The 238,556-nt window shown below is 39.1% G+C and overlaps 7 protein-coding genes and 2 long non-coding RNA genes across 28 annotated transcripts; 5 read left to right on the forward strand and 4 right to left on the reverse strand.

Moving 5' to 3' along the window:
• Nucleotides 1-1,678: 1,678 nt before the first annotated feature.
• Nucleotides 1,679-149,544, forward strand: LOC124868191 (IQ motif and SEC7 domain-containing protein 1-like). 11 transcript variants are annotated; one of them, XM_047365176.1, is made up of 17 exons: nt 1,679-2,320; nt 38,749-38,778; nt 48,355-48,462; nt 125,912-126,191; nt 127,480-128,756; nt 129,263-129,424; nt 130,926-131,048; nt 131,393-131,559; nt 135,389-135,528; nt 137,535-137,564; nt 137,697-137,822; nt 137,912-138,011; nt 138,146-138,307; nt 138,556-138,732; nt 143,462-143,511; nt 143,908-143,969; nt 146,050-146,184. In XM_047365176.1, exons 1-16 carry the CDS (start codon nt 2,061-2,063, stop codon nt 143,929-143,931), a joined length of 3,216 nt encoding a protein of 1,071 aa, XP_047221132.1. In that variant the 5' UTR covers nt 1,679-2,060; the 3' UTR covers nt 143,932-143,969; nt 146,050-146,184. The 11 variants fall into 11 exon arrangements, 10 of the variants coding, with proteins under 10 accessions (XP_047221132.1, XP_047221140.1, XP_047221059.1 ...); XR_007038275.1 differs by lacking the exon at nt 143,462-143,511 and having other exon boundaries at nt 146,050-146,134; XM_047365103.1 differs by lacking the exon at nt 143,908-143,969 and having other exon boundaries at nt 1,689-2,320; nt 146,050-149,544.
• A 3,604-nt stretch (nt 149,545-153,148) lies between these two features.
• gp9 (glycoprotein IX (platelet)) lies at nt 153,149-157,454 on the forward strand. Of its 3 annotated transcripts, none has more exons than XM_047375840.1 (3): nt 153,149-153,286; nt 154,996-155,080; nt 156,456-157,454. In XM_047375840.1, exons 2-3 carry the CDS (start codon nt 155,049-155,051, stop codon nt 157,228-157,230), a joined length of 807 nt encoding a protein of 268 aa, XP_047231796.1. In that variant the 5' UTR covers nt 153,149-153,286; nt 154,996-155,048; the 3' UTR covers nt 157,231-157,454. The 3 variants fall into 3 exon arrangements, with proteins under 3 accessions (XP_047231796.1, XP_047231812.1, XP_047231804.1); XM_047375848.1 differs by lacking the exon at nt 153,149-153,286 and adding an exon at nt 154,860-154,898; XM_047375856.1 differs by lacking the exon at nt 154,996-155,080 and having other exon boundaries at nt 153,150-153,286.
• Nucleotides 157,455-159,749: 2,295 nt separating this feature from the next.
• On the reverse strand, nt 159,750-166,255 carry LOC124874468 (haloacid dehalogenase-like hydrolase domain-containing 5). Its single transcript, XM_047375829.1, has 8 exons — nt 165,991-166,255; nt 163,558-163,761; nt 163,363-163,475; nt 163,172-163,265; nt 163,030-163,063; nt 162,767-162,941; nt 162,492-162,680; nt 159,750-160,928 (listed from the first exon to the last, which is right to left on the reverse strand). Exons 1-8 carry the CDS (start codon nt 166,108-166,110, stop codon nt 160,529-160,531), a joined length of 1,329 nt encoding a protein of 442 aa, XP_047231785.1. The 5' UTR covers nt 166,111-166,255; the 3' UTR covers nt 159,750-160,528.
• Nucleotides 166,256-167,039: 784 nt separating this feature from the next.
• On the reverse strand, nt 167,040-175,907 carry cnbpa (CCHC-type zinc finger, nucleic acid binding protein a). The gene is made up of 5 exons (XM_047361694.1): nt 175,771-175,907; nt 168,834-168,954; nt 168,462-168,527; nt 168,172-168,370; nt 167,040-168,079 (listed from the first exon to the last, which is right to left on the reverse strand). Exons 1-5 carry the CDS (start codon nt 175,777-175,779, stop codon nt 167,962-167,964), a joined length of 513 nt encoding a protein of 170 aa, XP_047217650.1. The 5' UTR covers nt 175,780-175,907; the 3' UTR covers nt 167,040-167,961.
• LOC124866062 lies at nt 169,365-173,851 on the forward strand. Its single transcript, XR_007037714.1, has 2 exons — nt 169,365-170,022; nt 173,170-173,851. It is a non-coding gene; the product is annotated as an uncharacterized LOC124866062 (long non-coding RNA).
• raf1a (Raf-1 proto-oncogene, serine/threonine kinase a) lies at nt 174,513-190,889 on the forward strand. Of its 6 annotated transcripts, none has more exons than XM_047361648.1 (18): nt 174,513-174,792; nt 178,733-178,958; nt 179,041-179,153; nt 179,259-179,361; nt 179,459-179,616; nt 180,302-180,394; nt 182,693-182,846; nt 183,282-183,401; nt 183,575-183,599; nt 184,756-184,862; nt 184,963-185,080; nt 185,202-185,286; nt 185,450-185,626; nt 185,708-185,754; nt 185,867-185,985; nt 187,309-187,440; nt 189,559-189,693; nt 189,781-190,889. In XM_047361648.1, the coding sequence occupies exons 2-18, from the start codon at nt 178,758-178,760 to the stop codon at nt 189,919-189,921; spliced, it is 2,028 nt and encodes a 675-aa protein (XP_047217604.1). In that variant the 5' UTR covers nt 174,513-174,792; nt 178,733-178,757; the 3' UTR covers nt 189,922-190,889. The 6 variants fall into 6 exon arrangements, with proteins under 6 accessions (XP_047217604.1, XP_047217596.1, XP_047217623.1 ...); XM_047361640.1 differs by lacking the exon at nt 174,513-174,792 and adding an exon at nt 175,829-175,967; XM_047361667.1 differs by lacking the exon at nt 174,513-174,792 and adding an exon at nt 175,829-175,967 and having other exon boundaries at nt 180,305-180,394.
• Nucleotides 190,890-191,131: 242 nt separating this feature from the next.
• Nucleotides 191,132-195,735, reverse strand: LOC124865399. Its single transcript, XR_007037575.1, has 3 exons — nt 195,540-195,735; nt 194,652-194,694; nt 191,132-191,441 (listed from the first exon to the last, which is right to left on the reverse strand). It is a non-coding gene; the product is annotated as an uncharacterized LOC124865399 (long non-coding RNA).
• A 2,442-nt stretch (nt 195,736-198,177) lies between these two features.
• syn2a (synapsin IIa) lies at nt 198,178-213,272 on the reverse strand. 2 transcript variants are annotated; one of them, XM_047362106.1, is made up of 11 exons: nt 212,735-213,271; nt 204,732-204,789; nt 204,537-204,628; nt 204,230-204,386; nt 203,988-204,077; nt 203,797-203,859; nt 202,681-202,823; nt 202,526-202,600; nt 202,262-202,364; nt 201,034-201,180; nt 198,178-200,942 (listed from the first exon to the last, which is right to left on the reverse strand). In XM_047362106.1, exons 1-11 carry the CDS (start codon nt 213,073-213,075, stop codon nt 200,808-200,810), a joined length of 1,404 nt encoding a protein of 467 aa, XP_047218062.1. In that variant the 5' UTR covers nt 213,076-213,271; the 3' UTR covers nt 198,178-200,807. The 2 variants fall into 2 exon arrangements, with proteins under 2 accessions (XP_047218062.1, XP_047218070.1); XM_047362114.1 differs by lacking the exon at nt 203,797-203,859 and having other exon boundaries at nt 212,735-213,272.
• Nucleotides 213,273-213,724: 452 nt separating this feature from the next.
• Nucleotides 213,725-227,732, forward strand: vgll4a (vestigial-like family member 4a). Of its 2 annotated transcripts, none has more exons than XM_047362125.1 (7): nt 213,725-213,897; nt 214,291-214,388; nt 214,897-215,053; nt 220,058-220,220; nt 220,688-220,904; nt 222,302-222,413; nt 224,330-227,732. In XM_047362125.1, exons 3-7 carry the CDS (start codon nt 214,972-214,974, stop codon nt 224,563-224,565), a joined length of 810 nt encoding a protein of 269 aa, XP_047218081.1. In that variant the 5' UTR covers nt 213,725-213,897; nt 214,291-214,388; nt 214,897-214,971; the 3' UTR covers nt 224,566-227,732. The 2 variants fall into 2 exon arrangements, with proteins under 2 accessions (XP_047218081.1, XP_047218088.1); XM_047362132.1 differs by lacking the exon at nt 213,725-213,897 and adding an exon at nt 214,129-214,147.
• Nucleotides 227,733-238,556: the final 10,824 nt, after the last annotated feature.

A 238,556-nucleotide genomic window follows, 5' to 3' on the forward strand; every position in this document is an offset into this window, starting at 1 on the left:
AAGCAGAGCCACTAATGTAAGCTGCGATTGTTCAGTCTCTTTATTGATTTGCCTTTCAGGTCTTATACAGATGTCTGTAACATCACATTCTGCAGGGGTGGTGTGTGTAATTGGCTGACTGGTTTTTGTTCCCTGACTCTGGTTAGTTTGCGCTGAAGTCTCTGAGGGCATCCAGTGCCAGAAGGAAAAGAGATGGCCACCCAATGAAAACTTTAGCATCGATTTTTTTCTTGACAGAGCTGCGGACTGGGAACTCACACTGAGCCCAGCTTCTGCAGAATCTGCAGCTCTCCTCTCATACATGCAGATGTGCTCAGTGATGGTTTTTGATATGTGCAATATGGCTCAGTACCTAGGCCTTCCCTTATGGGTTCCAAAAAAAGAAGAAATTAGAAGGTTTGGTCATTTGTGCCCAAGCTGTGTTTCCTGTTGCTGTTTTACATCCAGAAAATTGGGATTTGGTAGCTTCTGGTGTTTTGCAAAGTGTAATTTTGCATATTGAGAAATATAGCTGTGCATGGGTGGACAACTGAGTTACTGATGCTAAAGTTAGCTCTAAACTCAAGGAACACCATGGCTCCATGATCCTGGTCTGATGCTCATGTGACCTTTGTTAGTGCTTTTGACAGTCTATGGGGATTAGAATGGGCAACCTGAACAGTCTGCAGCTATGTTTGCTCATACGCAACATAATAATCTGACCACATGTCAGCCTTCAATCCCCACAGGTATCAAGAAACCTTTTCCTGATGCTTTAGCTGTTCCTGTTCCTTTCTTGGAACACTTTTGATAGATATATTTGAGAAATACATCTTTACACAATCGTTTGTTTTTGCTCTGGGGTTGCAGCAGAACAACATTGTCTCTTGGACAAAGAACCTCCTTCTTGGTATGATGGCTGGACATTCCCATGCAGTTTATCATTGTGTATAATCTTCAGGCATATGGAAAACGTAGCCAAACATGTGTAGATCCACTGTCCCTGATATCTTATCTGATATCTTTTTATTTTTCCATGATATCACACAAGGAAGCAGTGTGGCAGTGTGCGCCTCCCTGGAAGTTACGTTTTGAGAAAGAACCTATTATAAAGCTAAAAAGGCATGACATCATTATCTGGAGAAAAACTACTTGTAATAGTGAAGCTTACATCCGAGTTTGAAAAAAAAGTTATAAAAGTCCTCTTAGACAAGGTCGCACTGAGCAACTAAAAATAACAGTGTATATATATATATATATATATATATATAACAACATTGATAGATAGAAAGAAAGAACGTGGGAGATTGTATCTACAGAGAGATTTGCATCTAGATATAGATGCAAATCTCATTTTTATCTCTTTTTGTAAGGGAACAGAGGTCTGCTTTGTAAGAGGACTGCATTACACAGGCCGCATCGTGAACAACTCTGAGGGAGAGCAGCGGCACTCTGCGTTTACCAGACTACGCTACAACATTAAAGTCAGAGAGCATTTCAATGCAGCAAAGTTACGTTGGACTACATACATCAGATGCGTCTGCGAGGTGAACGCGTGGCCCGAGACTCGATCAGCACAGTTGTATTAAAAACAGCGCCGTGACCTCTCACAGAGACCTGCAGATTCATAAAACTTGAAAACCCCGCCCACCGTATGGCAAGCGTCTGTTTACGAAAAGTCACGAGAACAGCATGGAGCGAGCGGAGAAATGTCTCCGCGCGCTGCCAACAGGGGGGACAGTCAGGCGTATGTGAGCGAGCAGTCAGCTGTGCTCCTCAACATGAAGTCTGCTTCTCTCATATGTTAACGCCGTTCCCAGCTTTTACACGCGTGTAGCTTCGTGACGGCTAGGACACGCGTGTTCTAGGAGCATTTCTGCGTTTTTTTCTTTTAAACTGAGAGACTCACAATAATAATAATAATAATAATAATAATAATAATAATAATGACGAGGCGTAAAAGACTCGACCCGCCGAATTGTTGCGCCTAAACCCAGCCAGGACCAAACAGCTGCCTCCCCCCACCGCTACTTTGGGGAGAGAGCTCGGCGAAAAGAAACAGAAAAGAGTCAAGGGACGGCATGGATTGTCCGACCGAGAACCCTACCAGGGCTGCGGAATATCTGAAGGAGCTTAACAAGATCATCGAGACCCAACAGGAGCTGCTGGAGAAGCAGAGAGGGAGGATAGAGGAGCTGGAGCAGCAAGTGTCTGACTTGTGCGCCGAGAACGCCTGCCTGAAGGAGCAGTACCAGCGGCACCTGGCAACCTGCAGGCTGCTGCAGGGCACCAGCAGCCTGGTCACACTGGGAGCAATCAAGGAGCATGTTACGCAGGACAAGTAAGATTTTCCATCTAATCATCCCTTTATCAAAGTTAAATACCCTCTACTTATCAGCCTACTCATCAAAGTTGGGAGATATCCCCAATTAGAGGCTGCCAGGCTGTGATCAGCAGTTCATTTTTGGGTTTGATGGTGTCCCCTGCTTAAAAATGGGTCGATGAAATTACACTGAAAAGCAGAAAATCGCTGTAGTTGGATTATAAAGAGCCGTGGAAATGCGTGTGAGAAACCCTGGCCATAGCAACCACAAACCACCCCTGTGTGTTAGGATGAGCATAACAGCAACACCACACACATTTTCAAAATACAGAGCCTCATTTTGACTGACCGACATATAACAGCAGATAAACAGACATTAAGATGGGAAGTTAATTACACAGACGTGGTCCGCGACTTTTTTTTATTTCTTTTATTGTTTATTCAAATATTTCCCCCTTTATCTTTGTAATATCGAATAATTTCTGGTATTGAAGTTACTAGTCATACCTTTCTGTAAACACTCACTTCTCTCCAAGCACATGATCAAATTTTTTATTTGTTTTGCGATTTTGTTGTAAGTGATCATTTATCCAAGGTAAAATCTGCCCTCCTCCCAAAGAGGCTTCCCTGGTAAACATGGCTCTGATGACCTCACATAAAGTGTCCTTTTTTCGTCTTTATTTGTGTGTTTTTAATTACATTCCTACTTTAAAAGCCTTTACCGAAATTTGGTTTGGCTGCTGCCAAAATATTTGAGCAACATTTGCGAACACGTGGATTTCAGGAAGATTTAGCAACAATGAAACACATGGAAGAGGTTTGAACATGAGCAGAGCAGTCTGGAAAAGCTAGATGTAATTGTCCAAAAAGCATTGAAATGCTTTATTTTATAGTTTTCTTGTTCAGCCAAGAATTATCCAGTTTAGATTTGATCACTGTATTTCAGATTTTGAATGAGATATGCTCAAATGGACTCCTTAAATGGCCTTTTGGTGTGGCACCAGTGAGAAGCTTTGAGGCAGACGCTAACTTCATCGTCTTGGGGGTTATCAGAGTCAAACTCAGGCTTAAATAAGTCAGGTTGAATCCCTTGCAACTCCAGGGCTTCAGAATCTATGGCTAAACTAACCAAAAGTTGCTTGTTTGCCTTTGTGTTTACTAATATCAGCAGATCAATATAATTATTGTGCCTCTTGTGATGTCATCAACCCAACTGCACACAAAGCAGAATTTTTCTTTGAGGGCTTTTTGAGTACTTGTATCTAGTGAAAAACGTCAGTGGAAATCCCTAGTTCATTACATAACTGAGTTTCTATTGTCATGGTACATTTGTTTGTTGAAGAAAATACACCACTGGATAGTGCCTTTAAATGTTCTGGATAAACATGTTAGTTTCTGTGAAATGTTGTAAAAAAAAACAAGACAGAGATCCATTATGCAGTTACTCTTCAGGCAAGGCGGTGGGTTAAGCTCCAGGAAGAGCAGAGCAGACAGGGTAACCTCACAGAGCATCTGGTTGTAGTTTCTACAAAAGACCTTTATAGTCAGGCAACGTCAGGATTACCCTCTCCAGTTAAAGTTCACCCTCGGTTAGCAGGATCCCCAAAATGCCTCGGCATGCAGACATTTGACTGCGCTTCTGACAGGCTGCAGGATCATGTGATTGTGCCTGACCTTTGTCTCCGGGGACATGTCCATGTCATGGGGATCAGTGGCAGCAAATCTATATTGTTGACTCAGGGGCTGTGTCTTTGCTGGTTGATAAAACCCGACTCATGAGATTAGGCCACTGACCTTTAGCATACTTCCATCAGTAAATCTTGCTTGGGCATCATGAAGGAGCGTTCTGTGGGGTTTCTCCACAAACTGTGTGTTGCCATTTCTGAGGCTGTACGTTCTCAGTAGCTGTTGAGTTGACTTTTGGTAGGCATGCTGCTAACATTACTTCAAGATTTGGTTACCTCAGCAACCCCTGATGGAAATGTAACAGCTGTTCAGTTTAGGGAGGATGAATCATTTAAAATGTTAGTTATAGAAAGTCATTTAAAAAGACACAATGGCCTTAAGCAGAGATGGATCCACAGATATGAAACTTTATAATTTAAAACATCTACTCACTGTGCCTTTCAAAAGTATTCATACCTCTTGAATCCTTTATATTTTATCAAAGTAGTACCACGCACCTCTTTGGAGTTGAATGTAATAAACCAACACAAAGTAGTGTATAATTGTGTAGAAGAAGGGAAATATTTTCCAAATAAAAATCTGAAAAGTGTAACATGCATTTGTATTCAGTTCTCCGTGTCTGTACTTTGTAGAAACTCCTTCAGGTGCAAATACAGATCTACCTCTACCAGCTTTGCACATCTGGTGACTGCATTTTTTTCTAGTTCTTCTTTTGAACAATAGTTCTTCATTTGAACAATAGTTCAAGCTCAGTTAGAATGTATGGAGAGCACATGCAAGCATCTCAAAAACTGGACACTCTTCTTGACATCTTTCCATAAGGGCCTGTTTTGGGAAGTGCATGACTGATATATATTTAAAACCCAGAGAGCTAAGTGTACTGGATTCAAATTACTTGCTTGTATATATGAACTTGGCAATAAAGCTGATTCTGATTCTGACAGTTACCATGTCAATTGATTCTCCCACCTGAGTTGTAGATCTCTGTAGCTCCTCCGAAGTTACCATTGCCCTTGAGTTCTTATCTTAATAATCCTCCTCTTGCTCCAACTGTCTGCTTAGGTGGATGGTCATATGTTGGTAGGTTTGCAGATGTGCATCGTGGATTGAATTGTACTCCAATAGAGGTTTAAAGTTTGGGATTTTGTTTATCTAATCCTGCTTGAAACTTCTCTACAATTTTATCCCTGTTCTGTCTACTGTGTTTGGTCTACATGATGCTGTTTGTTCACTCATGTTCTCTGACAAACCTCTGAGGCTTTCACTGAACATCTGTATTAATGCTGGAATTAAATTACACAGTTGGATTCTATTTACTAATTAAATGACTTCTTAGGTCATTTGGATGCAGTGGATTTTATTTAGGGGTATCAGACTAAAGGGGACTAAATATAAATGCACTCCACACTTTTTAGGTTTTTATTAGAGATAAAAAAAATAAAATCATCTGTCTTTTTTCTTCCACTTTACAGTTATGCCACTTTTGTCTTGGTTTATATGTACAGATTCAAGGTGTATAATACTTTTGCAAGACAGTGAAATTACTGTAGTCTCTTCTTCAAACTAAAACTGTTTAGGCACCAGTGAACAGCAATAGAAACCAAGATATTTTAGTTATTTGTTTACCTTCAGGGTTTCCCAGGAACTTGCATGCTGGAAGTCTTTTCCTTATCTGTCTTTCTCTGCTTACTTTCAAAGTGACTACAGAGCAACATCAGGATTGCCAAAATGCATACAACTGTACAAGTTCTGTGTTTTATCAGGAAACCTTGAAAATACCATTAATCGTAGCTCCATGCATCTTTCCACATCTCTTTTACTGCCCAAATCTTGTTTTTGTAAAGTGAAAACGAATCCTGACCAATAAAGGAATGGCATATGTGACATTTATTATTTATGTCCATTTTTTTATGGTTACATGTGCCCTCGAATTCTTTCTCAGGCATCGACTGCCTTCCTTTTTTTTGTTTCAAGCCAAAATGGCTTCGTGTGTAAACGTTGACACATATTTTGGCCACATTACCAACTGTATAAACACTCCAGTGCAAATGAAAGATCACAGGTCTGAATATCAACACTATCTTCAAACAGCAGATGTTTAAACAGACACACTTCAGACCTTGGCTTTGCCTTTATTTCCTCTAAATGAATGCCATGCAGGTTAGTGAAGACAAAGCATATCCGGCTTCTAGCGACATGACACAATGAGGTATTTTTTTAACTCTATGCCAAGAGTGTAGACAGAGCTTTGTTTGTAATGCAACGAGTATCCCTTTCCTTCCCTACTGTGGTAGCTGTCATCTTTGTGACTGACTGGAACCTGAATAGAGAATCAAGTTGGTTTTCTTTCAGTTACATAAATTGCCTTTACCTGAATCAGTTGTGTGTGAAGGTAACGTCTACTGGAACAACACAATGACATTATTTTTTTTTTGCTGTCTTGCATCAATATAAAGAAGAATACAGGTCCTTCTCAAAATATTAGCATATTGTGATAAAGTTCATTATTTTCCATAATGTAATGATGAAAATTTAACATTCATCTATTTTAGATTCATTGCACACTAACTGAAATATTTCAGGTCTTTTATTGTCTTAATACGGATGATTTTGGCATACAGCTCATGAAAACCCAAAATTCCTATCTCACAAAATTAGCATATTTCATCCGACCAATAAAAGAAAAGTGTTTTTAATACAAAAAACATCAACCTTCAAATAATCATGTACAGTTATGCACTCAATACTTGGTCGGGAATCCTTTTGCAGAAATGACTGCTTCAATGTGGCGTAGCATGGAGGCAATCAGCCTGTGGCACTGCTGAGGTCTTATGGAGGCCCAAGATGCTTCGATAGCGGCCTTTAGCTCATCCAGAGTGTTGGGTCTTGAGTCTCTCAACGTTCTCTTCACAATATCCCACAGATTCTCTATGGGGTTCAGGTCAGGAGAGTTGGCAGGCCAATTGAGCACAGTGATACCATGGTCAGTAAACCATTTACCAGTGGTTTTGGCACTGTGAGCAGGTGCCAGGTCGTGCTGAAAAATGAAATCTTCATCCCCATAAAGCTTTTCAGCAGATGGAAGCATGAAGTGCTCCAAAATCTCCTGATAGCTAGCTGCATTGACCCTGCCCTTAATAAAACACAGTGGACCAACACCAGCAGCTGACACGGCACCCCAGACCATCACTGACTGTGGGTACTTGACACTGGACTTCTGGCATTTTGACATTTCCTTCTCCCCAGTCTTCCTCCAGACTCTGGCACCTTGATTTCCGAATGACATGCAGAATTTGCTTTCATCCGAAAAAAGGACTTTGGACCACTGAGCAACAGTCCAGTGCTGCTTCTCTGTAGCCCAGGTCTGGGGAATGCGGCACCTGTAGCCCATTTCCTGCACACGCCTGTGCACGGTGGCTCTGGATGTTTCTACTCCAGACTCAGTCCACTGCTTCCGCAGGTCCCCCAAGGTCTGGAATCGGCCCTTCTCCACAATCTTCCTCAGGGTCCGGTCACCTCTTCTCGTTGTGCAGCGTTTTCTGCCACACTTTTTCCTTCCCACTGACTTCCCACTGAGGTGCCTTGATACAGCACTCTGGGAACAGCCTATTCGTTAAGAAATTTCTTTCTGTGTCTTACCCTCTTGCTTGAGGGTGTCAATAGTGGCCTTCTGGACAGCAGTCAGGTCGGCAGTCTTACCCATGATTGGGGTTTTGAGTGATGAACCAGGCTGGGAGTTTTAAAGGCCTCAGGAATCTTTTGCAGGTGTTTAGAGTTAACTCGTTGATTCAGATGATTAGGTTCATAGCTCGTTTAGAGACCCTTTTAATGATATGCTAATTTTGTGAGATAGGAATTTTGGGTTTTCATGAGCTGTATGCCAAAATCATCCGTATTAAGACAATAAAAGACCTGAAATATTTCAGTTAGTGTGCAATGAATCTAAAATATATGAATGTTAAATTTTCATCATGACATTATGGAAAATAATTAACTTTATCACAATATGCTAATATTTTGAGAAGGACCTGTATTGTACATTAACCAACTAAATCAGAACAGTTGCCTTGCAGCAAGAAGGTCCTGGGATTGACTCCCAGCCGGGGGTCTATTTGCATGGAGTATGCATGTTCTCCCCGTGCATGCTTGGGTTCTCACCGGGTACTCCGACTTCCTCCCACAGTGCAAACACATGACTTTTAGTTTAATTGGTCTCTCTAAATTGCCCTTAGGTGTGAATGGGTGTATGCATGGTTGTTTGTCTTGTATGTGTCTGTGTTGCCCTGTGATAGAATGGGTACCTGTCCCCGGTGTACCCTGACTCTTACCCGTAGACTGCTGGAGATAGGCACCAGCTCCCCCATGACCCACTATGGAAGAAGCTGTATAAAAGATGAATGAATGAACTAACTACATCATCCACCTTTGAAAATTTGGGTTGAGAGAAAGGCTTAATTTCTTAATAATTGCCAAAATATCTTTAGTAGTCAACCTGAATCTCAGTAAATTTGTTATTTTCTGGGTTTAATCTGTACAAACAGTGAAGTGTTGGAGCTGTTAGTCCATCATTCACCTTGTTGAATAAGCATCAGAATAGTGTAGTTCCCCAGAGCTAGATGGGGATGTATGTTCATCCAGAAAAATCTGAAAGGCCAAGAAATTTGTTTGTGTGTTTTTAGAAGACTTTTCTTTATACTTATACCCTATTACACTTCTAATACCTGCCATCTATGGTGTATGAAGAAATGTGTTATTATTTAATTGACATAAAGGCATCACCTTTATAAGCATCACATATGTAATGCGAGCTCCGTATAGTTTTGGTGCAGGTGCATTACAACTTGTATTCCTGCTCCAAACGTTTTGTTGATGCTACGCAAATTTCGTAGCAAGGGCATGAAAACAATGTTACGTAATTTCATACTACATGATACAGATGATTTATCAGCTGCCCTGTGTCAGCTGATTTATGTCAAGGGTGTGATGTAGCAATGGGACTGGCTCAGATCTGTGCGTCACGTCAAGCACATAAATTCTTGCCATAAGCAGAACAATGTGTTTGCTCGTTTAGAATGAGAGATGTCTGACAGATGTTCTGCATAACACTTTATATCGAACCTGCTGAGTTTAGTATTACACCTCGTCTGGTTCCACAATGCTTGCTTAACTAATGAAGGTGTAGATATGTGTGCTGGATATCACTGTGGAAATAAATCAAAAGGCTACGAAACAGTAAAGATAAAGTTAATATGCCCTTATGCAGTAGCAAGATTTACCGCATCCCTTCTTCCAAAGCGTCTGCAATATATGTAACTTGGCACATAATAAATGCTTTACATACTTTATATATGTGACAAGACTTTGGCATTTCATAAAAGCCATTTAATTTCTTCACATTTAGACATTTTTTTAATTTTGCCAACATATCTGATGAGATATGAAACATTATGACAGTAGTTTACTTGTCATAGTCTGTTTGCATTAGAAGCTACTTTCGTGTTGTTGGCAGATCGCATGGCACTGACTTGATATAAGAAACTCAAAGCTGTACTATATAATATTATGAGTACCATTGGCTGATAGGCTGTGTATGTAATATACACTTTAGTTATTTTGGTATAATTTACCCAAATTGTATAAAAATAAGAATCTTTGCTTTCTTGCCTTAGAACATTAAAGCAGTGCCTAATCTATGTTTTACAGCCAGTATTGTATTATCATCCATATGAGGTGTTTTGGAGTTTGCAGATGTGTTTGTAGATATCAGCACACACTACACTCTGGTTCTTTAATGCCTGAACCTGCTGAAACAGCATTTTAAAGTGAACTTGTAATGAAGTGGAAAAACTAATGGCCCTAGACAACACATGCACTTGGGGTAGCTGAGTTAAAAAACTTCATTTCACCTCCAAATTTCCAATCTACTAACTACAGACTCTATTTCTTGCTGTAAATGGGAAAGAATCCATCCAGTTTGGCAAAATCTTTTTTCACATGCACATAGAAAAAGTAGAAAAGTAATGGAGTTGTCACAGAAATGCAAAGGCTCAAAGCCTTGGTGGACAGTTCTCTACTTGTATATTTTGTATTTAATACTCTGTTCTGTTTTACCACCAGGATGAGATTTACCACCGTTTATTTACAAGATGCGGTGTTGTGAAAAGTATTTCCCTTCTTAAAGAGTTCCTTAGGTTTTGTTTTCCTAGCTTTTTTCTCAGACCATCAAAGAAAATTTAACACCAAAGATAATTTGAGTTAATACAAAAAGGGTTTTTCAAGTAAGGTTTGTATTTATTAAGGGAAAATAGTTAACCAAACCAATCTGGCTCTATGTGGAAAAAATAATCACCCTCAGAAAAACTGGTTGTTTTGAATAGATTTTTCCCTTTTCATAAACAAAATTATAATTTGAAAACTGCATCTTGTAGTCTTATAATAAAATGTGTTTGAGAATCTGAAATGTGGCAAATAAAAGCAAAGAAAGAAGAAATCTGTAAGGGAGAAAATGCTTTTTCAAAGCACTGTATAACAATATGAAGCTTTTATCTACATTTTTCTGCTTTTGCTTTTTAGATATCTACTGGAAAAACGGTGTATCCTGTTTGTTCAAAGTTTATGCAGAAAGAGGTGAAATGTGCTTTTATCTCCAAGTAATTTCTGCACTAAGATGTTTCAAAGAGCCTTTTCATGTTAGGAAAATTATAAAGGAAGGGGGAAAGAAAACACACGTTGCACCGCCAAACATGTGAGTGAATATTTCTTCAACAGAGAGCTCCATTAATGTATTTGCTATCTTGGGTGGCCTAAAATAGAAAGCTTTTCCCCTCATGTTGTGTCTGTATTTCTTTCCTTGACCCTTTTTTAGAAACAAAGGACAGAGAGCCATAAATGTGATGTGCCACAGATCGTGCAGCTAGTGTTGCCAAGTCAACAGATTTATCTGTGACTTGTGCAGAACAAGCTCCTGTGTAATATGGTCAGTCCAGTTCTAAGGGTGTGCACAGGTTTCATCTGATTATAAACTGCACAAACCGCCCTGGGGGATTGTCACCCAGTATGTTTTAAAAAGGAGTTGCAGCATGTTTGGAATAGTTAGCAATAATATATAATAACCATGTCTTCTCTATTTCCATTTCTTGATTCAGCAGGGGTTATGCTGAGCATCTAGTTTTCTTTTTATCAGTGCTGATTATTTCCAAACTTATCTATAGGTTTGTGTGTCTCCCTTTTCCCATAAAAATCCAGTATTAAGTCACTTCTGACAGGGGTTCTGATGAAAGGTTGCTGCTGGTTTAATCAGAGTGCATCACTCATGATGTGAACCTGTCTCTCTGGGGCTTGTGGGGGTATAGTGCCTGCATTCACTTTCATTTCTTATCTCCAAACTGCTGGGTGCATCTGCCTGCCCATATTTAGCATTCAAACTTTGTCCCAGGCCCAGATAGCCAACCGAGTGTAAACAATATTTGGGATGCTGACGTGATCCCTGGAGAGATAGCTTCTTCAGATGGGGATGGATTTCAGCTGACATGTCATTTTATGTTTCTAGAAAAGCAGTATTTGAATGCAGATCTTCAAACTAGAAGCTCTTTAATGCCTGGTTTGGCAGCTTATCTTGTTTTGCACAGAGAGAGGCATACTCGTTGTTTGCTGACAGAATAAAAGATAATCAGGAATCAAAAGGGTGTCATCTCTAAAGCTGTGTTTTTATTTAAGTAGTCATTTAAATTTCTTATCAGTCTGAGTGAGCAAAGAAGCAAAATTAGTCTTAAATGATCAATTATTAATGAATGACGTGAGAAGTCTTTATAAACTCCAACATCCGCTCTGTTTTAACGCACTAATGAGTGTTTTAGCGCCGACGAATGAGCATCAAAGCTCTTGACAGGTCGATTCATCTCAACCCTGTCGTGTGAAAAGACATCTCCCTCCACGCTTCCATTTCTACAAGTTTGTGAGGACCGGCAGTACTTACAGTAAAGTTGCATATTTCTAGGTGCCATTAAAATCGCAATTGCTTTGATGCCAAAGCCCTGGAGTTTTTATGTTCTTGGTGAGTTGAAGCAGCTGGGTAATTATGCAGATACTGATTTTTGATTTTAAATGTCTTTACTGTTCTCTGCAACATCATTTGAGCAAAAGTTGGACAGTTTTTCACAAATTTAATTTGTAAGAATAAAAAAAAAGCCAAGATATTTGTATTTGTGAAAGTGGAAAATTTTAGAGATCCCCGGAGTTTTAAAAGTTATTTTTGCATGATTTTGCGTTTGTATTTTTTTGCAAACTGAACGTTATTTTTTTCTTTTTTACAATAACTTTCTTTCAAATTTATAACAGGAGTGTAACAGGAACAATTACTTTTGTTAAAAATGGAAAAGCAACAATTATTCCTAATGTAGCAAAAACAATACATTGAATATTATCATGATATCTATAGGATTTATTTATTTTTAAGCAAAAGTTCAAATTAATACCGGTTTTCAAGAGTTTTTTGTCAGAAAAGAAAAACAAGCGGATAACTAGAAGACTAATTAGTCAGGCTATCTGCTCAGGTGGTCAACCTATTGTTGGACATGCAGCCCATAAATGCAGTGTTAAAACAGCATTACCCTAATGATAGTTATGTGTGTCTTAACTTAGTTTCCTCACCACGACTTGTTGTGGGTTTTGCTTCTGGAAATAGCAAAGTATGTTTTTTCTTGGAAGCGAGAAAAGTGTAGTACCATTTTTTTTTTTTTCAGCCATTGGATTGTCAGCACGCAGCAACCGGTGGGGAGAGGACAGTGTAACACTACTCTATGCTTCATACAGCTGGATAAAACAGTTTATTCTCCTTTCTCTTGTATCCCATTAAAATTGTTTTAAAGTGCAGGCTCAGTTTGAAAACTTGTGGGATTTTGAAAATGCCACTTTTTAAAACCTCGGTGTATATTTATCCAGATAACCATTCCATGTCTACTTCGTAAATAATTTGGAAATAAGATTGTAGAGAAAACTGTTGGGCTGAATTGTCTTTCTGAAGATGTTCTGTCATTTTAAAAATCTGGTATTTAACAATTAGAGCATTTATTACAGCAAGCTTCTTCTCTGCTGTATTGTTCACTCAGGTTCAGGGAAAGTTGGAAGCTTCTTAGTAAATGTTTCCTTGGATATCACAGGCAACAACAAGAATAAGCTGTTTAAATTGTACTTTTTAATTTTTTTAATTTAATTTCTCCACGAAATTATGCATGGTTCTGAAGTGGATATATAGTGTTGCTTTAATGTTCTTCAAAGTAACTTAGGTTTTTCAAATTATTTTTGTTGCCTATTGCTCTGTGTGTTTAGCTGCTCACGTTTTTGTGTTCACAAATTAACAACTGTGCTGTCCAAACCTTCCTCCACTGTTACACCAATATTTGCACCATCTTCTCATGCTTGTATGAATTTAAGCAAATGCATAAAAAGAAAAATAGTGTTTAATTAATTCACAGCTGCAGATCTCAATAATTTCAACTGCTCTCATCCACAGCTCTTATAATCCAGTGAAGTTTCTTAGCTTATCTGTTTGGATAAGAATTTTTATCGTATATTTTATATTCCTATTGAATATAGTAAAAGCAGTGATGACCTGCCTACAGTGTCCTCAGTTGAAATGAAATTGTATTTCCCTCGATATCGCAACTATGATGCAGTTGATCCTGAGTGTGCAGTAAAATTGTGTTTTCAGTTGCTTTCTTCTGCTGCTGCCATTCTTTACAGACATTGCAGTTTGAATGCCTTCATAAGTTGTTTTAGCAATATAAAAGTTTCATTGGGCCAGGTCCCCTAACTCATTGTAGTTCCCTGTCCTTCTAAATAACACATATCATGCACTGTGGAATTACAAGGGTTGGACAATGAAACTGAAACACCTGTCATTTTAGTGTGGGAGGTTTCATGGCTAAATTGGACCAGCCTGGTAGCCAGTCTTCATTGATTGCACATTGCACCAGTAAGAGCAGAGTGTGAAGGTTCAATTAGCAGGGTAAGACCACAGTTTTGCTCAAAATATTTAAATGCACACAACATTATGGGTGACATACCAGAGTTCAAAAGAAGACAAATTGTTGGTGCACGTCTTACTGGCGCATCTGTGACCAAGACAGCAAGTCTTTGTGATGTATCAAGAGCCACGGTATCCAGGGGAATGTCAGCATACCACCAAGAAGGACGAACTACATCCAACAGGATTAACTGTGGATGCAAGAGGAAGCTGTCTGAAAGGGATGTTCGGGTGCCAACCCGGATTGTATACAAAAAACATAAAACCATGGCTGCCCAAATCACGGCAGAATTAAATGTGCACCTCAACTCTCTTATTTCCACCAGAACTGTCCTTCAGGAGCTCCACAGGGTCAATATACACAGCCGGGCTGCTATAGCCAAACCTTTGGTCACTCATGCCAATGCCAAACGTCGGTTTCAATGGTGTAAGGAGCGCAAATCTTGGGCTGTAGACAATGTGAAACATGTATTGTTCTCTGATGAGTCCACCTTTACGGTTTTCCCCACATCCGGGAGAGTTACGGTGTGGAGAAGCCCCAAAGAAGCGTACCACCCAAACTGTTGCATGCCCAGAGTGAAGCATGGGGGTGGATCAGTGATGGTTTGGGCTGCCATATCATGGCATTCCCTTGGCCCAATACTTGTGCTAGATGGGCCAAGGACTACCAAACCATTCTTGAGGACCATGTGCATCCAATGGTTCAAACATTGTATCCTGAAGGCGGTGCCGTGTATCAGGATGACAATGCACCAATACACACAGCAAGACTGGTGAAAGATTGGTTTGATGAACATGCAAGTGAAGTTGAACATCTCCCATGGCCTGAAGAGTCAACAGATCTAAATATTATTGAGCCACTTTGGAGTGTTTTGGAGGAGCGAGTCAGGAAACATTTTCCTCCACCAGTATCACGTAGTGACCTGTCCACCATCCTGCAAGACAAATGGCTTAATATCCCTCTGACCACTGTGCAGGACTTGTATATGTCATTCCCAAGATGAATTGACGCTGTATTGGCCGCAAAAGGAGGCCCTACACCATACTAATAAATTATTGTGGTCTAAAACCAGGTGTTTCAGTTTCATTGTCCAACCCCTGTATCTATCAATTGTACAGGCATGTCTGAATGAAGCATGAGAACGTCAATAGGGATGTGTCCAGTTTCTGATTGACTAAATGCTCCTGTTGTACCAGATCAATGCAGCCATCAGTTATATTTAAAAACAACCAAAGAAAGGTTGATTGGTTATGGTTGGATGTCGCTAATGAGACACAAATTATTGAAATATTTAGTTATCAATTGACTTTACAAGATTGTGCTTTTAGTGGAGCTTGAGTTCATTATTGGTGGTATTTGATGTTGTTTATTGTATATTGTCTATTTTCTAAAAATTTTTTTAATGATCCTACACATAAAGAAATAAAAAAATTAAGTCCTGCCATGTGTGATGCGTATGTGTGTTACTTATGCATTGTAATTGGATGAAGAGTGTAATATTTCTAATGTTTTACTGAGTCAGGACAGGATATGTTACTTTTGCCATGACTGTTTCATTTTGTGTTGCTCATATACTTTACAATTGCCTCACCATAAGTGTTGTTGTCAGGTTATTGTTTCAACATTTGAGTAACACTGGAAATGTGCAGTATATATGGTGCCCCAGTGTGCAAAACTTATTTCACATGTCCAAAAAATCTGGGGCAGCTTTACTTAGTTGATAAATTAGGTATGCAACAATCTCTGGTGCGTTGGAAGGGAGTGTTTCTAACCTAAGGCAGCTTTTTTCTTATGATATAGAAATGCAATGGAGTTATGCTATTATGGTACGTAGTCATAATGCAGATAACCACAGGACAGCTTTAAATAAAAATAGTGCAGTTTAAAGAATTAAGCTTACAAACATTGAAGTTATGCATAAGGGCTGTTTCAGGTTATTGATTTTGGCCTATGCATATATCTTCTTAAAACCTCTGGTTGCTTTATAATGGCCTTCTTTATTAGTTATAATCACTGTGTCTTGGCTTCTTTACTGTAATTTGCTGCCCGAGGAAACCTCAGCTGCCCTCACTAAGCCCCTGGATGGAGCCTCTGGACTGGAGATTGGCAAGTTCATAAACAGTTCACCTCGAGCCACTGTAACACTGTTAGCATGTGTCCTGAGACCCCTTAGCAAGAAAATAATAGCATAATGGGGAAGGCCACTTCTTGTGGTTGGTGCTGTCCACTCATTTTCCCAGTGATCTGCTGAACAATCAGAGTGCCAAACAAATTTATGAGCACCTACTATACCTCTCAGCAAATGCTTTCTAATGAAATACGCTTGATAGATTAATGTCTATGGAAGAATGATTTGCATTCAGACTAACCTATATTTCTTAAGCAATGGCCAACGATAATTTGCAACTCGCGCTCAAAATCAGCTGCATGCTGCTTTCATCTGTAAGAAACCATGTCTCTCCTTGCATCTTTGTGTGGCAGCAATCCTGCTGGAAGAAAGCCATTTACTGCTGAACCATTGTTCCCTCAGTCAGGTCTTTAACAGAGAGTTAAAAAACGCTTTGTGTACTTTGATGCTGCATGTCCTGTGCTTAAAGGGAAAACATAATTAAGGCTCAATCAGCATTCCTACCCAAATCTCTTTAAGTTACAAGCAAGGTGGTGGGATATTGCAGCTTTTTATGGCTGTTAGTGAAAAAAGCTATACTATTCTTGAATACGCTTTTTGTAAATTTCTCTCTTGTCACCTGGCCCGTCTCTCCTTGCAGAAAGAACACCCACATTTTTGTACACAGCCCTGAATCTTGGTAGTAAAAATGAAAAAGTGGCCTGGGCCAACTCACCAGCCAGCAGCAGTGGGGTTTTAAAGTGAGAGGCGCAATGAGGCTGAGGGAGTGACAGAGGTGATAAATCTGTGAGGGTCCAGCTGCAGACCTCTCTGCAGGCCACTTTCTGCCACATTCGCAGGCTCCTTTTGAAAATGTTGTAACTAGGCATGGGCTGGTTTCTGCCATCAAGGTATACCAATGTTCTGAACTGTTAAAGTTTTCCATAATACTTTTCTCACTGTTTAAAGCGCTTTTAAAAAGAAGCCAAAGAAAGTGCCAGAGTGATTAACATTTTCCTTGGCTGTGTTGAGCATAAATGAATGCAGCCCTGGCTCTCCCCCATATATTGCTGTGGGCTGCTGTTCAGCTGGCTGAAAGAAGGCTACTACACTCCTTCGCTTACAAAATATTCAGCTGTTTAGTTTGGCTACCCAATATCAGGAAATATTTAATTGCAGTAGTACAAAAGAGAATTGTGATGACAATATTGATTACAATTTACCCACATCTTCCTGACACTTTTTTTTCTTTACCATTACACAATGACTCTACCCCACTAGATGTACATCATGTGTGGCCATCAAGGGCAGTTAGGCAACGTTTACACAGAAGGCAAATGGGAACCAAATCAAATAAATGTATTTGCCTGTATTGGACCAATATCCTACTTTTTCATGGTAGTCTAAATGGCTAAATTCTTCTTTTTTTTACCTCCAAAAAACCTCCAAATTTTGCTACTTCCATGTATGGTACAAAATCGGATACTGTACAGGTCCTTCTCAAAATATTAGCATATTGTGATAAAGTTCATTATTTTCAATAATGTAATGATGAAAATTTAACATTCATATATTTTAGATTCATTGCACACTAACTGAAATATTTCAGGTCTTTTATTGTCTTAATACGGATGATTTTGGCATACAGCTCATGAAAACCCCAAATTCCTATCTCACAAAATTAGCATATCATTAAAAGGGTCTCTAAACGAGCTATGAACCTAATCATCTGAATCAACGAGTTAACTCTAAACACCTGCAAAAGATTCCTGAGGCCTTTAAAACTCCCAGCCTGGTTCATCACTCAAAACCCCAATCATGGGTAAGACTGCCGACCTGACTGCTGTCCAGAAGGCCACTATTGACACCCTCAAGCAAGAGGATAAGACACAGAAAGAAATTTCTGAACGAATAGGCTGTTCCCAGAGTGCTGTATCAAGGCACCTCAGTGGGAAGTCTGTGGGAAGGAAAAAGTGTGGCAGAAAACGCTGCACAACGAGAAGAGGTGACCGGACCCTGAGGAAGATTGTGGAGAAGGGCCGATTCCAGACCTTGGGGGACCTGCGGAAGCAGTGGACTGAGTCTGGAGTAGAAACATCCAGAGCCACCGTGCACAGGCGTGTGCAGGAAATGGGCTACAGGTGCCGCATTCCCCAGGTCAAGCCACTTTTGAACCAGAAACAGCGGCAGAAGCGCCTGACCTGGGCTACAGAGAAGCAGCACTAGACTGTTGCTCAGTGGTCCAAAGTACTTTTTTCGGATGAAAGCAAATTCTGCATGTCATTCAGAAATCAAGGTGCCAGAGTCTGGAGGAAGACTGGGGAGAAGGAAATGCCAAAATGCCAGAAGTTCAGTGTCAAGTACCCACAGTCAGTGATGGTCTGGTTGCCGTGTCAGCTGCTGGTGTTGGTCCACTGTGTTTTATCAAGGGCAGGGTCAATGCAGCTTGCTATCAGGAGATTTTGGAGCACTTCATGCTTCCATCTGCTGAAAAGCTTTATGGAGATGAAGATTTCATTTTTCAGCACGACCTGGCTCCTGCTCAGAGTGCCAAAACCACTGGTAAATGGTTTACTGACCATGGTATCACTGTGCTCAATTGGCCTGCCAACTCTCCTGACCTGAACCCCATAGAGAATCTGTGGGATATTGTGAAGAGAACGTTGAGAGACTCAAGATCCAACATTCTGGATGAGCTAAAGGCCGCTATCGAAGCATCCTGGGCCTCCATAAGACCTCAGTGCCACAGGCTGATTGCCTCCATGCCACGCCGCATGGAAGCAATCATTTCTGCCAAAGGATTCCCGACCAAGTATTGAGTGCATAACTGTACATGATTATTTGAAGGTTGATGTTTTTTGTATTAAAAACACTTTTCTTTTATTGGTCGGATGAAATATGCTAATATTTTGAGAAGGATCTGTATGTATACAATGGTTTTTTAAAGCGTCCACAGTCTGAACGATCATGTCGCATTTCATCCGACTTTTACATCTTTGTCCTGGCTCCAACTGTGCATCGACAGACTTTTCAATATTTTCCATCTGTGCCTGCGGCTCGTTTTGGGGTCATGAACCGTTCACACTGTGCACATTGCATCCTAGCAAATCTTTATGATTGCGATATTACAGAGACTGATATCGGGATGCAACAATTGCAATTCAATATACTGGGCATTAAAACTTAATTATGTGCAATAAGGAGTTAAAAAATGTTACAAAATTTAAAAAGGAACTACATTTATAGACTTTTGCTTAGGTATACATTTAAAAATCATATATATTAATTTTCTAATTAGAAATATAAAAATATTTGTTATTTTAGCAGAAATAGGATTTATTGTTGCTTTTCTGTTTTTCATTAAAAAAAATGCATGTTATACATATTTGTTTTAAATACTTTTGTAAATACAGTGATACCTTAAAATTGAAATACCCCATTGAGAATCTCATTTAGGTCCATGCCTGATCATGATCATCACTTTGTATAAACATTGATGTTCATATTGTGATTCCTTTTCCTTTCCTTTTTTCTATCTTCTGGACTGATTAACTACCATTTGGTTTACATTGCATTGCTTTTTAAATCCATTTTATTAGATTTTTGGACCACATGCAAGAACATTTCTGATTGCTAGTATTAAAGAATTTCTGAAGATCACACAATAAAGGTGATTCTATACCAAGAAGTCAAATAGCAGTCTTTCAGTTTCTCTTTTGATTCGATTGAAATGTGAAACAATGAAACATGTCGGCACAATTTTATGAGAACATGACATTGTGATGTTATTGTTAATCTATGATTTTTTCACCCCACATTGTCTTCTTTATGTCCCTACCACTCTCCCTGAGCTCTCTGATCTTGGTCGTTTTTTTTCCTGGCATCACTCTGAAACAACTGGCTGGCTTATAGATGACATTTAATGGTTGTTATAGAGGTTTTTGTGAACCCCAAGATCCCTGTGGTGTATAAATGTGAGGTAACACAGAGGCCCGTTTTTTATGCAGTGACGGGTCACATATCTTGCCACAACGCATAGTGAACAGGATGGTTAGGGAGATAAAGAAATAATCTCAAAAGATAGCAGTTACACAACTGCAGCAAAGGAGATAGCTTAAAAAGTAAAGTAAACAAAAAAAGCTTTAGTTATTTTGAGGAGTTTAAACAGTTTTGCATTGTTTGATTGAAAAAAAAAAACTTCTTAAGATGGGCATTTTTAATTCACTGATTTGTTTTAATTCACTGAATGTAGTCCTTAAACCTTAAAATTTTAGCTTGGGGTTGGCTAAAACGTTCAGTCTGAGATTATAGTATGGAAGTAAAACTGAAATTATTTAGAAGAGTTTTACACATCATTACCAAGAGCACCAATGCATGTGACCATCGCTGTGTATTTATTTATTTGTTCATTGGTTTGTTTGTTACCTATATTTATCTACATAATTTGCAACAGTTAATGCATACAACGACAGGTAATTGTGATGCATATAAATCAAACATTTTCATTGGGTCTTTGTCAATTATGAGAAGAATCTTTGGACTAACGTAGCCTTTCATGAAGTTGATACACTGTAGAAATTATTTTTACCAATGTTTTACTTCAGCCTAGTAAAGCCCCACCATACTCATTCCACACTCTTTCATTATTACACACTGTAATCAACACTAAACCATCAAACTTCAAGAGGCCAGGAGGCCAAGGTGTGGTTGGCTTGTTCATTCTTTATTTCTTCACAGTTGAACCAATTATCCAGCTTGCAGCTGTCAAAACCAGCTGATGCAGCAGCTGAATCAAAGGCAATTTGTAGCGTAGTACCTGTGGAGAGCCGTTTGAAAGGCTGCCACTAGTTTTCTGCCAAGCTGGTGTGTGTGTGGTTGTGTGTGTGTGTGTGTGTGTGTATAGCTGACAAGGTGGAGGCTGAGTCAACAGCTAAACACAGATGAGGATCTACTGCTCACACATCTTCTTAGTCATCAGGGAAATATGTCAACACAGACGTCCTCTTCTTACACGCCACAATGTTCGAGCTGAAATTCTACAGAGAAGTAGTTAGAGTCATGTAAACAAGTTAATTTAGAGGCTCACGGTGCAGCTTCTGTAGTTTTGGTGTCTAGTTGGTGACACATTGCTGACTAATATCAGAGTGACTTTTTGGTTTGCATTGTTTGTCATACATTCCTTCTGGGAAGTACTTGTGTTTCCACTCAGGCTACTGGTGTGTGTCCTTATTTTCTCTCTTTTATAAACCTCAGAGTTTGTAAAATACTCTTAGGGGTTTGTATAAATCCAAGCAATAATTTCAGGAATGCAGCAAGAATGAAAGTGAGCTCTCCCGGTATATCCGGCTCCGCGTGCCAAGTCACTTGCTTTACGGTTTCTTGAATTAAGGTGGGATAAAAGGTCAGCTGGTTTTTCAGTGAGAATGAACACAGGGAACCAAAATGTAAAAGTCAAATCTTATTAACCTGTTCTAACCCTTTATTCTCATGGATTGGAAGTACTTTGTTTGAGATAAATAAAAGGTAAATTATTGCACCATAAGAAGCCAAAACACTTAAAAGAAATTTAAATGCTTCTCAAGCCATCTGGACAATGTTTGAGTGTGATGTTTTCTTAGTGAGGATTTTAAGGGTTTGTAATAATGTGTAACCACGCTTTCAGGTAATATGTGCCTCAGGTTGAAATAATTAAGAAAAAAATGACCAGAATAGGGACACAATTGTTGTAATTGGCTTTATGGCTTTGGTTTCAGTTTACATTTTCTTTACTGATACTAAACAGATATACTTTGTAGTCTCCTTTGAAAAAATGTGCAATTGAATCAAGTTGATAAATGTTGTTTTTTGTGTCAAAAACAGTTCAGACCAGTAGTTTGCATACATCATGGACATGATTTTAATATTATTTGGCCTTTTAATGCATTTCCACTGTTTATTTTTTGATCATACAACAAACAACTTGAGTGATTTTTAAGAACAAGCAGTGAGGGCACAAATTTGAATTTACTTTATTTATTTATTTATTTATTGTGGATTATCTCTAATCCATACAGGGTTAGAATTATAAATTTAGGGTCAAATACACCTCAGTGAAAACCACACCAAAATATTTGGTTTCTCTAATTTTCTATTTTATTCGAATTATATTAATACAGCATCAATTCACAACAAATATCCACTCAAGACAATTCAATCCAATCCAATCCAATCATTAAGAGGGATTTAAATTCAATTACATACATTCCAGTTTGATCCTAGTTATCAAACAATGTAGTCAAGCTAAGTTTATTATTCAATCAATGATTCAGTCAATATTATTCAATAAATCACTCCTCCTTGACGAGTATGTAGCCACAATGGGCAGCCGATTTTACTGAGTCATACTAAGCGCGCATGTAGCGGCAGCGGGAAGGAAAACTCCCCTTTAATAGGAAGAAACCTCCAGCAGAACCAGAACCAGGCCATCTGGTGCGAGTGGCGATCTGCCATGGGGTTCAGCTCATACAGTGGACTGGGGGTTTGAGAAGCCAGAGCAGACACACAAAAAAGTACTTTCTATGTTATAGAAAAACAGTAAATGGCTGCAGTAGCTCCTTTAGTGTCCTCATCTAGGAGAGAAATACAGCTAAACAAAATGTTTATGTTAGATCATCTAATCCTTATTACTTTATTATGTAGAATGATTTGTGCTTGTGTTGGAATTCAACAGACATCGGAGTTTCTCTTTGTTATAATTTATCCTGAACTGCACATTTTTAGTAGCCATCAACATGCATCTAGCAGAATTCTGACTGGATTTTTGGCCGCTTCTCTTAACAGAATTTGTAACCAACTTAAATGAAGTCAGAGTTCATTTAAGTTTTAAATTTCTGGCCATTGATGCAACTTTTAAGTATACTCCAAAAACTTTGAAGGATCATTGTCATGTTGGAACACAACTGTCAAGTTTAGACTGTCTGACCCAAACTTGCACCCTCAGACAAAAGGAATTTGGTAAGTATGTTCAGAATCATCCCAGGAGCCACCGAGCCAATCATAAAGTAAAGCTGGTGAAACACCAGTGTCAAAGTTTTTTTTTTTTTTTTTTAGAAGTTGCCAACCAAGAAAGTGGTGACAGCTCCAAAATTTATCTTTGAGTACCGTTTGTATTTGGACAGATGGAGAGTTAAAATACCTTCTGGAGGAAAGGTTTATTGTCCGAAAAGGCAAATATGTTTTTCTACAACGACGAGTGTACAAGGTTAGGCTAGGAACAAAGTACCAGCTGTCAAGCATGGTGGTGGTAGCATCATGCCACCACCTTGGACCGTGCTGCCAGAGATACTGGAGTAGGGCACAATGTGTAGCAAATAATGGAAGAGGAGGACTAAACCCAAATCATTCCACTTTACCTCAAATCGACAGCTAGCTGTTGAAACATGAATACAGGTTGGTGATCCACCAGGACAGTAATCTGAAACTGGTTTTAAAATGAATGAAGCTGGTTTCTTGAATTGCCCTGAACTTAACCCTACTGAAAGTGTATGGATTATGCTTTAAATCCAACCCATTTACATTTACATTTATAATACAGATTTCTAAAAGTACTTTAATAGCCCACATGACGTCAAATCAGACAACTTCAGCATGACAGACTTATCACAAGACTTGTCTGTTCTTCTGTTCATCCTTATCCTTGCTATCTAGTGTCAACACAATATAGAAATAAGTGTTTTTTGGCACTTTTTTTAATTTGTAAATTTGTGAAGTCCTGAAGTAGAACATTCCAGTTAATTTTCTACTTGGGGTTTTATAAATGTACGGTTGCTATTGAAAGAAAATGCACCTCCAGCTAGTAGCTTTAAGGGTGATTGAAAGTAGGAATGAGAATTTTGACTTGCAGCTTGATTTGAAAGGTGCAGATTATTTAGCCTTTTAATGCTTTATTTTGCTGTTACATCTATTTTGATCAAAAGTCTAATTTGCTAGTGAGAATCCTCCAGCATTCTAAAATGCCCTTTACTCTAACAAATATTAAAAATGGTTAAACCCAAACCCAAAACATGACTTTCCTTGAAGATAATTGATAATTCAAAGATTTTACTTCAAATTCTACACTGAGATATATTCAACATGTTTGGGAAGAAATAAAAAATGAATGTATCTTAACTTCATCTTAAATGACATGTCACAGGGTCAGTACATCAATCCTTAAGGGCCCAGTTCCTCTGCTGGTGCATCTCACACTGCTTGACATTTATCTAAATAATGTATTGGCTGGTAGTGCAGTGTCAGAGTAAATAATGAGAAATCAACGCAAATGAAAAAAGTGGGCGACCTGTTTGGAACAGTTTCCAGCTTCTTGGAATAATGTGTGTGTGTGTGTGTGTGAGTGTGTGTGTGTGCGCGTGCGCGCGCGTGTGTGTGTGTGTGTGTGTTTGTTTGTGTGCCACCCTCATTTTTCTGGGCCCGACAGCTATTGAGGGTCACGCACCAGTAATACCATCCAGATGCAATACATAATATGAGAGGCAAACCTCCACAAAGGACTGCTCATCCACGCGTTTTTGCTAGTGTTGGCTGCTGATTTCCACCGGAAGCATGAATGCCAAGAATGTGTTGTAAATACCTATATGTACTTTACAGAGAAAAAGTTGCAGATATAAAAAAAACATACATGCATCTCATCTGAGAAAATAAGAGCAAACTATGTTATGAATAAAATCTTATAAACTTTATTATATCTGCAGTGTTCTTCGAAAAATTAATCTTTTGAAGTATTGATATGAAATGGGCAGCATTCTAATAGATGATGAAGCTCGGCAGCACCCTACCAACATTAATGAGCTGCTAAATTTGTTTGCAGGTTCATTGATCATTTTGTGACATTGTTGTGAATGAAGGCAAGTGCACAAATATTTAGAGTAATTTTGTTTTTATTCTGTCAGCAAGGAAATTGTGAGGGAAAGCACAGAACATTTCATGGTTGCCACTGAAAGGGAAACTAACCTTTTTCTCACAAGTTCATATATATATATATATATATATATATATATATATATATATATATATATATATATATATATATATATATATATATATATATATATATATATATATATATATATACGTATATATATATATACGTATATATATATATACATATACGAAGAGCCCACTGTCTCTCACGTATATATACATATATGTATACGGCTCAAAAATAAAGGGAACACTTAAACAACTGAATATAACTCCAAGTAAATCAAACTTCTGTGAAATCAAACTGTCCACTTAGGAAGCAACACTGATTGACAATAAATTTCACATGCTGTTGTGCAAATGAAATAGACAACAGGGAGAAATCTTTGGCGATTAGCAAGACACTCAATAAAGGAGTGGTTCTGCAGGTGGGGACCACAGACCACTTCTCAGTACCTACGCTTTCTGGCTGATGATTTGGTCACTTTTGAATATTGGTGGTGCTTTCGCACTCGTGGTACCATGAGACGGACTCTACAACCCACACAAGTGGCTCAGGTAGTGCAGCTCATCCAGGATGGCACATCAATGCGAGCTGTGGCAAGAAGGTTTGCTGTGTCCGTCAGTGTAGTGTCCAGAGCCTGGAGGCACTACCAGGAGACAGGCCAGTACACCAGGAGATGTGGAGGAGGTTGTAGGAGCGCAACAACCCAGCAGCAAGACCGCTACCTCCGCCTTTGTGCAAGGAGGAACAGGAGGAGCACTGCCAGAGCCCTGCAAAATGACCTCCAGCAGGCCACAAATGTGCATGTGTCTGCACAAACGGTTAGAAACCGAACTCTATGAGGATGGTATGAGGGCCCGACGTCCACAAATGGGGGTTGTGCTCACAGCCCAACACCGTGCAGGACGCTTGGCATTTGCCAGAGAACACCGGGATTGGCAAATTCGCCACTGGTGCCCTGTGCTCTTCACAGATGAAAGCAGGTTCACACTGAGCACATGTGACAGATGTGACAGAGTCTGGAGACACCGTGGAGAGCGATCTGCTGTCTGCAACATCCTTCAGCATGACCAGTTTGGCAGTGGGTCAGTAATGGTGTGGGTTGGCATTTCTTTGGAGGGCGGCACGGCCCTCCATGTGCTCGCCAGAGGTAGCCTGACTGCCATTAGGTACCGAGATGAGATCCTCAGACCCCTTGTGAGACCATATGCTGGTGTGGTTGGCCCTGGGTTCCTCTTAATTCAGGACAATGCTAGACCTCATGTGGCTGGAGTATGTCAGCAGTTCCTGCAAGATGAAGACACTGAAGCTATGGACTGGCCCGCCCGTTCCCCAGAGCTGAATCTAATTGAGCACATCTGAGACATCATGTCTCGCTCCATCCACCAACGTCACGTTGCACCACAGACTGTCCAGGAGTTGGCGGATGCTTTAGCGATATAAAACATTACCCTAGGTAGTTGGGGTGACAGATCTGACTAAAATATCATAAAACCATTTCTAATTAATTTTTAATTACTTTGAACAAAATATTTAAATATCGTCTTGGATATGAACAAGTTCACTTTATTTCATGATTACTCTTGGCTGCCTGGGCACAGATCCTCTCACTTTATTACAAGACTAAATAACAAATTGCATCTTGTTTTCACTGCAATATTGTAATATCTCTCTCTCTCACATTGTGAAGGCTAAAGACATTTGGTCATTGATCAGAGATTTGTGGCGGATTTGCAGAATCTGTTTTTTGTAATGCTTTCAGCTGCTGTTAACCCAAAATGATTGTAGCTAAATTCACTTTCTCTTTTAGTTAAAACTATTTTGTCCGCCTTGCTGCCATGAGCAATCACTAAATATTTGTATTGAAGGCAAAGGGGAATGCCACACAGTGCGACAGAGGGTAGTTGCTGTAAAAAGGTTTTACCATTAATTTAAATCAAAAATAAAATGATGACAGAGTTGACATTTTAAGATCTTTTTAACATCTTAATAGCAATTAGCACAATTGGTATGGAGCATTACTAACTGTTACTAGCAGTCTCTGTGTGTTCCCTAGAGAATGCAGATCCTTGGGTACTACAAGGCAGCTTTAGATTAATACCTTTAGCCACCTTGGTATCTACTGAAGTCTGCTCCAGGTCAGGTTGCTCCTGTTGCTGATTAGATGTCCCCAAGGTGGGCACTTCCTGTTGCACGCGGATCATTTTTGAATCCAAAAAAGAGTGGTAAAGACTAAAACTGCAAAAGTATGAAATGGCAAAGGAGAAATTAGCTTCTATAAATAGACAATATGCCTTTGTAGAAAATAGTCTGGCTTTAAATAGCCTAATTTGTGCTTCCATTGACTCCAGTTACTGATCCTGAAATTGACTAAATCTAAATGTTCTTCCCACAGTAAAAACGTCCACACCAAAGAGTGCTGTTGTTACTGTGACCTGGTAGTTCTAAGATATGCTTTATTTCCTGATTGGAAAAAGATCGTCCCTTTGAGTTTACTACGGGCCAATCACTGGTCAGGGCCAGTTAGGTCAGAATTATTGACCGATTTCATCTCTGTTGATTACCTTTCTCACAGCGCTGTCAATTATCATGTTTTTTACACAGAAGAAAGTTGACATCAAGCTTGGGTTCTTTTCTTTTTTTTGCAGAAAGGATTATCATTTGTTAGTTGAAATGACCCCGGACAACATTATTAAAAAAATGATTTGTGGAAAAATACGGAGCACTTCTATTGTGTTTTCATGTGGCCTGTCAGTGTCCCATAATCACACACCCTCTAGTATTAATCAGTGTTATATTTTACTCTTGATCAGCAGGTGTGCATATTTCGAAAATCATTTAAATATTCTTACCCTTTCACTTTAGTGGGTGATGATTTTTTTTGTCTTTTTATCAGATAAATCTGTAGCTTTAAAATCATGAATTTATCAGAGTAGCAGCAATTGAATGCTTTGATGATGACCATGCAAATGGTTGTTAAAGTTGACTATCTAAACTCCTGGTTTTGTTTTGCTTCATATTTAGACTATTCTAACAACCTTAAACTACCTGAAACCTTGCTGCTACACAGAATTCACCAATAAGATAATGTGCCAGTTTTCTTAAAATACTTGAATTGGAGACCTTAACCGGTCTCCACTATTAATGTTTTTATTCCAAGAGGCTTTATGTCCAAAATGCCTAAAATAAAAGCAGTAATACTCTACTGTATTTTGCCACTACTCTGGGAGGCTTTACTTACTGTATATTATTGTGGTGTAATATAACTCGTAGATTTATGGAAAAAGCAAAAAAAAAATAAAAAAATCCAGCAAAATAGTGTGATGACTAATCGCTAACAAAATGACAGCTATGGTAAAAATGAAATACACCCTTTGCTAATTCTAATATGCGTTCTTTACCAGCTTCTACATTTATTGAAATCTACGTACAAATGAACAAAAAGACACAGCACAGATAAATCCAAAGTAGGGACATGTGAAAAATCATAACAGAGCTTGTCTCACCTTGAACCGGCTGCTTTAATTGGGCTGTTGTCTGTGATTTCTGCATTGATTTTGGCCGATGTAATCAATTTGTTAAGGGATTAAAAAGAATGCTGACACAGCAGTTCAGGTTCATATAATTAACCTGCACAGCTTCTGTTAAAAGAAACAAGACATTATTTAGACTGCAGGTCCACACTGCTTTTCATAACTTCTTCAGAAAATAGGTTATGGCTCCACATGGATTGTGTTGCTCTTGGTTGATTCACAAATAATCAGATTTTATTCTGTATTAAGAATACACAAAAAATGATTATTAAGAAGATTATTAGAGCACCTACTATGGTTGGGTGGTGTAAACTTAAAACATTATGTTTTGTTGTAATTGATGCACTGATATGTGACAATAGGACTTTTTTATCCACAATTAAAGTCTTACTGTTTCTTAACAAATACAGCCTAGAGTGTTAAACTTTAATCCTCGAGGGCCTGCAACTGTTAGATATGTGTCTGGTCCAACACCTCTGAATCATATGGATTTGAAGATTTTGCATACGATGAATAAATCGACATGCTCAAGGTGATCTCATTCCACTTTAGAGGTGTCAACTTGCTTAGCTAGCTGGTTTACCTATGTTAGAGTAACCAGTTTATGATAGTTATACTCCACCGTTGGTTCAGAATAGATATCAAAAGTACTTCCTCTTTTCCAGATCTGTTTCATGGAGTAAATTTCTGTTTATTTATACAGCATAAGTTAGCAACAAATATTGTCTCAAGGAGGGATGAGGGATTACTGTAGCAATGGGGGGGTTTTCATTGACGTCACTGAAGTTGCAGCATCCCTTCCTTGCCGCCATCTTGGGTGTCTCCGTATCACTTGACGCTTTTAACAACATTGCAACATTGCATACATTTTGACCATGTATAAGTATCTAGAGTCATTACAGCCTCCTGATAAGGCCATGTAGCTCAAGAAAATTGCATCAATCAACAAGGTGGATTCATATGTATTGCCTGTTGGTTTGTTTAGTGCACATCCGGACTATCGGCCGCACAACTATTTTTTTTATAGCCACAACTTAGGGAAAAATCCATAATAAGTTCAATATTGCCTTTTTATTGGATAATTACATAATAGTTATATTACTAGATAACACATTTACAGCATAACATTAAAGGTAAATTGCAGCCTACATCTAGCTGGTCAAGGCGTGAGAGTGCAGCTTACTGAAGTAGGTCACAGTGCAGAGTGCTGCTACCCAGCTCAGAATCAACTGATCAGCTCTCAGTCTTGGCAGACTACTTTCCAGAATATTATTACAATAAATGTAGACGAACATTATTTATTTACCTGTCACAAAATGTGCACAGCACACTCGGGCATGAGTGAGTTTCAAGCCATCCAAATCCGCCCTGGATATCCGATTCAGCCACATTAGCCAACGTTGTGTACTCAGTGTTTTTGTTTTCTCACACAGATTTTCTATCACGGCTGGCTGACGGTAGAATGAACATTGGTCTTGACCACTATGCGCAGCGCAACCCACAATTAAGCAAGTTTTCCCCATATTTAAATGAATTGTCCGGAGTTTTGCTTCATTGATCACGCTAAAACAACGAAAACAGGCTGCAGCTGCCACCCAAGATGGCGATTGCGAAGTGCGGTCATGTGACCGCGACATCATCTGAAAACCCCCCATTGCATCACGTTGTTAGCTTTGCAGCAATCTCTCATACTGAGCTTGCATGATGCAAGAGTGGAAAGTTCCTGGAGAGTTCTCTCCAGGAACAGGAAAAAACCTCAAAATTTCTACCCTCGTAATCAGATTTGCCTGGGTTCCTGCAATGGAAATGCCAGTGGTGACCCAGGAATATGGGCCCAGGAAACTCCCTTCTTCCTGAAAAAAGGTTCTACAATGGAAATACACCAAAAGAGTATATATTTAAAATATTCCACTTGGAAATGTGGCCTTGCAGCAAAGAGCCAGTACAATATTAACTTGTGCAGATTTATTTTGCCTAAACACCAACAATTTAAATATTTTCTAAATGTCATGTAATATTAGCTGTCAAGCCTGCTGCGACCAACAACATACATTGTATTTTATATACTTGTTAAAAATAATCTCAAATGTAATGCATCTGAATACTCTAAACAGACATAAAAATTGTTATAAAAAAGAAAATATGTTTTTAACAGAAAAATACAATGTTTTTTTGCACTATTTTAATGTTTTTTTAGGAATGAAAAAAAAATCTATTTCAATTAAAACACAAACAAGAAAAACAATGTTGTAGGTGAAAATGTAATGATTTCAACATAATTGTTTTAGGCATTTTTTCCAATTTTTTATGGTTGTTAAATATAATCGACCATGATACCATGATGGTTATTACCAAAGATTTATTCTCAGCAAAAATACATTTTAAGTATAAAAATCATGCTTTTGTGATGTCAAGTTCAGCTCATAATCCTTTGTTTTAAGTGTGCCACTACATATTTTCAGTATTTGGATCTTTAAGCTTTGCCCTTCCCTGGGATCACAGCAGTGATTTGAAATACGTTGATGCTGTTATCCTGGAATGCATGTGCAAAATGGACATGTTAGTTTAATGAATGCTTAAAAGAGGTTGTCTCAGGTAGAGCATTGTGTTGAGGTGCGAATCAGTCCTGCTGCACGGCCTGCAGTAAGTGATGTTTCAGTTCATTTGAAGCCAAGCAGCAAGCTATGATTAAATGAGCGAGGCTGCTGCATTCCTGCAGTCGTGTCCGGTTGCACTTACTCCTGCAGAAAGATAACTTCTGAGTCAGCATTTTCCCTGCTCTCTGTGCCCTCTGTTCGTTTCCACCCTCACAACAGGAAACGGGCTGTCCTCATTGTAACAAATTCTGTATCTGAGGAACAGGAAAAGGGGGATAAATATATACCCCACCCAAGGGGCAGGGTGATGTCACTGACCCTGCAGGAAAGGCAGAAGTTTAAGATTTGGTATAAGAAAGGGGTTGGGATAAAGTATTAATTTTACCAATGCAGGTATGGCTGCCCCTTGTAGGAAGCAATCACACACATCACAGAGGCTTTACTGTGGAATAATACTTCCATTGGGATTTGGCCTTTCATGCATTATTTAAAAGGCTTTGGGAATGCACCTCTTTGAGCCTCAGCACACTGATTCTACGCAATGCAGGAGAAAAACGGTTCAACTTAAAGTTGAGCTTTATTTTAGGTGCATATCATAAGCATGATGAAAGAAGGAAAAACTGTTTTTTCTTAGCTTTTACAACATAATTTTAATCCAGCCTGAAAAGTTAATATGAACTCTAATATTTTTTCAGATTTACAAAACTTCATGATGAGTTCCCACTCGCTGTTTATGTAACTGTGGTTTGAAAGCACCTAATTGTGGACAAAAGTAGTGCTCTTGTAAACATAATGAAGAATTCAGCATGTAAGGAAATTCATTTCCCTTAGGGGGCAGAGAGCAAATATTGAGAGAGCAGGTCAAAAACTAGGGTTTTCATTAGGCTGCTTGTCAGAAGATTGATTCTAATTGAATGCTAATCATGCAGTTTAACTTCAGTTAGTAATTGGTTGTTTCAGTGTCAGTGTGAACTCAGTGTGTCCATCATGGTGTGTCCTTTTGTTGCTTTCTCCCAGTATTCAAAGGAGTTCCAGATGGTTCGACATTAGGACCGCTGTTCCTCACTCTATATGAAGCTTTACACTTTTAAAAACTTTGAAAACCTCCAGTCTGCCTTTGATGTTGTTCAGTTCAATTTAGCCCAACAAAAGTTGGTGTGAAGTGGAACAAAAACTAAATTTACAATATTTTTAAATGGCAAAGAGTTGTTGTCTAAACTTCCTAAGATTAAAACTGTTCAAGGCGCCATTGTCGATCTAAATTTGGCATTTAGAAACTCTATCTTCATTGAAAGTGTTGTCTCCACGTTTAAATTTAAATTAGTTTTCTGTCTGCCTGCCCCAGGGCAGCTGTGGCTACAATGTAGCTTATCGCTGTTAGTGTGTGAATGTGTGTATGAATGGGTATATGGCTGATTGTAGTGTAAAGCCCTTTGGGGTCTCTGCAGACTTTATAAAGCTCTATACAAGTGCAGGCCATTTACCATTTTTTACTTTTATATCGCTGGGTGTGGGAACTTGTGGGAATGTTGGGACTCTGACAGGAAAAGCTGAGGAGTTGGCTGGCATGATGCAGAGGAAGAAGGTAGACATATTTTATGTTCAAGAGACTAGGGGGTAAGGTAGCAAGGATAGAAGCTTAGGAGCAGGGTTCAAGCTGTTCTAATGTGGTGTGGATGGGAAGAGAAAATGTTCAGGAGTTCTCTTGAAGGAGACTGTTGTCAAGAATGTTCTGGAGGTGAAAAGAGTGTCAGACAGGCTGATGAGTGTAAAGCCAGAAACTGAAGATGTGATGTTCAATGTTGTTAGAGGTTACAACCCCACAGGTAAGATGTGAGTTAGAGGAGAAGGAGAAATTGTGTAGCGAGTTAGATGAAGTGATGCAGAATATCCCCAGAGGTGGGAGAGCGGTGATTGGTGCAGATCTCAATGGACATGTTGGAGCAGGGAACAGAAGAGATGATTAAGTAATGGGCAGGTTTGGTAACCAGAACAGGAATGCAGAAGGAAAGACGGTGGTATACTTTGCAAAGAGGATGGAAATGGAAGTTAGTCCTGATGATATACCTGTTGAGGTATGGAAGTGTCTATAGGAGAGGCTGCTGTATTGCATGAAAAGGCCTGGAGTTGCAGAGAAGTATGTAAGTGGTGCAGGACATGTGTGGGAGGTGTAAGACAGTGGTGAGATGTGCTCTAGGTGTAACAGAGGAGTTCAACGTGGAAGTGGGACAGCATCAAGAATTAGGGTTACTTCTACACCATGAATCCACAGGCGTCTAACCATGTTGGTCATATACCCTTCTTTGCATGATATAATCTTACTGCGCATGTTGCACTGAGCCAACTGATCATTTCTTTTATTAAAGACAAGCCACACTTTCAGTTGCCGCTGCACACTGTCTATGTTTGCATCCACACTTCCTGCAGACTGAGATAGTATGAACATGCAATAAGGAGGGATAATGAGTACACTGGTAGAAGGAGGCTGAGACTAGAACTGCCAGGCAGGAGGCCTAGAGTGTTGGGGTCATGCATTTTGGTCGGACAAAACAACTGGGCTGCAGAGTTCGACATGCGCAGCTTAACAGGCGTCGCAGCTCTGACGTTACCCAGGATTATAAAACCCGTGGAAACCAAACTTTTGTTCCCATTTCCATCGTGTCTCATGGGACGACGCAATGGAGGTGCATATCTGGAGAGACAAAAGCTCACAGGCAAACTTATCCTCCACACGGCCATTCCTGGAACAACTTGAAAGCTGGAAATCTGTCTGACACAAGAAGGTCAAAAGATTAAAAACTGCTGATTTGATCTTCATAGACACTCAATGTGCATATATTGTCTTTTATTATTATTTTTAGACAGTCATTTTACTCCATTCTGTAGAATAGTGCATATTTAGTTAGGTGAAGTTTTTTGGACCAGAATACTAATTGTATTGCTATATGGTCAATAAATGTTCACATATACAGGTCCTTCTCAAAATATTAGCATATTGTGATAAAGTTCATTATTTTCCATAATGTCATGATGAAAATTTAACATTCATATATTTTAGATTCATTGCACACTCACTGAAATATTTCAGGTCTTTTATTGTCTTAATACGGATGATTTTGGCATACAGCTCATGAAAACCCAAAATTCCTATCTCACAAAATTAGCATATCATTAAAAGGGTCTCTAAACGAGCTATGAACCTAATCATCTGAATCAACGAGTTAACTCTAAACACCTGCAAAAGATTCCTGAGGCCTTTAAAACTCCCAGCCTGGTTCATCACTCAAAACCCCAATCATGGGTAAGACTGCCGACCTGACTGCTGTCCAGAAGGCCACTATTGACACCCTCAAGCAAGAGGGTAAGACACAGAAAGAAATTTCTGAACGAATAGGCTGTTCCCAGAGTGCTGTTTCAAGGCACCTCAGTGGGAAGTCTGTGGGAAGGAAAAAGTGTGGCAGAAAACGCTGCACAACGAGAAGAGGTGACCGGACCCTGAGGAAGATTTTGGAGAAGGGCCGATTCCAGACCTTGGGGGACCTGCAGAAGCAGTGGACTGAGTCTGGAGTAGAAACATCCAGAGCCACCGTGCACAGGCGTGTGCAGGAAATGGGCTATAGGTGCCGCATTCCCCAGACCTGGGCTACAGAGAAGCAGCACTGGACTGTTGCTCAGTGGTCCAAAGTACTTTTTTCGGATGAAAACAAATTCTGCATGTCATTCGGAAATCAAGGTGCCAGAGTCTGGAGGAAGACTGGGGAGAAGGAAATGCCAAAATGCCAGAAGTCCAGTGTCAAGTACCCACAGTCAGTGATGGTCTGGGGTGCCGTGTCAGCTGCTGGTGTTGGTCCACTGTGTTTTATCAAGGGCAGGGTCAATGCAGCTAGCTATCAGGAGATTTTGGAGCACTTCATGCTTCCATCTGCTGAAAAGCTTTATGGAGATGAAGATTTAATTTTTCAACACAACCTGGCACCTGCTCACAGTGCCAAAACCACTGGTAAATGGTTTACTGACCATGGTATCACTGTGCTCAATTGGCCTGCCAACTCTCCTGACCTGAACCCCATAGAGAATCTGTGGGATATTGTGAAGAGAACGTTGAGAGACTCAAGACCCAACACTCTGGATGAGCTAAAGGCCGCTATCGAAGCATCCTGGGCCTCCATAAGACCTCAGCAGTGCCACAGGCTGATTGCCTCCATGCCACGCCGCATTGAAGCAGTCATTTCTGCAAAAGGATTCCCGACCAAGTATTGAGTGCATAACTGTACATGATTATTTGAAGGTTGACGTTTTTTGTATTAAAAACACTTTTCTTTTTTTGGTCGGATGAAATATGCTAATTTTGTGAGATAGGAATTTTGGGTTTTCATGAGCTGTATGCCACAATCATCCGTATTAAGACAATAAAAGACCTGAAATATTTCAGTTAGTGTGCAATGAATCTAAAATATATGAATGTTAAATTTTCATCATGACATTATGGAAAATAATTAACTTTATCACAATATGCTAATATTTTGAGAAGGACCTGTATAAAGAGAAGCCTTTGTGGTTATTTCGTGCAGGAGTGATTTACCTGTGAAAATAAGGTCAAAGTTCCCCCACCGTTCGGTGAAGCAGCTGATTAAACAGTGACATTTAGTGTGGTTTTGGTTAATAATTATCAATTATTAATGATAACTAATGGTACTTATTAAGTGCTTCGAGCCCATAATCACAACACCAGAGGACATCTCTGATTTCTATTCGTAAGCAATGATTTTTGGTTAAGAAAATAATTTTTCTGAATTATGATTTTTATTATAATTTTTGATAAATATTTTTTAATCAGTATTCATTATTCCTTACAAGAGGAAGACCGAAAGATGAGATTTATGGATGGAGTGAAAGAGGACATGAAGGTAGTGCGTGTGAGAGATGAAGATGCAACAGATAGGATTAGACGGAGACATGACGTACTGTGGTAACCTGTGAAAGGGAAAAGCCGAATGAAAGGGGGTTAGAATTTCTCTTCATGCTGTAGCTCAGTGGCTGTACTTATATGTCAGCTGACTTTCTTATAAGATGTTTTTGCATATTGACCTCTGCTTTGGCTGTTACTTTCTTATATCTGTTTTAAAGTGTCCAAATACCAAACCCAATGTGGTCGGCTCTCCAAAGGTATTTCACAAATGTCTAGTTCCTTGAGTCAAAACAGAATTAAGACAAAAAGCTATTTAAATATGCAGCCTCCATTTACAAGAATAATGTTGAGGAATTTAAGTCCATTTTAAGAGTACCCCTGAAGAGTGTGATTGTTTAAAGTTGATCCTGCTGCTCTGCTTTTGCACATGATTTGACTGTTCAGGACACATGAGACATGGAAATGGAACAAGTTTTGACATGATTTATCGTTTTATTTTTTATTTTAAGTCACAAAAACCTGGATCTTCAACATGTATGCCCCCTTTTGAGATCCACTGTGTTTTAATGGTATGTTTTCCAGGATGACCAGGTCTCTTTTAAAAAGGTATTTTAATCTCAATAAGACTTTTACTAGGATAAATAAAGAATATAATAAAAAGATGTCAACAAAAAAGTGATATTTTGCATGCAGAACTGAATTATCATTGAGGATATGTCGGTGTTTCTTTTGGGGTGGCCTTGAAGTGGCCAAAAAGGCTTGAACTTACCAAGCAGTAGCTCAGACAGGCACAAAGTGAAGTTCCACTTGAATAACGATGACTGATGACGCGTCATGCTGTGTACGCTGCAGTAGGCAGTCCATCTGTCTTCTGTGGAAGTTGGATGCTTATTGCAGCGTCAGCATACTAAAACAAATTGTAACGTAAACAGCTTTGGTGTTTGTGGTAATATTAATAGTGGTGATAGTAGCTCTAAGTGTTTTTTTTGTACAATACAATAACTCCTTCAAGTTCTGGTTTGCATATGAATAAGTGGATGGAGGCCAGTTTAAAAGATGGGTGTATCATTCAGCAACTGATTAGTGATTAGTTTGAGTCTTTGAATGTTTTTCCTGTAATGTGTTTTCCACACAGCAATCAATAGCTTCCGTAATTGCTGTTGTAACTGAACTGCAGAGGGTGAATCAGTGAATCTCATCCACCCACTGTGTTTCACTGACGCTTCTGGAGCCTTCACCTGAACTACTTTCTACAATCATAATGCGTGTTGCACTAAAGAAAACACGGCCAATACCATGTTTGTGCTGTACTGTGGGAGTTATGAAAATATTTCTGCACAGAGCCTACCATATTTAATGGTACTGTAAACTCTCTGTGTGGACTTTACCTCGTTGTTTTCCTCCAAAGTGAGAGGAGCCAACCAGGTGGCATATAAATTTGCCCTGACACTGCCATGCATTTGCTTTATTGCTCCTCAGCGCTATGGTTTAAAGAACAGGTTGCACATTTTATTTCTGTATGGTGAGGAGTACTTTTCCTTTCTACTGCAGTCATTTTTTCTGCAGTTGACACCTAACAGTGCCTTTGAAATTTCATAGTCATAGGGCTGAAGGTTAAAAAATGTGTTCAAAGAAAGATATGCACATATCTGAGGAGTTCAGCTTTGAAGCACATTCATCTAAACGCTATACCAAAACCTCAGAATATAACATTCCTAACCAAAAGTGAGTCATACAGTATAGGAAAAACTTTAATAAAAACATCCCACAAGACAAAATTTGCCGGCTGCACATCCCTAATGTGAATCCCCTGTTCCACCACATCTCAAAGTTGTTCAGTTGGACTGAGATCTCGCAACTGTAGGTGGCCATTGGAGTACAGTGAACTCATTATGTTTTACAAACCAGTTTGAAATGGTTTAAAGGTGTGGTCATGGTGCATTATGCTGCTGGAAGTAGCCATCAGAAGATGCGTACTCTGTGGGTATTAGGGATGGACATAGTCAGCAACAATACTCAGGATGTCTGTGGTGTTAAAATGATGCTCAGTTAGTACTAATGATGCTAGAGTGTGCCAATAAATATCTTCCATACAACTACATCACCAGCACCAGTTCAAAACATTGATACAAGGCAGGATTTCTATTTTGCTGATTATTCTTTGTAAATCCTAGTAGATCATGCTCTGAAATAAGTGGACCTAAGAGCAACCCAAAAGTAACTCAAATCTCATTTCTTCCCTATTCTGATGCTCAGTTTTGTCTTGCAGAGGTCATCTTCACCATGTCTAGATGCCTAAATGCATTGAGTTGCTGCCATGTGATTGGCTAATTCACTCTTTACAATAGCAATGTCTAGATGGGTGTACCAAAAAAAAAGGCCTTGTATGTGTAATTTATGAATATCTCTTCCACTTGTCATGGCCGGAATGTAAATGACTACCGTCTCAGTCCTAGTTCAGAAATAAAAGTTCCTCCTGGCTTAACTGGATCTCTCCAATGACATTACTGAATTAAATTATTTTTTTTGTAATAATATGTTTAGTTTTATTCCTAAAACAAATTTCCAGTTTTCATTTTTTTGTTGTTTATAAAATCATTAAATTTATGTTTTTTTCTGCCTTTTAGATCTGAGTGTGACCTCAGCAGAATCGTCAGGTAGGTGAAGCTGCTTCTTCCCACTCTTTTCTTATTTTTTATTTTCCAAAGACTTCCTCAGTCTTCTTGATTACAAAGGCACTCTGCTGTGGACATCCTTAACAAAATATTGGGATTGTTTCAAAAATCTCCTGCTGTGGTTGTGTAAAAGTAAATAACAGCAATCAGAACACTAGTTGGGCTGATATGTTTTCTTTCTCTGAAGGACAAGCGCAGAGCTGTATGACAAAGACAGAACCTGTCACTTTTGCTTGTGTTGGCTACTGGGGGATTTTTACAGACTCAAGAGAAAATTATGTTTTTTTTCCCCATTTTTTTAATCAAGACCTCCGTTTATTTTATTTTCAGCTGTTAGCACTTGGTGTAGCTGGAGACTTGCAGGAGTATTTCTGCTGCCACAGTTTTAAAAGTCTAAAGTAAGTCTATCTTTACTGGGAACACAAGTGAGGAATATAACCCATGAGCAGAGAGTTAATGGGTTTTGCTCAGTGGTAAACACACTTCTTATCAGCTGTTTTTCTCCAAGCATCCTCCACCTCAGACAACCTCAGAATGCTATGTGTTCATAGCCAAAGGCTGTCTAAGTACGTTAGAAAGAGTGTCACACAAACTGTCTGGTGTTATGGTAAAAATACCGAAACATTTCAGGTCTATCCTACAGTCTGGGCTTGGTTTTATTCTGCTTCACTAAATGTCCTGCTATAAACACTATGTGTTTATTTTCTTCCATGTAGCTGATTGGCATTATTATCTCTTACAGTGAACCAGAGAGAAAAAAACGATGCACAAAAAGACATGAAAAAACTGCTAAAAAAAACCCTATTCTTTTTCTGGACAATTCAGAGTAGATTCACAGCTATTAATGATGTCATTGCACCTGATGCTGGAATGCTTTAAGGCAATGATTTCTACTGCAGAAGAAGAAAAGATGCACATTAATGTTAAACTCAAACTTAAAGTCATGGTTAGACTGTTAAAGCAAAGAACACTGCATCAGTTGTCAAACATGGCAGTGGTAGCATCATGTTTAGGAGCTGTTCTGGTTCTGGTCATGCTTGTTCATTGCATTAAGTGGAATGTTAAAGCAGGAAGACTGCTCTTTCTTCTTCAACTTCACCTCAAATCAACATCTAGCCTTAGGCTTATGTTTTTAGCTTTAGAAATCCTTATCTTTCCTATTTATATATATTGCTATTTTTTATCACCTTTTATTTTTTATTTTATGGTATTTAACTTGTGCACACCGTTTCTTTCTTTGTATGTACTTTATCTTTATTGTTTTATCGCTGTTTTATTGTGTATTGCTTGCTTTTAGCCCATTAAGTCTATGATTCTCAAACAAAATGGGCTTTATAAATACATTTGACTTGACTTGACTGTTGACTTTTGACAGTTGGAACATGGACACAGTTGGGTGGGTGAAGTTGGTTGAAGACCCCAAACACACATCAAAACTGGTTTAGATCAAACAAAGCAGGCTCACAAGCTTTTGGAATGCCGTAAAGCTGTATCCTTTTGAAAATGTGTGGATTGTGCTTTAAAACAGTACCCATACCAGTAGACTCACCAAATTAAATAAGCCCTACTAATTCTAATGAGATGAGTGGTCAAATATCCAGTCAAAATTATGACAGGACTTGCTGAGGGACATTTAACCAAATATTCTGTATGATTTTGAAGCTTAATTCAGTTTTGCTCTGTTTTGGATCTTTCTGAATCAATAATTCATTCTGAACTAAATTCAAAAACCCTAAATTAGAGCTTAATAGAGCAAAACCAAAAAGAGGGGGCCTATTTATTTATATTAAATATATTTGATTTTAAGTGTCATCCTTAATACAAACTGATTTAACAACTAGGCACTAACATGTAGAGGGTTTTTAGCTACATAACTTTTCACATGGTGAAACGTGAACAAGAACAATTTTCTGCAATACTAAATAATGTAGTTTTATTTGACTCAGGTGTATTTAGTCCTTTAAGCTCACACACCTGTGAATCCATTTATTTTTATGGCAAATGCTGGGATTTATTGTACTCTGTAGCTCCCAGCATTAATAATAGAAAGCTGACATAAAATATTTATTGGAAAATATGATAACAGACAGGAGCCTATTTTTTACAGATTGCCAAAAAATGTAAAGAGCCATGATATTCAAACAAATATATATATATTTCCATGTATTTTGGAGCGAGCTGCTGCAGGAATTAAAACTATAAAACATAGACAGAGCTTCAGAGGAAAGCAAAACCTTGCTTTGATTTGGTTGGAAACAAAATGGCAGCAGCCATCTGCATTCTAAGTTGTTGATGTGCTTTTAGTATGTTCCCTTCAGTAGTAATAAGCTTTCAACGCAAGGCGATATTCTCATTCTGTAAAAGGTATGATGGATAAGTGTGACCTTTTGCTTTTACAGCAGACCCATCAGGTGTACATGTGGCTTAATGTAGGTTGTGAAACAAGAAGTGATGCAATCACGTGCTGAGGCAAAGACAAGTTCAGTGGTGTGTTACAGCTGAGGGAATACCTATTGTTGTTTCAGGTGGAGTCTCTGTGTTTGGATAGATGTGTCTACTTGAATATATAGGATCCAGGGTTTCCAGCAAAGCTTGACTTATTTTTGGTAAAAGAAGCCAAGATTCTTTTCCACTCTGTGTCTCCAGAGGTCCAACATTCAATTAGATTCAGATGGGTCATATTTAGGGTGTGAAATTTAGATCCAAAAATGTAAGTCAAAGTAAAAGTTTACAAATGTTGCAAATACATATTTAGCCTGAACCTGTAGAACCATGGCTTGTTATTTGCTGATGATGCCATCCACTTTATAGACTGTCCCTTCTGCAGTAAAACAGCTCCAAAACAAAACATATTGTTCTCAGGCTTGCAAGCTATTTTCTCCAGGTGTAACTATCGCTATTATGACTAAACACTTCAGTTTTAGTTTGAGTGTATTTGCAAACTTTGATCTACCTTTTTATGTTCCTTTTGAAGTACTGGCTTCTTCCTTTCTGAGTGGCCTTTTTAGCCCATGTTGGTTCAGGGATCATTTTACTATGGATAGCAAAACTCTCAGGCAAGCATCCATCAATATCCTCACACAGTCTTTTGCTTTTTCTGGAGTTGATACACAAATTTCAAAACAAAACATGTTCATTTTCGGGAAACAGAACTTGTTTCCTTCCTTAAGAGTCTGAAAGCTGGACATTCTCGGGGTGATTATACTTGCAGACAAGAAGCTGAGTAGAGGGAGCTAGTGAATCGATTTGTGGCATGGTGTAGAAACAATCATCTCATCTTGAACTTGAATAAAACAAAGGAGATGATTGTAGATTTTAAAAGAAACAAGAATAAGTCAAAAACTATTTCCATCATGAGAGAAGAAGTGGAAGTGGTGGAGGAGTATAAATACCTTGGTGTTCACCTGGACAACAAATTGTAATGGAGATGCAACTGTGAAGAAGAAGTGATAGACCAGACTGTACTTCTTGAGGAAGCTGAGGTCCTTCAGTGCTTGCAGCAAGATGCTGCATATCTTCTATAAGTCTGTTGCGGGGAGTGTGATCTCTTCTGCCATCATCTGCTTGGAAAGCAGCATCAGAGCCAGGGACTCAACAAGCTGATAAAGAAGGCTGGCTCTGTTCTGAGGACTTCTCTGAAACCTCTGGAGATCATTGTGCAAAGAAGGATTCTTTATAAAATGAAGAACATTATGGAGAACCCTGAGCATCCTTTTCATGAGACTGTTGTACAATAACAGGGTGTCTTTAGAGGCTTCTTCAGATCTGCTGTAAAACAGACAGCTACAGGAGATCCTTCCTGCCCACAGCCTCTTTGAAGAAATCTGCATAATATGAGCTACAACAACATTTAATTTACCTTTTTGGATTAATAAAGTATTTTTGAATTGAATTACAGTCGCTATAATTTTCTCTTGAAAATTACCAATGATAAAATAGACTTGTGGAGGTCCACAATTCCTATTCTGATATCTTTCCTAATTTCTTTAGATTTTTCTATGACACACAAGGAAACACTGGGTTTAAGTTGCCTTAATGCATCCAAAGATGTGCCTCCATTTAACTCAGACGTTAAAAATCAGTACCTCCCACAGCCAGGATATCATCAATCTAGGTCCAAGTTGTTTTAAGTTAAAGTAATAATCTATACTGAGTATTAAAATATACCTGACCTTGAATATAGTATTATGTAAAAGCTACAAAATAAAATGTAAAATAATTGGTGCGAAGCTCCTATATTTACTAAGTCGTGAATGTCAGAAAAAACTGTTACTACAACTTTTATTTTAAGAATTTAGATTTAATTCCTTTAGTTATTATTTTCTACACAGTTTTATTATTTTAAAACAGGCTGAAATAAAATTGATGCCATGACTGTATACAGTCTGCACATTAACTCACACAGCCACTGTGCTTCACACCAGGATGTGGATCTAAAAGTGTATTCAGAAGCTCAAAGAATCTTAGGGACTTCGTCTCATGGGTTTTGTCTCACCAGATGCTCCTGCATTGCAGTTATGCTGCTGTACAGAGCATCCAAAGGCTTCATTTATCATCACCTAAAGTTAGGTAATACGGTACTTTAAATACTTTTAGAACCCAGCCTATTTGTCACTGAAGCAGAAGCTTGATCCACGTTGATTTTGTTGTAACAACAACTTGGATGAAGCCGACCAATGACTGTAGCTGAACCCCAGTGCACACGGACACAACATCCCTTCAGACTGTTGCCCTGGGGGCATTTCCTCAAACAGCAGTGTGGAGGAAAACCGTTGCTATTTTTGTTAAGTTTCAGAAATTAAGAGAGGTTGTTGCATCAAATGTATGCGCTGACTAAAAACCTGAAACGACGGACTGTTAGATTTAATCGATTGTGTTGAGGAGCCGCCCTGGAGAAAATTCACAATGAATTCAAACTTGTGCACCCAGAAATTAGTTTGTTGTATAATTATTGCATCCTGGAAAAAGAACAGTTCCAGTAAAACATCCAAACTAATTTTGTCACATCTTTCTTTGTTTGGAGAACTAATTTTATGGTCCAGTTTCTGCTTTTATTAGGATGTTATTGCTGCTTAGAAATCTCTTTCCATAAGGAGTATATGTAAATATTTCAGTGTAAATATTCTTTAGCATCTATTTTAAGTGATTGTAACCCACATAATGTAACCTATCACTATCTGAATGGGCCTGGCTGAACCAACCTGGACCTCTTATTAACTTCTGGAGCAACCCTGCATTTCCTCCTGCTTCATGGCTACTGCTGTCTCTGCAGCTAGCCTGCTCCGGTTGGCGTTTTGCTCATTTGCTGCTCAACCGTCACATAACTGCCTGGAACAACTCCACCGATCTACTCAACATCTTGTTCTCCCTCAACCACTCGGTGGTCAGGTTTTTTTTTTTGTTTGCCTTTTGTCCTGTTGCAACAATCATACCTATTTTTCCTCTACGGGCCTATTCAGCTCTTCCCTTTTTCACCCCCATATCCTATATTAGACTTGCACACTCTCACCCACTGGATTATTGAATTGTGGACTATAGCTTTTCTCCTGCATACAAATGGGCTATGGAACATTGAAAAAAGTTTCTTGGGAGTTATCATGTTTTTTGTGTTGCTGTGTTGCTTTGTTGTTTAATTTCACCTACCTAAATTTATAATTCATCATTACTGTAATATTATTGAATATCTGCTTAATATATATGCTTTAATCATTTGACTCCTAACAATAAATTTAATACAAACATTTTGAACTTAATTTTTGTCTTTTGGTGTCTCATTCACATGCACAGGCTCCATAGCCGAACCTACTTCTGGTTGCCTTATTACACACTTGGCCGCAGTCAGGCCCCTAGCCTCGTAGTGCGTTACAGGTAGCAGCAGCATTAACTGTCATTGTGAATTTTTCCATCGTTTTACAGTTTAGTGCTGCCTTTTTATCACCTGAACCAGCAGGAGGATGACATGAACTGTCATAACAGCAATCTGCTGACAACACACAGCAGCCTCACAGTCTCACACCATGTTAATATGCTACAGCGTGACACCAGTGAGACTGGCTGTTTTTAAACATTTTCTGTGCAACATGGCTCAGTAGGTTTCATTATCATTAATAATGCAGAAGCCTCTGAACTTGGCACTGGCGCTATAAATAAAAAAGGCCCCATCCTGCTGGATTGCTTTGCACTGGTTTGGAAGAGGTTTTTGTGGGAGAGAAGTCAGTGATGCTGGTGTATACTCTCCACCACGCTGCTTGTCTAATGAGAGGGGATTACTGACATAGTTGTGTTTAATTGGTCCGCTGTTGTGAAATCAGAATGGATGGCTTTATTCAGATGTGATTAGAAATTGGCTGAGATATTCAGGCAGGGGATCAACAGCTTCACAGTGACCTGCTTTCATTGGATTGTTCTTCAGTGAATATTCTCACACTGCCTCTCATCCTAATGCCCTTTTCACTCATTCATAAACGTGTAGCTGCTGAGCTTTGGGATGGAGGGCAGTTGTAATTGACAGACCATAAAATAAATTAACGCTAATTAAAATTTCATATTGTGTTTATTTGAATCAACTCCAAAAAGATCAGGGCAGCTTGTGAGGAAGAAAATGTAGCTTAGTGATTGACTGCATACATTGTAGAAAAGCCTTGGACTGAGGCTTTTATTTTTCTTTACTCCTCCGCTGAGAAAACAGAGAGACGAGGATTATACAGCTGAACCATTATTATATAGATGACAGTGAGGAGAATAAAGCTCTGCTTGGCTGATGTGTTGGAGGTTCCAAACTCTCAAATTGTGTCTCGAAGCAACAGCAGCAATGCACAGCTTGCCTGATCAATTCCAATATTTGCTCTATTCATGTTATTGTTGTTAATAAATTGTGAGATCATTAATGAAGCACAATGTTGTGCCAAATGAATTAAAGTGTTGCATTTATAAAAGAGCAGCACAGCGGATGCACAATTGCAGCTTCTTTTGATGATAGGTTATTGCAAACAAAAGCTTTAGAACAGCAGTTTTCTGCTGCTGAAGATGGATTTCTAAAACGGCACATTGTGTGGACCAAAAGGCACTTAGTTCACAAAGACGTCTAACCTTAAAAAGTCCTCTGATGTAGCGACAAAATATCTGAGCTGATATTTATCTGCAGGGACAGGAGGTGACAGTGCTGTGGTTCAACACTGCTGTAGAGCTGTCTCACACCCAAAGCCAGGGTAGACCTTAGGGACCACAGAAACCTGTCCTCCTCTGGCGACAGAGACTCAACTGTAGTATCTAGGACTCCTACCATGTCCTCTGTCTTGGTTCTTGACAAGGTTAGAAGTCCTTTATGACAAGCAAGCAAAATTGTAGGCATTTTGTCCTAATTCAATTCAATTGAATTCAATTCAGTTCAATTCCACTTGAAAAATACTTTATTAATCTCATTAAATCAGATTTAGATTTCAGAGATCTTGATTTTGCTAATGTAGAGAACAAGATACTATAAATATTTAGTTAAAGGATCTATTGCTACCTATTTTAAAATGAATTCTGAACTTAACAGGAATCCATTGTGAAGAATATAGAACAGAAGTTAAATGATCTTGCTTATTAGAGCATATCAGTGACCTTGCTTCAGTCAGCAGAGAAGAATATCTCTCAAGCCAGGTAGACAAGGCATCACAATGGTCTGAACGTCATTAAACAAACACATTAACAAGTTAAGTGCATGGCACAACAGGTTTGAGTTTTACATCGTTCTTTAACTGATAGTACAGTATAGTAACTTGTATGCTGAGAATAATAGAGGAAGGCAAAGAAGCAAACAAACTTCAGCTGCAGCACATCCCTGTCTGGGGAGGAGAATCGTCTGTTTAAGTGTTTCTGAAGTCATTGTGTCGCTTTCAGGTTTGAAACAAGATCACAGAATTCGACTCTGCAACCCCTGGAGTAACTAAGTGGAGAAACAGAATGCATTCATACTTAGTTAAGGTCCATGGCTCTGAATTTATTCACTGTAAAGACATTTGCATATTTCAAATTAATATTTCATTATGCCGAAGCAGCGGCAAATGGCAGTAGACATGGCACAATCAACCTTTGCTGTCTCTCTGGACCTCAGAGGCAGATTTGTGTTAGCAAGCTGGCTTAAACAATTAGTGCAAAAGCAATCCCACAAGATGTCGTCAATAAAAACAAATTCTCCATCCTGACTTTATACCCCAAAATTGCTCAGTTTCTTGTACAAATGCTGTTTAAAGACCAGAACAACCAGCTCAGTAACTGTGGGTACTTTTTACAACAAAGGTTGACAACATTGTTGTAAATAAGCGCCGTTTAACTCAATAATCTGAACTGAAACTTTCTGTGTAGTTATGCTGCTATAGGCTTAGGCTGCTGGAGGATATAATGACCACTTTCATCCTCTTCGCTACATTCTCACACTACTCTCCAATTTTGCATTATTTGCTGTTATTTCAGCTTTTAACCTTGTTCTCTCTTTTCTCTTCCTAGAAACAACACCTGGCCTGGCTCTGTGTCTACCAGTGACACCTTTCTGGAGAGGGGAATCGTCCGAGCTTCTGCTGGCAACAACTTAATGCTCACCTTCTACAGATGATCCACATGGCCCTGTCTTTTAGTGTTTAACCCTTTCTCTCTCCTAGACATGGCGATTGACTGAGCTTAACTGTAACAAACTCTGTGCTCTTTTTCAGACTCTAACCTTGAAAACTGGCTCAGAGTTTATCTGTTCTTTCTTTCTAGGTGAAACGACTAAAGGAGCTACATCCAATAACATTTACTTTTCCTTCCCATAGAAAGTACTCCTGGATCAGTGCTTCTTTGTTCTTTTTGTGTCTCTGCTCTGTTCTCTCAAACCCCCAGTGGGTCGTGGCAGATGGCCGCTCATACTGAGCCTGGTTCTGATGGAGGTTTCTTCCTGTTAAAAGGATGTTTTTCCTCTCCACTGTCGCTACATGCATGCTCAGTATGAGGGATTGCTGCAAAGTCAACGCCAGTGACTGTCCACTGTCTCTACATGCTCATCCAGGAGGAGGGAATGCTGCAAGTCACTGACTGGATGCAATCTCCTGGGTTTCCTTAGATAGAAAAACCTTTTATCCAATTTGAATAAAAAGCTAACTCCAACTGCACTGTTCAATTGTTAGGATTAATTGGAATGTATGTACCTGACTGTTGTGAAGTGCCTTGAGACAACATGTGTTGTGAATTGGCGCTATATAAATAAAACTGAATTGAATTGAATTGAAAAGAAAATAGGGACAAACTCCTCCAAAATTACAGAAAAATGATTAATTGAATGTATATTCATAAACAGGATACTAGTTTATTGCTCATTGATGTAGTAGCAGCTACAATTTATAAGCTGATTGTAGTAGATTATAGTGGTACCAGAAGCCATTTCTCTATTTATTTACATTATATTTTTAGATGTCAACCTCTGAGGGGAAAATGAATGCTTGATTGCTGAGCGGTCGTTTCACAATGAGAATTTTGCCCTTCACATCTGTCGTCATATGTTCGCAGGTTTGCTTTGTGACACTGTTTGTCCTTCCATAGGAGGCATGCATCACTGCCGGTTGAAGCCACAGAAAATCCCGGGAGGTTAGGTTCCGAAGGTTACAGAAGGGTCATCCCCTGCCGCAAGTGGAAGTCTGCCTCCTTTGGGTACAGTAAGAAGTTATTGCATATTGCTATTATGGCTTTAAATGTGCAGTGTGTCCTGTAATGAGAACAACATATATATATATATATATATATATATATATATATATATATATATATATATATATATGCTGTGGCTTTTTATCTTGCTGTTATTGCCTAAAAGTTATCCAAGATAAAATCAATGGCTTGCGGTAGTTAGCCTTTCTTCATCAGATGTATCAGGTCTGACAGCTTGACAGCTACAAACTTTGCAGTGTCCCAATGTTTGAGGCTTTGCAGCTGTTCTACAGTCATCAGCGGTTTTTTTAATGCAGTTTAAGAGCCTCCTTTTTGTTCTCCTGATGTGCACCCTCATCTTTTGTGACCAAGTGCACTATAGGAGGAGATCATTAGGTTCAGCCTTAATGAAATATGATCGAGTGTTAAATGAGCCTTCAGTGCTGCTCAGCCATTAACCTGCACTGAGCTCAGACCTTCAGAAAGCTTCTCAGCAAACAAGGAGAAAAAGAGAGCAGTCTGTCAAATCTGTGGGGCTGACTAGTGGGAGCTTCAAAAGACTTTCAGAGTTTCAGAGTTGCCTCCTAGTGCTTTGTGCTTCATCATTAAAGAGAAATATGGGCTTAATCCATAGCCCACTTTTGGCTCGTGCAGCACAAAAATAAATTGTTCTGCATGGTTTAAAAATATTCTATAAAAAAACTGTTTACAAGTGTCTGATGAGTAAAATTTGTAGGTTGTTTTTAGACTTTGTTAGATTGTAAAAATGGTGCTGATTAATTCACTCATTTATCCACTCTGCTTGTCTTGGCTTGATTGTTGCTCAGTGAGTAATTTTTAAATACAGCTGAAGGCTAATAGGTTAAATGAATTATGATGGCTGTAAGCAGCTGAGAAGCTTTGCATACTGTATACCAGGCTTATCCAGACACAATTACAATTAGCTGATTGCTAAGTGATAATAGCTGAATGCTGTGTGCCTCCATGAAAACATACTTTTTGTTAGACTGACTCTAAAAAGCTGTTATATTATTTGGAGCCAAGAGTTGTGCTACATGGTGAGGCAGCTAGGTTTTCAGATCAAAAGAATTGGGGAGCCCTTCAAAGCTATGAATTTGTTACTGTAGAACATGTGTTAATCCTTTCTGTGTCCTATACAGTCAACTGTGAGGTTAGCATTAAGGGTGCACAAAAACTATTCAGTATGTACCCTGGTTTTATTTTCGTCTGCAGGCCCGTCATGATATGATGGCGTTTATACCCACCCTTTGAAGCTGACATGATTTTATAAAGCTTTACCGTTAGCAGTTGCATAGGGTGAAAGGAAGCAGTAGCAGACTCTGCGCATGCACTACAGCTGACATAAAAACCACACCGAGAGGGAGGCCAGATGTCAGTCAAAGGGCCGCCACACTTATTTTTTTATGAGCGTGACAGCGTGGCTGCGACAATTTTCGGCATACTGGCCCGCTATGATGCTTTGGCGAGAACCCTGGCATCTCCTGCCCTGCTCCGTCAATTTATGTGGCCTACCACTTTGTGGCTGAGTTGCTGGCTTTTACAATTCCTTCGACTATCTAATACAACCACTGACAGCTGACTGTGGACTATTTAGGAGCAAGTACATTTCACGAGTGAACTTGTACTGGTTGCATCCTAACACAGTACCACGCTGGAATTCACTGAGCTCCTGAGAGCGACGCATTCTTTCACAAATGTTTGTAGAAACAGTCTGCATGCTTGATTTTGTACACCTGTGATCATGGAAGTGATTGGGACGCCTGATTTCAATTATTTGAATGGGTGAGCGAACACATTTGACAATACAGTGTATTTCTGTGTGTTTTCAGGTAATTGTGTGGAGAAAAAACTTGCAAAGTCAATCTGCGGCTTCATAAGCTTAGCACTTTGCTTTGAACATTCTAAAGTTTAATGGCTAGTGTTTCAGATGCTCTCTAGCAGCTCCTTCCTACTCCAGAAGCTGTCTGAACACAGCGTTCAGAGCAGGTCACATGATACAGACAGACAGAAAGGTGCAGCAGTCAATACAGTCACTGTGACACTGTGAATGTCAAGGTCAAGGGTAAAAAACACTTTGTGACCCTAGAATAAATAAAAAGAAAAATAAGTGAGCATTTTCTGCAATGTAGTTCTTCAGACCATGCAGATAAAAACTGGATGAGATTTTAACCTTTTGGCTGTGCTAAACGCAGCTAATTTGAGCAGTGGCTGATATAATAAAACGGAAACGGCTATAGACAGTTGGGTTTAGTGAAAGACTGGTCATTAAAAATTTCTTAATTGGGACCCCAATCCATTACCCCTTTTATGCATTGGTGAGCTGCTGTAGAGCTTATTTGCAGAATTTGCATGACATCAACTGAGTCCAAAAAAAAACATTGTTGATAAGATGAGGGTCCGCCTGTTGTTCTATACATGAAACCAAAGGGGAGCAAAGGTGTATCAGAATCAGCCTAAAGTGTTCTCTTAAATGGATTTAGTACCTGCTGGTCATTTATCCACTTCACTGACATCTTTTTTAAAAGTTCCTGCCCGTTTTGTAAATGCTCTCCCTTCAGGTTTCTGTACAGCAACCCTGACATGTTTGGTTTGAGCAATTCTTGAGTTAGGAAATGTAATTTGTGCCAGTCTTTCCATTTTTACTGTTTTTTTTTTTTTTCTGTTTCAAGCATCCATAACACTGTGAGGCTGTTATTGTTTATTTGTTTTTTATATCAAACATTTCAGGCCAGTTTGAAATGTAATAATGAATGAGAGTGGGCAGCTTGCTGATTACATGCATTAGAGAACCCAAACACACCACACCGGACTGAAGGAAAGTTTAAAAAATGGATTTGTGCACGACACTGATCGAAAGCAAACGTCAAGGCCTCCATCACGGCTGTCTTTTGTCATGAGTTATTTTTGAGGGATGATTTCCTTCGGTAGTGGAAGTTCTCTCGCCATAAAGTGACAAAGGTCATTCACCAGATTTGAATACAGGATGTTGCATTGATGTGGTATGTAATGTTGACCACAGAGTCACTGGAAAACAGCATTTTTTCACATTGTATTTGTAGAGAAATGAGGAAAGATGTTTTGTAATCATACCCCGCTGAAACTGTGTGAGACTCCTGATGAGTGACTGATTTTTGCAACTGCATTTTCTGACCGTGTTTGTGTGCCGTTAATTTGAAATGAGTGGGTGAAATATTAATTACTTTGCCACTTCTGATGTACAGTGTCATGCCCAGCAGCATGTTCTTTGCCTCGCTTAGTTTAAATCTATGTGTGTTGCATAATAGAACGTGTTGGGGGAAAAAAAACTTTAATTATCCAAAGCTTTTGCAGGGCTAAATTATTCATTACAAATGTTTGTTGTTTTGACAAAGGGCAGTCTGACCTGTGTTGAGCTATTACAGCCCAGTTTTTTCATATTTTGCACAAACTTTAGGGGATTTTATTGATATTGTATCAATGGAAAGGCATGATTGTGAAGGGGAAGGAAAATGTTTCATTGTTTTCAAAATTTACAAATTGGAAAACCAAAACCACACATCATGCTGAACGCACCATCTCCATGGTAAAACATGGGGGTTGCAGCATCATGCTTGGGGTTGCTTTTCTTTACCAGGGACAGGGAAGCTGGAATTGATGGTAAGTTGGATGGAGCTAAACACAGGACAGTCCTGGGAAGAAATGTGTTAGAGGCTGCAAAAGAGTTTAAATGGAGCCAGAGATTCACCTTCCAGCAGGACTTCCGTAAACATACAACTAGAGGTACAACGGTTCGGATCAAAGCTTATACTGCAGTGGTCAAACTCTACAGTCAAAGTCCAAATCTAAATCTTAAGCTTGTCCTACTTTGCAAAGATGAATGGGCACAAAATTGAGTCTGGAGATGTTCATATCTTGTAGAGACACACCCCAATTGCAGCAAAACATAGTTTTAAGACTCTGGGAATAAATGAAAATCCAGGCCACACTATTTAGATTTCGTATTTGTAAAAAAGGTCAAAAACATCATAATTGTGAAGTGGGAGTCATTTTACTCCCACTTCACAATTATGTACTACTTCAGCTCCTGGCCATTCACATAATGCCCAACATTGTAGCTGGACAAAATGTGAATATTTTTGCAAGGCACTGTGAGCTCGTGGTGTTCTCCTATCTCTTTGTTTAATAGCTCCATTGTTTACGTTAGGCCCTGTGCGCTGAGCTTGAGAAGATGCTGGAAATTAATGTATGAATCTTGACGTTCGAGCTGTGCTACTCACAAAGACGTGCTTAAAACTAGTGTTGGAGCAATCTCTGGAGACAAGCAGTCAGATTTAAAGCAAGCAGTGCAACTCCGTTACTGTAACAGTGAAAAACATACTCCATGGATATGATTGAATCAGGACTTCTGTTGTATTCTTCTTACATCTCCTTTCTTGTTTGCGTTTCACATGGTTTTCTTTTTCTCTGTTGCTCGTGCTCTTCTCTGCTTTCAACAATTACATGCATATGAAGCATTTCATCTGCTTCTGTAAGGGACTTCACAGGCTCTCTAAATCCTTAGAAAATGACTTATTCCCTGTGCCTAAATGTATACGAATAAGTTCAATGCATGTTATGGTGAATCTGCCTATAAATTTGCCAACACTACCAAAAGAGGGAACAGAGAGTAATGACCTCAATGCAACAGTCAACAAGCAAACAGTTGGGACCAATATTGAAAGATCGAAACAAGGTTTTTATTGTTTTAGTTTAAAGAAAAACTGCTCATCGTATTAAAGTTGACCACTTATCTTGAAAAAGAAATCCTCCTAAAACTGTTTGTAACTGCAGCATGTAAGTTAGTACGACTTTGATTTATTTCCATGGTATCGTCATCATCCAAAGACAGCATGACAGCTTTGCATCTTCAAATAAAAAAAGAGGAAAGTCAGGACATAACAGATATTTTGATGTCCTAAGAACAGAAGACTAAATCTTAATAAATAAGATTTCCTCTGACTATTCTTATATTATAGTCATATATGACCAGTGTTGTTCAGAGACTTCTCTCACAGCTAGTTCTGGTAGCTTTTTCCTGTATTTATTTGAAAGTAGAAAAAATATCTGCTTGAAATATATATATATAATATCTGCTTCAAGCACTTCACATTTACTTTATTATTTATCTCCTTTCACCTGGTAACATTTTTAGATTTTTTATTGTTATTTCTTTGTTATAAAGAAAGGTTTAGGAATGTTTGAACTGTTGTTTTTTGAGGAAATTATAAGCTGTCAGTATCTATCTCATAGTAACCTGCATGGAAATGTGAAATGTTTGTGTACAGCACCTGCCGCATTCATAGAGTAACTCATTGTTGCTTTCTTTTATTAAAGTAGCATGGTTTCACAATTAAAAATATTGAAATATTCAGCCTTTAATTTGAGTACATTTATTTAGTGGGGAATATTTTAGTTTTAAACAAAATCAGACACTTTATTGGCTCCCTCTACTGTCAATACTTTTTACAATTTACCTTTTGCCAAGAGGATGGCAATAAGTTGTCTTCTTTACCTATTTGTAAGATTGAGGCATAGAGAGAGCGATATCTCTGACCATTTCTCTTTCCACAATGTTTCTATGTAGTTTACAGAGTCTAGTGTCCTCTCCTATTAACTCTACTCTTCACTTCACCCACAGTGTTCTGATAAGAGGGGCTGTGTTGGCCTTCGAAGAGGGTTGTTTCTGTCTCCAATGAACTGTTGATTTTTCTATATGTTTTAGACTATTATACTGCTGAGGAGCCCAGTGGTGACCTAGTTTCACTTTACTGGCAAAGCCCACCATATTCTTTTGAATTACCTGTTTTTAAGGATGCACTCTAAAAGCATTCCTGGGACCTTTTTGAGGAGATCCCCACAGCATCACAGATCTGCCACCATACTTAACTGTGGGCATGAGGTGCTTCCATTGCTTCTTGCCAAACCCACATAGATTTTTTTTGTTCCCTAAAAGCTCTTTATAAATTCCATCTGATCAAAGCACGCAGTTTCAGTTAAAGTCTATCTTCCCCCCTGGTAAAGATATATGCTCATCTTTACCAGGGGTGCTAGTAAATGTGTTGTTGAACATTCTGCTAATTTGCTATGACGATGAAATGACACAGATAAAGAGCAAATTTCCATTATTGAGAGGATGTTGAAAGCAAAGTTCAATTCATGAAATGCATTTATTTCATTAGAGAAAAATATAAAGTTTTGTATTGCGTTGCTTTAACTCTTTGTTAACTTTAAACTGAGGTCAAGCTTGTGATTTAGTCATTTAGTCCCCTGGATATGAAGGGTCAAAGTAACAAAAATTAACTTGAAATGAATTGAAGGTGTGAAATACTGAACATGGTAAAATTGAGTCCCGTAAAAACCAACATGTGATTAATTTCACCGCTGTGAAAATTAGAATCAGTGAATTTAGAGGTCATTAAAATGAAAACATGGTAAATATTAATGTTATCAAATTTAACGTTGCCTGTTTTCATTCACTGCCTTGATTTTAGCGACTCTATTTTTACCACTTCAGTTTTATCATTCAACGTGTTCACAGTGTAATTTTTGTTACTTCCGATAGATCGGAATACGGCAGCAGCCCCGGCGCGACAGTGGAGTTTTGTAGTTCGTGTCCCACAATTTCCCATAATTCATTGGGAGTCGAATCGGAGCTCAGGCAGCAATGGCGGACGATGGTGGCAAAAATTGTGAATAAAAATGTAAATAATATGCTTTCTGTGACCCTAAATAAAATGTTATACTGTTTTTATGCAAAAATGTAGGTTTGTTTAACTCAAATATATTCAAATACTCGGTTTATTAAGATTTCACTTAATAAAAAAATAAAGAGATTGTGACCAACGATATCACTGCCGAACTATTGAAAATGCATGCGAATGGCTATGGACTACAAGTACTCTGCTGTCGCGCCGGGTCTGCTGAGGTAGGATTTCTGATATTGGCCAAATGTATTAAATTACCTAAATACGCCCCCGTAGCCGCATCAAATTAATAGACATGTTCCTTGAGGTGTTTAATGTCCTTTAACTCTAGTTTTTGTGTGCCTTTCCCATAAGCGCATTTAGTCAGAAGCCGGCTACAAACCTGAGCCTGCAGGCTGCTGGGAAGAGGGAGAAATCCAAAAAAAACTATTGAATGTTAACACAGTAAATATGAAATGAATGGAATAAACGTGGTGATTACTTTAATGTGAATTTGAATTGTTATACTCCAACTCCCATTAGTTGCAAAAATGTATCACCAGCCAATGAGTGAATACATTTAAAATGCCACAAGTCAGAAACTCTGCACTAAAATAGTATAATGGGACACCAAGGAAACATCTGGTGCTAAACTAAGCTGACTGCAGTCCAAACCTTTTAGTTCCTTTGACTTATAATTATTTTATCATCTCCTTTTGTGTGATAAGGATCTGCAGACATTTTACACAACTGCAGCTTTTGTTATAAAAATGTTTGGCCATTTCTTTCCTCTTGGTTTCATGGTCACAGTGCTATCTTCTGGCTGCTGAGTGATCTGTGGCATTGAGAGGTGAACGCAGAAAGTGTGTTTATTTAAAATTGAGACAGTAAAACTGGAGTGATCAGGAAGAGTAAAGGTCAGACAGGAGGATTGCTTTGGGCTTACTTAAAGAAAGCAAGGCTTTTATGTATCATATTGCCAAATCGTAGAGAAATATAGAGGAACTCATCAATTAAGGAGGAAGCAACCTTCCTGTCCAAGGTACTTCCTTCTCATCATTAAATCTAGGAGAAAAAAGTCAAGTTTGAACTGATTGGTGTATTGCCTGTGAAGTAGCTGCTCCATTCATTACCCGCAGCTGCCTTCCAGTTTAGTCCTGTGCAGTTAAGACCTCCCTGCCTCTCTGCATCCATCAAGTCCAGCTTAAGGCTGAATGAAGGCTTTTAAAACCCCAAGCTGCTCGCTGTGCCTCTCCTTTTTTCCTAACTACATGCTTCTGTTTTGAATCCCTTTTTTTCTTAATTCAGATTTTTCTCCTTCTTCCTCTCAGTCAGAAATCCCTGGCAGGTCTCTGTTCTACTACTTTCTCTGACTCTCTTTTGTTCACTCATGTCAATCTTGAGAAAAATTTGTTTATTGGTTTCATAGACACTGAACAAAGGTTTTACAGAAAAAACTACAGGGTTGGCAGAAAATGTTTTTGCCCCTCTCTGTAACAGGGTTAAACTACAGTAAGTTATATTTATGTTTATAAATCAGTCAAAATTAGTCTGAAGATCTTGGTCTTTGCTTGGTCTCAAATTAATTGGCCTTGAGTACTACACTATTTATTCTGATTGCTAATATCCAGCTCTGATCTAAGAGAGAAAGTGAAAAGGTGATGGAATCAAAGTCAGGACAAAATCTTTGACCCGTCAACTCTACCAGCATCGAAATCTAACAAAGCAGAGCAGAATGGATCGCCTTGATGCAGGTCCCAATCACTGCTGTTTCAGCTGTCTGGGTCTCTTTTAGCCTATCTATCTTTAAATACGTTTATGTTGGATGTCTCTACAAATTTCCACAAATATATAGAAAATAACATCAATATATAATGTTAACTAAATAACTGTGTGTGAGATTTTGTCTACATTCATCCATCCTGTTATCCCAAAAATGTAATATTTTATTTGACTAAAACACACCATTCACATTTAAAGTTTGACCTACTTATCCATCAATATTCAACTATACTGTTATTTATTAATCTTATTAAGCTTTCTGGATTTATAAAGGAACAAAATAAGGTTATTAATGTGATTAAAAGTATTTGCTCATCAAAAATAAAACCTTTCCCAGATGCTGTTGAGCATTCACATAAACATTGAAGGAACAGTAAGCAATGTCGTAGACTTGGGCTGCATCTGGTATGCAGAAGAGGTTGTTTTGACTCTTCAAGGCCATTTAAAGTGACCAGCAAAACTCAGTTTTGTCATCTCTTGAGAGCTTCCAAAAAGGCTTTAGGCTTGCTAGACATGGGCTGCCTATTTAATTTACGCTTCCTAATTAGTTGGTAATCACTCGAACGAGCCCCATAAATAACTAATACACATAATAATTTGTATTACAGTGAATGTCCATTTCAGGACAGAAGCTGTGATTATCTCCGGGCATTTTAAATAATAGCACTGCAGAATCCGAGCCTATCGATTCAGAATCACAGAGCTGCTGCCTCTGCTGCTGTTGCTGCTGCACTGTCATTTGCTGACCGCTGGAGGCAGGAAGGCAGCTCATAAGACTGTGTCACAGAGCTGAACATTGTGGGAAACGACATGCTGTGGAAGTGAAGACGTCTTCCCATGTGTAGGTTCATGAGCCCTGCACTGTGGCTGTAATTGTGTCTATCTCACCACAGCGTTTCCCCATTGTGAGCCATGGCAATAACTGAAGTTGTTTTGAGACGGGCTTAACAACACAATAAACATTTATTGTATGTGGCAGCAAAGTAGTGTTTGGTGAATAAATGAGCAGTTATTGTGTAGATGAAATACTGCTGGACTGAAAAAAGCAGTAAAGAATGTGACTTCTGTCATACACAACATTCTTCGGGCTGTAGGAAATCCTCCTTTTATTGGCCTTTTTATTTACTGCTGTTTGTATTGTAAAATTTTGACGCCACCAGATGGGAAATCACAACTTCACAATTATTTAATAGACCTATAAAACCAAAGGCCCACTTCCGTAATGGGTCTGAACTCCTGGGAAAGCTGTCTTTGAGGTACCCAGCTCATCACATTCCCCAACAGTTAATTACAGGCTCTGTTCAGGACTCTGAGGTTGGATCCGAGGAAGTGCATGTTTCTGATCTCGGAGGGCTTGGTTTTTCCTTTTGGCTTAGGATAAATTTGTTTGATTGAACGTCAGACAAGATAATGTTTTTGCAGTGTGTATTTTACTCCACTCAGTCCTACTTTCAGCATAATGTTCCTGTTGTAGTGTGAAAACATGCACATATGTGTGCGGTTTGTATGTGGACCATTTCATGCAGCCACGCCATGCATAAACATTTTTAGAGGATTTTGATTCAGTGAAAAGTTTGCAGAAATTAGCTGTCAGTGTATTAATAGGTGCATCAGATGTAACTCATTCCCAGCTCTGGCTTCATTGGAAAAAAAAAAAAGCCCTCTATGGATTCCTATTTGAACATGCTTTTCCTTAAGATCATCTTAAATATTGTATATTTGTTTTCTTTTGTCTCTATTATGTATTTATTTAGTCTTTTTTATTGTAATATAATTTGTTTTAATGCTCTGTCTTTAAATGCTTAGTGACTTTAATCTGTGAAAGGTGCTATGTAAAAAACTTTACATAGAGAACTTGATTTTTTTTTTATCTCTAATGAAATCGGTTCTTTCTGATTGATACCAATTTCTGGTGGTATTTGATGTCTGAATCGCAAATTCCAATTTTAATCTTTGACAACTTTCAAACCACTGTGACACAAAGATGAAAAGTGTGTTGCAGGTTATTTGGTAGAGGTGGTACTTTTAAAGAAAAGAAACTTAAGGAGTAGCAAAGAAAAGCATTAAAGTACGAGCTGTTGGTTAATTCATTTATGGACTAAAAATGTTCAGAGTTCTTAATTTTGATGGATTCAATGAATAGGTAAAAAGAGATTACACGATTCAGTGTTTGACCTGCCAGTCACAGATCAGAACCTATCGGGGGTGAAAATGGCCGATTCTAACCTGTGGCTGAATGATTGGTGCCTTTCTAAAAGTAAACAAAAATGCATTCAATATTGTTCAATATTTAGTCAGTGAGGACTATCTTTTAGCTTCATTGTAGTGGAATCTACAATGTAAATAGTCATGAAGATAAAGAGATCCATTAAGTGAGAAAATGTATCTAAAACTTTTGACTGATAATGTATATATGTTTTGTTCAGTTTTGGTTAATTACTACTCTGAGTGGGTTCTTCTTTCAGCAAATGGCATCTTTTAGAGTCTGTATACTCCAGTTAATGATATTATTTGATTACTAAATTAGTTGGTGATTATTTCAATAATCAATTAATGATGATTAATCCAATTAATTGTTTCAGCCTTAGTCAAGACTGAATGGCATTTGGAACAATTTATTATTATTCTTAAACCAAAAGGCAACTAAAGTGCTGTACAGGTTTATAATTGTTTACTGTGTCATCCAGAAGCCCCATGTTCATCTAAGGAAAAGTAACCCCAAGGCATGATGCTGCTACAGCCATGTTTTACTGAAGGCATTGTGTCTTTATTTATTTTTCTTTTGGTGGAGTGCAGTGCTGTTTCTGTGCCAAAAATACATTTTGGAATTATTGCCCAAAAGTTCAACATCTTAACCAATTTGTCACTGAGGTTTCGCCGAGATTTTATCCAGGTCTTCTTGTATGGTAGTACGTCTATTTTACAGCCTTACTCCTTATTCAAACAAATGTATAATACAGGAAGGTCAGTGGAGGCGGTCTGCTGGCTGATACGTTTGCACATTGAGATCATTTCTGGGCCTTTTGTAACATGTCTGCAAACTGTGGCTTTGACAACTGGATGCAAATGTCAGTAAAATCCCTCTAGGACTGCTGAACTTTATTTCCAGTTAATTATATTCACTGTATTTGATGACAGGTGAAAGCCAGGAAAACGGATTGCTGAAGTCAAAACAACATATTAATTTAAAGGTTTCATAAAACAGGTTACTGCAGCCTTTTATTCTTCTTATTTTTTTCCACTCATGGTATTTTAGTTTTATTTTTCAGTTGAATCGTACAGGATATATTTCACACAAAGTTTTGAAATGATTTATCATAATCTTATTATGTTACATCACAAAATATGTTTTAATGGAGTTGTTTTTTATCTTCAACCTTCGTTTAAAATTATATTGAGTCACACATCTCTTTATAACAAAACACTTAAAAAATGTCTCTCTCCTAACACGATTTCTGTTCATAGGCTGTATTTAAGTTTTTTCTTTTCTGTCTGGTTTAAAGGCTAAAGCTGTCAGCATGAAAGTACATGATTACCTTTAGTCATAATAACCAATTTGTACTTTTACACACTTATGATTTCAGCGCTCACAACTGCCTTCAACCCGGGAATCAGATATCAGACAGCAAGCCGTCTATTTGAATTGCAATGTCATTATCAAGACAACTGCTCTTGTAAAATATTAATTTCAATTTCTCTTTTAGCTGATTGGGTGGAAAAAAAAAACTTTTCAATCTAAAAACTGCATGCATAATAAAGCAATTTGATTATACAAATCAGAATCAATCAGAAAGGTGGGAGTCTGTGTTTCAGTTGAGGTTGAGGAAGTGTTGTGAGTTCACAGCTAGCATATTGCTTCAGCACTAATGAAAAAGTTCCCAGATATTTATGTGTGTGACATTAATGTGATTCAGAATGCCTCAGAGTGAAACAACGTGCAACAGATGTTCCTCACACTATAGTAACAACGTGTCATGAGTTTTTCTCGCTATCAGCGTTACTGCCTCCATATTACCCAATGCCATTTCAGTTGGTTAATTAGATCAAGTGACAGATTAGCGATACTGCAACTCCCTCACAGCTTATCCTTTCATCAGCTCCATGCACCAGTGATATTAGGCAAAAGGGCCTCAGAGCGTATCAGCTCTGTCTGTCAGTCTAATAAGAGAAACTTGCTGTTCTGAAGCACTGTATTCCCGGCTCAGATTGAGCAGATGTCTGCATCACACCAATCAGCTAATAGAATAAGGTGTGGTACACTTTTCTTTAAGAAATAAGATCGAAGAGCACTACTGGCCAGTTTGAGCTGTTTTTTTTAATGATTTGTACATGTGGAACCACTTATTGACAAGCAGGTTGACCTGGATGTATATTTGTGTGTTTGTTTGGATGGACCACTGCCAAGATTTGAGTCTTGACTTTGATTTGAGGTATAAAGATTCAGATATGACTTAGACTCGTACTTTAAAGACTTGAAACTTCATTTAGACTCTCACTGCAAAGACTTGAGACTTGACTTTGACTTGCACTTCATACACTCAAGACTGGGCTTGGACTCATGCTCTAAAGACGTGAGATTTGACTTAGACATCTGGTCTGAAGCTAAAGTCTTTATCTGATGCTACTGAAGCTCCATACTACAGACATCTAATTCTCTCACTGTTAAGCTAGGTGAGCAAGTAATTTCTGGCTTATCAAAATAAAAGCACTTCATGTTTTGGTCATTCAGACATTAGACATTCTCTCCTATGTACTTATTACACTGTACCTCTCTCATTATGTTTTAATTTATAATGCATCTTGGAACAATTTTGCCCTCTAGACTTGAACACAAAAATTTTAGATTAAAATTGTGCTTTTCTAATGTTCCTAAAATCGTCTAACTTAAAGTAAGAAGAAGAAAACCATCCAAATAATGCAGTTTATAGTGAAGGAGTGGACTATAAGAGAACAGGGTTTAACAGGTACCAACTAAGTTATTACAAGGTAAAAAACAGAAAACACTAATAAAATTTGAAGTGCAACACTAATTGGTGTTCATTTATTTTTGCTATTGTTCTTCAACAATAAATGGACATTTATGTTTCTAAATGAGTAAACATTATCAAAACAAAACAAATGTAAGCAGTTTATAACAGTGTTTTGAATATTATAGCCAAATTTAAATAATAAAAAGTATGTTTTTAATGTACTCGTACTCGTCGTCCTCTGCTTATCCGGGACCGGGTCGCGGGGGGAGCAGACTCAGCAGAGACGCCCAGACGTCCCTCTCCCCAGGCACCTCTTCCAGCTCCTCCGGGGGGTGCCCAAGGCGGCCAGCTGAGAGACATAGTCCCTCCAGCGTGTCCTGGGTCGTCCCCTGGGCCTCCTCCTGGTGGGACGTGCCTGGAACACCTCCAGAGGAAGGCATCCAGGGGGCATCCGGTATAGATGCCCGAGCCACCTCAACTGGCTCCTTTTGATGTGGAGGAGCAGCGGCTCTACTCCGAGCCCCTCCCGGATGGCCGAGCTCCTCAGCCTATCTCTAAGGGAGTGCCCGGCCACCCTACGGAGGAAGCTCATTTCAGCCGCTTGTATCCGGGATCTCATTCTTTCGGTCATGACCCAAAGTTCATGGCCATAGGAGAGGGTAGGAACGTAGACCAACCAGTAAATTGAAAGCTTCGCTTTTTGGCTCAGTTCTCTCTTCACCACAACGGACCTGCACAGCGCCCCCATTACTGCGGCAGCCGCACCGATCCATCTGTCGATCTCCCACTCCATTCTTTCCTCACTCGTGAACAAGACCCCGAGATACTTAAACTCCTCCACTTGAGGCAGGAACTCCCCTCCAACCTGAAGAGGACAAGCCACCCTGTTTTTAATGTTCATTTCTTAAATCAGTGCAAGATTTGAATTTCTAATCTGCAGCTTTGCTGTGTTATAGGCAGACTATAGATGACATGCATGTAATGAGAAATATTTATTTCATTACAGACTTAAGAATTGATTTATATTTGGGACAAAAGATTAAGACTCGACTAGTAATTTCTCCTCAAAGACTTGAGACTTGACTTGGAACTAAAAAAATGACTGCCTCACACGTGTCGATTCTGTAAAAGAGTATATGTAAAGATTTGTGTATAAAATGTGTAAATGCTAAAGGTGAAAGTGGGGAATGCTGTTTCCTAATAGATATGGATGTGAAATTGGACCACTTAATTACTTAAACTGAAACATTGACTGTTGATTGACTGTTATTTATAGATTTGCTTGTGTTATTTTCTCAGTGAAATGTATAAGAGGTATTTAGTAGTTATGCACTAATAAATCTGCAAATGATAAGAATCTGTTTTACTATGATGGGCTCTGTTCAGTAGTCAATAGGTCAATCAATCTTACTTTCTGTTTTTTAAATGCAATAAAACTAAAAAGAAAAAAAAGTTTAAATTGTAAGCAAATCATCAACAAAAAGCATATTCTTTGATGCCATTTGTTTATTGCTTATTTGAATTTATACATATTTTATGTAGTATCTTTTACAGCAGTATACTGGTATTTGTTGCTGGGGTGAATATATTACAAGTGTTTTTTTCTAAAACATATGCTCATGCTTGTGAGGTGCTAAGAGGCTTTCCTTCTGCATTACAGATATCAGTTTATCTACTGAAGTCCAAATCTTTGTGATGGCAGCAAAGAGACCCAGCTGCTTCCTGGGAGGTCACGCGCATGTCTCTGTGTCCCATTCAGACAGCGAGAGACATCTCTTTGTCTGGCCTGCCAATGAAAAGCTCGTTTGTCTTCTACTTCTGATCTTCTCAGGCTTGAGGCCAAGCCGGGAACAGAAGGAGCCTTTGCACAGCGGCCGAGCCCTCTGCCAGCGAGACGCAGAGAGGTCGTGCAGAGCTGTAACATGGAAAACAGCAGGGAAACTAAACCTCTCGCCTCTCATGCCCAGAGCAGGGTGGAGAGATCTCTTATCTAAACGTGGGGGGAGGCGTTTACATGCTGTTTCTAGGGAGGTTGGAAAAATATTTCTATGGAACACAAACTTTATGGGTGTATTTTAATCAGCAGAAGTTGCTGATAAGTAAACACATCAAAGCTGAAATAACAAAAGTGGCAACGGCGTGCTACGTTTCAGTGTAACTAGCAGCAGCAGTGGCTCATGGAGTGGCTTGCTCAAGCAGAGTAGATCATGCACTGCCATCTTGTGGTTTGGAGCATGATTTACCCTGGAAATTATTAGCTCTTGCTGCCTCTCCCTGTTTCGTTTTCTCTGTTTTGAAGATGTTTGACGTGGGTTGAAGCTTCATGAGAGGTGGCCAAGTCCTTGCAGAGCTGCATATCTCAAAACAAAACATTTTCCTGTTTGTTTCTCACCGTTGTCAGGTTTTTCTTAAGAGCTGTTCCTCCCACATACGTTTGGACAAATATCAGAGCTGCTTGGGGATGAAGGCCCTTTCATACCCAAAATAAAGTGAAAAACAGGTCAAAGCTTCGTTTTGACAAAGTGGTGAATCAGTCTGTTAGAGGTCAAAGACAGTACGTGATGTTTCTGACCTTCAGTACTTGTGTTTTCTCTGTTTGTCAGCCAAAGCAACTCCCAATATCACTAAACTAAGGAGAGCAAAGGATAAGAAACTTTTAAGATCTTTTGCTTATTCTTTTAGGTGTATTCCTTGGTCTTCATGATACTGTTTCAGATTAAAGGGGATGAATACATATGCATGCTACACTTTCCAGATTTTTATTTGCAGAAAATATGGTATTATGGTATATGGTAAAAATACCATAAATGGTATTTTTCTTCCACTTCAGAAATATGCAATACTTTGTGTTAAACTGTCATGACATATCCCAATAAAATACATTTAAGTTTATTGTTGTAACATGACAGACAACCCGTGCAAAAGTTCAAGGGGTATGATTATTTTTGAAGCAAATGTAGTTTTTTTAAATGGCAGGAAGGAAACATTTATACTTCTTTGCATAAAAATATGTGTAAACGGTTTATCAGCCGTTGTCAGAGTTGGCACTTTTAAATCCTTGTAGGCTTGACTCAAAGGTTAATTGTCTCAGTTAAAATGTGAGGACATGAGTCATCGTTGTTAAAGGTCTAATAAGGCCGTCTGGTGTTTCACTCCTTTTTCTCAGTTTTTTGTTAATCTTGTCTGGCTTTCTCCGTTTTAAAACTCTACGGTATGTGTTTCTTATGACAGTTAAAACATGTCATAAATATTGGGCAATCTGAATTTTGTACAGTTTTTACTATTTTCCTACATATAAATTGCAAAACGTTTCTTTTTGCAATTTTTTTGAGAGGTTTCAGGTGACAATCGCTTAGGTTTTGAAAAGATATTTGGAATTGGACATTGCCAGGACTTGTTTGCTAAAATTATACCATGTTAGAGCACTGTGGAAAAAAAAAACACTTAACAGCAACATAAAGTACGGAAAATATACTAATATCTGATTAATGGGGAGATTTTTACATTTTCTGTCCTATTAAGAATGACTAAACTGTGTATTCCACTGTGTGGGTTTGTGATTTCGAGTGCATTCCTTCTGTGCAGTCCTAAGCAAAATCCTGCAGCTAGAGTTAAGCAGCCCACATCAGACTGTTCACCAAGGCCAGCTGGATCAAAAAGGAGCCATATGGTGAGAGAGGACAGCAGGGAGGTTGGGAGAAGAAGACCAACATGTGCAATATTTGTACATCTAAAAGCCCACATAGCAGCTTCCAAGAAGTCGGACCCAGTCTCTTAAAACTTCCCTTTACCTTTTTGTACATTTGCAGTTTTGTTCTGCAGTCGGGTATGTAAAGAATCCCATGCAATTGGACATTTTGTACCAACCGTGCATTAGTTTGTAGCTGCTTTAGGGTCGCTTTGTGTCTGCTTCAACAGAGTGGATTAATATTGCACCAAGACATAATCAGTTGAATAAAACTAACCTTTTTTGTCAATGCTGTAATCCTACTTCATATTGCCTATTAGCGCATGAGCAATCCAACACGTGGTTAATTCTGCTTCACCATGAACGAGAGAGATTTAACATAATTTTCAATAATCTGCTCAAAGCCTCTTTTTTGTTAGTTTAAATGATTGTGTATTACTTAAAATGAAACCCAAAGTTCAGTGTCTCACAAAACTAGAGGACTACATAAGAACAATAAAAAAATATTTTTATATATATAGTTAATATATTTATTCAATACTTGGTCTGGCCCCCTTTTAAATGAATTACTGCATCACTGCAACATGGCATGGAGGTGATCTACAGAGGGATTAGGGAAGACCAGGTTGCTTTAATAGCGGCCTTTTGCTCTTATGCATCATTTGCTATGGTGTCTCTAATCCTCATGCTACCAATACTCCATAGGTTCTTTGTGGGTGTGGTTGAGTGTGCTGGCTAATCAAGCACAGTGACACCACAGCCATTAAAGCAGGTATTGGAACCCTTGGCAGTTTGGGCAGGTGCCAAGTCCTGCTTGAAGATGAAATCAGCCTCTCAATAAAACATGTCAGCAGAGGGAAGCATGAAGTGCTCTAGAATTTCCTGGTAGACTGCTACAATGACTTTGGACTTGATAAAACACAGTGGACCAACAGCAGAAGATAGCTGTCCTGTCTCACCATATGGCTCCTTTTTGATCCAGCTGGCCTTGGTGAACAGTCTGATGTGGGCTGCTTAACTCTAGCTGCATGGCTTCTCAAATGATCACCGACTATGGTAACTTCACACGGGACCCCAAGCAGCTAAGATTCTTTGCCTCTCCACTCTTCCACCAGAGTTGTGCAATGTCATTTATAAATAAAATAGAAAAATGTTTTAATCTGAAAAGTGGACTTTAGACTTCTGAGCAACAGTCCAGTCCTTTTTATTCTTAGCCCAGGTAGGAAACCTTTGAAGTTGTCTCTGGTTGACTAGTGGCTCAAAAGAAGCAATGTGACAGTTACAGCCCATGTTCTGGATACATCAGTGTGTGGCAAAGAGGAAACTCTTCCATGGACTTTGATGCAGAATCCTCTGCAGATATATCTGTAGCTTTCACAATTTTTTCCACAATACTTTTTCCTACCAAGTAACTTTCTTTTAATTTGTGTAGATACAGCACCCTGTAAACAGCGTGTTTCTTAAGCTATGACATTTTGTGGCTTACCCTCATTATTGAGGGTGTCACTGACTGTCTGCTGGACAACAAGTCAAGTCAGCAGTCTTCACTATGATTGTATAGGTCACATCATGGTCATAAAATAACAAGTTTGTTGGAAAAAAAAATTATATCGGTCTTATGTAACATTGTCATTTTCTGAAATGCAAATTTTTTGGATTGCAATAGCTGAATGCTAAAATCATCTTAATTAACAGAAAAAATAAATAAGGAAATATTTATGACTGTGTGTCAGGGGATGGATCTGTGCTGTTTAGTCAAAACAGACAACCGACAAAAGTACCAGGGTCCTTCGATACTTAATTCTCTGCAGCCTGCCACAAAGACCCATTGTTGCTTTTTCTTTTGTTGAATCTATTAAACACAACCTAAGCTAACACAGTTTGACAGACATAAAATGATATTTTGATGCCAACAAGATGATTCCCAAACGATTATTAGGGGAAAGCTTGACATACAGGGATGATTCATCTCACAGGTCCTATGTTAGGCCTTTGCTGGATCTTAAAGACATGACTTTTGAGTTGCACATTGGATGTTGAGCTCTCCTCACTCCTCTTGTAGGAACCAATCCTCCACACACACCTATAAGCACGTACACACTGAACAGCTCTGAGGGCATGCAAATTGGCCTGGAAGTGAAGTAACATGCCAAGCTTTGGTGGAATTGTACTTGACATTTAAAGGAAATTCCCACAAATGAACTGTCTAGATGTGACATTACAAGAGCTGCATTACAAGAGTTAAGTGGTTCAAAGTGTGAAGGACTGAGTCAGAGGCCCTGACATTCAGAACACTGAATGACATAAAAGGTAGAACTTGTTTCAGATGTAGTGTAGTGCTCTGCATGTTCAAACATTATGCAGGGTTTCTTCTCGCATGCACAGACCGCAGCACTTCAGGATCAGTATGTCAGACAGAGAAAAGGGCTCTTGTGTTTGATGATTGCAGACTGAAGCAATTACACTGAGGATGTTATCGCGATTAGATGATGTGCATACACAATTACTACACCACACAGGTTCATTAACAAAAAGACAAAGGTCTGATGTTATTATTCTCTCTGACCTTAAAGATCAAGATATCATCAGCACTGCATCCAACATCCCGCACCGCAGACAGGGGGCCATGGGTCTGGGTTTTCTGTTCCAGGCTTGTGTGTGTCCTCGTTTATGTTGCTTATTTAGGACTTTTTCTGTTTTTTTCACTAACTTTTTTAAGACTGAAAAGTCCTACGGGGACCAAAAGCCTGGTCGTAAAGCAACAGCTTTCCTTTAGGGTTAGGAGTATTCTTGTAAAAGTCAATAAATGCAGTTACTATGAATTGAAGTCAATACAGAGTCCTAATGTGTGTGTGTGTGTGTGTGTGTTTGGGGGTGGGGGGATGGCTCTGCTTTTCTTTTCACACTCTTCCCTCCCTGACAACAATCCCGCTTTGATTGCTGTTACCTGGTGAGAGCTTGAACAACAGTACCATCAGTGTTATTTAACAGAGGCAAAGCAGAATGTGGCCTGAGGAAGGCCAAATGGATTTTACAACATCGGTTCTGACTCAATTTGCAGCCAAAATGTCAGTTTTCAGCAATAAAACAAAAATAAAATGTCCACTGTTGGGGTCTTAACAGAGTTTAATATTTTAGACATCCTCTCTGGTTTAGTATCGCTAATTCACGCTGCAATATCTGTGCAAGCCATATGTCTCTGAGCATGTTTCGCATCATAAAGCTAAGACAGGTTGAAAATGCAAAAAGCTTATATACCTGTTTTGGAGCAATTTATTTGTGAAATATTCAAATAATTAAGTTTTTACTCAATTTCTTTTAGAGATCTGCTGATCAGAAATTATGTGGTCGATCTGCAATTACTGATATTGTGACGTTGCAGCCTGCTGATTGTGATTTTGGCCAATAATAATTGAATTGTTTCACCAAATCAGTTACAGTGCTCAACTGATTCTACTGCAGGCTTGGTACCAGTTTTTTTGATTTCCACTAAACTCTGCCTCTGATACCAACAAATTGATTCTTTCTTAGCTCTTAACTCTGACCCAAGCCAGAGGATGTTTGTCCGGGGTGTTAGGACATAATGACCAAATACCAATCAGAATGTTGTTTGATGTTTAAAACTAGAGCCGATATTTTCATCTGCAACACCATTTCTGAATGAGTAACTGAGCACAGTTGGTCTCTTTATATTGACAGAGTTCAAAGATCTTTCTGTAAATGCTGAGTTTAATTTGCTCAAATTTAACGTTATTAAATTAAGATGGTGATATTTTGACCTTTTTTTTTATAAAGATACTGGGATAAACAAGGCCATTTACTTAGGTAAACTGTCTCCCTTTGTCTAAGATCCTGCACAAAAAATCTGAATAGAGCACATATAGGTTTAAATATTTACTGGAAGAGATGTATACAGTGACATAAAGAGATAGCATTGAGCAATCCCTCAGGTTGGAAAGCCAAACTGGATCTTTGTAGAACCTGTTAAGAACTCCATCACACGCCAGCTCTGGGTAACCACTGTAACTGTTTTGGTGGAAAACCTCTATATGAGCTACACTACAACCTAATTCACAGGATTTCAAATATGTATTTTCTAGTTTCTGAATTAAGTAAAATTAAGGTGCAGCATATAGTACACTTGTGTCAAACTTATTATTTGAGAGAAAACATTTCTGATTTACTGAGGATGTCCCAGGGATTTGTGGTCATGTACAGTTCGCCCCCATGCACTACTGATGCCCCTGGTTTTTAAATAAAGAAAATTGTTAAATTACTACAATGACTTGTTTCTTGAAACATCCATCACTCAGTCCCCTAAACATCATCAAACAACAGTGCGTAGCAGAATAAGGTGTTCGCTGTTGGCAGACAGGATTTGGCAAGTTAGTCATGTGTCCAGCATATATACTCAACCCTGCTGCTCAATCCACAAATGCATTTTCCTTACAAATGTGGCCTCTTTAAAGGGAAATAAATAGGCTTTTAGATAGAATGAGGTGTATTGCCAGGAAGATTTATCATCACGAAGAAATAATCAACCAAACAAACACAAACTTCCTTACCTTTTTGTGCTGAGTTTAACTTACAACAGCTTTTGTGCTTCTTCCTGACTTCTTTTTAAACACCTCAATGATACTGAAAACACTTTACTTTGTATTTCCCTATTTCTAAAATTAGATTTCCCTCATTAATAAACTCCCTTCCGAGGAGTATTGTTGTTGTGGTGGCACTTTTGAATGGTACGTTTCATAACTGGAAAAATATATTTTTGTTATTTCTGACTGGCTAATTATTTGTCACAGCCGATCACCCTGCTCCCCAGCTGACACCTCAGTCCATCAACTTTATTTGATCTGTATTTTTCCCAAATGTAACAAATAAAATAAGTATACCCAGTAGGTATTACTAGCTTTGTGTATCATAATGAGAATGTAAAAGGACTCTGCAGACAAAAAGCATTGTTTCCAGTAGAGAGACGGATGGTGTGGGGTGGTAGGGACCTGAGTGTTTGAGGAGAAAATAAATATGAAGGGAGGGAGAGAAAACAGAAAATGGGAAGGAGGGGCAATAGGAGGCATGATAATGAGCCCTACCTCTGACACAGCCTCTTGTTTCTATGGAGACCATGCAGCCAATCAAATGGCCCCATCTGAGGACCATACTACTGGGAGTAGATGAGCGGGTGGATAGACGTATCCGCAGATGCTTCCCCGTATCTTTAAGATGCACCATAATCCCAGTAAACCTCACTGCAAACACCCCTTCAGGTTGTATCCTCTTTTTATTTATTTATGTGTGGCAGTCACCACTGGCACTCCTACCTATGAAGAATTACCAATTATCCTTTATGATTTAGAACAGAGACTGCACATCAGACAGCTCCTTTAGCTCCTGCTCTCCACATCCCCACCCCTTACCTCCTCCTTTCTTACTGGTCCTCTATCCCTCCACACCCACCCACCAGCCTCTTAGATGCTCCTCATTACATCACGCACGCACTGCTCTGTGGCAGCCCATGTTTGTGACTGGGAAGGAGAGTGAGTACGAGTGAGCCCGTGTGTGCACGCCGTTTCACTGTCGCATCCCGTTCACCAGAAGACAGGATGGACAAGCCAAGCGTGTGGCGCGCTGTGGTGAGCAGCACGGACCCCCGGAGAACACGAGACCCTGGGTCCCACCCGAGCAGACCAGGCTCTGCCATGGGCTACCGGCTCTATGACATGTGAGTAAAGCCAGATTGTTGTAAACATGGTAAAAACAGGTAGATAGGAGGGGTCGCCTGCCTGGGCGGCACTGGTGCAGCTCCCATTCACAGGCAGAGCAGTCAAGTGGGTGGCAGAGGAAAACACCGTTTACCCAGTGTCCATGCTGAATCACTCACAGCTTTCAGACCTTGCCATGTCCTCTCTTGTTCCCTTCCTGTGTTCTTTGTAAACAATGTCTGTGTTCTGGGGAAGGGTGGCATAGTGCAGCGCGCTTTTGTGTGAATGGCAGTTTCCAAAAGCACCGTGAATGCCATGTGTGTTCATGTAACGTGATAACACCTCAAGGCTGTTTTGTGTTTGTGAAGGTGCCGTTGTAGCCTTGATCACAGCAGAGTCATGTGAGGGATGCTTATAGAGCCTCGGGGAGCCAGGGAAACATGACTCATTTCTGCATGATGCTGTGACAGCTCGTACTGGGCACATGAGTCCCTTTCAGACTATTTTTGTGGGAGTGATTGTGGTCTTGTGCGATTGGTACAGTGTGTGTGTTTGTGTGTGTGTATGTGTGTGTGTGTGTGTGTGTGTGTTTGTGTGGCAAAGCTCATAATTTTGCTTGAGTGTGTGCAAAATGCGGCTGGGTTTTTCATTTTATTTTGGGATCCTGCACAGTCAGTGTGTGCAAAGCTGGCAATTCTCCCCAAGTAAACCATCTGGTAACCGAGCTAGGATGAAAGGTTGACGAGATGTATTATACCTGTTTTTGTTGCCCAGTTGGTTTTTATTACTAGTGGGCAGTTGTGTAACAATTCTTCATACCTCTTGTCTTGAGCACAATACGATCAGCTAAATTATGTTTTTCAGCCTTATTTTTTCTGCAGATCTATCTTAAATATTCTGTTATAGTCAGTGTGTTCTGTGCATATATTTTTTACATGCCTGTACAAGCTGATGGGAAACGTTGAATTACCCTGTCATGCCATGATACATGAGGATCAGTCATCTTAATGAATGTGAGACCTTCACGGGTCTCCACTGATTCTTTCATAGGGAAACTGCTACTGCTGCTCTTTTAGTCTCTTAAATCACTTCCTTGCATCTTTTCCTGTGTACACCAGACATGGATGCATTAATGGTTTGCTCGTATTATCAAATTTCTATATGACATTTTTTGTTTTGTTTGGTAGTGTACGATTTTACTGCATGCTTAAATAGGATATAGTTGTTTTTTGTTTTTGCAGCAGCAGCACATTAAGCAATAGGACATTGTTCCTGCAGTGGTTGATCTCTTCCTTTGTCTCTGTTTCAATCCAAGAAAAGCTTTAACCGTACAAAGTGACATGACCAGGCCAGGGGACAATCCTCACAAAGATGAAAGTCTCGTGCAAATTGATTATTTGGTCTAACATTGGTTGGTGTAGGACAGAGTAGAATTGGGAGTAAAAGAGACAGTGTCTTGCCAGTAACTGGAGTTGGATGCACAAATGTTCTGCTGAAATTGACATTTTATCCTCGCTGGCAGCTCCATGCCCCTCTGGATTCCGACACTGGAGGGCTAGAATTAGAGATGTTTCCTGAGCTTTAAAGTCAAGACATCTCTTTTTTTGACAGACAAAGATGCTGCTCCAAAGAACAGGTTGATGCAAGTTGTGTTGTTCAGTTCTGTACAAACTACTTTTCATTTTATTTTTGTTGGGCTTTTGGCATCTTGGCAATTAGTGTGGTTGGCACTGCTAGCATTGCAAAAACAATATTTTCTGATATGTGTTCCCTAGAGAATGTGGATGTACATTCTATCTTAACTCTGACATTTGTAAAGATTATGGGAACTTTTCCAAATCCAATATGTTCCATTAAACTTCAACGATATAAAACAGAGCAACTTTTTTCCTCAGAAATAGCATCCACAGCAAAGAGTGTCGCTGTCAGCATGGCCTTATAGTATATTGCATTCACTGAACAGAAAGAAGTTGAATATTTGAGTTTCCAACCAGCCCATTCCTGGTAAGAGCTCATCAAGCTGAAAACTGGCCACATCATTGGTAGATTGGTGCATGTTTAGTTGTGATACATTTTGCAGGTGTAGAAAATACTATTTAGCTTCACCTTGGGCTGTAGTTTTATATTGCACAGTAAGTTAATTATATCCAGTGGATGAATTAAATTTTTAGATATTTAACCCAGCATGACTATCCCAAGTACATTATTCAGTTGTTGTGTAACTTCGGCTGAAAAAAGAACAATGATATCTTTAAATAGTCTTCTGATCTGATCAAAGTGCATTGGTTATTTTTTCTACCCATAACTGCATTCCATCATCACCAAATCAGCACCTTGCAGAAGCCGTACCATTTCATCCACAGATAAACATCGATGGGCTTTACCCTTCATGTGGTATAATGTCATGTATCCTCAGAGGGCTGCCGTGCCATGAAACGTTTCCAGGAGGAATGCCCTTGTCGCCCATCCCTGGCAGAATCATACTTAATGCAGTGCTCCTGTTCAAGTGACGCCAGCGATGATGAAAAATACTGTGCGTCACCAGAGCTGTAAGGCACTGACGACACATTCCTTTGCTATAAGCCTGAGCCTTTTGACAACAGAGTGTGCTTGGTCTGCAGACTAAGGGAGTACACAACTGGCAGCGCTGCTCTGAATATGCCTCTACTGCAGGCAGCAACTGTAGGATGCATGGTCTCATGGCATAAGACAACAACACTATCCAAGGTTGTGCAGTGCAAGCACACGGTCTGGCATTGAGGCTGCTGTCAGCTCACATGGAATCAGAAGATACAGACCATAATGCTACAGAGCAGATTGTGAAGCAGTTGTTAAATCGGAAATCAGTTTGATATCAGCAATTCCTTTTTATTGTGATAAACTTCTGCAAAGTGGACATAGTCATTTTTGTTAGAAATGAGTCTTTATGCCAAGGACCCTATAAAGCACAGCTCAGTCCATTCCTATTTTTCTGAGTTTAGTAGGACCTTCATATGACATTTCCTCTCTAGCTCCATCAATAGTTCTCTGAACAGAACAGATTGGATGAGAGCATAATGTAATCTGTAGGAATTTGCTTCATTCAGTCAGAAATAAATGAAAAGGGATGACACATCAGTCACACTGTGTTTTGTATAAACTTCAATCAGCTCCAGTGCAACTTGAAAAGCAGTCACTTCCAAACAAGAACTTCAACTGCAGGACATCTGTCATGTGGCTTTCAGCTTCCAGGGGCTGAGTCTGCAGCTGGAGCTGCGTCAGCCATGTGTAAGGATGGTAAAAAACCAGCGGTGGCTGCAGAGCATCTCACTGAATTAAACTTTCCTCGGGGGAGAGGTGCTTACTGATGCATCCGTAGTTTGAAATGCCCTATGATAAGCCCCTGCCTTTGCCAATGGCATCGTCAGAAGCGACAGCACGGAGAAGAGTAGGATGCAACGGAAAAGGATGCATTTCCAGAACATTTTGTTCCTTTGGATGCACACAAGGATATGTTTGTGAACAGCAATGTTATACAAAGGGGGCCAGATTAAGAAGGGAGCGAGCATTTTCTCGGTTTTCTCTACACTGGGTTGTCATTAAACAAGGTCCAGTAGTGTGTAAAAAGTATATTCTGGATGTTTCAGAATGACATATTCTGGTCACACATGGGTTCTCTTTCATGACTGCTAAATTTCTGTATACATTTTTTTCCTGTGCATCACAATGAGCCATGATCCTGTTAGAATCCTGTTAGGATTTCAATGGTAAATGATATTAATGTGTTAATACTGACTCCATTATAATCCTGTTCAGACAAACATGTATAACAATTCGTGTTTCTGGTTCAAATAATTTACCATCTGGCGTAGTAGAGTAATAGAAAATCAGCAGAACCAAACAGTCATGACATACAAGTTGCTGATTCTGTGTTAAAAATGTGGCCCTCAGTTAGGGAAGCAGGCAGCAAATTGTGTACATGCTGGTAGTAGTGCATTTCTCTCTGAAAATCTCAGAATCAGCTTTATTGCCAAGTTTGTACAGACAAACCAGGAATTTGATTCTGGCACACTGCTCTCGGTGAAGATATTTTTTTGGTATATTTAATAGTGGGATAAAGAATATATTTACAATATAGAATATATGCACAATAGTCTTTACAAAAGAATATAATTTGAGATCAGTCCGAGTATGCATGGTGTTGTTCTAGGACTGACTGTCAAGTGTTCATCAAAAAAACAGCCTGGGGGAAGAAACTGTCTGTGTGGCGGTTGGTTTTAGCAGACAGCGCTCTGTAGCACTGGCCTGAAAGGTAAAAGCCTAAACAGTTTGTGTTCAGGGTGTGTGGGCTTTGCAGAGATTTTAGCTGCTCTCTTCCTGCTCTCTTCTTTCTGCTCAGGGTTGGGGGAATGGCTCCTGTAGGCAGTCAGGTTTTTCAAAACATTCCAAACAGCAGAGACCTACACCTGAAGAGAAGTAATGCAACATTTTATGGACTGATGAAATTTTTTTTCTTGAAGGGCATAGGAGACACAGACAGTTTGTCAGATAACTTGCAAATGCTGAATTCAAACCTCAGTACACAGTGCAGCATTGTGGCTCAGGCATCACGATATGGGGATGTTTGCTCTTTTTTGACTGTAGTGTTTGACCTATTTATCGCTTCCCAGGAATCATGGATCAGTTTGAATACATCAAAATACTTCAGATTATGTTGACATTTGCCAAAGAGAAAGAGAGTCTTTTCAGTGGCTGTTTTCAACAGGACAACAACCCTAAACACACTGGTAGGTGAGCAGCATCTTGGATCCAGACCAACAAGATTAATGTAATTGAGGGCCAGCCTAATTTCTGGACCTTAATTCAATTGAAGACTTGTGTGGTGACATCAACATTAAGTTTCTGAGATGAACCTGAGAAATACAGATGAATTGTGGAATGTAGTCCAATTATACTGGACTGGAATACCTGTCAGAAACTGGCTGACTCCATGCGACACAGATGTGCTTCTCAAAAACAGTGGTTATACAGCTAAATATTAGTTCAGTGATCCACAGGAAAGCTAAACCTTCAAGCAGTTAAAGGTTTATGCAGTAAATGTATGAGTTTGTAAAGCAAAACGTAGACACTTTTTTAAACACCCTAATAAACATTTTTCTCACTTTCTGTGGAGTGTTAAATGTAATAAATTCATTTTGTTGAGGAATATAATGTGCAGTGTTCCCAGTGCATTTGCACTTATTGATATGAAAGCTATTTTTAAGCCTATCTCACAGTTTTAAACTGATTGTACATCTGCCGCCCATTCTGTTGTTCTTTGACAGATGCAGCCTTTTCTATGTGTGCCTTGCTGTAAAATGGGACCTACATATAACATTGGAACGGCTACCCTTAATCAGTTAGTTTGCAGTTATCCTCTTTTATAAGTCTTTTTTACTTTCTCCCTACTAACATTTGGTTCTGTCATCTCTTTCCCTCTCTCCGTTCTACATGGCGGCTTTAAGGCTAACGGCTAAACAGTTGTACTGTAGGATATGTGTGAGCTTGAATTCATTCACACTGTTCTGAAATGTTTTTGCAAGATTGCCCCATGTAAGAGCTGCATGGTGGCACAGCTGTTAGCACCGTTGCCTTACACCAAGAAGGTAATAAGTTTGAATCTGGGCCTGTGGTATTTCTGCACCGAGGCAGAACTCTGGACATGTCACCAGTTTATCATAGATGCAGATGCTGCATTAATCTATCAGCCAGAGATTGAAATTTGCCAGTTTTACCTTAATCGTCTCTGATAAGTGATCTGCAAGCTAAATGTTTAGAAATCTCTTTGTTACTTTCTCTGTATTTATTTAATATATCAAAACTAAAAACTCTCATGTTCAGTTTATAAATACACAAAACCAGCAGCATGTGCTTTCATGCACTTAACAACAATCAAGTAAAGATTAGATGCACATGTTTTGGTACATACATTTGGGATAATGGGGATAGCTGGATTCAAAACTACTGCTCTTTCAAAGAATCTGGAGAGCATTTTTCTCTTGTGCTATAGTTAGTGACTGAATTATGTTGGGTTTTTTTCTATCAGAATTGGTTGGTCTGTCGACAAGGAAACCTTGAAATATGAATCAGTCAGGAAAAGCCCAATCAATAGCTACAGAAAAACATACACACACAGGGCAGACAACCATGCAGGCAAATGTTGAACCTTTTCTTGTGCCATCAACAGCATCGCCATGCTGAGTGCATACAGTGGGATTTTGTCTATTACACAAGAGGAGGCATGACTGCATGGTCACTTGGTGAGGGTGACATTTCTACATTTCCATGATCATAATTTTCTTCTTATAATAACAGATTATTTTTGAACAATAAACGCAATGTGATTCTACCCATCTAGTGTTCACTGAATGATCCTGTTTGAATAAAAAAATTAATAAGGTATATGCAGCCTTGTGTGATAACGCAGTCGGGACAAATTCCCAAATCCATCAGACTCATTCCTCCGATCACACCACCAGCTCATTGGCTCCTTAGCTTTTAAAGCATGCAAGCTGCTACAGTCGACCACCAGGGGGTGAACTTTTCTAACACATTTTTCTACACTTTTTATCACAAAGGCATTAATATGAGCTCAGGCTCTTTAATGAACCTTGGTATAACTCCAGCATGCATTTTCTTCCACTTCTTTTAATGTAAAATGTTAAAATGTTAAAGAATTATTACCCAGTCAGAAATAATGCAACGTGTTTCCATCAGGTTCAAATTAGTTTCAGAGAATGAGAGGGACTTCTTTATGTCCTGTTTTTCTTTTCACTCTTTGTGTGCCTCTTCCTCCTATGCATTGGGAACCATTTTCCATTGATGTGTTTATTGACTACTCGAGTCTTGCCCAAAGTGAGCCATTGTGAAATCCACAGGGCAGACAACGGTGCCTTTGAGGGATGTGTGCTCTCTTTTCTCCCCAGCCTTAATATCAGCCTGGATCACTATACATCAGTGTAAAACGGCAATGCAGTGGGCACATTGTGAACAAGCCAGACTGATGGTTTTAGCCTTTTGATGTCTGAAACGGGGAGGATTTGTTTTGATCCCCCTGCAGTGCAGTGCATTGGGGATTTTAGACTTCCGAAAAAAATTGACAAATCATTGATATTTTCTGCATTTTTTACCCATATTGACCTACAGGGGTTGGACAATGAAACTGAAACACCTGTCATTTTAGTGTGGGAGGTTTCATGGGTAAATTGGACCAGCCTGGTAGCCAGTCTTCATTGATTGCACATTGCACCAGTAAGAGCAGAGTGTGAAGGTTCAATTAGCAGGGTAAGAGCACAGTTTTGCTCAAAATGTTGAAATGCACACAACATTATGGGTGACATACCAGAGTTCAAAAGAGGACAAATTGTTGGTGCACGTCTTGCTGGCGCATCTGTGACCAAGACAGCAAGTCTTTGTGATGTATCAAGAGCCACGGTATCCAGGGTAATGTCAGCATACCACCAAGAAGGATGAACCACATCCAACAGGATTAACTGTGGACGCAAGAGGAAGCTGTCTGAAAGGGATGTCTGGGTGATAACCCAGATTGTTTCCAAAAATCATAAAACCATGGCTGCCCAAATCACGGCAGAATTAAATGTGCACCTCAACTCTCCTGTTTCCACCAGAACTGTCCATCAGGAGCTCCACAGGGTCAATATACACGGCCAGGCTGCTATAGCCAAACCTTTGGTCACTCATGCCAATGCCAAACGTCGGTTTCAATGGTGTAAGGAGCGCAAATCTTGGGCTGTGGACAATGTGAAACATGTATTGTTCTCTGATGAGTCCACCTTTACTGTTTTCCCCACATCCAGGAGAGTTACGGTGTGGAGAAGCCCCAAAGAAGCGTACCACCCAGACTGTTGCATGCCCAGAGTGACGCATGGGGGTGGATCAGTGATGGTTTGGGCTGCCATATCATGGCATTCCCTTGGCCCAATACTTGTGCTACATGGGCGCATCACTGCCAAGGACTATCGAACCATTCTTGAGGACCATGTGCATCCAATGGTTCAAACATTGTATCCTGAAGGCGGTGCCGTGTATCAGGATGACAATGCACCAATACACACAGCAAGACTGGTGAAAGATTGGTTTGATGAACATGAAAGTGAAGTTGAACATCTCCCATGGCCTGCACAGTCACCAGATCTAAATATTATTGAGCCACTTTGGGGTGTTTTGGAGGAGCGAGTCAGGAAACGTTTTCCTCCACCAGTATCACGTAGTGACCTGGCCACTATCCTGCAAGAAGAATGGCTTAAAATCCCTCTGACCACTGTGCAGGACTTGTATATGTCATTCCCAAGATGAATTGACACTGTATTGGCCGCAAAAGGAGGCCCTACACCATACTAATAAATTATTGTGGTCTAAAACCAGATGTTTCAGTTTCATTCTCCAACCCCTGTAGAAAGGCAATCTAAAGCTCTTTGTCATACATTTAATGACAAACCTTCACTACAGTCTTTCCTGGCATTGTTTTCATTCATGTTTCATTTAAAATAATGGTTGATAAGTTTAATTCAGTTCAATTAAAAAAAAACCTTATTATTACCAAAAGGGAAATTAAATCTTGTTGTAGCTCATATTATGCAGGTTTCTTTAAAGAGTTGTTGTAGATGCTGATGGCTGTGGGCAGGAAGGATCTCCTGTAGCTGTCTGTTTTACAGCAGATCTGAAGAAGCCTCTGACTGTTGTTGTACAACAGTCTCATGAAGAGGATGCTCAGGGTTCTCCATAATGTTCTTCATTTTATGAAGGATTCTTCTTTGCACAATGATCTCCAGAGGTTCCAGAGGAGTCCCCAGAACAGAGCCAGCCTTTATCAGCTTGTTGAGCTTTTTTAAGTCCCTGGCTCTGATGCTGCTTCCCCAGCAGATGATGGTAGAAGAGATCACACTCTCTCTTCTGCCATCATCTGTCTGTTATCATAAGTCTGTTATCTTCTATAACAGACTGGGAGCTGCAGCTGCCAGTACAGTCTCTCTTTCACTATCACCGCAATTGTACAGGGTTAAAAGCATATACATTGAATTATGTTACTAATTCAAAATCCATATTTTTTAGATAAACAAAATAATGTGCATGGCCCATAATAAGAATTTTGAAAGCCGTGTTCATGAAGATAGGATGTGATTTATTAATTTTTTTATTGGACACACCACATCTAGACGCATGGCCTGCTAGAGGTGCGCCTCAGAATATCACAAACAGTAGGCGGTACCAAGGTTTGTCTGATACCAATCATTTAAAATTGCCTGGATTGGGACCCCAAATCTATATCTGTAAGATTCCTAATATCTATCTTTGAACTTTTAATCAAGTTTCTGCCATGTGTTATTTTCTTTACTTTAACCCAAAAGCACTGGTAGTTAGGTATTTTTTTTACAGCAACCCCTGGTCTTATGTCATGCGGTGTGGACTGCAGCTGGCAAAACTTGCCAGGTAGACTGGTGCAATGCTGGAAGTGGAAAAATGTCCATTTAAGAGGCAGCTTTCATCTCAAATTCATGCCTGCCATTTTGGACCACCAAAACAAAAACCAGTTGTGCTCTACACACGTTTGCTAATCTCTTTCAGCCAAAATAAAAAAAAATAGCTTTTCTTTTTATGCAATATGAATAAAAATATTCCTGCTCGGACTTTTGACTGACAGACTCTGCAGGGTTTAGAGATCCACTCACCTCACCAACATTTCATGAATTAGAAAGAAAGGAACTAAAAGGTTTCTACTTGAGTGACAGACATTTTTAGCTTTTGGACAGAGAAATTTAAAGCGCTCCCTCTTTTGTAAAGTGATTTTATTGTGTTCAATGCCTTTTGTATCCAGCACTATTGTCCTTTAAAAATATGATCCAGTAATATTCAACTAATAGTCTCGATTAGTTTCCAACAAATATAACATAGGTAAAATGGAGAATTATTTTAACATTTCCTATTTTTATCAGATCATCAGATAAGACGGCTGTAGCGGGTGAAAGCAAAGGATACTGTGTTTCCTGAGGACAAGGGAAAGTTTTAGTTGTGAGACCAAGAGTCCCATTATTGTTTCAGTTTTACAGAGTAAAAGATTCACAAATAGCTCACTGTGTTTTACAGAATCTGTTAACCCTGCTGAATAATTTACTCCAACTTTTACTGCCATTAGCATCTAATGGTGAGCACATCTTTCTATTTTCACAGTGAGTACAAAACATTCTATCTTGTCTGGCACAGTTTTTATTTTTCAACAGAGTACCTAAAATGCTTCCACACAAAACACTCAAAACTTTTATCTATATTATGTTGCTGTAGGATTGATTGTGGGTGCAACCTCTGGTAAGAAAGCACCACAAACAGCAGTGGCATTGTGTTGAAGATGCGTTTAAAAAGAAGTGATTGTTCTCATCAGTAGTATTGATCTGGTGCTAACAAGTAAAAGTGGCCAAAGTAGAGGTGAGCAAAATGGAAAACATTTCACATCGCGATTTCTGTGCAATAAAATCATGACTGATTTATCACAGCTTCCATACGTAAAAACACTGGTGTTAAAAAAAGCATTTAAGAGTATTTAATTCGAAGAAAATTTCTGAACAGATTTCTGTTAGCACGATTTTGCAAGCTTGTATCATTCTATTGGCTATCCTGTCGAGTATAAACAGACCCTGTTAGTACAGGAAATCAAAGCTAAGGTAACAAGTAAAACAGACAAACCAGACCACATTGAAGAGGGTAAAAATCAAGGTAAATGATTGCTTATATAGCAGCAGCCACTTGGTAGCTAGAGCCACCTCCTTTTGAATACAATGAGAACAAAAACATCTTCAAAAGTCTTCCTTGTGTATTTATAAAGTCCAAAATAAAGCCACATTTAATACTCTGTGATCTTCTGCTTACATATGGGACAGCATCTGTGATGCTGGGTTTTGATGAACAACAAAAAGTCAGTTATTCATGCAGTCATCACACAACATAGTTTTTAATTTAAATTTCATTAAAACTATTAATTTATTTTACTAAGTAGGGCTAGAACTGTTCTTCGAATGCTTCCAGTTCCTCAATTGCTAAAATTCATAGAGGCAAATGATTTTCTTCGAGGCTTTGTTAAATTCTGTTCAACCTTTCAGCGCACTGTGTTCCGGCTAGGTGGGTTTATGAGTTGCACAAGGGTCTCACGTCCGCTAACGATGAATGGATACCAAGTGCAGTTATGGAGAAAGACGTAAAAGGGTAAAAAAAAAGTGCAGAGAAAATGACAGGAAGTATCAAAAGTGTGGGGGTCACTTTAAACTTAACAGAAAAGAAAACATGAACATGAAACCATGATAGCACGTCCTCCATGCTGCTACACCAGAGCCGGAAACATCCGCTGCAGCTGTGGACCCCCGACTCCACGAGACTAAGTTATCCACAAAATGTAGATTTTTTTTTTTTTTTTTTTTACAGGAACTGAATTATTTGTCTACTGCATTTTCTTGTTCACGTATCTTTATTACTCATAAAATAAGCTCAAGTCGTTAAATGAAAAATCTGCCAATTTTTCATCAGATTACTCGATCAATCACCAGCACAATCGACAGAATATACGATTACTAAAATAATTGTTTGCTGCAGCAGTAATACTAATACTATACTGCTATCCTGGTAATCATTAAAACCAATAAAGGTTTCATCCGGACAACATAAGCTAGTTTATGAAGCTAAAGGAAAAGGAGTAAAAAAAAAAAAAACTGATGCACCTGTGCAAGACTCTAGAACAGCACTGCATAGAATGCGCTCTACACGAGCAACATGCTGGAGTCATTTTATGATATATTCAGAATTCATCAGTATATGACCTTCTGGTCTCTTCATTCCTGACCTCATTCTCCAACTACAACAGACAGTTGTCCTTCAAAAATATTCAAATGCACAAATAAGCGACTTTCAAAGCATAAAAAGCACCATATCAATTGAATTGAAATATAGTTTTATCTTCACAATGTTGCACCTATGTGACTGAAAGATCATCCTGGTCCCGCAAAACACATGCAGACTGCTATCTGTATATTTACTGGCAATGTCACCAGAAGATGAGATAAGATAAGATAGACTTTCTTACAGCAGCTCTTAGTAACACACAAGTAGGGTGCAGATAGATAGGAAAATGTGCAGTCAAAGAAGAACAAGGTAAATGTGCAAAAACAGGTATTAATAATAGAATAGAATAAAACAAAAATAAAATAAAATACTTAAGTACAATAAATAAATACCAAAGCCCAGTAATGTGTGGTAATAAGATGAAGGTGCAGCTAACTTTATATCATCTGATTTAAGGGGTTTTTATTAGTCAATTTAATACCACAGATTGTTTACAAGTAAAAATGCTTGTCACACAAACCTTATTCCTATAAACTGTCAGCCTGATGAGTTACTCATTTGCCAACTCTGTCAACCCAGCAGGGCAACTCAGAAATCCCTTGCTTTATATCATAATTAAAGATTAATGTCATTGAGCTTAAGGCACACACCTTCATATTGGGGCTCAAAATAATAGCTATACTTAATTCACCAGACAAAGTCATAGGCTGACAGCAATTAGATGGCACTTCCTGAGGCAGACTTCACTTTAACAAAATAAATCTTAGTTCTTTAATAACAGCAAGTGTCGTTGCATCCCTACTTTCAAGAGTGTATGTGGAGCACCCTGCCATAATCTGTAATATGCGTGACCGAGTTTTGCCAGGAGTTGTGTGGAAAGAGTCACGCAGCAGTCAATTTGTCAGACCCAACAGATCATACTAGCAATTACACTAACACATACACGTATTAATGCATGCTTGTCGTACTCTGGTATGCGTATTAGTGTGTGCTCATCTGTGTAGATCCATGCAATCCTCAGTGTTTGTGGACACTGAGAGTCGCTGAATATTGATGAGAGGCCCTCCATCCACGCCTGTTTCCCACGGCTGCTGGGTCACAGTGGCACTGCAGCATGGCACTGCATCCCAACCAAAGAGAGAAATGCACTTTGCTCGTATTCAAATAAAAAAACCGTTTAGCTAGAGAAGAGGGCAGTGAAGCAGTGCTAAATGCTGCAGCATTTTGAGTGTGTGTTTGATAAAGATGCACCCTGTTTAGGCTTGAAATGGTGGCTTCTAAGTGCCCAATGATTAAATTTGAAGTTTAATTGTGCATATAAATATTATTATTGTGCAAGACTGATCATTGAACTAGCATTTCACTGTAATTGTTGCATGACATTTTCTGTACTGGGAAATGATAAAAGAGTGAAGAATTAAAAGCCAATGTATTTAATCAAAGATTCTGCATGAACTCATGGGTTCTTACAACATTGCACCAGTCCCTCCTTGTTGGAAGACCAGCCAATTGCAGGCTGCTCGGCTTCCATTTGAAGCTCAGTAGTACGGTAGTGTTGCCCAGCAACGGGAGTCAGCACATATTTCGGAGGTCCTGTGTGGATGGCTGTAGCTGTAACAGGGAGAGGGAGACGGGAAGAGCAAGACGCGTAAAAGCAGGGGAAGGGGACAGGAATTGAGAGGAAATTTTCATGGTTTCAAGGTGCAGATGGTTTAAAGCTGAAGAAAGGGGAAAGAAACCCAGTTGGAAAGTTTGTTCTTGCAGTGGAGGAGATAGATCAGGACATTGTTTGGGATCCATAGTGAGCTGCTTCAAACTGAAATGAGGGAGTTTTGGAGAAGTCCTCGTTGTATTGGGCTTTCACACATTCCAGTACCCATGCCAGCTGGAGGGGCACCGAGCTTTGGCCTTAGCGTAATGTCTCAGAGGTTCCCGAGACGTGCGGAGAAATGTCCACAGAGGCAAACTGACTGACCTGGATAAGATTTAAAATAGAGCCAATGCAGCCGACGTACAGCTTATTTTGGGAGGAGGATCCCAGACATTAATACTGAGTCCAGATCAGTCCAGGAGGACTTCTGATCTGTTTTTTTTTTTACATTTTATTTGGCTCTTAAGACTGCAACCCTTCCAGCACTGATGTGGTTGTTCTGGGCGGGTTGAAATCTCTCCGTCTGTCATCCTGTGGCAGTGGTAAAGCTGGAGCTGGAGAGGAGGACGGAGCTGACGTCCTTGCTTGGGATTTTCTGCCTAATAAAAAAAATATGAGCAGCCTGCTGTGATTCTGCTTCGGGGATGCTTTGTAATATGGTTGGATACTCTTCTACCCTGTTGATTCTCTGACCTGAAGATGTGGAAATTCAAAGCATTTTGCCTAGATTATTGGCACGTGCTGTGCTTGCACCCACACAACAACTTTTACAAAAGGTATGTTTAAAAATGATTGCATCTGGCTATCGTATTTGCTTTGCATGCTCTCTTACATTTTTTGTAATCCTGTCAGTGTTTCCTTGTGCGCTAAAGTGCCTCCTACACTACATTACTTCAAACAAGGCGAAATAACTTTTTTTCTTCCCATGTGTTATAAAACCGAAAGCTGCATTAAGCAGACTGTCTTTATATCTGCCTCTTTAAGACCTCTATATGTTCACCTCTCAGCTCGTGGATAATCAGTTCCTCATTGTTGATTTTTTTCTTTGCAGCTTACATGAAATTTGCAGTTTATACATATTATTTGACATGCAAATCACATCATCATGCCATATTGATTTCTGTCTGTAAACATTAGCAGAAATGTTCACAATATGCACAGGTTTAGAATTATGTGTTTCTTTTTTTAGTGATACTCATCATTCATTTTTTATACCTTCTGAGTTTGTTGCCATGTGTACAATAATAAAGTATGGTGCTCCACATTCTGTACATATACTCTAGATTCTCAAACTGAGATGCATTTGATGTCATTTTGCACAATGACTTCATCTTCTAGTATGTGTAGAAGATGGAAAAAACCCAAAATTGGGTAACTGCATTGGTGAAAAATGTGGCTTTAACGTTTAACTACGGTCTCAATCTCAGATGGTTGAAACTGTTGCTTTTCTCTCAAACAAAATCATTTAAAACTCATTTTTATTTGTCCAATTTCTCTCTGCTACATTTAAGATGGCTCACTGTATATACTTGCTAAAATGTCCTGTGTGAGCTCCCCCATCATGCACATGTATGATGCACGGAGGCAAGCTGCAGTGCGAAATATGTTTCAAATTACATGCTTTCTGTCTGTATACTAATCTGCTCTCACATAGTTCAAACACAGTTTTTACTTCTAATGAATTAGCTTTCTGAAAACACAAGTATGTCCAGGATTTATTAATAATTCATCACCTTTAGCTTCCAGCCTGCAGGGAATCCCCCATCTGTAGATACAATATTGTGTTTCTCTGAATTTGAAATAATAGCGTTGCTGTTTATTTTAGCTCATGGATTTCTAGAGGTGTATTTTCTCCCATTCTGTGAATTGTTAATTGGATTTTGTTTACCACACAACCTTGTATCTTATTCTTGTCTGTTGACTGCAGGATGAGGATTAAAGGAGTTGCTCTACAAAAGCTTACGATTTATATCAAACGTAAAATTACAGGCCTTTATCATTAAACTGAGACCATTACATGGTCTACACCTTTCATCAACTGTGGGGTCCCAAAAGGGTCCATTCTCTGTCCAATTTTGTTTTCTCTCTAAATCCTCCCATTTGGTTTGAATAAAAAAAAAAACAGTTACACTGATGATTCCCAGATTTTTCATTTCTTCATAATGAACCCTGCAGCCCCCCAGAATACCTCCCTGGATTGTCAAAATGATTTGAAATCATGCACAACAATAACCATCATCAAGCATGGCACCAATATTTTTCCAACCAGAATAGTTTTACTTCAACAGTTAGTGTTGCTTTTGCGCTGATGTCATAGGCAAACATGGGAAAAAAACACAGGCTCTGTCAACTGTGCTGCTGCAATTTGTGCAGTTGTATTAAATCATATAAGATTTGGGCACAACGGTGGTGCAGGGGGGTGGAGCACGCAGCCCGTGTACAGGGGTTACAGTCTTCGACGCAGCCGTCACGGGTTCGAATCCCTGTCGTTGACCTTTGCTGCATGTCTTCCCCTCTCTAATTAATAATCAATTATTGTTAATGAGCAGAGCCATAATCATGTGTGTACATTGAAGATTCAGAGAAGTTGCACAAAATACTAGAAAAATAGGGGTTTCCTATTGTGAAATGCAGCAAAGATTAGATTTTTTTAACTTTTTGACACCGACTTTCATTAGTAATTAGCACAGTTAGCACCATTAGCATCGCTAACTGTGGTAGAATAATTAATTCCTTCCTTCATCTTTCATAGCTGACTGTCCTGTATACCTAAACTTTAGGTGATCTATTAAATCTAAAAAACAAACCTGTTGATATATTGGAAACATTTGTTTAAGTACTGTTTTGAGATTGTTATGAGTATTTGGTTTAATTGTGCAACAGCTTTTTGGCTGTCAGCTTAACGGTTACATTAGTGAAAATATGGCCTCCAGCAACACATTATCACGCTGTCTGGACTGATTGAACTTTTACTCCAGATGCGCCTAAACTCTGCAACAGCCTGCAATATTAGGTATGTAAGTACATAGTATATAAAATTTGTTGTTATGTAGCACCTTTCACAGATAAGAATCAAAAGGTGCTTCACAAAAAGCATGATCATCAAAACGAAAACGCCAGTTAAATAAAAAATCAATAAAAAGATGAAACACAAATAAAATCCTACATTAGGACATTGGCGATACTTAACATTTTCACTTATGTTATGACATGTTTTATACTATTTTTTACTATGTACTGCAGATCGGGACTTTTAACAACCTGCGAGCCGCATTCAGCCCTTTAGATGTTTTCAGCCTCTTTGAATTTTTAATCAAACCTGCATAAAGTGTTAACTCTGTGTGAATCCAAATATGTTGCTTTTATTTTGAAAAGCTGTTTTTTTTAGGAAGCGACATCATTTGTTTTTGTAGCACCCCTTCAATTGTTTATGTAAAATAATATAATTTCTCTTAAGTAAATACAGGTCCTTCTCAAAATATTAGCATATTGTGATAAAGTTAATTATTTTCCATAATGTCATGATGAAAATTTAACATTCATATATTTTAGATTCATTGCACACTAACTGAAATATTTCAGGTCTTTTATTGTCTTAATACGGATGATTGTGGCATACAGCTCATGAAAACCCAAAATTTCTATCTCACAAAATTAGCATATTTCATCCGACCAATAAAAGAAAAGTGTTTTTAATACAAAAAACGTCAACCTTCAAATAATCATGTACAGTTATGCACTCAATACTTGGTCGGGAATCCTTTTGCAGAAATGACTGCTTCAATGCGGCGTGGCATGGAGGCAATCAGCCTGTGGCACTGCTGAGGTCTTATGGAGGCCCAGGATGCTTCAATAGCGGCCTTTAGCTCATCCAGAGTGTTGGGTCTTGAGTCTCTCAACGTTCTCTTCACAATATCCCACAGATTCTCTATGGGGTTCAGGTCAGGAGAGTTGGCAGGCCAATTGAGCACAGTGATACCATGGTCAGTAAACCATTTACCAGTGGTTTTGGCACTGTGAGCAGGTGCCAGGTCGTGCTGAAAAATGAAATCTTCATCTCCATAAAGCTTTTCAGCAGATGGAAGCATGAAGTGCTCCAAAATCTCCTGATAGCTAGCTGCATTGACCCTGCCCTTGATAAAACACAGTGGACCAACACCAGCAGCTGACACGGCACCCCAGACCATCACTGACTGTGGGTACTTGACACTGGACTTCTGGCATTTTGGCATTTCCTTCTCCCCAGTCTTCCTCCAGACTCTGGCACCTTGATTTCCGAATGACATGCAGAATTTGCTTTCATCCGAAAAAAGTACTTTGGACCACTGAGCAACAGTCCAGTGCTGCTTCTCTGTAGCCCAGGTCTGGGGAATGCAGCACCTGTAGCCCATTTCCTGCACACGCCTGTGCACGGTGGCTCTGGATGTTTCTACTCCAGACTCAGTCCACTGCTTCCGCAGGTCCTCCAAGGTCTGGAATCGGCCCTTCTCCACAATCTTCCTCAGGGTCCGATCACCTCTTCTCGTTGTGCAGCGTTTTCTGCCACACTTTTTCCTTCCCACAGACTTCCCACTGAGGTGCCTTGATACAGCACTCTGGGAACAGCCTATTCGTTCAGAAATTTCTTTCTGTGTCTTACTCTCTTGCTTGAGGGTGTCAATAGTGGCCTTCTGGACAGCAGTCAGGTCGGCAGTCTTACCCATGATTGGGGCTTTGAGTGATGAACCAGGCTGGGAGTTTTAAAGGCCTCAGGAATCTTTTGCAGGTGTTTAGAGTTAACTAGTTGATTCAGATGATTAGGTTCATAGCTCGTTTAGAGACCCTTTTAATGATATGCTAATTTTGTGAGATAGGAATTTTGGGTTTTCATGAGCTGTATGCCAAAATCATCCGTATCAAGACAATAAAAGACCTGAAATATTTCAGTTAGTGTGCAATGAATCTAAAATATATGAATGTTAAATTTTCATCATGACATTATGGAAAATAATGAACTTCATCACAATATGCTAATATTTTGAGAAGGACCTGTATAAGGTTGCTGTGGCCAGTACAGGGGATCACACTTTGTTGCTCAGTTGGTAAAAATAATATTTACAGTTTGTAATTAAAGATTATTATAAATATATACTTTGAAAAATTGTGGTTTGGTCTATTTTATTGTTGTTCTATTTTACCTACATTCTCTTACTGTCTCATCTCATTTGCATATGCCTTGACTTTATATGCGTACAGCACACTAAAGTGTTGTATGTATGAAAGCTGCTGTTTTTAAACATACTTATAAAAAGTTTGACTTCAACTTGGAACACAACTGACCTCAGTCTATGACTCAGTGCTCTCTGGATTATTTGTTGTTTTTTCCACAGACTCTTAACAGATCATTTTGCGTCTAATTCTGCAGTAACCGGAATATTTTGGTCACTGGGTGTAACTCATTACATTTTGTTTGGCTTTAGTGTAGCATTTCTGTGTCCTAAGGCTGTGCTGTTTGAGCCAGGTTGTAGAAGTAACTGAAAACAGCCTTTCCCAGCTGCTGAACTGGGGTTCACCCTCCCACCCACATGGCTTACTGCTGAGAATGGAGTGATTGTTGGACCTAGGCCCAGGTATAAGCATACACATGGAGAGTAAAAGTTTATTGTGTTTTCTTTTGTTTTAACGTTTTTACCTTTAAAAAAGTGCACATGAATTCAGGGTCTCCCCATCACCGCTGGGAGATAAGCATCCTGGAAGCACCAGCTGAGTGAAAGATTGCATTGCACGGAACAATAGGGAAGGAGTGTCTGCAGAGGGGAGAAAGAGGACTGGTGTGTTGGTCAATGTGGGTGGAGAGCTTTTGTTAAGAAGAGGGATGATTTTTTTCCTCCTTCTTCTTCTTTACATACCAATCCTTTACCTTACTTGGTCATCAGACAGATTGCAAGAGCTGCAACTCTGAGCCCAACATAAACTGGGTCAGAGAGAGCTTCGGAAAGACACAGACAGAGCAACTTTTAGCAGTGAAAGAATGAATCTCACTGTGGCTTCGTCTATGGAAAGTGAAGCCTGTAGGGTGTAATTTGTGGTTGAGGAAGCAGTTAGCGCAGACTCTTTCTTCTTCTGCTGCTTTTAGCGAGCAGTTGCTGCAGTTTAAGACTTTTTTTTCTGAAACCTGCTCTCGGTGTCATCCATGTGTTTTTCTGCTGCCCGCCCTGATGTCATCATTATATGAAACAAGATGTGGAAGTACTGCATTGCCAGTCGAACTATAAGGTAGGAGAGCCTATGTTGAAGAAGAGTGTGAATGGTAGTGGCCTGCGGTCGGAGTGCTGGTTGTTTTTCGAACTCACCACAGCAGTTGGTGCAGATATTTCTGATCAAGTAACATTCCTGTCCATATGCTCACAAGCTTTGTGGTTTCCTCTCAAAAACCATTGGAAATATATTATCAGCCAGCTAAAAAAGGCAGGGAGGAAACGGTAAAGACATGTTCAAGGTCTTTCCTGGTACTTTTCTCTGTCAAGGACGTGTCTTTGACTGTAAAGATTTGAAAAATCATCTGGCTTTTCTTTCCTTGTCATCCTTAAGCCTTATTACAGTTTTCTTTGTCTTGACATAGAGGACTACATCCAAGACGCTCTCTGACATAAAATCTTTTAATTTCTTACTAAATCCAGATTATTCTGCCATTAATTGACCTGTTCCTTTTATCACTTAAAATTAGCCTTTTTATTTGAATCCATGTTCAAAATTGAACCAAGACATAAAGATGTAGCTTCAAATGATATTAATTTGTTTGGGAAAAGTTTTTTCCCAAAAGTAACTGTAAGCATTTCTCTTCAGCTTGAATGCAGTGATCTATTATAACTGATGAATAAAGGACACATGCAGGGCGGTTCCTAATTCTGATATGTGTAATAATTAACTAACTATGAGATCACTCCAAAATGTATATAATGAAGCAAATGTAAAGAATCAACCCTGTCAGACTAAAATATCAACATGTCTTTCACACTGAGCCCTTTACAGATTCTCAGTTTTAACGTCACGACAGCAACAAGCGTTTAATGAAAAGATGCAAATGCATCACGGTTAATGGTTCAATCTCCAAACTAATTACAAATAGGCTTGTAGCAATTAATTAAACATTTAATCACAATTGTTTCAGACAATAAAGCTAATGTCAACATAATCTTCCTAATCATGTTATTTTATCTGGGTTTAAAACAATTCGCAGACGCAGTTCTGGTTTCAAATCTGAACCCGTGTGGAGTTTGCGTGTTCTCCATGTTCATGCCTGTGTTTTCTCCAGGTACTCCGGTCGCTTCCACCCGTATAATGAATGTAATGACATATGAATCTTTGCATGCATGATTTTCTGTCTTGTGTGTCTCTTTTACAATGATAAATGTTTTTGCAGTTGGGATTGCTGCTTGTGAAAATTCTCAGTGACCCAAGAAAACACAAAAATCCCCTATAAACAGAGGACACAAAAAGCATACTGTTAACAGTGCATTCAGAAAGAATTACAGTTAGTCTGGTTTGGTCCTAAAATGATGCTGCTGTCTTTGAGGTAAGTGAGTGTTTTGCTTGTGCTGTAAATACTGTGTAATAGTAGTGTGTGCAATATTATAATTACAAAGGACTGTATGGATGGAGTATTTGGTAGGATTTTAGTTTTCAACTTTTACATGGTTACACTCTGAATCTATTATGGGTTAATTATTCAACCCAGTTGAATGTACTCTAACTTCCCTTTATGTTCCCACCATCTCTATTTCTTTAGTGACCGGGATGCTAGATCTTCTGCATTGTTGTGAAGATTGTGTGTAATGCTAAAGAAAGAAATGTGTCTTGTAAATAAGGGGTAATCATAATCAATATAATTGCAATATTCAGAAACCGTATTGCAGTTTATTATTTTCTTGAACTCGTGGCGGGCTAATATTTAATGAGGAGTTTGATTCTATCTGAATGTTTTCACTTTAGTGCATGCAATAAGATGACTTTGATATTATTTGTATTAATAATGAAAGGAAACAAAAAATATCTTTGAGTTCCTTCCATCCTCACGTCCATCAGCCTGTATATCTGAGAGAGATCTGGTCATGGAGGTAACAGGTCCAGAAAAAATGGAGGTTGTGTTCAACTCTGACATCCCTTGCCCTTTGAACCTTACCCAACGTGTTCTGGAGGTACTCAGACAACTCTAACCCTAACCCAGTAGCCATCTTGTTCAGATGTCATAACCACCTCAGCCCTGATGCAGAGAAAAACCGACTCTGTTCTGTGCTTTTCCCTGATGATTGGGATCATCACCCTATCTGTAACTCTGAGTCCAGCCACCTCCCACATAGACAGGTACATTTAGCTGCTTGAATCTGTGATCTCGATCCTTCAGTCATTATTCATATTATTGTACTCTATGGTTGTTGGAATGCAGACAGACTAGTAAGTAGAAAGGCTTCGATTTTTGGCTCAGCTCTTCCTTCATCATGATAGACTGGATCAATCCATCTATGCATATACTGCTCCATCCTACAACCCCTCATGAACAAGGCACATGCCAAGATAATGGAACTCCTCCACTTGAGGCAGGGATTGACCTTTGACCTGGATGGAAAAGGCCACCCTTTTCTGGTTGAGAAAAGCGTGGTCTTAGATTTAGAGGAACTGCCTCTCATTTGTCTTTTTCTTGTAAGATTTGACAAGAGCATAGAGTAAAAAGGGCTTTTATTACAGTGTCAGCTGACAGAAGTCTATTTATTCTTCTTTAAAATAGGAACTGTTGCCAAATGGGAAGTTTATTTTTTGTTTGGCTTCCTGACATCTTCAACTTTGTTGTGGCTGATGGACACCTGGCATGGGGCATGGGTCTGGAGGAGTTACTGGTTAGATGATCCAAACTTGCTGCTAGCTATGGACTATAAAACTGCATTAAAAGTAGAGAACGTTTTTAATGTCTGGTGTATAATTACATTTGTGTACTCTTGATATATCAGATACCGCTGAAACTGAGTTTGGTTTCCATAAACAGTTATGGCAAGGTTGGAAGAATAAGCACTATCTGAATGCCGACAGAGCCAGTGATGGCTGATGGGGAGTGGAAATATCTTCCTGTTAGGTGGCTGAGATATTATAATAACAGGGCAATGCACAAGGATGCATGAATACATCATGAAACCTTTAGCTGTGACACTTTAGACATGAGGGAACATTTGATCTGGGTGCTTCAGTCGGCTCAGTGACAAACACGAGCCAGTGTTATGTTTCAAGAGCGCAATGACTAGAACATTACTTATTCAACGGTGCCTGCCCGTCCCGCTGTGGATATCCAAGAAACTGAGCAGCAGAAACAAAACTCTGACAAGAACTGGGATCTTAAAACAGCTCCTGGAAGACTAACACGCTATGTGAAAGGTAAAGGAAACTTAGCTGTGTTTGACTTGATTAAAAATAGACCAGACTCTGACCTTGTGTTAGTTTCTTTGCTTTAGTTTGCTGGCTTTAAAACAATCATTTTTTGGGTGAGGTTCGAGACGAACTGGTCGTAATGGAAATGTACTAACCTGCCAAGTTGCAGTTCCACTGTGAGAGAAGAGAAGGAAAAAAAGCCTCCGAGGTGGAAAAGCTGAGACGTGTCTCGGATGGAGGCCGTGTTCAGCTCTGAAATCTTACCTTGGTGTTGATCAGATTCCAGTTAGTCATAACAGAAAAGTTGACCAGTTATAAGACTTACCTTTTGCTGGTAAACTTAAACTTGGAGCCAAACTTAGAAACATTTATGCATAAATCCATACTTCACCCTGGGTGTGGGCATTTATAGATTAATCAGCAAAGTTCCATTTACTTGTTGTAAAATATAGTTTTTTTTGCTCATGCTTCAGCTAGGAGTGGGTAATATACTTTACATTTACCACAATATTTTGTGGTATTTACTGTGATACTGTGATAAACGTGACAAAGTATTTACTGCTTCTTAGCAGACTTTTTTAGGCAACTGTCAAGAGTGCCACAAACATAAATAAAACCTTTAAAACCGGTTTCTTCAGGACACCAGTTACATAAAGAAATGTGATTTTTATCACTAAACTGCAGACAATAACTGTATTTAATCATATTTTCAAATTGATTGATATTTATTGCTGCTCTCATCGAACCAACAGTAGAGAAAATATCAGAAGGAATAATCCCAACACTAATGTCATCATTGATTGGAATGTATCGGTTTTTTTTTATAAATTAAAATTCTTATCATGATAAGAAATGTTTCATGATAATGATAAACAGTATGATAAACATCAATAAAAAAATGTGTTTTCATTTTTTTGATCTAACTTTGACTAACAATGGGAAACACAACAATTCATCAGTGAGTGATCTGATGTACCCATGTAAATGGCAATGAACTTTATTCTATTCCAATCTATTTTATTCTATTCCAGCTCAGGTTTTTGTAAAGCGTTAAGCTACCGACACCAATTTTAGCTAATTATGCTTTCCCTTTAGATCGATATTATGAGAAGATATAAGAACAGCTTTCAAATACTTTTTTTAGCTTTCATGGCAAGAGCAACCATTATTTATAGTTAGAGAAGGGACGAAGCTACCCATCACTCAAATTTCAAAGCAAAGACAACATGCCATAGATGCTATATTATCAGTTAGATCGCTTTTGCAAGGCTAGCATTACTAAAACAGCAGTCTCTGTGTGTATTATATTTAGGATTAGGACCTTTACCTGAACTCTGTAATTTCCAAAACGCTGCCAACATTTCCCTTTAGTTCTATGACAGGCGGAGGATGAAATACTGCAGCCTTGCTGTTCTCTGCTAAAGCCTCACTCTCTCTTGCCTTTCGGCAGACTGAAAGAACCCCATACATGTCCCAACATGTTGTAGAAATGATTTTCCTTGTAAATGGCTTTTTAAGATCTGTGCTTTATCGGAGTTTCTTTTCAAAACCCTACTAATACAAACAATTGCCATGGTAAGAATCTTCTTCACTCAGCAACAACATCCACACCAAGGAGTGTTGTTATCATTCCGACGTGGGAGTGGTTACATATGGTGCTTTTCCCTAACAGAAAAAAGATTAGATTTTTCATCATTTTTGGTCACAGGTCAGGGCCAGTCAAGCTGGAAATTGACCGATTTCAGTTAGCATTAAATTTCTATAACTCATGTTATTTGTCAGTTTTACCAGATACCTGTGTGCAGCCCTTTTTGTGATCTATGCTTAAGTTGCAGTCTGTGTCTACATATTACTGAATAATTTATATGGATGTCTTTCCCGGAGGGACACAGGCGTGTAAGATATATTAATCTTCCTTTTTTTATTTTATTAATTAAATATATAGTATATAGTTTGTAGCCTTTAGCACATATAATGTTTTTGTAAGTGTGATGCATGAGAATATACTACATCCCTCACTGTCTCCTCATCTTTCATGACTGTAAGGCTAAATCATGGGAGAATGTATTTGAGAATGCTACATCTGGTGCATGCTTAAGCTCTAAAGCTTTTGAAATGCTAATCATCTGAGGAGGCTTGTTTGTTTACTTTACTTTAATGCACAAGAACGCCACCCTCTCAACACCACAAATTTTCATTTCATGTTCAGGTTTTTTTTTTTCTCTTCATCGAGATTTCTGATCAGAAAAATGCACATGAATAGAAATAATTCATTTGGAAATATTGACATCTTTCTGTTTGGTCCCCCAATGTTGTTGTTTTTTGTAGACATGCTTTGTGATTAAAGAAGAGCAAAAAGATTCTTCGTCTCTTCTCTGCTCTGCTCCTTTTGATCAGTGGACTGTGACAGTTCAGAAACACAAGCACCGTCTCTTTCTGAAAGCTTTTTATTTATTTTTTTTGCTGTTATTTCACTTTTGATGACATATCCTTTTTGCATCTTTCCTGTGCCTGCTTGGAGAATAATGAGGCTGGTTGCTGCATTAACTTATGTAATGGCGAGCAAGAAGAGGGCTGAGATGGGGGGGTGAAAGAGGAGAGGGGAGAAGAGAAGAATGATGAGCTCATGCTGCTGCACTGCAGCTTTTATAGACACTCTGCTCCTTTTGGCCACATGCCATACGTTACTATGCATATTGAGGTGCATTAATGCAATCTCCATATATGTGCACTAATTATTTGGTTGATCAAATGTGGGAATGTGGTTAATCCAAAATTTTTCTTGCTGGATTTGCAGGCAGATTGTCCATTTAGTCTCTGTGTTTAATATTTCTAAAAGGCTTTAAACATATTATATTTGATGCTGTCTTTTACCTGCATCACTGATATTACAGAGAGTTGATGGTCATCTATGATCGAACTGAGCCAGCACAGCTTGGCAATAGCTTTTAGTTCACCAACTCTTTTTCTGTGACAAATCAACCCCTCATTAACTGGGACAGGTTTTGATTTACATCAGAAATGTGCAAAGAGAAGCAAGGTCATTTGATTGGTGTCTGTAATAATGGCCTAAGATCTATAACACTTTGTTTTCTGACCTTTTTTCTATTAAACAGAGTGTTCCTTCATTGGGCCTTTCAGTTGCATCTCAACCTGGAATGGAGAACAAATGAATAAAAAATTGTGCACCAATGAGCATTACAAAATCATAGTTTACAATTATCTGCACCACTGTATGCCTTGTTAAACCCCTTGAGGTTTGTCACATTTGGTCATGTTACAACCAAAAACCTTTCTGTAATAACTAAAAACCTTTCTGTAATAACCAAAAACCTTTCTGTAATAAAGCAACATAATTTAGTGCATAATTGTGGATTGGAAGGAGAAGGATACTTGATTTTCATTTTTTTTAAGAATAACAATCTGAAAAGTGTGACTTGCTGTTACATTCAGTTTAGGTGGACAGACATTTCTTGGAGGGTTTGTGATTCTACCAGCCTCTAGATTTTTAGATGATGGATTGAACAATTTGGGATTTTGTTTCAAAACCTCACTCTGCTTTAAACGTGTAAACTTTATCCAAGACCTGCCTATTGTGTGTTCCCTGGTCTTCATGATGCTGTTTCTTCACTAATGTTCTCTAACAAAAATGTGAATACACTGCCTTTTAAAAGTATTCACCTTGAACTATTAACTAATTAGGTGACTTCTGTAGGCAATTGTTTGCACTGGATTTTTTTAAGGTTATCGGAGTACAAGGTACTGAATATACAGGGGTTGGACAATGAAACTGAAACACCTGGTTTTAGACCACAATAATTTATTAGTATGGTGTAGGGCCTCCTTTTACGGCCAATACAGCGTCAATTTGTCTTGGGAATGACATATACAAGTCCTGCGCAGTAGTCAGAGGGATTTTAAGTCATTCTTCTTGCAGGATAGTGGCCAGGTCACTACGTGATACTGGTGGAGGAAAACGTTTCCTGACTCGCTCCTCCAAAACAACCCAAAGTGGCTCAATAATATTTAGATCTGGTGACTGTGCAGGCCATGGGAGATGTTCAACTTCACTTTCATGTTCATCAAACCAATCTTTCACCAGTCTTGCTGTGTGTATTGGTGCATTGTCATCCTGATACATGGCACCACCTTCAGGATACAATGTTTGAACCATTGGATGCACATGGTCCTCAAGAATGGTTCGGTAGTCCTTGGCAGTGACACGTCCATCTAGCACAAGTATTGGGCCAAGGGAATGCCATGATATGGCAGCCCAAACCATCACTGATCCACCCCCATGCTTCATTCTGGGCATGCAACAGTCTGGGTGGTACGCTTCTTTGGGGCTTCTCCACACCGTAACTCTCCTGGATGTGGGGAAAACAGAAAAGGTGGACTCATCAGAGAACATTACATGTTTCACATTGTCCACAGCCCAAGATTTGCGCTCCTTACACCATTGAAACCGACATTTGGCATTGGCATGAGTGACCAGAGGTTTGGCTATAGCAGCCCGGCAGTGTATATTGACCCTGTGGAGCTCCTGATGGACAGTTCTGGTGGAAACAGGAGAGTTGAGGTGCACATTTAATTCTGCCGTGATTTGGGCAGCCGTGGTTTTATGTTTTTTGGATACAATCCGGGTTAGCTCCCGAACTTCCCTTTCAGACAGCTTCCTCTTGCGTCCACAGTTAATCCTGTTGGATGTGGTTCGTCCTTCTTCAGAATCAGAATCAGAAAAGCTTTATTGCCAAGTACGTTTTTGGACATACAAGGAATTTGTTTTGGCGTAGTCGGTGCAATACAATACAAATTAAACAGTATAAATATATCTACAATATAATATAAATATATGTGCACAGTTTTAAGTGAGTGAGAGTAAGTATAGAGCAGTCTTGGTGGTATACTGACATTATCCTGGATACCGTGGGTCTTGATACATCACAAAGACTTACTGTCTTGGTCACAGATATGCCAGCAAGACGTGCACCAACAGTTTGTCCTCTTTTGAACTCTGGTATGTCACCCGTAATGTTTTGTGCATTTCAATATTTTGAGCAAAACTGTGCTCTTACCCTGCTAATTGAACCTTCACACTCTGCTCTTACTGGTGCAATGTGCAAGCAATGAAGACTGGCTAACAGGCTGGTCCAATTTAGCAATGAAACGTCCCACACTAAAATGACAGGTGTCTCAGTTTCATTGTCCAACCCCTGTATGTGTGCCTCACCTTTATACACCTTATAAAGTATTCATAGCTCTTAATCTATGGAACAGATCAACACAAAGAAGTAAATAAATGAAGTGGAGGGAAAAAAATGGATGGTTTACAAATAATAATCAAAAGGTCATATTTAGAATTTAAACTTGGCAATAAAGTTGATTCGGATTCTGACCTTTGTGATTATTATTTGTAAATGATTTTGAAAACCATGCATTCATCCCTCCACTTCGTTTATTTACTTTTTTGTGTTGGTCTGTCGCATAGATTAAGAGCTATGAATACGTTTGCATAGCACTGTTGATGATGCAGAAGGTATACTTTGCAGCCATATTAGTTTAGGCCAATTTGAAGCAGAATTGGATATTTTCTATACATGAATATTTGATCAGGTGCATTTTTTTCTCACTTGCATTGTGTGGGCTCATTACTTGGGGAAAATAGCACTTCACTGTGCTTCACAGTGAAATAGCGGTGCTGCCAGAGGGGGATGAGACTTTGACTGGTAAACAGTCATTAAACTTAAATGTTTATCCTTACTGGATTTACTGCTGGAGGCTGTGTAGATAGAAGCTGATGTTTGCGTGTGCATGGATGTGAACATATCTGTATCTACTGTAAAGAGTGTGTGGTAGGAGCTTTTTTGTTATATCTGTCTGCTGAAGCTGTTGCCTTGACAACTGGCCTAAGATTTGAGCACGTGCAGTTGTGATAAATTATGTTCTCAGTCAATGAGGCTTTATCCACAGAGATGTAAATACCTGCATCATTTAGTTTCCCACAGTCACGTGATTCCTCCTCCTCCTCCATTGCTCATACATTCTCAAAAAACGCTTGGATACTTTGCCTTCCTATGCATAATAATTCTAAGTATTAAGTATTATTGTTTTTATGTTTACCTCAGACAATAAACAGTCCCTCTTGCTCAGTGTAGGTCCAACAGCACTTTAAATTAAGGAATTATTTCTAACTAATTAACCAAAAATAATAAACCTGTCCTGTGATCCGGACATTAATCTCCTCTGTGGAATAAACAAGTTCCCACCTCATTTTCTGTTGTTCTATTTATTTGCTTTTTCCTCGAAGTTTTGCTCTGTTTAACACCAGCAACAAGCTGGTGTACAACAGAAACGGAAGTTTCCTGCCTCTTCTCAATAAAGATGAATGGGTCCATTCGATTGGTCATACATCCTGAAACCTTGTGTCAGTCCATGTGCAGTGCACTGTACAGCAGCACCATCTGTTGGTGGAGACACTTCAGGGCAGCTCACAGCTCCAATGCCAGTCAGAAACATCTCATGTGATTTATCGAGGCAGTATGTCATTGTGCCTCCCTTTGAATGCTTTCTTCAGTGAAAACCCATCAAAGGTATCTGATTGCCAGTGATCGAACGATTCAGGCATTCTGCTGTGAGTGACTTGAGTGCAGAGAGCCAAGAAATTAAACAACTGGAGATATTTTAAACCAAATAAATGAATTCCTGAGTAGGTCACAAGGGGAAAGAAGAAACAACAAATTAAGGCAGATGGGGACTCGTGCCTCGTCAGGTGTCCCACCGAGGCTGCTGCAGCCGAATGGACCCATCTGCTGGCTTTTTTCTCAGATAGTTGCCATTGAGCTTCACTGCCAAGGATTGCATAACTGTTTCAATACAAGAATGTTTGTGCCTGGCAGCAAATATTTTTTTTGTAAGTTAGTGGTCTGTGATGCCCTGGATCATTATCCACAGAAGAATATTGTTTTGTTGTTTTTATTTTCAGGGGATCATACTTCCAAATATGTTATATTTTTCTTATGTAGTTATATAGTCGCAGCTTCTATCCCAAAGCAGGACATACAATCTTGTTTCCCTTTGATTTAAAGGGATAGCTAGATGTGTGCATTTCAGAATGTGCTCTCGCTGTCTGCTTGAGAGCTCAGATTTCCCCTTCGGCCACACCATGTGTCCTAAAGAGGAAAGAAAAGAGGGCAAAACAATTGGTGGCCTTGCAGATCTGCAACACGCAGGCTCCAAACATGTCCCGGCTGAGCCACAGGCATCACAGCAGCTAAAGCCGCTGACCGCGGAGAGGGGCAGAGGCTTGTTTGAGAGTGAGGGTGAGGAGACAACTAATTGTAAGAATGGTAGAGATTTAAATAATGGGACATATTCAAAGGCAGAGTAAGGCTGTGGGCAACACAGCTGAGTGAGGCAGGGGGAAGAATAGCCTCCTCTTTTTCATTGACATTTAGGGGAATGTGCTGATTTGTAGAAAGTAAACCAGTCAGATTGTGGTTCCCATTCTCGTGTGCCTGATGGAGCCAGTGTAGCTTTCCAGTTACCACAGTCACCTCACCTGTCTGCAGCTTATCACCAGAGAACCAGAGCCCCTGGTTTCATGTTGCACGGACCAACCTAGAGATAGATATGTAAAGGTAGGTGGGCTCTACCCGGAGTGTGTGATGTCTGGCTGTGAAGTAAAGCTTCTAATAGGTTCTGCAGGGTAAGCAGCAACTGTTTACATTGTTCATCCATGCAGGGATGACGGGCTTGTATGTTGAGAAAGTAATTACCAACATGTTTGATAATTGTCATTAATAATGCACAAATATCAACTTTGTCATAGGCATGGCAATTTTTTTGTTTTTAAATTTCTTTTTGTGGGATTTTCTTTGTTTCTTTCTTTGTTTGTTTCTTTCTTTCTTTTTATAGTATTTACCTTTTTCAGCTAGTAATATGTTTACTGATTGAGTGACTGTTGGCCTTAGTTTTCATGGGAAGTACGTAAGATGCTGAGTAATTACCGAGGCACCAAAGCTGTCACACTTGGACTAGTGGATATTTTTCATTTATTTCCAATACATCAAAATTACAAAAGCAATGATTATAATTTTGAGGCAGATTTCTAAATCTCTGGTTAGGTGGTTGCAGATACGCAATTTTCTGTGCAGCTGGATGTTTTTTTTTTTTTTTTTGAGAAAAAACATTATCAGGAAGTCATATGTGATAAAAAAAAAAACAACTAAGACCACAAGTTAAATGCATATTAAATAAATAAGTATTAGCCTCCCTTACCTTTTTTTTTGGCAAGCCAGAAAACAAAATCAAATGTTTTCAGCCTTCCTATTATCCGCGTAAAAAATTGTCCTCCCTTTAGCAACCTGAATGAACAACAGACATGTTTCAACAGGTTGCGTAAAATGGTTTCCTAAATATCTTCACAGATCACTGCACTACCTTTTTACTTAATTAAACACATTATTAAGACTGAAAATTGCTAACTGTGAGGCTTCTTCCCTCAGTAACATCATTTACACTGAAAGGTGTTGTTAGCTCAACCAGGTGAGGTTTAGTATGGCTTTTTAACTGATCAGAAAAATCTCAGATTCCAGCGTTTCCGACTGGTCGGTTACCGGTAAGCCCCAACTAAGCTGAAAATAATCTGATTCTGGTCAGCAGCTGATTTCTCTTGCATCTCTAATCTTTAAAAGGATTTGCCCAAGTTATCATTCCCATTCGTTGTGGTAGATATATCTTCACTAGAAGCTTGCTTAGTCCATCAAAAAATGTCCTCCCATTAGTCATGGTAGTATAATAAATTGCTTCGTGAGAACATAATTACAATGTATTAGATGCACAGAGTGTGAGATGGTTTCTACCTCATTGGTCTTGCTGTACAGGGGAACAGTGGTTGGAGAATACAGAGCTGCACTGTGCTGAATACATGCATGCACATGCTGCAACTCACTCGTTCCTCTCTGTCCTCCCCCCAGTTCATTTCAGTCTGACCCATCTTCAACATGCCACGTGTGTCATTGCTGTACTGTGTTTCATGGTACATCAAATAAAAGGAATATCCTTCCGAGACCATTAGGGACTGCTATGACCACTCTGGAGCATTACACTACACAAACCTCCGTGTTGTTTCATTATGAAGTGCACTGTAGTGCCAGACACATTGACCTGGCTTTTCAGCCTATTTGTCTGTTTTGGACAGAGTTAAAGGCCCTCCCAAAGCACCTTAAATAGAATGCACTGAAGAGGGTGTTTCCTGTATGCTCAACAGTTGTTTGTGAATTTGTAAAAGAGGTCTGCTGTGCATTATTGTGACACAATAAAGACCCTCCTGTGTAACTCTGGGCTTAGTCTTGAAAACATGAACAGAATGTATGAGTAAAAAGGATCTTTAGTAAATTCCTCTCTCTGATTCTGCAAGCTTGTGGTGGTATGCTGCACAGTTTACATGACGTTTAAGTCAGGCAGTTGACCTGATTTACCTCGAAAGCTACACAGTGACTAAAATGTGCTCCCTTCAAAACACCTCACAGTGTCTGTGTTTTAAAGGATTTGGCTGGAGCATGTAGGTCTCCTTGTTGCACTCCGGAGTTCTCGGGAAAGCTGTATGTTGCCAGAAAATGGGAGGTGGAAAAACGTCCTCTGTTTTCTTTAAGCCTGGTTATTCAGGAGTCTCTGAATTTGTAAACAGAGTCCATCTGTATTTAATTTAAGCTCGGTCTAAATTCAGATGTGCTGGTAAGGCCTCAGAGGTTTTTTTAGAGGATATTAATGAACAAACAGCATCATGAAAACCAAGGAACATAGCAGAGAGATCAGAGAGAAGGTTGTAAAGCAGAGCTTTAAAGCTTGTAGGTTGTAAAGGTTTAAAGCAGAGTTCGGTTATTAAACAACATCCTAAACTTTGGCCATCTTTTGTAGCGCTATTCAATCCGTTGTCGGAAAATGGAAAGATCTCGGCACAAATGCAATCCTAAAAAGACATGGTCGTCCAGGTAAACCTACTGTACATGCCAGCCAGAGAGAACAATAGTAGGAGGAGCTGCTACGACACCTGTGATAACTCTGGAGGAGCTGGAACAATTTTAAAAGCTCATGTAGGAGACTTGGTCCATAGGACAACTATTAGTTGTGCTTTAAACAAATCTGATATTTATGAAAAAGCCATTGTTAAAAGAAAGCCAAGTTTACAGTCTGCCACAAACCTTGAAGGGGACAACAACCAAAACTGAACTTTCTGGTGTGCATGCAAAATGTTACTGCATGTGTGTTAGAAAACCAACACGGCACTACCCAGTATAGACATCCCCAACTTGAAACATGATGGTGGCAACATGATGCTGTCGGGATGCTTTTCTTCCACAGGAACAGGAAAACTGGACAAAGTTAATGGGAAGATTGATTGTGGCAGACAATCCTGGAAGAAAACGGCTTACACCCTTTTGTTCATAAAAAATATAAGTGTGCATCCTTTTCCTTCCTCTTTTTAAATATAATAATAATTGGTGTTGGCCTATCGCATAAAATTCCAGTAAAATACATTGAAGTGTATGGTTTTAACATGACAAATGTGAAATAGTTCAAGGCAAATGAATTTTTTTGCAAGAACGTGTAGAAGGCATATAAACAAACTTTCCAGTAGATACTGTTTAATGTTTTTATTTTATAATTATTCCAATCACATTATTGGAACCTGCATTTAAAGACCCCACTGTACCCACAGTAGGTTGTGGTGCAGTGTTAGAGAACAACACAGGTCTTTTAATAAGTAACTGAAGGGCAAAGGATCTATATTTCTGCATCCTGCAGACATTTGAGCTGTACTTTTAGTCAATAATATAATAAGGTTTCTGGAGCAAGCGTGCAACCTCCGGGGATTCAGACAGATATGTACTACATTTGAAATCCCTTCCTTTTTTTCCATTATTTTTTTAATCTTCCTTGATATAGTCTGCGGTAACGATTTTATATCATACGGATCACTGGCGCTTCTGTAACTTCTTCATAAAAGACTTGGTTGTTATTGACTTCCACTGTTCAATAGCAACAAAAAAAACTTCAACTAGGCTTTGATTGTGAGGCCAAACATCATTAGCTATCGCCTAGTTATTCATAGAGACGGGGAATTAATCTGTGCACGCCTGTAACCCACTTCTCTTGTAAATTGCTCAAGAGGAGGTCACAGGAGGCATTGAGAGTAATGAAACCATAGATACAGCACTGATTAACCCCTCCACAGTGAGTTGTTAGCATGAATTTTAGTGTGCTTGCTGTTCCGCATGAAGCCACGCTTCATATCCTGCACCAGTTTCGGCCTGTCTGAATGGAGCGCAGGTTGAAATATAAGATCTGCTGACTTGCAGCCAGCAGGTCCTGCGGAGACATGGTATGAATGGAACTTGCACACTCAGGATATCTTATTCCTTTGGAATATGTCGACATGAATCCATTTCTCAGCACTCCTGTGACCTGCACAAAAGGTTTTTGTAGCTGCTTTCTGCACTTAGTGTGGAAAAAAAGGATCCAGGCATGGTGACTTTATCTCTGTGCTTTTGTTCTGAGATTGATTGCTTTCTGGTTGTCTCTGAGAATTAATCTCTGACCTATTAATCTTTTTTTCATAAAAATTTCTTTTTGGCATTTCATTTATTGTTAAAACCTGAAAAACTCAAAAACGTTTTTCATAAATGCATAAACAAGAGAAGGAAGATTCATGAATTTGTCCTTGAATAGTTTTCTATCTCGAAACATTTTTAACTGTTGCCTAAATTAATATTTAAACCTGGCTGATCAAGTTCTCATCATGGGTAAACCTGTCGTTACTTGGCTTTAAATTGGCTCAGTGTATAATGCGAGCTGTTTTCTGCTTGGATGGAAGAGAATGGAAAAAATGGAAAAGAAAGCACAACAGTCAGGATTTTATTTCACATTTAGACACCCTGACACACCATTTCTGCTGAGTTAATGACTTTTATTGCTGGCCAAATGCCTTCACTCCTAGAGACAAAGGAAAATAATAGTGGTATTTATTCCCTTGTAACACCAAATCCACTTAGCTGGCTTGAAAGTACAATGAAGAACCTTTAATCTGTATGTCCTGATCACAATATTTTGAAGCTCATAAGGTAAACTGCGTCTCATCAGAGCTGTGAAGAATGGTGGTGGCAGCATAAGGCTGTGGGAATGCTTTGCTTCTGCTGGGAAAGCAACACTGGTCAGAGTTGACGGGATTCGGGCCAATTCTAAAAAAAAAAAAAAGAAACATTGTAAAAGACTGCAAAATATTTAAGACTAGGGTGGGGGTTCTCCTACCAGCAGAACAAAGATCTAACATTTACAGCTTGAGGAGTAATGGAATGTTTTGGGTCAAGACATATGCAGGTATTGGAGTAACCCAGTCAAAGTCTAGACATTAATGTAATTGAGAAAATACTTGAGCAGTTTTGCATTGAAGAATAGAGTTTCAGTCTTTATATGTGCAAAGACTAGAAGCTGTAATTGCAGCTAACATTTATGCACTGCTTTTTGTTCTACACCTAAGTATACTAAATAATGTGGTTTTCTTGCAAAAAAAAAAAGGTTCATTGGGGTATGAATACTTTCAGAAGGCATTGTAAAAATTTGAGTTTCTCAAAACTGAACCGGATCTTATGATCCTGCTGAGATCGCTGTGTTTTCTGACTCAGTTCTTCCTTGCCAGTTCAATTAGTTGTGTAAAATAAAACACATTTGTATCCAAGCAGAGCAATAAATTAATAACTGCTTCTAAAGCGTGCTGTATATCCTAGTTTATAACTCTCGTTCACATGTCCCAATAAAAAACAATAATATTGAGCTATGTGACATGTTGACACATTGATTGTCATGACAGAACAGCCCTTCCTGTTCAGCGACTGTTTATCTGAAGCAGGAACATTATGAGAAAGCCGGCTTTTATATGCAGCGCCAGCACAAACAATGTCTCGTGCCAGTGTAGATGGTTGAACTTGAAAGAGCTCATTTAAGCATCTGAGGGGCTCAATAACTGCTGTGTTTATGCTGTGAGCTTGAGATGCCATGGAGGCAGAGTTGTTAGGGTGGAGTTAAGGGCTGCAGGAAAGCAAAGTGAAACAAGCTGTGATTTTACACTTATTTGTGCTGGTGAGAATTGGTGGAGGGTAACCAGTTAGGGAACTGTGAGAGACAGGTTTTGATCTGTGTTTCATCTTTTTTTTTTATCCGTTTTGCCTCAACCATTATATATTTTTTTATTGCACCACATATAGAACTGGAGCAACCCAGCTTTTCCGGTTTTCTTTGAGGTCTGATAACTGATTTAAATTGATTTTAATAACATTCATTTGTATGAACTTAGTTTTCAATTCACCAACGTATAAAACATTGACCAATAAAATTTAAAATGTGCTGCAGGTTCCTTGATGAAGGTAGAAGAAAGATTGTTTGGTGCATCCACAGACAAGTTAGCAGTATCAAAACCATTTCAAAACAGCTAATGTTTCCCAGGATATAAACCCATTTTAATCAGATACTAGAGAGCACCGTAGTGTCAGGAATTTTTCTCCGGCCGTATTGAGCATAGAGTTATGCCGTGCCACCCCTCCCCCACGTGTTGCCACACATTACAGGCAGAAAGAAGACTAATTTAATTTTCTCTTTATTACAATAAACACAAATTTGGCTGTTTGACAATATTTCTGGTCGTTAAAAACACAAACGGTGAGTGTGGAAACTACAGGAGCACCACCCATCACTCTGTTCTAAAACTACAGACTGATCTCTCGCTACATCAGCTTTCTAAAGTTGTTTTACTCTAAATATAATTTAATAATAATGTGTAATAATAACCAAAAGGAACTTAAACTACTGAATTAATCAGGTGTATTTTTGCCTAAGCAAAATATAATACGCATCAAAATGAAAACAAACACATGGTTTAGACAACTCTAATCAGAAAATATGTATTATTTTTACACTAGTAGAAATAAATCTTGCTTTTCTGTTTAAATGTTTTGAATAAAAGCAATACATTTTTTGTATTAATTCCCTTAAAACTGTGGTAATTTGCTCAAGTATGACACCGTGTGAGTCTCATACTATCCCATGTCTTTTACATTATTTATAGAGCGTATTTTAATTCTATCTTTAATGGATGCGTCAACTTTCTGTTGTACATTTAAAAGCATATAGGTACATTCATAACCTACACCATTTGAGTACCGAGATGTATTGCAGAAAGATGATTCAGTTCTGAGTCCTCGCATGTTAAACGCTCAAAACTTTAAAGAAAATCCCTGTTGCCCTGATGTAACCCATAATAAAAATAAATTGAATTGAAACAGAATGTTTTTCTGTTGGAAGCCTTGAATCTGTTCAGTCATTTCAGTCACTTCTTGGCTCCACAATGATTGAATTGCCAGACACAGAAACATATTTGGCTAAATGCACTCGCTCATATAAACATGTGAAAAACGTAGATTCAGTTTTTGAAATTTCTGGTTTAAATCAGAAGATGGATACATTACATATTTTATGTATTTTAGAGGGACAAAAAGGATGAATGGCCTCTAGAAATCAACTTTGGAATCAGGACAGCAACCAGATGTCATTTTTAAAGGGTTAGTTGTGTGTTTATTGATTTATTGGCCACCGTGATGTTATTTGGCAGGAGGGCGGATCATTCAGGGAATTTATGAAGTGGCTGACAACAGATGGCAGAAAAGGATACTAAAAATGCTGTTTAGTACATTTGTATGTCACATTTGCATGTTTGCTTAATTTATTCCTTTTTTTAATACATTTTTATAAACCTTTATATAAAATAAAAGCATATCACATTTTATTTTAAAGAAGCATTTAGTATTTAAAATGGAGATGACTCCAAATGAAGATGACTGTATCACATTTTCCTGACCTCTCCTGCTCAGTAAACCACAGGACTGTCACTTGAGACAGGTATGAGTCTGCTGCTGCCACAAATAGACTGCACAGCCCCATGCCCCCGTGGCCTCATGTACAAACTTGCATCCCAGTGCCTTTAAAAATCCCCTATTCCACCCCTGACTTGCATTCAGAACCAAAAATATCAGACCTCAGTCATCCTGAATGACATCAGTGCCACGCTGCTCTGACCTCCTGTCATCCCTTCATCATCAGGGTTAAGGTGCATCTTTAAGGGAGCTAGCTGTGTCCTCTGTAACCAGTGGGAGGCGATGTGATGCTAGGTGCCTACTCTAGAGTGTGTGCCATCGTGCAAAGCCTCTGTTTTGTCATTCAGGCTGTCTGGCTGAAGTTATTATGACCACTTTGAGTATTTATACTCACTGTGGCCTTTCTCGCATTTAGAAATCATGGCTGCACTAAACACAAACCACCAGAGAAACTGTCTGAGTTTCACTTTGTTTTTCATCTGACCTCCAGATTTTACAGCGTGGCTCAAAAAAAAAAAACTCATCAGTGTGCCAAAAAGGAGAAAACAAGATGAAATCAGCAGGGCATTCAATGGCTTTTTCATGATGTGGATGTGTATTCTTAGTCTTGTTCTTTGCAGCTTTGTGTTTAGCAGAGCGTGTCACCTCACATGGAGCTATTTTTAGCTGAGGGAGAGCTGTGCCGTAGTGTGTGTTTTATGTCGGGGTGGGGCAATTGTGAAGCGCTTCGGAGAATTACGTTAAACGGTAACTGTTTGGCTTCGGCTGAACAGGACAAACACATCCTACTTCTGATAATCCCAGCAAGACCCAGTACATGAGCTGTAGAAAACAGAATTAGAGAAAAAAAGAGAGGATGAATGAAATCAGGGAGAATTGCAGCTCCCAAGTTCAGCCCATCCACAAAACTGCAATCACTGACGGAAATACACAAACATGTGGTTGAGTTGTAAAGTACAGCTCTGCTCTGTTTCCACTGAAAGGGTGTTATTTAATTCTTGCAATTTCTATGCCCACTGAGTCATTTTAAAAATTGCAAAGAAATGCCCAGGAGCTGGTCACTAGTGGCTCACATTCATATTTTTGTGCAATTTAGAGTCTCCCCTGGCTCAGATGTGACCTTGGAATGTGAAAGAAAACTAGAGGAGAACAGCCACACCAAAAACATGCAAAATAAATCCACTCTGAATTCCTTTTTTTCCTATTTTATCAAAACTTCTCAGGTAAGGCAAGGCAAGCTTGTTTGAATTGTGCCATTACTCAAAGTAATTCAATGTACTTTACAGCAAAATGGGAGGCTATTTAATTTCAGCTTAATTTATAACTTAACTTACTCAGCTTTTCTTTTTTGTAAATCAAACACATTTTACTATTTGGACTAATTATAATGTAAGGTTAAGATGCAAATTATTTTCCAGTATTTATTTTTTATTGATATGAAACTTGAATATTTTCACAATAAAATATTTCTGAAAATTTGTGACTTATTCCCAATCTCTGGTTTTTATGAAGCTGTCATTTTTAAACACCTCTATGAACTGAAAATGGCTCATTTTGAGTCTTCTTACCTCTGTTACATCATCCACACCGATGGGTGTCTCTGTTACTGCAGCCTGATAGGTATGTTACATTCACTAAGTGGAAAAAGAACAAATTTATGAGGGTCAGTCAAGCCGCAGATTGTCTGATTTTGGTGACCAGCTGATTTTTTTTGGTGCATCTCTAATATTTACAGCATTTTTCACTTTATTTTCTCAAAAACAACATCAGGTTATAGAGCTTCCTGTTTCCGTAAAGGTGGAAATCTACAAATAATATCCTCCATGTTATTGAATAGAGATTTGTGCAAATAAACCTGCCTGAAAAAGAACAGTATATCTCATTTATAAGACAGATAATAGTTGCTTAACAGTTTTTCCTGTTTATTGTTTTATTGCACACCTTAAAATATGAGTGTCATACCACAGGATGTCCAATTATTTTTTTCTACATTATTAAATTAAAATAAACTGCTGCAACCAATATTATATTTGGGAGGAAAACTTAGATGTGTTAGATCTTTTATATAATTTACAAATTTTATTTTAACAGTACAGTGTAATTTAACAAGGTCATTAACTATTGAGATTGCAGTGTTATACATGTGTGTTTTCATAAATAAAACATGAGTCAGTACTGTGGGCAGTAAAATAAAAATAAAACAATCTAATAACAAAAACAAAATGATTGTAGAGCTGTTGGATCTTTTAAAGTTCAATAAATATTTTCTTTTCAGCATTATTTTTTACCAACACTAATGGCAGTATTTGCTTGTATTTTCAACATGGTAAAAACATTTTAAATATATCTTACTTTGGCATTAATTTTTCTAGCATGCTGCCAGTTTGGCATGAGCCGGTTTATGGGATCAAGGAATGCAAAAGTTCTAAAAAGTTGTGGTTCCAAAACCACAAAAATTTGAATCATAGTGGTCCTGTGGTTTGAGGTTTTAATGAACTGCAAGAGAAAATGTCCAGCTAACTGGAGTTTTTTGTGCAAAGAGTGATGCAGACCTGCTCATTCCCCAGCTGTTGATGTGCACTGCCATTCAGCTGGCTGATTGGCAAGGAGACAAAATTGTCTCCTTGGGAATATTTCCTGTTGTGGACAAGTATGTGCAGTGAGGTATGGAAAATAAATACAGCCCAACTAATTAACCAGCCATTATCAATAAAGAGCAGTATAATATTCACTTCTAAACTACTGCTAAATTTATTTTGTGTTTATTTTATATTTTTACTTAAATCAGTTGAGCAAATTATAGTTGAATGTTTGAGGTACCATTGTTTTAACTGAGTAATTGTTTGTTTCCTGTTTTAAAACAAGCAATTAGATATAGGTATGCATTTTGTGTCTTACAGTCAGTCAGTCATTTTCTACCGCTTATTCCATAGTGGGTCACGGGGAAGCCGGTGCCTATCTCCAGCTGTCTGTGGGCAGTAGGCGGAGGCGGGGTACACCCTGGACACTGCTACCAACTGCGCCACCGTCCATCCCTTGTGTCTTACATTTTTGTTTAAATTCCATGATACTCTGAAATCATTCTGGAAGATGTGATACTGTTTCATATCTACCGCCAGGTTTTTCGAAACCAGCACACTCCATGATTGGTATATGGGTTGAAAGTCAACAGAATAAAATACAGCAACCTTTGTGGAAATGTCCTTCCTCCCTCCATACTTCAAGAATCCTGTTGCTCCTTAGCTGAAATGCTGGTACTTAAATAGAAGTCCTCATCTTGTATAAAATAGTTACCTTTTTATTATATATGTACACCTGGCTTCATTTTTGACAATTTACTGGTATTGAAAAATGCAAATAATGAGTCTTCTTTTCTCAGGAAAAAATTCCACTCTAAATTCAGTTCAATTCATCGAATTTTCAGTGACAATTCACAATAAATATCATCTCAAGGCACTTCACAAGACAATCAGATCACATTCAAGGTATCTAAGGAAGACCAGCTAATGTCATCAAGTCATTGACTTTGCAGCAATCTCTTCTTCTTCTTAGCAAAGATGTGGCCATAGAGGTGAGAAACGACAAACGTTAGATTTAGATTATATATATTTTCTTTTAAATATTTAATTTGAATGAATTTCTTATCTATGGTATAGAGATTTCTTAGAAAAAAAATTTTTTGAGTGTCATTTTGTTTGATCTTTGCTCAAGCTTCCCATGCTGAAAACCAGCTGGGTAAGGTCAACGCCTAAATAGTCCATTCCTGTAAATGTGTTTTTGAACAACCAATAATGAACATTATGTATATTAGTCCGTAAGCAATTTTTGAGATCAGCCCATTCATGGTTCTGAAGACAGGATTTTGAGAAACTTGTCTCTGCAATTTGAAATAATACTCGGTTTTAGCAAAGGCAGTACAGCCTTCAGTTTTCTTGCATCTGCATAGATTATTTCTGTCTGGAGTAGAAGTATTTTTACTGCTTACTGCAGAGATGTACAAACAGGAAAAAAGAGAAAAGCCTTTCAGATATCACTTGCCTCTGATAAACTTTAATGATTCCCATAGGATCCCTTTGCAACACATCTGGTCCAGCTTTGCTGCCAGGATAAGATGAGCAAAGGAAATATATCCTTTAATTACTCCTAAATCAGCTCTATTTATACATCTGCTGCCAGATCTTTGTTATGCACAGACATTCTTTGTTCCTGAGAATCTAGAGGAGAACTGTTTCTTTTTTTATCCCCCCCCCCACCCCTTACACAAAGTCTTCTGTGTTCACAAAACTCTACCGGGCCACTACATCTCATTTAGTATCCTGTTGTATAAAACTATGACATCAGCCAGTTCTAATTGTTTCCAGACCTGGTGAGGGGTTGAGTTTTCATTTTATTTTCCATCTCTCGACGCAGGCCTCGGTTGATCAGCATCCAGCAAAAAAAAAAAAAAGAAGCAGATAATGGGATATTACACATGATGTCATGTAGACGGACACACCACAGCAAATCTTGTGACCAACTTTCCAGGAAGCTATCACTTTCCCCGTTTCCTTTGTTGTATTTTCCCCTGCTCTGTCTCTTTTCATTCTTCTTGCAAAAGCAAAGTCACAACTTTTTTTTTCTTGTTCCCTGACAGTATTCAGGCAGCCTATCTGTGGGAATTCACCAGATAAAGCAGTTTTTAGCTGGTTGTGTCTGATGTGCGGATGCCTCTTTGGCTTCAGCCCAACTCTAATCTATCCAGCTTCTCTTTGCTCTGCAACGACTGTAGAGATTAAAAGGAGGGAACAGATTGAAACTAAAGGGGGTGTTGATGGAAAAGGAGCTGAAATGCAAAAAGACCATATGTATTGAGTTGAAGAAACGGTATTTTATGGGCAGTGAGTGGGCCTCTGCTTGGAATTCTCAATGACATCATGCTGGAGCAGCCAGGACTCTGGAGATGGAGTGGGCCTTCACCAGACAGGGTGGCTAGCCGGCATCGTAACTTTAGAAGAGGAAGTGAGACACGGAGGCCGGCAGGCTCAGAGAGTCACATATTCTAACTAATCCTGTGAAGACTTTAATTTCTAACTCATGAAGTGGGAATTAGTTTGGGGGAACTCTTCCTAATTCTAAAACCAATGTTGCCCCTGAGCCTCATGCTGAAACAATCAGGGGGTGAAACATCACATGCTTTAAAATTATACCAAGAAATTGCTTCATATCTTTCTCAAAATGACAAATAAACTCCAGTTAGCTGCTCCCTGTGGTGCCTTGCCAAAACAAAGCCAGACACTGGGGATAATATCTGGTGCAGACATTTCCAAACAAGGTGCTTTGTGCCTCTGAGTGTGAAATAATCAGAGTCCCAGTTTAATAAAGAAAGGTTTTAAATGACTGTTTTTTTTGCATGAGTAATTGCATTCAAGTATGAGCCAAGTGTGTACCTCCATGAGGCATTAGCAGCTGTAGTCACCAGAGTGCAGAGCCAAGGTTTCAAATTGAAATAGATCAGCTGGTCAGTTACTGTGTGTCTGGAGATAATCACTCTACTTCGGTCAGGCATTCTTGGTGAATTGTTATAATATCTTTTACTTACCCTTTTTGGCTGTGTCTCTAATTCAGCATCATTCATTTAAAGCCTCAGATAAAAACAGGCGACAGAAGGTGATCATTTCAGGGGTTGACGCCTGTAATTAGAAGAATCTTCCTCTGGGACTTGTGTATATGTGTCTGTTTGGATGATTGGTGTCCCTGTAAACTGGCTGCATGTGGAAGCCATTCTCCACTGTTTCCTGTGCCTCTGTCATTCCACAGAAAATACTTTTAACTGGGGAACTGTTTACCCCCCCCCCCCCCTCCTCTCCCCCACCCCCGATCTCAGACGAGTAATTCATCTGTGGCTTGTGAAGTCCAGCAACAAGGGGCTGTTGGAGTGAGGTCTGATGCATGTTAGGCATGGGGAGTAGATGCTCCAGTTTTGCAGATATTATGCAATTCACAAGGATATGTACATAATGACAAGCTACAACCCCAAACTTCAATTAATGTAATTGGGATGTGATGTGAATTACCAACACAAAGTAATGTATAGTTGCAAGGTGGAAGGAAAATAATCCATCATTTTCAAAACTTTTTACACAAAAAAAATCTGAAAAGTGTGGTATTTGTTTATTCAGCCCCCTTTAGTTGGATACCCCTAATTAAAAACCAGTGCAACCAATTACTGCAGCTGTTCGGTAAAGGCCTCAGGGGTTTGTTAGAGAACTTCAGTGTATAAACAGCATCACAAACATCAGGAAAAACACAAGATAGATGAAAGCTGTGGAGATTGAGGATTTTAAAGCATGGTTAGGTTGAACTTTTCACAGACCACTGTTAAACCCATTATCGTGAAATAGAAAGGCACATATCCAAACCTGCAACGACAAAGCCATGCGTCTGAACTGACAGACCGCCCAAGGAGAGCATTAGTCGGAGAAGCAACCCAACTGGTCATAATGAGATCAAAACCCAACTTTTAACTGCTGTATGTGGGTTAGAAACTATTACTGTTAATTGCCCTCTATACAAAGTCCCAATGGGGAAACATGGTGGATTTGCAGCATCATGCTTTGAGGGTGCTTGTCTTCAGCAGGGACAGTGAAGCTGAGACTGGTATGGAGGTTCACCTTCCAGCAGGACGTCAACCCTAAATAAACTTTCAGGGCTGGAATGGAATGGTTTCGGTCAAACCATAGTCGAGTGTTAGAATGGCCTAGTCAAAGTCCGAAATTGATAGTTGCTGTTTACATGTTTACAGCCACTCTCTATCCAATCAGGTTTAGCTTGAGATATTTTTGCAAAAACATGGGCAAATATTTCCTTCTCTAGCTCGTGTTTTGCCTCATGTTGGCTGAATACAGATGCAAACCACACTTCAGATTTTTCCAAAAAAAACATGCATTCTTTTTATAAAGGGTGTGAATACTTTTACGGGGCACTGTACATAAAGTTGATTAAAATAAAGCTGATTTAAAGTAGACTGAAAACAGAGAGGCCCGAGTTAGACGACTTTCAGCCAAAGAGATTGTTTGTGGCCCATCTGGCCCTTTTTCTTCAGCACATCTCACAGAGATGCTCTTTTGTTTGCTTTTATCTTCCCCTTTTCCTTTTGTGTGAATCTGTAATACTTTGTTTCCTTCAACCACTATAGAGGCTGCATTCCACCTTTTCCATGCATATGCTCACGTACAGTATATGCTTATACACACTCCCCCACCATCCTAACTTGCATTTTTAGCACCCTCCTTCATCTCACACTCAGCTCTCTGTGCTGTAATTTATTAATTTCATGTGTTCATGATGACATGCCCAAACAAATCTACTTCACCTGCTGCCCAATCCTTTGCTTTACCCGTTCTTGCATGTTGTTTGACACCACCAACATATTTAATCTAAATCCTCCACATCTAGAAAGCCTCGTCCTTTCACACACACCCTTTCCCTGCACCCCGCCCCCTTTCATATACTGCTCAGGGTCTGGCAGACACTCGCACACTCCCCATGTTTCCAAGCCTCCACCCCCCTTGAAACTCCTACCAGCCCGGCGCTTAAAGGACATAGAGGAAGAAAGACAAACAGAGCGAGCTCAGTTTGTCTGTCAGAGATTTCAGACTGCCACTTAGCTCTGACTTATAGGCCTTCTTTTCCATAAAACGGGAAATGAAATGGGAGTGCTGGTGAGATGCAGTAGGCTGCAGCCTGATGAAGATGATGGTTCTAAGATGCATTTGTCTGTTAGAGTAAAGTTTTAGGCAGTATGGGGATTTATGGGGGAACCCACTGATGTTTGGACTACATCGTCTTGTGATTGCCGGCCAGCATGTGGTGTTTGCAATGTAATTCAGAGAAGACTCAGTCACTGCTGGAACTGGAGCTAAACGGCTGGTAAGACTAATACAAAAGTAGAAGATCTGCACGTATTTTTTTTTTTTCAGCATGTGTGTATTTTTTGCCTTTGAATGAGGAAACACTTCACTATATGTGCTTTGTGAGATGAAATGAAAGAATGAGATGAAATGAAAGAAAGTCTTGTGTTGTGTTTTAACAGAATGACGAGTATAATGCAAAGCTTTAAGGTCCCTCATTTCTTACAATGGAAAACAAATCAGGTCCCTTCTCTGAGTCACTGTATGTATGTGTGTTTAGTCTTACTGTACAGGATCCATCTGGGAGCTGTATTGCATTGCATTCCTGTGGTGTGTCGTGGCCCCCGCAACCAACTTACTTTAAGCTGCTCCATAACTAGAGAGGTTCAAGGACAGGTGCCGGGCATAGTTTTAAGGATAAGCCTTATTATTCTCTTTTAAAATGAATGCTCGCTCTGTTGTTGTTTGATCTTGTCAAAAGGGCGGTTAACAGGTGATTAGTACTGATTTCTGATTACTTCAGAAGTGCATGGATAGTGTCTGATAACTTACTCCTACTAGTAGCAGTAGCATATATTTTATATGCAGCACCTGAACTACATGAATATGTAATGCAAATTAATGTACTGTCATTTTTACTGTACAAATTAATGTACTGTCAAATCATCACTGCTAATCAAATGCCAAAAGAAAAGGAATATATTTACAATCATGTTTTTGTTCTTTTCTGGAAATTGAACAAAAAGTAATATATGCACCTATTAATATTAGGAGTATGACAGTATATCTAGTCGTGCTAAATTGTCGTGGCACAGATATCACAGTCCTGTGGATCCAGTAACACAAAGTATAGTTAAAGTATAGTTAAACTCCAGCACACATGTATTTTAATTACTTTTCTTTAAGTCAGAAAATAAGTTGATAGAGGTACAATCAATCACTAAAATGTCAGTGGTTAGTCTGTGAATAACAATTAATTAGTTGTATATTCTTTGTTAGAAGTAGTTTTTAATTTCTTTATTGCTGTTTGGTCTGCATGCAGTTAAGGCCAAATTAAGTCCAAATTATCTGAAACAAACCCCAAAATGTTTTATGTTATACTATTTTCATAGCAAAGAAGAAACCTTTCAGTTTTGGATGTAAACTTTCTGTTTGACCAAGTTCATTTAAAAAATGTTATTAATTTTAAAGTGAGTTTGCCTGTAGAAAAATCCTTCCAGCCTGTACATATCGGCCTGATATTTTACAAGTTTCTCACAAGAAAGTGTTTTTATTTCTGTCTCAGCTTTTGCAAGGTTTTAATTTTTGTCCAGCATAAGGTGAAGGAACTTTTTTTTTTTCCTTTTTTGCCTATTGCACCAATCCTGAGTTTGAACCGTGACACTAAAATGAGCTCCACATCAAACTGTGATTTATTTTTACATTAAAAAAAAATATTTAAAAAAATACAGTATATAAGGCATCTTGTTGTCTTCTAGCCAACCAGTAATTGTGTTTCGGCCTTCCTTTTTTAATCCACCTATATAAATTAACTTGACTAATAATGTGACAATCCTTCCTAGAATAAAAATACATTTACTGAAAATAGATTGAAGAACACAAATAACATATTCATATTTGTCTTTCACACTTTTTAAACACAAAACATGGATAATGCAGCTATTTTAAGATACAGTATGGCTGGTTTTCAGTAAGGACTGGTTGCAAAGAGATGACAGTCTTAAAACCCAGCGTAAACAATATGACTGGGTTAACAATCTCATCAAATAAAAGTTGAGCTTGGTTTTAATTTGTGCCAAAGTTGTATTATTGCAGGTTATATTGATATGTAGAGTAAGGCAATATATTTATTTCTCACCTGTAATGCCCAGTTTCAAACAGCCTTGAGCTAAACTCCAGGCTTTTAAAACAATAGTTCACTAAACAGTGAGTGACATTTAGAGTCTGTGGTCTTTCCTATCATTCAGCAGTCAGTTGTGTCCCTCTAGAGATTCAGCTACTGCTCTCTGGTACAAGTAGCTGCCAAAAGCCATTTGTAATCCACAGAAAAACTGTAAAAACTCTTAAACTGAAGTACACGATTGACAGTAGTTATCAACCATGATTTGTAATGAGACTCTGGTCGACTATTTACAGTCTACAGCAAACTCTCAGGAGTCAAACTGTCAGTCTGCTGGCCAGTGCTGCTTTCCAGTTCGCAGCTGGGTCAAACTGTAAATTCTTAACTTGCTCCTCTGTGTGTTTTTATAAGAGCTGCAGCATAATTCATTAGTCCAGTTACTGGAGCTGAGACAATGGTTTTGCCTCTGTGTTTATTAGCAGGTTCACCTTTTTAATGCTAGACTTAATTCATGTGTTATGATGTGGAACTTCTACTCACTTCCACATCGGTGTGCTGGGTGATCTGCTGAGTGCATCTGTATTTATGAGCTCTCTGAGTCACTTTGAAAAGGAAGAAAACATCTGCCTTTGTGCAGCTTCGGGCACATCACTGCATGTGGGGAAGGCTGTGTGATGTGGAGGTGCTGTTTGATTTTTATTGGAAGAGTCACTGTGTTTATATGCACACATAAAAACTGGCACCTTTGAATAGCAAGGTTACAGCGGGCTGTAATTATGGATGTACATTAGTGGTGCACTGATAAGGTTTGTTTTTTCATGATACTGGTGCTTAGAAATGAGAACAGCCAGTGGCCTTTTTATGAGGCTGACTGCAACATACTAGAATATTTACTCTGATGTACTGTAGTCAGTCACTGGCGATCACGTCTCTCATTCAGAAGAGGACAAACAGTTTATTTATTACTTTTCGATAAGAGCTAGGATAGAAAATGAGAAGATGGAGTTACAATCTAATGCACTCCTCACCAACACAATGCAACAATAGCTGATAGTGAAGATGCACAGAGTAATAACGACCAGTCTCCCTGTTTTTAATCAGCAGGAAGAGAAAGGTTTGGGTTCCCGATGACACATGGGAGCAAAGAGTGAATGGTAAAATCACAGAAAGCCAAAAAGCTCAGTTTATGTGCTTTGCAATGCCTATTATCACAGAATCTATTATAAACTCTACAGACATGATATAAATACCACTTCCAGCTTTTATATCCTAAACTCGGAGTTACAATTTTATTTTTATCGTGAGGGTCATGGTATTACTACTTGACTGTGTTTAAATACACACATAAAAAGTATGGTTAAAGGGAGTAATTATGGATTTACTTTAGAGATTTGCTGATTTTGTTTTTTGAAGTGACATGTGCTAATGATTAGAAATCAGAACAGCCAATGACCTATTGATGTGGGCAGTTTATTTGTTTTTGCCCATAAAAAGAACTGTGCAAAATTCATACGCATTTATAAACATGAAATAATTACAAATTTCGTTTCCTATGAAGGTGGCGGTTACTCTAGGAGAGCTTGACAGGGCTGTTGGAGGTCCTTCACCCAACATCAGGACTGGCATCTGCTCTTTTGTGCAAGGAGGAACAGGATGAGTACCACCAAAGCCCTACAAAGGGATCTCCAGCAGGCCACTTGGATGAATTTATTTGACCAAACCATTAGAAACAGACTTCATGAGGATGGCCTAAGGGCCCCACATCCTCTGGTAGGACCTGTAGGCTCTGTGCTCACTGCTCAGCACGGTGGAGCTCAACTGGCATTTGCAGGTTTGGAACTAGCGCCCAGTTCTTTTCACAGATCAGAGCAGGTTTACCCTGAGCTCATGTGAAAGAGTCTAGAGAAGCTGCGGTGAACGTTATGCTGCCTGCAATATTGTTCAGCATGATCGGTTCAGCGGTGGAGTATCCATGAAGGTACGCACAGACCTATACGATGGCACCTTAAATGTCGTTAGGTATTGGGATGAAATTCTTAGACCCATTGTTAGACCCTTCGCAGTGGGTCCTGGGATCCCACTGGTGCATGGCCATGCATGTGGCAGGAGTATGCAGGGAGTTCCTGGAAGATTAAGGAATAGATACCATTGACTGGACTCCATGCTCCCCTGACCTAAATTCAATATGACATCTTTAGGATATTATGTTTAGGTCCAACCGACACTACCAGGTTGCACCTCAGATGGTCCAGGGGCTCAGTGATGCCCTGGTCAGGATCTGGGAAGAGATACCCCAGGACACTATCCGTCATCTTATTAGGAGCATGCCCCAACATTGTCAGGCATGCATATAAGCACTTGGGGGCCATACAAACCTATCATTTTGAGTTGCTCCAATGACATTTCAGTAAATTGAACTTGTCTGTCACATCACTTTTTTGATGACTTTGGATTAAGCCTGCCGTGGCTTGATAATTTTCATTTTCTCTAAATGATGTGGCAAATTTTAAATAAAAATTGTCAGATTACGACCACCAGAGGGTTAATCTCCATTTATGTCCTGTGTAAAGCCCTTTGTGTCCCATATGGCTATATTAAGAGAGCATCATGAATAAAAAACAGTATGATGTAAATGTCAATATTAAAATAGGCCTAATTAATTGGCCATTCAATCAATCAGTCAACTTCTTCGTAGAATCATTTTGGTTCTGTATCTGAGAAACGTTTTGCGTTAGTTACAGGAAGTCAGTTTTGTGATGTAAGAGTATAATGTGCTATTTTGCATCACTTCCTCTGAGCATACACTAGGTTGTTCTCAGTCCCTTTTCTCTCAGTTTTCAGAAAAGAAAGGAAACATTGTTAAATTGTTTGGTTTGGTTGGGATGTTTACCATCAGTTTTGAGGCTACACCTTAGTCTATGAAAAAGGGAGTCATATCTCATATTTATATTGTTTCTTTAAAACATGAAGTCTTCCAAAACTATGGGCCACCGTTGTGCAGACATTTCCTAAATGTTTCCTAGAGTTGACAGTTTGTAGATATTTGTGGGACTTTGTTTGGGAGCTACATTAGTTCCAAATTGTAGCTCACTCTGCCTGCACCTCATTAGCTTTCTTCTTTTCCGAGAACTTCTGTTGATGTGACTCCTCTTTTCCGGGATGTAGGTTTGTTTCTCCTTCAGGTCCCTCTGACAGAATGGGTTGAGGCCTAGGTCTCCTCATTCAGAATGTTTGGAGGGGAAGGGGGTAATTGTCCACCCCCCACCGCACTCCTCCAAATCATTGAATCTCAAAATCACTGCCAGCCGTTCTGCTGAGTTTCCCTACATTATAAGCAAAAGGTGCTCCAGCTGGGTAAAGAGGCTGAAGGAGGAACAGTTGCTGTTCTAAACATTTGCGATCATATTTCAAGGGCAATACAATAATCAGAAGATGGTGTACAGATCACATCACTACTTCCTTCTTCGTGTATTTACAGTGGTTCTATGATCTTAATGTGCTTTATATACATCACGTTTATATAAATCATAGCTACTATTTATGTCTCATTGTCTGCTCCCTCATAGATGTCCTGCTCTATTCAAAGCCTCTCCATTTTACCCTCCGACATCCATTGCAGCCTAAAATATGAACTCCAGTATTTCTGCTCTCTACCGTCTCCCTCCGTTTTCTCCATCATGAGCAGCTGACCTCACTGTGTAAAGTATTCAGTGACCTCAGAGCAAAAAGCGCAGCCGCACTTACTCTTACTTTTGTACTTTTCCACGTACCCATACTGTCTGGACACTTGAATGGTTGAATGAGAAGCAAAACATAAGCACTGAAGTGAAGAAAGGTTCAGGCCCACAAGCCTCATTGGAGGAAAGCGAAGGCAGCCTTGCAGCTAGTTTTGAGCTATCGCTGTAAATGTTTTTGGAGTTGATGGAGTGAGACAACACACCCAGTGAAGGCCAGCTGCCGTTTTTTTTTTTTTTTCGAAGCATCTATGCTCTTTGTGTTTTAGTGATATATACTAAACTCTGTGCTTTGTCGTGCTGCATAAATTCTGCCTAAACATGTGGTTTAATAGATTTATGATGGTATAATTTACCTGTCTTAGTTTAACATGTAGCCTTGTTAGCATTTGCTAAGCAATCTTAAGCATAGTAATGAGGTGAATGGAAGTTTGCAATAATAACTCTAGGTCTAAAACAAAGAGGTCATCAAAGGGATTTGGATTCATTCAGAGTTTTCATCATAGACGTTCACAAGTCAATTTGTGCAAGTCAAGACTCTAGAGACTAAATTTCATATTCTCACAGTCAGTTGGATGCCGTCTAGTCTGCCTAAAATACAGAATTGCTTTAGGCTACTAATTTAAATTATTATCCATAAGCCTAATTCACATTTAACAATTTTATCTTTTTCAGAACGTTTAATTTAACATGTTGAAAACACTTTTTATGTCCCTTTGTTGGATTTCTGTATGAATCACAGATGAAGTGCTTTTAAATGACACCTGTTTTACCCTGGTGTTGAAATTGTCTGCTTCTCTGCTATATTCTACATTAACCATGATTTAAATGCTTTTCTTCTTACTACAAATCAGAGGATTTGCAAAATTATTTGAATCCATTTGCATATAAAAGCTGGTAAAGCCTAAATAGCCCCCATGTTTCAAGTTACTTGTTAGATTACAAGGTAAATAGCAATCCTTGATGTAGTGAGTTACTGAGGAAGATGTTGCACTTTTGAATAACTATATGAAGATCTGCTTTATTTTTAAATCAGAAGTGCCTTTTAATTACCCTAATTTAACACCATGAGATTAGTTGTCAGAGGTAAACCCAAAAAGCATTTCTTGGAGGGTTCATCATGAGATGCATTCATGTGATCATTATTATCATTCTCAGGTTTTTAGAGCTTGAGTGTAAGTCTAATTGGAAGTCTATTTTAGTGACTTATGTGGGATTTGTGTCAAAGTCAAAAATTCAAAGCCCCGTCTCTGGTGTTCCTGAGTTTATGTGGAATCTGTCCAAAACATCTGATTTTATATTAAGCATCTGAGTGGCACACTGTCCACCAAATGTTGGCCAGTGTTGCTTGCAAAACAAAAAAAGAAGACCTTAAACCTTATTTTTAACCTTCATTTATTCACATTTCTAATTAAAGCTCTATTGATGGCTGTAGAAAACCAGAAATCACTCTGTATTCCTCAACTCCTCGACAGAAGACAAGGTGTCTTTTTTAACTCACAGGATAACGGCTTTGCAGTTTGCTATGACAGATGGCTGGATAGATTTGTCCCAGTGGTGATTATGCAATGAGCCTGGATTTTCAGTGACTTGTAGTGGTTCTGGTGTTGCTCCAGCAATGTAAAAGCATGACTCTTTTTATCCTGTTGGTGTATACTAAACAACAATTAAGCAATGTCTACATGCTACCCTGAAAAGAAACCGAAACAATTAAATTCAGTTTTTTTTATATAGGACCAATTCTCAACACATCATTTCAAAGGCTTAACTAGACAAACCAATTAATTTCTTACCCAACGACAAACAAATGTTCAATCAAATAAATCAAATCCAATCCAATCATAAAGACTTAAATTAAATAGCATACAGTCCAGGTGAACTCAGTTGAATTAAACGGCTGTACTAGAAAAATAGAGATTTATTATTTCTATTTTTAAATGGCAAACAATGATGAAATATTATATTTCTGTCTGTTTTATTTATCAATTTTTTTACAGATGAAAATGAAAAATCCAGTTAATGCCATGTTCACAGTTACAGTATGATAAGTGTTGGTAGTTTAGCAGCCACTTCCTGTCAGCTTGTTTTGATCTTCCATATTTAAATACTTTGTTGAAGCAAACACAAGGATTCTCCAAATGATTTGTGTTTATCTCTAAAACTAATCAGTCCATCTGATACTCTTGCAGAGATGTAGCTAAACGTTTGAAATTGGCAGCAATAACTGTTTAACTACAGATTTATTGATTTGCACTTATTAAGAGTGCAAATCAATAAATCTGTACTCACTTAAACTGAAAAGGTTCATGCATGCGTCTGGTGTCTGAAGTCATTCAGCTTCCTCTTTTTTTTACTCGACGCTGGTTTCTCCTGTTTGATAGGCTGACGCTGTTGCTGAATGTTCATTTCAGGGCCCTCTAATGCAGGAAGTGGATTGTGTACACTGTATGGGTGTGCCAAGTTACAGCTCAAACACAGTTGGGCATGCGTCAACCGTGAGCAGACCATACCGTGGAACAGAAAGAATATTGGTATGGTGGGATTGATTGAGCAGATCGGTACCTCATTCAGGTACATCGCAACTTGTTTAAGGGATCTCTAAAGGCTATATTTACTCTGTCCTTTTCTTAACTGGACTTTGTAGCGTGAACTGGAACCGTGTGTCGTCACTCCTGCAAACATGATGTAATTCCCTACTGGTCACTGATTGGGCTTTAACTTTGCATAAACTGTGGTTTCCTGGAGGAGCCTGTGTACTCTGGACTTTACTTGACTGAAAGAATGGTGGACAAGATATGGAGGAAGAGTTGGCATTTTTTTGAAAACAGACGGTCTTTTCGCAATAAGCAGTCTTCTCGTAGGTCTTCAGAGCACAAGACTGTGTAAGTAAAAAAGGAGGTCTCTGAGAAACAAATGTTTCATTTTAAGAGTGTATTTACATGGCACTTGTGTTTTCTGAATGAAACATTGCAAAGGTTTTATGTTATTTTAAGTAATAATGCATACTGACATGTACAACTGTATCAAACAGCTTCTGACTTAACAAACGTCGGGTTGTACTTCATTTCATTAGACTTTAGAAGCCAGGATGTCAGAAAAGCTGTTGTATTCATTTTCACGTTTATCTTGTGAAAATACAAGTGCTGGTTTCAGTACCTTATTTGAAGCAACTTATCACAAGTCCCTTGAGTCATCCTACCTTCGGCTGTCATTATCTGTTCTTAATAATTTTAGCCTTTCACTGTCACTCCTTTTGAAATGTCTTTCTATCCCTTTGTTCTGATTGCAGTGTGGAAGGAGATGGACGCCCCGGTGAGAGCGGTCCTTCCTTGGACGGCAGAGCCAGCTACGTCCAGGGTCCTGTAACTCACGGCTCGGCTATCAACCCCGACCGATTTGACGGCCCACTTTACAGCCACGGGGTCCAACCCGGGCCGCAGAGGCCTCGTCGGCCCAAACTCCAGCACTCTCAGTCCATCCTCCGCAAGCAGGCTGAGGAGGAGGCCATCAAGCGGTCTCGTTCGCTCTCTGAGAGCTATGAGCTCTCCGCTGACCTCCAGGATAAACAGGTATCCCTAAAAGTAATCTAAAAAGATTTGCCTTGTCAAGTTTAAGTAATTCTTTGCTGTAAAAATTGTTTTGGATTTACCAGAAAACCAACTTTGTCAAATAATGTATGATGCTGATAATGCGCTTTGACAACTGGAAGAAACATATCGGCTGTATCATCTGTAGCTTAAAATAATAAATACAGCGCGGGTGAAAAGACACAAGAATTGGGTGCATTGACAAGCTTCTGGCATAGTTCTGGCTTGGTATTTGACCACTCTTCTTGGCAAAACTGACTTTATTTAAATTTCTGGTGAGGACCTGGCTTTTACACATAGTTCAGATTTTAAATAACACTGAGGTGCGGCCCATTCCAGGAGCTTAATGTTAGCCTTCACTATTCATTCCAAAAGTGGTTTTGATGTGTCCTAGAGATCATTGTTGTGTCCAAACCTTAACCTTCAAGGTTTTGAGTCGAGGGGTTGACAAAGAACCGGGATGGAGTCCTCGTCCTTTACTACTCCATCCACCTTTTAAACTCCACTAGTACATCCGGTAGCAAACCAGCTCATCAGCTTAATGGTGCCTCCACCACTATCTGATAGTTACTTCTGTGTATTTTGGTTTGAAAGCTTCACCTTGAGCCTGTTTTGGAGCACAGGGTAATTTCTTAGTTGGTATTCCCTCTGGCCATGGTAATAGAAAACTCAATTAACTGTTTACAGATACATTAGTGTTCCATTGGTTTTCAGTTCATTGACAGGTTTGAGCTTTTCTGGTGGTTCTTGGGTTGTTCCTGAGCATCCTAACCAACTTTGTTTTTTAGAGGGTGAATGTTTGGGTTAGATAGTTGACATTTGTATAGTATTGTGTTTTCCAATATAACAGTGAATAATCAAACACTAAAACTGGTTTTGAATGGATGAAAAAAGCCTGTAATTGCCCTTAAGAAGCCCCAAATACAACCTTAATGAAAATTTACAGACTTTGATTAAACCAATTTAAAGTACCTCTGTATCATTTCTGATACAACCAGTGGTTAAATATCCAGACAGGATTATGCCAGGAGACTTGCTGATGGCTACAAAAAAATGTGTGGTTAAGTATAATTTTCTGAGGGACATGTTATTATAATTAATACTAATAATTAATACTTGTGAGTGCTTAGACATTAGTCTCTATTTTAATTTTCAAACATGTTGATTAGGGGAAAAATTTGCAATAGATTCAAGCTTATGCCTACCCAATTGTTATAGTGCTCAGGTGGTGGTACAGATTTACCGTTAATTTCCTCCCTCCTTTACCTAGGTGGAAATGCTGGAGCGTAAATATGGTGGAAGGTTCATAACTCGGCATGCAGCTCGCACCATCCAGACAGCCTTCAGACAGTATCAGATGAACAAGAACTTTGAACGTCTCAGGAGTTCTATGTCAGAGAACCGTATGTCCAGGCGCATTGTTCTCTCTAACATGAGGATGCAGCTTTCCTTTGAGGGCCCTGAGAAAGTGCACAGCTCATACTTTGAAGGGAGGCAGGTATCCATGACAGAGGATGGCACCCCTCTGTCCATGGTGCAGTCTGAACGTGGGGACGTGGAAGTCCACCAGCAGGCAAACATGACCTCTCACCCGGCGCCACAGGCTGACCTGACAGATGCCATCACGGAGCTGGAGGATGCCTTCTCCAGACAGGTTAAGTCTCTGGCAGAGTCCATAGATGACGCGCTGAATTGTCGCAGCCTTCAGGGGGATGAGGGTCCTGACCCTGAGTCTGTGGGCTGCTCCAAGGTGCAGGGGGAAGTACCCTATCAGGTGAAGTCCCACCGCAGGCCAGCTGGACGGATACACGATGAAACTGTTGCATCGTATAGTGACGTAACATTGTTCATCGATGAGGATGACATGTCCCACTCTGCTGCTCTGAGGTCAGGAGACCAGCCGTCCAGTACAGAATCAGACTTACGTCTGCAGTCAGTAAACTCCTCCCAAGAGTACTGGCCTATTGAGTCTAAAGATGAGGGTCGTGACACAGACACAAGCTGCCGCAGCACTCCTTCTCTAGAGTGCCAAGAACAGCGTCTTAGAATGGACCATCTCCCTCTTTTGACCATAGAACCTCCCAGTGACAGTTCAGCGGAGCTCAGTGACCGCTCTGACCGCAGCTCTGTCAAACGACCGCCTGCATACGAACCTCACGGCCACATCGTGACATCGTCCCAGGCAAGTCCCAAGCACATTTCCCACGGACCACCGCCACGAGCCCCCTCCCGTGACGATGATGCGCCTCTGCGCCACCGCCACCGGCAGCTAGAAAGCCATCTGGCCATCAATGGCTCAGCAAACCGACAGAGCAAGTCTGAATCAGACTTCTCAGATGGGGACAACGACAGTATCAATAGCACATCTAACTCAAATGACACTATAAACTGCAGCTCCGAGTCCTCATCGAGGGACAGCCTGCGAGAACAGACGCTAAGTAAGCAGACCTACCATAAAGAGACTCGAAACAGCTGGGACTCACCAATCTTCAGCAATGATGTTATCCGCAAGAGACACTACCGCATTGGCCTCAATCTTTTCAACAAGTAGGTACTCAGCTGTGATAGAGCAGCTGCTTGACTTTTACCTGTGAGTACCAAGAAAATAGACTACTCAAAAACCTTTTCAAAAGCTGTGCCCTCTCTCGCTCCATAAACTGTGTCCAGTTGAGGATATCAACTGGATGCAGGAGATTGTTTTTGTTTTCCTGAGTGAGGTAAATATTGGTTAGTTGTTAGAAATAAAACTAACCCTAACTGACCGTTAAATTACAGACATATTGCTGATTAGAAGTTTGAACAAATTGTATTTAGATTTTAAGCCTTGTGAATATTTTGCTATTACCCAACTGATAATGAGAACTCAATGAGCAATTAAAACTAAATGCATAATTTTGCTCATCTCAATGATGTAATGCTTGTATGGCAAAATTAACAACTAGTCCGCCTCAAGAACTCTTCAATAGGAGTGTTCAGAGAGCTCAAGCAGGAACAGATCATTCTCTCCAAATGGGATTAAAATTGTAACATCCGGTTGCATGTTGAAATTTCAGGAAACCCGAGAAGGGCATCCAGTACTTGACAGAGCGGGGATTCATCCCTGACACACCAGTCGGTGTTGCCCACTTCCTACTTCAAAGGAAGGGGCTCAGTAGGCAGATGATTGGAGAATTTCTGGGCAATCGACAGAAACAGTTCAACAGAGATGTTTTGGAGTAAGTAGGGTTTTCTTTTATTCCCGTTTCTGAACAATTCTACCACTAAATTAAACTGAAGGAACTGATTGTATTTATGTATGTATGTGTTTTTGTATGTAACTATAGTATTAGTTGTTTTATGCTAACAAGTGGACTTGATTGTACCTAAATGTTTAGTAGCTTAAAGACCATACACTATATAACCATTTTGACAACAACTTTTTCAGGTGTGTTCAGGTTTGTAGCTTATGATACTTACATTCATGTCCATGCCTGAGGACAAGGCTGCCGAGAATGGAGCCCAAAGTAGCCATGAATGAGGAAGTCACATTTACGTTGTGTCATTTATTCTGTGAGGAGGAAGTCTAGAGAAATGTTGACTGAGAGCAGTAGCTTGGAGACCTAACAAATCAGCAATCCGCCCAGGAATTTAAATGTGTTCTATAATAATCCCAGTCTGTTTGTAATTCATAACAGTGCCAAATGGTTGAGTGGGAGGAAAAAAATCTAATTCAATAGAATCTGGGATCATCCAGGTAGACTTTGCAATTTCTGCTTCAGTGTTGACCAGTACTTTTACTCTAATGTGCATGAGCATGAATGCTTCCAGTTCTTCACAAAAACAGTGTGTCACCCCAAACTTTATATTTGAGAGCATGCAGTGCTTGTGCCCGTCTTACTTTTTTCCGCAAAACAAATCTGTGTTTTATTCCTGAGGGTATACTACACTACAGTAATATAGCTGTCAAAATGTTACACCACTCAAACCCAGTAAGTCTGTTTGCAGGTAGTTTCCCCATAAAAACATGTTGTTTAAGGTCACTTTAGGGAAATGCTAAAAATATGATGGTTGGAAAATTATTATAATACAAACAGCATCTCCAGTCAAATGTTCTTTCCTTCATTTGGGTCTGATAAGAATTGATTCTGCTAGAGCTAATCTTTGTTTGTAATTAGGCATAAGAGGTTCGTGGAAAGTGGTTGATTTATTTAATAAAATGATCAGTGGACATCAGCAGATGTGTTGTAATAACAGAGGACACAAAAAACGATTTTGCCCCGAATTAATCAGGTAAGAATACCTGTTCTTATCTGATTAATTTATGCTCACCAACAAGCTGCGTTGTTGGTCTGGCTGTTAACTTCCCGCTAGACCTATCTGTAGTAGCCTGGGCACGAACTGGTGTATTATCTTCGTCCCTCTGCTTTGTGTTGGTCCTTTCTTTAAATACAAGATTCCAATCGTAATATAATCCATGGGCAAGTGCTTCGGTATAATTTTTTTAAATAATTTATCCGGTTTGAAAAACAATGGAAAGGCCTAGTGTGATTTATTTATTATTCATACTATTAAGAATTTTCCAGGTTTTCTGTCTCTAAAATAGAATTTTAGATGTTTAAATTTGATACTCTTAATACTCTTAAACACTGTTAAAAATGTATTTTCTTAAAACAACAGCTTTCTGTGTTTATGAATAACTTTCCTTTTTTATGTCCGTCCTCTCTCCTCATGTACCAGCTGTGTGGTAGATGAAATGGACTTCCAGGGCATGGAGCTAGATGAGGCCCTCAGGAAGTTTCAGAACCACATCCGTGTCCAAGGGGAAGCTCAGAAGGTGGAGCGGCTCATTGAAGCTTTCAGGTTAGACTAAAGCTACCGCTTGACTCTTAAAAATATATAACAAACCACTAGTAAAGCTCACAATGATGTTTCAATTCTGATGTTCAAACCAATAAAAGTAAAACACTAGAAACTGTCATTTTAATGTTTATATTCACAGCTGAATAAAATAATATAAATCTACCTTATTCCTCTATTGTTTATAAACATTTTGGTACATGAAGAGAACCTTTTTCAGCATTACTTCTGCTTTCCTCGAACAGTGTTGAAAATATTTCCCCATCATTAAAGGCATCTGATCTGTGTGTTTGTGTGCGTTGTTGTCTGAACACGGTTTGTGAACTGATATGCTTTTACATCTTTAGCCAGCGGTACTGCATCTGTAACCCCACGGTGGTGCGACAGTTCAGGAACCCTGACACCATCTTCATCCTGGCCTTCGCCATCATCCTTCTTAACACTGACATGTACAGCCCAAACGTCAAGCCAGAGAGGAAAATGAAACTGGAAGACTTCATCAAGAATTTAAGAGGTATGAGCAATAAATAATAATGTTTATTATTATACAATCAAGTATTTTTTGACATTTTGTCCGTGTATTTTACAAAACTTAATTCTTGTAATTGAGCTAAAAGGTTTGGCTATATTTCTTACTGTCCTCTTCTTAAATGAAACTTAAAATAATTTGGAGAAAACCACAAGGAAAAACTACCTTACAGGAAGCTAAAGTTCTGCTGCCCCTCCTCTCATTAAAAGCAGACTTTGGCCAATAATAGATCTGTTCAGAAAAGAAGCCGCTCCACCAGGCTGGTAAAGAAATATAGATGTGCTCGCATGTTTCTCCCAGGGGTGGAACATTGGAGTCATCACTGTCCTGCTGCAATAGTTAAGTGTCTATGATGACAATACTGGAAAATTCAGAGTTCAGAGAAAGTTTACTAGAACTGATGTTACATTTGGTTCCTACTATTGTTTTAGCATTGCAGTTCTCCTCTGCATCATAGCTCCCTTTGATTTTTGGGAAATGGCAGTTATATGGGAAGAAACTTGTGCCATCAGAAACCGAATTTGAATTCCTCAGACTGAATCTGTATTTGTGTAATTTGAAATAAAATGCATTGGTCGCTACATGCATGCTCAGTATGAGGGATTGCTGCAAAGTCAACGCCACTGACTCCACTGTCTCTACATGCTCATCCAGGAGGAGTGAATGCTGCAAGTCACTGACTGGATGCAATCTGCTGGGTTTCTTTAGATAGAAAAACTTTTTATCCAATTTGAATAAAAAGCTAACTCCGACTGCACTGTTCAATTGTTAGTATTTATTGGCATGTATGTACCTGTTGTGAAGTGCCTTGAGACGACATGTGTTGTGAATTGTCACTATATAAATAAACTGAATTGAATTGGTTTGAAAATGAATTTCACTAAACTGAAACTGAATATAATGGTTTAAAACTGAATTAGTTTTCTTTGAAAATTGCTTTGCTTTGTATTGAAAATTCAGTTTGATTGCTTTCACTTTATGCTCCTAAATTCAGTTTTTGTGTCACACATCCGGGTCCTTGAAGCCACAGATTAATCAAACACAGATTTACTGATTCACGGATGTCATCCACTATTGCTGTGTCCAAATTCAGGACTGCACCCTTTTGAAGGACGCATTTGTAGGCTGATAACGTCCTGGATGAGGCGACGAATGCTGTCCAATCTCCAAGGTTCCAATAAATGCGTCCATCTTATCCCCAGATTTGAAGGATGGGTCCGGTGTATCCTCCGTCTCCCACCCTATCCCATGATTCATTGCAGGTAGAAGTAGATTGTTTAAACGAAAGTAGCAAAGGCCGGAGGAGAGAGAAAAGCTGTGAATAAAATTGGATATATTGGATTCTGTGAAACAACTGAACTTTAACGAAGTTTTTAGACAAGAATGTAGTTGTGTAAACCTAAAATATCTGATCAGTTTATCAAGATATCGCTTAATTGCACCGATGTGTTCGTCCGCTGCCCCAGCAGCCGCTCGCCTTGCCAGCTCTCAACTGACCGGGTGGTTGAGGTGCGCTAAACCCCAAGAGAACAGCTGACTCCCGGCACAATGTTTTCAAACTCCCGCTGGGTTTCCCCAATGGGTGGAAGTTAGACAGATATAATTCAGTCAGATTAAATCTAATATTAATGTTTGGTTTATTTATAATAATAATAATTATTATTATAATGCTCTGCAAATAAACTGATTTAAACTTTGTTCCTAAAGTTAATATGTTAGCGTTTAAGTTGTTGAAAGCTTTACAAATAAATTAAACAAATGGTATTTGTCATGAATGTATATTAATAAGTGTTAGATTTTTATATCTATGAACACAAAAAATATTTTATTATTATATTTATTATTTTAAATGGCTGAATAATGAACAAGATCATAAAACAATAACATTTTTAAACAAAACAGCATTATAAGGCATCAGCAATATGTAAAAGGGTAAATAAAAACCATGTAGTTATTTACAGTAGAGACAGCGTTATTAACCTTCAGGCACCATTTGTTCGGCTTCACAGCTCTGCGCTTCACGCTAACACGGTTGCTAGGCAACAGAAGTTACGCTGAGGTAAGGGAAAGAGAAACGCAGACCGACGTAACTCCGGCGGCACACACTGCTAATGTGGCATGTTTAGCTAATAGCTACAGGTTGCATAAGTGTTGCTGTTTGACCATCATTTGTTTACATGACGCTTCTTATAGATGCTCATTTGACTCGGTGATTGACATCCGCCAAACTCATAAATGCTGCACTGCTCCAGCTCAACATGCCGTGAAGGAAGTTTAACCTGATGTGAAACGTAAATCGATGAATCTGTGTTTGATTAATCTGTGGCCATCCTCAAGGACCCGGATGTGTGACACAAAAAACTGAATTTTGGAACTGAAATTGAATTTCAGACTTGAAAGTGACAGTAGTCAAACTGAATTTTTAATACAACGAAATACATTTTAAAAGCAAATGAATTCAGTTTCAAACCATAAAATTCAGTTTCAGTTTAGTCAAATTCATTTTCAAACCAATGCGTTTCATTTCAAAGTACACAAATACAAATTCAGTCAGAACAATTCAAATTCAGTTTCTGATGGCACAAGTTTCTTCCCATACAGTTAAAGGTGGCCTGGTGAATTAGGCTAAGAGGTTCAAGACTGGCTATATTTCTTGGCACGTCTGCTAAAATGTGTAACATGCCCTAAATCACCGTAAATTGCAGTAGCATAATCTCACGTTTTAAATCTTAAAAATATTAAACACTTGAGAATGTTTATTAATTTTTCCAACCCCTTTTAATAGGAAAGCACTTCTCAGTCTTCTCACTTCTACAGACTTCACCTGTAGCATTTCACAAGGTTGGAGCATACCGAGAGGAGGAATCTTTGATTATTCCTCTTATTCCTGGGTCCTTTTCTTTCTTCAGGTCTGTGGAAAAGAGTGAGATACTTATCCACATATTCATCTTTTACTTCACTCCAGACCCACCTGAAGGTGTTTGTTGTCAAAACATTCAGTCTTGGTCTTATCTGACCAAAGCAGTTAAAATCCCTACATAATTTAGTAGAGTTCATGTTTACATTTATGATAGTAGAATAGAAAAGTCTTTCCCAGGCTTCACTACCCATCTACTGGTTTGCTTTGGACTGGACTAGCATCTAATAGTTATCATGGATACTTGAAAATGCCAAAATGCAACTCTTTGGTGTAGACCATAATTGTGAGCTTTGGAGATTTCTGTTACCTTCCCTACTATCCTGTTAACTGTGCTCAGTGACAGGATAAATATATGTTCTCATCCAGCCTGGTGGTCAGTGCCTAAAAGAAATTGGTCTCCTTGTCACTGCTTATTTATACCCCAGGAAGACAGGAAGTCATTAATAACTCATAAGAAGTTCCAAAACTGGGATCAACTCAAAATGTTAATTACAAATGAAAAACTAAACTTTTTTGCTGATGTTTTACCAATAACAGTTATTGCTTAAAGTTGGTTTTTCCTTGGTTGAATACCTAAAATCAAATTTTTAAATATATTTCAGTGTGGGATTTTGCTGCTGCAACAAGGTCTGAATTTATTTTAAAGTGTTTTGCACATCTTTACCATGAAGGCCAATAAATGTGCTGTGATGGTGACTGTAACTCCTTCCAATTAATTTACCTACCATTAATCTGTAATCTTTTGGTATAATATCAGTGTGGATGCTTTTTTCTTCTAATGGAAGAGAGTTAAGATCGTCTCCCACAATGTCTTCCACAATATTTGTTGAAAAAAATTTATAAATCCTTTTGCATATGTTTGGTGTGGTAACTCAGGTCTTGTGTGTTTCTCAGGTGTGGATGATGGAGAGGACATACCCAGAGAGACTCTCGTTGGTATCTATGAGAGGATTCGTAAGCGAGAGCTTAAGACCAATGAAGACCATGTGTCACAGGTGCAGAAGGTGGAGAAGCTCATAGTCGGAAAGAAACCAGTGAGTAATGCCAGTTGTTTTACCATTGAGGTCATAGGGTTGTTTATATATTCGTGTTTCTATTTTTAGCTGCATTGAAGAGATTGGTCTTTGGGACATATGTGGTCATGCAGATGCAACAGTTGTTTCCTAATTACTCTCACAATCTAAAATTATGTTTTATATATGGAATCTGGACTTTCCTGTGCAGCTCTAGTTCTCAAATTACTGAGTTTGGGAAACATGAAGAAATAGTCTAGAAAGGTCATGCATGCCTTTGGCTACAGTTGTGAAATTACTGGCATGTCCGGGTTTAGGCCTTCATGCTGGTGATTTTAACACACCCAAAGCCCTTGAGAGGTGCCGCCCAGTGCAGCAGTGCTGATAAAACAAATGGTTAGACGCCACCATATTGTCGCATTATAGAAACTACATGATTTCAGAGAAAGGTAACTGCAGTGCTAACCCACACTGAGGCCAAGGTTATTTGTATATTCAACTGAAACTGTTTCCAAATTTGGATCTGGCGAAGCTTCATCTTGTCAGCAGTGAACGCAGGACTATTATTCTGCTTTGTTCTGCGTTTAGTTCTGTCTCTGTCATGTGTTAAGGGTAAAACTGTGACTAACCACTTCAGCCCTGCAAGAGAGGCTGAGCAAAACTTTTTTCTATGTTCACTCTACTTGGGTAAAAGTGAATTTATTCATGTTCATAGTTCACCACCTAAACATTCTGATCTAAAGTCACACACCTGATATGAAATAGTTTGTTTTTTTCCATTTATTAATCTTTTTCACATAGTCTTTGAAATATGTAGATCATGATAACAGTTATAAATGAACATATTTCATTTTATAACATTTGACACTTTGCCTTAATATATTTAAATCTGTTTAGTTCTTTGTTTTTCTTTTGGCTTTCTTTGCAAGACTGTATTTTATTATGGCCAAATTCCTCCCAAAAACTGCTCTGTCACATATTTTTCTATTTTACTTGTCAGAAAACAAAATGAGTGTAAAATTATTACTAAAAAGCTACACATTACAGCTTTTTCATTGCATTTGTGCAGCTTTGTGGGCTATATGTTCTTGATGGTTAGAGAGAAAAGTTAGAAGTGATAGAATTCATCAAGGTTCAGGTTCCTTTCTCTGCTCATCTCTGTGAACACACTCCCTGCCTGCAGCAACTCAGAATAATACTTTTGTTGATTAGCACATGAGGCTTCTGTTTACATTGTTAGGTTTAAAGCGAAGAGGAAGGCTTCCATGATTCATATCAGTTCCCCACAATGCCCAAAATCATGCACATACTCGAGCTCTTACTTTTGAGGGGAAATGTAAAATGTAAGTTTGCCCCCAAATAATCACAGTTTACATCCTTCGTTCAGTCCTGAGGAGCGCATTAACACCACTTATGAACAGATCTGTGTACCACATTGTTTAGAGGACCATAACAAATTTAAGTGAAGTGTTTCAATATAATTCTTCTGCTCTAATAGAAATCATTAACTGCATCAAAACATGACCCCTGAGTATGTTTCATGCCTTTTTCACTCTACGTGCAACACTTTCCATTGAGTCTAGGTGCCTTACTAGGAACTAAATGGGTGTAATATTTATTATAGTTTTTCTGCCTGTATGTTTATACTGTGATTTTTATACATTTTCATGTTATTTTGCTTTACTTTTACTTTTGGCTGATTAGTTTAACTGGGGGTTGTGTCTTCTAATAGTGTTTGGCATTTCACTATTACTCCTTTCTGGTTCTGTCAGGGCCAGAGCTGTTTTATTTGTGCTCAAATACAACAAAGAGAATTAAATGAAAATATTGTTAAAAACAAACACGGCCCTTTCACCTAGCTGCAAATTTGAAAGATAATCTTGGAAACCCATCTAGGTATTTATCATCATAATATTAAGGTCCAAGACTGTTTTATGGAAGGGAATTAAAAAAAAAAAGGTTGTATTTTATTTTAACAATAACTGAGAAGTAACTACAGTATATGACATTTTCTGTCCTCTGCTTAGATTGGATCCCTCCACCATGGTCTGGGTTGTGTAAGTAGTCTATTTATCTTAATAACTGATTTTGACTTATCCATGCTTCTGTTCCCTGTTATTCTGTGGACTGAGGCAAAAATACCCTCTAAAGTGTTTGTGGGTATTTTTTTTTTTTTTTTTGCTATGTAGGTGCTGTCGCTGCCCCATCGCCGTTTGGTGTGTTACTGTCGCCTGTTTGAAGTGCCAGACCCCAACAAGCCTCAGAAGTTGGGTCTGCATCAGCGGGAGATCTTCCTGTTCAATGACCTCCTAGTGGTAAAAGCCCTTGGCTCTTCCCCTCTCCCTCTTTGCTCTTTCTCACTCTTCCAGCCCAGGCCCTTAAAACAATCTCTTTGTGATTTTAGGTAACAAAGATTTTCCAGAAGAAGAAAAATTCGGTTACATACAGCTTCCGACAGTCCTTCTCTCTGTACGGGATGCAAGTGATGCTGTTTGAAAATCAGTGTAAGTGTTTCCTATGTTTACATCACATAGGGTGATGAAGCCATTATATTATTCAGACCTTCCTAACTTTGGAAAAACTCACACATATTATTGAACTGAAAGCTTTGTAAATTGCTTTTCCTCTCATTTTTCAGATTACCCAAATGGAATTAGACTTACATCAGCAATACCAGGTGCAGACATAAAAGTGCTCATCAACTTTAACGCACCCAACCCCCAGGACCGCAAGAAGTTCACAGACGACCTGCGAGAGTCAATTGCAGAGGTCCAGGAAATGGAGAAATACAGAATAGAGTGTGAGCTGACTATTTTGCCCCTCCGATACCCCCATCTCTTTCTCTGGCTAATTAAACATAATCAAGGCAGGGACCTATTATTCAGCTGCTCCAGTTAATAAGAGTAAATTACAAGAGCTCACGGCATGGCTCAGAATATTCTGGACATGCAGAGGTGGTTTTACAATAAAGCGCAGGATGATAAAATGTCTTTATGTCAGTAAATTCCTGGTCACTAACCCCAGTGTCTCCATGGTTCGTTTCCACAGCCGAGCTGGAGAAGCAGAAGGGGGTGGTGAGGCCCAGCATGTCGCAAAGCTCTGGCCTGAAGAAGGAAGCCGGCAATGGGGGCATGAACCGCGCCAGTCTGGATGACAGTTACGCCATGGGTGAGGGTCTGAAGAGGAGCGCCCTCAGCAGCTCCCTGCGGGACCTCTCAGAAGCAGGTAGAGCCAAAACATGATGCTTGTGATTTGTCAGCTGGTTTTTGCAAGGAAAGAAAGAATTTTTACTTTTTTTAATTCTCCTCTCTGTCGAGACGTTTAAGAGGATAAAAATAGCAAAATGTTGTCACTGCACCATACATACATTTTGAAGTTTTTCTCGTTCCAAATCCATTACCTCACTCGGGATTTGATGGTTTGGTTTAGAAGCTTTTTCAGGGAATACAGTGTCTTCCAAAGGAATTCATATCATTTGAACTTGTTCCCTATTTGTCAGGTTACAACCAGAACTTTCAGTACATTTTATTTGAATTTTTAATGATAGACAATCACAAAGTTGTGCATATTTAACGGAAAGAAAACTGTTGTATTTTTTTCCAATTTAAATAAATAAAAATCTGAAACATCTATATTTCTATTCAGCCCCCTTGACTCTGATAACCCTATGTGAAACCAATGCTACCAATTGTCGTCCGAAGTCACCAAATTAAAATAAAAGGGGTCCAGCTCTGAGAAATTCAAATTCAAAAACACTATTAATCCCAAAGGGAAATTAAATCTGGTTGTTGCTCATATTATGAAGGTTTCTTCAAAGAGCCGTTGTAGATGCTGATGGCTGTGGGCAGGAAGGATCTCCTGTAGCGCTCCGTCTTACAGCAGATCTGAAGAAGCCTCTGACTGAAGACACTCTGTTGTTGTAGGACAGTCTCATGAAGAGGATGCTCAGGGTTCTCCATAATGTTCTTCATTTATGAAGAATCCTTCTTTGCACAATGATCTCCAGAGGTTCCAGAGGAGTCCCCAGAACAGAGCCAGCCTTTTTTATCAACTTGTTGAGCTTTTTTAAGTCCCTGGCTCTGATGCTGCTTCCCCAGCAGATGATGGTAGAAGAGATCACACTCTCCACAACAGACTTAATAGAAGATATGCAGCATCTTGCTGCAAACACCAAAGGACCTAAGCTTCCTCAAGAAGTACAGTCTGCTCTGTCCCTTCTTGTAGATGGCTTCACAGTTGCATCTCCACTCTAGTCTGTTGTCCAGGTGAACACCGAGGTATTTATACTCCTCCACCACCTCCACTTCTTCTCCCGTGATAGAAATAGTTTTTGACTTATTCCTGTTTCTCTTAAAATCTACAATCATCTCCTTTGTTTTAGTCACGTTCAAAATGAGATGATTGTTTCCACACCATGCCACAAAGCGGTCCACCACCTTCCTGTACTCAGCTTCTTGTCCATCTTTGATCCACCCCACGACTGCAGAATCATCCGAGTATTTCTGCAGATGACAGGAGTCTATCTTGTACTGGAAGTCTGAGGTGTACAGAGTGAAAAGGAATGGTGAGAGTACAGTCCCCTGTGGTGCTCCTGTGCTGCTGACTACCTGGTTAGACTCACAACCCTTCAGTCTCACAAACTGTGGTCTGTTTGTCAGGTAGTCTTTGATCCAGGAGATTGTTGAGGCCTCCACCTGAGTCTTCTGGAGTTTCTGACAAAGCAAATCAGGTTGGATTGTATTAAATGCACTGGAGAAATCAAAGAACATGATCCTCACAGTGCTGCTGGCTTTGTCCAGATGACAGTGGGTTTGTTGAAGCAGGTGTATGATGGCATCTTCAACTCCAACTCCACAGCGATAAGCAAACTGAAGGGGGTCCTGATGGTTTACTGTTTGCTTACTCAGGTGGGCCAACAGGAGTCTCTCTAGGACCTTCATGATGTGGGATGTCAGGGCAACAGGTCTATAGTCATTGAGGACTGATGGGTGAGTTTTCTTTGGTACTGGAACAAGACAGGAGGTCTTCCACAACACCGGAACCTTCTTCTGGGCCAGGCTAAGGTTGAAGAGGTGCTGCAGAATCCCACAGAGCTGCTCTGCACAGGCCTTCAGGACTCTAGGGCTGACACCATGTGGACCTGACCTGCAGCCTTATTCCGATTCAGTCTCTCCAGTTGTCTCTTCACCTAACTTCTTGAGATACACAGGTGGAAGGGGGAAGCAAAGGAAGCATCAGCATCTTCTGATATGGTTGAAGACAAACATGTAGAAGCAGAAGGGTCTAGGGCTGAGGTGAAAGATAAAAAATGTGAGGTGTTACTGGACAGCTGTGGGTCCTGTGTGTCAAAGGAAGGTGGGGTGTCTGTTTGGCTGTGAGCAGGAGAGGAGGATGCGAAGCTTGTTTCTGAACTGAACCTATTGAAGAATGTGTTCAGTTCATTGGCTCTGTTCAGACCTTCATCGGTCCGATCATCCCTCTGCCTGAAGCCCGTGATCTTCTTCATCCTTGTCCACACATCTCTGATATTGTTTTGCTGGAGCTTGGTCTCCATATAGAATTTCGCCGCATTTTTTAGAATTTTTTTAAATTGTATCTAAGTTTAAATCCAGCTGTTCTGTGAAGGCCTCAGAGATTTGTTAGAGAACAAACAGCATCACGAAGACCAAGAAACACAGCAGACTCAGAGATAAAGTTGAGAAGAAATTTAAACCCAGGTTAAGTTATAAAACAATATGCCAACCTTAAAACATCCCATGGTGCATCGTTCAGTTAATTGTCCACCTAATCTTTTAGGGAAAAGAGAGTATTCATAAGTGAGATTCATGTTGCTCTGGGGAAGCTGCAGAGATCCGCAGGTCACTGGGAGAATCTGTCGTTGGTTGCAAAAAACTGTTTGCAGTTTGCAATACGCCTTATAAGGGACACAGCAAATCGGTGAAAGAAGGTTCTCTGGTCAACTGAGGCCAAAATTCAAGTTTTTGACCTATATGCAAAACATGTGGGGAAAAACTACTTATCCTGAACAAATCATTATCCTGAACACACCATCCCTAGTGTTAAAGAACAACAGTGGCAGCAGCATCATGCTGTGGAGATGGTATTGCTTCCCAGGGACAGCTGAGTTTGCCAGAGCTAATGAGAAGATGGATGGAGCTACGTACAAGGCAGTGCTGGAAAAATATCTGTAAAAGAATCGAGACCAAGGCAGAGGTTCAGCATTCACCAGTATGGCCTTAACTAGAGCAAGCAATGGAATAATTTAGGTCACTATAGAATCATGTGTTATAATGGCCCAGTCAAGGTTAGATCTAAATCCAGTTGGAGATCTAAGGCTCTGTGTTTACTAATGGTTTCCATCAAATCTCAATGAGCCTTTTTTCCAGAGAACAATGGACAAAAGTATCCCACTCTATACGTGCGAAGCTGGTAGAGAGATGCCTGAAAAGACTTGCAGCTGTAATTGAAGTAAAAGGTTGGTCTAAGAACACGAAGTACGTACTTAGTGAGGCTGAATAAAAATGTAAAAATGTAAATAAATAAAGTCAAGTACAATTTTCCCACCACTTTACAATTATTCTCTACTTTGTGTTGGTGTATCACATAAAATCCTAATACAATACCTGACAAAATGTGGCAAAGTTCAAATGGTACAAATGTTTTTCCAGCACTGTGTTTCAGAGGGACTTCATGGCCTGTTTAAGGAAAGGTTTACCAATGCAGCTTTTTAACGCTTATTCCTCATAAATAAGGAAACAGTTGGGCAGTTCTCACTCCTTTTTATTTGAATACATTTCTTTCTAAACATCTTACCATTCTTATAATTGCTTATTTTTTGTTCCCAAGCATTTTTGCATTCCTTAGTTTGTTTTTATCCAAAGACATTTAACACAAGCACATTATGTTTTACTCAGAAGTCCCATGCTGTCTCCTTTCACCTGTCTGAGCAGTAACAAGATAAAGATAGTCTTTGCATTAAAAATCACCCCAAATTCACATATGTCAGTGTGTATAACTGCTTCAGAAGCAGGAATCCATGTCATTTATTACAAACAACAGCTATGTGAAGTTATCAAGTGATTAACTTGATAACATGATGAAATCCAGTTAGGGGTCTGCCTCACAGTTTTGAATATAAGATTTCTTGTTGTATTGATCGACCCTCAGTGGGAAACACCAGGTCAGATAGTCCATAGACTTCCCTTTGCCCTCCTGTCTCCTGTGTTTTTTCTGTGCAGGATGTGGCATGTTAGTGGGATCATTTTTGTTTGTTTTCCTTTTTTCCCCATACTCCATTTCAAATGTATTTTACTGTCCATACACATCAGGTATTTTCCTCTTTATGTGTAATTATTGGTCATATATCACTGGCTGAGTGGGCCCTAAAGTTTTAACCTCAGACCTGGGTATGCCCGCATATTGAATGTGCACCAGCCACAGTTTTGCTTCTGATCTGTTTCCTGCTTTGTGACTCTCGCTGAGACTGGCTTTAATAATTTTTTTTTAATTTTTTTGCCGTCCCTGAGCTTTAAGAATAAGTTGTCTCAATTTACTCAAGAGAAAAATCTCTTGGAAATTTTGCTCCGCTATGAACCCTGTGACAGGATTTAGAAATTACCTTAGAACTGCGAATCTCCTCATGCAAACTAAATTTAGAGCTTAAACATAATACAAAATCCAGCTGGTCCAGCTGTTTTTTTTTTTTTTTTTACTGATTCCCAGTTTGACTTCAGAGTAAAGAAAACTAAAGCTCCACCTCCCCACCACCTCCTCTCAGACCTGAACGTCCCTCTGTCCATCCTCCCTCTATCTCTCGTCTTTGGACCTTACTCACCGTCACAATCAACTGCGCCGCCCCCCACTCCCCCCTATGATTTTGGGCGGCCGAAACGTCTGTAGTCGATCCAGGAAGTGCTGTCGATCTCTAATCTCTGGTATTGCATGTCTCGGGCAGGCAAGCGGGGGCGTCGCAGCAGTGCAGGATCACTAGACAGCAATATGGAAGTAAGTTGGAAGCAGCTGGTATCCGAGCTCCTCTTTCTCTGTGATGATGTGCACTGTGAAACACTCCATTTATTTTTTTGGTCTTACACCTCCTTTGCTTCATAGACTCCAGTCCATGTGTTTGGATCATTTATTTTTCTTGATGGGATGCCTTATAACCTGCTTGCCTCAGTTAGTGTGCATGCATGGGTTGCTTGTCTCCCCTCTTCTTTTTTATGGAAGCCAGAGATCTCCTGTTTTGGTCATGCTATATGACCAATATACACTCTATCCTCAAACAAGCATGACTCCCACTAATGCCTCCTCTGATCCCTTCCCCTTCTTCCCTTGTCGCCTGTCTCTGTCTTTCATTCAGTCACATCCCAGCGGTTTTCATTTGGTTTTTCTCTTTGGCAGGGTGGTAGCTCTGAAAGACACTAGGAAACTCTTCATTTCCTGCAGCCCCTCTCCCTGTCTGGGTCTGTCTTTTATTTTTTCCTCTTATCCAAAACTTTTCTTAGATGCTGTAAGGTTCAGGGAGGGGTGTAGCCTTCATAATAAGCCATGGGCTTCACACAGATTAAAAGATGTAAAGATGTGGATTTCATTCATTCATTTTGCACCCATTTCATGTATTCATGAGTCAAAATGTAGAATCCTGGAAATCTTACAGTGCAAACGCTGTTTCCTCAGTCTTAGATGAAGCATGGCAAAGAAGAAAATTAGTTTTTTGTACCTATTGATCAGTTTTGGACCCAAAACAGGAGGCAGAGTGCCCAACCCTGTTGGGAAGTCTGCACACAAGTGCTCAGTTCCTCCCACCATCTGACTTCTAGCTGAATGCTAATGTATGAATGATAAGTTTGCCTGTCACACCCTCTGCATGTGGAAACTGTGCCTTCATTAATAATACTAAGTTGCATGTGTGACTTTTAGAGAATTTGGCACACACAAGATTTTTCTCTTTGGAATATTTATTCTTGTATTTATGATTACAGCTTTTCTTTCTCAAGATTATTTCTTTTTCTATAAGGAGAGCTTCTCTGAAAATGGGTTCCTTTATGTCATGAAAGCTGAAATATTCCTGCTGCTGCCTATCATGACATTTTTAGTTTCTCATTTGCATGCTATATAACATTTTGCTACTTCTTTATCTTAAAAAAGAAAACTTTAAATCAGTCTCACAAAAGTATTTATACCCCTTAAACTTTTTCACATGTTACAACCACATTCGCTTATGTATATTATTGGGATTTCATGTGAAAGACACAAAGTAGTGCATAATTGTGAAATGAAAGGAAAAAAAATAAGGTTTTAAACAAATTTTACAGATGAAGAAATGAAAAGTGTGGCATTCGTTAATATTTATCCCTTAAATAATATCCAATGTAACTCCCTTCAGAACACACCCATGGAGTAGTTTATTTGTAATTTGACCTCAGCATAAATTCAGCTGTGAGGAGGTTAGTTAGAGAACATTAGTGAACAAGCAGCATCATGAAGACCAAGGAACAAACCAGAAAGGGGTAAAGTAGTTGAGAAGTCTAAACCAGAGTCAGGTTACAAAACAATATCTCAAGTTTTGAGATATGGAGCACTGTTCTATCCATCATCTGAAAATGGAAAGAGTATAACACCACTGCAAACCTATCAAGACAAGGAGGGCAAGGAGAGCATTTAAACTTTAGAGACGCAGCCAAGAGGCCCGTTGTATTTCTGGAGGAGCTACATAGATGATCATCTCAGTTGGAACAATCTGTCGACAGGACAGCTATTAGTGGTGCACTTTACAAGTCTGGCCTTAATGGAACAGTGACCCCAAGAATGCCATGGTTTGTTCATGGTCGCTCGGTTCAAATGTAACCAAAATCTTACATATTGGTCTTACATGCAAAACACCATGTGTAGCAGAAAACCAACACTGCACATGCTGTCTCCACAGTTCAACTTGTTAAAGGCAGCTTCATGCTGTGGGGATGCTTTTCTTTGGCAGGGACAGGGAAGCTAGTCAGAGGAGAAGGAAAGATAGAAGAAGTTAAAGACAGGAAAGTCTTGGGAAAAGATTACTTTTGGAGCCAAAGTACTTGAGACCAGGGTGGAGGTTTATCTTCCAGCTGGACGATGACACTAAACATAGAGGCAGAGCTACAATGGAATGGTTTAGGTCAACATATATGTATATGTTAGCATATGTTCACAGATTATCTCAAATCCAATCTCATGGATCTTAAGGTGTTTTACAAATAAGAATGAAGAAAACATCTAGTTTCTAGATTTGCTAAGCTGGTAGACCCACATTTCTAAAGACTTTCAACTGTAATTGCAGTGTTCACTCAGGAAGAATATAAATCCACACCACACCTCTCAGATTGTATTTGGGAACAATTTTAAAAACTCTATATCCATTCCCTTTCACTTCCCAGTTATACACTTGGTTTGTGGTTGTCATCTGACAAAATGTAAAAATGTTCAACGGGTCTGAATACTTGCAGGGCACTATAGTTCTAGTAATGCTTCATAGCTGTAGTATATTTAATTGTTTATATTTTCCTCCTTCAGGGGTCCATCATTAGCAGTCCGCACACACGTCGGAGACCCACCACGGCACATGAGGGCTCTTCCCGCGGCCATCCCTCCATCCCCAACTCAGCATCGACCTCGATCCTCGGGTCACTCTTTGGCAGCAAGCGGGGAAAGCCATCGTCTCAGAGCCAGCCCCCTCTGCCACCACCAGGCCACCCCACCCTCATATCACACAAGCCCCACCCGACCAACCTGCACCACACGGCGCAGGCGGTGCACACGGTGCAGGCCCAGCTACACGGCCCGCACCCTCAGTACTGCCAGGTCCCTCAAAACCCCCCACCTTATCACCACCACCACCACTATCACCCGCCTCCCCACACGCAGTACCACCAGCACCCAGCCTACTCCTCACATGCGCACCACCACTCACAGCATGGCCACTACACCCAGCACCCCCACCATGCCCCGCACCCTCAACACCACAGCCAGCAGCCGGGCCAGGCACATGGCGGGCACAAACCCAAACACAGTGGTATCAGCACCGTAGTGTGATGCTCCTCACCTGGAGAGGGGAAGCAAAAAAGAGAACTTTATGAAGGAGGGACAATCGCTTACACCAAAGGGACTGACAGCATAACTCTATGGCCTCTCCACTGTGTTTCAGCTGCTGTGCTGGGAACCAGTCACACCCAGACACAGCTTTCACTTCCAGGTCCAACTGATATGATACAAATCGGACTCAAATCTTCCAATAGGGGCCTTCACTAGTTTGCCTGTTTCAGGGCTTCTGTGTGTGGAGGGTTTGGGTGGTCTGCACAGGAAGATGCTCTTTATCTTCCACAAGCTCCTACCTGCTTCTTTATCCCCTCATTTACCAGTCCTACCATTAAATACTCATAAAGAAGGATGCCCTAAGATGAGAACATGTCTGACTGTTTTTCACAATTTCACGATTTTAACTGTTGAGTCTTTGGTTTTTGCAGAACCTGCCATCATGCGAATGCTATTTGTCATTGCCTCCTCTAGAGCTCATATATAATACAAAACAAACGTAGATATAGGCATTTCACACTAAGTCAACGGACAGCTAAATAACTCAGTCATAGTAGTTCTAGTGCTGTATTTACTGTACGCGACAGCTATACGTTTTGTGTCTTAGCTCTCATTAAATAAATGTGCCAATTATTAACGCATAATCTATTTAGTCGAGACTTCATGTATAGTATATTGTGTGTAAAGTAATTTGTAAGATTATACTTACAATTATTATCAGCAGAAATGGCGTCTATCAGTATTACGCTGACTCTGGTGACGGGATGTAGAAAAAGGAAAAAGGAGCAAACTCCCATTCGGCCCAGCCTGGTCGAGTCCAGGCTTATGATCTATTTTGAAGCTTTTTGGCTGTCTGATGAATTAAAAAAACAAAAAAAACAGAAGCTTTAGACGGCAGCTGCCGCATGTTTGACCTCAAAAAATGCAGTTTGAGCAGAAATTAATTCTTAAAGGAAAGGTTTTCTCTTAAGAAAAGTGTTTAAAATGAAGAATTTGGTGCAAAATGGGATTTTTAACAGTTAAAGTCTCTGTTTCTGTTACAAATGGTCCCAGAGAAAGTCTATATGCAGCAGCTGCTTTCTTGGCTCTCGAAATCGAACTCAGATAATATCAAATCTTTTCTTTATTTTTTGCCTTGTTTAGATTATGTTTTTATTCGCCAACTCAATTTTGGTGAATATCTTTTTTTTTCTATTAAATGTGCAATATCTTTGTACTGGGTTTGTACATCAAGAGCAAGCAAGGTCTCCCCACCTGTTTGTGCATTTTTCATTTTGCGCCATTACTTATTTATTTATTTTCCCTTTCTGACCCCCTGTCTGAGTCATTTTCTCTGTAAATTAATGTCTGCCTGTCTTTGTGGTCTTATGAGGGGTACGGACTCAGAGCTCAGTGGAATGTCTTGTAAGGTTTTTGTTTGTTTTGCATGTAATGTTTTGGATGTGAGGCTATCCTCTGCACATTGTATAAGAAATCAGTGTTACCATGGCAAGTTTAAGTGCAATCATGCAGGCTTGTACTTCAGAGTGAAAGTCTGTGGTCTTGTTGTCCAGGATGAGATTCAGGTAAAAAAAACAAACTTTTTTTGTTGTTTTAAAAATATGTATAAGTACCTAGACACTTCAGAGTGGAAAGAAGAATGTGTGTATATATTTTAATAAAAAAGGAAACAGAAATATTTTGCTGGACAAGCACATATAAAAGGACAGTTTCATTTTCTTCAGGAAATGCAGTTATAACCTACACAAATGCAAGCTAAACAAAAGAACTGGGTGTATGTAAAGATTACCTTTCTATATTCTACAAATAAGAGTCTATTCTAGTGTGTAAATTAGTGACAGTAAGCTGTTTGTCCCAATATTCAGGTTATAAATCGTATTTTAATATACATGAAGGAATCCATAGAAGTTGGGCTCAAACATTATCTTGTTTTTTTTTTCCTTTAGATGACAGACATATCACACACAGAACATTCATGATCAGCTGAATGTGTCTTTTTCGGATGATTTCATATCTTTGCTATAATTCAGAAATTTTTGAAAATGGTGTGATCTGATGAAACTGTTTATTTTGGTGTGTTGTCGTGCTTAAATGTTGTTTTGGTTTTTTTTCTTCTTTTTTGAGAGTACCCCAACAATGCACTGCATGGATCCGATGCATCATGCGTCCTATTCACTGTGAGCTGATGGGGAATAAATCAGCCTATAAAATGTTGGACTTCTTTTTTTTTTTGGTTCTGAATAAGTTTGAACTTTATGATGTTGGCGTGTCCTTTTGTCCATGTTTTTGCCTGGTAGTTATTGAAGCTCAGCATGCATTTCATCTACAAAGCCATTGTGTAAATTACAAACATGGAAGAAGACGAAGAAAAAAGAAAACGTTGCACTTCGTCGCTGAGGGCTTTCATTGTGTAAATACAGGATTCTGTTGTGCAAGCTGATGAACTGCTTGGTTAGAGAGTTTAACTTTGTGAAGACTGTAAAGGGACCAAAACTGGGGTTAAAGGAGATGTACATAATGTCTATATTTCCAGTGCTCTACTCTGACATCTGCAGTTGAGATCAGGATGTACACACGTCACCTCCTGGATGGATGGGAGTGGTGCAGATTAAACAGATCGGCCGCTCTTCCTCCAGCTGTTGTGAACTGAGATTTGCTGAGGAAATCAAAACCAGACTGTTATAGAAAGTGTGCTGCCATCAATTACATGCAGTTGTCCTTTCATACATGCAAACACACATACACACACACACACACACACAGAATACACAGAGAAACATGTACACACAACTGGCTGCAAGCTGTTCGGTCTGGCGCGATACACGTTTTGAAGAAAGGAAATGACAGAAATGGCCTCATTTAAATGTGCATTCTGTTTGTACAGTGAATAGTGAGTCAGTAAGACCCCAGTTATTGTAAAACTTCAACTGTGACAATGTTGAGAACGCAAAATAAACAAATATATGACTTATGGTACATTGGTTGTTATTCTCCATTGCTAAACTTAACCATACAGGGTGAAAATTCATGGGCTTCTTAGTCATAGCTAGCTGTAATACAAAGGAAGATAGAGCTGAAAATGGATATTTACATAAATAGACACAACTTTTGTTTTTCTCACTGTCTGATGATAAATCAGACTAATCTGTACCAGTTCTAGGTCAGTTAGAAACACCAAAATTATTTCTATTTGCTAAATACCAGAATAATGACTTTTTTTTTTTTTTACTTTCCTCTAATTAAGTTTACATAAAATTTCTTAGTATTTGTTAGAATTGTTATTTCGGTTGTGTGACCTGAATCAAACATTATAGGTAATTTTCCACCAGTCTCTCACAATAGTTTGCTGGAATTTTGGCCCATTCCTCCTGACAGAGTTGGTGTGACTGAGTCAGGTTTGTAGGCTTCAATACTTTTTTAACATCAGCATCTTCTTTAGACTCCCCCTGTTGTGTTAGAGCTTCAAAAATGGAAACGGCAACATACCTGTATATACTGAGTAGAGAGAAACACATTTGAACAAATTGGATAAAATAATATTTCCTTGTTTTGTTTATTGAATAAAACGACTGTTTTAGATATACAGTGATAAAACAAGATGAAAATCTTTGCTTTTAATATCAGCAGCTCCCAGTCATGTAACAATAACTCCAATTTTAAAAAAATACCATCACCTGCTTTTGAAGTCAACTTGGACAAAGTTTATCTTTCTGTGCAAAACCAAAATAAAAAAAACAAATTCCCCTCACTCGCTAACCCCAACATTTCTGTTAGATTTGGGTCAGGACTGTCCTTTTGTCATACATTTATATTTTTCTGTTGCTGTATACTTCATTTTATGGGTTGCTGTTCTGACATTGACCATTAAAATGTATTTTAAAATCTATAATGAAAATAATGAAAGCCATTTCTCCCTTCGTGCAGCAAATCAGGTACTATGCTAAGCTAAGCTTTATCGGCACCCCTGGTAAAGATGTTTAAAAAGCCTTTAAAAAAATGTATCATTCATTGCACAGCAAAGTCTCTCAGAGAAAATATGAGAGGAAATAAGGTTAATTTTCTACATTGTGAACCACTTCTGTGTTGATTTAACCATATGGTTTGGGTAATTATCCAGCTGAAAGAATAAGATGCTGAGAAAATGTAGCATAATTTTGCATGATCTGACCAAAGCACGGGGTTAAAACTAAAGTTGAGTTTAGCCACCTTCACATGTTTACGTTTGGGATGGTAGGACAGAAAAAACTGTTGTACAGCATCACTGCCAAACAACTGACTGGTATGTAGATAGCATCCAGTGGTTGTTATGAAATCTGGTGTCCATAAGACACCACTCTTTGTTGTAGTTTTCTAATAGTAAGCTTTGCAGAATTTCGGTCTTCATCCAGTCGAGTAAAATAAAAATTACATTGGTTATATTTGTTTTAAAGGATTTATGAATAACTGTGCCACCATCGATTTTGTTAGATATACAGTACTGTCCAAAAGTGTTAGGCAGGTGTGAAAAAATGCTGTAAACAAAGAATTATTTCAGAAATATAAATGATGATTGTTTATTTTTATCAATTTATAAAATGCTAAGTGAGCAAACCCAATCATCGAGTGTGACGGGGATTACATGAAGAGAAAGACTACATCCACAGAAGATCTGTAGTTAGTTCTCCAAGATGTTTGGAACAACCCACCTGCCAGGTTCCTTCAAAAACTGTGTACAAGTGTACCTAGAAGCACTGATGAGAGAGAGAGAGAGAAAAAGACATGCAAAAAAGGTCCACGGGCTGGGCCTCGAACCCCGAACAGCTGCGTTGAGGACTGTGACCTCCGTACTGTGCCCCACACCCAAAAACAATTTTTTAACATGGTATTTTTCTCAACTGAATAAATATACTCGAAGGTTGGAGTTTTCTACATTTTTCAATGTGAGATTATATTACAGCAATAAAATGTTGATTTATTTATGGCGTTTTACACATCTTTATCAGGAGTGCCATTAAACATATCTGCAGCATATTTATAACTGCCACCAGCAAAAGTAAGATAGGAAGTAAAAGAGTTCACGGTGAACATGACTGTGCAGAGACTGTCAGCCAGGCTTTCTTGTCCAACATCAGTGTCTGACCTCATAAATGCACTACTGGAAGAATGGTAATAAATACACTTCTAAACCTGGTGAAAAGCCTTGAATGAAGAGTTGAAGCCATTATAGCTGCAAAGGGTGGGCTGACATATTAAATCATATGGATTAAGAATGGGATGTCTCTAAAGTTCATGGGTGTGATTGAAGACAGGCAAATCCTTTTGGCAATACAAAATAAACCTCAGCAGGTTACAAATGAACACCAATGACTTTCTTGAGTGTCTTTTCATTTTTTTCATCCCTTTTCCTGATGATGAACTCCTTGTTATCGACATTAACCAACTGTGCTTGCTGTGATGTTGTACAGGTTCCAACATTAACTTGCAGATCATGGTGCTACAACCCATTTCAGCCAGGAATAATAGGAGGCAACACAAACATCCAGATGGTCAGCTTAACAAGACCAGTTTTAATACGGGCTTTGATAGTTTTAAAAAGGGGAACACCACCGTCTTACAAGGCAGATTAAGGCAAATAAAACCAATACATCTGTATAAATTACAAAACAGCTGCTCAATTGTGGTATTTAAGACCAACGTAAACTTCTTTAACAAAAAATGAAAGCCTCTCACTGATAACCTACTCTAACTAATTAAGCATATATGCATGAGAAACCATACCCCTAAAATAACTGGTGCTAAAGAATTTGAAAAATTGAACATGTAAGGGGTAATAATCAACAACAACAAGCATTTGCTAAGCTGTTACAACCAGCAGAGAAATTGAGTCTACTTCATTGCAAAGACAAAGCACACAGCCAGGTAAGAAAAAGGAAAGCATGGTTGCGTTGATTAACGGAGGCTTGTAGCAATGGTGAGGTCAAGAAGAGTTATACTGACTTAAGGTATAGGCCAGGCTCAGGTGTATTAACAGTGGCTACCCTGCAGTTCTGCTCCTTTACATGTTGATGTACAACACACAGAAGCAGAACTAATTGTAATCCAGCCCATGTTTTTTATTTCACTCAAAGTCTAAATATGTGCTTTAATTTCCATTTGAACTGCCTTACTGTGAAGCGAGGGATATTTAAGAATGTTCCCACTTTCCTCTATCTCACACTCGGTTGCCACTTTAAATTTAAACCACCTGAGCTAAGGTGAGATGTTCACAGGGGTTCGCTACTCAAAAGTATGATGATTTCCATCCATGAATGTGGATCATAAGGATAGTAACATTTCATCTAATTTCTGTTTGCTGTTCCTTTTGATCTGGTACAGAAAGGATTCACAAATTTTACCAGCACTGTTCAATTGTTTTCACACCAGCTCAGTATTAAAACATTACTTTCTATATTTCTACTAGAGGGCATATATTAAAGAGCCTCAGCCAACGTATTAGTAGATAACTCTTATCACTTCAAAGCAGATTGACTTCCTCCATGTCATGTGACCCATAACTGTGCAGTGTTATTGGTGCACTCCTCACCCTGATGCGGCTCAATTTGAGTTTTTATATCTCTGGGCTCACTAACTCATCAGGTAGGGGGAAAAGCAGTGAGATCTTCCTAATGTTCAAACCGAGAGTTCATAAGGATGACCGACATCAGCAGAAGAAATCTTGAGGTCGGCTTGACACAGAAAGGTGTGTTTTCGTATTTTTAAAAGTCTAACTATGGTTAGATTTTTTTATTTGATGTACTTAATGATGTTTACTGAAACTGAAGACAGTAGGTAGATCTTGTTGCTTAATGCTACTCAACCTCTATATAAATTTAAGTTTACATATGGACCCTTTCAATAAATTTGAATATTATTGAATGGGTAATTTATTTCAGTAACTCAATTCACTAAGTGAAACACATTATATAGACATATTACACATAGCTTGATGTTTTCAAATGTTAATTTCTGCTTAAAACTTATGAAAACACTAAAATTTGAATAATACATCAGGCCAAAAAATTTATTTGCAAAAAGAACTTTTACTCTGAGCCTCATCAAAACGCATATTTTAAATTATTGAACATGACTGTACATTCATCATCTTAATGAATTTCAGAGTAATTTGGGAATTGTAATGATGCATCTGAACCGATTTTTTGAGGTGGAAATATAATTCATTTTCAAAGTCGAAGTTCTCAACTTCTCAAATTCACACGGGGTCAAAATTATACATAAAGACTCAAAAATATGCATACAACCTAATTATATTTGGTGGAGGTTTGCGGGGAAAAACTTTTTTCTGTCATCATTAAGATCCTGGCACAATTCTGGCTTAATATGTAACGTATCTTCTTATGCAAATAAGTAAAGTTAATTAAAGGTGGGTGGTCTCCACTCATAGAGGTAGATCCCACTTTAAAGCAATTTCCATACATTTTAAAGTGATTTAGACAGAGAACAGTCCAGGACCTTAATGTTGGCCCTCTTTATCCATTCTAAAATCCAGTTTGATGCAAGTTTGGGAGCTGTGTCAACTTTTCAGCCATTCAGCTCGTAATTTGAGGTGAAGTTGAAGAAGTGGTGTTAATTCTAGTTTTCAATTTTTCCATTGACTTTGTGCAAACACCAGGACATTGGCCGTGAAACAGACCTTCACCATGATGTTTCCACCACAATGCTTGAAGATGGCACAGTCTTCTTAGGCTTAAAAAGCTTTTGACTCCTCCAAGTCAAGTCAAGTTTATTTATATAGCGCTTTTCAGCAACAAAGCACTCAAAGCGCTGTACATGAGGAAAAACATTACAATGATACAGACACAGAAAAACAAATCAAATGACACTAATAATCCTTGGGAGTAATAATAATTAATAATCCTTCCGAGTTTACTGGTAGAAATTGGTTCCAAGCCACTCTTAATAATAACTTATGCTAAAAGAAGATGATAATATTGATAGTCTCATCATTCCACTGAATTCTAACTAGGGAAGCTGAGTCACTGGTACAAAACAGCTTTAATCCACATTTTTCAGGTGCTAATAATATATTGCTTTTACTGGTACTGAAGTTGAACTAAGTAATAACAGTCCATTGTAGTCTAATTAAGAAAGCTGGGTCATTGTTGTAAGACTAGCTATAGTCCAAATTTTCTATTACTAATATTGTTTGGTTTTTGCTGGTAATCCTTCTAATAAAACTACAAATCTATGAAAAAGTATTGAAATCACGCAATTAGGTGCAGGGCTAAGCAACACACAAGAAGAAAAGATTTTGCAAGAGTGCGGTGGAATCCTGGGGGTGCGAATATATAACTGTGAGTGTGTGTGCAAGAATTAGATTGTCAACACAGATAGATCCAAACATGCAAACGTGCAATCTTGTCTCACCTGACTATATATTTTTTTCTCCAGAAAACGTCAGGCTTTTTAATGTGGGCAGCTGCAGATGACAGTGTTTCTTGAAGATGTCAATTTTGGAGCAGGTGCTTCCTTCCAGGTTGGCACCCTCTCAGTCTACATAAATACAGGACAGTGATTCTGGCATTATAGAATCTTTCAGTTAATGATAGACTTGAACCTTGGTGTATCTTGTTTTTTAGTATCACTAATATAGTATGATATAAAGATACTTGGATGAGATGGGTGAACATTGACACAGTTGTTTATACCAACTGAACAAAAATTCTAAACACACCTCAGGAGTGGTTTTGGAATGACCCAGATATCCTGTCTTTAACTGTATCTGTTTCCTGGACAAAACCACGAAAGGGACAATTTCTGTCATAAACTAAAGTATTCTGTTCATTTTCCATCCCATAGATAGTACTGCCAGTCAGCACTTGTCTGTTTAACTGTGTTTCTATAGTAGCTCAACCCACTAACAAAACCATTGCTACAATTAACTCTACTTTTACATAGAAAGTACTCCTGGGTTTTTGGGTGGTTTTTATTTTTATTTTCTTTCTGCTACATCCTCTCAATTCCTAGCGAGCAGATGGCTGCTCACACAAAGCCTGGTTCTGCTGGGAGATTTTTCCTGTTAAAAGGAAATTGTTCCTTTCCCCCAGTCACATGATGCTGCAAGGTCAATAAGACGATGCAATCATCTGGGAACCCTTCGATAGATAGGGTTAGGTTCACCAACTGGCATAATATGATTAACTGCCTTTGATTGTGTGTTGTTTTAAGTAGACTTGAATTGCACTGTATGTACTTGAATCTGAAATTGACTAAATAGTGAGACTGGATTGTTAAGAAATTAACTGAACTAAATTTGGAGCTAATTTAATTCTACGTATCTACACATGAATTGGGCCTGTTTAAATGCCCTGAGTTGACATTTGGACATTTGACAATTTGGAGCAACATAAATATGATGAACTGAACTAAACTGATAAAGAAAGAGTCAACATTGGAGCTCTGGTGTTGCTCTGACCTTAACCCTTTTAAAAGTGTTTTGAGATCTGCTTAAAATTCTAATCTGTTGTGGGAAACCAGTCAATTTAAATAAGCTTTACCATTTCTGACCCTAACAGTGGTCAAATTTTCAGCCAGAACAATACCCATACCTTGTTGATGGCTACAAATAGTGTGTTCTTTATCTATAAATTGTCTATAAAATAGACTATAAAATTTTTATATCTATAAAATATTAGTTGAGATATATGTGCATATTTGAGTCTATGTGAAGAAAAAAAAGTATTTGCATGCGTTAAGGCCCAAAATTAAAATGGCATTCATGCCCATGATGTGTATGTAAACCTCTGGCCACAAATGTAGGTCATCTTATGAGCTGTACCGAGCAAACTTTTTACAGTGTTTTTTGTAATATTATTACTGATATAAAGCAAAACAATTACTTGTTCCAACAGGATGCTGCTTCCCAGTGTAACCTTAGCTGTCTGTCTTCTCCTGACCTCGTCAAGTGCTCAGAGAACTGCCCAGCCCTGCATTTTTTCAGAGCTCCAACCATCTGGGCTGAGTGTCAACTGCAGCTCTTTAAACCTCATGGATTTGCCTCATCTGCCTTCAGAAACCACAGAACTGTATGTGCAGAACAACCAGCTCACCTCAGTGCCTCCAGGTCAGTTTGACCGATTGGTTAACCTAAAAAAGGTGTCCCTCTCCCCAAATCCGTTCCGCTGTGACTGTAGCATCCAGTACCTGAGGGACTGGATGCTGAAGAACAGGGCTATTATCTCAGAGGAGCCTTTGTGTTTCAGTCCAGGCTCTGTAGGTCAGAAAGCCATAATTGGCCTGAGTGATGGCTACTTCTCCTACTGCACCGTTCTCTTCATACATCACATGTCCACCTCAGGCTGTATTTATGTTTCCCACAACACCACTGCAGCAGTGATGCTGTGCTGCATTATTTTTCTGCTTTTGTGGAGTTTGAAACTCGCCAGAAGATCTACTTTCACGCTGTACGTGGAAGAGAGACATTCAGGATTCGAGGCGGACTCTCTGCGCTCACTGAAGCCCAAACACAGGAGGAGACTGCACACAGGACTGTCAGTGGTCAGTACCGACTCCGATTCTCTCACTTTGTTAGATGACTTGGAAAGGCCACTCGACAACATGGAGTTACTCCCACAAGTGCTAGAAACGTTACAGAAGAAGCACAACATAAAGATAAAGGTCCCTTAATGTATTTTAATTTGTACTCCAGCAAAACAACAAACAAGTAAGAAGAAGGAAGTGAGGCTGAGTGGTTAGAAAAAATGCTAAATGGATTTTTATACATGTTTTTCATTATAGACTGCACCAATCATTTTACAAGAAAGTAAACATATGTGAGTTTTGTTTATTTGTTTTTATAATTTACAGTCCAACCTAATTTTGTTTAAATAAATTTGATACATTTAAAATACCATTAAAAGTTTTTTTTGTTTTTTTTCATTTTTATGACAAACACTGAAACACCATGGAAATCAGAGGTTTTGATGTGTTTAACTGTCTTTGCATCCAAACTGTAGGACAGGTATTTTAGTTACAGCCATTTATCATATGGTATTTGAGTGGAAGAACATTTAGTTGGAAAATTATATAAAAAGTAAATATTTTGTGAAACGTTTTCAGCAGGTATCATGATAGAAGCCCAGATGAATGAGCAAGAGAAGATTTTCTTCTTCTGTTTCATTCTTGGGTAATTTTACTGAAAATTCTGTCTTTAGTAAACATTTTGCAGCTTGATCAGCCTGATATTAAGTTACCAATTCTTTGTTTCTTTTGTAGCAAATAGTTGCAGGTCTTTTGGGGTATGCCTCTAACAGCTAAGCGCAGCTAGAGACTGATACGTCTAACCCACACTTTGCAAAATAACTCGAGTTATTGCACTTTGTTTAATTTTGGTCTCATCCTACCAGACCACCTTCTTTCACATACTTGCTGTGTCCCTTACATTGATCAAGGAAACTTCTTAGTTTCCTTTGAACAATGGCTTTCTTCTTGCCACTCATCCATAAAATGCCTGATTGGTTTGTGGTGTCCACAATTATTAACTGTCCCGTTTAGTCTCCCACCTGAGCTGTGGATCTATGCAGCTCCTCCATTTACCTTTGGCCTCTTCACTACCATCTCTGACTAATGCTCTTTGTCTGATCTGTCAATTCAACTGGGAAGCCATATCTTAGTAGGTTTGCCATTTCCATCTTCAGATTAACTGAACAGTGTTCCAAGCAATTCAAAGCTTGGGGTAATGTCTGGTCTGTTCCTTGTTCTTCATGACGGTGTTGGTTCACTGATGTTCTCTAACAAACCTCTGAGACATTCACAGAACAGCTGTATTTATACTGAGGTTAAATTACATACAAATGGAGACACTTTACTATTTAGGTGACTTCTATAGGCCACTGGTTGCAGTATATTTTATTTAGGGGTATCGGAGTAAAGAGGGGTGAATATAAATGTTTGTTACAGGTCTCAGATTTTTCTTTGCAAAAAAAATTGAAAACCCTGCATGCTTTTTTTCCTTCCACATTACAATAATGCACTACTTTGTGTTGGTCTGTCATATGAAACCCCCAAAAATTGTGCTGAAGTTGGTGGCTTTAATGTGTCAAAAACATGAAAGTGTTTAAGTGTAATAATAATTTTATAAGGCACTGTGTGCAGGGGAAGGCCAAGGTATGATTACAGGCCAAGATATGGCCTGTTATCATCTACCTTGTACACACTGCTTGTTTTCAAGGGCTTTAGCTACAATGACTGGTAAACATTCATGTAAGTCAACAGAGGATGAAGTAAGGATATCCTAATCAAGTTCTGCTGATCTGCGCTCAAGTCGTAGTACAGACTATTTATCAAAGAAATTGTGCCATTGTTGCTTGCTGTTTATAATAGTTGGGCTAAAGCTGGCTAAACCAAAGTCAACCATATAATTTAGTTGTTGTTTCATGCTGCTGCTTATAAGACACTGCTTGCAAAATCTCTCTTAGTGGTTCATTTTGTTACATCACATAGCATGAGGTGAAACTAAAGGCTTCAGAAATGGAATATCCTTCCTGCTGACACCAGCATGTGGTTGTAGAGTTTTGGCTTGGCTGGAAAGATTACTTTATGAAACAACAGAGGAACCTCAATTTATCCAAAACTCAGCACTAAAGATGTATAGGTCTTTTAATATTGTCAAGTCCAAAAGGGCGTTCTTGTTTGAACATTTACAATTATTCCCATCAGAGCGCTGTAATTCTTTTTTGTTTTGTGCACTAGTGGCTTTTTTTTTGGTTATTTTTCCAAAGTAGGCCAACAGGAAGTGGGATAGAGGGAAGGGGAAGACATGCAGCAAAGGTCTCCAGGGTCGGGACTCAAACCCAGGACGGTTGCGCCAACGACTGAGGCCTCCGTATATGGGTCGGGCGCTCTAACTCTACGCCACACGCTGGGCCCCAGAGAGCTGTAGTTCTTAAACCGGATGATGTGGGACTATGGAAAGAAGCTAAAGTACCTAGAGAGATGCCTTGCGTGCATGGAGAGAACCTGCAAACTCTTTGCAGAAAGACCCTAGGCCAGGATTCTATTCTGGGTTAAGGACCACAGTGCTAACCATTACCCCACTATCCACCCTATGTTATCCAATATAATACATAATCAAAAGAATAAGTTTATTTGCTCTTTTTAAGAATTCGCTCACAATGTGTGGGAAGAGGAAAAAAAGTCACATTAAGTCCATTGTGTAATTTAATATTTTTTTTTTCAATGTAAGGTACTTACAACAAAAATGAGTTGGAAAAGGCTTTACGTGTGAGTGAATCGATGTGTTTTTAGCTTTTGTATCTGAAATGAAAATCTGAGAGCTTGAAACAGATGTTCAACATTAAAACTAACACTGGCAGGTAAACAGTAACTGTGGAAATATTGGTTATGGCTTTCACCGCAAGACGTAATGAGGATAGACCATACAATGATATTTAAAGAAAGATATTGGACAATATTGCACATCAAACAGTTGGTATTACAGTAAAACTATTTCTCTGGTGTTCATGCATAGATCTTTATGGGTGAACTGAGTAAATAAAGGTCTAAAAAGGGAATAATGAAAAGCACATCTTTCTGGAATATGCTCTCCTAAAACACAGGCAAACTCTTGTCCTAAATGTAAGGAAACTTTAAGAACTTTGTACTCTAGCACATCCGATCATCTAAAAAATAACCAGGGTCAAATAAGGCATCTATAACACATTTCCTTACGAGTAACACGTTGTTAAAGACGGTAACAAAACCAAATGATGGCCACAGTTAAACGATTCATGTTCTCTTAAATTTGTCTTCATGTTGAATGTTAGAAGATGACCTATATTATGTTAATGCCCTGTCTGTCAGTGAGTTACTCAAAGTCCACAGTGATGCACTCCCAACAGTTTCTTGCATTAAGTGGTAAGTTCCCAGTTTAATGCCGTACCACGCGTGTGCTTGAATGGTGCAGAACATTTCGGGACTCGAATCTCTACTGAAGCACAAACTTTTCCTGCTGAAAGATGAGGTCCACAGCTTCCGCTATGTCCTGCACGATGTGGCCCGGCTCCACCAGCGCAGGGTCAAACCTGAAGTCCCGGTGACCATGGAACACCGTCTCTTTGATGCAGCGGTTTGCGTCAGACGGCACCTCTGCGTTCGGGTTGTAGACCCCCGTGCAAACTAGGATGGACTTACAGGATGTGGCAGAGGGCAGCGCAAGCTCACTCTCCCACATGCTGTCGATCTCCTCCTCCCCCCCTGGCATAGCGGTGCTGGACCCTGTGGCAGCCGCCACCTTCGCAACAGCTTTGGGGTTCTTTCTAGCAGCTCTCTCCTCCAGGAAGCGATTGTACAGATTGGCCCCATATATATCAGTCATGAGGTTATCACTGGGAATGGAAAAGAAAAATGAAATAAATAAAAATGCCAGTATAGGTTTGTCTTGTACTGATCTGTTTAACTCCAATAGTAAAGTAAAAAAGAGAACAGCTGCAGAATCATAGTGCCTTACAGATGTATTCATACCCATTGAATTTTTTTACATTTTGTCTTGTTACAGCCCCACACTTCATTATAATTTATTGGGATTTTATGTGATAGACTAACACAATGTAGCACATAATGGTGACATGGAAGGAAAACGATAGACTAGGATACAATCTGGTGTGGTGTGAATTTCTATTCAACCCCCCGAATCAAAACTTTGTAGACCCTACCTACACTGCAGAAGTATGCCTCCACCAGCTTTACAAATATATAAACTGCAATATTTGTCCATTCTTCTGCAAAGTAGCTCAGGCTCAGTCAGACTGGGTCAACAGCAGCTGTGCAGAGCTACTTTCAAATCTTTCTACAGATCCGCAATTTGGCTTAGGGCTGGACTTTGACTGGGCCATTCTAACACAGGACAACATTTTGATCTAAACAACTCCTTTGTAGGTGTGGCTGCATGTTCAGGGTTCCTGTCCTGCTGAAGGGTGTATCTCTCCTCTACCCCAGCATCGAGTCTTTTACAGGGCTGGCTTTTTGCTCTCCATCTGTGTTGAAGCAGAGTATCCCCACAGCATGTTGCTGGAACCATGTTTGCGTCACATTGGGAACTGTGTGTTCTGGATGATGTGCAGTGTTAGGTTTCCACCACCCTTAGGCCAAAACATTTAGTTTTGTTCACATTTGACTAGAGCGCCTTCTTCCTTTCATTGGCTCTATCCCCTGTATCACTAGTGGCACACCGGACTTCTTATGGATTCCTTTTAACAATGGCTTTCAGTTTGCCAGTCTTTGTAGAGTACACAACTAATAGCAAGAACTTTTATATGGACAAATTCTTCACACCAGAGCTGTGGATCTCTTCAGCTCTTTCAGAGTTACCACAAACCTCTTGGTTGCTTCTCTGGTTAATGCTCTTCATGCCTAGCATGTCAGTTAAGGTGCCCATGCCTAGATAGATTTGCAGTTCTACTACTTTACCCCTTTCTGGTTTGTTCCTTGGTCTTCATGATGCTTTTGTTCACTAATGTTCTCTAACAAACCTCTGAATCCTTCACCCAATAGCTACATTTATACTGAGACTAAATTACAGATGAACTATTCACTGAGTAGGTGATCTCTAAAGCTACTTACTTTTATTTTAGAATATTCGAGTAAAATGGGAATAAAATAAAAAAAGACATGTATTTAGTTTATAGCTTTGCATTACTTTGTGCTGGTCTACCCCATAAAATGCCAATAAAATAAATTGATATAGTTGCAACAAGACAAAATGTGAAAAAGTATAAGGTGAATACATTTATAGGACCTAAAAATTAAACTGAATCATTGCTTGTGGTTAGTTAAACTGTTTTTTCTCCACTTTATCAAGTCAGTTAGTTTGCACCATCTTAGTCCTTGTCCTTTGATTACTTAGGTGGGATATGTCATTAAGAGTTGTCTGCAGAGATAAACTGTCTCACCCTACAGCATAAAGGGATGTGATGGGAAGTTTCCATTGCCTCTGCATGGCCTGGCTTCTGATGAGGTACTCTGCAAAATGGTAGGTCAGCTCGCTGGGTTTTCCCATGAGGGCCTCATACTTCAGGTCTATGCCAGTTATCTTTTTATAGATATTCTCCAGGCACACAAGAAACGTCCCATGGCCAAACCTGAAACAAAACGAAACAACAATATCTGATTTAACTGTAAACGTCATCAAACATCCTGGGACAAAATTAACTTTTTACAAGATTACCTTGGAGAGTTCGCCTCTGCCATCCACATCAGGTCCATGTTGCATGCCAAAAGAGGGAGCTGAGGTATTCCATGGGGTTGGTGAGGACTGTTGAGGTTACCGTTGGTCAATAAAACATCAATTATCAGCTGAAGGTTTGTCTCCCATCGTATTGGTTCCCCGAACAAAACCACAGCTGCAAGTAAGGTTAAACCAATGAGACGCAACATCTGAGATGGCAAAAATATAACGTTAAGAAGGAAATACAAGAGGTTTGTTCATACCATCAACTTTAGGAAGGTTGACTACAGGACTGGACTGAAACAAAAGAAAAGAATGAATTGTGTCTTATATGAAAAAAATCTTAAAAAAAATTTTTTTTTAAACACAAACATCTAACTTCTAGCAATGGTTGCAATATTTTACCGGCAGTTTGGGTCGTCTGTTGTGATCCACCATATCCAGCAACGGGTATGACTCCCTCACCATGTCAATACTGATAACATTCTTAAAGCCCACGCTAAATACAGAATTTTAACAAAGAATTAATTTTCAGGTCTTGCTTAGGACAAAAAACAATCAAAAAGCAATGCAAAAAGGGAAAAATTTAATAATACTTTTTAGCAATTTCCAGGACAGGTCCCTGTCCCGACACCATGACACATTTTTCGTGGAACTTCTTGAACATCCTCAGGGGACTATGGGACATGATAACTTGGTCTTGCGTAATCTGAAAGTAAAGCAAGTAATGTTAGCAGAAAGTCAGGGTACACCAGACAAATCAAAAGAACAGAGGGTGTTTTATAACTCACAGGGACTCCCAAGATGTGAGAGAGCTGGTCTGCTTTTGTTTGTCGAAGACAGTTCCCTGCATTAGTGACAAAAACAACTGGCACCACAAACTGTCCCTGAGAGTCGACCAACTTCTCAAAAGCCACTTTGGCTGCAGGGATTAGCATCCTTCCTCGGACAAGCACACCATCGATGTCGAACAGCAGCCCAAATCTGGGCTGTGGCTGAAGAGGAGACAGAGACAAGCTAATGCATAATGTAAACTGCATGAAAGAAAGGCAAAAAGAAGAAGTTGTGCAAAAGTTGGTTTTAAAATTTGTATCCAATAAAAAGGAATGAAAATCAGTTGCTCCATATAGGGTGATCAGAATTTACTAACATTTCTACCAGTGTCCCCCTCTAGGTGGCGCCACCAGTTGTCCCACTAGCCCCTCCTCTGATAAGGCAGTCTTATTACAAGCACTTTATTCACGTATTTCTTTATATTGCATCTTTGTGTCCTTTCCTAACTCTGTTGTATACTCTCAATCAAACCATATCATACTCATGTACCTAAGCCACTCCATATTTGTTTCTTTCTTTGAAGTTAAGACTCTGACCAACCTCCTTCTAGTTGACACTATCTTTTGGTGGCACGGAAACACAATTTGACTATAAGCAGAAAATCAGAAAATTACTTTAAATGATAGGTCTTCAAAGCTGGTATGAAATGTTCCCCAGAGGCTTCAACTTTACTCATGCCCAGAATGAAATATCCGGTTGCAGAAAAACTTGATTTCAAACAAATCTCATCGCCTTCACATGAAATTGTGAAAATAAGTGTACCCTACAGACCTTACAGATCGCATTTTGTTATTTGAGTGAGTAAATTAACTTGGGGAATAAGGTACCACACTGTCTGTAGCCCAGGGGCCTACATCCTTCAAAATCAGACCCTGGATATTAATTAAAATGCATAGTAACTTTGGTATCCCTTTTAATTCATCTCAATTATATGTTGATAAGTTAGGGCACAAAGGGTCTTTATAATGTGCATAATTGTTTCCCATTCCTGTTCAGTTTTGTGATCTAGTGGACTAAAACGACAAGTAATAAGGGTCAGTCATGATAATGTAGCAGAATCCTATGGTGAGACAGTAGTACATTGCCGGGATTTGGTCCGCTCTCAGCAGAGCCGGCCCAATATTTTTTGGGGCCCCTTTATCAGTTGATCTATCACACACCTGCCACCACAGCAAGCTAATAAAAACATGTCCAAGCTTGACTTTTTGCATATTGTGTATTTAACACCCCTAGTATTTTAGTTCACTAGCTAGCCAACAATTATATTGACGAAATCACACGTGTTTAACAGCATTCACTTCACATTGTATAGTATATAAATACCAGTTAAATTGTGAAGCGGAAGGTAAAGTTTTCAATTGTTTAACAAAAAAAATCTGAAACTTTTCTCATGCAAGAGTCTTTATTCCTCTTGACTTTGATAATCCCTTAATACAATCCAGTGCCTGTGTATTTACTGTCATAAATCCTAACCTAATTAGTAAAAATCAATTCCCATTGTCAGTTCTTTTAAATTCTGAATACATTTCAATTGTATCCCAATAATATCCAATGTATTATTTTTAAAAAGCTTATTTTTATCTCCTTAACAAAGTTGTGCTATCTGCAAAAACCTGCTGTATCAAATCATATACTTGTCTTATGCTCTCTGGTGCAGGATCTAAAGTTGGCGAGGTCTTATACTGTTTTTGGGTTAATTGTCCCAAGTAAAAAACATACAAAAAATTTTTTAATCACTTTTTGTAAAGTCACTTACTGTTGCTGCTCATCTATATAACCTGCAAATAAAATAGTAAATGTTTCATGGAATAACTGGGGTGAAAATCTGTTTATGAATAGTGTGTTAAAGGGTATATTTAGAGGACAATATCGATATATATATATATTTCTATATATATATATATATGTATATTTATATATATATATATATATATATATATATATAGTGAGTAGCCTTGAAGTCTGAGTTTTCAGTGAGGAAAGCTCTTGGGTTCCCCCTGCTGGTCTGGGTGACCCTCGGCAGTAGCTGAATTTGCTTGTACCGGCTCTAACGATGACCGCATCCCAAAGCTTTTCCAAATATGCCTGATATGCCTAAATTTAGGCGGAATTCATTAAAAAACAAAACATAACAGAAAAATCTTAGCATATAAGCGGCTGCACCCCCACCCAATACAGAAGCTACTGCTGCCTGCGCCCCGATGTCCGGACACCCCCTCCTCGCCTCGTTGTTTAGCTGCAGTCAGCGCATCCACGGCTCACAAAAGTTCCGTAAAACATTTCACGCCGACCCCCATTCGCTAGACTGTAGCATGTTTACGAAACGACAAACAACCCGGCTTTGGTTATTGCTCTTCTGAGCCGAGGAGCAGCAACAGTTCGGATCGTACCTTGTTCACAGACTGAGTTCCGCAAAGCCCGCACTGAGAACCGACAATCCCAGCCTTGCGCTTGGCTTGACGGTTACTCACGGTGTGCAGGCCCCGGAAAAACGGCAGGAGTCCCTTCATCTCCTCTGCTTACCCCTTGGGCGGGGTGGGTTTAGAAACAACAACAAAAAGAATACTCGTGTATATATGTATAAATGAAGACCACCCCCACATAAAGCTGGAGCCGGCTCACACCGGCCGCTCGGCTTGTTTTTTTCCTTTAAAATGTGACTGGAGCAGAGCCGGTGACGCAGAATGAGGAGGAGGAGGGTCTCTATGCGCTGCATCTGCACCGCAACCCCCGCTGCCATTTTAGACACCCGAGGTGGAGCTTTTCAGCTCTTATTTGGACAGCGAATCTCTTTTATCACATTTGACATCATCGCAATTTTCTGCATATAATTCAAGGTGGGTTGTGTATCTGTTCCCCAAAGCACGCGATGGACGATGAAGAACAGAAGTTCCATATTCTGCTTGAAACACACATCACATGCATCAGTCTGTCCTCATGTCCTGCATCTGCGGCAAACTCTTCCCCCAGTTTAAGTAACCGCATAAATATGCTTAGCTACGTAAACTAAACTGGAAAGAAATATGTTGCAGATTTTATTTTAATGCAACATCGTATATGTTTGGAAAAACTGTCATTAATTTGACCTATTTAAATATTCCTTTAATCAAACTACTGTTGCATTCTTAAAAGGCTCGTATGGAGAACCACAACAGTCAATAACTGGGCTTCCTTAAATCAGTTACATGTTTATGTTACATTATAAACAGAATTTGCCTGCATGTCTTTATACCTACCCTCAAAATCCATTTGCATGTTTATAAGGTTGGATTTGATTACATTTAAATACAACTGAATTAAAATTAGACCCTTCTGTCTTGTAAAGTGCCTTGAAATGACATTTGTTATAAGCTGGTGCTACATAAACCGAATTACAACAAACAGTTAAAACTTTGTTTTGTGCCAACAGCATTGCAATGAAATCAGACAAAAACACTCCTCCCCGTGCTCCTCCAGCTTTATTGATAGTTTAAAATTACATTTCTATTTTCTAGGACTTCAGTTGCACTTTCCTTCCGACTTAAAAACTGAGTACAAGCAAATGGTATTTATACAGTAGTCTAAGTGATATTGTACAAAAATAACATTTTGATTTCTGTGAAAACATTTGTCATTCCCAAATAACTCCTAATTCTGCTTTTCTGACGACTGTTCTTGATGTTAAATTTTTGCCAAGGTAAAAAAAAAGAAAAGAAAAACAAAACAAAAAGAAACCAGAACATTTCCAAAGCCTTTTTTTTTTTTTTTTAAACAGAAAATCTACCTTGGACTACCAAAGTAATATTTAAATTGTAAACAGATTTCTATAAAAAGAGCATGTTTCTTTTTAATACCTCCAAAAAAATTTTTTATATCTTAGTAATATAGCGTTTGTTATCGCCCACTTGTAGCTGCTTGAAGGGCTGAAATGCATCATGTTATGAACTGTTTCCATGTCAAACTCTCTTGGCCAACTCAGATTCCGCTAAAACAAACCAAAATAACCACACATGGATGTTTGGTTTCCATTTACTCCTGTCTTCCATCTCATTTTACTGAGATGCATGTCCACAAGCTCAGAGGTCCTATAGATTCCCATATGTTCAGTCCCGTTTATTCCTCACTCATCACCAGTGGCCTGGAAAGGGGGAGGTTCTTTAACAAAGCATTATACATAACACCGCTACCAAACTAAAACATTTTTTGTATTGAATGCAGAAAGATATTTTTTATCACCCCTTTCTTTGTATTACATATCGAGAGGCTCACAGGCCTGGGACTAGCCTCTGTCAGCCAACCTTTGGCCAGTGAAGAGGATTCAGAGAAAATAATACAACCAACCATCAATCTGAAAAAAAAGGAGGGGCAACAGAGGGTGCTGATTATGCGGTTGCTTCAATGGTGCACTCTTTTGCCAGGTGGCCTGCCTTTCCACAGTTGTAGCAGTTGGTCTCACTGGCTTTACTGCAGTGCACAGCAACGTGACCAATCTCACCACACCTAAAAGACAAAAAACAAATCATGAGAATTTTATTAAAAAGTAATTAAAAAAAAATAAGAAATAGCTAAGCAATTCCCAAAACTGCACTTACCTGTAACATTTCACCTTATCGCAAAGCTTTTGGATGTGACCAAACCCGCCGCAGGAGTAGCACTTCTGCTCGTTGGCGTGGTCACAGTCACGAGCCATGTGACCGGCTTTGCCACAGGTGTAGCAGAGCTGCTCCCTCTCCTTCCTGGGCTCCTTGCAGTCCCGGGAGATGTGACCACTCCTGTGGCAGTTGTAGCACGCTGGACACGCAGGTGGTGGAAATAAAAACATTAGAACTGTATTACCTGTAAAAGACAGCTGATTCAGAATATAAAGAACTACATTACAAACCATCCTCAGTTTGGTCACAGTCCCTGGCCATGTGTCCCTGGTCTCCACATCGATAACAGAACAGCTCTGCGATGTCAAAAACAATATGCAAATAAGAGCTGCGTTTTTTTTTTTGTATCAAAACTTTTTGGGTTGTCTGCTTAGCTTTTAACACTATAACAATGAATAAATATAAGATTAAACAATGAGTAAGGCCCTAGGATTCATTAAAATTAGATGGTTAAAATATGGAATCCAGAAAAATAAAAAACCCAAAAAGAAGTCAGGATTGTGTAACAATATCTTAAACAAGATAAAGCCCTAATGAAGCACAAACGTTTTATATGACAATCATCTCACCCCCCCCCCCCCCCAAAAAAAAGCAAACGGTACCCTTGCCTCTTCCCCTGCCCCTGCCACGTCCACGTGAACCACTGGCATTAGGACAATGCTTGACCCAATGTCCAGAGCGGCCACATCCAAAGCACTCACTGTTGCTGCTCATCTCCATAACCTACAGAAATAAATAACAGAGGTAAACAAAACTTACCCAGGATTATAACTACGATAGAATTGGATCTGGACTTGTATGTTGTTGAATTTTAATCTGTTTAAGTAGTTGGATTGACTTGATCACTTCTGTATACAAATTCGATCTGTTTGTCTTGTAAAGTACCTTCAGACAACATCTGATTCTACATTAACAGAACTGAACAAAGTCTATCAATAAATTCCACTCCAATTGCTTTAGTTTCTAAAATTAGAAATTCATCGTACTTATTTCAACATGGTTCTTCAAAAATTCAGTCAAACCAACAAAATGACTACCATGTGGGGTTCTACTCTACAATTATGGAGACACATTCATCAGCTGCTGTGTCTAAGATAAACAAACCATCAGACTAACTACTGAGCTAACTTACAGACACTTCCTCAGTAGGATCATGACGTGATCGCTTTAGGTCAAACTTCTGCTTGCTGAAGACATCAGGTCAAGAAGAATGGAAGTTAAAGAGGCACTAACGTGAATACTAAGTATGGTAAAGAGGCTCCTAAAAATAGGACCTACGATAAAGTCACGAAACGAATAGGCTAAAACGTCAAAAATGGGCAATTTCAACTTTCTGTGGAAGTCAGACTTTTCATAGGATATATTCAGACAGGCTGAAATGAATATTAATAATCCACGATCGTGCAAATTTGCTGACTAACAGAGGAACAAGTGCGAGAGCACGCCGTGAGTAGCGCGTCCCATCGTGTTAAGATTACGCGTGTTTAACAGCAACAAAGCCACAAGTCCAACCAAGAGAATATAGAGCCAACTGCTCAAAACGCCTAAACGGGTCACACACTTTTCAGGTATTTAGACGTGAGGCGTAAGTGTTAATTGTTTACCCGCACGCAAAACAGAAACCCAAAAGCAAAACGTTGAAACTCCGCTAACGTTGGCCTAGTCACGTTGGTTTTTCTCCTGCGTGCTCGCGAGACAGTAGCGCTGGCTAGGCTAGCTGCTAGCAAACATTAGCTCAACACCTCACGACCAAGAAACGGGCTTCAGTCGACGATCGATCCACATTGCCCAGTAAGAACCCGACGAGCCGTCAATAATTGCAATTAATATCCGCAATACACGCGTTTTGGTGAGCGTTCGGGGGAATATGCCTTAAAAACAAAATTTCCCGCCAGGGCGCACATACCAAAGTCGTTGTGACGAGGTAGCGTTAGCAGGCCGGGCTAACAGCCCGTTGCATGAGTTTTTGTGGGAAGCAAACATAATTAAAAGCAGTACCTATTCGCGGGAGGAATCAAACCAAACAACAAAGTTTACGCAATTGCTAATTTTAACACGGATAATTACAAAATGAAAATACACGAACCGGACCACGAGTACGTGAATTTAATGCCGTTTTATTGCTTACCTCGATGGCTACCTAGCTGTGTCCGTGTTTACGCCTCCTTCTTTGCGCTACATGCGGTGCCAGCAGGAGTTCCTGAATTGTCATTCGCATTATCCAGTAAAAACCCGCACAGTCATTGGCCGCCGACTCGGCAAGCAACCAATAATATGCGAAGATGTCTGGACACCGCCTCTAGATATTGGCCAATCACGGCCAAGGAACGGTTCCATTTTGCCTTTAATAGATTTAACTTCACTTTCCCTTTATCCCACTTCATACTGAACATCTAAAACAATTTCTTTCAAATCTTTCATCTGACGGATCACCTCAATACATAAGAGCAAGTACTTCATTTACGAAATGTTTAAACAGTGCTACACGGAGTTTTTTTGTTTTGTTTTTGTTGACATAAAAGCAAAATGGGGAGAAAAAATATTCACTGGCTTTGCATGATTGTTTAAAGCGGGTTATGCAATCCATTTAACTTAGTTGACATTTCCAAGTTTAAAGCTGGAAAACGGAACATAAATATCCCTGGACGTAAAAATTCTGAGTGGAAAAGTGAGGGATTTTTCACTAGGACCTCAAAATCTATTTTAGCTGCATTGAGTGATACCTGAAGGATGAGGAGAACTGATTATATGCACTTAAACAATTTGTATCTCAAAGAAAAATCTGAAATTATTGTTGGCAAGGAAAACCCCATCGTTGCATCTCTAGTTAATATATTCATTTTTAACCATAAAAACACCAGCATTTATTATGAGTTTCACTAAAGGCTGCCCTACTACTTGCACTTATACAGTTTGAGAATTAATGATCTAAGAGGCTTAAATATATTGGGGGCACACATCTAACACAACTGGCATGACTTCCCTTTCATTTTCTACTAAACAGAAAGCTCCTGCTATAATAATCTACATGTCAAGAGCCCCAACATACTGCAGATACCCCAATACAGCAATTGGTTCGAAATTTGAATGTTTGATGACAATATCTTTTTGTGAGCCACTTGATAGACTTCCTTAAGTTACCTAAATTATGAAAGACCAACACTATTTAGAAATCCAAACTACCATTGAGTATTAAAATGATACATGTTTATTTTCAGTGACAAGCGTGCTCGTCATCTGCATGGATCACATTTTTAATTTTGGGCCTTTATTAATGCATTTGTAGCATTCTTTCTCAGTGTTGAATCTTACAGCAAACAACTTCAGTGAGTTTTAAAAACAGGATTTGAGCATACAAGTTTTAATTTATTGCAGATTTTCTGTAATCCATGTGTGGTCAAAAATATTCACATACATACCTGCTTATATTTACGTAGATTTCGTTTACAGAGGAGCAACATTGCCCTGCAGAACTATTCATCCCCCTTGGCATTTTTCAAGTATAACTTTTTTTCATTGTGAAGCAATAAAAAAAGAGGAATACTTTTTTTATTGCTTTAATACCAGTCAGCATTTTGTAGAGCCGCTCTTTGCGGCAATTACAGCCGCAAGTCACTTTGAGTAAGTCTATGACTTTGCCACATCTTGCCACTGTGATTTTTTTCCCATTTCTCAGGGCAAAACTGCTCTAGCTCCATCATGTTGGATGGTTATTTCTTGTAAACAGCAATCTTCAAGTCTAACCACAGATTCTCAATTGGATTGAGATCTAGACTTTGACTAGGACGTTCCAACACATTTAAATGTTCCCCCTTAAACGACTTGAGTGTTGCTTTAGCAGTATGCTTCTGGTCGTTGTCCTGAAAAGGTTAATGTTAGTCTCATCTGACTAGAGCACCTTCTTCCATACATTTAGAGAATCCCAACGTGCCTTTTGGCAAACTCAATATGTGCTTTCTTATTTTTAACACTAGGTAATGGCTTTTTCCTGGCCACTCTTTCATAAAGCCCAGCTCTATGGAGTTATTGTGGTGCTAAAGACAGATACTCCAATCTCTGCTGTGGAACTCTGCAATTCCTTCAGGGTTACCTTTGGTCTCTTTGCTGCCTCTCTGATCAACACCCTTATTTTATTGTGGTACCATGTGCATTCCATTTGAAGATGGTAGATTTGATGGTGCCCCAGGGAACATCAAAGATTTGGATATTTTTTAAACCCCACCCTGACTTGTACTTCTTAATAACTCTGTCCCTAACTTGTTTGGAGAGCTCCTTGATCTACATAGTGTGATGCTTCTTGCTTAGTGTTGTTGCAGCCTCTGGGGCCTTTCAGAAAAGGTGTTTATGACAGATAATGCGACACTTAGATTGCACACAGTCACTAATTATGTGACTTCTGAAAGTTTTTGGTTGCACCAAAACTTTATTAGGGGCTCCTAGCAAAGGGGGTAGATATGTACGCACATGCCAATTTTCTTCATTTCACATCACCAATTTAGACTATTTTGGTCAGATCCATCACATAAAATACGATTAAAAAGCATTTAAATTATAGGTCAGAATGTAACAAAATAGGTAAAAAACCAAGGGGCATGAATACTTTTGCAAGCCACTGTGACCATCAACAAGCTTCTGGCATAATTCTGACTGAATATTCAACCACTCCTTTTATCAGAAATGGTAGAATTTATTAAATTTGTTTCCTGGAACAGGCCTAGCTTTTATGCACAATTCATACATTTTTAACAAAGTTTAGGTCGGGGCAATTCCAAAACTGTTAGATGGCTTTTTAAATTCTAAAAGTGGTTTTTACATGTGTATGTTGAGACATGGTTATGATGGAAGAGAAGATCTAGTTATGTCTAGATTTAAACCATATGGCCTGACTGTCACACTATGATTAAAGAAAATCTGATGGGTTGTTCTTGAACATCCTAGGAACCAAAAACGCTTGACCCAACCATGAACTGAGAGCTGCAGGAACATCAGTGTCACGTTCTGCAGTGAAGCAAGTTTAATCACCACGGACTGGGAAGGTGCCGACCAAGAAAGAACCACTGCTCCAAAATCTTGCAGCTCGACTAAAATCTGCAGACTGCTTCTGCAGGATAGTTTTATGGAAGAGGAGACAAAGACTGAGGTGTATGTTTGTAGGAGTAAAGGCAAGGTTTGAAAGCTAAATAATACCTTACCAGCTGTCAAGCATGGGAGTAGCAGTGTCATACCACTGGCAGCGTCTGTTGAGCTGCCAGTGGTACTTGTGGATTGCAGAAAGTGGGTAGAATGATAAAACCAGGGCACTAACTCCAAATTCTTTAACTCAACCTCAACTTAAAGCTGGATGGTTGCAATTAGGAGACGGTTAGGTGTTCCAACTGAACCATGAACAAACATCAAAGCTGGTTTTTCAGTGGATGAAATATTGAGTTTCTGGAATGGCCCTGACCTCAACCCTGTAAAGATGCTGTCTGTGCCAGGAATCCACCCAGTATAAATAAACTCCACTATTACTTATGATGATAAGAAAGTCAAATATTCAACCAGAATTATGCCAGAAGCTTCATGATGACAACAAAAAAGTATGGTGTCCAGAAAATGCATTAAACCAAATATCAGTGAATGAGTATGTACTGTTTATATTTAAGATAGTATGCATAATTTTGACTATGTGTGGATTAGAGAATATCTACAATGGTTTATTAATAGAACATAATTTAGATATTTTTTATGAATGAATCAACTACAAAAACACGTCTTATTGAGTTTTTATGAAATTTTTAAACATTTATATTTCAATCCAGGTGTTAAAAAAGCCTAAAATTCACGTTTAAAAAGAAATGTGTTCCTATTACCCTCAACTCTTTAAAGAGAACTGAATGCATTGTTTGTTGAAAACAGGAAGACTGACAGAGGCACTCATTAAAGCTGTAAACATCTCAGCTAGGAGTGCTCAGTGCATGGATCAATATGTGGAAGAGATGCTCTCATCTGTCTTAAGGTGGCCTTGGATCTAAAGCTCTAGCGCTTGGTTTTCTGTTTTCCATTGTCGTACTTTTAGAAGCTCGTAGACTTTCAGTCAGGGAAATAACCACAATAATAACCTGTCTGGCATAAATTCAAAGCTAATTAAGTTATATTCTTATTAGAAGCAGTAGCTGAGTTGTATGTGGGGAGGGATACCTTAAAAGCTTCAGAATGACAAAGCCCTACCTTCTTCTTCACAGAAACATTAGTTGGTGTTTCTGTTAGTTATTGGGTTGGTTACTTCTCTGGAAAAAGGACATAGGTATTCGAAAAGGCCAAAAAGTCTAAATTAATGCATATTTTGCTTTTAAACCAACTTAGGTTTATGTTTCAATCTCTCATTGAAACTGTATGAAGCTGCCTTATGGGAACCATATATGCTGAACCCATCAGGAGATGCAGACACAGGATTTTAGCAAAGCTGATTGTCTCTAAGATGGTGCCAACTCCAGTTTGCTAAAAGGACCTCCGGGCCATCTGTGATTTGGTAACCTCAGGGGACCCAGACTGGGATGCCACAGACATGGTGAACACATGGTAAGTGGAGATGGGTTTCGTTTCTCAGTTATATTATTTCAAGGTCAGATTCAGGGAGAATAAGCCATTTCTGGGGTATCTGAAACAGTGATAATGTTTGAAAAACATATCTCATCCACTGCAAATAAGAGGTAAAATGCGTCTCTGTCCTTTGGAATATAAGAAGACTTGTTTTTTAACTATGCAAGATCCACGCAATGCATTCTATGTTTTTTCATACGAAATATATCAAATGTGACATGAAGAGCAGGAATAAAAGAAAGTAAATTCTCAAACCTAATATGTTGCAGTATCCACCTTTGGCCGGGAGGGGGCGCGCATGGTAATATCATGAGTTACTCCCTTAAAATAGTCCTCTGGTTGGTAATTTGCTCGCCCTTTAAAACAAACTTCAGCTTATTTTAACAAACTAAGTTGTAAAATCATGTTAAGCTTTCACGTGTTTTTAACTTTGCAAAAATATGGCTGTTGCTTATAGTCGTTTATGTACACAGCTTTAAAACTACGTCGACTACACAGCAGGACTTTAAAGTGTGTATAAGTCAAATGCAATTAAATCAACATAGGAGCGTTAAAAACAACGAACTGCCTATCTTGCCGAGGTAAAAGCAACAGTGTCGCCTCGGTGGGAGGGCTTAGGGGTGTGCAATAGTTGCGCAGTGTGAGCGATGTTTGCAGGTCTTGTTATGACTGCAAGGTCCTGTTTCAATCACTGGCGTCAGACGGACGCACGACACTAAGTCAGTCCGCTTCACCTTCTCCCAAAACAACGTAAATATTGATTGTAACAGCGCCGTATGACGAAGCAGTTAATCGGACTTCTACTTTGGAAAGTGCTTCGCCACCTGGACCTGAAGAAAATCCCTCGTTGCGGGATTTTGAGGGACCAAAGGATTTTTTTTTTTTTTCCGCTTTTCTACACGATTAAGGATTAAACTTTTTCCTGTTGTTTTAGGTAGTTCGTATAAAAGCACTCACCTGTGACATTCTCTTCTTTAACTAACGCAGTAATCCTGGCTGTAGGATTATTTGATTAAACGTCGGGATCTTCACCAGCTTTGACCTTCTTTTTCCTATTTTTTCTTCTTCTTTGAATGCGTTGCAATTATAATGATGTCACCGACGCCACTTTTTCCTAAAGTTATGGCGGAGCAGGACTTTTTTAACTTCTCTTGGTGAGCACACACAACCTACACATCCAAGTTTGACTGCTCTTTGAAAGACTTTTAGTTACACTAACTTTATCGGTTAAAACGCTCTAAATGAACAAGACGTGCAAACAGAGAAAGAAAGGACGTAAAGTGTAACCATAGAGTCTGCCTTATGAGGGCCTTCGGGGAGTTTCAGTGTTTTAACTGAAACAACCAGGCCTCATGTAAACCCCCCTAGCTACATTTATGGTTACATCTCAGTTTCAGAAATGACATAAATGTATTTTAATGGTAGTCGTTCATTTTATTCATTTTGTTTGGTTGCGATGCGAAACCCTGAGTGTAGTGATTTCGACAGCGCGAATCGTAAATAAAGGCTAACACGCTGATCTCTATGGAGGGTTGAAAGTGCCGCAGTGTGTTTAGGCATGTTGGCTAACTCTTCAAGAGTTGTATGTCAACAGTTTCACCTCAAATGGCAATTTAAATCATTTTAAAATTATACCTGGATCTTGTATGTAGGTTAAAAAAAAAGACAATTACAGCATTTGTAAAAGCTAAAATTCTGAGGAAATGTATTTAACTCAACTTACATTTAAACCTGTGAAAAGCGTTTGATTTATCTTTTTTGTAGTTATTACCAACATGGTCTTTGATTAATAATCTACTTTTCTTGCAGTTCAGAATAAATGTCAGATAATTGATTCTCGTTATTTGGCCCGATGCTCAAATTCATTAGAACATATATTTAGAACGGTTTAAAACAGCAACAGGAAATGTTCTGCCTGGTAACAAAGAAGCCGTTTAGCTTCCATTCTTTTCAGTGTAGACATTACAGCCAGATCTTGGCATAAGAATAAAAAAAATAAAATGACAGTTACATTTTTAGACCTTACGATGGCTAATTAGGTCTCTGCTCACACATGAAATCAGTTTATTTTTGGAATATAGCTACATGTAAACAACTAACAAATCAGGCCAAAACTTTAACTACAATCCATGGCTACATCGCTAAAAAGAAAAAAAGAGGGGTTTTTTCTGTTTATTTTTGGAAATTCAGCAACCCACAATGGCAAACAAGCGGTTTTTGAGGGGACCAGGCAACCAGCAGTATAATCAACAGTCAAGTGATTCAAGATCAAATGGTATCCTCATACTCAATGATGCATGATATTTATATTATTATTATAATTCGTTATGTCAGAGTTTAAATAAAATTGAAAATAAATGCATTAAAACAAGCTATGTGTTTAAAGACACAAAAAATGAATTGACTAACAAATAATTTGGTAATTTACTTAATCTTTGAATTCTGGGTGCTTTCAAAGATACGGAGGGTCAGTCGATGGGTGGGACCAACTCAACTATAGTTAAAGATGATTGATCTTAAACTGACTTGCTGTTCAGATTAACCAATCATATGTTAGGGTTCTATTTGATGAGCCTGATTGACAGTTTAAACTAGTTTATGCAGAGCAAACAGCAGCACAGGAACGTTCACTCATAGGCAAATAAATACTGAAAAACATATGATTTTCACATGAGTTTCAGTTTTGAAATGATGTCCATATTTTAATATACACCTTATTCATTACTTCCACATTTAAAAATATGAAGTGACTTATTTTTTATTTACAATTTAGTTTAAAATCTATACTGCATTGTGGTGCTTTTGACCCTGCATAATTTTCCCACCTACATTCATAATTACAGAACTATGTAAAGTTTCCAATTACATTGCACTGCAATTTATACTGCCTTTTATTTGTAGTTCTATTCTGTGTTTGTGCCCTTTTGTTATTATCAACTGAAATCCAGGAGCATAAAGGAAAGTGTAAACACCCATTATTCTCAAAGTTTATGTTTTCTTTTAGCTTTTGTGCACACCTAACAAACCAACAGGTCTGGTGGAACAACTAACTACTAACAGTAGTTAAAAAAAAAACTATCTCTCCAGGGTCAGCAGGTCTTTGTATAAATAAAGCAGTGGTAATTAGAGTTATGCAAGCTGATGGTCCTCATGCATAAAGTGGCTGCCAAGAATGGGCTAAAACCTCTGTATTTACAATATAACACAGCTGTTTGTAGTGCAAACAAAGCTGAAAAAGATGGCATGTTTGGTTATGGGGGCCTTGCTTTTTCTTTCCTTTTTCTTTTTTTTTTTAAGAAGCACATAGTCAACTTATTTTCGTCCTGTGCATGTTTATACAGTTTGGCCCTGAACACAGTCGAGATGAAGTATTACATTGTTGTCTGACAATGGAAGGAAAAAAGGTTCAGTACAGATTATCATATTTGCTTTCAGTGTTAAATGGACAAAGACACAAGAAATTTGAATGTAAATCTTCCCTTTTTTCTGGCATCACTTTATTTGTTGCCATTACCTATACCTTTTTAATATTAATCGAATCATTAGCACAGTCCTAGAGGGTTTCTCTCAGCAAGATTATGCTTAAAGATTACCTGTAACCTTATGATGCTGTAACCCAAATATCTTGTTTTGCTACATTTCTTTCCCTGCAGACAAAAAAGGTCCCTGTTGTAATCAGGTAGCGCTCAAACCATTTGTAGTGGTTTCCTTGGTGTTGAAATAGATTGCAAGGTTGAACAATTGTAAATTTGGATAATTTTGTGCAAAAACATTTCCCTTTTCTTAGCATGCATGCATTTTATTCAAATGTTGCATACATTTGATCTTTTATATCAAATGTATACAACACTAATGTCCTGTAATGAAAGAATTCAGTCAAAGGTGGTACATGTTTTATTGTTTTCTTCTTTTTTCACAGACCACTGTGAGTGTTTGTTTTACTGATGGACCACTTTCAAGGACCGTGGAAGACCCTGAGCAATGGCTTCGGAATGAAGGACTCACCGTTTGAGGGCCCCTGCCTATCCCCAACCATTGTCCAGGGCTTCACCTGCCAGCGACGCTCCTCAGACGATAGCAAGATGTCAGACTCCAAGGCTAGCAGCACAATCCGCGTCTTCCTCCCAAACCAGCAGCGCACTGTGGTAAGTCGTGAGATTCCAGGCTCCGAAAAAGGCTTCAGAATTGATTTGTTACTGTCATTAATATTAGTTGTTGGTCTTTCAGGTAAATGTGCGACCAGGTATGACTCTTTACAGCTGTTTGATCAAAGCCTTGAAGGTGCGGGGTCTGCAGCCTCAGTGCTGCGCCGTCTTCAAGCTGCATGCCGGACAGAACAGGTAAACTCAGGAAATCCTACGACCAGAGCTTGTAAAGATTATTCAACTTTCTCACTGGGGGGTATTAAATATGTTTGGTTGTTTATCTATTTATTTCCAAACCAGTAAAAAATCCCGGATGGACTGGAACACTGATTCAGCCTCGCTGATCGGGGAAGAGCTGCTGGTCGAGGTTTTAGATCACGTTCCTTTGACAACGCATAATTTTGTAAGTTAACCATTGCAGCTTCTATTATTTAAAAATATTACTGCAGAGGGAAAATCTCTTTACTTTTTTCTTGCCTTCTTTTTCTTTTTAAATTTAGGTCCGGAAGACATATCTTAAGCTAGCCTTCTGCGACATTTGCCAGAAGTTTCTCCTTAATGGATTCCGCTGCCAAACATGCGGCTATAAATTTCATGAGCATTGTAGCACCAAAGTGCCCACAATGTGTGTGGACTGGAGCAACATTAGACAGCTCCTGTAAGTATACAAAAGGAAAAAATATAAAATTTAAAATTGATGTTGGTTTCCTGATTGAGTTTAAGAGCTGAAAAACAAAGGGTAATTTCTATTAGAAACACAATAAAAGAGCCAACTTTTTCCCTTTTATCAGTACATCTGCACACAGTCGAACATAATTGGATGTAAATAGAAATCGGTCATACATGTTTGTGAGGTAAGTTCCACAGGACTGTAAAGATCAAAACGGGAAGTTAATCTGTACTGCTGTCAGACTTCTGGTCAGGTCACTCTCATTTGCATAGCTTTCCATACATGCACTCTAAACAGACCTTTTGGTTTTTCTCAGCTTACTGGATGAAGAATCAACAGTAATTATTAATCAAGAGGAAAATCCTCTTTACCTGACAGCCGCTGTGCAGGTGCATCTTAATTAACTAGAATATGATTAAAAAGTTCATTTATTTCATGACGTATTGTAATATATTTCGCATTCCATATATGAGACCTCTCCTTATCCAGAGACATCATCAGAAGCGTCTTACTAGAGGCTAAGGAGAAGAACAACTGAGCTGTTTTGTGAAATAAATTAAGTTTTCGATGATGTTCTAAATCATTGTGATGTACCCGTACATTCTGTAACATCCACTTCCTACGTCAGAGTACACGATTCCACATGTTGTCCACCATTTCTGTTTTATTTTAGCAGGTTTTGTCCAACACCGGGTGAGAGTGTTTTCCCGTCCCTGCCACAGCTCACATCTCGACGTATGAGAGAATCCCTGACCCGGGTTCCAAGGTGAATTAAACTTTCTTAGCCCAGGACACTGAAAACTGATGGCGGCGAAACAAATAGTTAGTAAAACCTAACTAGGGCTTCACAGTATTAAGAAAACTTAACTGTGCAAAACTATTCTTGAATATCGCATTGAGAGTTGCAATTAAGCCATATTTTCTTGTCTACTCTTTCTTTTCCATCATAACAATATTCTCACGTCTGTTCCCGAGCTGAAGCATGTCGTCCACTAAGATCTAAATCAGGTGTGGGCATCGGCAACAGTGAAAACCCATCCATCTAGCCCAAAATAGAATTGGCAGACCGTGTTTTTATGCATGGCCAATAAATGTCGGAACCTACAAAAAGTAGTCATTTGTGACTGCAATATTGCAAGCATTGAAACCACAATGTTGATTATGATTAGATATATTTCACTGCTCTAAATTTAAACGTCTTTTACGAGAAAGGGAGGAATATTTAGTTAAACCATTTTTCTTAGGAGTATCAGTTTTACCTTACAAGTCATTCCCACTCAGGATAACGATCAATCACTAGCAAATGGTATGAGTAAGTACTGTTATGTGGGTTATTTTGTGAGGGAGTTGAGGTTTTTTATTGGGGTATTATCATCTGTCAGTAACCAAAGTCATTGTGTATTTATGTGTGTGCAGCACAGGTGCAGTCAGACTCTACCCACAGCACCTTACAAAAAGTATTCATATGAATTCAAATTTTCCAGATTTTGTCACCTTACAACCACCAACTTCATTTTGTTTTACTGAGATTTTATCTGATTTCCCAGCACAAACTAGTGCATGATTGTGAAGTGGAATCAAATCGAATTGTTAACCTTTAAAATAAGTGTTTGTTTTCTGGGTCAGTACTTTGTAGAACCACCTTTCGCTGCAGTTAAAGCTGTATTTTGGGATATTTCTATAATGGAGACTGAAATGTTGTTGGATATTCTTTACAAAGTGGCTCACATTCAGCCAGAATGCATGAGGAATACCTGTAAACATCTTATAATCAGCTAATATTAAAGTCCTGCCAAAGATTACATTTTTATTTAGATCTGTACTTTGATTGGTGCATTCTAACACAAAATATGCATTTATGAAAGTCACTCCATTGCAGCCCTGTCTGTATGTTCAGGGTGGTGAACCATCTCCTCATTCTCCAGCCTTTTGAAGCCTCTAACAGGTTTTCTAACAGTATAGCCCAGTATTTATCTTCATCAATCTTCCAATCAACTCTGACTAGCTTCCAAGACCCTTCTGAGGAAAACCAAACCCACAGCACGATGCTGCCACTGCCACCTTTCACTGTGGGGAAACTGTTTTCCAAGTGCCGTGTTGTTTTTCCACCACTTATTGCATTTTGCATGTATGCCAAAAATCATCATTCTTCTACTTCCCAGTTATGGGCTGCTTTGTGTTGGATTATCATATAAAATTCTAGCAAAATATAAGGTTGTTGGTGGTTGCAAATAGCCAAATTAAAAATAAAAATTTGAAAATTAAAAACAAAAGTGGCATGACAGTATATGTAAATGGTTCAATAATTTAACCGAACTCTTTCAGTGACTTCCTGTGTTGTAGGGAGGCTCATCTGTGGAGGGGCTGATGTAACAGTGTGAAAACTTTGTTTTGATAAATGATTAAAACGTTTTTTGTTTTTTTTTACATAGTAATGTGCTCACTATGCACATTTGATACTGTTTAAGATATTTCAGTCAGGTGAGTTTCTGCTGTCCTTTCAGAAGCCACTCTATGCCTCTGAATATTTGAACTTGCTAAAGTTAGAAAATGGATGCCTGTGCATGCACACTGTGGGTCTGAGCAGCATCCAGGTCATTTTAAGATTAACATATCTGGCTGGTAAGCTTTGTACTCTTCAACTGGGCCAGCACTGATGTTGGCAAAATGTCTTCAGCTTCAACACACAACCAACAATGGCTTGAAGGGGAATGCCATAAGAACTATTAACCAATAGGTTACTTCCCCAAAAATCTTTTCCTATGACCTTGCTGTTTGCAAGCTTACTTTTTGGGTTAGGTATTTTATCCTGTGTATTGTCTGTGTGTGTGTTAACAGTGTGGTCGTAGCCCAAGTAAAAAAAAAAAAAAAAGAATACTTGAATAGAGAAAATTAGTAAACATGACAGAAATGAAACCAGCAGCACCAACAGCCCGCACACCCACATTGGCCCAGTTTTAAAGAAGTTACCAAAATAGATGTTTTACTGATGGTTAAAGGATGTTTCTCTACAGTTCTGCAGCTTAGTTTGAAATTTTTTTTAATGTTCGCCCTGTGTTTTCAGCTCGGGCCACCGAAATTCCATCCCTCATGCCTTCAACTATACCACTTCGTACCCACCCACAGGCGGCGGTCTCTCCCAGAGGCAGCGCTCCACTTCTACGCCCAATGTCCACATGGTCAGCACGACCCTCCCTGTAGACAGTAGCATGTTTGAGGTAAAGTGCCCACCATGGGGGCCAGTTGAATGCTCCTGCAGGTTGAATCTGCCACTCCTACAATATCTCAGGCCTCCACTGCTTATATCTTGGGGATTTCATCTGTGTTTGGTTTACCTCTTATCTACCTCAACTTTATATCATCTGACTGAACAGGGCTGTAACTGTATATTTATTTAGGCCCCAGATGGCATCTTATTTCAACTTTTTTTATACTCTTGCACATTTTGACTTCCTCTTGTTCAGTTCCAGTTTCTGCTTTATCAACACCACTACTGTTTCATAATCAGCTCACACGTTTCTCATGATTGACAGTATACTCTACTTACTCTCTCAAAACCCACAAACCGTGTCTTATTTCATCCTCATCTCTTTAACTCTCCCCTTTTTCTCTGGTCCCCTCACTGGTCTGTTGTATTGCTTACTGGGGAGTAGCTAGACTGTCTGAGTACCTCTCCCAGCTCCTGGTGCCATAGATTCTGGCTGAAGAGGAAAGTAGGTATTGTGCCCTTCTCCGAGTCTTTTGTTGAGGCCTCGTCTGAGAGTCCAGAAAAGGTTAGAAAGCAGAGTCACTGTGTGGAACCTAAATTGCATGCCTTGCAAGTGGGTTATCTGCACTCACATCTCAGTAATGCAAGACATCAAACAATCAGTGGCCGCACGGCATGCATTTTAGTGCTCGAATAAGCTTATCAAACCTAATCTGTAATTTTTGTGTCTATGTTTAGGAGGCAATGCGAGATCATGACTCGGGTGAGTTCCTTTTGGCATTTTAAACCATACATAATCACAGTGCATCCCATAAAAAAACTAGAAATGGTCAGCTCACAATGTTTTGTTGCATTTGCCTCATCGTGTAAAAAGAAGCGTAACAATTGAGGAAAATAATGTAAGATCAAACTGGTTCAAACAGGACATTAAGCACCTTTGCCCTTGGTTTTGGTCATTTTAATCCAAGTGAATGTTCATTTGTATTTCCTCAAATTAAATATTACCTTATACAGTTGTTTTTCTGTTTCTATTGACAGCATTTTTGATTGTTTGCTTATGGGGGGAAAACATAAATGGAACATTTAGATTAAATTACCTGATATAAATTTACACGCACCTCCTTTTTTTGGATATATTTAGTGGCCTCTGAAACAATGCGTGTACAGTGCCTTGTAAAGGTCTTTATACCCCTTGAACTGGTTCACAGTAGAGCATAATTCTAAAGTAGAACAAAAGTGATACATGTTTTGTTTACAGTATAAAAAATCTGAAATGTTTGAGCATTTGTTTTCAGCCCTCTGTACTCTGATGCCACTAAAGAAAATGCTGTGCAACCAGAAGTCATGAGACAAGATTACTAAATGGGGCCCAGCTGTGTAACACTAATATCAATATGTTAAAACAGCTGTTAAGGTTTTTTGGAGATCATTAGTAAACAAACCGCATCATATAGACCAAGGAAAACATCAACCTTTTGGTTATTAAACAGTCTCCCAGATTTTGAACATTTACCCTTGTTTGAAAGAGTGCACCTACCCAGCCGTGGTGCACTGATTGATTGGCCGGCCGATTGGGCCCCAATTTCTTTAATTTTGGGAGATTGGTGATCGGCCCATGCGTGAAACCGATCTTATCTACTTGTCTTACCTATTGTGCAAGTTTTTTTTTCTTTTTAAAATGTGTAAATTGAAAGACTAAAGGAACTGTAATGCTTTAAACGTTTCATTTGTATTTGAGAGCACTGCCTCATGTGCAGTTAAAACAAGTTTATATTGTTTCATGAGTATTGTTCAATGTTTCTGAATAAGATAAGATTGGAACTTTGAAGGTGTATTGTGACCTTATAACACCTGACAGTGTCAGTAAAACTCGATTTAGACTCATCCATTATTGTTTTTGCTGTCATTTTCTCCTAAAGCTGGAAGTTCCCCCAGCCAGAGCCCCACAGGTTGGACCCAGCACAAAGCTCCAGTACCTTCCCAGCGAGAAAGAGCCTCATCCAACACTCAGGAGAAAAATAAAATTGTACGTTCTGTGTCGCGTGATGCTTATGTTGCCCTTTTTAATACACAGCATTTTGGGAAACTTGAATTGTTTAATCTTTCTTTGGTTTCTGTTCATCCAGAGGCCTAGGGATAAGCGAGATTCGAGTTTTTATTGGGAAATTGAGGCCAGTGAGGTTTATCTACATTCCCACATTGGTGCAGGTTCTTTTGGAACTGTATACAAAGGAAAATGGCATGGTAAGAATCTACTGTGCAGGGCACAGTTTGGTGTAACATTTTAATATAGATGAGATAAATGAAGCATGAATTGAGAAGTATGTAGATTGTTGCCTTTCATCGTTCAGAACTTCTCTTGTAGGTGATGTTGCAGTGAAGATCTTAAAGGTTACTGACCCAACACCGGAGCAGCTCCAGGCATTCAGAAATGAAGTGGCTGTCCTGAGGTAACAACCCGCAGGAACGCATTTTCTGTCTCACAACAGCAGGTTTTGTTCTTACAGCTACTTAAACAGCTGCAAACTGACAAATTCTTACTGAATCATCTTCATTGTGAACTTTTATCTGACGATATCTTGATTTCCTCTTCCCCTGTGCTTCGGGTTGCAGGAAAACACGACATGTCAACATACTTTTGTTTATGGGCTACATGACGAAGGACAACCTGGCCATCGTGACCCAGTGGTGTGAGGGTAGCAGCCTGTACAAACACATTCATGTCCTGGAGACTAATTTCACCATGATCCAACTTATAGATATTGCCAGGCAGACAGCTCAGGGCATGGAGTAAGTCATGAAGAATGGAGCTTTGAAACAAATGAAAAATGTTTTGGGTGGCATGAATTGTTTTCCCTTTCTTTTTTCCAGTTATTTACATGCAAAAAACATAATTCATCGTGACATGAAGTCCAACAGTATCCTTTTCTATTGTTTTGTCTCCCTTAATGTGTGGCTTTACAGTGAGTAAAACATACAGTCCAATTTTTGTTCAGTATGTTCAGTTTTAATGCCTTGACATCTGTGCAGACATCTTCTTGCATGAAGGGTTGACTGTAAAAATTGGGGACTTTGGTCTTGCTACCGTGAAGTCCAGGTGGACTGGGTCAAACCAGGTGGAGCAGCCATCTGGATCCATTCTCTGGATGGTTAGTCTATTTGGTTGCACTTGATCAAAAGATCCAACCAGTTTGACTTTTGAACGGTTGGTTTGAAATCTCAGAAACCCAATCTTTTTCCAACTACTGAACACACCATACGCTTTGGTGTGGATGCAGTTACCGAGGGAATGAAGACTTGATACTCGCTCTTTCAGTATGAGATGTTTAAGAATAAAATCAGAGGACACACAAAATGTGTACAAAGCTGTTTAAAAGGAAAGCTTTTCAGGTGTGGAATGGGGTCGTCTGTCACAGGACGTCAGTTTTTCCCCTTCTTGGAATGTTTTATAGCTGATTTGCAGTATTTTATCCTTTTGAGCTTCCAGTCTCTGTTTGCTATTGAAGATGCTGGATTAGGAAATGTTTTTGTGTTGTTTTTTTTTTATATTACAGGTAAGGAAAAGAAAATGCAATCTTAAGGGACAACAGGCAGACTAATGTTTATATCTATTAATGCTAACCATGCTAATCATGCTAATTCAAGTGGGCCCAAACTGAGGCCTGTGGAAAGATTGACCATGATCTTTGACTTAAATTAAAGCAGTTGATTTAAATTTAGCCTGGTAGCACATGTGGTTGTTGCACATGAACAATTTTTACAAATTAAAAATTTCACAGATAAATTAAAATATTCTTTAAATGGAAAATATATGGGGTACAATAAAGTATTTGTCTTTCATTACCCACTTCACTCCAAAGCAGACTTGGGCACACCTGCTCAATAAGCTAGGCTAAATACAACAAGCGGTGACCGATAACCCCTTCTTGTTGCTGAGAATAGACAAAAAATTCTTGCAAGACCAGTAAAACCATCAGCCAAAACATCTTTTAAAATTGTATGCCTTTCTCTTAATTTTGTGAAACCCTTTTTGTTTTGTAGTTAGAATCCTTTAAAAAAAAACAACAAAAAAAACAGACAACTCTGTTTTCTTACTCAGTTTACTTGGGACACCACTGTGCTAATTGCTAATACTAGATGCTAAGACTGTGTCAATGAGGTGATTTTAGTTGAAATCAAAAGCCAAATAATTAGAGTTGTCAATATACAATAAGCATTCCCAAACTAAATAATGAATAGATGCTCACAATAGAAAGGCTTGGAAGAAATATTTGGAATACTGTAATAGATAGTTAGCTCTCTATAGCGTTCTTAGCAGTCTGCACTTAGGAAAAACTGACATTTGAGATTGGTCACAAGTCTCTGATCGGTGCATCTCTAGCTATAACCTTCATTTGGTTTTGAGAAATGGTACAGTACACAGCAATTTAATTTGTAAATGTTCCGTATGGATTTTTTTCTGTCATTGGCAGGCTCCTGAGGTTATCCGAATGGAGGATAACAATCCCTACAGCTTCCAGTCTGATGTCTATTCCTATGGAATCGTTCTCTTTGAGCTGATGACTGGAGAGCTCCCATACTCCCACATAGCAAGCAGAGATCAGGTAAAATTTTTACAAACGCATGCCACATTTTAGCTTATTTTAGCAATTTAATACAGTTCCAGCTGAAAATAGTTACATCAAAGAAATACAGCACTATGTTAGCGAAATTGTTTGCACTTTTTTGTAAGAAATATTCAGATATATTTTTTCATTTGTTGCTGTTTTCCGAATACGGCCAACCTGAGACAGTGGTATTTTGCAGATGTGCAGTATATGCTAAAATAGCATTTAGCCCACTGATAAAAATATTTTCAAATCAGCTGAAAGGGGCCCCCTTTCTGATTACCTGTTAGATTTCCACCAGTCTGAGAATCTTTCCATAAATTCTCTGCAGTATGACATCTGTCTGCTGCAGATAAGGGAATGATTAGTGATAACAGTCTGCAGATCTACCCCTCTCCTTTTTAAAGACGAAGTTTTAGTTTTTGTTTCTGACAGATCTGTAACCTCACAATCAGACATTTGTGCAAGTTCAGCTCCTTGATGGTGAAAACACTCTGCTGCCATCTAAAGGGCATTGTGGGGCTGGCCTATGGCCCGACAGAGACGGACGACATGGAGCCACCAGCCTAATTTTAGATCCCGTAACCCAACGCTGTGTGAGAAAAGGAGTTCTCAGGTTTACATTTAAGACTGTGAGTCTTGTGTTTTTTTTTATCCTTTAGGGCAGAAGATCCAGCTAAATCAGATCTGGGTCCTAATCTGTATAGAGTCAGACAAGAGTTGTTCACAAATTGTGCCTAAAGAAGTGCTAAGATCTACTGCTGGAACCTGCTCTTTATGATGCTGTGGAATGAATTTGTACTCTGCTGATCTGGCAGGCACATGGAGTTCTCCTATCATCTTTTATCTCTACATCGTCATGCCCTCATACCTTTACAATAGCTCTAGTGTTTTAGATGTCTGTCAGAATGACCCCTGTTTCAGGGTGGATGTAGGCTTCACTTGCAGTTGTTCATCTTCAAAAACAGTGCCTCGCATTTTTGTCCTTTTCTCCAATGGATTCCTTTCACTGCGTCAATAACAGAAATTGCTTTCAGTCAAGGATATTAATGCACCAGCAATGCATAAACAGGTTTAGTTGTAAGTTGGCATGTTAGTCCCCCACTGCTGTCTGATTTTTAACAGTCACTTCAGTGACTTAGCAAGTTTTGTTACAATAGTATTGTTTTCCTAAATGAAGATCTTTTTTTAATTGAGTAAGGTTTAAAGAGTACCAAAGTTACATTTCTGATAGTTAAGTTTCAGTAAAGCTCTGATTCTAAAAATAAGTGCAGTGCCTTGCAAAAGTGTTTCTACCCATTTATGAATTTTGTCAACCTCAAATTCCATAGAGAATTTTTCAGGATACATCAACAAAATGTAGTGCAGAACTGTGAATTAGAAGAAAATGATGCATGGCTTTAAACATTTTGCAAATATAAATCAGAAAGTGTTGGTGTGCTTCTGTTTTCAGCCCTCCTTTTTTAGGGGTCTCAAGCCTTTTTGCCTGTGTCTGCACCAGATTTGCAAATCTAGTGAGAAATCTTTGCTCATTTTTCCTTTGCAAAATAACTCCAGATCAGTCAGATTGGATGAGAACCTCATTTATCTGGTCTTGTCACAGCCCAATGGATTTAGAGTATGGACCGGGTCATTCTAACACATCAATATGTTTTGATCTAAGCCATTTTGTCATAGCTCTGGTTGTATGTTTGGGATCGTTATACTGCTAAAACATGAACCTCCGTCCCCATTGTTAAGTCTTTTGTAGCCTCTAATGGGATTGCATCCCCACAGCATGTTGCTGCCACCACCATATTTCATTGTAGTTCTGGTGTGTTCTAAGTAATGTGTGTCATTTATTTGTTTTGCTACACATTTGTTTTCATGTACGCCAGAAAGTTCAACTCTGTTCTCCTATAACCAGAACATCTTGTTCCACATATTAATGCCATTGTTTGAACAATGGCTCCTTGTTGCCACTCTTCCATAAAATCTAATAGTTGTCCTGTTGGTCTTTCACTTAACATTCCTATAAAATAAAAATTGTCAGGCTATGAATGCTTTTGCGTGGGTCTATAATTTTCTTGTGTTCCTCTCAGCTTCACCTAGTCCTTGTGTCTCTCTCTCTCTTAGATTATATACATGGTGGGAAGAGGCCGTTTGTGCCCAGACCTCAGTAAGCTCTACAAGAACTGCCCCAAAGCCATGAAGAGGTTAGTAGCTGACTGCATCGAGAAGTCCAAGGAAGAAAGGCCGCTCTTTCCACAGGTGAGCTGCTTTTCTGCTATTTGAAGCTGTTGGGCTGAATCACAAGTATTTGTCAAATTAATCTCTTTTATATGAATTTGTTCTTAGATCTTGTCCTCCATTGAGCTCCTCCAGCACGCCCTCCCTAAGATAAACCGCAGTGCCTCAGAACCGTCCCTGCACAGAGCCGCGCAGACCGAGGACATCAATGCCTGCACTCTGACCACCAGGCTGCCTGTTTACACATAGACTCCCCCCCCCCCCCCCCCCCCCCCCCCCCCCCCCCCGCATCAAAAAAATCATATTCCTCACTATCAGTACATCGAAAATGGACCTCCTAAAAGACATTTGTATGGAACAGTACACATACAATCATACATAAACCATTGTTAGTCAATGAATATGTCAGTAAAGGAGCATAGCAGGAGGAGGAGCATCTGAGATTAACTATGGAAGAATGCAATAGAATCTACATATGCAGAGTTCAGCATAAGGTACATCACATGCATTAAGAAGTTTGTTGAGGCTTTGTGTTCGTATCGTTTTTGATTTAAATTGCATATAGAAGCACACGCCTACCTGAGGCAACAATGAATGGACACTGAAGGAAGCTCAGGAGACGCATGTTCGCTGATCTGTGCCCTGAGCCCTGCTCCTATCAGGCCTAAAGAGGACTACTTAAGCTTAGCTGCCTTACGAGGAAACAAAGTCTGGACTACATTTCTGCCCAACTTTATCTCTGGTTATCACAAAGCCACTGGATGCAGCCCGTCTAGCTGCACAGTAGCTGATTCTGCTTTCTCTTTATTTTGGGCCTTTTTTTAAGACTTCTGTCCTGTCTCGCAGTGGGGTTTTTATCGCTTTCATTAAATATTTGTCAACGCCCACACTGTTTAGTTCTTATTATTGTTTGGTTATCATGCGCTGGACATTCGGCATGCGTCTTAAATATTTTAAGTGATTTGGAAACTAATTTTGTTGTTTGTTTCACCTTGAGGAGGTTAAATGTTTTATTTTAAAGTTGGTGGGAAAGTGTCTATTCAATATTTTAATAAAATTAAGTTAAAAATTATTTGCCAAAATAAGCTGAGTTGATCATGTTCATTTTGGCTTTTGAAATGCCTCTGTTGCTCATCACTTCCTGTATAGGTGTATCTCAGTAAATTACAATATCATCAAAAAGATTGCTTTTCAATAAATTAATACAAAAAGTTAAACATGCAGAGTGATATATGTCAATTTCTGTTAATTTAGATAGTTTACAGCTAATTAAAACCCAAAAATCAGTTCAAGAATGAGACATGACCAATTAGATTTTTAATACAGAAATGCTCGCATTCTGAGTGTGTTCATGCACTGTACAATATATTCACTCAAAAACAAAAATGGAACTGCACAGTTGTGGCAAAAAGTTAATAGCTACAGTTATCCATAAATAACAGATACAGATCCACCTGTGTACACCAGTGTTAAGATTATCTAACTGTGCAATTTGTGCTAAAAAAAAAAAAGGCTATTTACAAGAAAATTCAAACTTCTGTAAATGACAGCGGTAATTAAAACCTTTTATTTGGTTTGGAAGGCAGTGATGGTGGCAGGTGTAGCCCTGTCTGGCCTCCTGACACGGCTAAGTCCCGCACAGGTGCAAGACTTTGCAGCAGGGTGTAATGTTTGTTTTAGCACTGTGGCAACGTGGTGTAACCTCACTGGGGATCCACTCTGCATACACCACCAAGAGATTCCGCCATTGGCTGCTATTGGCGAGCGCACTGGAACAAAAATTATGCAGCAGGTGACGGGCAAGCGGTGGAAAGAGACACGACAGTTGTATTTTGTTTTGTATAAACATTCAGTAGGCTGATCCTGTGGGGTATTGCCACTCAGCATAAGGTTTACAGTAAACATAAGAGCTAAATATGGGAATATTTTGTGTTTATGGACCCTTGAAATTAGACCAGGTTTAAAAATGCAGCAGTTTTCCATGGTCTTCAGCTGTTTTTGGGGGACTTGTTTGGATGGAAAAAAAAAACCTCTCCACCAGGTGGAGAACTCCATATGAAATGTTTTGCAACTAAATAACAGCAAAAGCTTCACCACAGCTTTATATGTTTTAATGTGCTCTATATCTGCACCTGCTCAGTCCAATGGTCTACTTACAGGTCCTTCTCAAAATATTAGCATATTGTGATAAAGTTCATTATTTTCCATAATGTAATGATGAAAATTTAACATTCCTATATTTTAGATTCATTGCACACTAACTGAAATATTTCAGGTCTTTTATTGTCTTAATACGGATGATTTTGGCATACAGCTCATTAAAACCCAAAATTCCTATCTCACAAAATTAGCATATTTCATCCGACCAATAAAAGAAAAGTGTTTTTAATACAAAAAACGTCAACCTTCAAATAATCATGTACAGTTATGCACTCAATACTTGGTCGGGAATCCTTTTGCAGAAATGACTGCTTCAATGCGGCGTGGCATGGAGGCAATCAGCCTGTGGCACTGCTGAGATCTTATGGAGGCCCAGGATGCTTCGATAGCGGCCTTTAGCTCATCCAGAGTGTTGGGTCTTGAGTCTCTCAACGTTCTCTTCACAATATCCCACAGATTCTCTATGGGGTTCAGGTCAGGAGAGTTGGCAGGCCAATTGAGCACAGTGATACCATGGTCAGTAAACCATTTACCAGTGGTTTTGGCACTGTGAGCAGGTGCCAGGTCGTGCTGAAAAATGAAATCTTCATCTCCATAAAGCTTTTCAGCAGATGGAAGCATGAAGTGCTCCAAAATCTCCTGATAGCTAGCTGCATTGACCCTGCCCTTGATAAAACACAGTGGACCAACACCAGCAGCTGACTGTGGGTACTTGACACTGGACTTCTGGCATTTTGGCATTTCCTTCTCCCCAGTCTTCCTCCAGACTCTGGCACCTTGATTTCCGAATGACATGCAGAATTTGCTTTCATCCGAAAAAAGTACTTTGGACCACTGAGCAACAGTCCAGTGCTGCTTCTCTGTAGCCCAGGTCAGGTGCTTCTGCTGCTGTTTCTGGTTCAAAAGTGGCTTGACCTGGGGAATGCGGCACCTGTAGCCCATTTCCTGCACACGCCTGTGCACGGTGGCTCTGGATGTTTCTACTCCAGACTCAGTCCACTGCTTCCGCAGGTCCCCCAAGGTCTGGAATCGGCCCTTCTCCACAATCTTCCTCAGGGTCCGGTCACCTCTTCTCGTTGTGCAGCGTTTTCTGCCACACTTTTTCCTTCCCACAGACTTCCCACTGAGGTGCCTTGATACAGTACTCTGGGAACAGCCTATTTGTTCAGAAATTTCTTTCTGTGTCTTACCCTCTTGCTTGAGGGTGTCAATAGTGGCCTTCGGGACAGCAGTCAGGTCGGCAGTCTTACCCATGATTGGGGTTTTGAGTGATGAACCAGGCTGGGAGTTTTAAAGGCCTCAGGAATCTTTTGCAGGTGTTTAGAGTTAACTCGTTGATTCAGATGATTAGGTTCATAGCTCGTTTAGAGACCCTTTTAATGATATGCTAATTTTGTGAGATAGGAATTTTGGGTTTTCATGAGCTGTATGCCAAAATCATCCGTATTAAGACAATAAAAGACCTGAAATATTTCAGTTAGTGTGCAATGAATCTAAAATATATGAATGTTAAATTTTCATCATTACATTATGGAAAATAATGAACTTTATCACAATATGCTAATATTTTGAGAAGGACCTGTATGTTTCGAGCAACAGCACCATCTAGCGTTTGTTCCAGCACAAAACCTGCCAGTTTTTTGTAGAATCCTCATACAGCCATACATGTATGGGAACCCCTGGTAAAGGGGACACAAATTATTTTAACAAACGTTTTGGAACTTATTGGCATTTTTAGTCATCCAATGGAATTCCTATTAAAAACATTCAAATATGTTTTACTCTTCATCATACATTTTACATTTAAGTTGTGTTCAGAAATTATTAATTTTTAATCGCATAATTCCTGTTTCTTTAAAATGAAATTGCTCATAAATAAATACAAGCAATTTAGTCTTGTAACAAACCAACAGAAAATAGTGCATAAGTGCAAAGTAAAATGATAAATAATTTTTTATTCTTTAGAAAAAAATCTGAAAAGTGTGGCTTGCATTTTATGTTGCCCACCTCAGTCAATACTTAGATTTTTAGCCTTTACAGCTGCGAGTATTTTGGGGCATGTTTCTATAAACTTTGTACATGTGGAGACATGTTGCTTCTGCATCTTTGCAAAATAGCTCAAGATCAATCAAATTAGATGGAAAGAGTCTGAAAATATTTTTTACATATTAGCTGCATCCTATCTTCACATCAACTCTAACCAGCTTTCCTGACCTGCTGAAGAAAATCATGATGCTGCCACCACCATGTTTTATTGTGTGTGTTCAGGGTGTTAGCTTTCTGCCTTACATAGCGTTTTGGATGCCAAAACGTTTCATTTTGGTTACATTTGCCAGACATGGGTCTTCCCTATTTGCGATGTCACCTAGATGGTTCACGGCAATCTGCAGAGACGACTTCTTTTGGCATGTTTTAACAGCAGCTTTATTTTTTGGGAGATTATATGAGTAACTGTTGGACTATATTTACAGAGAAAGTGACATAATTTGACTTGACTTAGGGACTGAAAATATATGCACATTGCACTTTTATACTTAGGTTTTGAAAACCACATGTCCTTCTCCTTCCACTTAACAGTTATGCAGTACTTGGTGTTGTCTATGAAAAAAACTATAAAAATTGCTTTGGAGTTTGTCGTAATGATGTGACAAAATGTGTAAATGTTCAAGGGATGTGAATACTTTTGCAAGGCACATTATCTTTTAGTTAGGTACATTATTTGAGTAAATGTTCCTATTTAGTCATAGTCAAAATAAATTTTTTTGTTTCTGGCTATGGTGAATGTGTGAGGGTGTCCAGACAGCAAGCACCTGACTTACTATGCTAGACTGGACAGCAGCACACCCTGCAGACAAGCAGACTCTGTGGAGAAGAGAGTAGAAGATTCATGACACAAATGTGATTTGACAAACACAACCACACTGTGCAGATGCCTATAGCCTAATAACTTTCGTATGTCCTGCAGATCTTATTATGTAGCTCTAATAAAAAAAAAACAGTTACATGTATGGTAAAATTATTTATATATGTCCCTGCAGTAGAAGGCCAGGATGATGTAACAGGAACCTATACATGTACAAGAAAAAATAGCTGTTGATTGCCGTGTTAGATGTTGAATAAAGCCTGCAGTGAGCTGGGGAGACACTGGCTTGAGTCAGTAAGTTGCCATAGTAACTAACATGCTGCAGACCTCTTGGTTTGGAAATCCAGTCCACTAGATGGCAATAAAAATTCTGAATTTCTCTCGGGTTTTATTTTCTCCAGAGTCATGGCACTACAGTGATCATGTTAATGCATGCTAGCTTTTCAGTCAATTGATTATCACTGATGTATTTTTTTCTCTCCAGCCTTTCACTTAGGAAGCTGCACCTATTAGATAATCATAGGACTTGCTGCTGAGAATAGGAGGACTAGTTAAGATGCTGTGTGTGGGACTGGACTTGATTGATTGATTGATTGATTGATTGATCGGGGGGGACAAGAGGGCATACCTTTGGCGCCACCATTGCAAGATCTAAAATAGTCCTGAATGCTAAATGTCTTGAGAAGTATCGTTACTTTACTCCCATACTTAGTTTTATTTTAGCTCTGTTTTAGAACAGTGAGAGCAGAGAGTAAAAGCTTTATCAAAGACTCCGGTCGAGATTTGCTAAGATTGCATGCATCTCATAACAATTAAAAATATCACATAGAATCTTTTAATTCACCTTCATTATTAGATGCAAGTGCTCGTCTTTTGCTATGCTCTTCAGCAGATGGTCAGAATGTCCACCCCCCCCCTTAGAGCAGGACTTGCTTCATGTAGTGCAGCAGCTTGGCAGACAGCTGGGAAGAGTCTAGATGGACGCCTTTCAGCTGGAACTTCAAAAACCAACACTGTCTTTGCTCGGAGCTCTTCTGTACCCTTTACAAGCTTCAGGCCGGGTCAGGCAGCTTGTTAGGATGAAAAAAAACATCAGCACCATCTGCATGTTTGACAAATGCCTCTTGCAGAACAGATTGTATCTGAGTTGCTTGCTTATGTTTGCTGAAAGACTGCTGACATTATATGAGATCAAAACACACCAGATTTTCTGCAGTGGCTTTAGTGTTGTTGGATTCTCTGCAGTGGGATGTTGTCTGCACTGGTATCGAGCTTTGGTAGACAGAACTAGTAACATTTGTCAGTGATTGAGTCTTGGGTCAAAAACAAAACGAGAAAATGAGTACATCATGGTATGATAACTGATAAAAAGGCAACACAACATATATCTTCTTGAGAAAGGTTTTATAGTCAGATAAAACAAAAGACTGGGTCTGGTTGTGGTAGCATCATGCTAAGGGTCTGTTTTACTGCCAGTGACATAGGGAATAATTAATAAGGATACCTCCGTATATACACTATTTTGACAAAAGCATTAGATCACACACAGTCACTTTCATGGCTGCTGATGTGTAAAGATTGGTGTGGAGAAACTACACAGAGTTCTGATCTGAACCTTCTTGAGCATCTTTGGGACGAATTAAAGTGGAGGCTGCAATTCTGGTTTTTGCATCTAACTACAAACTACTTCAAAACCTTGTGAAAGATGTTTACAACAGAGTTAAAGTTGCTATGGCTGGAAACGGTGGGTCCATCAACAAATTGGACCCTATAGATTAAGAATAGGATGTCAACAAAGTTCAAGTACATGTAAAAGTAGACAGACAAATATTTTTGGCATTATAGTGTACCTCCATATTTTCTCACCTTAAATCAACAACTGGACAGATGAAACAGATTCTAATGGTGCATTTTCTTTGTACTCAGAAGTAGGACTGTCTAAATTCCCAGTAGGAAAAAACAACAAGAACGCCTTAGTGACCCCAGCTAAACACAGTGTGAAAATATATGACCCAGGTTTCTTGCCTGTAGAGATGTATTATTAAAATAATCACATTTTTGTATTTGAGAGTATATATACGTATGCATATCACTGAGACTATATTTTAGCCCTCTTAAACTTGAGGTTAAAAAGATTTCATGTAGTTAGATTCAGTTCAGATTTTAAAAGGAAACACCCCATGCCTTCAGATTAATGAGTTATTCTTCTCAGGGCAATTACTTCGATTGAATCTTTCACTATTAATACCTCAGATAATTATAAAGAACTTCACAAAAATGTGCATAAGTAATTACATTTAGTGGCTGTGTGCTCACAGAAAAAAGTTCTAAAGGACTACCTGGGGTTAAAGATGCACTGCTGTGTCCTCATTGTTAGCATGGAAGAAAGACATTGTCTGTGATCTGTGCTGGTAGAGAAGAGATGGCTGACCTTTGGAAAATACTGTAGATTCAGTTTGAAAAGGTGATTCGATTTAAGCACTGATTTTGTATTGTGTGTAGTCTTCAGCTGTGGTTGTTTTGATGTGTTTTCCTGACGTTTCCTTGCTGTCTGTATTTAGGTCAGACTAATTTCTTTGACAGATTTGTGCTCTGCTTCTTGCTGGGAATGAGACTGATCCTGTTACAGGGAATTTACTGGTGTTATTGGATAACATTTGACCTGCACTCCACTGAAGAATCAGTTCTGCTGAGGACATCTGAGGCTAGAGAGAGTTGGACCAATTTTTTGTAAAAAGTAAGAAATAATATTCATAAGTTGTTTTAAGTTATTCATAAGTTATTTTTGGGTAATCCTATGTAATCCTCATTATCAAAGCTGCTATTTTAATTTGCTAATACTACCTTTGTTTGAAATCAGAACATGTTTGATGATCTAAAAAATGTGGGATAAAAATTTAAATGAGTAATCTAGTTTTTCACAACACAGTATTACAGTAAAAGTTAAAGTGCAAATGTAAAAGTGACCATACATAAAATGCTTCTTAAATGGTTCAAAATCTTAATCTAAATGCATTATTGTTCAGTATTGAGTATTGTTTTTTTTTTTTGTTGTGGGTTGCTTTTGAATAAAACAAAAACTATGTTACATGCAGTTAAATTTTGCGCAGGGCCTTGTAGAACCTTGGACTGGGTCTGCATCATATTTAAACAACTTGGAAACAGAAAGGCATGGAATACTAATTAAAGGTTCCTCGACACTCTGATCAACTTGAAGAAAAAGCAGGCTATAAATACAAAAAACGTTCCTATAAAATTAATTTGATAGGAACTACTAATAGGTGCAGCACTGGTTAGCTTGTTAAAATAAAGTTGGATTTTTTTTTAACCTTTTTATGTTATGTAACTTCAATAAGGTATTAATTTATTTGAATGCATTTTACAAATCTTTATCAGATGTGCCCTTAAATATAAATATTTTAGCGTAAATGTTCCCTTAACAAAAGGCATAACTGATTGCACACAAAGACACAAACAAAGCATTTATTGGAAAGGAAGCTTTATTGCCAGTGACATAAAGAGTCCACACATTATTGTTTTTCCCAGTTTGAATTGGATCTTGATTTTAACAGCTCATCACTGCTTCTAATAGTACCTCAGTTCTAGTTACAGTCTGCAGCCACGATTATCACCTCAACATGAAGGCCAAATGACAAACTTCAGATATATTCAGGGGCCAAACTAAGGCCGAACAACGTAGCGGTCACTGACTGATGTCTCTCTACTCGTGAATGTCATGGCATATTTCCTAATAAACAGAACAACACGTCCATAAAGCCTCAGGCATGGCTTTTTACAAGAATACACTCACAGATAAACAATGGCACTTACAGCTTAGAAAATGAACTGCACACAGCTTGCTGAATAGATTCGTCTTTTTTATAGTTTGTTTGCTTTTCACCATTTAGGATATCAGATAAATGAGATGGCCTCAGCAAATAAACCACTGGATAACAACACGTCAATGAGACACCAGAATAAAAAGCCGCATGTTAAAAAACAACTCAGTTTGTGGGTTATTATCACTGTATAAAATAATTTTAATGGAAGATCTGATCTTATTCATACATTTGCATCTCAGTAAATAAATAAAAAATCATCTATAGTTTGATTTATTTAAGTCATTCAATTCAACGGTGTAGAAGTTTTTGTCCTTAGCCCAGAAACATCTGACCTCTGATCTATCTGCATGTGGTGGCTCTGGAAGCACCAACTCCAGCCGCAATCTGCACCCTTTTCTACCAAAGGTTTTCATTCCACTGGTTTCCTTTAATATGTTGGGAATTAGGCCCCTGAGAACAGCCAGCTTCTTTTGCAATGACCTTTAGTGCCTCTAACATGGCAATAACATTACATATCAAGTTATATTCTAATTTTCTGTGGACTGAAGGTTTTCATTATGTGTAAACCATGAAAATTAAAATGAACAAGATAGTTAGAGACTGCATACCTCGGCCACCTAATGAAGGATCACTGACGCCATAGAAAATAAAAACCCAAATCCTGATCGTGATCCGGATAATCACCAAAATTTGATGGGTTCTTCCTTTGGTGAAGACACATCTCTAGTAAAAATTCATAGGAAGTCATCTGTAACTTTAAGCTTTAATGGTAAAGTTGCTAACACACACACACTCAACTAAAACATAACTTCTTTGTCAGGTAATGAATTATGAATCTATGACATATAAGTCTTATTTTGAATTGAATTAAAGAAATAAATGTAATTTCTGATGATATTCTAATATACTGAGATGCACATGTACACATATTACTGAATCGAAACAAACAAGATTTGATATTGCACTTTCCATCAACTCCCAGCAATGGCAGTAATCTGAGCACAGCAGTACTACATAAAGCGACACTAAACCTCAGAACAATGACTCTGTTAAAGTAGAAAGACCTCCTTAAAACTTATATGTAAAGTGAAAAGTACAACAAGGACTTCATATTAACTATTTTTAGGCAGAATATTCACACATAACACACATTTTGATTATCAGAAATAATTGTTGCCTCTGAGCATCTGAACAAAAAAGAGCTTTGATACAGAATCAGATCTGGAACAAGCAGTTAGAAAAGATAATTTTTATCCTGTATCACTGTTCTTCCATTAATCTGCACCGCCCACGTGCATGATGAGCAGTCCCCTTACTGTCATTTACATCGTGGGTTTCTGGAGTGCAAAGACTAACAGACTAATTAAATACTAAATTCTTTGGTTCAAAATTCTACAATTATGGCAAATATCTGTGTTTAGAATCTGCACGACATTCTACAATATAAAATCTTCAATAAACCTGTCGTTTTTAATATACAGGTATCAATTTATATACTACCACTGTAATATAATCTAATTTCTAGGGACAGTACTCTGGAATTAAATATTGATTTAAATAAAAAAACAAATACTGCATGAATCTCTTAATATGTATCTGTTACTACACATTCACAATGTAGAATTACAGGAAACACAGCTTAGTTATACACAGCGATGTAACAGCCATGTTAGATAAACATCCCACATCATCAGACATTTAGAATTTGCACCTGTCTTTGTGTCAGTCATGCAGACAAACAAAAATAAATATCTATCAGTATAAATCCAAAAATATTTACCACTACAACCATACACACACATTTATCTTATACATATTAAGATACACAAGTTCAAACTGCATGGTTACCCACAGTTTGAATAATATCTAAAGGTACACACCAAATTATGTTAAATGAACTTAAGACACAGTGTTAGGAGGAAATAAAAGCTTTATAGCTGGGTTAGAAAGTTAGCACAGAGCAGCACTGAACTCAGTGTAGGCACAATTTTCATTTCATAATATCAACAACAGCCCCAAAGAAAAAAACAAAAAAAAAACACACAGCTGCTAAAACACATGTGACCTATACAAGCACACAAATCAGGTGAACAGGTAGACAGTACATGTTGACACTGCATAGAGTTAAGAAAAAACGCAGTCCAGGCCAGCTCCATGCTGTACCGAGCTCACACCAACCAGATCTGATTCTAGCTATCAGCATTCACCAACGGGTCTGCAGGGCCAGTACCGCCATCCAGAATCTGAGAGAACATTTCCCTCTACGGGGCTCAGTTGGCCTGGACTGGTTTTGGACCCACTGCAACACCATTACAGTCGAGAATGTACTGCAGGCAACCTTGAGGTGGACGGCCAGCACCATTCTTAGTGAGTTCGCCAGTAATCTCTCCTTTCTGGCCAGTTCCCTATATTACGATTTAAAATACATACATTTGAAACAACGGACCAGAAAAACACATAAACCACATGCTTTTAGTCTCCATTGTACTTTCATACCTGGGATGGTTGTATGGTTGTGGGTCTCTGGGGAGCATTAGCTTCTCTCTCAGCTAACTGGGTCATCTTTGCCAACACCATGTCAGCAATGAGCTGCCGGTCTTCAGCCTGGTGTTCTCCGACTAGAGGCATAGAAGAACCAACCACCTGTGCCACATTGAATATTGTTAAAGCAGAGGAGCATCACTGTGCTGTGATATGTAAATATCGCAGTAGTACATGCCAGATTTGAATAATATAATATTCTGGTCTGCATACAGTTCTGGTCAGAAGTTAAGATTTGCTGGGGCATTCAGGAACAGTTCAGAAAACATCATGGCTCAAATGATGCCTTGAACTGCAAAATGCTGTAAAACCAGTGCCCCTTTTACCTTAACGAGGTGCAAAAAGATCAAAACCAGAGGCCTCGGCTCAACAGAACTTATTCAGCTGACTACACAGAGAAGATGAAGACCTTCTGAGGAAGCATTTTATGGTCTGATTAGACAAATATTGAACTATTTGTTATTACAAGACATGTTTGGAGATATGAAGTTCGGGCTTTCAAACATAGAACACAGTACCAACTGTCAGGCATGGTGGTGGCAGCATCATTCAATGGAGATGTGTTCCTGTAACAGATACTGCATTGCATAAAGTAGCTGGAACAGTTAATAAGGAGGACTATTTGTAATTCCACACAAATGGGTGTTCTAACAGGACAATGATGCCAAGCAATTATAAAAATTATTTTGGAATAGGTAAAGCAGAGTGATATTAGGCTTCCATAATGTCCCTTCCAAAGCTCCGACTTCAATTCTATTGACAATTTGTAGAGCATCTTCAGAAGTCATGTCTGTATCATGAAATCAACCAGTTTAATTACATTATAAACAATTCTACCTAGAAAGGTCAAATATCCAGATCCAATTAAGCCACATGCTTGGTGGCTGCTGCAACAAGTGCATAGTTAAAGTACAGGTTGCTGAGGGACAATGAAAAAATCCACAATAAATTAAAACATGTACACAAGTCTTTTTTTTAATTATTTATGGTTATTTTTTTTTATAATGATGTTCTGTAATATAAACCTAAACACATTATTACAAGGACTATGATAAATGTGTTCGCGATACTAGGATGTAAGTTTCTTAATGGAAGTGTAAATATATATCAAAAAAGTTCCTAAAGCATAATCCATTTGAAATTTCAGGTGTAGCTTTATTATCATGTTAAATCAGATTTTTACCTCTGTGATATAATCTTTGCCATCTTTGCCATGGATAGCTTTAACTGCACAAATGTCCAGACCCCCAAAAATCTCGCAGCAGGTGTCCACCCACAGCTTGTATCTTAAAACAGTCGAAATATGATTCAGAAGCAAAAATTACACAATGTGGTCTGATTATCACTAATTAACCAGAAGAGATTATCTGAAATGTTTAAAATAATTAATTAATATGCTGAAAAGCAACTGAGAACATTTTATGTTTAAATTTTAGGTAAGACCTACCTGTCAGTCATTGCGACCTGCTCAAGCATTGCAGAGCCTGTGTTGGTCTTCCAGTTACCAGAAATAGATGTTCTCCTGACCAGTGTAAAACACACAAATAAAAGATTAGCTTTGTTTAGTTTGATGGTGAGAACCAACGGTTTAATTATACCTACATGTAGGCTTTGTAGTCAGTACCAATCTTCTGGATTCTGATGTCGTACTTGGAATCAATGAGAGGCTCTGTGGTGGAGTAGGTCTGAGTGAGAGCCACAACACTGGCAATGTCTTGGAACTTACTGTGATTGTCCACCTTCACCTGTACACAACAAATGTCAAATATAAAAGCATTTTTTTTTTATAGTCTTATGCAACATGATCCCGTGATCTTCCTTCAATCACATTAGTATGGCTTAAATTAACACAGTGCTTGTACAGTGCCGTTCAAAGGTAGTCATACTTGGGTTTGTTCTGCAGAGATCCACTGCTGAGTTGCGAGAATCTGTTTACAGGACCGTTAATATTCATGCACTCCACAAACCTGACCTTTATGGAAGAGTTGCAAGAAGAAAGCCACTACTGAGGGAAAATCATTGCAAGTTTGGTTTGCAGTTTGTGTCAAGCCATGTGGGTCGCACAGAACACATGAATGAAGGTGTTCTGGATAGATTAAACCAAAAGTGAACTTTTTGATCTACATGCAAAGCATGGTGGTGGTAGCATCATGCTGTTGGGATGCCTTTAACTGCAGGGACATGGAAACTGGTCAAAGTAGATGGGTAGAAGACAGATATAGCTAAATGCAGAACGGGCATAGAGGAAAACGTGGGAATGTAAAAGAGAATTGAGACTGGGTGGAAGCTGACCTTCCAGCAGGATGAGACTGGACATACAGGCAGAACTACAAAAGATTGCTTTAGATCAAAGCGTGTTCTTTTTTTTGAATGGCCTAGTCAGATTAACAAAGCTAAGAGGCATACCAAAACAATTAAAGCTGTTATTCTAGTGAAAGGTGGTCATACAAAATATTTACTCGGGAGGGCTGAATACCATCGCATGGCAAAATGTTCAGATCTTTTTTGAAAACTGTTTTGAAAAACTATCTTATCTGCAATTTTCCTTTTAAACAGCAGTTATGCACTACTTTGTGTTGCTCTATCACATATCACAATACCTACAACATATATACATTTGTGGTTGTGTTATGACTTTGTGAACAAATATGAATGCTTTTGCAAGGCACTGTATGTGTACAAGGTCTAATGCAAAAATAAAATGACACATCACTGTACCTTTCCCATACCGGAGTGGGCATGTCCAATCTTTACAACAACAGGAAATGAGGGCATGCTCACCTAATTAACAAAGACATTCAGTAACCCAGTTATTATTGTGTCTTTATATTATTATTTCACTATTCCAAACACCATTACATATGATTAAAACAAAGCAAGTTTGTCTGTTCATCTAATGGGGTGCTCACCATCTCCTTGTAGTTGGGATAAAAGGTCTGTTCAATGAGAGGAAACTTCTCAGGCCCCAACTTCCTGTAGGTGTTGATAAGCTGGGAAAACTGCATGTGGACAAAAGCAATTGATTTGTTAAAAATCTACATGTAAAAACTTGCAGAAACTTGACAGTCTAAAAGACAATCAGGCAACCCAGACTGCAGAACAGAATTTTAAATAATGTTTTCTCTCCCCACCACATCATGTCGGCACTTACTGCCCACGGCTTGTCGCAGAGGTTATAGATGGATTCCAGGGAGTTGAAGCTTGGAACACCCCCATACTGCAGACCGATGATCAGGTTGCGAAAATCTTCATTCTGGGTCATACTGAAGGCATGCTGACGAATGAGGACAAAGTCTGGCTTGAAGGACCTGGAGAACGGAATAACAATAGAAATGTAAACAAAGCTGTGCCAAGGGATTATAGCGATGAGGATGAGTCAGTCTGTGGGCAGATACAGAACAGTCAAAACAAAGAGCTTGAGTTGTACAGTAAATTCATTTGGAGTTTGTTTGTCTGACCTGACAACCTTGGTGCCATTTCTGATGACCTGCATGTTCACACTGCAGACACCGTTGGCATGGGCAACAACGTTCATCTCACTGAATTCAGCCTGAAACCAAAAAAGTCAGTAAGTTATATAGGGACAGGAAATTTAATCCTCCTTGTTTTGCATAAGCACCTGAAATGGATCTAAGTGACTTCATTAAACGTACCTGTTCCACTTTGATATCATAATCCCCATGGACTTTCTTTCCTTTGAATAATTTCGCCCTGGCAGAGGAGAAATAAAAAGCATTTTTAATACAGCAACATAATTACAGGTGTCCAGTAATACCAGATCCAGTCTGAACACTTAAATATGCTGAGTTTGCAACAAGCAGAAAAGTGAATCATTGCTGAATAAATACCAATCTGCTGAGTGAACAAAACAAAGAAGAAACATGCGTCCGTCTGTGCTCGTCCAACTGCTGAAACATACAGGGGTTGGACAATGAAACTGAAACACCTGTCATTTTAGTGTGGGAGGTTTCATGGCTGAATTGGACCAGCCTGGTAGCCAGTCTTCATTGATTGCACATTGCACCAGTAAGAGCAGAGTGTGAAGGTTCAATTAGCAGGGTAAGAGCACAGTTTTGCACAAAATATTGAAATGCACACAACATTATGGGTGACATACCAGAGTTCAAAAGAGGACAAATTGTTGGTGCACGTCTTGCTGGCGCATCTGTGACCAAGACAACAAGTCTTTGTGATGTATCAAGAGCCACGGTATCCAGGGTAATGTCAGTATACCACCAAGACGGACGAACCACATCCAACAGGATTAACTGTGGACGCAAGAGGAAGCTGTCTGAAAGGGATGTTCGGGTGCTAACCCGGATTGTATCCAAAAAACATAAAACCATGCCTGCCCAAATCACGGCAGAATTAAATGTGCACCTCAACTCTCCTGTTTCCACCAGAACTGTCCGTCGGGAGCTCCACAGGGTCAATATACACGGCCAGGCTGCTATAGCCAAACCTTTGGTCACTCATGCCATTGCCAAACGTCGGTTTCAATGGTGTAAGGAGTGCAAATCTTGGGCTGTGGACAATGTGAAACATGTATGGTTCTCTGATGAGTCCACCTTTACTGTTTTCCCCACATCCGGGAGAGTTACGGTGTGGAGAAGCCCCAAAGAAGCGTACCACCCAGACTGTTGCATGCCCAGAGTGAAGCATGGGGGTGGATCAGTGATGGTTTGGGCTGCCATATAATGGCATTCCCTTGGCCCAATACTTGTGCTAGATGGGCGCATCACTGCCAAGGACTACCGAACCATTCTTGAGGACCATGTGCATCCAATGGTTCAAACATTGTATCCTGAAGGCGGTGCCGTGCATCAGGACGACAATGCAGCAATATACACAGCAAGACTGGTGAAAGATTGGATTGATGAACATGAAAGTGAAGTTGAACATCTCCCATGGCCTGCACAGTCACCAGATCTAAATATTATTGAGCCCCTTTGGGGTGTTTTGGAGGAGCGAGTCAGGAAACGTTTTCCTCCACCAGTATCATGTAGAGACCTGGCCACTATCCTGCAAGAAGAATGGCTTAAAATCCCTCTGACCACTGTGCAGGACTTATATATGTCATTCCCAAGATGAATTGACACTATATTGGCCGCAAAAGGAGGCCCTACACCATACTAATAAAGTATTGTGGTCTAAAACCAGGTGTTTCAGTTTCATTGTCCAACCCCTGTAGAAGCTTATAATTTTTCGCTTCAGTCTGACAGCCAAGAAAACTCAAAAACACATAAAAAACAAGTCTTAAAATCACAACTTTAACACATGGAATTTTCACATTGTCAGCTTTGAACCTTCAACGTAATTTAACAGGATTTTATGTAATAAACCCGGAGTCTCGAACTCCAGTCCTTGAGGCCCAATGATATGCAACGTTTAAATCTGTGCCTGGTCCAACACACATAAATGAAAAGGCTTCCTCCTTAACTTCCTCCTTAGCATTTAGTCAGGTTCCACAAAGCCCTGCCAATAACCTAATTGTTTTATTCAGGTGGGTTGAGGTTGGGTTAATTGGTCTCTCTAAATTGCTCTTAGGTATGAGTGTGGTGAAAGTCAGTGACCAGAGCATCTTCTCCTAGATTTTTGGCTCCATTCCTTGTGGCAAACTTTAAGTGGCACTTCTTTCTTTCAACAAAGGCTTTCTTCTTGCCACTCTTCTGAAAAGTCCAGAGGGAGTGCATAGATAATATTCATCCTGGTTGGAGTTTCTTTTTTATAAAATTTTTTTTGCAGCACTAGTAGGCTTTATTTTTTGTTATTTCATAAGTAGGTAGACAGGAAGTGGGGTGAAGAGAATGGGAAAACATGCAGCACAGGTCACCGGGGTCAGGACTTAAACCAGGAACAGTTGCATTGAGGACCGAACCCTCTATATATGGGTCGAATGCTCTACCACTACGCCACGTCCTGCGTCGCCCCTGGTTGGTGTTTCTTCCATCTGAACTGTGGATCTCTGCAGATTCTCCAGAATTTCCATGAGTTTCGTGGCTATTTCTCTGATTAAAGCTTTCTTTATACAACCTGTCGGTCACAGTTGGAATCTATTTACTTCTATTTAGTTAATAGGTGACTTCCAAAAGCACTTGTTTGCACTGGATTTCATTCAGGCTCATCAGAGTAAAAGGGGCTTTATGCAAATGCATGTCACACTTTACAGATTTTTATTTGTAAGACATTTAGGAAATCTCTTCACAATCAGGTGCTACTTTGTGTTGGTCTATCACATATAATCCCAATAAAATACACTAAAGTCTGAGGTTTGAACATCATAAACACGAAAAAGTTAACTCAGCTTTGTAAACATAAATAAGCAGCATTCCATCTGAATTTGAAATATTACAAAATTATTAAAGTTCAACTCGCTTGTAAATTATCATTCCTGGATTTTAGAGAGACGGTTCACTGACCACAGGATTTGATTTATTTTTAATAACACCGACCTGTAAGTCACCTTTGAAAGCAGCTCAATTCTAGTGAAATTCACAACATCAGATTTACAAAGCAAGCTGTTGTGTCAAATAAATATGCAGGGGAACAGTCAACAACACACGTTTTGACAATAGAAATCACTGAAATATAACCAAATAAGGGGCTTCTTAGAAAACAGTCTTTCCCATCTATATTCTCAAGTTTCCATGGAGAATGTTTCATTTTGGCTTCTCTTTCTACCACTCAGCCCTTAAACTAACAGCATCTACTGCTGCAGTGCCACAGTGGTACATTTTGTGCTTTGCATGGTGACAGCTAGGCCCTGGAGAAATCTGAGGAACATACATGTTTCTGTATAGCTGTCTAAACAATAATATCAACATACTTTAAAATCTCTCCCTCCTTTTCCTCATTAGTTCATATCGCTCTTCTGTCACATTACACTTGCTCCCACTATTTGTTTATCAAAGGCTCACAGCTGAATAATTCTGCCACAACCCAATTAGAGCACTGGGAGGAAAACAGGTATTAAAATTTGAATCGCAGCTCCTGCATATGGGAAGCTGAAAAGCATGAATACTCGTCATTAAATACAAAGTGAGAAAAGCATGAGCAGCAAACAGAAAGGAGCCACAAAAAAAACAGGCTCCTGATTTCATTTTTGGAATCTAAATAGTAATCTTTCCCAGCATGGGGCTTAGTGAGGCGATGTAGCATATGGTGATTTTTTTTCTGTGCGTTATCGCTGAGCAAAGGACAACTAACAGCATACAAATCGGAGGTTGCACAATAAATTATCCTTCAGTGCATGCCTTAATATGCACAAAGGTTTATCAGGTTCCTCACAGGAGCGAGGTCCTCCAAATTCAGAGGGAGTTTAATTTAGGCTGTGACTGTTCTTCCTGCTGTGAAAGAGAGAGGTCAACAATAAGTGTCCATGTACAACTGATATTATATTTATATACGCTGTATTAAAAGACTCATAATATTTTTGTTCCTCTCTGTCTGACAATAAATCAGACTACACCTGTTTTAGGTTACTTAGAATTATCAAAATGATTTCTATTTGCTAAAAGCCAGAATAATTAGATAGATTTTAGATTTTTTTTCCTTCAAATTCAGAGGTTTGCATACATTTCCTTAGTGTTTGGTAGAATAGCCTTATAAACTGCACACCTTGGATCACATGTTTTGTGCATCCTTTCACAGCCTTCTCAGTTTGAGCTTCTTCAGACCATAGGACACATCTCAAATAAAGAAGCTATTGTCCCTGAGTGCTTTTGCAAACTGTAATCAGGTATTTTCATGTTGTTCTTGGAATAAAGGCTTCTTCCCTGCTGAGTGGCTTTTCAGTTTATGTCAGAGCAGTAATTATTACCCTGCAAATGATGACACTCTTACCAGCTTCAGCCTACATCTTTAAAAGATATTTTGCTTTTCTTCTGGGGTTGATCTGTCAGTCTTTCTGCTGTAAATGAAAGCATACTGTATAGCGACGAGCAAGACAGTCCATCACAGTTATTAGTCTGATAAGTAACACAGTATTTCACCTGCCGCTCTTCTCATAAGAGAAATGTATTACACAGGATTCCTGGAGCTATACAAACCTGTCTGGATGACTGGTAGCCTTATCTCAAGCATAAAACATTGGAGGGATAACACAATGTTTCTGTCTGTGCTCTGAACACTCAGCCAACCCATTCTCTGAACCCAGTTTAGGCAACATTTGTTACATAACAAACTCACAGTTTAATCACACATCCATATATGTGGTTTCTATTTTCCTATTTATTTCTCTACATTTTGTAGAGTCTGCCATCAGTGAGATCTCACAGTTTTATCATTTGCATCAAGTGTTTGGTGCAAAGTTGTTATAAAGATTGTAGATAAAAATGACACAACATAGGTTACAGGTACAAAATAACATAATCTTAAATTAAATATTTTTTGTAAAATATACATTCAGGGGTCCAAAATATTTTCCCTGTCAGGTTCTTAGTTTCTTTAAAACACTGTGTGGTGGATGATTTTCAAGGAATGACACCATTTTCATTTTTGGCCTACTTTTCCTATTCATAGAAACCATAAGTGTGTCAATAGGGACAACCCAATTACAGATCCAGCTCTCGTAACCTACTTATTAATGCTGTATTTAACATCTACAGGTTGCAAGTTGTCTCACCAGCAAAGTACAACATAGGAAAGCACACCACACAAAATCCCATTTATAGAAAACATCCAAAAAGGAATGAATTCTGGAAATACTAAATTCTTTAATCAAATTCCATATTTTTTCTGAATTTCCTAACCTGCATAGAAGCCCTGTATACAAATATTGGCTTAGGTAGTAAGTAAAATTTTTCCAATAAATACTTTTTAATTTCTGGCAAAATTCTAGTAGCTATTTTTAATTTACTGTTTGTGTTTAGTTTTTACCAAAGTTCACCTAACTGATGCCATTATAATAATTTACTTTATACAAAATTCCCAAGAAACATTGAAGGAGAATACAGACACAAACCCCACTGATCATTTCCCTAATAACCAAGCACTGTTCAAGAATCAGGTAAAGCTACCATGATCCCTTTGGCTTTCATTGCAGGCAGGAAAGACAGAAATGTCAAAGCACTGCTAGTTGCACAGTGAGCTAAAGCCCATAAATAAAGTCCCAGACTCAAGATGTGCAGTATCACTGAGAACATTAGATCCCTGCCAAAACAGATAGGAAAATAAAGAGCAGCTTCATCCTCCAAAGGCTTGCCAACAGCGCGATATATTAGTATAGTTTCAGTCTAAGAGCAATAAACACAAAAAATATTATCTTGTCAAGCAACAGTCTTATGATGCCGTTCTTTGTTTTCAGTATTTGGTGCTGTTTGCCTGTACTTTTTGTAATCAAAGAGAACTATTTTAAAATGTTTCATTATATTATTTAAACATTGGGCCAACAGCATAGTTTTTTTTTTTTTTTTTTTACAATGAATCAGAACCACTGGGTGAAAGGTTGTTTAAAAACAACCCAAAGAAGCCAAACCCAGTCAAACATATCTTGCATTGGGTTACTATGCTGTCATTAAAAATAGATGCAGCTCTTAAATTAATTATTTTCACCCATCCCCTATGTGACTGCGCACTTGATGCACAAGAAGCATCAGAAGCAAGATGACAAAGGACTATGACCACCAAACACTGGTGAAATATGGAAGACAGAGAAGCAAAAACAATGTCAGAGCAACAAACTGCTCACAGAAACTAGTTCAGATCAAATCTGGATAAATACCAACAGTGAGAATGACGTCACACAAAAATCTCAATATTTTTCTCTTGAAATGATTTCTGATGATTCACATACTCTACTTTAGTTTGCATAATGATGTGAGTACATTTGTACATCAAAACAACAATCCTCCTCCAGAAATAGCTTCCTTTTTCTCAAAATGTATAAAGAACACATGAATACAAATGGCTTTCATCCATGCTGCCAATGAGAGGCGGAACTAATCATTGTAGAAGACTGTTTCCTGCATCAAGAAGTGACTTCCTCATTACAAGTGTACCCATCTCCCAGCTGTCCTGCTGAAGTAGCGATCAGAAGAATTGGTACACTGTGGTCAAAAAGGCATCATCGACATGGTGAACAACAATAAATAGCCAGCCTTTGGTGTTTAGACAATGCTCAGTTGGGACTAAGGGGTGAAGAGTGGGCCAAGAAAATAATCTATCACTACCACAACACCACCATCAACCTAAACTGTTGATAGAGGGGAGGATGAATCCATGTTTTATGTTGTTTATGTAGAATTTTGACACTATCATCTGAATATTGCAGGTAAAATCAAGACAACCATTTTCCAATCTGTAATGGTTCAGTTTTGGTGAGCCTGTGAGAATTGTAGCCTCAGTTTCTTGTTCTTAGCTGACACGAGTGACACCCGGTGTGCTTTTCAGGTGGTGCAGTCCATCTGCAACAAGGGCTGACATTTGCATTTGGAGATGGCGTTCCATATATCTTAGTTTTCGGCTATAGTTGTTTTTCTCTCATCTCGAGCCTGTGTTCCCATTCTCATCTGACCTCTGACACAAACAATAAACAACTGGAGCTCACTGGATGTTTTCTCTTTTTCTGACCATCTTCTGTGAATCCAGGAGATGCTTCCTTGCTAAAATCTTAGTAGAAAGCTCATTTGGCAACTACAACCAGCCATGTTCAAACTCCATTAAATCCTCTTTTCTCCCATTCTGATGCCCATAAAACTACATGCAATGAGGCAAAGCCTCAAGCACACACATTTTATTGGAAAAGTAAACCCTAACCCTATAGAAATAAAGGTTTTCATGAAATCATTCAGGTAACGTGTATTAGTGTGGATTAGGGCCTCGGCTAGAAGAAATATACTCACTTTATTGATTCTGAGTGCAGCACGCGGGCAAGGATGTTTGTTTATCCCATCTCCAAGCAAGATCCCCTTGGACACTGAAGACCATTAGGCTAAAATACTTAAGGTTTTCCCCAATCTTTTTGTACTACTGGCAGGAAGGTCTTCTCTTGCAGCAGACAAGTAAACTGATACAATAATGATCTAACCATTTTTTTCAGCTTCGTTGTACAAATGGTTCCCAATGCACCGTGGGTTGCACTGTCTTTCATTTACCTTTCCTATGTTTGTATGTGATGTGCAATCGGTGAGCAGTGGGGAAACCCCATTAACTGAAGGAAAGCACTGCAGTGCTTGAAATGGAACTCGAGGAAAAAGGGTGCAGGTCCAGCTCAACCTGTGGCACAGCAGTTTTAACATGTATGCAGTACACCATGTTACAAATAATGATATACCCAGTTATAACACGGCACATTTACATCAGGAAATTTTGTATTAAATGAGAAAATGCAACTGACGAGCAAAACAAAGATGAAAAAAGAAAACTGGGATCATCCATCTTGGTGTTATTTCATTACTACAGGACCATTCCTCAAAACCAGAACATTCTAGTTCCTTGAATGTTGGCTACCCCTTAACACTAGCAGTTGACAATAACGATTTAGATTCCCAGTGCATTTGATAGAGATCATGTTATAGCAGTTTCTAATCCTTGCCCAACTATACAACACCTAAGAGAGTCATAAGAAGACAACTGACACTAAGGATGGAACAAAAATAATTTGTGAAAAAAATGGGTTACAACCAACTAATTAGGACTGAGCAGTGTATTGTCTTACCACTCCTGCTGGGGTTCATCGATCACAAGGAGAATCTTAAACTTCTTGGGTGTCGTGACTTGGGTCTGCTCCACAAGCCCCGCGGAGGCAGCTGTCTGCTTTACAACATTTGTGATGGAGCTGAAGAAGCCAGCACCGGTCGACTGAGCCGGCTGAGGTTTCCTCTCAGGGGCAGGGGAAGCGGCTGGAGGTGTTGGCCCGCTTGTTGGAGACTTGGCGGGGGTGGAGGAAGCAGGTGGAGGAGGCTGAGCTGGGTCAGGCCTCTGAAGGTCTGTCATGTAGCCATTGGGCAGATTGGAGATGAAGGTGCTGTCTGAGAGACGCCGGCGCAGATAATTCATGGCTGGAGAGGAGTAAACAAGAGCTAGGTGTGGAAAATTATCCTGCAGGGTTCTCCTGGCTGTGAGTGTGTAGCTAATGGAGGCTGGGGTCTCTGTACAAACTCCTAGCAAATGTAATACCTCCCAGCTTTGCAGAGCATCCTCCAAGCTCTCCCTCACTGGCAGTGACGCTACAGCTTCCAGCAGCCAATCCCCTCACCCTGTGCTTTCCTCAAACATAGCACATGATGCTCAAATGTGCCTTCCTCCTGTTGTCCCCTCCTCTCTTCTCTCTCGCTCAGTAGCATGCCTGATTTCCCTACCCCTCCCCCATTTTGTACATCTTTACAGGCATCATCCTTTTCTGAACCACAGCATGAAAAATAGAGGGGTTTCCAGTGGAGGTGCAAGGGGGTATCCGGGTAACACATCACAATTGCTTTACACTTAATACCCATCTTGGACAGGATCCTCTGCCCACTGTCTATGAAGAGCATTTCTATCAGACATGAATTCTAAAATGGCTGTTTGGACCAGTGGGCAGCACTGAAAGATAGGAAACGTCAGCAGCAGTCCCTTGAGACACAAACACATCCAGTAAACACTCTCTTGTTTGGTTTATCAAACCCTATAGCCTTACCTTGAATACATTTACATTCACAAAACCTGAATGCATGTCACGGAAAAAAACATAGAGGAAAGTGTAAAGAGAGGGAAGGATGTTTGGAAAAGTGTTGGGAAGGAGTTCAATCAATCAATCAGTGGCTTGTGGTGCTCAGAGATCAGTTCAAATCTAAGCAAAGACCAGTGCTGTATATCTCTGACAGGGACACTCATGAGCAGGTATGTGTAAAATAATAAAAGTATTTATATTTTTTTGAGTTTACTGTGTGCAAGAGGGACACCGGCTGGTTGTTTTACTGTGGTGCACTTTCATGCCTGAATTCCAACTTCTACTCTAGAAAGTGCCATTGGACAGTAGATTCATGTGAGCCAACAAAGATTCAAGTGGTGGCCTCTGAAAATGTGTTCTCCCAGAGAGCAGCTGCATTACAAAATCCCAGCCTACTGTGTTTGAGCTATTATCCAATTGGTAGCATTTACTTTTCTTTTACTTTACTTTCCTCAGCAAACAAAACATGTCATAGCAAAGTGAATATACCTTTAGCTTCATGTTATCGCATGCTTGTAGATCAGGTGGATTCGTAAACATGCCTCGTCTCTCCGTTTGGGCAGGTCTTTTGTTTCAGGGCTCCTCCTCTGGTGATGGGAAACTACGCGAAGCCGAGGACAAACTATGGTTTTGTTGATGTAAGACCAAGATTATCGATTGAGTAAGTATCATTACAAGTTTACCGTTTTCGTCTTTAAGATAAAAAAAATAATGTTGGAATAAACGTTGTAGACTGTCACTAACGCGTTCTTCACTTCATATTTTTTTTTAGCTGAACTCAACTTTTAAGCCGACTCAGTTTGCGACTATGCTAATATTAGTTGGTGTGACTTGGGCTAACTTAGTCTTCTGCTTCATTGACTCATGTAATAATGTTTACGAGATTTGCAGTTTTCTAAACGTTTTTTTAAAAATCACAGTAACTCCGTAGTGCCAAACAGCTATTAATGTTAAGTGTTAAAATGAACCAGTTAGAGCTAACTGGAGTTTTAGCAGTTAGCTTGGTTGGTTAGCTGTGCTACTAGCCCGTGGGTGTTATTGTCTGTTAGGACATAACGTTTGTCACTGAATTATTGCTGTTGAGAAATTAATTTTATATAATGTGTTATTGATGTGAATTAAAGCGTCGTTTACAGTCTAATATTTACAAGTTTCTCTTTTTTCTTAAGGATATACTCCAGTGTTGTTGTCTTGGGTGGGAAAGCCTGCTAACGTCAATGTTAGCAACTAGCCTGTACGTGTAAATGCTTTGCACTAGAATGGACCTGTTGAACTCTCAGTTCCTGGACAAGATGAACAATAACATTGGGAGACTGCACTATGACGGTCAGTTTGTTATTTTTTTAAACTATATTAAGCTCTACAGTCCCTCAAACAGCAACATCGGCCTCTCTTGTTTTATTGCGTTTACGATATTTAGTCTTCGACAAATTAGTTTTGCTAATTATAACAACTGTACTTGATATGAACGATGTTTTCAAACCATACGGCCAGAATTTCAAGCATTATTTAAAGACAAATCAGTTTTATTTTATATGTAAGTGTAACGGAGTCCAGGAGAAGGAAAGCATTGAAGAAGTCCTTTTTATTTATAATACTATGCGTTTTATACAAAAGCAAAACATTAGTCATAACCGTTTTGAAAACATTGGACAGTTTTATGTAACTATTTTTGACTAGTCAAAGTATAAATTCTAGTATTTAATATATTTTTTATTTTATTCCGTTTAATGGACATTTATGAGTTTTCATAACATTTAAGCCTTTTCACATTTTGTCATGTTGCAATCTTGGCAGGTTAGGGATAACGCTACGGAGAAGTTTAAATCAGGGTTAGGTTATAAAATAAAACTCTAAGTTTTAAAACTTCACTGTTCAATCCATCATCCGAAAGTGAAAACACTATGAAGCAACAGCAAACCTAACAAGATATGCTGGGTGAGGCGAGTTTTGATCAGAGAACTAGCCAAGAGGCCCATGGTAACTTACCTTGAACACAACATCGCTACTTCATTTCTACCAGGACAGTGCCGCTACATGTACAACCAGAGCTCCAATGGAATAGTTAAATCAAAGTAAATTACTGTGTTGGAAAAGCCCAGTCAAAGTCTATAATTCAATCAAATCGATAATCAGGTGAATGGCTGGAAAATTTCTGTTTATGGAATCTTTCCGTCTAATCTGACGCTCTCCATCAAATAATTAAATGGGCAAGATTTCAGTGTGTAGATGTGCAATGCTAGTGGAGAAAAACCTCCAAAAGACTTGCAGCTGTGATTGCAGGCATATGAGGTTTTATAAAGCATTGCCTCATGGGGACTAAATACAAATCTTTTGTTGTAAAACATTTAAAAATAGTTTTCCCTCCAATTCAATATTATGTACTACTCCGAGTTCGTCTGTCCTAACAAAATCACAATGAAGGTTTGTTGTTAAACAACAGCAAAATGTTAAACCGGTTTGATTACTTTTCAAAGAGACTAGTCGCACTTGTGGCATATTGCTATGGTTTTCATTTTGTGAATCACATTGAAATTATTTTCTAATGTGTTGTAGACATAGTTCTAAAGAGTCCAAAACTGGTTAAAATTTAAAACACATTTGCAATTACCTGCATATAAGGCGCTGCATAAACAGAGTTAGTTTTAGGATGGGTTTTAAAGTGTCTGTGACATAAAATTTGCATGATAAATCCAATTACATTTATGGAAAGGAAACATTTATACAATATTTTAAAAAGTAAATTCATGCCACTGAGATATACGGTTGTTGAGATATATGGTCATAAATGTCACTAAAAAGGCATTTCCAGATGACTCCTTTGTGATTATGTTGCGGCCTTTTATGACATCAGAGGGGAACCCTCACATATAAACTGACTGCTGCTACAAATGGCCAGCAACACAGACAGCAGCGAAGAATCTGATATTTCTTTAGATATATTTCAGTCACTATCACAGAGGGACGCTGCAGAGTCAGAAGAACAAAGTCAGCTTTCATCAGATGGCAGAGCACAAGTGCTGCGGACGTCGACCAGAGTCTATTTTTGCCGGAGCACGGCCAGAGTCAACCTGCATGAATCATACTACCAGGAAACAGGACCAGCACAACATCAGGATTTTCAAATTAATTAACTAAAGACGGACTAGATCTCGCAATATTAATAAATAGACACATGTATTTATATATACACGTGTATGTATTAGCAGTTGTTAACATTAGATCAGTTACTGGCTTAACTTAGGTGTTATAAACCAAGCAATTAAACATTAAATGCACCAAATTAAGCAACAAATGAACTCAAGGAACAAAACACATGAAAATATCTGGATGCATAAAATGAAAAATGAAGCTGTTTAACTGGTTTAACGTCCACAGAATGAGTTGTTTTGGACTTGCTACCGCATTTATCACTGGCTTTTATTGCACGATCTGCATATGGTTCTGGGATTATGGAAGCAAATCATTACCATATTTCAAATGAAAAAGCATTTCCAGAAATGCTTTTTCATTTTAAGAATGTGGCTGCAATGTTTGACTCATAAATGAAATTAGTAATCAATCATCCTATTTGCATTTTCTTCTTCAAGACAGCTCATTCCTTCACTAAATTAAAATGAAAAAGAAAAAGACATTTGAGATTTATTTTTTAAAATATGCCCAGCAAATAGATACCAGAATTCAGTTTGAAATGTAAAATTTGAAAATGAAAAAGCATTTCCAGAAATGCTTTTTCATTTTAAGAATGTGGCTGCATTATTTGACCCATAAATAAAATTAGTAATCAATCATCCTATTTGCATTTGCATTTTCTTCTTCACGACTGCACATTTTATGCCATAATCAAAAAGAAAACAAAGCAGACATTGCTTTTTCGTTTTCGTGGTCTGCCCGCAAAGTACTGCCCAGAACTCGAAAACGAAAAAGCATTCCGAGCTGCGGGCGCAGAAGAGTGACGTCAGCAGCCGCTCTTCCTCAGCTCCCTGCTGACCGAGCTACCCATCTTGTTCGGTGGGAGGCGCTGTGCACGTCTGCATTGCATTACATTGCAAACGTGCCGAGAAATTGATTGAATTGCAGCAGGACCGAGCTCAATTTGTGGCAGTGGCAGGCAGAACTGGTAGTTCCGCCACAGCTCCACGGTTCCGGTGGCAGCTTCGGTGGCAGGCTGTGGCAGTTCCACAGCCTGCCACCGAAGCTGCCACCGGAACTGCCACAGCCTGCCGCACGGTGGCACGGGATTCCGCGTGGATGCCAGAAGGTGCCACACCGGCCGTAAAACTTGCCAATGCGGTTGCCGCTGTTTTTGTGGAAGCTGATGCTGATTATCGGCAAATGGGTTGTCATTATTGTTTATTATTTAATAAACAGCTTTAGACCCATAACATAAGGTGATTGTATTTACTTCACATGGAAAATAAATAGCACTATGTGTATGTGTGACGTGTTGAAAGGATGACAAAGATTTATTGCACAAACAGCCGGTTTATTATAGAGCATGAGCGGCTATTCTGAATTGTCACTCACAGAAAAATATAAATAAATGCTTAAAAACACGCTGGAGGTCCCAGGCCATAAGGCTGCCACAAGGATGCCACAGTCTGCCACCGGAACTACCAGTTCTGCCTGCCACTGCCACAAATTGAGCTCGGTCCTGCTGCAATTTAATCAATTTCTCGGCACGTTTGCAATGTAATGCAATGCAGACGTGCACAGCGCCTCCCACCGAACAAGATGGGTAGCTCGGTCAGCAGGGAGCTGAGGAAGAGCGGCTGCTGACGTCACTCTGCTGCGCCCGCAGCTCGGAATGCTTTTTCGTTTTCGAGTTCTGGGCAGTACTTTGCGGGCAGACCACGAAAAAGCAATGTCTGCTTTGTTTTCTTTTTGATTATGGCATAAAATGTGCAATCTTGAAGAAGAAAATGCAAATGCAAATAGGATGATTGATTACTAATTTTATTTATGGGTCAAATAATGCAGCCACATTCTTAAAATGAAAAAGCATTTCTGGAAATGCTTTTTCATTTTCAAATTTTACATTTCAAATTGAATTTTGGTATCTATTTGCTGGGGTACATTTTGAAAAATAAATCTCAAATGTCTTTTTCATTTTAATTAAGTGAAAGAATGAGCAGTCTTGAAGAAGAAAATTAAAATGCAAATAGGATTATTGATAACTAATTTCATTTATGAGTCAAACAATGCAGCCACATTCTTAAAATGAAAAAGCATTTCTGAAAATGCTTTTTCATTTGAAATATGGTAACGATTTGCTTCCATACTGGGATCTCCTCTGGGCTACACAGCAAACCTGACCGGAGCAGATACAGTGTAAATCCAGGGTTACAGTAAATACGGCACTGAGTACGGCAACTGAATATGGCACTTATTTTATAATAATAATAATTTCGGATTATCAATAGTAAAAATAATAATTTCGGATTTTTTATTATTAGCAATAATTGGCAATATCTAAATGTACTTTTGCAACAAGGAAGTGTTCTTACCTGCTGAGCCTTGATCCGTTTAGCAACAGCAGCAACGACCTTTTCTTTGGGGATCTTTTCCCATCGGATGCTCTGAACAGCGTGGCTGTAGACTGCTTCAACATTCTCCTTCGTCTGTCAGATATCCTGACCTTTACATCGTTTCTTGTTCAAAGCAGTTTGCCAAGAAGTCCTCCGATCACCACTGGCTGTGCTTGGTGGGACCAGCCCATCTGTCTCCCGTCAGTTTTCCAGCTCTGATCCAGGCAGCTCTGATCCTATTTGCTTTAGGAAAGTAGTGCAGATTAACGGGTGCTGTTGTAGTATTGCTGCCACCACCAGCAATACACCGTTTCCCTATGTTATTGCTGTTTTTAAAGCAACTTGGCGCTCACACAGTGAATGAACGGAGACTTCCCCCTAGACGTAATTTCTGGGTGACTTTGGACTTGAAAAATTTAAATTTGCTTATTTTGTGTCACAGTTGTCTTTTTTCATATCTTTAATCCTAATATCATGTCAGTTACTGCCCAATTCCTTCAATATATAGATGTTTTCTTTCAATTTCTGCATTTGTGGGAAAAGTGTGTCACAGACACTTTAAATGAATGGTATCTTGGTCATTTTTTGGTAAACTTATGTAATGGCCCAAGTTCCTTTTATTCAGTATGAACAAAGAAATGTGCTGTGTGGCTGAATTCATAATTGTATTTATTTGTAGTTATTTATAAATAAAATATCAAGTCATATTAGTGAACAGTGTTCAGCAAGAATCCATATGTTAATCAATCCAATTAATATATGATATACGAAATGAAACGTTTCTGCTGACGTCTTTCCACAGATGAGTCCAGGATCCCCTCCCTGTCTACTGCTGAGTCCACCATATCTGGGCCATCCCAACACTGCCAAAACAAACGGAAGTATGGAGACGAACAAATGGAGAACAGACTCAGCTGTGATGATGATCACATGACCAAAATGAGCAGAATGTTTGCAACTCATCTGTAAGTGTACCTCCGAGCATATGTCAAAAATATAATTAAGTCCCTTCAGGAATAGTGGATTTGAATGATAAAGACTGGGGAAAACGTTCTGAAATTTAAGCAGAAATTATACGTAATAAGCTCAAATTCAGTTTTTAAAACAAAACTCCCTTGCATAAGGAATTCTGTTTTCCAGTTTTTCTCAATTTTTTTAAATTCATATTAACAGAGTTAGAAATAAATGGAGTTAAGCATTGGAACCTTAAAATGTGGGCCTTTTCCTGTTTGTAAAATTATTGCATCACTAATACCCACAGCACATCTTCAGATGCCAGCTCATAAATGTCACACAGGTTATTCAGGTTGCACAGAAACAATATTTGCTGCTGACTCAGTTCATGGCTGTACAGAGAGGCGGATCTGTGAGGTGTATCATCATTATACCTCATAGATTACATTATATATTGATCAGTAATTGTTTTGCTCAGGGCACGTCCCTCTGCTGGAGACAACCGCAATCAGCACTGGAGCCTCAGTCACAGTCCTGTGGAGCATATTACTTCTTCCTCTAATGGTGTCCACGGGAACCACCCATATGCATCCATTTCTGGCTACGCTGTAGACCAGCCTCTGGCTCTGACCAAAAGCTATAATGACACTGAAGTGTCAAGGGGTGCCATAAGTGTTCCCACGCAGCAGCAGCAGGTAAGTCCATTTTGACTGGTGTTTACATTGTTGAGAGTCTGTGACTTAGAATTCAATACTGTGCTGTACGCTCAACAAAAAGGTGGCTTTTATGTTTAATGGATCAATTTAAGCCCTTTAGATTCTGATATGACCAGATTGAAACAATGGTTGGGGAAATACATTTTAAAGTACTGGCCTTAAATCAGAGGCTTTACATCAGTGGGGGAGCCAGAAGTGCTGCACCCCTGTGTTATACCACTATTCCACACAGACCAGGAATAATATCAATCGTCAGGAATTGCTAAATTTGTGGGATTCGCGAGGATTTTTAGAATTTTGCTAATTTTCTGGTCCAATTTGTGATGTCCTAAAATTCAGTTAAGACACGGGTACGATAGATAAAGAGAAATTGTATAATTCGGCTTGATGCGCATGAATATTTTCAACAATTCAGTACGATTTACAAGAATCTTTTAAGAATACTGCATAAATGTTGGGGATCAGTTTGGAATCAGTTAATATGCCGTACCCGATTCATAAAAAGGTCCTCACCCGGCTTAGGCATCAGTCCCAAAATGGCTGTTCAACGTAAAGCAGCTGTAGTACTGGCCCTGGAACTGGAGTATCAACAGCAGCCGCTGTTGGCTAGAAGAAGACTGCTTCAAAGAAGAGGAAGAGAACCCACCGCTGACACCAGCTGGAAGGCTAAAACATTTCTCTACAACAGACTGATGCAGGAGCTGAGGGTTGGAGATGAGAATGCCTTTGTTTAGTGGTGAAGACACTGTTTTCGATTAGGAATCAGTTACGATACGGTAAGAATGAACTACGAATTTAATAAGAAATAACTGACATTGTTTTTATTCTGGAGTTCTGCACCAACATTTTTCCAGTACTTCTGCCACAAATTCCAGGAATTTTTTATGATTTAACTAAAAATCCTAAAATGAATAGATTCTTGGCGATTTGTATTATTCGTGGTCTGTGTGAAACAGTGGTCTAAGACAGCACACAGTCTGCTTTTTTAAGACAGTTGGATAGAAATAATAAGCGAATTGTAATGTATTAACTGCTTTTGTCCTCTTGTTGACTCAGAAATAGATTTGAAATGAGTTTACTTTTAATCAATTTGTGAAAACAAGATAACTTAAGTTTTGGCATCACCAAAGGCAGTTAATGGATTGTCCATTTTTTGGTGATCACAGAAACATTTTAAAGTGCAAAATGTGAGTATAACAGTATGGTGGTTTTGAAGTATTTACAAAAGGTTGCTTAACATATGGCTACTAGGCCCATTAGGGCAAAGCATGTTACCATGTAAAATATTATTGTCAGTCAGGGCATTATCAACATATTCTTTCTTTTTCAGCTTGTTGTATGAAGCTACTGAAACATGTAGATTTTTCTTTTTTCAGAATCGGCCCTCAGTTATCACGTGTGCTCCAGCAAGTAACCGGAATTGTAACCTCTCGCACTGCCACATGAATGGGTGCCCTCCAACTCCACCTGATGAGAGAAAGACCAATGGTGATCCTTAATTTTTTAACTACATAACTTTGCTAATCTTGAGAAAATGACACATTTAAGTGCCAGCAGTTCTTAAAAGATTTCGACATTACTGGCATGCCATACTTAACTACCCAGAGGTGCTGGCAGCACTTGGGTCACAATCAGTGACTTGCAATTAAAAATAAAGCGGGTTTCCTTGTTTATGTAATACCAGCGTGTGAGCAGTAGACATCACCTGATGAACAGATCAGCTGCTGGACCTGTGGGTTCCTATTGAATAGTTATGAAGCAGACCCACTTTGAGCACTTAACTGTGTCTTGCTAGTCGCACGTCTCCGTGAGCGGGAGAAAACAGCATGGCTGGTAGTAACCGTTTTTATTGACCTCTGGCTTGAAAACGCTAGATACAGAACATGGTTGAAACGAGGACCAACCAAATCCTCAAATAGGTTCCTGCAACATTTGCAAGGAGAACCTGCAGCTTTGCATGATGGGAGAGTTGGCACTCGTGCGGTAAGCTATAGTAGTGGGAGGGAATCTTAAATTTAAGCTAGCTTACAATTTTAGAATAGAATAGTCTTTATCATTGTACTGGGGGGTACAAGGAAATTGAGGGTGCGTGTGCTGGGCTACCATACACCAAAGTAGGATAAACAAAAAAATAAGACATTTAGCTAGGTTTTGTCTTGAAATAGATATGTAAAATGAAGTGTAATATACACTGTTTCTAGGGTTTGGGGTTGGTTGTGTATCCGTGCTTGGTTGCAGTGTGTAAGGGAAGAAGCTGTCTGTTGCAGGTAAATTGCAAATTGATTGTTTGAGCGATGGATCGAGCTAGGGTTTTATGCCGTCTACTGTACTTTAAAATGTGCAACAACAAAACATTTTTTTATTGAAAACGCTAGTAAAGGTGGTTAGCTAATGGTTTATTTACGCAAAAAGTAGCTGTGGCTTGGCAATATCCCGTCATGTGTCTCTGATGTCTTTTGGGCTCCTTCTGCCGATATGTCCATTTCATATTAGTATTATAACATGATGAATTTTTTTTAGAATTTGTTTCGGCACTAGAAGCCTTTATTTGATAGTAGGCAGACAGGAAGGAGGGGCAAAGAGAGGGGTAGACATTTGGTTGGTCGCCGGGTCTGGGACTCGATCTGGGACGGCCGCTTCGAGGACTATAGCCTCTATATGTGGTTGCGCGCTTTACCCCTACACCACCATCGCCGCAATAACTTGATGAATTTCAATCAGTTGCACATTGTTGATAGTCTCACTTCACACAGCAAACACTGTCTGTGCCGTGGTTATAAAGCTCAATGAAGAGATACAGACTGCACCGAAGTTTGGTGCTGGAAAAGTTTAAAAATATACCTTGAAAATGCTTGAAAGTGCTTGAATTTTACTGTGGGAAAAGTGTACAAACCCTGGCCCAGGCGCATGGCACTTTTTGAAACATTGTACACACCTTTTGATGGCTCTGGAAGTGAGCACCTCTACCATCGTTGCACGTCAGGTCAACATGCATGCATCAGCCAAATATGGTCGTATCCTGATGAAACAACATCAAAACATACATAGACATTAGACAACAATTCAGTGCTGAAAACAAAACCTCCGCCTTCGCCACCAGTTTAGTTGGCATTATTACGTTAAGTTAACCTTTTAGGATGGAAAGTTTGTATTTTTCTTTAAAATTAGCATAAATGATGATGAAGAATCCAGCTTCTATAAACTTTCACCCCTAAATGACAAATGGTTTAAAATGAATTTACATTTACAAACAGGTTTGAAGTCAATGTTTTGTTTCCCTTGGTTTGAAAAGGATCTTTTTATTGATTTAAAACAATAACAATGTAATAACTATGTCCCTCTTTTTTCTTTTAATTGCTTGTTTATAATCAGTTCTCTTATCTCCTTCCTTCTATTATTTTCAGCTAAGACAGTATGCGACCCTGTTATTGAGGAGCACTTCCGTCGCAGCCTTGGAGAAAACTACAAAGAAGCTGAGGCTGTGTCCAATTCGGTGTCCATCACAGGTTCTGTGGATGACCACTTTGCAAAGGCACTGGGTGACGCCTGGCTTCAGATCCAAGCCAAGGGTACAGGCCACCAAACTCCAGAGAGTGACCCAGATGGTGGCGTGGGGAAAAACAATTATTTCAGTTTCTGAGTGGTTCATGTGAGAGTGGAGAATTCTCACTTCTTGCCCAGAATCAACTTCTCCTAGCCAAGAACAGTGTCAGACATGTGGTGCTCATATAGGTGGTTCTGGAGCTTAAGCTCAATCTTTTACAACACTCGGCTCAGTTTTGTCATTTGAAATTGGCAAATTTTGCCCAAAAAGGAAAAACTTAGTTTTGAATCATTTCATCATTGTAGGAAAATGCAAAATTATATTTTAAATCTTAGAATAGAGATTCCCAAAGTTGTCAGTTGTCGACACGACATCTTTTTCACGTGCCTGTCATCTGCTTTGATAGCCAAAGACTTTTCCTGCCTTTTTCCATCAGCCTATAAGCCATATATCCATCCTTTCATTGTCACTCTGATCACACTGCTTTCCATTCAATATTACTTGAAAATATCTCTTTTGCACTATTATGTTCTTGACCTTTGGGGTAGTAGGTTACCTGTTGGAAGTAATATGTGCAACAATGCGTTTTGAGATTTAAATGAGAAGGTTAAGGCCTTGGCCTTGTTGCTTTCAGAGAACACTAGAATAAACCATCCTTTTTACTATGGTGAACTGGAGTTATCCACTGTTTAAGAACGTTAGTTTGCTTATACATTCACTAAGTCTGATTACTTACTTCCACTAAAATCAATCATAGCCAGACCTTAACTAGAAAGCATGTTTAAATAGCTGGTTTCTATTACAAACTTTATCCTGTACTATGTATTTAGCCAGATTTTATTTTTATCTAATATTTTAGGAATAGTCACTGCTGGTACAGTTGTACTCCTTGTATTTTTTGTATCTGGTTTTATTCATGACTCTTATTTAGGTGCATATCTTAGCATCCATCAACAAATCGCAGCCTCTGGCAAGGCTGTCTTCGCAGTTTTTCCAGCTGCATTATTCTTGTTGCTCTGCAGAGCTGGATGTTGTAGCTTAGCACATCACTGAATACGGCCAAATCTCATCCTATGTATAATAGTTGATAAGCAGTGACTTTATTTATTCTCAGCATGTTGAGTTTTGTAGTGAAAGTTTTGCTTCATTAACAAAGAAGTTGATTTCACTTTGCAATATTAATACAAAGTTAGTTTTTTTAGAGGTCACATCAGTTGCGTTTAGCGAGTACTGTTACAATATTGTGTATGTGTCCCCCCCCTAAATCTAAAAGGCGTCATAATGTTGCCAAATTGTTTGATTAAGGAAGTGGGGCTTGAAAGACCAAATTTCTGATGCGGTTGAGGTTTATTAAAGGTCTATTTAATCTTTATTGAAGTCTTCTTACCAATCCAACTTTTTCACACTTTTCATATTAAAACCAGAAGTTATATAATACTGGGATCTAATATAATGGGATTCAATGTAATAAAACAACACTAAGTAGTGCAAAATTGTGAAGTGGAAGGAAAATAATATTTTACATCATTTTTCACAGATATAAAAGTGAAAAGTGTGGCGACTATTATTTGTCGCCCTCCTGGAGGAATAATTTATAGATCCATCGTGCGGTCTAATGTTGAAAACCTAACTTCATTGGAATTGGCCGATAAAATGTGATGATTCTGTCTCGTCTGGCTACTGCATATATTTTTTTTTATTTGAAAGGTTTTTAAACTTGTTCACATTCTGTTGAAGTAGAACCACAAACAAAACTGTGTTTTAATGGGATTTTACATGAAAGGTCAAAAAAAGTGTTGCACATAATTGTGAGGTGGAGGGAAAAGGATACAAATTGACGCAACATTTTTACAAATGTGTCCACTGCCTTGTTTTAATACTTCCTGAACTGATTGGATCGTTCTAACACATGAATGTTTCATTTTTAGCTCTGGCTGTTTGGTCCTAATGAAGGTCCTAATGAATGTTAGTCTTTAGCAGCATCAATCAGCCTTTGTTTCTGGGTTTCACCTGTTTTTAGTTCTATCCATCTTCCCATCAACACTGATCAGCTTGCTTCTCCGTGCTGAGGAAAACCATCCATTCGCCATTCACGTGTGCCAACAAGCTTAATTTTGGTTTCATCTGAGCAGAGCACCTTTTTCTATGTTTGTTTTGCTGACAGATTCTCCCACCTGAGCTGTGGACCTTTGCTGCTCCTCCAGTTACCATGGGTGTCTTGGCTGCTTGTTTGACAAATGCTGACTTTGGCCTCTTCTCTTTCCATTTTCAGATGATTGATTGGACAATACCCTGTGAGATGTTGGAGGTTTATGAGCTAATCCTGCTTTAAACATCTCCACAAATGTCTTCCTGACCTGTCTGCTGTACTCACTAATGTTCTCTAACAAACCTCTGGAGCCTTCACAGAACAGCTGAATTTATACTGAGAATAAGTCACACAAAGTGGGACTATTTACTAATAAGACGACTTCTAAAGTCAGTTGGTTGCACTAGATTTTATTTAGGAATGTCAGAGAAATGCACACCATTCTTTTTGGATTTATTTGTAAGAAATGTTTAAAACATACCATTTTCTTCCACTTCACAAGTATGGGCTACTTTATTTTAGTCTTATTACGTAAAATCTCAGTGAATTACATCAAAGTTCATAGTTCTAATGTGACAAAATGTGAAAAATCTGGGGTATAATAATACTTTCCCAAGGCACCACATGTAGTAGTGTCACTTTTTTGACATTGTGATTTATCAATTAACAGTTTAACACCCACATTTTAATTGATATAAAACGTTTTGTAAGTTGTTATATAATCTTTTCTACTTTATTTTACACATCCAAGACCATCATTGCGCAGAGCGGAATGATCAACATTTGGTTTCCTTTCAGACTAGTCTAGAATGACACGATGCAGCCTGTCCTCTTAAATTTTCCATTGTTTTTCTTTAATCAGTGCAGGAACACAACAGTTTTCTGACATTGAAGCTTGCTTTGTGCAGATTTCTGTAACAGTTTGGAGTTTAAGCTTACTGTATGTATTTGTAGAAGTGAGGGATTGTTATGGGATCTGCTTGTTTGACACAAGTTAGTTTCACTAATGTATTTGGCGATATTAGGCCTGTATTTAATGATTGAGTTTCTGCATTTAAAGACAGTATAAAGTTCTGGTTTTAGAAAAATGTAAAGGGTTTTTCATCTTCATTTCTCTGGAAGAAAACACTTTTTGTACTTAAATATTTTCAAAATAAACTTATAGTACTACGTTTGCATGTTTTGTTTTCCTTTTTTCCTGCAATATATTTATCAGAAAGCTGTCACACAAGTGCCTGATGTTGTATACGTAGTTAATGTAAGTAAAGCTGTTGGCTGGAGTTGCATTGTGTTTTCAGGTGGTTTGCAGTCCTTTCCAGACTTCACATTCACACTGATTTTAAAATACATCAATGCAGGACATTTAGGATGTGGAACTGACAAAATATTTGAAGATAATGTATCTTTATAATGTCAAATTCACTTAAAATTTTAAATTAAGCAAACCTTGTCTTTCGAGGATTACCTTTGACCACAGAATTTTAAATAAATAGGCTAAACTCAGCATGTATATTAATGACCAAAACTACCATCAGCGATAAGTGACCCTCCCAAAAGCACAGATCTCTTTTTATGCTCATGCGGTCCAATCAAAGCCCAGAATATCTGAAGAAAGAAACGAAGAAAATTTGAAACTTCATTTGTGAGTTTAACATGTAGAATAAACCAGTACAGCTTACATAAAGTACACCTTTGGACACTAGTGGATAAACCATACTTTAAGCCTTTCTCCTTTTGCAGAAAGAATAAAACAATAGATTTAAAGTTAATTTTCAGACAAAAACAGCCAACAAGCAGACTGGTGCAAAGTAAATATCAGTACCACTTGAACTTTTTTTTACATTCTGTCACATTACATCTCCAAATTTCAATGTTAGTTTTGATATTTTATATGATAGTTAAACAAAATAGTGCATAATTGTAAAGTAGAAGGAAAATTTGCTTTTGACAGTGTCCCATATTTGTTTTCCACCCCTTTTATTCTGCTGCTTCTGAAAAAGTTGCCTTGTGGTGGGTCTACGCCTGTAGAAATCCACCACCAGCTCCTTGGTTTTTCCCACATTGATCAGAAGATGGTTCCATTGGCACCATTCCACAATGGCCTGAGTCCACTGTCTGTACTCTGAGTCAATCATCCTAAACTGTAATAAGGGTGACTTTGGCAGGGTCATCTGAGAACTTTTGTAGATGGCAGCCTGAGGAGTTGATAGAGAAATCTGCAGGGTAGAGGGTGAACAAGAACGGTGCCAGCACAGTTCCCTGTGGGGCATCCATACTGCAGACCAGCATGTCAGGGACACAGCCCCGTCTCGTCACATCGGACAAGTGGTGGTCCACTCCTGACAGCTCCTGCTTGTCCCTCAGAGGTCCTCGATGGATGGTATTAAAAGCACTGGAGAAATCAAAGAATATGATCCTCACAGGGCTTCCAGGCTTCTACAGGAGGGTTGGAGCTTGGTGCAGGAGGTAGATAATGGCCCCATTCTCCCCGATGTCAGGCTGGCAGACGACCTGCAGCAGATCCAGCGAAGACCTCACCATGGGGCGAAGATAGTTGAGGACCAATCTCTCAAGGGTCTTTATGAGATGCGAGCTCAGTGCTACCAGCCTGTAGCTGCGGAGATCTGTGGAAATGTGCAGTGATATTTTAGGAAAGACTTTTTAATTATTTGTCATGCAAAGGTTTAGGTTCCTCATTTTGCTTCAATAAATGCCATGTAGTCTGCCTGGTGATCCTACATTTTAGATTGTGCCCAGTTTGGTGAGTTGCACATGAAGACTGGAGCCCTGCTGTAGTGCCTGAAAAAAAAAAATACGGACTCACAACTCATGTTGTCAGTAAGATGTTTGATTTGCTCCAGGAAAAAAAAATCCCTAAACAAAAACCTGTTCACTTGTAATTATCCAGATGAGTCCATAATTAATTAAGAATTTTGAGTCAACAAGGTGTTGACACTGGACCTGTTCCCTGTGCGCCGTCATTTTATTTTTTTGCTATAAAGTAAAACAACTGACTGCACATTCTCCAAAGTTGGAGATTCAGTTTCCATCGGCATCTGCAGTGATGTTGCCAGAGAAGGTCAAACACAAACTGTTCTCACACTATCTCTGTACTTGTGTCCCACTGGTCGTTATCTGAAAGTTTCTACGATTCACAGACGTGCTTTTCCACAGCTTAAAAACCTGTTGACAGGTCAGCTTCGTAACAACTGTTTATTTAATGTCTTTCTATTTTCTACCTTATGACCAAGTGTGTGAAATAAATTCTGCAGCCGGGCTGGCTTGTTCTCAACAAGCAGCTGCCATCTTTCCCTAGACGTCAAACTGCAGGCTCAGACTCAGTTTGTTTGCTGCCATGGCGACTGACAACTGAAAATTTGCAAGAGTGAAATGATAAAAATATTCTGCTATAATGATTAGATTTTTGTTTTTTTTGCATCTAGCCACTTATTAAAACTGCATATCATAACTGGTGTAGCACTGAATGGTTGAGATTTATGGCTCGTTGGGATCTTCTCCACTGACCAGCAGATGGCACCATTATGCTTTTTTAGAAGCGCTTTAAAATCTCTGAATCCCTGGAGACCAAACAAAGAGTATCATCATCTCCAGACGATTGGAATGGATGCTGCATATCTTTGATATGTCTTTTTGTTTACTGAATATTTCCTTTTGATATTTGAAATATCAAATAGGTAGAAAATGATGTCACGTTATTTTAGCATAGAGAGAAAATATGAAGATTTATCAGATTCCAGACTTTTTAAAGACATTTGACTTATTTTTGTTATGTTTGATTGTTATGCTTTAAGTTTAGGCTTTGATGCATTTCTTAAATGCTAAAAGGAAAACGCATGAAATGCCAACTAATCCACACATAATTCAGTTTTGCAAATTAGAATGTTTTGGGTAATTTTCATGACAAAAATCTTTCAAGCAAATATGAACAGTGTATTTTTGCAATAAAAATGTTTTTGTTGCGCCCATCCATTGGATTTAAATGTGCTGAAAATTCCCTAAAACAGTCCACTGCCTCCACAAGATTACAGCCCACCATGTAGAAAATGCAATCCCTCCCAATGCTGCTGCTGCTGCACCATTCCTTCCAAAGATACCTGTTTTTGCAGGAGTATGAAAAGGGGAGGTCAAAATTTTCTATTAAAATGCAAAAAATCCTTTACATTCCTGCATGGACACATTTGACGCAGGCACGCAAATATCATTGGTAGCCGACATGAGCTGAGTGTCTTAATCAAAATGACATTTCAGGGTCATGCCAAATTCGGCTTGGCCCCTTCAATGTGTGAAGGCCACAAGGAGCATGACATCTGTGCTTGAAATGGAGGCCCGGTCTCTCGGCCGCTGCCATCGTGTTATTTCTCTAACAGGACAGACTCTGCTGCTTTGAGACACACAGTCAGGACACACGTATGTCAAATTCTGTGCTCCCTTGCATTTGTAAAAGAACTGAACCAATGAGAAGAGCTTAACACAGTGCACTCTGGCCATGGCATGGCGTATAAATGAATCCAGTTGGATAAATGCATGAATTTACTGCAGGCTAAACAGGAAAGTATCCTTTACAGTGTCACATATGTTGACTCACATGCTTTGTACATGCTGTCCTGCACAAATGGCTGATAGAGATCTCATTCATTTGTTTGCATAATTCCAAATTTGTTGTGCCTGAACAGAGTCCGGTCCTGCACCCCTATCTACAGCATCTGTGAGTGCACAATGTCTGGGGAATTAGCATGATTGCCTGTAGATTATGTGAACATCATCAATCCCCCCACTTCCTCCTCCTCCTCTTCCTTTTTTTCCGTTTCTCTCCGCTGTGAGGATGCACACACATCCCTGGGCAAAAGAATCTAAAATAGATCATACGAGCAACTGGAGTAGATGCACAGGAAGCAGCTCACGGGCAGACTTGAGTCATGCTGGCAAGATCATGCACCCTGAGCTGACAGCCCAACACACCCGATTACCAATCACGTCACTTGCAAAATGCAGCTGCAGCCTCACTATACGTTGCAAATAAAGAGTGGAAAATGTTGAGAAGCAATCTTGATTTCCCCTTTTAAAGGATTTCTTAGCAAAGCCTGGATCTTAAAGCAGGGCTGTCTGCGCTTTAAGACCGACCTGATGAACATCTCCAGCTCAGGCATCAGCGGCTCATTCAATGTGTCATGTGGACTGCTGGCAATGGCATAACCTTTGCAGAGGGAAGGGAAGACAACACGGTCACTCTGGATAACAGTCTCGCAATGAACAAAAACAGACCCTGTCAGGCCATCTCAGCATCAGTTTTGGGGTGCACACCACTGCAAGCACAACCTACCAATCGCTCTTTGCCTTTTTCTCACTCCTTCCTCCTATCAGTTAGGATGGCTCCTTCTTTATAAGGCATGCGTGCTGCACAGATTTGCTGGAGATACTAATAATACCCCTCTCCTTTACATCCTCATACACTATGTGCTGCCTCAACTCCATGTTTGACCCGTTTAGTTGGAAACATTTGGCCTGCTGCATCACCGTATGGTGCTTGTCACAGCTTGTGATTTTTCACAGATTTGGTTGGCATCAGTGGCATGATGTTATTTATTATTGATTCCTAATGATTGATTTAAAGAGCCATCTGCCACAAAAGCATGCTGTTTTGTTATTTCTGCAAGAGAACGAATCAAACGTCAAATGAGGGGCGAAGTATTAATATACATATTAACACACAAAGTAGCAGATAATTGTGAAAAGGAAGGGAAAAGACAAATGTTTCAGAAATGTATTTTCAAAAGAACTTCAGAAGAACTCTGAAAAGTGTGGTTTGCATAGGAATTCAGCCCTCTTAACTCTGATGCCCCTAGATAAAATCCACTACAACTGGTTGCCTTCAGAAGTCACCTCATTAGCTAATAGATTTCACCTGTAGGAAACTTGATATCAGTAGACATATAGCCGTTCTGTGAAGGCCTCAGAGTCAAGAACATTAGTGAATACACAGTTTCAGGAAGGAAGACCAATGGCACCAGCCCGGGTTCAGGTGCCTTGGCGGTCTGCCTGTCTCCACCCCCAGAGGGAAAGAAAGGGACCACCTCCTGGGTGTGGGAGCAGGTTGCCCCTATGGGGTATCGGCACCTGGACCTGGGAGTATAGGGTATGTATGGAGAGTGTGAGTGAGTGTACGACGTCCATTGTTGTTTGTCTTTACGTTGGGGGGCCTTTGGATGTCGGATCTCCTCTGTATCTTTCCCAGGTATAGGGGGGCAGGTCTGTGGCTCCTCATACTCACTATTGCATATTTTTTTGGAGAAACCTTGTATACACAAGCACGCTCACACTCAGACCCACAGGTGTTTAGATTCAGGTGTTAACAGATACACAAATGTTCTATATTGAGCTGCATTCACCACTAAATAGATCTTGCATTAAAAAGTACAGTGCACTTTTTGGTAAAAAAGCTAGTAATATGAAGGTGTAGAAGCAAGCAGGGTGGTATCTTGTATGCTCTTCATCCATCTTTATTTACTCCATTCTCTCCCCTTTTCCTTTTTGCCCCAGCACTCTTTCTTTTGTTCTTGTTATTTTTTTCCTTTTCATTTCTGTCTCCGTGTCCATAATAGTTGAAATAAACCCAAAGCAGTTTCTAATAAAGTTTCTTTTATAAATATCAAGCAAAGCTTTAAAGCGTTAGCTGTAATACTCCACTTGTGAAAGTAAATCTGTTGGGCTCTTTCTTGGTGCTCAGACAACAATTCTAAACGCTACTCGGCCAGAAAGGACCTGGTTAAAAAAAAAAAAAGGAAGGAAGACCAATAAAATCACCAGACAGGTCACGGATAAAGTAGTGGTGAAGTTTAAATCACGTTTAAGTTTAAATACATGGCCATCCTAAAAATAGGGTGCTGGTTCACCCACCAGCGGGACAACACTAAACGTACAGTAAGACCTACAACAAATTGGTTTACATCATGTTAGAATGGCCCAGTCAAAGTTCAGACCTAAATCCAGTTGAGAATCTGTGACAAGAAAAATAACACTTTCCGTTTAATCTGAATGAGCATGATCTACTTTGCCAAGAACAATAGGTTAAGATTTCAATGTCCAGATCTGCAAAGCTGGTTGAGATATTCCCCAAAACTCTGAAGCTCTAATTCGTGGTTGAAACCTTTAACTCAATGGGGCTGAATATAAAACACAAAACCGTGCAAACTGTGTATCATTTCTTTTCCGCATCACTTTCCACTATATGCACTACTTTCCTCTGGTCTATCACATAAAATCCCAGTAAAACACATTAAACTTTGTGTTTATGATGTGACAAAATGCAAAAATGTTGAATGTAGCTAAAACTTCTCAAATACAGTTTTTTTTCCAACAAGATCAGGAGCCCATGCAATCATTTAGATTTCCTCATTTAACATCAGGCAGAGCTGATGTGCATTGAGACAGCGTCTTTTGGCCAGTGAACAGCAGATGGATGTTTGAACCATTACTAAGGGGCATTCTCATGTCTCATTATGAGGCTTGTTAAGGCCAACATTACAGCTGCTTGACTGAGCAGCCTTAATAAGGAAAGTGACCCAACACCAACATGAGCAGCAGCATTTTACCTCTCACAACCATCTTTGTGCTGCCTCCCGTGCCCCTATCGCTTTCCTCTTGCCGGTCTGCCTCCCCCTGTTTTGCCACAGTGCCCACCTTCCCCCCACTCCCCCTCCACAACCACCACCACTACCACTCCCCCCATCGTGTGTTTGGCAGTCACACAGTTGGCCATGTGTGTGCTGAAGACGTTACATAATGCCCTCCTTTCACTCCACTCCAGATCAAAGAGAACAATCCAGCACAGAGAAAGTGCTCCTTGCTGATTTTTTATCTCTTCAGCCTTTACATTGTTTTATCAGACTTCCGTACAGTACACTGCATTATAACCAGCTTCAGGATTCCTGTGGAAAACCAAACAAAGAGGCAATGATCTGGGATTTACAGCAGAAAGAAGAAAGAAAGGAAGACAAAAAAAGCCCCAGCTTAGGCTGGATAGGTAATACTTTGTCAGAATTAACATAACATGAAGAGATTTGTAAAATTGTTTTTACAGCCTTGAAGAATTGGTGCAACTTTTCAAAATTGTAATCTGCACCCTCCATCTTAAATAATTATAAACCTGATGCAATGTTGAAAACATTTATGCAGAAGCATTTTCGCCCAGTCTCTTTCCTTGTTATGAAACGTTTAACTGCACGTGCTCACACGCACACAAAACGGGAACAGGTAAACAAAATGAAGCTCCTTATCATCATAAAATAAAGGTTTTCCATCAAGAGGAAGAAAAAGCGATGCAGAAAGAGAGAGAGAAAGAGAGGAAGTGTGCATCAAATGCTGTCAACGAGGCTCGGCCTGTCCACATCCTTGTGAGCATTGAGATAACAAGGCTGTGCTCAGGGCACGTTTACCTTCCATAACAAATTATACACAGCACTTTGTGAGACCAGAGGCTGCAGCTGTTAAGGTGCAACTAAAAAGATTATGTGCTTTAAATACATGGTGGTGCATTTACATTCTGTAAAAAAGTATTTGTCGCCTTATAGATTGCACAAGTTTTAAGACCAGACAAAAATAACCAGAGTAAATCCACATTTCATTCACCAACCTGAAAATGTAATTGTCCCCTACTCCTAATAACTGCTTTTGCCACCATTGGCAGCAACAGCTCCCACCAAGTGTTGTGATGACTGGGAATGAGTCTTTGCTGTGGAGAAGTTTTGGTCCACTCTTCTTTGCAGAATTGTTTTAATTTAGCCACATTTCAGGGTTTTCGGCATGAAGTGCCTGTCACTCAATCAGGCTTTGATTAGGCCACTTCAAAACTTTAATTTTATTTATTTATTTGTTGATTCATTCAGATGTGGAGTGGCTGATGTGCTTCAGAATTGTCCTGCTGCAAAACCCAAGGGTGATCTGACTTTTTTCTTAATTTTTCCTTCGATTATGGCAAGTCGTCCAGTTCCTGAAGCAGCAAAGCAGCGCAGACATTCTCACTACCACCACCATGCTTGCTTGTTGGTAGGATGCTCTTTTTCCAAAATGCTGTGTTAGTTTTACACCAGGTGCAAGGAGAGACACCTGCAGTAAGTTCCACTTTTGTCTTGTCAGTCCATAAAATATTTTACCAAAGCATTAGGTTAATGTTTTTTTTGGCAAATCTGAGACAGACTTATAGCTTTACTTGCTCAGCAGTGCTTTTCACCCTGGCATTCTCTCATGGGTGCATTTTTTTCGATCACTGGGCGAGAGGCAGTGTACACCCTGTAATGGTCGCCAGGACAACACAGAGACACACAATACAAACAACCATGCACATACACACTCATACCTAAGGACAAATGAGAGAGACCAATTAACCTAACAGTCATGTTGCTGAACTGTGGGAGGAAGCCGGAGTACCCAGAGAGAACTCTCGCATGCCTGGATGAGAACACTCAAACTCCATGCAGAAAGACCCTGGGCTGGAATTCAAACTTAGGACCTTCTTGCTGCAAGGCAACAGTGCTAGAAACTGCACCACCGTGCAGCCTCAAAGTTCTATGTATATATCAGATAAAATAGACAGATATGTGTGGAAAACTGATGTGACATGGGACTGAAGAAATGCACTTGTGGTAATGATGATGTTGTTCTGTTCCCTTTTGTAACTTCCTGGTGGACTCCTTGATGCACTCTTGGAGTAATTCTGATAGGCTTGCCTCTCCTGGGAAGACTCACCACTGTTCTATGTTTCTCCATCTGCGGATAATGGCTCTCACTGTGGTTTGCTGAAATCCCAATGCCTGAAGCTGGCCCAAACTGCACAATATTCAAACTCATACAGGACTTTGACATGTCACACTGTGCGGTCCTGCAGGGTCCATGCAAAAGTATTAATACATAATGTAGCAGATAATTGTGAAAAGAAAGAAAAAAGATAATAGGCTGGTTTTGAGATGAGTCTTGAAAGTGGTTAGTTGTTAAACTGTTTGAAGATGACCGATAATCTCAGTGTCATCCTGGATTTAGCAATGTTTTGTAACCCTTTCCAGAGTGCTAGATGTCAGTGACTTTGTTTCTAATCTGTGGATTTCTTTAAATTGTGACATGATATGTTGTTTTTTGAGATCTTTTAGCCTACTTCGTGTTGGCAGAAAGGTCCTGTTTAACAGTTTTTTTGAAGCCAGAGTGAAATTGCTTAGCTTTAAAACATATGGTTAATTTATGATTAATTTAAGGGCCAAGGTGGTGCGGATAGCTTTTTACACTTAGAAATCCCCCCCTCCCCCCACACAGACAGCTGAGATCAGCAGCAGTCCTTATCCTTGTTAAAACCCCCCAGTGATGGAGACTGGCTGACTGGTCTGAGGGAGCAGAGCGGATGGGTTATCTCCGGCCCTCAGCCAGGGGGAATGAGCAGGTAAACCATGAATGAAATCGTCTTTAGGAGACAGCATTGCAGACCACAAGCTCTGCGGCTGCAGCATCAGACGAACTGAGGGGGGACTGGAGGAGGGCAAGGCTTCAGAGTGGGTTTGGCGCTTAAACCGTTATCGCACCTGACAGCGTCTGGTTTGGGATCCAGTGGTGCACACGGCATGCGTAAGCAGCTGGTTATCTGTTAGGCAGAGTGATAGGGTGTGACGTGTCACATGCTGCATTAGTCTCTGCAACAAGATGTGTTTGACCGACTACAGAAAATTTAGTCCACAACATAGCTTTGCTCCCACTCATGACGTTAAATCTGGTCCAAGCTCGCATTTGAGATCTTCATAACAGGATATGGACCTCTACTAGAATGTTAGCCTTCATTTTTGGGGACGGACAGTCCTTTACAAACATTCATCATGGACATGAATATCATATTGATTTATGCCTTCAAAGTAATTTATTTCAAACGTTCTTTTTTGGGTTGGATGATGATACAACCAAATTCAATTAATAAAAAAAAAAACAAGAACTAGGTGCACAAGTTTGAATGTATTGTAGATTTTTTCTAATCTACACATGGTCAGGATTATACATACAAGGTGGGAAATATATGTACAGTACAGACCAAAAGTTTGGACACACCTCATTCAAAGAGTTTTCTTTATTTTCATGACTATGAATATTGTAGCTTCACACTGAAGGCATCAAAACTATGAATTAACACATGTGGAATTATATACTGAACAAAAAAGTGTGAAACAACTGAAAATATGTCTTATATTCTAGGTTCTTCAAAGTAGCCACCTTTTGCTTTGATTACTGCTCCGCACGCTCTTGGCATTCTGTTGATGAGCTTCAAGAGGTAGTCACCTGAAATGGTTTTCCAACAGTCTTGAAGGAGTTCCCAGAGATGCTTAGCACTTGTTGGCCCTTTTGCCTTCACTCTGCGGTCCAGCTCACCCCAAACCATCTCGATTGGGTTCAAGTCTGGTGACTGTGGAGGCCAGGTCATCTGGCGCAGCACCCCATCACTCTCCTTCTTGGTCAAATAGCCCTTACACAGCCTGGAGGTGTGTTTGGGATCATTGTCCTGTTGAAAAATAAATGATGGTCCAACTAAACGCAAACCGGATGGAATAGCATGCCGCTGCAAGATGCTGTGGTAGCCATGCTGGTTCAGTATGCCTTCAATTTTGAATAAATCCCCAACAGTGTCACCACCAAAGCACCCCCACACCATCCCACCTCCTCCTCCATGCTTCACGGTGGGAACCAGGCATGCAGAGTCCATCCATTCACCTCTTCTGCGCTACACAAAGACACGGTGGTTGGAACCAAAGATCTCAAACTTGGACTCATCAGACCAAAGCACAGATTTCCACTGGTCTAATGTCCATTCCTTGTGTTCTTTAGCCCAAACAAGTCTCTTCTGCTTGTTGCCTGTCCTCAGCAGTGGTTTCCTAGCAGCTATTTTACCATGAAGGCCTGATTCACACAGTCTCCTCTTAACCGTTGTTCTAGAGATGTGTCTGCTGCTAGAACT

This window comes from Girardinichthys multiradiatus, chromosome 1, assembly GCF_021462225.1.
Source record: "Girardinichthys multiradiatus isolate DD_20200921_A chromosome 1, DD_fGirMul_XY1, whole genome shotgun sequence".
NCBI classification, from domain to species: domain Eukaryota; kingdom Metazoa; phylum Chordata; class Actinopteri; order Cyprinodontiformes; family Goodeidae; genus Girardinichthys; species Girardinichthys multiradiatus.

Bases quoted from the DNA above. Each gene is read 5' to 3' on its own strand.
- LOC124874468 (XM_047375829.1), bottom strand. From the start codon at position 166,110: ATGAAGGGACTCCTGCCGTTTTTCCGGGGCCTGCACACCGTGAGTAAC. The intron at 163,266-163,362 runs GTATTATTAAAT...TTCTGTATTTAG, and splicing joins GTCCTGGAAATTGCTAAAAA to CGTGGGCTTTAAGAATGTTA. The intron at 163,064-163,171 runs GTAAAATATTGC...CTTTTGTTTCAG, and splicing joins ACAGACGACCCAAACTGCCG to TCCAGTCCTGTAGTCAACCT.
- vgll4a (XM_047362125.1), top strand. From the start codon at position 214,972: ATGCTTTGCACTAGAATGGACCTGTTGAACTCTCAGTTCCTGGACAAG. The intron at 220,221-220,687 runs GTAAGTGTACCT...TGTTTTGCTCAG, and splicing joins AGAATGTTTGCAACTCATCT to GGCACGTCCCTCTGCTGGAG. The intron at 220,905-222,301 runs GTAAGTCCATTT...TTCTTTTTTCAG, and splicing joins TTCCCACGCAGCAGCAGCAG to AATCGGCCCTCAGTTATCAC.
- cnbpa (XM_047361694.1), bottom strand. The intron at 168,528-168,833 runs GTACCGTTTGCT...TTGACATCGCAG, and splicing joins GGGCAGGGGAAGAGGCAAGG to AGCTGTTCTGTTATCGATGT. The intron at 168,080-168,171 runs GTAAGTGCAGTT...TTTGTCTTTTAG, and splicing joins GATAAGGTGAAATGTTACAG to GTGTGGTGAGATTGGTCACG.
- raf1a (XM_047361648.1), top strand. From the start codon at position 178,758: ATGGACCACTTTCAAGGACCGTGGAAGACCCTGAGCAATGGCTTCGGA. The intron at 179,154-179,258 runs GTAAACTCAGGA...TTTCCAAACCAG, and splicing joins CTGCATGCCGGACAGAACAG to TAAAAAATCCCGGATGGACT. The intron at 185,627-185,707 runs GTAAGTCATGAA...TCTTTTTTCCAG, and splicing joins CAGACAGCTCAGGGCATGGA to TTATTTACATGCAAAAAACA.
- LOC124868191 (XM_047365103.1), top strand. From the start codon at position 2,061: ATGGATTGTCCGACCGAGAACCCTACCAGGGCTGCGGAATATCTGAAG. The intron at 126,192-127,479 runs GTATCCCTAAAA...TCCTTTACCTAG, and splicing joins CTGACCTCCAGGATAAACAG to GTGGAAATGCTGGAGCGTAA. The intron at 135,529-137,534 runs GTGAGTAATGCC...TCCTCTGCTTAG, and splicing joins TCATAGTCGGAAAGAAACCA to ATTGGATCCCTCCACCATGG.
- gp9 (XM_047375840.1), top strand. From the start codon at position 155,049: ATGTCAATTTTGGAGCAGGTGCTTCCTTCCAG. The intron at 155,081-156,455 runs GTTGGCACCCTC...TTGTTCCAACAG, and splicing joins GAGCAGGTGCTTCCTTCCAG to GATGCTGCTTCCCAGTGTAA.
- syn2a (XM_047362106.1), bottom strand. From the start codon at position 213,075: ATGAATTATCTGCGCCGGCGTCTCTCAGACAGCACCTTCATCTCCAAT. The intron at 204,790-212,734 runs GTAAGACAATAC...CTCCTCTGCCAG, and splicing joins GATGAACCCCAGCAGGAGTG to GGCGAAATTATTCAAAGGAA. The intron at 201,181-202,261 runs GTAAAAATCTGA...AATGTGGCACAG, and splicing joins GCAAAGATTATATCACAGAG to GTGGTTGGTTCTTCTATGCC.